This window comes from Pelophylax lessonae, assembly GCF_965119305.1.
Source record: "Pelophylax lessonae genome assembly, chromosome: 2".
NCBI lineage: Eukaryota > Metazoa > Chordata > Amphibia > Anura > Ranidae > Pelophylax > Pelophylax lessonae.
The window spans coordinates 627,664,219-627,952,576 of NC_138769.1; the positions used below are offsets into that span (position 1 = coordinate 627,664,219).

At 44.7% G+C, this 288,358-nt stretch overlaps 1 protein-coding gene across 1 annotated transcript; it reads left to right on the plus strand.

Annotated features, from left to right (window-relative positions):
- The first annotated feature begins 50,607 nt into the window (after positions 1–50,607).
- Positions 50,608–241,958, plus strand: CDK8 (cyclin dependent kinase 8). Its single transcript, XM_082244285.1, has 13 exons — positions 50,608–50,746; positions 102,641–102,716; positions 110,329–110,439; positions 119,234–119,374; positions 183,576–183,633; positions 196,122–196,253; positions 197,365–197,508; positions 209,634–209,703; positions 224,986–225,058; positions 227,278–227,375; positions 234,533–234,611; positions 236,407–236,565; positions 240,856–241,958. Exons 1-13 carry the CDS (start codon positions 50,619–50,621, stop codon positions 240,979–240,981), a joined length of 1,395 nt encoding a protein of 464 aa, XP_082100411.1. The 5' UTR covers positions 50,608–50,618; the 3' UTR covers positions 240,982–241,958.
- The last annotated feature ends 46,400 nt before the right edge of the window (positions 241,959–288,358 follow it).

The following is a 288,358-nucleotide window of genomic DNA, read 5'->3' on the forward strand; positions in this document are numbered from 1 at the left end:
GTATGTTAAGAGTTGGTGGACGTTTAAACAAGGCCGAGTTGGGAGAGAAAGAACAGAATGCTCTCATTATGCCCGCTCGCCATCACATTACCACTCTGCTCATACGGCACTACCACGAAGGGGTTAAGCACCAAGGTAGACACTTCACTGAAGGTGCCATAAGAGCTGCAGGCCTTTGGATCATAGGAGCAAAAGGACAAATTACAGCAGTACTGCACAGCTGTGTTCACTGCCGCAAACTAAGAGGTAAACATCCGCAACAGCAAATGTCAGATCTGCCAACTGACAGGTTAAGTACTGACCCACCATTCACTCATGTTGGTCTGGATGTTTTTGGACCAAGGATGGTAACAGCCCGCAGAACTCGAGGTGGTCAAGCAAAAAGCAAACGATGGGCAGTGTTGTTTACTTGCATGAGTGTGCGTGCAGTACACATTGAAGTAATAGAATCTATGGATGCTTCAAGCTTCATCAATGCTTTGAGACGATTTCTCGCCATCAGAGGACCAGTCAAGACACTTAGGTCTGATTGCGGTACTAATTTCGTTGGAGCCTGTCGAGAGTTAGAGCTCAACTCTAGACCAATCCAAGACTTCTTAGCTCAAAAGGGCTGTACATGGATATTCAATCCTCCTCATTCTTCCCATATGGGCGGCTCATGGGAGAGAATGATTGGCATTACACGTAGAATACCCGACTCTATGCTTATGGACTCAAATTGCACAAGACTTACCCACGAGGTTCTAACCACCTTTATGGCAGAGGCATCTGCTATAATTAATTCCAGACCACTAGTTCCAGTGTCAACAGATCCAGAGAATCCAACTATCCTAACCCCAACTACTCTGCTTACCCAAAAGCTTGGGTCCATTCCTGTCCCACCCGGAAACTTTAAAGCGGTTGTAAACCCTATAAAAAAAAATAAAAAAAAAAAAACCTGCAAGGCAAAGGCATAATGAGCTAGTATGCATCGCATACTAGCCCATTATGTGTAACTTACCTTAGAATGAAGCCCCGACACGAACCCCCGGACATTGCTGCGGGCGCTGCCATGATCCCTCGCCGTGTCTTCCGGGTTCGGCGGCTCCGGCGCGCTGATTGGCCGGAAGACACGGCTCCGGCGCGATGATTGGCCGGAGCCGCGATGACGTCACTCCCGCGCATGCGCGCGGGAGTGATTTTTCCGGCAATCTCCGGCAAACATAATTGAAGGTCCCCCGGACCTTCAGAGCGCATGCGCCGCTTGCGCGAGTGGCTGCATGCACTGTAAATATCTCCTAAACCGTGCCGGTTTAGGAGATATTATTTGTACCTACAGGTAAGCCTTATTATAGGCTTACCTGTAGGTAAAAGTCTCAAAAAGCGGGATACTACCGCTTTAACTCAGGAAACCTGCGCTATGACCAGTGGAAGCGAGTGCAACACCTCGCCAACTGCTTCTGGAATCGTTGGAAGATGGAGTATCTTTCTACTCTGCAAGGACGCAGGAAATGGCAACACCCAAATCCTAACATTAAAGTTGGAGATCTTGTTCTGCTCAAGGATCAACAAACTGGGAGACTCGAGTGGCCTATGGGACTTATTATAAAGAGTGTTCCTAGTGATGATGGCAAGGTACGCAAGGTGGAGGTGAAGGTTGCAAGACAAGGGACTGTAAAGACCTTCATCAGACCTATCACTGAACTTATTCTGCTCTTGCCCTTTGGAGAATGAACTTACTTGCGTATGTTGTTTGTTCTTACCTTTGACTTCAAGAAGGAAGAGTCTTGGACATTAATGTTAACTTGAAGTTGTTGCATTTTTTGCATGTTTTTTCTTTATGTCTTTCAGGTTCTCAAGACATCAAGCAAATTGCACCGTTGTTTATTTGCACTTGTATAACTACCGTTATGGTATAAAATAGTGACATTTACAATGTCAGACGGGGAGTGTGCTGTTACACAGTTAATATTCTCATTATTGTAGATGCAATTTACATAGTATATTCTGTGATTTATTTACCATGTATTTTTCTATGGGTAGGTATTTGCTGCCACCTTCCGGCCTTTTTTGGTAATGCTCTTGTTCCTCCTGTGAGCATGATACATCATTTCCTTGTATATAAACTCAACCCCTGCTCTTGCGGTACTTCCTGTGTCATGGCTGCTTGAATTTGCCTCATGTAACAGGGACTCTTGTATTCCACATGCTAAGCTAAGGAAAGCATCATCTTTTGACCGCATAATACTGAAATCCATTCATTCTGCTGTATTCCTGTTGTGTGATGTTCAGAATAAACCAGCTTTTGAATGAAACCAGTATTGGTGAGTTCAGCTATCTGTGGAGGATTGTCCGCAGTGACCGTATCTGCTTATACAGGCCAGGCACAGAGGTCTTACAAGGGTTAGATCACTATCACAACAATCCGAGTCAGAATAACTTACAACCTTCACATTCAGACCCCCGCTGGGCAGAAACTGATTTCCTTCTTCGCAATGGCATCGGAGTTCCTCACATTTTACCGTGGCCTTTATACTCTTAGCCACTTCTCCACAGCAGACCCACCTCCAACTACAATGTCAGCAAAACAATCCAATATAGCCTCATCGGGCATGCCCTCTCTCCCACCTGAAGTCAGGGAGGAGTTGGAAAAACCTATTACAGTAGAGGAGCTAGAGGTGGCTCTGGCAAATTCCAAACCTAAACCCTGGTCCAGATGGGCTTACTCCAGCTTACTTCAAGGCTTTTCATGAGGTCCTGTTTCCACATTTCCTATCCGCATTTAACTCTCTCACAGAGGGCAAGCCTATGCCTTTGGATGCCCTGAGGGCATATATTTCTCTGGTCCCCGAAGACGGGAAGGACCTTTCTCAATGTGGAAGCTACCGCCCCATAGCCCTTTTAAAGGATGACTTAAAGCTGTTCGCCAAAATTTTGGCGAATAGGCTTCTCCCTCACATTCCCCATCGAATTCACCAAGATCAGGCGGGATTTGTACCCCTCTGTGACCCCCAAGATAACACCATCTGGGTTGTTAACCTCATACACGCTGGCAGAACTACTCGGCATCCCCTCCTCTTACTATCTACAGACACAGAGAAGGCCTTTGATAGGGTCAACTTGCAATTCATGTGTGCTACTCTAAAACACATTTTTTCTCTTTAATCTTGCCCCTCAGCTGCTATCAAGGTCAATGAAACACGATTTTTAATTTTTTTACGATAACAAATGGCACACGCCAGGGCTGCCCCTTGTTGTCCTTAATCTTTATACTCTCTCTAGAGCCTTTTTAATGCACAATACGGGCAGATCCCCGAATTACGGGTTACTGTAAGGCTTCCGGAGACCATAAAGTTGCCGCATTTGCAGACTGATCTGTTTCCTAACAGACCCAATGGTGTCTTTGCCCAAATTGCTTTAATCATTGTGTACATATGGCTACCTTTCCTTTTTTTTAATTTACTTGTCAAAGCCCTCTGCCCTTTGCCCTCCATTTCGCTAGCTCAATCTACGTTTTATAGTCTTCTCCCCTCCTTCCCCTTTCGATGGGTGTTTAATGCCATTCGCTATTTGGAAGTTGATATAACCTCGGACCCTGGTGCCCTCTATGTGGCCAATTTTGAACCCTTGCTTCTTCGACTGTGGACAGATCTACTCCATTGGCACATGCGCACCTTTACCTGGTTTGGCCGTTGTACTGCACTCAAGATGACGTTACTGCCCAGGATTGTCTTTCTGATACAGGCTCTCCCTATTCGCTTGCCCACCTCTTTCTTCAAAAGCATAAACGCCCTATTTTGTGAATTCATATGGTCCCATCGGAGACCACACCTTCAACTCCAGCTTCTCCATCTCCCTAAAATTTGGGGAGGGTGGGGCTCACCTCACCAGCTAACCTCACCAGGCTAGTTGATTGGCACTGCAATGCTGAGGCCAAACACTGGGTGGCCATAAAAATGGAGGACTTAGGAGGCATGGCAAGGAGCTGGCCGTGGATTGCCTCTCCGCTGCCTAAAGCCCTCAGTGATCATCCCACCTTGGGTAGCATCCTACTAGTAGCTCGATATGTCTTTCGCTGCTCCTCAATCTTCCCATTACCTTCCCCCATGGTCCCTATTTTGGGTAATCAGGAATTTGAGCCCGGCCTCCAGAACCTACAGTTTCTCCTAATAAACAGGCAAAAAATTTGGGGGAGCATACCCATGTATTTCTAAAGCTGCTGCAGCTATGAACCAAAAGACATGTATATTAAAAAAGAATAGCGCGCAAATGCAAAAGAAATAACTACCAAATCTGAAGACAATACATAAATAAAAATGGGGGTTTGGTCCCACCATATGGCCATATCGTGCTCAAGCCCACTACTGCGTCAAAGTACCCCATTATCAGTGGGTCCTACACTATCCATGAAAAAGAGATGAATCCAGCCTTTCTAACCCTTGGAGATAATACTCCTTGCTGGGAAGGATGTGCAAATGCACTACAGGGGACTCCTCCTATATTCACTTGATGGTGGACACTGATTGAGTACAGGTGTGTGTGGGGGGGTGGGGAGGGTTGCTCAACCTCGATAGTCTGGTCAGACCGAATACATAATAAACAGGCAAAAAATTTGGGGGAGCATACCCATGTATTTCTAAAGCTGCTGCAGCTATGAACCAAAAGACATGTATATTAAAAAAGAATAGCGCGCAAATGCAAAAGAAATAACTACCAAATCTGAAGACAATCCATAAATAAAAATGGGGGTTTGGTCCCACCATATGGCCATATCGTGCTCAAGCCCACTACTGCGTCAAAGTACCCCATTATCAGTGGGTCCTACACTATCCATGAAAAAGAGATGAATCCAGCCTTTCTAACCCTTGGAGATAATACTCCTTGCTGGGAAGGATGTGCAAATGCAATCTATGTAACAGTGCAGATGATAGGATAGTATGGATAGGTAGTAACAGTCCTTAATGCAATAGTAGTAGTGTAAGTTATGGAGGTTTCCCCTGCGGGGTACTTATCACTATAGTATAGTAGTAGAAGGGTCCGGTGATGAGGAAGTGATCCAGTAGCGAGATACAGGGATCAGTAGCGAGGTTCGGGTCTGAGGAAGTGATCCTGGTAGCGAGATACAGGGATCTGTAGCAAGGTTCCACAGCGAGACACGCTTGTAAGCATAGATGCAAGGCAGGAGGAAGAGTGAAGGGTGAAGGCAGCATGCCGGGAGTGATCGGGTGGCGAGACACAGGATCAGATATAGAACAAGTTCAGGTAGCGAGATACAGGAGCGAGTAACATCTGGTATGCTGACTTCAGACAGGGACGATCCAACCATGATGGTTGAACGAACATGTGAGTGAGAACGCCGGCGGTTGAAATAGCCGCTCTGCGGCGCTCAGTGATGACAGCATCGGTCTTAAAGGTGTATGCGCACCTACCAGAAGAGAATGGTGGGACGCATACACGGAATGGAAAGTGGAATAAGGGTACCAGAGGTACCAGAACATTACAGTACCCCCCCTTAAGGCCGGCTCCGGAAGGCCTCTAGAACTGGTTTTTCCGGGTATTTCGAGTGAAAATTGCGAATCAGTCTAGGGGCATGTATATCAGAGGTATCCAGCCAGGTGTCGTCTTGGGGCCCATAGTTCTTCCATCGTACTAGATATTGGAGTCTTCTTCTGTGGATACGAGAATCCAGAATCTCCTTTATCTCATATTCTTCTCCGCCTTCAACTTGTACAGGAGGTGGAGGTGGGATGGTAGGCCTTATTCCTTGGTTAGGAACATGTGGCTTCAATAGCGACACATGGAAGATGGGGTGGATCTTGAGATCTGCCGGTAAGGTGAGCTGTACTGCAGCTTTTCCAATTAGTTTCCTGATTGGGAAGGGTCCCAAGAATAAAGGCCCAAGCTTTTTGCTAGGGATCTTTAATCTTAAATTTTTTGTTGATAGCCAAACGAGGTCCCCAATAACATACTGAGGAGAAGGTCTTCTACGAAGGTCGTAGTACCTTTTTTGTTGACTATGAGCGTGTGATATGGTAGTATTGAGTAAACCCAAAGAGTCTTTTATTTGGGTAAGGTAATCCGAGGCTACTGGGTTACTCGATGGCAGGATGCGTGGTGGAAGAAGAGTGGGATGAAACCCATAGTTCAAGTAGAACGGACTTTGCTTCGTAGTACTGTGGGTTGCATTGTTGTAAGCAAATTCAGCTAGAGGAAGGAGATCCACCCAATCATCCTGCAGGTATGATGTGTAGCAGCGTAGATATTGCTCAATGCACTGGTTGACTCTTTCAGTCTGTCCGTTGGTCTGAGGATGGTAGGGAGAAGTGAGCTTTCGCTCAATGCGTAAAATTTGACAAAGTGCTTGCCAAAATTTAGAGATAAATTGTGAACCACGGTCGGACAAAAGAGTCTTTGGAATTCCATGCAACTTGAAGACATATGTTTCATCAGTAGTTCCGCTGTTTGTTTGGATGAAGGTAGTCTACGGATAGCGATGAAATGTGCCATCTTTGTCAAGTGGTCCACTGACACTAGGATGGTATTAAATCCTTTGGAAGGTGGTAGTTCTACTATGAAATCTAAGGACACAACTTCCCATAGAACCTGGGGTATTGGTAGGCTACAAAGTAGTCCAGATGGTTTTGTAGTGTCAATTTTGGACCTTGCACAGATGTCACATGAAGAAACAAATTTTTGTACAGACGTCTTCATATCAGGCCACCAAAACTGCCTGGTGAGTAAATTAAAGGTTTTCGTCATACCCATATGTCCTGCCATGGGTACATCATGCGATAACTCCAAGATCTTGGTGCGCATAGTAGGGGGTATGTAAAGTTTGTCATTGTAATAGAGGAAGCCTTCTGCATCAGTACTTAGTTGTGGTGGAGGTGAATCCATTCCTACACTGTGCAAAATCTCTTCCTTCAAGGATCGGACAACACCAATAATGCGTTCATAGGGTATTATGGGAATGGAAGGGATTTCGGCTCAGTTATCTTAGGTTAGTCGTGATAGCGCATCCGCTTTTTTATTTTTGTCTGCAGGCGTATAGGTCACTAAGAAATGAAATCTTAAAAAGAATAATGACCATCGTACCTGCCGGTGGGAAAGAGTCTTGTTAGTCTGGAGGTATTGAAGGTTTTTATGATCTGTATATATGAGTATTGGTAACTGGGTACCTTCGAGCAGATGTCGCCAATTCTCCAGTGCCAATTTTATGGCAAGCAACTCCTTTTCACCCACTGGGTAATTCATCTCTGGGCTGCTTAGTGATTTTGAAAAGAAAGCAACTGGGTGGAGTGATGAAGTGTTTGTTGGTCGTTGGGAGAGAACTGCTCCTACTGCCATATTTAACGCATCTACCTCTAGAATATATTGGAGGGATGGGTCTGGATGGCGTAGTATGGGAGCAGAAGTGAAGCTTGATTTTAACAAGCAGAAAGCTTGATTTGCTTCTTCTGACCATTTGAATGGTTTTTTTATACTTGTCAGTTGTGTGAGAGGTCTCACAATGGCGGAAAAGTTCTTGATGAACTTCCTATAGAAGTTCGAGAATCCTAGGAATCGCTGTAGGGCCTTACGAGTTGTTGGTATAGGCCAGTCTAGAATACAGGATATCTTACTCATATCCATCTTAATTCCAGTTTTGGATATGAAGTATCCTAGAAATAATATTTCTTCTTTATGAAATAGGCATTTTTTTAATTTCACGTATAGACTGTGTGAGAGCAGTCTGGACAACACAAGTCTTACATGTTTTATGTGTTCAGGCATAGATCGAGAATAGATAAGTATATCGTCTAGGTATACTACAACACAGACATCAAGTAAGTCTCTAAAGATGTCGTTTATGAATCTTTGGAAAGCTGCGGGAGCATTACATAGCCCGAATGGCATCACAAGGTATTCGAATAGTCCGTATCTGGTTCTGAATGCTGTTTTCCACTCATCCCCGTCACGGATTCGGATTAGGTTGTATGCCCCTTTCAGGTCTAATTTGGTGAAATAAGTAGCCCCACGCACTTGTTCAATAAGTTCAGGGATAAGCGGCAAAGGATAGCGATCCTTTATCGTAATCGTGTTTAATTGCCTATAATCGATAATAGGCCTGAGACTGGATCCTTATTGCGGACAAAGAAAAGTCCTGCAGCAGTGGAAGAAGTAGAGGGTCTAATGAACCCTTTTGTCAAATTCTCATCCAAGTATTCCTTGAGGTGAGAAAGTTCATCCTGTGAAAGGGGATAAACATGACCGAAAGGCAATTTGCTGTTAGGGAGTAGATCGATAGTGCAATCGTAATCCCTATGGGGAGGCAACACTTGAGCATTTTTCTCAAGGAACACTTCGGACAGATCCTGATAGCATAGTGGTGCAATTTCATCCGACACCACAGACAGAATCTTCCCATAAGATGGGAGGTTACACGTATTCTCACAATAGTGAGAAGGGAAAACCAAAGTCTGTTTTTTCCAATCTATGATTGGTTGGTGTGTGTGTAACCAGGGAAGTCCCAAAATAATAGGAAAATGGGGTGAGGATAGTATATCAAAAGTGATGGTCTCCACATGTGACTCGTTGGTAGTGGCAAGGAGTGCCTGTGTCTGGTTGGTGATTGGACCAGAAGACAGTGGAATACCATTAATGAAACTAACAGAAACAGGCTTAGATTTTGAAATAATAGGTATTTTATTTAAGGTAACAAAGCGTGTATCAATATAGTTTCCACAAGATCCAGTGTCGACCATAGCCTTGGTGGTGATCCTAGTTTGGTCCCACTGTAATATTAAATGAACAAAAAGATAGGGGTTAGAAAAGGAAGTCGTTAATCCTCCCAGCAAGACATGTGAACACCCACCCTCTTTTTTGCGAACAAGGGGACAGGTGCTTATCAAATGATCCGGGGATGCGCAATACATGCAGAGATTTCTGGATGTTCTTCTAGCTCGTTCAGTAGTCGTTAAAGGTGGGCGTATGGTTCCTACATCCATGGGAGTAGGGTCAACGGCAGAAATCAGAGAAGGACTAGACAATGGCATTCCCATCTTTTCAGCCCTTCTTTCTCGCAGTCGTCTGTCGATGTTGATACTAAGTTGTATCAAGGCCTCCAAGGTGCCAGGTAAATCCGCTCGGGCGAGCTCGTCTTTAACAGCTTCCGATAACCCGAGTCTGAATTGAGTTCGCAAAGATGTGTCATTCCACCCTGAATCAAGGGTCCATCTTTTGAACTCAGATACAAAGTCTTCTACAGGTCTCCTTCCTTGTTTCAAGGCCCTCAACTGCATATCAGCAGTACTCTGCCTATTGGGGTCATCGTATAAGCTGGTGAGTTCCGCTAGGAATAAAGAATAGATGTTTAGAATCTGATCATTACTCTCAAAGAGAGAGTCTGCCCAGGCCCGTGGATCACCCGTCAAGTATGAAATAACGGTACAGACTTTTATTTGATCAGTGGGGTATGTACGAGGCTTTAACAAAAAAAGCAATTGACATGCGTTTTTGAATTCCAGAAATTTTTTCCGGTCGCCTGTAAACACTAGAGGGGGGTTTATTTTAGGTTCAGGAGGCTGAACAGCAGTAAGCCGTGAGAGCTGGGTTACCTGCTGTGTTAAAGTCTGATTCTTTTCTTGTACGTCAGTCAGAGCAAGTATTAACGCTTTTACTTGTTGTGTTAATTGTGTCACTTGAGTGGGTAATTCTGCTGAATCCATTTTTAAGGTTCGTTCAATCTGTAACGCTCCTGCATTTTTGTTATAGGCTGGATTTGCAGCTGCAAAATCTCCACTCAGTAGTCATGTAGAGATGTGTTGAATACCAGATCCAACTCTCCAGGACTCATCACCGTGGGCCTGTCAGCTTCAACATACAGATATATACACACTCAATGAGATGTTCCTGGAGTGATAGGATGTATATGATAGTATGAAGGTGATGTGCTGAAGGGACAGGTGTGAACAGTGACAAGGATGGTAAGCACTTGATAGGTTTGTACAGGAGAGTTCAAGATGGTATTTAGGAATGTAGATAAGTTAGTATCGAGTATGCTAACAGGTGGTGAGGACAGCAGATGACAAATACAGGATAGACTAACCCAGTGCAAGGATAGATAGTAGTAGACAGGAGAGCTAGCAATCTATGCAGCAGTGCAGATGATAGATGGTAGTAGACAGGAGAGCTAGCAATCTATGCAGCAGTGCAGATGATAGATGGTAGTAGTCTCAAGAGCTAGCAATCTATGTAACAGTGCAGATGATAGGATAGTGTGGATAGGTAGTAACAGTCCTTAATGCAATAGTAGTAGTGTAAGTTATGGAGGTTTCCCCTGCGGGGTACTTATCACTATAGTATAGTAGTAGAAGGGTCCGGTGATGAGGAAGTGATCCAGTAGAGAGATACAGGGATCAGTAGCGAGGTTCGGGTCTGAGGAAGTGATCCTGGTAGCGAGATACAGGGATCTGTAGCGAGGTTCCACAGCGAGACACGCTTGTAAGCATAGATGCAAGGCAGGAGGAAGAGTGAAGGGTGAAGGCAGCATGCCGGGAGTGATCGGGTGGCGAGACACAGGATCAGATATGGAACAAGTTCAGGTAGCGAGATACAGGAGCGAGTAACATCTGGTATGCTGACTTCAGACAGGGACGATCCAACCATGACGGTTGAACGAACATGTGAATGAGAACGCCGGCGGTTGAAATAGCCGCTCTGCGGCGCTCAGTGATGACAGCATCGGTCTTAAAGGTGTATGCGCACCTACCAGAAGAGAATGGTGGGACTGTCATGGTCTTACCTTCTTGCTGTTCTCCTTCGTTTGACATGTGCTGGCGGCCATCTTGGTTTCTGGGTTTCTTGTAGCCTCCCACCCTGCGGCTCCTCCTTCCCACTGGGAGGAGCTGGATGCCTAGCTCATATATATAGGAGTTCTGTGGCTTCAGTTCCCTGCTTGGTCCTCCTGTGTTCACATGCTTCTAAGACTGCTGCTGCTTCTGGTTCCTGTTCCTGGCTTCGTCTGACTACCCTGCTGGTTCCTGATCCTGGCTTCGTCTGACTACCCTGCTGGTTCCTGATCCCTGGCTTCGCAAAGACTCTGCATCGGTTTCGCCTTCTGTTTGGACTTTTGCTTTATAGCTTGTTTTTCAATAAAGCTTGCTTATTTTCACTTATCTGTTGTTGTACGTCTGGTTCATGGTTCCGTGACATTAGGACCAAGCCATGAATTCTGACGGTACAGGGCCATCCTCGCTACCCACGCTGATTGCCAGACTTGATCAGCAGGATCACCTGTTGGGTCGGTTCGCCGTGGCGTTGCAAACCCTGCTTGAACGCACGGTACCACAGGCCATGAATTCTGACGGTACAGGGCCATCCTCACTACCCACGCTGGTTGCCAGACTTGATCAGCAGGATCACCTGTTGGGTCAGTTCGCCGTGGCGTTGCAAACCCTGCTTGAACGCACGGCTCATTTCGCTCCCGTTGCCGATGGGTCGGTTGTCGCTCCTGGGCCCGCTCCTACTGCCGCTCCGGTTGTTGCGCCAGAGTCTATCCCGACACCTGTTGTTGCGCCTGCGGTGTTTCGGGGTATGTCCGGTTCTGCCCCCCTTCCACAGCGCTTTGGGGGAGAGCCAACTCAGTGCCGAGGTTTCCTTAACCAGGTGGGCATTTATTTCGAGTTGCTGCCACATGCCTTTCCTACTGAGAGATCAAAGGTGGGCTTCTTAATCTCGCTGCTCTCGGACAAGGCCTTGGCCTGGGCCAGCCCTTTATGGGAGAACAACAATCCGGTGGTTGCCGAGTTTTCCGGTTTTGTTGCTTCTCTTCGGAAGGTATTCGATGTGCCGGCTCGTGCTGCCTCTGCTGCGAAGCTCCTTATGTCCATCAGACAGGGTTCACGATCCGTAGCTGAATACGCCATTGAGTTTCGTACCCTGGCAGCAGAGGTGGGCTGGAATAATGAGGCTCTGGTCGCTGCTTTCTCTCATGGTCTCTCGGATGCCTTGAAGGATGAGGTTGCAGCTAAGGACCTACCAGTGGAGCTCGAGTCTCTTATTTCTTTCCTGATATTGATTGACACCAGACTCAGGGAGAGACCTTCCTTTAAGGAGAGTCTGCGGAGGCCTCCTAACAGATTGGCGCCTACCTTTGCTGTCCCACCCGTGCCTCCCTCTCCTCCCACGCCTCCTGGGGATGACTTGTCTGGGGGTGAACCCATGCAGCTGGGGTTTGCTCGCCTGTCCGAGGGGGAGAGGGTACTCCGGAGACGCGAGGGCCGGTGCATGTACTGTGGTCTCGGTGGGCATTTTCGGTTGGCATGTCCGAACCGTTCGGGAAACGCTCGCACCTGAGATCCTGTCGGGGGCAGATCTTGGGTGGAGTCTCCTCGTCCCCGGTTTCCCGTGTTGACAAACCACTGATCACTGTTGTCCTCTCCTGGGTCGGGGGCTCGGTGACGACCCAGGCGTTGGTGGACTCTGGTGCTGGTGGTTTGTTCATTGATAGTGTGTTCGCTGCCGCCAATTCCATTCCTCTGCAGGCTCGAGGTTCTCCTCTGGCTCTTGAGGCGATAGACGGCAGACCCCTTCTGCCGCCACACGTGACTCATGAGACCCTTCCAGTGGGGTTAGCCATTGGTGCCGTCCACAGAGAGTCGGTCTGCTTCCAGGTTATTTCGTCTCCACACTACTCGGTGGTCTTGGGGTACCCCTGGCTCCAGAAGCATAATCCGATTTTCGATTGGAGATCGGCCGAGATCCTCTCATGGTCACCGCAGTGTGGGGCTAGTTGCATCCATGGGCCTGTCAAGTTGCTGTGTACTTCCTCGGACTCTCTGTTGCCCCCTGAATAAGAGGAGTACCGGGATGTATTCGATAAGGTGCGCGCGGTTGCCCTACCTCCGCACCGCCCATACGATTGTGCCATCGAGTTACAATCTGGTGCCGTTCCTCCTCGTGGCAAGGTCTATCCACTGTCGGTAGCGGAGAATGAGGCCATGGAGGAGTACGTGAGGGAGGCGCTTTCACGCGGACACATTCGCAAATCCTCGTCCCCGGCAGGGGCTGGATTTTTCTTTGTGAAAAAGAAGGGCGGTGAGTTGAGGCCTTGCATCGATTACAGGGGTCTCAATCGCATCACGATCAAGAACGCTTACCCGATACCCTTGATTTCCGAGCTGTTCGATCGCCTTAAAGGGGCCACGGTCTTTACCAAACTCGACCTGAGGGCGGCATATAACCTCGTAAGGATCAAGGCGGGCGATGAGTGGAAGACCGCGTTTAACACCAGGACCGGTCATTATGAATCCTTGGTTATGCCCTTTGGGCTGTGCAATGCGCCCGCAGTCTTTCAGGAATTCATCAACGATGTTTTCCGTGACCTGTTGCAGCAGTGTGTGGTGGTCTATTTGGATGACATCTTGGTATATTCTGAGTCCATGGAGACCCACATTCTGGATGTCAAACGAGTGTTGCAACGGTTACGAGAGAACAAGCTGTTCGGTAAGCTTGAGAAATGCGAATTTCACCGATCCCAGGTAACCTTCTTAGGTTACATCATTTCCGCTGAGGGGTTCTCCATGGATCCTGAGAAGGTTTCGGCTGTCTTACAGTGGCCCCAGCCCAGTGGTCTTCGCTCCCTGCAGCGCTTTTTGGGCTTCGCCAATTATTATCGGAAGTTCATCAGGGACTTTTCCATGCTAGCCAAGCCTCTCACGGATCTGACCAGGAAGGACAGTAATTCCCAGGTCTGGCCGCCCGAGGCCATCCAAGCTTTTGAGGCTCTAAAGTCCGCCTTTGTGTCGGCTCCGATTCTGTCGCATCCCAACCCTGGGTTGCCCTTTGTCCTCGAGGTGGACGCGTCTGAGACGGGAGTAGGCGCCCTTCTGTCTCAGCGTAGAACACCAGAGGGTCCTCTGCTTCCTTGTGGGTTTTACTCCCGGAAACTGTCTTCCGCGGAGTGCAACTACCAGATTGGTGACAGGGAGTTATTGGCCATCGTGCAGGCTCTTAAAGAATGGAGGCACTTGCTCGAGGGTTCGGTGGTTCCGGTCCTCATCCTGACGGACCACAAGAATCTGACCTACCTCTCTGAGGCCAAGAGATTGACACCACGTCAGGCCAGATGGGCTCTGTTCTTGTCACGTTTTAATTACGTGGTCTCCTACCTACCCGGTTCCAAGAACATCAGGGCGGATGCCTTATCACGGCAGTACTCCGACCTGTCCAGGGAGGAGTCGATTCCGACTTCGGTCATACCTCCGAATCAGATCCTGGCCGCCATTCGCACCAGCCTGACCTCTCCCCTGGGTGAGCAGATTTTGGCGGCTCAATCTGGTGCTCCCTCTGGGAGACCCAACGGCAGATGTTTTGTGCCTGAGGAGTTGCGCACTCGGTTGTTGCGAACCTACCATAACTCCAAGACCGCGGGGCATCCTGGAAAGAATCAGCTGTCCTGGGCTGTTTCACGTCTGTTCTGGTGGCCTTCCCTACGTTCCGACATCACCGCATATGTAGCGGCATGCTCCGTTTGTGCCCAGAGTAAGTCCCCTCGGCACCTTCCGTTGGGCCTTCTGCAACCCATAGCCACCGGGGAGCGCCCATGGTCACACCTGGGGATGGATTTCATTGTGGACCTCCCTGCATCCCGAGGCCATACGGTCATTCTCATGATTGTGGATCAGTTTTCCAAAATGTGCCACTGTGTTCCTCTCAAGAAATTACCCTCTGCACAGGAGTTGGCCACGATTTTTGCCAGGGAGGTCTTCCGGTTACACGGTTTGCCCAAGGAGATTGTGTCGGATCGGGGGAGTCAGTTTGTGTCCAGGTTCTGGCGCGCCTTTTGCTCCCAGTTGGGGATTCATCTCTCCTTCTCCTCGGCCTACCACCCTCAGTCCAATGGGGCCGCAGAACGATCCAATCAGGCCTTGGAGCAATTCCTTCGTTGCTATGTCTCCGATCACCAAGACAATTGGGTTGACCTCCTGCCTTGGGCCGAGTTTGCCAGGAACACGGCGGTGAACTCTTCCTCTGGGACGTCTCCCTTCATGGCCAACTATGGGTTCCAACCTGCCGTGTTACCGGAGGTATTCTCTCCCCAGGATATTCCGGCTGTGGAGGATCACCTTTCCGTCCTACGTGCTTCTTGGGTACAGATCCGGAAGTCCCTTGAGGTCTCTGCGCAGCGCCAGAGACTCCAGGCTGATCGCAGACGAGCGCCTGCTCCTTCCTACCAGGCCGGAGACCGTGTATGGTTGTCCACCCGCAACCTCAACCTTCGAGTGCCCACTCCCAAGCTAGCGCCTCGCTTTGTTGGTCCCTTCCGAGTGCTTCGCAGGGTAAACCCGGTAGCCTATGCCCTTGCGCTTCCTCCTGGCATGCGGATCTCCAACGTGTTTCATGTCTCCCTGTTGAAGCCACTGGTGTGTAATCGTTTCACTTCCTCGGTTCCTCGGCCTCGTCCGGTCCGAGTGGGCAATCGTGAGGAGTATGAGGTGTGCAATATCCTGGACTCACGCCTGGTCCGCGGTCGGGTGCAGTTTTTGGTTCATTGGCGTGGTTATGGTCCAGAGGAGCGTTCCTGGGTTCCCTCCGCAGATGTCCATGCTCCTGCCTTGCTCCGAGCCTTCCACGCACGCTTCCCTCAGAAACCGTTCTTTACCCCGCGGAGGAGGGGCCCTTGAGGGGGAGGTACTGTCATGGTCTTACCTTCTTGCTGTTCTCCTTCGTTTGACATGTGCTGGCGGCCATCTTGGTTTCTGGGTTTCTTGTAGCCTCCCACCCTGCGGCTCCTCCTTCCCACTGGGAGGAGCTGGATGCCTAGCTCATATATATAGGAGTTCTGTGGCTTCAGTTCCCTGCTTGGTCCTCCTGTGTTCACATGCTTCTAAGACTGCTGCTGCTTCTGGTTCCTGTTCCTGGCTTCGTCTGACTACCCTGCTGGTTCCTGATCCTGGCTTCGTCTGACTACCCTGCTGGTTCCTGATCCCTGGCTTCGCAAAGACTCTGCATCGGTTTCGCCTTCTGTTTGGACTTTTGCTTTATAGCTTGTTTTTCAATAAAGCTTGCTTATTTTCACTTATCTGTTGTTGTACGTCTGGTTCATGGTTCCGTGACAGGGACGCATACACGGAATGGAAAGTGGAATAAGGGTACCAGAGGTACCAGAACATTACACTAAAACATGCTGGTGATACAATGATGGCCAAGGAACAATGTTATACATCTTCTGGGAGTGCCTGAAACTTTCTGGCAAAAGGTAGCTAGTACTATCAAACACTTGACTAATGTGGACGTATCAGATGAACCTGCGGCATGCTTACTGCGCCTCACACGACAGCCCATTAAAAAATACAAGTCCTCCCTTACCATTCAGCTACTAAATGCAGCCAAGGCATGCATTCCTTTTTGTTGGAGGTCTGAGTATTTGCCCTCAATGTTTTTTTGGTTTTCTAGGATTAATGAACTCAGGGACATGGAAGACCTTAGGGCTACCCTTTACAACTGGGAGGAGTCTTTTCGTAAAACTTGGAGGCCATGGCAATATTATGTCTTCCCTGATGTTTACTTGCAGGAGGTTTTGCAGCCTGGCTGAGCCCCTAGGGTTTGTTCGGAGGCCCTGGGTGAGAGAACTCATTCCCCTGTCCTTAGTTCCACTTTACGGTCTTTTCTATTACTCTCATTCTTCTTTATTTTGGCTCTGCTTCACTATTTCCCTTTTTACTATTTCTGTCTTCCATCTCCTATTCCTGTCCCTCCTCCCTTCTTCCTCCCCTTGTATACGTTACACCATTCAGTCTAAGAATTTATTTCTACAGTCCATGAAACAAACAAAGATAAAATTCCCAGTTCAATTTGCCAACCAGTCTGCTTACCAACCAAATTGGCCTGTCTAACAGTTTGCGTCAATACAGGGGTTTAGTTAGCACACATTTGCAAACGCATGTGAAAGCTGCAGGGCCACGTCAAGGCTCCCTGTTACCTGCAGTCCTAACTCTAATGAATTTTAAAGAGTCTCCACAGTGGGAGCACATGCAAGCTAATGGATAGATAGGGGGCAGGTGAGCCTGGAGGTGGCCCATCCCTCCTGAAAGGTAATTGGGGGCATAATGGAAGCCCAGCTGATAGTATTACAGCAAAGGCACCCAGTATGTCCACTCACCAGTACACATATACAACAAAGAAAATGGCCTCTGCCCCCACCTATAACTGGCCTTCATAGCAAAGAACACATGGAAGGGCAACGCACATGAAACAAACAAAGATAAAATTCCCAGTTCAATTTGCCAACCAGTCTGCTTACCAACCAAATTGGCCTGTCTAACAGTTTGCGTCAATACAGGGGTTTAGTTAGCACAATTTTGCCATTGCCACTAATGATGATAAATAGAATCCACCTGTGTGTAATCAAGAATGGCAAGAAGAAAGACATTTCTTAAAGATATCCATAAAAAGTGCCGTTTAAAGTTTGCCACAAGCCACCTGGGAGACACACCAAACATGTAGAAGAAGGTGCTTTGGTCAGATGAAACCAAAATCGAACTTTTTGGCAACAATGCAAAACGTTATGTTTGGCGTAAAAGCAACACAGCTCATCACCCTGAACACACCATCCCCACTGTCAAACATGGTGGTGGCAGCATCATGGTTTGGGCCTGCTTTTTTTCAGCAGGGACAGGGAAGATTGTTAAAATTGATGGGAAGATGGATGGAGCCAAATACAGGACCATTCTGGAAGAAAACCTGATGGAGTCTGCAAGACCTGAGACTGGGACGGAGATTTGTCTTCCAACAAGACAATGATCCAAAACATAATGCAAAATCTACAATGGAATGGTTCACAAATAAACATATCCAGGTGTTAGAATGGCCAAGTCAAAGTCCAGACCTGAATCAGATCGAGAATCTGTGGAAAGAACTGAAAACTGCGGTTCACAAATGCTCTCCATCCAACCTCACTGAGCTCGTTTTGCAAGGAGGAATGGGCAAAAATTTCAGTCTCTTGATGTGCAAAACTGATAGAGACATACCCCAAACGACTTACAGCTGTAATCGCAGCAAAAGGTGGCGCTACAAAGTATTAACTTAAGGGGGCTGAATAATTTTGCACGCCCAATTTTTCAGTTTTTTATTTGTTAAAAAAGTTTGAAATATCCAATAAATTTAGTTCCACTTCATGATTGTGTCCCACTTATTGTTGATTCTTCACAAAAAATTACAGTTTTATATCTTTATGTATGAAGCCTGAAATGTGGCAAAAGGTCGAAAAGTTCAAGGGGGCAGAATACATTCGCAATGCACTGTATATAATGCTTTTTTAATTTACTAAGCAACTGGAAGAAGTTGAACCTTCCTAGAATTTCAGGAAGCGATCGTCACAGCCCTTTTGTATGTAGAAGGTGCTGTGGCCCAAGCCCCAAATCCAGATGTACTTAGCCAGTGGAACTTTGCAGATGTCCTCCCTGGTACCCCAACCCAAAGGACACCCCAAAAAAGATGTTGTGTCTATAGTAAACACAGAATAAGACGTGACAACGGGTATTTTTATCCCTCCTTTCCTGGCCAACCTGGTCTCTCCCTCAAAACACTAAAAAAAAAAACACTTGCGCCAATCTATAATGAAGAAAAGGAAACAAGAGCTGCTGCTGCTTAGATGTCCCTAAGGAGAACAGATATTTGAAAATAAATCGCAATAATTGCAATTTAAGCAGCGCAAACTCTGCCAATAGTGAATCCCAGACTCAGTGTTATAGTGTATCCATACAATATTCCAAATAAATAAATAAATATATATATATATATATATATATATATATATAATTATCAAAGATTACAATACTCAATGTAATCTTAATATTCAAAAATGATGATAAAGTGCTTCAGTGCAAAGTGATATATCTATAAATACATAAAAACAGTATAACAATTCCTAAGTGCATGAAAAATTATATATAAATATACAAATAATGTGCAAAAATATTGTGCAAAAAACAAGTCCAGGAACAAGTGCAATGTGCAAAAAGAAGAGTCCACTAATAGGCCAGAATATAACGTGGACTCTTTGATAATTATATATATACCGTATATTTATTTATATGGAATATTGTATGGATACACTATAACACTGGGATTCACTATTGGCAGAGTTTGCGCTGCTTAAATTGCAATTATTGTGATTTATTTTCAATATCTTTTCCTCAAAGACTGCTTTTGTCGCTACCACACACTAATGGAGTATTACTCCAGGGTACAGCACCGCACAGTCTAGGGCACACAGATGGGTTTTTAAAGATGTTGGATAGTCACAAAACTTTCTATTAGATTTTGAGAGACCCTAAAATCAAATTGAGATAAAACCCTGGGGATGGGTGGGATCCTCAGACACAGCGAAGTCAATGGGTCTGATAATGAGTTCAAACCTGATCGGTTAGTGTTACCGGGAACCACAGGCAACCAAAGATAAGTATCTAATCAAAAGGGGTGGATGGTGAGAGAGTAGAGACCCTCTCTGAATGGTTGCAAAAGCCAGTCTCACAAGGTTTACGGTGCATCAAGGAAAAGACATTTTATTAAGTGGTGGAGAAATACATGTGCATAAATAATTTACAAAAATTGGGATGAGATTGCTGGTGGGCCCAGCATAGGTCATCCAAGTAAAAACAAGACCCTGGGGACCTGGATGGTTATGTTGCTGAAGTCAGCAGTACCCTAGCCAATGCCCCGCCTACCCTGCAAGCCCTATGGGCACTGATTCATAAGGTTGGGAGTGATCAGTCACTGAGGACCATTGGTCACTTCATCCAGACTATGGAATCAGAGTGCCGAGTTCTGCTATGTCGAGAACAATTTCAAAGTTGCCAGCTGAAGGGTATAGCGCCTTCGTTACTGTGTTTGTCTGTTCAAGGTATGCAGGTAACTGTTGGCACTATAGACCTAACGAATAAAGATGGAGGTGGACGTGAACAGCGGGTGTCGCAGTTTACCGATGTAAGGTGTTCAGACCTCTGGCGTGGGATAAAGTTGGTGCACATAAATGGTTTAGTCTTTGGAGCTCATGTGACATCGTTCGTCGGTTTTGATGTGTCATGTAGAGTCCAGCATATATATGTCCAATGTGTTTGCACTATACAGCGGTGTGCACACCATGGGAAGCTGCCGTGGAATGATTTGGCATATGGAGAAGAACTCATGGGAAAAATACAAATAAATCAATGGGGAAAAAGGCTCTTCCACGTGACTAGCACGGCACTATTCAGCTGTTGAGGGACCTTTCTGCCTGCTGTGCAGGATGGCTCGTGACACCGGGGACTATCAAAGGAGGGTACAGAGTGCTGACATCAGTCTGAGCACCTCAGTGTAGTGGCCCACCAAACTTTCCGTTTGCAGTAGTGGTAAAGAAATCTCTTACCGGTGGTCCCTCATTGTTGTCCAGAGCAATCTGCTTCGGTGTCGCCGAGCCGATGTCCGTCCGCTTATCCAGGATATACCCAGGCTGGTGTCCCCGTACGGTATGTCTAGCCGTTAGCAACTATGTCGTCCTGCAGCTGAGTGTCAGGCTGAGTTTCCCATCAGGAGGCTTCTCGTTATTCCCAATGCGGTGTGAGTTCTTCCGACACCCGGAAGTGAGTTTACTCCTCCTCTTGTTGACGGCATGGACGTGCTAGACCACGGTATCCAGTAGACTCCACATGAAGTCGGAAGGTCGTTGGTAGGGTGGGTGGGGCGCTGGCATCTGATGTTGACGCGTTTCGATGCTGACGCACGCTTCTTCAGAGCAACATCACCCATCCAGGTCCCCAGGGTATTGTTTTTACTTGGATGACCTATGCTGGGCCCACCAGCAATCTCATCCCAATTTTTGTAAATTAATTATGCACATGTATTTCTCCACCACTTAATAAAATGTCTTTTCCTTGATGCACCGTAAACCTTGTGAGCCTGGCTTTTGCAACCATTCAGAGAGGGTCTCTACTCTCTCACCATCCACCCCTTTTGATTAGACCCTAAAATCAACCCTGGAATTGTCATGGTTCTTAAAAATTGTCACAAAAAAAGTAAAAAAAAAAGTTGTTTTATTGAGTTAATGTTATTACATTACTGTTTGTTGTTGTTTGCTCTGCAGGAATTCCAATCTGCTGCAGCACTGATTTGTTCATACTGATAGCAGCAGGGTGCTGCTCTCAGAATAAATATGTCAGTGCCCACAGGGTGGTCAGTGGGTGAATCACTCCTATGCTTCGGGATATCTTTTTTTTAACTTTTTTTTTTCGGCGAGATTTCTTTATCCACATTGATTGATGTGAATAGAGGAATCTGTTAGGTTCTTTTTTTTTGTGTAGCCCACAGGCTTGTATGCCCAACATTGGAAGAGTGGGTGGATGTGTGGCGGAAGCTTCTAATGTTGGGCATAAAATGAAAGGACATTTTAAACACCCCCCAAATGACCCCTTTTTGGAAAGCAGACACCCGAAAGTATTTGCTGAAAGGCAAGTTGAGTCCATGAAAGATTTTATTTTTTGCCACAAGTTTTTGAAAAATTACACACATACACATATATATGCTCAAAAAAATTAGGGGAACTATAGCATCAAGCCAATTAAACATCTGGGATATTGATCTGGTTAGTTAAGTAGCAGAGGGGGTTGTTAATCAGTTTCAGCTGCTTTGGTGTTTATGAAATGAACAACAGGTGCACTAGATGAGTAACAATGAGACAACCTACAAAACAGGAATGGTTTTACAGGTAGAAGCAGCTGACATTCTACTTATCTTTTCTGACTGTTATTCACTAGTTTTGCATTTGGCTAGGGTCAGTCTCACAACTGGTAGCATGAGGCGATACCTGGATCCTATAGAGGTTGCACAGGCAGTCCAACTCCTCTAGAATGGCACATCAATATGTGCCATTGCCAAAAAGATTGCTGTGTCTCCCAGCACAGTCTCAAGAGCATAGACGAGATTCCAGGAGACAGGCAGTTACTCTAGTTGAGCTGGACAGGGCTGTAGAAGGTCCTTAACCCATCAGCAGGGCCGTTAGCTGCTCCTTTGTGCAAGGAGGAAGAGGATGAGCACTGTTAGTGTCTCTGATCAAGCAATCAGAAACAGACTTCTTGAGGGTGGCCTGAGGGCCTAGCATCCTCTAGTGGGCCATGTGCTCACTGCCCGGCACCATGACGCTCGATTGGCATTTGCTATTGAACACCAGAACCATTGCAGGTCCACCACTGACACCCTGTGCTTTTCACAGATGGGAGCAGGTTCCCCCTGAGCACATGTGACAGACATAAAAAGGGTCTGGAGAAGCCGTGGAGAATGTTATGCTGTTTTTAAAATCGTTCAGCATGGCCGGTTTGGTGGTGGGTCAGTGATGGTCTGGGGAGGCATATCCATGGAGGGACGCATAGACCTCTACAGGCTAGAAAACGATACCCTGCCTGCCATTAGGTATCGGGATGAACTCCTTGGACCCACTCTCAGACCCTACACTGGTGCAGTGGGTCCTGGGTACCTCCTGGTGCATGACAATGGCGGGGCTCATGTGGTGAGAGTATGCAGCCAATTTCTGGAGGATGAAATAATTGATACCATTGAATGGCCCCCGTGCTTGCCTGACCTAAATCTAATAGAACACTTCTGGGACATTATGTTTCGGTCCATCCGACACCACCAGATTGCACCTCAGTCTGTTCAGGAGCTCAGTGATGCCCTGGTCCAGATCTGAGAGTAAACTCCCCAGGACACCATCCGCCATCTCATTAGGAGCATGCCCTGACATTGTCAGGCGTGCTACAAGCAGGTGGGGGCCATACAAACTACTGAGTACCATTTTGACTTGCTGCAATGACAATTTCAGCAAAATAGAATAGCCTGCTGCATCATTTTTTTACTTTGATTTTCGGGGTGTCTTTGAAATCAGCATTCTGTAGATTGATCATTTTCATTTCCAACAAACGATGTGGCATCCTTTCGTTCCTAACACATTACCCAGTCCATATCAGTATAGATAGCCAGCATGATATTTTTCCCTATTGAGATTTGATGTGTTTTCAAAGTGTTCCTTTAATTTTTTTTGAGCAGTTTGTGTGTGTGTGTGTATATATATATATATATATATATATATATATATATATATATATATATACACAGGACCTGCCCTACCATGGGTCCCACTGGGTCCATTGGACCCAGGCAGCACTTTGAGAGGGGCAGCAAATTGATAGCCAAGATTTTTTTTCCAGTAGTTATGTGTGTCATCGGTTTTGCAGTGCATTACACGTGGTATTTTTCCATCTCACACTGCCGCCCGTAGTGCAAACTGATAAGTATGAGGAGGCGGAGGGTGTGCGCAATGACGTCAGACATTCAGACAAACTAAATAATACTGGAGTTTATGGTTTGGAATTGAATATAATGGTAAGTCATATAATTGGCATGTAGACAAGGTGCTGTCGCATATAAATCTGACTTCTTGATAAATTAAATTTTAGTTTTAATTATCAAGGTATAAAATACAATTGTGTGGGCCTTTTGGTTGGCATGACTTTTTTGGGGGGGGGGGCAGTATTTATTGGCCTGGGTATTTTTTGGACCCAGGCAGCACAAAGTCTTAGGCCAGCCCTGTATATATATATATATATATATATAGATATATAGATATATATATATATATATATATATGTAGCCCTGCCCCCCTGGGGGTGGCTTGTTGCATGGGTGTCCTCATCACCTCTTACACCCGGAGCCTGCTCCAACCCATCTGACACTATCAGTTCTGTCATAGTAAATGATTGAGACCACAAAAGTTGCAGTGAATAAACAATTTACTTCTCTTTTAGTTTGTGAAGTAAAATCAAAGTAATCAAACAAAAGTCAGAAATAACACAATAGGTTGCAAAGGAGAAATGATCCCAGCCAAGGATTTATGCCTTTTTGTTCAGCACACAGGCCACACATACATACACAAACAAATGTGTATGTATGCTAAGAGGATAGTGTTCTGCAACAGTGAACAGTGCTTTAACTATTAAATGTGGTTAGTGAGTGACCGCAGATGAAGTTACTATACTCAATGACTTAAATGCAAAGTAAACAGTGTAATACTATAACATCAACTTAGCAGAGTGCACTCTGTATACTGATGGGGGCCCCCTTTAAGATGAACTGCAAACGTCTCCTGGAGAGTGAGGCCTCACTTATCTTCACCGGCAAGGAATCCCACAATCCAAGAAAAGTATTTGTAATCCAACAAAGGAAGGGAGGTTGAACTATGTTCCCCAATGCAATATCAGTTGTAATCCACAGAGAAGTAAATACAGTTTATCCTGCACGTCACCACAGATTAACAGCCTAGAACTGGATTGAGGGTTTAAGGCCTGATTCACCCACCTCGCACTATATTTGTATCTGCAGTGTCCAGTGGTTTGACTAAGTGTCAGTATGGCCTTATTAAAGTACTCAATCTATTCGCCCTTTCCAGAATCAGTCTAGGTCTATATTGTAAGAGAGATGTAGATACTGGATGTCTCTCACCCAAACCGGGAGATCCGCTTCCCTCTGCCACCAGGCCCCGCTCTCGTCAGCGTCTCCGTCTGTCTGTCAGCAACCTTCCGCTCGGCCACGCTTACGAGACTCCTCCACACACTCACACCGCCGGCTCCACTCCGGTGCCCGCCACTAGGCCTCGGCCTAAATTCCTGCCATCCACAGCAGCTCTTCCCCTTCTTTCCAGTATGCTGTCCTCGAGGCAAGAGAGTGAAGCAAAGTCCCGCCTCCCTTTATATAACCACCCCCAGCAGGCTCTGCGCGTCCCGTTGCTCCCTAGGAGAAAGGTCCTTCTGTCTCAGCAGTCTATGATCCTGGCTCCTCCCGGACTACATCTCCCATAATGCCAAAGTCACTGTCTTGCAGAACTTTAATAATAATAACAATGTGAACAACACCAGCCGTGCGACCCAGCTACATATATATATATTTATATATATTTTACACAAAGTTAGCACTCGACTTGCAAACTAGGTTTTCTGACACTTTTCTCCTACGTGTAAAATGTATTTATTTTTTGCTAGAAAATTACTAAGAACCCCCAAACATGATATATTTTTTTAAAGATGCCCTAGAAAATAAAATGGCAGTCATTGCAATTTTTTATATCACACAGTATTTGCGCAGCAGTTTTTCAAACGCAAAATTTTTGTAAAACATACATTTTAATAAAAAAAAAAACAATATATAACCCAATTTTTAGGTATATATAAAAGAGGATGTTACACCGATACCTAACATGTCTAGCTTTTGAATTGCGTACACTTATGTAATGGTCACAAACTACGATAATTTAAGATTCTCCATAGGCGATGCTTTAAAACATTTTACAGGTTACAAGTTTAGAGTTACAAAGGAAGTCTAGAGCTAGAATTATTGTGGTGATACCTCACATGTGTGGTGCAAACACTGTTGATATATGCATGCTCGACCTATGGATGCCTTCTCCTCTGCGCTCAAGTTATTTTATTTGAAAAAATTTATTTTTACATTTTTTTTAATGATGGTATTGCTATCACAAGAAATGTAAACATCCCTTGTGATAGCAATATAGCATGACAGGTCCTCTTTATGGAGACATTTGGGGGTCTATAAAACCCCAGATCTCCCCTCTAATCTTGAAAGCATGAGATTAACAAAAAACCTCCTAGATTCCTAGACCAGGGGTCTCCAAACCATATCTGGCCTGCTTGTATGTTTTCTCTGCCCCACAGCTCTATTAGATACTGCCAACACTGCAGACCCAGCACTACCTGTCTGCTTGCTTTTGGAATCCCCCCTTGTTTTCAGCAGCAAACATCACAGTAAGCCATTCTTCCCATTGCCACACTGTGCTTTGGATTGGTTGCTATGACAGCCGGCGTCCTACCAACCAATGACATCATCAGCGGCTCCCGCTTGCTGTTTATATGAGCAATTATTTCACATTCAGCCTGCTTGTGTAGCAGCAGGCAGGAGCCAGGAGATGCATGAGAGTTGTACAGTTCAAGTGACAGAAATGTAAGAGGCAAATGGGGGCAATGTAAATGACAATGTGTTTGACATGAATGTGCTAACACTAAGGACAGAGATATCCAGGAGATTCTGATGGAGACGCAGATATGATGGGGGACACAGATGTGGAGGAGATTATGATGGGGGACACAGATGTAGGGGAGGCTCTGATGGAGACACAGATGTGTGTAAAGGCTCTGATGGGGAAACAGATGTGCAAGGAGACTCTGATGAGGATACAGATGTGCAAGGAGACTCTGATGAGGACACAGATGTGCAAGGAGACTCTCATGAGGAAACAGATGTGTGGAAAGTCTCCGATGAGGAACAGATGTGCATAAAGACTCTGATGGGGACACAGATGTGCAAGGAGATTCTGATGGGGAAACAGATGTGCAAGGAGACTAATGGGGATACAGATGTGAGGAAAGCTCTGATGGGACACAGACGTGCAAGGAGTCTCTACATAGGGACACAAATGTGCAAAGAGACTCTGATGGAAATACAGATGTGCAAGGAATCTCTGATGAGGACACAGATGTGCATAAAGTCTCTGATGGTAAATATTTAATAGTATTCATTCATTTATAAATAGGTGAGTTTTTTTCTGCTCCGCAAATAGCAAATATTTGCAAAACCTACACTGTGGCCCTTGGGCTGAAAAGTGTGGAGACCCCTGTCCTAGACCATAGAGATAATTTGGGACATTCTGGTCCTCAATCACCTCTATTGTTACCAGCAAGAACCACTGGATCAAATCCTGGGCTCTCCAGTGGAATGGAAGAGCCCAGAAAACAACAATAGCGTACCACAGAGTGGTGGATAGGGAGGGGACGACCCCTCCTGCTGCTTGTAACAGTGATCCAGTGGCTAATTATCTGATAAAATTTCATATACAGTGTAGGGCATTGCTGGATAAAAAAAAAGATACCAGGGTTATGGCTGACAGCTGCAGCCATGGCTCGGTATACAGGTAACCCTGCTTGAACACCGTGACGTACATGTACGTGACTGTGCAGCAAGTGGTTAATGAGATATTTCTCATACATAATAAGAACAAGCAGCGCTTTATATAAGTAGGGATGTAAAATAAGTTATAAAAAAAGTCCTTGGGGAACCAGCCAGAAGAAGGAATATCCTAGCACCAACCTCAGTGTGACAGATAGAACCACACAACACCACTGTGATCAGGCAATTCACCTTACCAGAAGGAGTGGACCCTCAAATTATAGAGAGGTCAAACTCGCTAGGTAGGCATCAGATGGAATTGTCAATCCAAAAGAACTGTAACCACTTCACATGGAAAACTCCAGCAGGGTTAGAGAGCCAGTACCCTAGTGACAACTAAGGATGATCGAATGGTTCGGGTCGACCATCGGTTCGACCCGAACATTGACTGTTCGAGGTTCGGCCGAATTTAGAACTTTTTGCTGAAAAAGTTCGGAAGTCGGCAACCAGAACCGACCAAAATGCAATGGGCCAGGAAATGGGCTTTAAAAGCCTGGGATTGGACCAGAACCATTAGTAAAAGCCAATTGAGGGGCAGGAGAATGCTAGGAATGTGATTGGAGTGACTAGGGGGTCCCTAGGCCAATCATTAGTGAATACGCCCCCCAGTATATAAGATAGCCCCCGCCAAATTCCTAGCATTGTAATACAGGGACATGGAAGAGAGTGGAAGCAGTTCTGTTAATTTTACTTTAAAAGTGTAATTTAGCATTTATTAGTGTGAGGAAAGGGATATCTAGTGTAGTTAGGGTGCTCTTTTACACTTTAGTTAGATGCAAAAATTTAGTTTCTGTAGGGAAAGTGTTAAGTGCCAGGGTGACCGTAGTGTAGTGTAGGGTGAACTGACACTGACTGCTATGGCAGGGTGACTGCTATAGAGAAAAGATAGTTTCTCTTAAGTCACATTCGGTGCACTAATATGGCTTCTCACCGGTCATCCTACTTTTTGGCTGCAGGCGTTTATAGGGATTTTTTGAGGACATGTTTGGAGTCAGGCATGACATATGAACATGTGTATAGGGGGTATATATACACACCCATGTATGTATATATAAACCTGCACATATATAGGTGTGAAAGTAGCAGAAAACACTACTTGCGCTAATTAAATAATTAACACCAATATAGTTACGCTCCTATCACACCTATATATGTGTATGTGTAAAATACATATAAGTGTGTGTGTATATATATATATATATATATATACCCCTATACAAAAGTTCAGATGTTTTGCCTGCCTCCAAAAGAACCCAAAAAAATTCCCAAAAAAACGCTAGCGCCAAAAAAAAACACCCAGGTGTGTTGTTGCAGGCATTTTTTGGGGGTTTTTGGAGGCAGGCAAAACATCTGAACTTGTGTATAGTGGTATATATACACACATACTTATATGTATTTTACACTTACACATATATAGGTGTGATAGGAGCGGAGCCATATTAGTGTTAATTATTTAATTAGCGCAAGCATATATTTCTGCTACTATCACACCTATATATGTCTAGGTGTATATATACATATAAGTATGTGTGTATATATACCCGTATACACAAGTTCAGATGTTTTGCCTGCCTCCAAAGAACCCAAAAAATGCCCAAAAAAACGCTAGCGCCAAAAAAAAAAAAACGCCCAGGTGTGTTGTTGCAGGCATTTTTGGGGGGTTTTTGGAGGCAGGCAAAACATCTGAACTTGTGTATAGTGGTATATATACACACATACTTATATGTATTTTACACCTACACATATATAGGTGTGATAGGAGCGGAGCCATGGATTAGTGTTAATTATTTCATTAGCTAAATAATCGAAAAGGCCGCGGCATCCGGCGTGCTTGTGTCATGCGTAGGGTCCCACCTTTTTTTTACACATTTTGTCATGAAGTGACATCATCAGAAGCATGTCAAGTACTCGCAAGCACGCATTAAATAGAAAGAAACTGGAAATTGGGGTACCAGAAGTTATGCGCAGCCACAGATGCATTCCAGAGACCAGAAAAGGAGCTTTGCGCACCTCTCAATGTTACAGTAGCCAAGGACTCCAAAAATAAATGCTCCTTCATGATGTCATTAAAAAATGGCAATCACATCCAGTCAGAGGGATAAGATTAAAAAACAATAAAATTCAATCAATAATTTAAAGGATACCTCCATTTTCGTGGGGGGAAAAATAGCAAATAAAGAAAAAATAATATAGCGTATACAATTGCGAAATAAGTCATTTTGTAATTAAATGTTATTAAAAATGACCTTTCCTTTTTAATGTACGGCCATTGTAATTTTCTGAAAATGCAATGCAATATGGCTACCTGGAGCTGTTCTGTACACAGAATGTATACTGACCACACCCCAGAAACATCATTCCCTGCTTGTGTGATTGGCTCACCAATTTTCCCAGAAGTCTGCCTAAGATACAAGTCAGATTTCAGGCATACCCTGCAACAAAATGTAATTTTTGGTGAGATACTCCCAATAGGAACATGTCTAAAGGGATGCAGGCTCAGTAGATTTCCTCATTAGTGCTCTGCAGCTGCACAGCTGATTGATAATTATGAAATCACTCCTATTAGACCCACTCAGCACAGAGAAACAAACAGGGATTTATTCAGAATAACAAAAGGTAGGAATCTGCAACAAAGGCTGTTATAATCCTTGTAATGTACCTAGATTACTCAGAGCGGAATGTTTTTTTCTCAACAAAAGTGGAGTTACGCTTTATTCCTCATTCACAGTTTCATAATGGAATTAAGAGAAAATGTTTGCAGTGCCATCTTGTGGATGCACCAAAAACTGCCTTGCCATATACAGTAATTACATAATAAATACCGATGTCACAATAAATACATAAAAATTATAACAAAATATACAAAACATACACAAAATAAACATATACAAATTTCAATGCCCACTAAGGATACTCATAACGTTCAAAAAGGGCAAAATTCTAAAGTATAATCAAAAATCTATAATTAATTTAGTTATTATTTAAGTCCCTCCTTGCTCATATATCCAGCTGGTTTCCATCCTGGAAATCTCGAGGAGTTAACTTATCTATGGCAAGAAAAAGGATTTTTATCATGATGTTGGGCATAGGGACACTATGTCCCGGAAAGCCTTTCCTGACATTGGCTATGTGTTCCTTAACTTTGACCTGCATCACCCTGGAGGTGCGGCCTACTTATTGTAGACCACAGGGACAGAGAATAAGATAGACCACATTGACAGACGAGCAAGTTATAAATGTTTTAATATCATAGGTCCTGGCCATGACCTGCAATTGAAATTTGCACGCCCGTCTGTCACGTAACTTATTAAATTGGCATACCCCACATTTGCGACGGGGGAAATAGCCCTTCATGTCATGAAAAAAAGATGTTTTGTTAGGGGCATCGACAACATAGCCTCAATGGTTGTACACCCAGATAGATTACCTAAGGTGAATCTGGAATACTAGGGCCCAGGTGTCCATCATTCTTGAAGACATCCCAATGCTTAGAGATAATATTTTTGATGGCATAATACTGATGTGAATAAGACGTAACAATAAGAATAACTAAAGTCTAGCTAGCTAGATGGCTAACTCTATCCATCTGTCCTACCTGTGTGATTAGTGTGTTCAACTCGCCAGCATTGTATCCCCCATCTACCAATCTCGATTTCAACACCACAATCACATGAAGAACAGTGTCGTCTTAGCCTATTTAATTGACTCCTGCGGACGGACTTAAGCCAAGACAGATGATGACAGCTCCCCTGGCCTATAAAGCTGTTACGGTCCGTCTCCTTGAAATAGGTGGTAGTAATCAGGGACCCATCTTTCACCTCAATATTTAGGTCCAAAAGATTTACATTATGTCTACTGGCCTAATGCTGTGGAACTATCCCCAGTTGGTTATCATTAATATGTTCAAAAAATCTTCCAAGGACTGCAAGTCACCATTCCAAAGAAGAAGGGCGTTATCTATATACCTCCACCAAACGAACAATTCCTGTTTCCGGTTGGCATAGATGACGTCCTCCTCCCATTTGGCCATAAACAGAGTCGCCATGCTGGGTGCAAATTTAGTGCCCATCGCGATTCCTCTGTTCTGAAGATAGTAAGAGCTGCTAAACCAGAAATAATTATGGGACATGGTGAAATTAGGTAACTGCAAAATAAAGTCTCTCTGAATAGGTAGCAAACTGTCATCCCTCTCAAGAAAACAGTCAACTGCTGCAGACCCATGTTGATGAGAGAAAATAGGTGACAGAATCGAATCCACTAATAATGGGCCTTCCCGGCTTCTCGGCCTTTTGGCTAAGATCAAGTGTAGTATCTGTTCTTATCAGTTGGTATGGACCCTGAGGGTTAGTATCGGCAGGGGCTGAAATGAACCGGGGCGCTCCAGACGTCACTGGGGGACCGGGAAGTAGGCACTGTCAGAGAAAGCCGGATGGGTCCGTTGCCTTCTGATTTGAATGGGTCCGCCCCTACCAGTTTGAAGGGAGCAAGAGGGCTGGTTCGTCGTGGAGGCCGGTCTGTATTGCTCCTGGATGTAATTGGTGAGGAATTAGGATGGCGGTGGGAGGGCCTTTCCTCCTGGGTTGAATCTGGCCTTGCAAAAGGCTTGTCCCCAGTTGAAGGCAGGCTCACCCTAAGCTGTCCACGTTCCAAACCTCCTGGTAGGTAAGGGCTACACTGGGTCTGGCTATTGGGCCGGGGTAGAAAAAAGCCCGTAGTGTATGTGCCCCTGGGGTGGCAGCCCAGGGGTGCCTTAATTCTCACTGGTGAGGGGCAGCTCGCCTTGAGTTTTTCGGCACCATGGTCACTGCACCTACACACTTTTTTTAAGCACCTGCCTCTTGAGCAAGGCCTTTTGGCTTCGACCAGAGGAATTTTTATTCCGGCCGGAAGGCCTGCCTTTGTTTTTCACTTAGGCACTAATTCACTCCTCCACCTCCCCTTCCCCACTTTTTTGTTTGTGTGTATTTTTCTTTGTGGTGTGTCACTTCACTATCACTCTTCTCTTCCTGCACGACGAGTACGGTGTGGGTCTCTGGGCCTACCTTGAAAGTCTTGGGAGGGGGTGGACATGGCCTTTCGGCTTAGTTCGCCCTCTCTCATGGGGGTCTCCCTTCGGGGGAGCCCCACCCAGTACTTGGGGTGGGCTGTTTCGGCAGTCCCCCTGGAGAACGGGGTTTGCCAGGTTTCGGCCAGGCAAACCATAGGAAGTACCTCAGTCCCTGTCAGGAGTCTTGCGCCCCGGGGGATCAAGGTATAGGTCCAACCTCTTCGGAGGCCAGACCATTTTCGCACACCCTGTGCAGTTTTTGTGTGTTCACGTTTGCGTGTGTGCACTTTTTTATGCACCGGGTGCTAAGTCTTTTTTGAGTGTGATTTCACACGCTTCGGGCTTTAAAAAAAAAAAAAAAAAAATAATGGGCCTTCCCGGGGGATTATTGGGATTTTTTGGACTTTGCGGAGGTAATAGACTACTGCTACCCTCGGTTCTGTGGGTATCAAAAAGGCCTTTTTTTTTGTTTAGCATATTTTCCCTATATCCTTGGTTAATAATTTTCGTGAGCTCCTTTTTATATTTAGTAGGATTTACATGGAGGAGTACATATATCTCTGTATCAGATGAGATCCTATGCATTTCTCCCACATAAGCGGATTTATCAAAAACAGGCGGAAGTGACAAGATTCAGAGCACCGGGGCTCAGCGTCCAACCATGAGGGAAGCCGACAGGTGACAACCAAAGAGATGGCATTGGGTGTAAGGTGTAAAGAAGCTGGGACTCTTTGGTCCGATCAGAATGTGACTGCGATGACAGGGAACATCCTCCTCCGTCTGGTGCTGATGTCACTCAAGGAGCATGCACAGTTCCCAGGCGTATCAGCCTCTTCATCAGCATTATGCTTGCGCTTGTGAGTGCAACTTACTATGTTTTGATAAAGTGTTTGCTTTTCAATACTACACTATGGCCCTTGCATCTGTTCTTTCTCTCTACCCCAGTAGTGATCAAATATCACCAAAAGAAAGCTCTATTAGTGTGAAAAAAAAATTATAACAAATTTTATTTGCATACAGTGATACGTGACCGAGCAATTGTCAGTTAAAGTAGAGCAGTGCTAAATAGCAAAAAATGCCCTGGTCATGAAGGGAGTATAACCTTCCGGTGGTTAAGTGGTTAAGGCATTAGTGTTGTTGTTAATGAATATGTTTGCTTTCTTTTTCCAAATCTTTAATGTATATTTCAATAATGACGTATAATCTATATATACAGTATAATATATACAATATTTTACCAAAAGTATTGGGACACCTGCCTTTACATGCACATAAACTTTAATGGCATCACAATCTTAGTCCTTAAGGTTCAATATTGAGTTGGCCCACGCTTTGCAGCTTTAACAGCTTTAACTCTTCTGGAAAGGCTGTCCACAAGGTTTAGGTATCTGTCTTTGGGAATGTTTGACCATTCTTCCAGAAATTCATTTGGTCAGGCACTAATGTTGGGCGAGAAGGCCTTGCTCAGAGTCTCCACTCTTATTCATCCCAAAGGTGTTCTATCGGGTTGAGGCCAGGACTCTGTGCAGGCCAGTCAAGTTCCTACACCCCAAACTCGCTCATCCATGTCTTTATGGGCCTTGTTTTGTGCACTGGTCCAAATCATTTGGTGGAGGAGGGAATTATGGTGTGGGGTTGTTTTTCAGGGGTCGGGCTTAGTCCCTTAGTTTAAGTGAAAGGAACACTTGAGGCATCAGCATACCAAGACATTTTGGACAATTTCATGCTTCCAACTTTGTGGAAACAAAGGGGATTTGGATTTGGGGATGGTTCCTTCCTGTTCTAACATGACTGTGCACCAGTGCACAGAGCAAGGTCCAGGTAAAGACATGGATGCAAGTTTGGGGTGGAGTAACTGGTCCAGACCTCAACCCAATAGAACACCTTTGAAATAAATTAGAGCAGAGACTGCGAGCCAGGCCTTCTCATCTCAAGAAAAAGTACATGTACACCCTCTCGGCAAAGCAAGCCTGCACTGTAGCTGTCTTTCGGCTATAGCACAGGAAGAAAGTGGTTAAAACAAAAACTTTACCTTTAGTATCACTTTAACAAAATGCTATAGTGTGAATGCAGCCTTATACAACATTTAGATAAAGATAATGGTTTCTTGATCATCTTGATTTAAAGTGGTTCTAAAAGTTCGAGCGCTGTCGACCCTTTACGCGCATCTCCTCCGGGTGCATTCTCCGGAGCTCTCTGGTCTCCGCTCTCGGTGGACCAGGGACGTTCCGGACCTGGACCAGGAGGACTGGATGAACATGTGGGAGGTTCCGTTCAAGATGTTGGTCTCACTCAGGGATAGACTTATTCAATTCAAAATTGCACACAGAGCCTACCTCACCCCGCATAGGTTACATAAAATGCACGCCTCCCAGTCGCCGGAGTGCTGGCGCTGTGGCCAGGCCCCGGGTGACTTCCTTCATATATTCTGGACCTGTCCCCATCTCTCTACCTTCTGGTCCGGGGTGCTACACACGATTGCAGAGGTCTCCTCCATCTCGCTAGATCCCTCCCCGAGAATATGTTTACTCGGTCTACTGGATGATCTGGTGTCTCGGGTGGCGGACCGCACGTTGCTCGGTTTATTATTGTTTTATGCCAGGAAATCCATTGTGCTCCACTGGCGACAGCGCTCCCCTCCCACGGTTCAGCAATGGAGGACCCTGGTGAATTCAGTCCTCCCCTTATATAAAGACACATATGTGCACAGGGGTTGCCGGAAAAAGTTTGATAGGGTGTGGACTCGGTGGCTCTCCGATCCCCCCGCTGTCCCGGGTGGGGGAGGCGGGTCTCGCCTTCCGTCTTAGGCGGATGGCGCCCCTCGCCTTGGGGTGTTATGGGATTCTGTGATGTTTGGGGCTGACCTGTATTGAGCATGGGCCCTGCTGATGAGTTTTGGTGAGGATCTCCTATTGTTTTATAATATCTGCTGTGTCTCTCAGGGCTGCTGTGTATGCCTTTCACTTGGTTTGTAATACACTTGCCCTTCCCTTTGGACCCCTGCGCGGGTGCCGTGTTTCATTATGTATGTATTGCTGCTAGCTCGTATCTGGTCTGAGCCTGAGCACCAATGTTTGTAGTTGTTGTTTTTTTCTTGCAAAATTCAATAAAAAAGATTTTCAAAAAAAAAAAAAAAAAAGTGGTTCTAAAAGTTCAAGGTTTATTGCCTTCATACATTCTATGCATAAAGGTAAAAAACCTTCTCTGTTCAGCAGCCCCCTAGCACTCCCTAATACTTATCTGAGCTCCATTGCAATCCAGGGATGTGCATGAGAGCCTCGGCTCTCCTGAGACTCCCCCTCTTCATTCGCTGAGACAGCAGTCACAGCCAGTGAGCCAATAAGAAGAGAGAGGGGGTAAGGCTGAACCACGCTCCATGTGTGAATGGACACGCAGAGCAGTGGCTCCAGAGCGAGCCTGCTTGGGTGCCCCCATTGTAAGATGCTGGCAGGAGGGAAAAGCCAGGAGTGCCGGCGGGGGACCCGAGAAGCGGAGGATCAGGGCTGCTCTGTGAAAATAAAAATAGTATAAAGTGATGAACTGCTATGAATAATGCAATAAAATCGAAACTGCAATAAATATGACGGTTAAATAACACTACTACTAAAAACCTTCCATCGATCTTTAGAACCACACAAGAGTGAATAAACAATGGAAAAAACATGAAATAAGTGCAATTCCTGTGTTATAATCTGTTGTCCTGCTGGGGTGTGGCACCACACTCCCAGTGCTGTGAACAGTGAAGTCTCTTAACCACTTGCCGCCGCTCACATTGAGCGTACTGCGGCAAAGTGGACGCAGTACTGTTTTCAGCCACAGCGGGAGTCGGGCCAGGGGAGGAGCGGTGGCGATCGCCACTGCTCTTCCCCGATCGTCGGGGAATCTAGTTTGGAGATCCGCCCGCTTGTGTAAACAAAGTGGGCGGATCTCCTAAGTGACAGGGAGTGACAGATCGCTGTGTTCAGCATACTATGTCACTCAGTCACCTCCCCCACACACGTCAGTAAGCACCAAGCATACATTAACCCCTCCCTCTCCAATAAAATTAACCCCTTCCCTGCCAGTGTCATTTTTACAGTAACAGTGCATATATATAGCACTGATTACTGTAGTAATGTCTCTGGTACCCCCAAAAGTGTCAAAAATGTCAGTCAAGGGTCCGATCTGTCCGCCGCAATGTCGCAGTCCCGCAAAAAAAACTCAGATCGTCGCCATTACTCGTTAAAAAAAAAAACACCAAAAATGACAAAAATCTTTCCCTTAGTTAGCAAATGCAATAACTTTTGCGCAAACCAATCAAAATATGCTTACTGTGATTTTTTTTTACCAAACATAGCAAGCAGAAAACAAATTGGCCAAAAATTTAAAAAAATTTTGATTTTTACATTTTTTTGGGGGGGAATTTCATATAAAAAAATGTTAAAAATATTGTTATTTTTTCAAAATAAACACTTTTTTTTTGTTTATAGCGCAAAAAATAAAAATCGCACAGGTGATCAAATACCCCCAAAAGAAAGCTCTGTTTGTGGGAAAAAAAGGACGTAAATTTTGTTTGGGTACGGCGTCGCACGACCGCGCAATTGTCAGTTAAATTCGCACAGCGCCGAATCGCAAAAAGTGGCCTGGACGTAAGACAGCAAAATCCTCCGGTGGTAAAGTGGTTAATGTTAAATAGTGATTAAGTGCCTTCACCAAAAATTTTGTCAGGGAAAACTTCTGGTAAGTAAAACCAAAGACCCTGTGCTGTAAATACACAAACTTTCAGTGATGTGCACCACTATGCAGTGATTTCAGATGGAACAGTATCTGTTATCTGGACCTGTATAGTATAATAGGTCTCAAAAGGCTTTTCCCTGCCGATTTTCGGATTGTTAGTATGGTGCTTTCGACAGCCGATTACGGATTTTCGGATTGCTTTCGACAGCCGATTACGGATTTTCGGAGGACAAAAACTGGATGTGCAGGCTATAAACTTTTTATGGTACGTCAACACAACGTCCGATTTTCGTTTAATTAGTATAGTTTTCGTCTGAAAAAAATCTTAAGAGCAAGACTAGGCATGCTCAGAGACGAAAGAACACATTCAAAACAATCCAACACATGACATCACTTCTTTTTTTTTTCCAAATATAATTTTTATTGAAGTTTTCGGGTAGGATAACAAATTCATCATAACAAGAAGACATAGGATCAATACATCCCTCACATTCTTGCTTCCCATATCTCCCAGCTATCCTATGTGTTAAATAGCTATTCATCTCCTTCCCTTTCTTTTCTAACTCAAATCAACCCCACCCAAAACAAAAAAAAAAAAAATAAAAAAATAAATAAATAAATAAATGGGAAAACAAAAACACATAAGTTTCCTCCTCCCCCATCTCCGTATTGTTTCTTTATTTACTAAATCTCTCCGACATCCAATATATCCTGATCCGGTCTGTCCATCCCCTGGTTCATTACTAAAAACCTGTTCCATACTCCCCATGTTTCTAAATATTTTTCCCTCTTATGTTGACCTGTCAGAACCAGATCCTCCATTCTATTTATTTCTTCTATTTTACCTATCCAGCAATTAATTGTTGGGGGTTCCTGCTTTTTCCACCCCAGGGGGATACAGGCTCGGGCAGCGTTTGCCATATGGCATAGTAACGATCTCCTGTATTTCTTCCCTGGTATCCCGCTAAGTTGTAAAAGAAAGAACCCAGGGTTTTCCGGGATCTCAAATTCTGAAAACTTTTGCATTATCTCTCTGACCTTCCCCCAATAATTTGATAGTTTAGGGCATGACCAAAAAATATGTATTAATGTACCCTCTACCACCGAGCATCTGTCCGAATTATTTATTGCTATTTTATGTAGTTTATATGGTGTATAGTACCACCTTGTCAAGATTTTGAAATTTAATTCCTGATATTTAGTACATATAGATGATTTAAAAGCAAGATCAACCATCTGTTGTCTCTGCTCTGTGGAGAAGGTACAAGATAATTCCCTTTCCCATCTCTCAATATAAGATAAATGGTGTCCTGCTTTAGGGGTATTTATCAAGGAATATATTTTTGCTAACATATGGGATATATTCTCTGACTCACTACAATATTCTTCCAGCATTGTAAGCTGACGGTTATACTTCTTTGGATTGGGGATAGATCCCAAAAAGTGAGAAAGTTGGAGTGCATTCCAAAAGGGAAGTCTAAATTCCCCTTCCTCCTCCATTAATATCTCCATTGTCGGCCATTTATTATTTCTCACAAAGTGGGATGCCTGAAAGCATCCTGCTTTATCTAGATTCCTAAATGGCTGTGCTTCCATTCCCATGGTGAATCTCGGGTTCCCTATTATAGGATATAGAGGAGAGTCATGTGAAGTAAGGTCCTTTTGAAAACATATTTGAGAGCATATTCTTAAAGTTGTTCTTTAATTAGTATAGTTTTCGTCTGAAAAAAATCTTAAGAGCAAGACTAGGCATGCTCAGAGACGAAAGAACACATTCAAAACAATCCAACACATGACATCACTTCTGAAGTAGATTTCTGTGGTACGGGAAAATTCGTATGAAAATAACCTCTTCACTTTCCACATCAGACTAGCATGCAACAAAAAACAGACGACAGATCGTTCGATAATCTGATCGTGTGTACGGGGTTTTAGGGAGAATCAGACACAAATCTTCCCCCATAGTTTCCACCTCAGCTGTGTCCGCCACTCCACTCTTATACAGCTACAGTATTTCTTCATAGTTACATAGTTAGTCAGGTTGAAAAAAGACACAAGTCCACCTGGCTCAACCAATAAAAAACAAAAAAAAAAACAGTAATGAAAACCCAACCACACAATCCCATATACACAATCCTATACCCGCAGTTGATCCAGAGGAAGGCGAAAAAACTGCAGCAAAGCATGATCCAATTTGCTACAGCAGGGGGAAAAAAATCCTTTCTGATCCCCTGATAATCAGATATTCCCTGGATCAACTTTACCTATACCTTCTTCGGGGGGTTCAGTGAATGGAAGCTCAACACCACAAACAAAGATGTCCTATTGTTTTTTATTATTTCAAATGCAGCTTTTATTTATACATACAGTAACATTTATTTTCGTATGCGCTGATAATACACATGTTTTGAGCTTCATGAAACCTGCCATCTACTGTTCTGGCAGTGGTAATTTTTATAATAGTAACGAGTAACTATGCAGCACAAAAAAAAAAATATCGGAGTAGAAGTATTGAAATCATTGAAAAAATGTAGTGAAGTAAAAGTGGAAGTAGGAGAAAAAAATTCTACTCTAGGAAAGTACAGACACCGCCTTTCGGTACTTAAGTACAGTAGTGAAGTAGTTCTACTTAGTTACTATACATCTCTGCCTATCGTCAACAATCACATGACTTCATCAGGGTCTTACCTTTTTCGTTTTTTAATTATATTTTTTGTTTTTAAGATTGTATTGTACTTTTGGGGGGTTGATAAAATGTTTTTTTTTAATTTGATTTATTTATGGAGCAGGCATTTGTGTTGATTAATCAAGTGTTTTATGTGGAATTTTTATTTATGTCCACTAGATAGAGCCCAGTATGGGTGTTAGTAGTAGAATAAGCATAATATCAATGGCAACATTAACATTTTATTATTTTTCTTAAGACCCCGTTCACACTGGGGCGACTTGTCAGGCGACCTGGTCGCCTGACAAGTCGCCGTGGGTCGCCTGCCATAGAGTAGCACAGGACCCGTTCTAATAGGAGCGACACAAGTCGCTCCGACTTAGAAAAAGGGTCCTGTACTACTTTGGGGCGACCTGGAGCGACCTGCATTGACTTCAATGATATGAAGTCCGTGCATGCCGCTCCGAGGTCGCGGTGCGAGCTGTGCATCGTGACTTCACAGGTCGCCCCGGGAAGTCGGGTCGCATGTATGTGAACCGGCTCTAATACATACATATTCATAGTTGTTTTTGTTGCTAAAAATGATTGGTGGTATTTTAATCGTAAACTGTTAGATCCCTCGGGTAGCACTCAATTTTTCTGTAGGCTGCACCATATACAAATGTAATTGACATCACGAATGCACTCCTGTCCCCTGAAGATGTGTTCTATTACAAAACGTGTTGGGTGGAGCCCACTCATGAAGTCATCACACACACACTGCTGGTCGGGTGGAGATGCAGGTAATGCACTTGATGTATCGTAATCTCTTGTGCATACCTTTTAATACAATAAGCTCCCTGTTTTAATGATATTGGGCCATGGAGTTTATGTTTCACTATCTTTCAGTAATATATATAGACCAAGCTGATGAAACACTGGAGCCTTTGAGATTGTGCTGGAGCCATCTAGTGGTGTGAAGTGACCAGATGCATATCCCAGGTTGTTGCTGCTGGAATCATGGGCTTGTTCAATTCATGCTGTATTGATCTCCTAAAAGCACAGAGGTCTGCCATTTTTGGTAGAGAGTTTGCACATGTGAAGTGATAATAGATTTCACAGCACCAGTTTTGGGATGATTTGTGCACTATGAATTTTTGGTTAGACTTTTAGTTATATATTTATTTATTTTCATTCATGCACTTTTACACTTTATTCACTTTGTAAGGTGTATGATAATACTTATTTATATATGTTTTTGAAATGTAAGTATTATTTATGAATTACTGTATTTGAACAGAATTTTATCTTTATTTATTCAGTTTGTTTTATCATGTTGGAAGTATTTACTTCCTCTGTCGCTCATTAACAGACGCAGACTTCTAAATTGATATCAGTAGGGGTTATACTGCCCCCTACAGGAGTAGGACACTAGGCAGGAAAAAAGTTCTGGCTACGCCTATGGGCAGTCCCAGGGAGTATACCCTCTCACTTCCTGCTATAGGATGCCAGTTTTTTTCTGCCTAGTCAGGAGTAAGGATCTAAGTTGCTTGCTGGGATCTCTGGTCCTGGTAAGCTTTTTTTAGATAATTTTTTTTTTTTTTAGGAAGAAGTCTTGTTAGCATCCTTGTGTATTAAGCCTACACATCTGAAAGAAATTGCATTGCATGCTTTGGTTATGGTTCGGGCAATCTGGGTGTACCTGGCAACTACTGACTCTTTTTGCAAGTCAGATTAGTTTTTGTGATCACGGATGGCCCTGGGAAAAGGTTGCCTGCGTCTGCTGCTAGTTTCCAGATGGATCAGGCAGACGGTGGTACAGGATTATTCGATAAGGGTCAGGTTCCTCTTTTCCCTGTTAAGGCGCATTCTGCTTGGGCGCTTAGTGCTTCCTGGGTTTTTTTGCCATCCGGCATCTGTACTTCAGGTTTGCGAGGCGGCTACCTGGTCGTCTGTCTGTTCACACCTTTACAAAGTTTTATAAAGTTGATGTGCTGCATCTGCGGATGCCTCTTTTGGCCACAAAGTTTTGCAGGCTGCTGTTTGAGGGGGCCCTTAGTCTCCCTTGAGGGTTTCTGTTTTTCAGGTGGGTCTCATCTTATTGTTTTGATGAGTCCTATGTTACCTGGTTGGCTATGTTTAGCCTTGTTGACTTGTTTCTGCTGTCCCATCCCTCATTTATGGCACTGCTTTGGGACGTCCCTACTGATATCAATTAAGAAGTCTGCGTCTGTCAATGAGCGACAAAGAAAACTAGATTTTTCACTTACCGTAAAATCCTTTTCTCTTAAGCTCATTGACAGACGCAGTAGGCGTCCCTATATTTCTGAGTTGGGTTGGTATGATTTCTCTGACACTGCTTTGATACAAAACTGGCATCCTATAGCAGGAAGTGAGAGGGTATACCCCCCCGGGACTGCCCATAGGCATAGCCAGAACTTTTTTTCTGCCAAGTGTCCTACTCCTGTAGGGGGGAAGTATAACCCCTACTGATATAAATTAAGAAGTCTGCGTCTGTCAATGATCTTAAGAGAAAAGGATTTAAGTAAGTGAAAAATCCAGTTATTATTTACAGAAACAGTGCATCCATTTTGTACTTTAAGGCCTCATTATTAATAATATTATTATACAGGATTTATATAATGCCAACAGTTTATGGAGAACTCTCAGGTACCTGGTAAGTAAGCCTGACATGAAGAGGAAGGCCTTTCGTACAGCTCCGGCTTGGGGGCCACTAGTGTAAGACAGTAACCATGAGAGCATGGTGGGGTATAAGTGTCAGTGGTCTTCGTGGGTAGCAGCTGTCAGTAGGCAGATGTGACAGCAGAATAGGCTAGTGGCAGATGAGCTGGCATGGTGTTAGACTGGCAGCAGACTGTAAATGTGCAGCAGGAGCAGGAGCCCGATGTGAGCTCACTGGACTGAATGAGCTCTAGCAGACTGGATGAGCAGGATGCAGGTCAGATCGGGCAGATCAGGCATAAATGGCAGTGTCAGCAACGGTGAGGCAGATCAGGCAAGTACAGGAGGCGGAAGCAGACAAGCCAAGGTCAGGGCAGGTAGCAAAACAAGCATGGTCAGGGGCAAGCCGGGCCAAGATCAGAAGTCAGACACAGGAATCAGGAACAAAGCACACAAAAGCTGTAGACCAAACAGCAACGAGCCAATGCTGCAGCCTTGTTTAAATATCCAATTTGGTGCCAGTATTGGTGACAGGTGCGGACCTGGCCATGCATGAGCACATGCCTATGCCCATGTCTGTGCACATCTGCCTGGCCAGTTGCTGGTCTGCTCATGCGCCTACATATGAGACTTCATCTGTGCTATGGGCAATCCCTACCTGACAGGTGCTTTACAACTTAAGGGCAGACAGTACAATTAGAATACAATTTAATACAGGAGGAATCAGAGAGCCCTGCTTGTTGGAGCTTACAATCTAAGAGGGAGGGTCAAGAGATACAAAAGGTCATAACTGTGGGGGATGAGCTGATGGAGAAAGTGGAAATACAGTTGTTAGGTGGGGGCATGGTAGGCCTCTCTGAAGAGAAGGGTTTTTAGGGATCGTTTAAAAGTGGAAAGAGTAGAAATTAGTCAGACAGTCTGGGGTCGGGTGTTTCAAAGGATCTAAGAGACTCAGGAGAAGTCCTGGAGGTGAACATGGGAGGAGGTGACAAGGGAGCTAGAGAGCAGGAGGTCTTGGGGGGAACAAAGAGAATGATTAGATTGGTATTTTGAAACTAGGTTAGTAATGTATCTGGGGACAGAGTTGTGGATGGCTTTGTAAGGGCACTTTCACACGGTCCGCCTCCGTAGGCGGATCCGTGCTGCTCAGCGGGGATCGATCCGCCGATCCCCGCTGAGCTGGCGGGTGACAGCTCCGTCTCCGCTTGCAGTGCGGAGAGGGAGGTGTCACAGCGATCCAGCGATGTGCATGAGCCTGTGCACGTGTCTCTCTCCTCATTGGACAGATTGATAGATTAATTGATTGCTCCCTCTGCTGTCAATCAAATCCTGTGACACAGGGGCAGGGCCGAGTCCGGCTGTTCATGTCAATGGATGCAGCAGGGACTCAGGAGCAAACCTGCACCTGTGTTCCACGATGGAAAGCGCCTTTTTTTCCTGGGGGCACCTGATGAAGAGGAGGAGCCTAGAGCGCTGGCAGGGGACTTCAGAAATAGAGGATCGGGGCTGCTCTGTGCAAAACCATTGCATAGAGCTGCTAAGTATAGGCATGTTTGTTATTTTAACACAAAATAAAAGGTTTACAACCACTTTAAGGCTGACTGGTCTGTAGTTTCCTGGTATACATCCTAATCCTTTTCTTTAAATTGGTAGAACATTTACTCTACGCCAATCAGCTGATACCATTCCAGTCAGTGAGTTGTCTTTTAAAAATAGTAATAGTGGCTTGGCTTTAACTGTGCTAAGTTCCAAAAGGACTCATGGGTGTAGGCCATCTGGATTTGGTGATTCGTTTACATTAAGTTTCTTGAGTCTCTTTTGTACCTTTCTCGTGTTTCTTTTCATAAATACTGACAAGAGAAAGAGATTTAATAAATATCCCTTTTCCCCGTCATTTGTGACCAGCTTACTATTGATATATTTGAAAAAAAAAAAAAAATAGGATTTGTTTTACTTGCTGCTACAGTGTGCTTCCTGTATTCTATTTTAGCGACTCTGGTTGCTCTGTTGCATTCCTTATAAATCTGGAATGCCAAAGGTGTACTTTCTATCGTGTACTTTTTAACCACTTAAGCCCCGGAAGATTTTACCCCCTTCCTGACCAGGGCCTATTTTGCGATTTGGCACTGTGTGACTTTAACGTACAATTGCGCGGTCGTGCGACGCTGTACCTAAACGAATTTGACGTCTTTTTTTTCCCATAAACAGAGCTTTCTTTTGGTGGTATTTGATCACCTGTGCGATTTTTTGATCATGCGCTATAAACAAAAAAAGAGCGTCAATTTTGCAAAAATAACAATATTTTTCACATTTTTTTATATGAAATTCCCCAAAAAAATTAAAAATCTAATTTTTTTAACATTTTAGGCCAATTTGTTTTATGCTACCTATGTTTGGTAAAAAAAAATCGCAAAAAGCGTATTTTGATTGGTTTGCGCAAAAGTTATTGCGTTTACTAACTAAGGGAAAGATTTTTGTCATTTTTTTTTTAAATGAGTGATGGCGGCGATCTGCGATTTTTTTTGCGGGACTGCGACATTGCGGTGGACAGATCGGACCCTTGACTGACATTTTTGACACTTTTGGGGTTACCAGTGACATTACTACAGTAATCGGTGCTATACATATGCACTGTTACTGTAAAAATGACACTGGCAGTGAAGGAGATAACTTTATTGGAGAGGGAGGGGTTAAGTGTGTCCCTAGGGGCATGTTTCTAACTGTGATTGGCTGTGGCTACTAGTGTAAGAACAGAGATTAACGGTCCTACATAGTAGAACCGTATGATCTCCATTCTTACACAGGGAAGAATGACAGGCGGCTTTGTTTACATTATCCCACAGATGCTCGATTGAGATCTGGAGAATTTGAAGGCCAAGTCAACACCTCAAAATTGTTGTTGTGTTCCTCAAACCATTCTTAAACCATTTTTACAGTGTGACCAGGCTCATTAGCCTTCTGAAAGAGGCCACTTCCTTTAGGGAATACCATTTCCTCAAAGGGGTGTACTTAGTCAGCAACAATATTTAGGTATATGGACATCCGCATTGATGGCAGGACCCAACATTTCCCATCAGAACATTGCCCAAAGCATCATACTGCCGATGCTGGCTTCCCATAGTGCATCCTGATGCCATCTCCTCACCAGATAGGTGACGCATATGTACCCGGTAAAAGAAAGGATGTAAAAGAAAACGTGATTCATCAGACCAGGTCGCCTTCTTCCATTGCTCTGTGGTCCAGTTGATGCTCATGTTCCCATTGTAGGTGCTTTTGGCTGTGGGTCAGCATGGGCACCCTGACCGGTCTGCAGACATGTGTGAGTGTCATTCATTCTTAAAAATATTTAACATAAATGGTGCGCTGTTCCAAAGTAATTATTATTATGCCCTTTTAAAATGCTTAACCGGATGCCGACCGCCGCACGACTATATACTGCGGTGGTCAACCCCGGCCAGGCAGAGTGACATACCGATATGTCACTTGCCTGTCACTTCCTTGTGAGCCAATAGCGGGCAAGCGCGCGCCCGCGGAGGCGCGAGCCTGCCGCGGCTCGTTCACAGGGAAGTTAGTGCGTGTGACCGGCGGACCCGATGTCCGCCGGTCACTCGCCGATCGTCGGTACAGAGGGAGAAAGTCAGGCGGCTGATGCAAACAAGCCGCCTGTCATTCTCCCCTGTGTAGAAACAGACGGTTCTACTATGTAGGACCGTTGATCACAATTCCTACACTAGTAGCCACAGCCAATCACAGTAAAAAGCACGCCCCTAGGGACACACTTAACCCCTCCCTCCCCAATAAAGTTAACCCCTTCCCTGCCAGTGTCATTTTGCAGTAACAGTGCATATGTATAGCACTGATTACTGCAGTAATGTCACTGGTAACCCCAAAAGTGTCAAAAATGTCAGTCAAGGGTCCGATCTGTCCGCCGCAATGTCGCAGTACCGCAAAAAAATCGCAGATCGCCGCCATTAAGCGGTAAAAAAAAAAACACCAAAAATGACAGAAATCTTTCCCTTAGTTAGTAATCGCAATAACTTTTGCGCAAACCAATCAAAATACGCTTTTTGCGATTTTTTTTTACCAAACATATGTAGCAGAAAACAAATTGGCCAAAAATGTTAAAAAATGTTGATTTTTACATTTTTTTGGGGGGGAATTTCATATAAAAAAATGTGAAAAATATTGTTATTTTTGCAAAATTTACGCTCTTTTTTTGTTTATAGCGCAAAAAGTAAAAATTGCACAGGTGATCAAATACCACCAAAAGAAAGCTCTGTTTGTGGGAAAAAAAGGACGTCAAATTCGTTTAGGTACAGCGTCGCACGACCTCGCAATTGTCCATTAAACTCACGCAGTAAAAAAATCGCAAAAAACCCCCTGGTCGGAATGGGGGTAAAATCTTCCGGGCTTAAGTGGTTAAAGCGGTTGTATCCCATGTAAAAAAACAAAAAAACAAACTCTGCAGGACAATGGCATAATGAGCTAGTATGCATCGCATACTAACACATTATGAAATACTTACCTTAGAACATGGGTGTCCAACCTTTTGACTTCTCTGGGCCACATTGAGTGTAGAGAAATTTTCTCGGGCCGCATATAAAATATATACTACAGTTAAGGTATATAAGTAATAAAACGCTGCCGCGCCCTTCCCGCGCCACCTCACCAGTGCGTGCCCATCCTATGCAGCCTGATCAGTACCCATCCAATGCAGCCCACCAGTGCATGCCCATCCAATGCAGCCTGATCAGTGCCCATCCAATGCAGCCTCACCAGTGCCCATCCAATGCAGCCTCACCAGTGCATGCCTATCCAATGCAGCCTCACTAGTGCGTGCCCATCCAGTGCAGCCTCACAAGTGCATGCCCATCCAATGCAGCCTGATCAGTGCCCATCCAATGTAGCCTCACCAGTGCATGCCCATCCAATGCAGTCTGCAATGAAGAGAGAGGAGAGCCACTGGATTACACAGAGCAGGGATCTCCCGCTTATCCGGCGACCGCTGTCATACAAAGTCCTGCCTCCTGGACCGGCTCCTTTGATAGATGTCACCAATGTGCTGTCTATCATTGACAGAGGCTCCGAGGCAGCCTCTGCCTACAGTTAGTTGGAAGCCGCTGTGGCCGTGGCTGTGCCCCCGACTCGACTTCCTTCCTCCCCAGCAAAAAAAATAAAATAATTGTCAGTGGGCAGTGGGCCGCATTGCCTGTGGTTCTGGGCCGCATGCGGCCCTCGGGCCGCAGGTTGGACATGCCTGCCTTAGAACGAAGCCCCCACACGGTCACCTGGACACCACTAAGGGAGCTGACATATTCCCTTGGCGTCTCTTCCGGGTTCGGCGGCTTCGGCGCTGTAAGTGGCCGGAGCCGCAATGACGTCACTCCAGCGCATGTGCGCGGGAGTTCACTTTCCGGGAAGGAGCTCTGAAGGTCTGGCAAGATACGCCGGACCTTCAGAGTGCATGCCCCGCTGGGAGTGTCAGTGGCTGCATGCAGGGTGAATATCTCCTAAACCATGCAGGTTTAGGAGATATTAATTTTACCTACAGGTACATTGCCTTGCGAAAGTTTTCGGCCCCCTTGAACTTTTCGACCTTTTGCCACATTTCAGGCTTCAAACATAAAGATATAAAACTGTAATTTTTTGTGAAGAATCAACAACAAGTGGGACACAATCATGAAGTGGAACTAAATTTATTGGATATTTCAAACTTTTTGAACAAATAAAAAACTGAAAAATTGGGCGTGCAAAATTATTCAGCCCCCTTAAGTTAATACTTTGTAGCGCCACCTTTTGCTGCGATTACAGGACCCTATATGTATAGAATAGATATAGGACAGATCGGATTATACAGACACACATATGTATAGATATAGGACAGATCAGATTGTACAGACACACATATGTATAGATATAGGACAGATCGGATTATACAGACACACATATGTATAGATATAGGACAGATCAGATTGTACAGACACACATATGTATAGATATAGGACAGATCAGATTGTACAGACACACATATGTATAGATATAGGACAGATCGGATTATACAGACACACATATGTATAGATATAGGACAGATCGGATTATACAGACACACATATGTATAGATATAGGACAGATCAGATTGTACAGACACACATATGTATAGATATAGGACAGATCGGATTGTACAGACACACATATGTATAGATATAGGACAGATCAGATTGTACAGACACACATATGTATAGATATAGGACAGATCGGATTGTACAGACACACATATGTATAGATATAGGACAGATCGGATTATACAGACACACATATGTATAGATATAGGACAGATCAGATTGTACAGACACACATATGTATAGATATAGGACAGATCAGATTGTACAGACACACATATGTATAGATATAGGACAGATCGGATTATACAGACACACATATGTATAGATATAGGACAGATCGGATTATACAGACACACATATGTATAGATATAGGACAGATCAGATTGTACAGACACACATATGTATAGATATAGGACAGATCGGATTATACAGACACACATATGTATAGATATAGGACAGATCAGATTGTACAGACACACATATGTATAGATATAGGACAGATCAGATTGTACAGACACACATATGTATAGATATAGGACAGATCGGATTATACAGACACACATATGTATAGATATAGGACAGATCGGATTATACAGACACACATATGTATAGATATAGGACAGATCAGATTGTACAGACACACATATGTATAGATATAGGACAGATCAGATTGTACAGACACACATATGTATAGATATAGGACAGATCAGATTGTACAGACACACATATGTATAGATATAGGACAGATCAGATTGTACAGACACACATATGTATAGATATAGGACAGATCAGATTGTACAGACACACATATGTATAGATATAGGACAGATCAGATTGTACAGACACACATATGTATAGATATAGGACAGATCAGATTGTACAGACACACATATGTATATATGTAGGACAGATCAGATTGTACAGACACACATATGTATAGATATAGGACAGATCAGATTGTACAGACACACATATGTATAGATATAGGACAGATCGGATTGTACAGACACACATATGTATAGATATAGGACAGATCGGATTATACAGACACACATATGTATAGATATAGGACAGATCAGATTGTACAGACACACATATGTATAGATATAGGACAGATCAGATTGTACAGACACACATATGTATAGATATAGGACAGATCAGATTGTACAGACACACATATGTATAGATATAGGACAGATCGGATTATACAGACACACATATGTATAGATATAGGACAGATCAGATTGTACAGACACACATATGTATAGATATAGGACAGATCGGATTGTACAGACACACATATGTATAGATATAGGACAGATCGGATTATACAGACACACATATGTATAGATATAGGACAGATCAGATTGTACAGACACACATATGTATAGATATAGGACAGATCGGATTGTACAGACACACATATGTATAGATATAGGACAGATCGGATTATACAGACACACATATGTATAGATATAGGACAGATCAGATTGTACAGACACACATATGTATAGATATAGGACAGATCAGATTGTACAGACACACATATGTATAGATGTAGGACAGATCGGATTGTACAGACACACATATGTATAGATATAGGACAGATCAGATTGTACAGACACACATATGTATAGATATAGGACAGATCAGATTGTACAGACACACATATGTATAGATATAGGACAGATCAGATTGTACAGACACACATATGTATATATGTAGGACAGATCAGATTGTACAGACACACATATGTATATATGTAGGACAGATCAGATTGTACAGACACACATATGTATAGATATAGGACAGATCAGATTGTACAGACACACATATGTATATATGTAGGACAGATCAGATTGTACAGACACACATATGTATAGATATAGGACAGATCAGATTGTACAGACACACATATGTATAGATATAGGACAGATCAGATTGTACAGACACACATATGTATATATGTAGGACAGATCGGATTGTACAGACACACATATGTATAGATATAGGACAGATCAGATTGTACAGACACACATATGTATAGATATAGGACAGATCAGATTGTACAGACACACATATGTATATATGTAGGACAGATAAGTGTACATAAACTATATCAGGTAGATGGATATGCGCCCACACGATCTGATCTCCCGCAGACTATACCAATCGATCTCCCGGCGTGTCAGAGACCGGTGACCCGTGTGTTCGGCTCAGGTTATCCCGGGTCAGCCGTCACCTTCCAGCGGGCGGCGCTCGGCTAGTAGTAGGCGTGTCGTGCCGCGTCTCTCTTTACGGCGGTGTTTGCAGCAGCGGCGTGTGCAGTGTGAGGACAGGAGAGACCGGCTGGATCCCGGGCTGTGAGTGTGTGCGGCTCCTCTCCTCTCCCCCCCTCCTCACCATGGACTATGACTTCAAGCTGAAGCTGACCGGAGAGCGGGAGCGGGTGGAGGACCTGTTTGAGTACGAGGGCTGCAAAGTTGGAAGAGGCACCTACGGGCATGTGTTCAAAGCCAAGAGGAAAGATGGGTGAGTGACTGAGGGCCCTGAGCAGGCCTGGGGGCCCCTGGAGAGCCATGGACGGGCCTGACCCGTGTGTAGGGGGCCACACCGAGCCCCAGGAAGAGGAGGGGGTAGAAGGACCTCTCCATATTTTTGTATATATATGTATACCTCATCATTATATATACACAATTCTCCATAATCATCCATTCTACAGCTAACAACCCATTATTATATCTACACCCCACTATATACATCATACCCCATAATTCTCTCTCTATATAGCCCACTATACACATACTACCCCATCTCATATATATATATATATATATATATATATATATATATATATATATATACAATTCTTCTTCATAGCCATCCATACCCTATTTTACATATAACAGCCCATCATCTAAACACCACTATATATATATATATATATTCCCATAATTCGCTATAGATATATATCCCACTATAAACCTACTACCCCATCATTATATATATATATATATATATATATATATCCTACTTCATACCCCATAATTTCACATACATCCACTATATATACATCATACCCTGAACATATATATATATATATATATATATATATATATATATATATATATATATATATATATATATATATATAAACACAAATCTCACTATACCTATGACCCCATAATTATATGTATCCTACTTCATACATCATACCCCATAACTACACATACACTCCACTATATATCCACTATATATACATGTCCTACCCTACAACAAACCCCATTCTCCATGGTGATATATAGAATTCCCCTCTATATACATAATACCCAATAATTACATACACACCCCACTATATATATATATATATATATATATATATATATATATATATATATATATATACATTATACCCCAATGTAACACACCTCACTATATACATAATACCCCAAAATTATGCCCCACCGTACACCTTATACCACATAGTTATAGATACACCCACTATAGAAAAACACCCCATAATAAATAAATATACACACACACACTGATGATTATTTCACCCCATGATTATATGTATCCTACTATATACATTATACCCCACTATATAACTAATAACGTATATCTAGTATATCTACACCCCACTATATACATAACCCACAGTGATGTATATACCTCACTATATACATAATGCCCCGTAGTGTGTGCCTGGGCATCAGGCTTTTATTTATTTTTTTCCTACTATATACATAATTCCCCATGGTGTTCCTGGACACTAGGGGGATATTTTTAATATATATTTTCACGCCACACGCATGCATACATTGCTACTCCAATATTTTTTTTTTTTTTTTTTTTTTTTACATACTATCCTGTAATGGGTTTGAACACAGAACTGGTATATATCCCTCTACATTTTCATGATGCCCCAGAACTGGGATATATATATATATATATATATATATATATATATATACACACATACCATTCCCTATAGTGTAACTGGGCACAGAGCTAGCATACTGTAACTGTATATCCTACAATATTAAGATCTAGTACCTTGTGTACTTGGGACACACATCTGGCGAATATGTTCCAATATAGAATGCCCTTTATTGTGTCCGGGCACAATGGTTGCATATATCCTACATTACTGTGTATACATAATGCCCCAAACTGGACACGATGCGGGTGCATACACTATTTATTTATAGTTCTGTAATGCCCCATTATATGCCTGGATGCAAAGCTAGTATATATTCAACAATTGATTATAGATGTAATGCCTTATAGCATGGCATGTATCATAATGTACAGCCCCATAGTTTGCCTGAGGATAGAGCTGACCTATGTCTTCTATAATATACTTCATGCCCCATTGTGACCTGTGTGATTGAGCTGGTGTGTACCATACTATGTTATGTACATAATGCCCAATAGTGTGCTCAGGCACAGAGCTGACATATATAATATTTCTACTGGGTTAAATGCTTTGCTTCTTTTTTTTTTTTTTTTTTTTTTTATATGATTTTACATATAGTACATTTTGGGCTGACTAGAATATCCTGAATATTGGATTTTTGCATACAGAAGTTGATGTATTTTATTGGGTGCGCTTATTTTATATTACACCAGAGCTCCTGACATTTTGCTCTAAAAAATTCTACATGAGTCGTTCTACAATGAAACTTGAAATATATAGAGTTAATACGGTATTGCATCTGAATAGGGAACACCCTGGGTTAACCCTGTGTTATTGTGTTCTATATTGCAAGTTATGTATATTGTACTCTATTAGGTACATATGCATGTTTGTCAGGCAGAGATTATCTTATCAAACTGTGTCAAATGGTTGGGTACAAATAACGTCACACAATGTAACAAGTTATATGTATCATTCTGTATTATATTTACTTTGGGCTAACACACAAAATATAGAGAATAGTCCATGGAACTAATAATTTCCTGGGCACAAGGAGGGGTTATGGCGTTGGAGAGGGGATGAGGAGAGATCTATGTTCTTTGAAATTTATCAGAAATGAGGAAGGCAGGGTTGACACTACATGCTTAGGATTTAGGAGATGTTATGCCAGGTAAAAGAGGAAGATAGAAGCCCACTATATTTCTGGCACATCAATGGGTATACTTTTTCTGTATTTGCAGCTTATTAAAAGGTTGAACGCATGGGGGGAAATGTGCAGACATTCCAGAAAGATGCTGTAATTGAATAAGGCCCCTTCCACATGGGACAAGCTTCCTTGGAGTCATCGTCCTCTGTGGGTAATCTGTCCACTGACCACCGTTAAGCGGGCGGATGTCTGTCTGCTCTGTTAATGCAGCGCGGACACCGAAACAGCCCACTTGCCTCTATGGGCAGTCGGAGGCCAACGGTCCGCCTGTTTTGACTGCAATCTGATCCACTAGACCAGGGATGGGGAACCTTTTTTCTGCCAAGGGCCATTTGGGTATTTAAAACATCATACAGGGGCCGTACAAAATTATCAACTTAAAAATGTGCCTGTTATATTTGGTCAAACATTTAATTAACTCACCCCTAATGTGATGGCTGCAACTGCTTCTCTTTGGTGAGGTGTGTGATGTCAACTGGTATTGATGATGTTGCAACTCGCAACTGGTTTTCCAGGTTCGCGTTGGTCAGTCTGGAGCACAGTTGACTCTTTGTGGTGGTTAAGTTTTGAAAAGAACTGCTGGCGGGTACAGCTGGCTGGTACTGCTGGTGGGTACAGCTGGCTCAGACTGGTACTGCTGGCTTGTACTGTGCTGTGGGTACTGCTGGCTTGTACTGCTGGCTGGTACTGTGCTGTGGGTACTGCTGGCTGGTACTGTGCTGTGGGTACTGCTGGCTTGTACTGCTGGCTCAGTCTGGTACTGTGCTGTGGGTACTGCTGGCTGGTACTGTGCTGTGGGTACTGCTGGCTCTGGCTGGTCCTGCTGTTCCTGACTGGTACTGCTGTGTGTGCTGCTGGTGGAAATGCTGGCTAGCAGTGGCGCCGTGCTGGAGGAAGAGGCGATGTTTCCTGTATTGTCACAGGCGGAGTGTATTTTGATATCGCTCCACCTGCGACTCACTCAGACTGTCAGAACGGAGCCGGAACTATACAGGAAGCATTGGCTCCGTTCTGACAGATCAGCTGAGAGACACAAACTCAGCTGCACGGAGGGCCAGACCAAATGACTTAGAGGGCCGCATATGGCCCCCAGGCCGTAGGTTCCCCACCCCTGCACTAGACAAATGGTGAACTGGTCCCCATGCGTCTGTTTTTCGCAGACAGGATTAGATGTTGGCAGGGGTGTCAATTGACACCTGCCACTCTATAGAGGACAATGGATGGTCTGATTGGTGTAAAAGGGACCAATGTAAAATCCAGTACAACATCCAACTCTCATTAAAAGCAAGCAGCAGGTGCGAATCGGGTCCTGAATTCGCACCTGAATCGGAACCAAAGACACACAGGAGTCGTTTAAAATGTAGACCGTGGCTGCCCCAGAGCTGTGTGAATCAGCTCCATTCATAGCTGGTCACTCTCCTGTCATGCGAATTGGAATGCAGGGGAACCCGGTTTCCAATTCGCATATGGGTGAACCCGGCTTGAATGGCTCCTGTTTACCAGAATGCTTTGACCCATATTACAGAGCAATTAAAAACAAGCTTGTTATATGGCCAGGCTTCCACCACAGAGCCGCCCACAATCTCCACTTCAGATTAGGATTTACTAATCACCCTCTTCCTCAACAGTGTATCATAATTCTAAGAAGAACCTGAGGAACCGCATTGTGTAAAACTGATAAAAAGAGCTTTTCATTTATTTAAACCGAGTAACATGGTTAAAAATATTAGGGGCGGGCCGATTCTAAGTTCAGAGCATTATATCACAAACTTAGAATCTAACCTACGCATTTCGCTACAAATAGCTTCTTCAGTGGCATGGAAATGCAATACCATGACACCGTAAGTACACTGGGCTCCATTCACAAAACCAGGTTGCATGCTGTATTTAGGTTTTTTTTCCCCAAATACCCCAAGCAATCCTGAAAATGTAAATTCACTACTGCTTTATGCCGTTGGGGTCTGGTATCGATTTAAAAGGGAACCCTTATGCAGAAATGTTAAAAATAGAAAAAAAATGTGGGCCCCCCCTAAAATCCATAACAGACCCTTATCCGAGCATGCACATATGTGAACCCAGCCTAAAAATTAAAAAAAAAAAAAAAAAAAAAAAAAAAAAATGTTGTTTTTTGACTAGTTCTTTCATTCAAAAAATGAATCTCCCCCACCCCCGGGTGTAAAGCCATCGTCCATTATCCACTCACACTGAAGGCTCCTGCCAGCTCTGCTGTCTACCAGTTCCATACCGGGCCATAGTAATATGACGCCGGCAGGAACATCTCCTCGATCCGGGCGGACGTCATATGCAGTTTCAGCTGCTCTAAAGCGCCCCCCCTCGGGTGCGCACAGTGCGGCGATCAGGGATGCGGCGTGTCCGTCGGGACCCAGCCCTTTCCCGATCGGTGTAAAGAGCCATTAAAAAAAATGGCTCTTTACCATGTTACCGGCTGTGTCCAATCACAGCCAGCCACATGCACTTTCCTGGGGCGTGCAGAGCGGGGATTGGGGATGGAGAGTGTCACTCTGACACAGTCCATCCCTGATCAGGGTAGAGAGCCATTGAAATTGGCTCTTTATCACATGACTGGCTGTGTCCAATCACAGCCGGTCACAGAATGTCAACAGAGAACACGGTAACTAGCTGTTACCGTGTTCTCCTCACACGCTGATCCTGTGTGAGGAGATTGTGGTAACAGCTAGTTACCGTGTTCTCTGTTGACATTCTGTGACCGGCTGTGATAGTTACCGATCACAGTGCACCCCAAAACACACTGATTGCCCCCCCCCCCCCTAATAAAGAGTACCTGTCACTAGCCCATCAGAGTACCCAATTACTTGTCACCAGCCTATCGGGTACTCTGATGACGGGTACTCGGGTACTCTGATGACGGGTACTCGGGTACTCTGATGTATTGGTGTTCCAGGGCCTTCAAAAGTGTGATAGGTCGTTAGGAAATTATATGTGTAATTTATGCTCCTAGAACACCTAACGGTGCTCCTTACATATTGGGCCTCTGTATGTGGGCAGGCTGTGTAAAAGTCTCACACGTGATATCGCCATATTCGGGAGGAGTAGCAGAATGTATTTTGGGGTGTAATTGCAAGTATGCATACACTGTGTGTGAGAAATAACTTATGACAATTTTGTGTGTAAAAAAAAAAAAAAAAAAAAAAAAAAAACTTCTTAATTTTCCCAAGAATTGTGGGGAAAAAAATTACAACTTCAAAAAACTCACCATGCCTCTTACTAAATACCCTGGAATGTCTACTTTCCAAAAATGGGTCATTTGGGGGGGTATTTATACTGTCCTGACATTTCAGGGACTCAAGAAATTAGATAGGCCGTTGGTACATCAGGTGTGATCAATTTTCAATGATTGGCACCATAGCTTGTAGACTCTAACTTTCACACAGACTAAATAATAACCACTAATTTGGGTTATTTCTACCAAAGATATGTAGCAGTATAAATTTCGGCCCAAATTTATAAAAAAAAATTACTTATTTGCAAAATGTTATAATAGAAACTAAAACCAAATATGTTGTTTTTTCAAAATTTTCGCTCTTTTTTTTCACATATCGCAAAAAATAAAAACCCAGTGGTGATTAAATACTACCAAAAGAAAGTAATTATTCAAAATGTGAGAGCGCTGAAATCTGAAAATTGGTCTGGGCAGGAAGAGGGTATAACTGCTCTGTATGGAAGTGGTTAAATAACTAAGGTGATGCCATCAACCCAGCATGCCCCTCGGGCAGGATCACCCGGTGATGTCACCGGGTGACCTTCCCCTTAGTTATTTAAAGCGGAGTTCCGGCCTCAAAATCGACAAAATCGATTTTTGGCCATCCGCTTGCTCTGGGTCACCTCAAAAAAAAAAAATATACTCACCTTTCTTCTACTTCCTCCCTCTGCGGCCGCGGCCCGCACCCTCACTTCCTCTTTGCATTGATTCCTGGGAGCTGAACGTCATCGCTCCCAGGAATCAATGCGCCTGCACCGGCCCTGCTCGTCAGTTCCGGTGTGGGGGCGCGTCATTCCCTGCTAAACAGCTTCTGGGCATGCCCAGAAGCTGTGGAGAAATGACGCGCCCGAACCGGAAGTGACGAACGGGGCCGGTGCAGGCGCATTGATTCCTGGGAGAAGAGGACGCAGAAGAGGACGCGCTGGCTTCAGCTTCCCACACCTGAGATGGCAGCGCTGGAGAAGAAATTTTCAAGGTAATTTATTTCTTCTAAAAGGTAAGTGCGACCAGGGACAGTACAGAGGCTATCCATGGAATGTACTAGCCCTGACTGTCCCGGGGGTATTTTCATCTAAATTTCACCCCCGAGGCCGTAACTCCGCTTTAAGAACTGGCTGATGGCGGGAGCCTTCGGTGAAAGAGAACTACCTTCCTTTTTTTTTTTTTTTTTTCTTTTTTACAGTTGGCAGCGGGCGGTATGATTGCGGATGGATCTACGCCGGGTGACTTTTATTACATGATCGCGTCTCCGATCATGTAACCCGGAAGCGACATCACAGCGTCACTTCCGGTTTACTCGGCTGCCAATGGCGCCGATTTAAAAAAATAAAAAAAGTCATTGTTCAAAAATGCCTGTTTCGGCATTTTGAATACTTTAAATTGCAGTGGATCCCTCCACAAAAAGTACCTGTCACCACCTGTTACTGTCGCAAGGGATGTTTACATTGCTTGGGACAGCAATAAAAGTGATCAGATTTTTTTTTTTTTTTAAACTTTTACAAATGAAAAATTTATAGGAAGGAAACCTTTTTAAGTGCTCCCGTCCCTGTGAGCACGTGAGGTATTGCTGCGATCGTCGGAGCGAGAGCAATAATTCTAGAAAAAGACCACCTCTAACTCTAAACTGGTCACTGTTAAACATTTGTAAAGCGTCGCCTATGGCGATTTTTAAGTACTGTAGTTTGTCGCCATACCACGAGTGTGCGCAATTTTAAATCGTAACATCTTGGGTATCTATTTACTCGGCGTGACATCTTTTACAATATACAAAAAAAATTTGGCTAACTTTACTGTTTTTTCTTCTTAATTTTATTGCCGGCATTTTTCTTTTTTTGTCAGCTGATGACTCATCGGTTGTTAAGGACGTGGTGGCAGCCCGCTCCTTAACGACGCCTATTTTTTAACCGCTTGCCGACCGCCGCACGACTATTTACTGCAGCAGTCAGCCCCTCACAGGCAAAGCGATGTAGTACTATGTCGCTAGCCTGTGAGGGTCTAGGGAGCGAGCGTGTGCCCCCGCTCGGTCACGGACCCCCCCCCCCCGCGCGCGCGTGTGACCGGCGGACCCGATGTCCGCCGGTCACTCGGCGATTGTCGGTGCAGAGGGAGAAAGGCAGGCGGCTGATGTAAACAAGCCGCCTGTCATTCTCCCCTGTGTAGAAACAGTGATCATACGGTTCTACTATGTAGGACCCTTGATCACTGTTCCTACACCTCAAGCCACAGCCAATCACAGTTAGAATCACGCCCCTAGGAACACACACACCACCCCTCCCTCTCAAAAAAAGTTAACCCCTTCACTGCCAGTGTAATTTTACAGTAACAGTGCATATGTATAGCACTGATTACTGTAGAAATGTCACTGGTAACCCCAAAAGTGTCAAAAATGTCAGTCAAGAGTCCGATCTGTCCGCCGCAATGTCGCAGTACCGCAAAAAAATCGCAGATCGCCGCCATTACGCGTTAAAAAAAACAACAAAAATGACAAATCTTTCCCTTTGTTAGTAAACGCGATAACTTTTGCGCAAACCAATCAAAATACGCTTTTTTTTTTTTTCTCCAAACATATGTAGCATAAAACAAATTGGCCGAAAATGTTAAATTTTGATTTTTACATTTTTTTGGGGGGAATTTCATATAAAAAAAAATGTGAAAAATATTGTTAATTTTGCAAAATTGACACTTTTTTTTTTTTTTGTTTATAGCGCATGATCAAAATATCGCACAGGTGATCAAATACACCAAAAGAAAGCTCTGTTTGTGGGAAAAAAAGGACGTCAAATTCGTTTAGGTACAGTGTCGCACGACCACGCAATTGTCTGTTAAATTCACGCACTGCCGAATCGCAAAATAGGCCCTGGTCAGGAAGGGGGTAAAATCTTCCGGGGCTTAAGTGGTTAAGTAAACCCTAAAAAAACGTTTTTGAAAAATGCTATGCGGTATCATACCACACACTCAGATGCGGTAAGATACCGCTTTGTGAATGGAAACAAGTAACAGTCAGCACTTATTTTCATGAGATGACTATTGCTGTCCTCAGTGTCATGGTGTAATACATTTGCTTACTTTTTCTCAATAAACTTGGATGTTGTCTTGAAGTGCAGCTGTCCAGACTTTTGGATTTTACATTACATGCAGTGAGACGAACTGGTCTGTCACCTGAACTCGGGAAAGATATGGAGAATAGTGGCGGTTAGACCACCTGGAGCAGTGACTTGTCCGTTACACTATACTGTACGTTGCTCCACTTACTAGAACATATTAGAAATTAGAATTATTTTGGGTTTGGTCATAACTCATGTTCTGCTGAACCCAGAAGGAATCTGTCCATGCCGACATCCAGTGCAATTGCCACACCGCAGCTGCATGTATATAAGGACAGAGATGCTTATGTCATCATTCCCATAATACGGCCGTGTGATCATATTAGGTCAGCGACATTGACCTAATATGGCCTTGTGGCTATTTTAAGGCAGTGATGTCACAAGCATCCCTTTGTGTACATACAGTGACAGGGAATGCCCTGGCCACAGATGATTTGGCCTGCGCTCACCGATTCTTTCTGGATTCAGAGCGAACCTAAGCTCATCCCTGAATATAAATCTCATGGTGTAATAGGTATGACTAATACACAAATAATGTTGTGCATACTAAATTGTCTTGCATATAAATAATCTACTCTTAATTTACTGCAATATATTTTGTTGCAGAATTTCACAAACAAAAGATGTTCTACTATTGCACATGAAAAATCAGGCACTTTTGTCCTATATAGTATATTTTCAGAAATTAACCAAGTACAGAGAATCCACATACCATAACAGAGGCTAATGAATGACATAATGTATTTTATGCAAATAGACTCTGGGCTAATGTAAACATAATGTGTGCGATTTAAAATAATGTACTTTATTCCAATGACTGGGGTGCGCCTTATTTACTCGACACATGCACTTCTTCTACTGAGGGTTAGGAAAGCCTGACACTCCCCTTTTCTGATGAGCACCCAATCAGAGCTCGTCACACTGCAAGGTGTCCAGGGATGGTCCTTGAGACAGGCAGGGAGGTGAATAGGCAATAAACACTGCAAGGTTAAGACTTATTTAAATGCAGTTTTGGTTAAAATAGTTTTCACATACGTCCTCCGACAGTCGCCGCCCATTCACACAGTCTTCACTTGTGGGGTATTGACTTCATCTCCACAGGAGTTTCTAGGCATAAGACTTGTAAAAGAACAACTAATCTACATAGTCTCACCCATGGGGGCTGTCCTTCTAGTCCAATACCCCCCTGCAATAGCCATCCCAAATCAGTTTGTCTTCTGCCTAGCTTCAGGAGTGGATAGGCTTCCCTGTGCTGAGGCTACAGTCTCAGCCTTTCTCTTTTTCTTTTATGCTTTATTTTCAAAAGAAGGTTGCGTTCCTGGTAGTGATCACTTCTGCTCGCAGAGTGTCAGAGTTGGTGGCGTTGTCTTGCCGCTCCCCTTACCTGGTGCTTCATAGGGATAAGGTGGTCTTGCGACCTAATCCGTTCTTTTTGCCAAAGGTGGTTTCTGAATTCCACCTTAATGAGGACATTGTTTTGCCTTCGCTTTGTGCGAATCCTAAGCAGCCAAAGGAGGTTGCCTTGCATTCCTTGGATGTTGTCCGGGCGATCAGGGTTTACCTGTCGTCGACTAAATCCTTTAGAAAATTGGATTCTCTTTTTGTCCTTCCTTAGGGACCTCGGAAGGGTATGGCTGCGTCTGCAGCAACCATTGCCAAATGGATCAGACAGACCATTGTACAGGCCTACTCGTTGCAGGAACGGGTTCCTCCCTTCCCTGTCAAGGCGCACCCTACCAGGTCGATGAGTACATCCTGGGCCTATCGGCATCAGGCTTCGGTGGCCCAGGTGTGTAAGGCTGCGACTTGGTCATCTGTGCACACTTTCTCAAAATTCTACAAAATTGATGTTCTGGCATCAGCTGATGCATCCTTTGGCCGTAAAGTTCTCTGTGCGGCTGTTCCATAGGGAACCCAGGTTTTGTACGGGTTCCTAGCTGTTGGGGTTGTTTCCCCCTTATTTGTTTTCCTGGGTTGTTGCTCATTTTGAGCCCTTTTTTGTTACCCAGAAGGTTACCTTCTTGTACATGTAAGGTTCCTTTCTCTGCTGTGGGTACTGCATTGCTTTTCTGGCAGTTGCGTTGCCCACCCCTCATGTCTACACTGCTTTGGGACATCCCCATAAGTGAAGACTGTATGAATGGGCGGCGACTGTCGGAGGACGTAAGAGAAAACTGAATTTTTGTAAAATCTTACCGTAAAATTCTTCTGAGTCCTCCGACAGTCACTGCCCCGTTCCTCTTTTTGGGGTCTTTTTATACACTTTCACTGCTTGCCACCAAACTGAATTGGGATGCCTATTGCTGGGGGGTATTGGACTAGGACAGCCCCCATGGGTGTGACTATGTAGATTTATTGTTCTTTTACAAGTCTTGTGCCTAGAAACTCCTGTGGAGATGAAGTCAATACCCCATAAGTGAAGACTGTGTGAATGGGCGGCGACTGTCGGAGGACTCAGAAAGGAATTTTACGGTAAGATTTTACAAAAATTCTGTTTTTGTTTTTTTTTGTTTTTTTATCAGGATAAGTAGATTTTGTGGGACAAGTAGATTGGGACCCCAAGTAGTCTTTTAAAACCTTCCCATACCCCCTGCAATGAATAGTGCACTCAGGTATACTATGTACTGCATTGCGTGGAACCAAAAATTTAAAGTATACTGTACTGCATGTACACATATGATGTACATAAATTATATCCTACATACATATTGGATGCTCAGGAAGAAATTTCCATGTTCTGAACATAGTGTTATTGCTGTTTAAATGTTATGCTCTATCTAATGTACTAAAAAAAAATTGGGCATTGTTGTATATGGAGAATTGCATATATTTATTGTAGCATGCTTCACGTAGGCATTTGTCTAGATCAGCCTTTTTCAACCAATGTGCCCAGGCACCCTGGGGCGCCTTGAGGTTTCTGCAGGGGTGCCTTGGCAAAATTCCTAAAAATTGCCCAAAAATTGTATACAAGCTGGTGTTTAGTTACACAAAGCCACAGGTTTTCACCATTGCAACCTTCTAGCTGCTGGCGTCCTAATGACCAATGACATCAGCTGATAAGGAGGATGTCAGCACACCATCCTTGTTTGACCCTCCCCTGCCCCTCTCCATCAGCGCTTGGGTCATATTAGCGGAGTGATTGATAAAAACTAAGGGAGAAGAGAAACATTGGAATATTTACCAATGTGCAAAAGTGTATTTGCTTTGAAGAATACATCACTTAAAACGTTGGTTGTCCTACTTGGACTTGTGGCTGTTGCTGCATTATGCAAAACTATTAGAATAGTTTTTACATTTTAGAAAGGGGTGCCTCGAGACTGTCCATAATTTTAAAAGGGTGCCTGGAGATTGTCCATACGTTTTTAAGGGGTGCCTTGACTGAAAAAAGGTTGAGAAACACTGTTCTAGATAACATGCAGCGCTTGATCACACAAAAACGTATGTCATTTTTTTTTTTTCCACATTGGATTTTCCTTTCTTTCTTTCTTCTTTTTTTTTTTTTTTTATTGTTGTATTTCAATCTGGAGTTTAAGCCTAGGTTCACACTGAAGGCGGTTTTGAAATCGTGTGAATTCAGCTAAACTCGCACGATTCCAACCGGCATTTCAATCCGACTTCTATGGAGATTTGACAGACATCTGTGCGGGTTCCTGCATAGATGTCTTTTGAAATTGCCCCCCCCCAAAGTCGCTAAAAAGTAGTGCACAAACTACTTTTGATAATCAGTGTGGCGCCGCATAGTCACACCTATTTTCCCGGTGCCATTGCTGGCAATAGGTTCCGATTTGGCATATGATTTGAAAAAATCGTAAAATTGGCTCAGTGTGAACATGGGCTAAAGAATAAGTGCATTTTTAGAGGTTCCAGAAATGCCTCCTCAGGCATTCACCTACTTAGATCTGATGGTTACAGTCGCCGCAAGTCTCTTGGCAATGCCTGCGCAGTATTACATAATAGAAGTCTATGGGCCTGTCTTCTGCCAGGAGAGGCAGGAAAATATGCCCCATAGAAATCTACTGCCTGCGTGCAGCCAGAGGGCAGAGGACTTGCGGCTTATGATGTGAACAATCCTCAAAGGCCGTCTGATTATGGTGTATCTCTAGAGAGAGTGTGGGAGAGAGTGTGGGATCCGTTAGGTTAGCCTAAAGGAGCAAACAGTCTGTACAGAATGTATGGCTGACTTCGCATCGGGTTTAGACACAACACACACAGGGCCCTTCTTTGGGTCCGTAGCAGAATCTGATCGCATGGTGGTTCACACCAATGCGATCCAATTAATGTCCGAACTGACAGTTCGCACTGCGATATGCAAACTAATCTGGGGGTGTTGACTTTGTATTGACACCCCAGTGATTTGCATATGGCAGTGTGAACTGCCTGTGATTTGAGTGCGATGCAGGAACCCAGAGTGGATTTGTGGGGTTCTCGCATCGCATATATGTGAATCGGCACTAAGTGCGCTTTTTCTTTGAAAGGATTTACCTTTTACAAAGGATGTTTGCAATTTGATTTACACAACATACATAAAACTTTGAAGGTGCAAGATATTTATTGTGAAAATAAAGACCTTTGTTTGTTCCTGTGAGTTAGCCCCCCGTTCACATAGGGGCGACGCTATTTCGCACCGCGACCTCCGAGGTCGCGGTGCGAACAGCGCGCCGCTACCTCGGAGCGGCCGCCACGGACTTCATAACATTGAAGTCTATGGCGGTCGCCTCCGGGTCGCCCCAAAGAAGCTCCGGGCCCTTTTTCTAGGTCGGAGAGACTTGTGTGGCTCCAATTAGAAAGGGGTGCGCAGCTTCCCTATAGGAGGCGACCTGTGAGGCGACCAGGTCGCCCTAGTGTGAACCGGCACTTACTGTATAATTAGAAAGAAAAACCTTCTTTTTTTTTTTTTTTTTTTTTTTAAATCTCTATTTGTGTCTCTGTTAGGACGATTGAATCCACTCTAATTGTCCTGATCCCCAGTGTCACCTGAAATGTGAGAGTAAATTCAAAACCTTGAGTTGCCACCAGAGCAGGAACAATGGGGACAATCGCAGTCTACATCGCAAGACGTGAAGAGAAATCTCATATATATGAGAGATAGGTGGCCAAACGATATTGGTTTAATCCTTCCTCTATTTCACTAAAATGGGGAAAAAAGTTTTGGCTTTAGATATGCTTTAATACTTCCTAGAAGCACATTTGGTTGTCGTTTTAAAGTAAGTTCCAGCCTATATGTAACTAGCTTTAAAACGGTACCCTCCCCTCCTAATTCCTGTGCTGACTAACCGTGTAAAAATGATGTACTGTATATAATTATTTTCAGGCTGCTCTGGTCTGGTCTCGTGATCCCCTGCCAGCCAGTGGCTGCTGAAGGAGAAAGCTTTCTGACAATTGCTAGTAAAGGTTGACATCACCCATAGGCTTCAATGGCCCATCCATTGTCGACGCTCCCTCCTCTCCCCTGTGGCTGCTGCTGGCTGACGGGGGGAGTCAGATCACATGACGAGACTGGATTGGCCAGTAAATGAGTAAATATGAACATCTTAGTTTTAAGGCTAGGTAGCAGTTGGCTAGAATTCTACTTTAATGCTGCCAGTTTCTTGTGGTAAGCCTCTGCCAGCTTTGCCCATCTGGATCCTGAACTTGGTGTCCATTCTTCTTGGCTGATGAAGAGCTTACTGTGGGATGTACAGTAGCTTTTCTTCCCAATCCGTGAAAGGGATGTGGCTGTGAAGGGAAGGTAAGTTCTTGCAGCTGTGAATTGGGACATCAATGTGAATTTGTTGCTTTGTCTACTATCTATAGTTCACTTTCAAGATTTTGTTTCCTTTGTTTATACTTCATATATAAATGCCTATTCTTTGTTTGTATTAAATATAGAGATTTGTGAGTGTAATGATTTTCTAAAGGATGTGAGAATGTTGACCTATAAAATTGTGTGAATATTCACTTTTATTGTCCAGTCATGTGCAGATGAAAAAAGTAAATGAGCATGTCTATTTTACACGATTGGATCATTTTAATCTCTAAGGCTCCATGTACACGGGACGCTGGAAATGGCCATTTAGGAGCAGTTGGATGTTTTTTTCAGAAGCCCCTGAACCCATCTACATTTTATCTTATCTGTCCATGTACGCATGGTCGTTTACAGTCATTTGCAGGCATGTTGCGTTCAGGGACTTTTTTTAGAACGCAATTATTTGCGTTCGAACGTGTGTTTCCCGGCGTTTCAAACGCGTCTGAACGCGATGACCCGCGTTTAGCGTTCGCGTTTTTTCCATTTTAAAGGGGAATTTTTTTTACCTCTAGGAATGCTTCTAAACGCTAACGCCGCTAAACGTGGGTACAAACGCGACCAAACGGACGTTTAAAGCGTCCTAAAAATTCCAGCATTCAAAGGGACTTTTAACAACGTCTCGTGTACATGGAGCCTTACAGCCACAAAGACTAGGGTAATTCTGAAACAGAACCATGTACCTCTGCTGCATTTACGAAGCCTGAATGCTCATAGTAACTTTGGCGATCGTGAATTTGTTCTCAAATACTACCTGACACTTTGGGGTTGGTTTACTTAAGGCAAATGGGCGGTTTAATTTGCAAGGTAATTTTCCTTCGATTAGTGCATAAAGTTGAAAATTAACTTTGCAAAGAAAACCCAATCATGTGCAAGGAAAAAAGTGTTTTTCTTGCACATGATTGGATGGTTCAAGTCAGCAGATTCACCTCATTGCCAAAGTGAAGGGAAAAAGTCTCTTGCAAATCAACCCACACTGAATGGATGTATTCAGCAGCTAAAAAGCTGCAAATGCATAACAACTTGACGGCTCACATGTGCAGCTCTGTGAATGTGATCAGGCAGCCATTATTTTTTCTGAATCAAGCCTGAGTAGTGTTATTAACACTGCTAAGGCTAGGTTCACTCACATACTGTATGTGAGAGTCAGGAAGGCACGCATAATCCCATGCGATCCCTACCAGCACAGAAATGGACTGCTCTTTAGCAGATGCCTGCGTTTTCACCCGCACAGAACCGCATGGTTCAGTGCAAAATGTTTATAAAAAAAGTCAGGGACTTGTTTCTCCGCATTTCTTGCAGGTACAGCAGTCCATTCAAATGAATAAGCTGCTGTACCCATGACTAGTATCCACAAATGAACACGCACATATGTGAATCTATGCTTAGACACAATTTGGAAGATATTTAAAGTAACATTTAGACTTTGCATTTACTCTGTTCATATGAGGATTAGGAATTGCCTTTCAATCTTCATAAGCTGTCAGTTAAAGTGGTTGTTAAGCACGTTCATAAACTCCACAATCTCCTCTGTTTTAAAGCCTCCTATGCTGCAGTGTATGTCCTTTTTGTAAAAAAAAAAAAAAAATGCCTATTTCTACCTGATTGCAGCGCAGGTCGGCGGTCACATGACTCCTTGAGGCTCCCTCTCCGATCTAACAGCTAGAGTGGGAAGGGCCGAGATTCCCCCACTGACATCAGTCAGGAGGAGGGGAGGGGAGCCTCGGAGTCACGTGACCGCCGATCTGCAATGTGAAATCAGGTAGAAATAGGCATTTATTTTTTTTTTTACAAAGGACGTACACTGGAGCATAGGAGGCTTTATAACAGAGGAGATTGTGTGAGGTCTAAAGGTATTTCAGCCACAGGAAAGGGGGGTGGTATTGGTAAGAGCTGACAGGGAGGGGAGGACGACAGAGGAGAGCAGGGCTGCAGATGAGTCATGTACACTGACCATGGTGTCAGGGCTCAGCAGCCATGATACACCGTGGTCAGTTTACAGGGGGTAGAAACTGGCAGGATCAGCCAGGTTTTTTAGGTGATCCAGGGGACCAAATGATGCACCTTAAGCACTCTGCTGTATAACATGCTTTAAAGGAGCAGGATCCTTGTCAGTTTTTCCACTGTTCAGTTTTTCAATTGTTTGTCCATTAAATCCTATCAAGCTTTTCACACTGGTCACTTGCGTTTTTTAAAAGTCCTGCATGCTTATTTTTGGGGCATGTTTGGTGTGGTAAAAAAAAAAAAAAAGCACCAAAAACACACCTCCCCATTGAATGAAAATGCAGCAAAAATGCACTCATAGTTGAGTTTTTGGAGTCACATTCCTTTTTTTTTTTTTTTTTTTTTTCAAATGTGCTATATGCACTTAAAATACAGCAAAAACAACGTAAAAATATGGCAAAACTGCATGTGTGTTTTTAACGTGTTTTTTGCATTAGAGCAGCGTGAAAGCATCCTAAAGCAACCTTAAAAGATAGTGTTGGAATTCGGTATGCGATTCATTAAAAAAATTAGTCACCTGATGAAGCATCGGTCACCCACTGGTTCTAGGGACCAAGAACTGAGGGATCAAACATCGCTGATTGGACTGGAAATGGGTTACGTTCTGCACTCCTGTGACCCATAGAAGAATAGAGAGGTAGAAATAGAGCTAAAATAGCTTTGGCTATACTTCTCCTCTCAAAAGTAAAAAAAAAAAAAAAAAATGGTTAGATAAAAAATTTAATATTTAAAAGTTTTTACCTTTTTTAGTGTTCATTTTATTTCATACTTTTTTGTTAAATATTTACAGAAAAAATCCTGTTGCACTACACACATTGTATATTCCTGCGTGTGTTTAGAGGTTCAGGAAATTATTTTAGGCAAGTTTCACTCTTTTGCACTTGTCCTAAAATATTCATTTTGAACACCCAGTCAACGCAGGCATAAACTTGTGTGACCTTTTTAATATAACATCATGGTTCACGGAAATACACAGCATGCGTTGTACCTAGGTCAGTACTACTGCTTTGGGATGCAGTGCAATGTGATGCATACATTGCTGTTGTGGTAAAAACACAATTCCCAAATCATGTTCCAGGGCAGCCCATGGGATATAGGCACCTACTCCCAACAGGAATAGGAAACGCATCGCCAAATAAAACTTTGAAAGTCCCTCTGCTGAACTGGTCAGTTGATTGTGTTTCATCCAGATGGAGGAGATGCATCGCCTGGAACCTGGGTGAGGAAAACTTCTATTTCTCTGGCTGTCCTTTTCTCTCCCCCCCCCCCCCCCCCCCCATACTTAACTGGCTCCACTGGGAGCAACTAGTAGCATTTTCTGCAAGATCACCCTCCAGGACTCCTCCTCAGTATGGAAAGGAGGTGGCTTGGTTCTTTCTCATTCAGTGCCTGGGTAAGGCCATATCTGGAAGGGGCATACCACATTGACAGGGACCAGCATGGGCAGTGTGGGCTCCCAGTCGACTGTCTTGGTGCGTACAAGTTACAGTCTGACACCATTGATGACCCTGTACATTAGGTTTTAACTTAAGCTGGCCACAGATTATCAGTTGTTGTGTTTGTTTTTTTTCCCCCAGTATTCTGAACAGAAAGATCCTTCAACCACTTTCGTACCGCCCACTGTGTAATTACGTTGCTACTTTGGTGTTAAATACATAGGTTTGGTCCATTTTGAAAATAAGTGGTCCCAGCAGTGGGTTCACCACAGGATCACTTTTAATGGGAAGCGGGAGAGGTGCACACCCTCCTCCCGCCACATTCTGGTCGTTTTCTCCACTTACCGGAGCCGTGGATGGGCCGGACGTCGAGTGAGAACAAGATGGCCTTCACTTAACTCTATGCCCTTGGAGGACTGGAGCAACGTCAAATGTCACTTCTGCCCAACAGCCTTAAAGGACCAATTTTTTTTTTTGTTTTTAAGTGTAAATGTGAGATCTGATATCTTTTTGACCCCAGATGTCACATTAACCACTTGCCGACTGCATACTGTATGTATGTATGTATATATATATATATATATATATATATATATATATATATATATATATATATATATATATATATATATATATATATATATACGGTGGCAGAGTGGCTCTCCCGGGCAAAACCACGTATGCATACGTCATTTGCCTGGGAGGAGTCGGTGGCCCGTTGCCGATTGTAGGCGAGGAAGCCAATGCGTGTGTCAGGGGGCTCCAATTGCCGCCTGACACTCTCGATCGCTCCCCGCTGAGAGAGAACGACGATCAGCTGTTGTAAACACAGCCGAGACCGTCCTTCTCCCTGGGGTGATCACAGAGCTCATGTGATCGTTCTATATAGGATCACATGTCTCTATGGTCATCTCAGAAGCCCAACCCCCATACAGTTAGAATTACTCCCCTAGGATCACATTTAACCCCTTGATCACCTATACTGTTAACCCCTTCCCTGCCAGTAGTTATTACAGTAACCGTGCATATTTTTAGCACTGATTTCTGTAGTAATGTCACTGGTACCCCAAAAGTGTAAAATGTCAGTTAGGGGTCCGATCTGTCCGCCGCAATGTTGCAGTCCCGCAAAAAAATCGCAGACCGCCTCCATTACTAGTGTAAAAAAAAAAAAAAAAAAAAAAAAAAAAAAAAATTAAAAATGACATAAATCTTTCCCGTAGTTAGTAGATGTGATAACTTTTGCGCAAACCAATCAAAATACGCTTATTGCGATTTTATTTATTTATTTTTTTACCAAAAATATGTCACAGAAAACAAATTGGCCTAAAATGTTACATTTTTGATTTTTACATTTTTTTTTTTTTTGAGTGTCATATATAGCAGAATGTGAAAAATATTGTTTTTTTTTTTTTTATAGCGCAAAAAATAAATATCACAGGTGATCACATGCCACCAAAAGAGAGCTTTATTTGTGGGGGAAAAAAATGTCAATTTTATTTTGTGTACAGCGTCGCACGACCACGCAATTGTCCGTTTAAAATAACGCAGTGCCGAATTGGAAAATAGGGCCTGGTCATTAAGGGGGCAAATCCTTTGTTTTACATTCTTTGTAATAGGAATAAAAGTGATCAAAATGAAAAAAAAAAAAAAAAAGTAACCTAAATAAACCACACGTGAGGTATTGCCGTGATGTGATCGTTAGAGCGAGAGCAATAATTCTAGCACTAGACCCCCTCTGTAACTCTAAACTGGAAACCTGTAGAAGCTTTTAAAGCCTCGCTTATGGAGTGCAAAAGTTTGTCGCCATTCCACGCGTGTGCACAATTTTAAAGCATGACATGTTGTGTATCTTTAAGTGGTAAAGTGTTTGAAGTGTTTGTAACCCCTCACCCCCGCCCCCCCCCCACCCAAAAAAAAATCCTATTGTCTTAAAGCATGTTATACAGCGCTGTGCATTCTATCACCTGAAATATATGGCGGATCCTGACATTTTTTACCCTCCCCCCTGTAAACTGACCGCAGTTTATCATGGCTGCTGAGAGGCCATGGTCAGTTTACGTGCCTCCATCATCCGCAGCTCTCCTGTGTCTCCTCCCCCCTCTTCTCCCTGCCTATTAGCTCTGTCCGCTCCCTGATTCTCCCCTCCTCCTGCTTTCATAACAGTTTAATGTTGCTACAATTCCCTCTGTTAGGTAACAAAATGTGCCCCATCGTATATCCTTTATTTTAAAAAAAAGCTGATATCTATTTTAAGAGCCCCTCCCGGCGCTCACGTGACCGGCCACCTCTCTCCTTCTCCTAGCTGATGTCAGCGGGAATTTACGCCCCCTCCCACTGAAGCTGTCAGATGGGGAGAGAAGAGAGCCGAGGAGTCATGTGAGCACCGGGAGACGCTCTGAAATAAGGTAGCTATTCTCTTTTTAAAAAAAATAAATAAAAATAAATGACATACAGTGGGGCACATATTGTTACCGAACAGATTGGATTGTAGTAACATTAAAAGTGGCTTTACAATCACTTTAATGCCCCATACACACGTGCAGATTATCTGAAGACTTTTGTCTGCAGACTTACCTTTTCTATGTAGTGCAAGGGCCTGCCGGATTGCATACAAATTGAAAGTGTTTAGGTTTGACCTCATATTATATGGTTTTGGTAAGTCTGCAGACAAAAGTCTGCAGATAATCTGCACGTGTGTATGGGGCATTAGTCTCACAAATGAGTTGGATGGAGGAGTTCCTACTCAATTCAGGACATTGTATTCTAAAGGGACTGGATTCTGTCAGAATATACTGACCATTGGCTGTAGCCACTGATTACCACAAGTTTGTTCATTTGGCAGAAGTCAAACTAATGGCTGAACTGTCCGAATTTCAGTCCATCTATGGTCACCTTAATGAACTGTCAAAATGTAATGGTGAATAGAGCTGGGATATGGCTGAACAAGAGGCATGTAATTTTTTTATATCCTAGTGACAGACCATTAAAAACGTGCAAGGGGCCAGCCAACTCTTGATGCTTCTAGAAAATATTAAAATAGACCTGTTACAGTGGCCCAGAATTTAGTCCAAAATTGTGACTTTATCTTTTTAAGTGTTATTTAACCTTTACCAAATGGCTATGCAAGGGGCATCTGTGCAGCTCTGATTAAAGTTGAATAACTCCCGTGCTATAGGTGTAGTACATCTACGTACCGCATATAGTTAGGCCTAGTCATTACTGCATACCTTCTCAATCACAGGAGTGAGCTCTCAAATGCTGAGCTCTGAGCTGCTGCATCAGGGGGCAGAGAGCACACATGAGGGGGTTTGAATTAAAGAAAATGCTCACTCCAGTGATGGTGAAGGTGGGCAGTAATGACTAGGTGCCTCTTAGCAACGTCCTGGGATTTTTTCAGGTACACTTCGGGAAGCTTACACCTAAAGCAGGGGGACTTTCAACTTTAGTCAGAGCTGAGCTGTGTGTTCAAATAAAAGCAAACCACATGGTTCAGGAGCTGGCCCGCACAAGTGCCCCCACAGGAAATTAATTTTTTGGGGGGTATTTAGCAGGTGGGGGAGGAGCCAGGAGCACTGGCAGGGGACCTAAGAGGATGAGGAGGATTGGACTGCTCTGTGCAAAACGTTACGTTACCTGGCTTTTCTATTTACCCCGTGACTTCAGGACTTTTTTTTTTTAACTTTTCTGATATGCCTACTTGTTCCAAGACTGTGACTCCGTATTGAAGCCAGTGGGTCAGCATAACAGCTAAGGCCTCATGCACACTGGACGTTTTTGGAGCTGCTGTTAGCAGCCTCAGACGTTTTTTTTTTTGCAGCAGCAGAATGCCCATCCATGTTGTTCTATGGCCTCATGCACACATAGAGCTTTTAGGAGCTCCAAGTGGCATAGGCGTTTTACAGCTCCAAAAAAACCCAGGAACTGTGCGTTCTGGAGCTGCAGCGTCAAGCTGTAAAAACGTCTGACGCTGCTAAAGGCTGAATAACGTTGCTTAACGTGCGTTAACCACTTACCGCATACTAACGTAGGTCTACGTCAGTAAACTTTGCGGTAGTGTACCGGGATGATGCCTCTAGCTAGAGGCATCATTCCGGTACCGTGGTTTGAAGCCGACGGTTGGCTTTCCGTCGGTACTGACCGATGCGGCTCGGGAGCCGCTCGATCGGTACCCGGGGGGGCGGGAGGGGACGTCCCCCCCCCCCCTCCCGCCGCCTTCCGTGGCTTTGCTCGGGGCTCCCGTCCCACCGGGAGCCCCGAGCACCCAGCCGGCGCGTCCGCCGGCTGGATGGAGTCCCGATGAATGCCGGAAACAGCATCGATCGGGGCTCCGTTGACGTAACCCGGAGGCGGCGTCCATGACGTCACTTCCGGGTTACTGTGCCGCAAAAGGCGGCAAATTTGAAAATCGGCTGTATGCAAAAACGCCGTTTTTGGCATTTTGCATACAGGGAAGTGTAGTGGAGGGGTCTAGGGTCTTTTAGACCCTCGATCCCTCCATAAAGTGTACCTGTCACGACATATTGCTGTCACAAGGGATGTTTACATTGCTTGTGACAGCAATAAAAGTGATCAGATTTTTTTTTTTTTTTTAAAACTGTAATAAAGTTAAAAAAATAAATAAAATAAATGGGAAAAAAAAAAAAATTTAGCCGCCCCCGTCACCGTTAGCTCGCGCACAAAAAAAAACGTATACGCAAGTCGAGCCGCAAATGAAATCGCTGTTCAAACCACACATGTGAGGTATCGCCGCGATCGCCAGAGTGTGAGCAATAATTTAAAAAAAAGAGCTACACTCTACCTCTAAACTGGTAACCGTTAAATAAATTTAAAGCGTCGCAGATTGAGATCTCTATTGACCGTAGTTTGTCGACATCCCACGGGGGGGCGCAATTTTAAACCGTAACATGTTGGGTATCTATTTACTCGGCGTGACATGTTCTTTCACAATATACAAAAAAAATGGGCTAACTTTACTGTTTAGTATTTTTTAAATGCAGTGAAATGTGATTTTTCAAAATTTTTCCAAAAAAATGGCGCTTTATAGACCGCTGCGCAAATACCGCGTGACAAAAATGATTGCAATGACCGACATTTTATTCTCCAGAGTCTTTTCTAAAATAATATATATAATGTTTGGGGGTTCTAAGTTGTTTTCTAGGAAAAAATACTGATTTTAACTTGTGAACAAAATGTGTCAAAAATAGGCTCGGTCCTTAAGTGGTTAAGCCATGTTATACATTTTTTTTTTTTCTTCCATTTAAAATCAATGGTTCCCTATGGGAGCCTATTGATTTGAATGGAAGTCGCACCGCAAGTCGGATCAGGATGATCCGACTTGCGGCGCGACTTGCGCTGTGAGAATCTTGAGGGCGGTTCCAAACCAGGCCCTTCGGGTTCCCCCTAAAATCCATACCAGACCCTTATCCAAGCATGCAGCCCGGCATACCAGGAAAGGTGAGGGGACGAGCGAGCGGCCCCACCCCCCCTGGATCATACCAGGCTCTGCACCCCTCACCTCAAAGCACCTTGCCCCCATGTTGATGAGGACAAGGGCCTCATTCCCACAACCCTGGCCGGTGGTTGTGGGGGTCTGCGGGCAGGGGGCTCATCGGAATCTGGAAGTCCCCTTTAACAAGGGGGCCCCCAGATCCCGGACCCCCTCCCTATGTGAATGGGTATGGGGTACCCCTACCCATTCACCACATACAAGGCAGTGTGTGTAAATAACGACAGGAGACGTTTTGGAAAGTTTATTAAAAATCTTCATCCCGTCTTCTCCCTCTCCGGTCTTCTGCTCTTTTGCTGTCCTCACTTCTTTTCTTCTTCTCTCCGGTCTTCTGCTTTTTTTGCTGTCGGCTCTTCTTCTTCCTCCGGTCCTCCTCCGACGACGTCTCCGGCGATTATGCCGGTCTCCGGTCTCTGCAGCTTATTATATAGTCATTAGGGGCGTGGCCGCCAGATGACGTCATCGGGAGACCCCCACCCCCTTATGTCACAGATGACGTCATATGTGACACAAGGGGGCGGGGGTCTCCCGATGACGTCATCTGGCGGCCACGCCCCTAATGGCTATATAATAAGCTGCAGAGACCGGAGATCGGCATAATCGCCGAAGACGTCGTCGGAGGAGGACCGGAGGAAGCAGAGCCGACAGCAAAAGAGCAGAAGACCGGAGAGAAGAAGACAAGACAAGAAGAGAGGACAGCAAAAGAGCAGAAGACCGGAGAGGGAGAAGACGGGATGAAGATTTTTAATAAACTTTCCAAAACGTCTCCTGTCGTTATTTACACACACTGCCTTTTATGGGGTGAATGGGTAGGGGTACAGTGTACCCCATACCCATTCACATAGGGAGGGGGTCTGGGATCTGGGGGGCCCCCTTTTTAAAGGGGGCTTCCAGATTCCGATGAGCCCCCTGCCCGCATACCCCCACAACCACCGGCCAGGGTTGTGGGGATGAGGCCCTTGTCCTCATCAACATGGGGGCAAGGTGCTTTGTGGGGGGTGCAGAGCCCCCCCTGCCCCAAAGCACCCACACCCCCCCCCCATGTTGAGGGCGTGTGGCCTGGTATGATCCAGGGGGGGTGGGGCCGCTCGCTCGTCCCCTCCCCTTTCCTGGTATGCTGGGCTGCATGCTTGGATAAGGGTCTGGTATGGATTTTGGGGGGGACCCCACACCGTTTTTTCAGCGTTTGGCTACCCTCAAATTCCATACCAGACCCGAAGGGCCTGGTTTGGAACCTGGGGGGGGGAACCCCACGCCGTTTTTTTTTCCCCATTTTGGCGTGGAGTTCCCCCTCAAGATTCTCACAGCGCAAGTCGCGCTGCAAGTCGGATCACCCTGATCCGACCTGCGGTGCGACTTCCATTCAAATCATTAGGCTCCCATAGGGAACCATTGATTTTGAATGGAGGCAGAAAAAACGCTGCTAACAGCTACTGTGGCCAAACATGCAATAACGCTAATGGAAAAAGCTACTGAAAGCAAGTTTTTACAGCTGCTGTTTACCGGCGTCAAGTAAACAGCTCTGGAGCACGTTTTTGACGCCCTGTGTGCATGGAGCCTAAATGACTAGCATTTTAGGAGGAAGCTAGCCATGGCAGACCCTGTGTGTTTTTTCGTGGCTGGTTTATTTAACCGCTTAAGGACCGGAAGGTTTTATACCCCCCTCCCCCCCATGACTTGGCCATTGTTTGTGATACGGCACTGTTATGACAATTGTGTGGTCATGCAACGCTGTACCGAAAGAAAATTGATGTGCTTTTTTTCCCCACAAATAGCTTTCTTTTGGTGGTATTTGATCACCTCCTGTGGTTTTTTATTTTTTGTGCTATAAACAAAAACAAAAAAGTGGCAATTCTAAAAAAAAAAAAAAAAATGGCCTCCTGGAATATGCGTGTCACATTCTTTTAATCTTTCATTCAGTAAGTATGAGAGCGGTTGGCCTAGCAGCTCATCACGAGGCCCCGCCAGCTAAACCTGAAAGAGCGGTGGGCCTCTCAATGAGAAAAAGTAAGTTGGTGGTGCAGGACCAAGTGGTGTCTGAGCTGTGCCTACAACACCACCCAGTAAATGGGGGATATAGAGGAAAAAAATAGGGGGAGGGGGGAGGCTGAAGGTCCCTTTTTAAGTATACAGATTATTATTAGAGCAGAACTAAACCCCCAAAATTTTCCGAAAACCATTACATTCACGACATGCCATGAAAGAGGACGTTCACATTTGCTTGTAATCTCAATCAAATTATCAATCCCATCATATGGCTGGTGTCACAACTGATTACATGTGCAGCACCATGGAAAGCTGCATCAAGCAGAGGCTGAGATGGCAGCTTCCATGGCTGTAAAGAATAGGAAGGTTAAGTTCTGCTTTAATATTACTGTATTTCAACACTAGGGGGACATCTGTATTTGTGCTGTGAACCCATGAACTATAAAATACACTATAGAAGCATCATTCACATACTTTCACATTTGCTGTTTCATTTTACACATTTCTGAAGAATAAGTAGAAAGGCCTTCTTTTGTACAGTTTTGCCTATAAGGGTCTCTCTCGGGCCACTGTTATGCTCCTCCTCCTGAGACTTGAGTTGTACACAGAGAGGCGGCACAGACACAGCTAACCAATAAATAAATAAAAGATGGGCAGACTCGATGGACTGCCCCCTTTTTTTTTTTCCTGCTTTCACTTTTCTATGTTTTTAGCCAGAGGAGAATATAAAACATGAGTGATTACTTATTTCTGCTTTAGGATATCAACCATAAAGTGAGTGCCCTTGTCTTCAGTGGGTCAGCAAACTCCTAGATTAGCATTGGAGCAGTATTAAACTCAAAAGCTAACCTTTTATATTGGAGCTTACCAATTATTAGATGTGGTGGCTGCATTTTGTTTTCTTTTTTAGGCTCCGTTCACGTAAGATTCGCACAGAATCGCATAGCAATGGAAATCACATTGATTTCAAAGGTGCAAATTCACATTATTGCAACTCCGCACAATGTGATTTTGGAAAAGGTATCTATATGAATTTAGTGTGATTCCAGCATCCATTTGGCCCCATAGAATATGCATACCACTTCAAAGTTGCCTCCAAGTTGTATTACACAATCTCACTGAAAGTTGAATCACAGCAGTATGCACTTTCCCTGATATATCGGCCTTGGAATGGGCCGATATTGCCGATATTTTTGTGATGTCATTCTGCCTTCTTAGGCTGCCTTCACTCGCCTTGGACAGCCTCGTCTGGAGGCGGGAGTGTATCACAGCCATACACTCACCCACAGCAGCCCGATGCCATCACCCGCATCCACAGGCACTGAACCAGCGAGCCAGCCAGCCACCCAACGGCCATGTACCTGCTAGCCACAGGCACTGTACCAGTCAGCCAGCCACCTACAGGCCCTGTAGCAGCCAGCCACGCACAGCCCCTGTTCCAGCCAGCCACCCACAGGCCCTGTACCAGCCACCCACCAAGGGGACCAGCCAATATCTGTATCGGCCCTGAAAAAACCATATCGGTCTATCCCTAGTGTGGACCTAGCCTTAGGCTTTATTTCCTTTATTTTCACCTGGCGATCTGGCCAGTGTGTCTGTTTTTCAACAGAACTAGCTGTCCTGCAGTTACCATAATTCATGGTTTGAGTTTGGTTGCTAAAACATGCATTTATAAAAGTCTGGTAAGCTGATCATTTTTACCTGAATATCGAAATCGTGACCACTGTAGCTTTCCTTTAAATAACCAACACTCAATGACAAGATGATTTCAGTCACATTTTTTGCCTTTTTCAAATGTTAGTCAACATCATTGTCTGTTTTTTATATTGTCAGAGAGACAAAGCAGAAATCACATTGTTGGAGCAGACAGGCAGTGACTCAACCAGCCCTGCTTCTTCTCTATGCTTTCCTCTTGGGCATCCCTTTTCTTTTGTTCCATAGTTTGCTATCTTTTCATTTTCCAGGCATGTGAATAGCAGCCCCCCTGGACGTTCCTCCCCATGGAAAGCTTGGAGCTTGCCTTCATTACCACAAATAACTTTATTCACTAGTTGCCTGGCATTGGGAAATAAACAAACTACAGCAACATTGAGTCCATTTTTCAGCACAGTCTTTTCCTGGAAGTAGGAAATAATAGTCAGTATTCTGCCATGTACAATAAAAAGTAGGAGCCTGTATGCACCATCTAGCCCATCCACAGACATTGGATAACAGTCTGAGGAAGCAGGGGATTTAGATGTGGAACATTCATTCATGTGTGAGAGATTAAAATGTAATTTACATGAAATTATATATATATTTTTTTTTTTACAATTATTGTGATGTTGTAGCTTGTAGGTGAAACAGCTGTGCACAGTGGTGGACCCCGGAATCCAACATACCCAGAAGTGTTGAATTCTGGTGGCAGGCCATAGCTCTGGAAAAGATCAGAGTGGAGTCTCTGCCCACTGAAGGCAATAAACAGTAGTAAATGAATATAAAAGTATATAGTGGTAAGATCGTAGAGTATATAGGACCTTAAAACACAAGCTTAGAGCAAATAAATTGTTGTATAGAGGAATCGGGTATGTAAAATGATAATAAAATGGAAATAATCAAATACTAACAAATGCAGATCATAAAACTCTTACAATGAATAAAATAAGGTGCATTGGTATAAAAATATGGTTAAGTGCAAAAAGTAAAAAATTCAGTGCAAGAAGTGAAGATAATAAATAATTGGCAAAAATGTTTGCCAAAATGGAGGCTTGCTTAAAGTGCAACGATAAACAAAGTGCACAAGTGAAGCAAATGGCAAAGGAAGCCAAATAACATTATTAAGGTATCTCTTATCATTACCATATTTTTATACCAATGCACCTTATTTTATTCATTGTAAGAGTTTTATGATCTGCATTTGTTAGCATTTGATTATTTCCTTTTTATTATTTTACATACCTGATTCCTCTATACAACAATTTATTTGCTCTAAGCTTGTGTTTTAAGGTCCTATATACTCTACAATCTTACCACTATATATTTTTATATTCATTTACTACTGGCAGCGCCATCTACCTCACTTCTGTTTGTTGCCTTTTGTACACCCCTTAGGGGGTTTACTTTTGAGGTGGGCTGCAGCCTGACTGTTTTTTATCCTAAGCGCGGATTTCTACTCCTTCCTTTATCTCTGCCCACTGAGCTTATAAGTATCATTACAGGAACATCATTCCACTTCAAGCGTCCTGCCACAATCATCTGTCCTTAACTACAGGTAATTGCTAGCTGTGCACACAGTCACAGATGGCTGCAGCAGCTGTCAGTCTGTCGTATTGTGTGTGCTGACTGACCAGAGTTCATTGGAACCACCCGAGTCTCTTGCCTCTAGAATTCAATATGTGCTAAACGCCCATATGTGTGCCCTCACTGCTGCAAAACCTTTTGTTGATTCACATAGCTCAGACCGATTTACGAAGTTGTGTAAAGATTCACTTACAGTATCCCACAAAAGTGAGTACACCCTGCACATTTTTGTAAATATTTTATTATAGCTTTTCATGTGACAACACTCAAGAATAGGGCTGAAAGATAGTCAATGTGATTGACTATCGTGCTGCGGCCGTGGGCGATAGTCACATCGCCGAAGATATGATAGTAAGGCATAGGCATTAGACAGGGAGAAGTCGGGGCTCTGGAGGACTCAGTGGTTGTAGCAGAACAGAGCCCGACATTCGTCCCACACGTTCAGTCTGCCTGCCTAGTTCTCCTGACTGAGCGGTGAGCAGCGCGCCGTGAGCAGCTGCACAGCTAACCAATCAGGCGTGCCTGCACACCTGATTGGTTCACTGTGCCGCTACTCCCGACGTGATTGGTTCGCTGTGCCTTGCTCACCGCCCGGTCAAGAGAACTATCAATGCATGCTGGTCACTGCATTGATGGGGGGCACGCTGGTCACTGCATTGATGGGGGGCACGCTGGTCACTGCATTGATGGGGGGGGGGGCACGCTGGTCACTGCATTGAAGGGGACACGGCACGCTGGTCACTGCATTGAAGGGGACACGGCACGCTGGTCATTGCATTGAAGGAGACACGGCACGCTGGTCATTGCATTGATGGGGGACACGGCACGCTGGTCATTGCATTGATGGGGGACACGGCACGCTGGTCATTGCATTGATGGGGGACACGGCACGCTGGTCACTGCATTGATGGGGGACACGGCACGCTGGTCACTGCATTGATGGGGGACACGGCACGCTGGTCACTGCATTGATGGGGGACACGGCAGGCTGGTCAATGCATTGATGGGGGTCATGCTGGTCACTGCACTGAATGGGGGCATGGTGTAGTAACTCTGCACTACTAAAAATGCACGACGAAGAGGATCCGCCGCAAAAAAAAAATATCGCAATATATATCGTTGGGGGGGAAAAAATATCGCAATGTGATTTTTGTTTTTTTGTTTTTTTTTCAATATCGTGCAGCCCTACTGAAGAAATTACTTTGCTACAATGTAAAGTAGTGAGTGTACAGCTTGTATAAGGGCCCTTTCACACGGGCGCTCCGTATGTCTGCAAATCATCCTATTTTTTTGCGGATGATTTGCGGACATAATGTAAGTCTATGGCATTGCGGATGTCAGCGGAATACCATCCGCTGACATCCGATTTTCCTCCTGTCAGTTCTGTTCCGTTTTTTGGAACAGAAAAAATCCTATTTTTGTTCCGTTCAAAAAATGGAAAGGAAGGAAAATCGGATGTCAGCGGTGTCATCCGCTGACATCTGCAATCCCCCATAGACTTGCATTAGGTCCGCATATCATCCGCAAACGGATGGGATGATATGCGGACCTACGGAGCGGATGACAGAAATGTCATCCGCTCCGTGAAAAAAAAAAAAAAAGTCCCGCAGCGGACCTTTCACACGGAAAGCCCGTGTGAAAGAGCCCTAACAGTGTAAATCTGCTGTCCCCTCCAGAATAACTCAACACACAGCCATTAATGTCTGAACGGCTGGCAACAAAAGTGAGTACACCCCAAATGCAAATGTCCAAATTGGGCCCAAAGTGTAAATACAGTGCCTTGTGAAAGTATTCGGCCCCCTTGAACTTTGCGACCTTTTGCCGCATTTCAGGCTTCAAACATAAAGATATAAAACTGTAATTTTTTGTGAAGAATCAACAAGTGGGACACAATCATGAAGTGGAACGAAATTTATTAGATATTTCAAACTTTGTTAACAAATAAACTGAAAATTTGGGCGTGCAAAATTATTCAACCCCTTTACTTTCAGTGCAGCAAACTCTCTCCAGAAGTTCAGTGAGGATCTCTGAATGATCCAATGTTGACCTAAATGACTAATGATGATAAATAGAATCCACCTGTGTGTAATCAAGTCTCCGTATAAATGCACCTGCACTGTGATAGTCTCAGAGGTCTGTTTTTTAAAGCGCAGAGAGCATCATGAAGAACAAGGAACACACCAGGCAGGTCCGAGATACTGTTGTGGAGAAGTTTAAAGCCGGATTTGGATACAAAGATTTCCCAAGCTTTAAACATCCCAAGAAGCACTGTGCAAGCGATAATATTGAAATTGAAGGAGTATCAGACCACTGCAAATCTACGAAGACCTGGCCGTCCCTCTAAACTTTCAGCTCATACAAGGAGAAGACTGATCAGAGATGCAGCCAAGAGGCCCATGATCACTCTGGATGAACTGCAGAGATATACAGCTGAGGTGGGAGACTCTGTCCATAGGACAACAATCAGTGGTATACTGCACAAATCTGGCCTTTATGGAAGAGTGGCAAGAAGAAAGCCATTTCTTAAAGATATCCATAAAAAGTGTCTTTTAAAGTTTGCCACAAGCCACCTGGGAGACGCACCAAACATGTGGAAGAAGGTGCGCTGGTCAGATGAAATCAAAATCAAACTTTTTGGCAACAATGCAAAACATTGTTTGGCGTAAAAGCAACACAGCTCATCACCCTGAACACACCATCCCCACTGTCAAATATGGTGGTGGCAGCATCATGGTTTGGGCCTGCTTTTCTTCAGCAGGGACAGGGAAGATGAATAAAATTGATGGGGAAGATGGATGGAGCCAAATACAGGACCATTCTGGAAGAAAACCTTATGGAGTCTTCAAAAGACCTGAGACTGGGACGGAGATTTGTCTTCCAACAAGACAATGATCCAAAACATAAAGCAAAATCTACAATGGAATGGTTCACAAATACGCAGTCCTGGATCTATTGATCACTAATGACCCAGACCTAATCTCGGAGGTAGGAGTCCAGGACAACCTGGGCTCTAGCGATCACAGGATGATCACATTTAGTATAAATAACAATATAACAAGGCAAGTGGGGAACATGAGAAACCTAAACTTCAGAAGGGCAAACTTTCCAAAATTGTACTCATTGATGGAAAGGGTAAACTGGGACCAGACCCTGGGATCCCTGACCACAGAGGATAAATGGGAATGCTTTAGGAACATATTAAGCAAAGGCATCTTGCAGTGCATTCCTATGGGAAATAAATTTAGAAGAGACAAAGCCAAACCTGGCTGGCTAAACCGTAGCGTCAAAAAACTTATTAGGGGAAAAAAATTGGCCTTTTAAGAAGTATAAATCAGAGGGCACCGTTTCGGCTTTCGAGCAATACAAGGAGGCAAATAAGAAAAGTAAACAAGAAATCAAGATGGCTAAAATCAACTTTGAGAAACAAATAGCGGAGGATAGTAAAAAAAACCCAAAGAAATTCTTTAAATATATCAACCGCAAAAAAACGAAGGCAGAGCATATTGCACACATAATTAACAATGATGGGAGGATGGTTACAGAGGACACTGAAAAAGCAACCGTGCTGAATGCTTTTTTCTCGTCAGTCTTTACACAGGAAAAGGAGGGGTACACTGACCATGACTGTATGGTTAGTAGTAATACACAGGACTTGCCACTATGGCTAACAGAGGGTGAAATCAGGGAAAGGCTGGATAAACTGAACACAAACAAATCACCAGGCCCGGATGGCGTACATCCGAGAGTACTCAAGGAACTCAGTAAGGTTTTATCCAGACCACTGTTCCTGATCTTTGCTGACAGTATTAGGACAGGAGATGTACCAGGAGATTGGAGGAAAGCTAGCGTGATTCCGATATTCAAAAAGGGCCAGAGGCATATCCCGGGAAATTATAGGCCTGTCAGATGTGACATCAATAGTATGTGTAAACTTCTGGAGGGGATGATAAGGAACTATATCGTAGAGTTTGCTAAAGACCACAACATCATCAGCGGTAATCAGCACGGGTTCACAAATGGGCGTTCTTGTCAAACCAGTCTCTTAACATTCTACGAGGAGGTGAGCTGTGAGTTAGATAGGGGGAGACCAGTGGATGTGGTGTACTTGAATTTCGCTAAGGCGTTTGATACAGTTCCCCATAAGCGCTTAATTTATAAAATAAGGTCTGCAGGTACCGACAGCAGGGTTTGCTCTTGGATACGGAACTGGCTTAAAGGCCGTGTCCAAAGGGTGGTAATAAACCGCGCATACTCAGACTGGTCTGAGGTAGTAAGCGGGGTGCCCCAGGGTTCAGTCCTGGGACCAACCTTGTTCAATTTATTCATAAACAACATTGAGGACGGGATCAGTAGTGCGTTATCAGTTTTTGCAGATGACACAAAATTGGCCAGGGCAATAACTGCACAGCATGAAGCAGATATCCTACAGAATGACCTGGACAAAATAACAGAGTGGGCAACGACATGGCAAATGAGGTTTAACGTGGAGAAATGTAAGGTTTTGCACTTGGGGACTAAAAACACAATACACGTTAGGAGGGGAACCCTTAGGGGAATCAAAAATGGAGAAGTATCTGGGAGTCTTGGTTGATGATAGATTAGGCAACAGCATGCAATGTCAAGCGGCAGCTGCCAAGGCCAGCAGAATATTAGCATGCATAAAGAAAGGGATGTATTCCAGAGATAAGACTATAATCCTTCCACTTTATAAAACTCTGGTCCGACCGCATCTGGAGTATTCTGTCCAGTTCTGGTCGCCAGTCCGCAGGAGGGATGTGTTGGAGCTGGAGAGAGTCCAGAGAAGGGCAACTAAACTAATTAGGGGATTGGAGGACCTTGACTATGAAGAGCGTCTGCAATCGATCCATTTATTCTCCCTGGAGAAGAGACGCCTGGAGAAGAGGGGGGACATGATAGCAATTTATAAATATCTTAATGGGGATCCCAGCTTAGAAAAAAAAGCTGTTCATTCGAAGGGATTGCATGAGGACTCGAGGGCATACAATGCGATTAGAGGAGAAGCGTTTTAACCTCAGGCAACGCAGGGGGTTCTTTACTGTTAGGGCTACAGGATTGTGGAATTCTCTACCACAAGAGGTGGTTTCTGCGGGTAGTATGGTGGCTTTCAAAAGACTCTTAGACTTGCATCTCAAGGATCAGAACATTCAGGGGTATGTGAGATGATTACAGCCACACACACCTACACAGGTTGAACTGGATGGACTATTGTCTTTATTCAACCTCACCTACTATGTAACTATGTAAATAAACATATCCAGGTGTTAGAATGGCCAAGTCAAAGTCCAGACCTGAGTCCAATCGAGAATTTGTGGAAAGAACTGAAAACTGCTGTTCACAAACGCTCTCCATCTAACCTCACTGAGTTTGCGCTGTTTTGCAAGGAGGAATGGGCAAAAATTTCAGTCTCTCCATGTGCAAAACTGATAAGAGACATACCCCAAGAGACTTACAGCTGTAATCGCAGCAAAGGGTGGCGCTGCAAAGTATTTACTTAAGGGGACTGAATAATTTTGCACGCCCAATTTTTCAGTTTTTTTATTTGTTAAAGTTTGAAATATCCAATTAATTTCGTTCCACTTCATGATTGTGTCCCACTTGTTGATTCTTCACAAAAAATTACAGTTTTATATCTTTGTTTGAAGCCTGAAATGTGGCAAAAGGTCAAAGTTCAAGGGGGCCGAATACTTTCGCAAGGCACTGTATTTTGTGTAGCCACCATTATTTTCCATCACTTCCTTAACGCTCTTGGCATGGAGTTCACCAGAGCTTCATAGGGTGCCACTCGAGTCCTCTTCCACTATTCCATGATAACATCCCAGAGCTGGTGGATGTTGGAGACCTTGTGCTCCTCCATTTTCTATTTGAGTATGCCCCACATATGCTCAATAGGGTTTAGGTCTGCTTGGCCAGTCCATCACCTGTACCCTAAGCTTCTTTAGCAAGGCAGTGGTCATCTTGGAGGTGTGTTTAGGGTCGTCATGTTGGAATACTGCCCTGCGGCCCAGTCTCCAAAGGGAGGGGCTCATGCTCTGCTTCAGTATGTCACAATACATGTTGGAATTCATGGTTCCCTCAATGAACTGTAGCTCCCCAGTGCTAGCAGCACTCATGGAACACCAGACCATGGCACTCCACCAACCATGCTTTATTTAGGCACGACACATTTGTCTTTGTACTCCTCACCTGGTTGTCGCCACACACGCTTGACACCATCTGAACCAAATAAGTTTATCTTGGTCTCCTCAGACCACAGGACATGGTTCCAGTAATCCAGTCTGGGAGTCTGCTTGTCTTCAGCAAACAGTGGGCTTTCTTGTGCCACATCTTTAGAAGAGGCTTCCTTCTGGGACGACAGCCATGTAGGCCAATTTGATGCAGTGTGTGCGGCGTATGGTCTGGGCAGGGACAGGCTGACCCCCCCCCATCCCTTCAACCTCTGCAGCAATGCTGGCAGCACTCATACGTCTATTTCCCAAAGAAAACCTCTGGATATGACGAGGAGCATGTGCACTCGACCATGGCGAGGCCTGTTCTAGTGGAACCTGTCCTGTTAACTGCTGTATGGTCTTGGCCACTGTGCTGCAGCAAAGTTTCAGGGTCTTGGCAATCTTCTTATAGCCTAGGCCATCTTTATGTAAAGCAACTATTTTTTTTTTTCCCAGATCCTCAGAGTTCTTTGCCATGAGGTGCGATGTTGAACTTCCAGGGACCAGTATGAGAGTGAGAGCGATGACACCAAATTTCACACCTGCTCCCCATTCACACCTGAGACCTTGTAACACTAACAAGTCGCATGACACCGTGGAGGGAAAATGGGCCCAATTTGGACATTTTCACTTAGGGGGGTACTCACTTTTGTTGCCAGCGGTTAAGACATTAATGGCTGTGTTGAGTTATTTTGAGGGGACAGTAAATTTACACTGTTGTCACATGAAAAGAAAATATTTACAAAAATGTGAGGGGTGTACTCCCTTTTGTGAGATGTGCAATCATTTAAAAAGAAAATGCCTGTTTACTTAAGTCTGCAAGTAACTGGGTAACTAAAGTAAGTCCCCACACAATTTTGTTAACATTCTTTAATGCTTTAATAAATCTGCCATCAGCCTTGCTCTTAAAATGCCCACATCATTGAGGGAGTAGATGGGATATACTATATGTGTGGTGTGTATTTAAAAATGTGTGTGTACAAAACGCTTAGTTCACAATAAGGCACCATAGCAAGTTAGCCAGGTGTGGGGAGGGGGGAGCCATAAACTCTGGAATTTTTTTGTAACTTATTAAAGCCTATAATGGTTGAGAATTGTTATTTTCACCCTTGTCTGTCACATGGCAAAGCCAAAAGCATGATTCCACGAATTACGGTTGTAATTTTCGAACGTGTTATGTTACTTACCTGTTCATTTGTTTATGAACCAGAATCATTATTGGTATGCTGCTGGGATCCCCTTCTGTGGCCTTAAACATGTCTCAACAGCTTCTTTCTGGTGTCTGAGGGCATATTGGGTTAACAGGATTGTACATTGGGTGCAAACCCAATTGGTTCATGTAACCTCCCAGACTTAGTGATTGTAAAGTCTAATTTAAAAAACAAACCTGTCATTCCTAGCTGTTCTGTGCAGTTGGTTTTGCACAGAATGGCCTGGATCTGCTTCTTCTCAGGTCCATTTTTGGTGCCCCTGGCTCCTCTCTCCTGTTGAGTGCTCCCACAGCGAGCAGCTGCCCCCTTTCGCTGCAACATTTGAACATTTGCCACTATTTTGGGGGGGGGGGGGGAGTGGGTGCCTGCTCCTACTTCTGGGTAAGATCGGTAATCTACGAGATTTACGGCTCCTCCTCCACCCCTGCCTTCTGGGACAAGCACAGGTTCAAGAAGACGGGACCATTCAGAAAAAGCAGACTCGCAGAGCGACTCACGCATGCGCAGTAGGAAACAGGTTGTGAAGCCGCAAGGCTTTCACTTTCTGTTTCCCTTACTACAGATGTCAGCGCCTACATCTGAAGCCGATTGAAGAATTGGCTTGGGGTGCCGTCATTGTGGGATCCCTGGACAGGTAAGTGTCCTTGTATTAAAAGTCAGCAGTTACAGTATTTGTAGCTGGTGACTATTTATTTCTTCTGAAGAAGCCTGGAGCTCCACTTTAAGGAAAGAAGACATTTTATGCAGCTTACAGGTAAGAAGGATACTGGCAAGGTCAATATACTTTCTGTACTTGCTGAAAAATGTCCTAAAAAAAATAGGGAAGCACCGAAATGAAAATTCTGGGCCGAAATCAAAAATTCAGGATGCCCTTGGCAGAGTAGAATAGAACAGGGGCATATGCCAGAAACAGGCAGCTATGTACACCTGTAGCTGCCACCCTGTCGCAGTATATGTGCTGTGACGGGTTGGCAAGTGATTAATTTAATTGCCAATGGTATTTGTATTATGCAGCATGAGGGGGTTAATGTATTGCCACTGCTGGTCACTGATGCATTAGTGACTGACCAGTAGCAGTTTATTAACCCCTTTGTGCTGCATTAGTGGCACCAGTGTCAGTTAAATTAACGCAAATTGCACTGACACTGGTTGCACTAATGCAGCACAAAGGGGTTAATTTAACTGCCACTGGTTGGTCACTAATGCATCAGTGACCAGCAGTGGCAATACATTAACCCCCCCTCATGCTGCATAATACAAATACCATTGGTAATTAATCTCACCTCTGCGGAGATACCCGCCTGACAGGGAAGTGAAGGGCTCACTTAGTTATAGCTTTTAGCGGCCGCTCACCCGTCCGGTGTGTTAGTTCATACACACAGTCGTAGTAATGACATCAATGAGAGGCGGGCCGTCGGCCAGAGGCGGGATTTTTGAAACCTGCGCTGCGCCCCCCCCCCTTTCCTCGCGGTGGCCATTTAATTTCTGCAACTTTGACCCATTTTCGGCCAAAATGGGATGGGCCCATTTTCGGCCGATTTAGGTTGCTGAAATTTCGGTGCACCACTACTAAAAAATAAAGTATACGAATAGTGGACACCACATCTAAGGAGTGTATTCTACAATATATTACATTTTTGTACCTGGATTTAGTTGTCCTAAGCTGACTGGAGTTTTCAGTAAATGGATGGGCATTCATGTGTGATCCAGATGTCCTGTGATGTCTTTTTGGGCCATCTGCCCTTAGGAAACGTTCCATTTATAGACTGTGCAGGAGGAGCAGCTTGCTGGTGTTGGCTTATTTTGAAGGAAACCATCCAAACTGGGGATGGTTGGTTCTCCAAGGGTGCATTCACACCTCAGTTCTCATTTGTTTTTTTTTTTTTTTTTGCATGTTTAAAGTTAAAATTACAACTTAATATGTATGTTTTCTATGTATTTAAACTATTGGTTGAAGGTGCTGGTTTTCCAGTATGACCATTTGACAGAAGCTGGTCATTGGCCTGGCCTCTGTAAAAACAGCAGTACACACAGTTGTGAAGTTGGCAATGATTGTATATCGGGACTGAGGGATTCCCCCCCCCCCCCTTTTTTTTTTTTTTTCTATTTTGATTGATGAATGAAGCTGCTACTTTGGAATTCTTGTATGAAATTAAATTATGGATTTGCTGTATATTGCTAAAGTTCATGCAAGAGAGTTATTATCTTATCCATGAACATTTTCATAAAACACGATTTTTATAGAATCCATCTTATAGAATGTTTACTGACCCTCCTAAACCATTGGAAGTAAAGCAGCCCTGGCTGCCTACAGTTTGCATTTTGGAGTTCTGTTTGTACTAGAGGCCTCTAAATTTCTAGATCACTTGCCCTTCAGAGAGTAAAGCCATTTCTGGCTGGTTGTAATGGGAGATGTAGTAAAAAAAAAAAAAAAAAAAAAAAAAAAAAGCATCCTCCCAACATGCTTAAGGCTGCACATTCCCAGTGTTCTGTGCGCTTGGTTTATTATGAGTGTAATATATGGAAGCTATCCTGTGGGAGTTTTGGAAACTGTAAATGGTCTCTCCTGATTAAATGCTCTGTGGTTTCTGCCTCTCACACTTAAGTGCATCTGTATATTATTTTTATGTCTGTCACATAAATGACACTGCAAAAGCTAAATGAAAAATATTACACATTAAATAGATCTATATCCATGTATAGACAGAAAAGACATTCCCATCTTTTATGACTACTGTACCACCAATAAAGCACCAGATTGGCTATTTGTGTGTATATAGAATATAAAGAAAAATGTAATATTAGAACAATAGAAGATGCTATTAGTGACTCGTTTTCTAAGATTAAAATCCCTGACATTGTGTCTGGGGATATTTGCCTTCAGTTCCTGTTTTGGAGATAGAAGACAAAGATAGAAGAGAAAGTGAGAATAAGGCCTCATGTACACGGGTCGTTTGAAAACCTTTTCTGGATGCTGTAACTTGACAGCTAATGAATGAACTTAAACGTTCGTTTGACCACTTATACATGCCACGTTTCCCGGCGTTCATCAGCGTTTTTGTTTAGAAACGTTTGTGCAGATAATTTCCCCTCCCCCCCTCCTGTTTTCCCTATTGCAAATAGCAGTTTTCCTATTAAAAACTCCTATAAATTTCTCTACCGCGTCCAGACATGTTTGCAAGTTGTTAGACGCATTTGGCGTTTCAAATGCCTATAAACTTAAGTCCTGAGCGCATTTTTTTTTGCTTTCAAGATAATGCCTCTAAACGACTATTAAAAAAAAAAAAAAAAAAAAAAAAGTGTACATGTACAGATAACATGGAGGTTGAGTTCAGGGGCTGCTGAAAAAACTGCCCAACTGCTCCTAAACGTCTGTTTATAAGCAGAAGTGTACATGAGGCCTACATCTCCCCACTATAAGAATTTATTAGACTGTATCAGGATGGATAAAAATAGATGATTTAAAAAAAAAAAAGTGTTTGTTTTTTTTTTTTGAGATGCATTAATAATTGTATTTATTCAGCATGAAATTGAGCTTGGTTATGTAGCACGAGCTGTAAATTCTGCAATATTTACATTTTTGATAAACTTATTCAATGAATCCAAGCTATGTGAGCTAGGATGACATGCACTCCATTGATGCATTCACACAATTTCACACAAACTACCAGCAAGAATGAGTCCTCTACATTTAAAGAGTACCTGTCATTTCAGATCAGTCATGGCAGTGCCTGTTAGTGAGCATCCCCACATCCCTCACCTTGTTGTGTCACTACTACATCACTAGCCGTCCCATTAAAGTGAATTGGACTGTCGGTGAGTGAGTCAACAACGGGTCAGAGGAGCCGCAGTTGCGGGACAGAGATGACAGTTGCTCTTTAAAAATATGTATTTAACCGGTTGCTGACCGCCCACAGTAATATTACTGCGGCAGAGCTGCTCCCCTGCGTCCAGTCATAGTGCTACGTGACACTATGACTGGAGTCCATGTGATTCGGAGCCGTGCTCCCACTGTGTTTTAGACACAGTGGGAGGCGGGCCACGGGAGGAGAAGTGGTGATTGCTGCCTTCCTCCCCCGATCGTCCGGGAAACGGAGAGAAGACAAAGCAGACGGATCTTCTCTCAGCCAGGCAGGGAGAGATCAGCTGTTTCAGCTAAGCTGAAACTGCGATCTGTCTGTGCCTGTCACAGAACCCCCCACACACAGTAAGCACATAGGCATACTTTAACCCCTTTGATCACCTTCCCTGCCAATGGCATTATTACAGTAACTGTGTATATTTTTTAGCACTGATTACTGTAGTAATGTCACTGGTACCCCCAAAAGTGTCAAAAAATGTCAGTTAGGGGTCCGATCTGTCCGCTGCAATGTTGCAGTCCCGCTATAAATTGCAGAGCACCGACATTACTCGTAAAAAAAAAAACAATCAAAATAGGCTTATTGCGACTTTTTTTTTTACCAAAAATTAGTTAGCAGAAAACAAATTGGCCTAAAATGTTTACATTTTGATTTTCACATATTTCTCTTTTTTTTTTGGGAAGGTTGTATAGCAGAATGTGAAAAATATATATATTTTTTTTTTTCACAATTTGTCACTTTTTGTTTATAGCGCAAAAAATAAAAATCGCACAGGTGATCAAATACCACCAAAAGAAAGCTCTATTTGTGTGAAAGGATGTAAATTTCATTCAGGTACAGCATTGCACATCCACGCAATTGTCGGTTAAAGTAACGCAGTGCCAAATTGCAAAATAGGGCTTTGTCAGTAAGGGGGTAAAACCTTCGGGGCTGAAGTTGTTAAATCGTGCTTTTTTACTAGTGATTTAAACCAAATTCACCCTGGAGTGTATAGGCATTTTGCTTATGCATTGCGCTCATGACAACTTTAAAATATGGGATTGCCCCTCAATTTCTTTTTTTTTTTTTTTTTTTTTTTTTTTTTTTTAAATCCTCCTTTTATTTAGCAAATTTATAACCATACAAATACACACAGAGCAAAGGTAGGAACCAAACAAGGTTCCAGACAGTAGAAACAAAAAAGAGGCACAATCGTCTTACATTACAACCTGGATGTAGAATGATAAACATGGATATCCACGAGAGGGTCATTTCTATCAATGTGGGGGAATGTGCCATTTGGCCAAACAAGGAAAAACCAAGATATGTCCGTCACAGCTATCCAGCAGAACCCCCACAGGGGAATCGTCCAGCTGGCCAGACATAACGGAGACCAAAGACAACTAAATACTAAAACATCTACACCATAACGAATATTAAAAGAAAACAGTGAGAGAAGCCTCCGTAGAAAAAGGAAGAAAGAAAAAAGAAGGGAAGAAGGATAGTGTCCACTGGAGCTAGCCAAGGAAAGAAAGAAAGACAGATGGGAAGGAGAGGGAACAGACAGAGGGAAACCTGGGGAAGACGTGGACCCTAAAGAGAAGGCATCCTGGCAGGGAGATACACCACCCAATATCAGTCAGAGACCCCAAACATAGAGACCACAGGCTACACACCTGGGATCTCGTCCGAGTAATACATCCACCTAGTCCAAGTGTCCTTAAAGCCTTCCTGCTTACCCTGTGAGGTCAGAACCTGTCGTTCTGCCTCCATCACTAAGTTAACCTCCCTCTTCCATTCGGACAACGAAGGACAGGTAGTCCGTTGCCCATGCCTTGGTATCAGACACTTGGCTGCATTCAGCAGGAATGGTAGGACACTGCGCTTGTATTGCATAATAGATGAGTGTGTGTCGTGAAACGAATATTGTAGTCGAGTGCGTCCAGGGGGATTAAGTCTTAACTTCGTTATCCAGTGATGTTTAGAGTCCCAAAAGGGTTGCAGCAAAGGACACTCCCACCATATGTGGAGGAATGTGCCCACCTGTCCGCATCCCCTCCAGCAATGGGGATCCAAGCCTGGGAAAATACGGGCCAACTTGGCAGGGGTCCTATACCAACGAGCCACAAATTTGTAGGCAGATTCCTGTATTCTGGTACTAATGGAGGAGACCTGGGTCAAGCGGAAGATGCGAAGCAGCTGCAGAGGGGAGAAGTCCACCCCCAGCTCTCTCTCCCATTCCCGCACATAGTAAGGAGGCGTGCAGGAAACCGTGCTCAAAATCAATTTGTACATGTGGGACAGTAGATGGCGGGAGTCCGGGGGATCCACGAACCACCTCTCAAATACTGAGGTGATCAATCGATCAGGGGGCAGCAGGAAGCTTAGCTAAAAAGTCTGTCAATTGTCTAGAACGCCAGTCGGACATCGGAAAATCCTCGAAGCGGTTCTCGTAAAGTCGCCAAGGACAATAAGCTGCCCGTAGGTGCAAACTTGCCGCAGTATGTCTTGCCATCCGCACCCCATGAGCAGAAAAAGCAGACATCCTCACCTGGGGAAAACCAGGGAAACCCTCCCAAGGGCGCTAAGGGGGACACGCCAGAGGAAAAATCAGCAGTCGCGTTAAGGCCATCCCAAATATGAAGAGTCGCCTTAGTCAATGGCGAGGTCCATTCAGAGAGCCCTTTATCGCTCTTCGGAAAAAATGGAGCCCGGCTAAATTCCGTCCCGCTAACGTTTTCTCTGAGACCCAGGGTTTAGTCGTAGTGTTGTGCGCCCAATTTAACATGCGAACCAAGGCCATCGCTTTATAATGTAAAGCAACGTCTGGGAGACCTACCCCACCGTCCGCTTTCTTTCTCCGAAGGATAGAGTAGGCCAAGCGAGGGCTCTTCTCTCTCTTAAAGAACTTTAGAAAAGCCCGACGCAGGTGTTTGAAAAAAAAGTACTGGCAGATGCATAGGAACCGTATTGAACAGGTATATCAACCGGGGGAGAATAGTCATTTTAAGAACGTTGATGCGGCCAAACCACGTAATGGAATGAGACGCCCAAGATTCCAGATCAAGGTGGATGCGCGCGAGCAAGTCACCAAAATTCTTGTCATACAGTATTTTCAAGTCAAGGGAAATGTTTACCCCCAAATATGGAAGGTAGCCCTCCCGCCATCTAAAGCTGAAAGACCGTTGCAGTGTCTGACATACCCGGGGGTATATGAATGGGTAGCAATTCAGACTTGTCATAATTGATCTTGAAGTTGGAAAGTTTGCCAAACAAGTCCAACTCGCGCACAAATACCGGGAGAGAGAGCTAAGGCCATGACACATAAAACAGGTCATCGGCATAAGCCGACAACTTGTGTTCCACAGAACCCACCGTCACGCCAGCAATATCCGAGGCAGCCCTCACTCTCCTCAAGAAGGGTTCCAGAGCCAGGGCGAGGAGGAGGGGCGACAGAACACCCCTGTCGGGTGCCATTAAAAATGGAAAAGGGGTCCGACAACAACCCGTTCACCCTGACCCTGGCACTCGGGCCATGATATAGAGCCAAGATCCACCCAACATGCGCGCCCCAAGGAGCGGAGGACCTCCGACAAATAGGGCCAGGCCACCCTGTCGAAGGCCTTCTCCGCGTCCAAGGAGAGGACCAAACGTGGGCACCTATCCGGGCCGTGTTGTGCCCATTGAAGAATGTGAAGATATCGGACAGTATTGTCACGAGCCTCTCTGAGGGGCATGAAGCCTGCCTGGTCAGGATGGATCAAGGCTGCAACATGGTCCTGCAATCGCAGCGCCATAACCTTGGCCAAAATCTTGGTGTCAGTATTGAGGAGAGAGATAGGCCTATAACTGGCACACTGCTGGGGGTCCTTACCCGGTCTGGGTAACACCACGATGTGAGCCATCAGTGCCTCTGAGTTTAAGGGGTTGCTCAGAAGAAATCGCATTAAAGTAGGTGCACATCTGGGTGCCCAGGACAGGGAGCAGGGCCTTCTAATTTGTAAAACCGTCAGGGCCCGGACTTTTGCCCGAGGGCAGGCCCGATACCACCCTGCTCACCTCGTCCTCAGAAATAGGAGCCTCCAGCTCCACCGGGACCCCATCAGGGAGCTGGGGGGAGGTCGGAGCCCTTCACATAGGATTGGATATCAAGCAACCGGTTCCCCCCCGAGGAGGGAAGATGGTAGAGGGATTCATAAAATTGCTGGAAGCATTTGGCGATCCGGGGGGAGCTAACCAACTTCCCCTCCGAGGTCTCCAATGTATGGACATGACGTGTCTCAGTACGCTTATGCAGCATATGGGCCAACAGGCATCCACACTTGTTACCATGTTCGTAAAAGCGGTGAGCCCAGAAACGTAGCTTATCCTGGGCCCGCCATTCCAAACAAGACGTCAAGGTACCCCGTAGCGTCTCCAGGGACTGTGCATCCTCCGGGGCCAGGGTGCGTTTGTTTGATTTCCAGGTCATGCATCCGTTCCAATAGATCGGAGATCTCTTGCTGAAGTTGCCGCTTCAAACGGGAACCTTGTGAAATGAGAACCCCCCTGATCACTACCTTGTGGCCCTCCCATACTGCGAACCGGGAGACCTCCGAAGAGGAGTTGAGTTCGAAGTAAGAGCGCACCTCCTCAGTGACCTGTCCCAAAATTGAGGGATCATCCAAAAGGTTTTCATTAAGACGCCACGTCTGGGTCACACAGTGAGCACCAGGGGGCGTCAAGGACAAAGAGACCGGGGAGTGATCAGAGAGGATGATCGATCCTATTGAAGCGGAATGTACAGAATCAAAGTGGAACTTATCAACCATGAGCAAATCCAGCCTAGAGTACATATCGTGAACCTTGGAATAGTAGCTGTAGTCCTTGACCCCTGGGTTTGGAGATCCGCCAACAATCCACCAAATGCAGGGCCCTGAACGACCTCCGGAGGTGCCTCTGAGCCCGAAAAGAAAGGGGAGAGTGACCCAAAGAAGAATCCAGGGCGGGGTCAAGAACCACATTAAAGTCCCCCCCCCCCCCCCCCGAGGATAACTATACCTTTCCTAAAACCCTTCAGCTTGGTGACGGAGGACATAAAGGAGACTGTTATAGATTTGGGGGCCTAAAGGTTAGCAAAAGTATACACATGGCCGAAAACAGTACCCTTCAAAAAATGGAACCAACCTCGGGGTCCATAAGGGTGTCAGACATCACAAAAGGACACGGTTTATGAATAGCAATGGCTACACCTCTGGCCTTAGCAAGTGGGGACACACTGTGGAACCACTGAGAAAACATCTGGGTTGGCAAACGAGGAGTAGATGGAAGCGGAGAAGTGCGTCTCCTGAAGATAAAGATCAGGACGTAAATGACGCAGTTCTGCCACATCCCCGTTTGTTTGGAGAACATAGCCCTCGCACGTTATATGAGGTCACATTTAACACATCAGCCATAATGAATCATGCGAGAACGTAGGTGTATGCTCAAATAATTGGGTAAGCATAGTTACCAGCACCAAGTAGCAAGCCGGGTGAGTGAATCTCTAGGATACATTGCTCCACTCACCTGCCGTAGGTCCAAAGCCTCCAGGAAACGAGGGGAGGAAAAAGGGGGGAGAAGGACATAGAAAAAACGAAAAAAAGGACGGGTTAGAGAAGAAACCCAGGAGGAGGAGACAAAACCGTCTCCACTATGGAGGAACATCCCATAAGGATGCTCCACTGTAGCCACAAAAAAACAGGCTACCTCAAAAAACAAAACCCTCGAGGTAAAAAGAAAAAAACCCTCGGGGCCGCCTAGTGTGGGGTTGTGACTGAGCCGTCAGGGAGAGGAGCAATGCATCCCCGAGCCTATTACAATAATAGATATAACAAGACCTGTAGCATGTCCGGGGGAGACCCAGGGCCACAAAGAACCCGGAGTCTGCCCCAGACCGCAAGGGGAGTCCGCTTGCAGGGAAACCAGCATAACTGAAAGCAAAACAAATCAAGGATAAAGTACAAACACCACCGAAATGGTAAAGAGGCACGTCCGGGCACCCCTATAGTAAAAAGGGGGGGGGCCCTCCATCCGGAAAGACCCCAATAGAAGCAAAGAAAGATCAGTCTGGCTGGGAGGCCCGTGCGGAACCATAGCGTGAGCCTCTCCGACATCTACCCTTTTTAGGGGTGACCTGCTGCCACCGTTCTGGACGTTGCGGAAGGGGTATGTTGCTTTGCAGTCTCCAATCAGGAAAATCCCTCAGGGGAATATCCAAAGCAGCACAAAAGCGCTGGAGATCATCCTTGCTCCTCAGGACAGCCGATTTTGCCATTCCTAGATGCAGTGAGGCGGAAGGGAAATCCCCACCGGTAAAGAACTTGATGGGAGCGTAGGGTGTCCAGTAAGGGGCGCAGGGAGCGCCGTTGCATGAGTGTCCGACAAGACAGGTCAGGGAACAAGGAAAGCTGGGCTCCCATCAAAATCAATGACAGACATAGGTCTAGCTGCTTTCATAATGGCCTCCTTCAGAGCATATTTATGAGGCTTGCAAATAACATCCCTGGGGGGCTCCCCATCTTGTGGCTGAGGGAGAAGGGCCCTGTGCGCCCTGTCAATCTCTATGATATCCGGTGCTCTGTCCCCCAAGATCTGTCGGAATATGCCCTGTACAGAGGGGATCAAGTCAGGGGCTCTAGTAGCTTCAGGGAGACTCCTAATGCGGATGTTCTGGCGCTTGTCCCTGTTCTCATCATCAAGCTGATCCATAAGTGTGTTCAGGACAGTGTCATGAGTAAATGCAGTCTCCTGAATCGAGGAAAGGGAATGTACAAGCTCATCCTGACCGCTTTCCAGGGAAGCCACCCTATGTCCCAAGGCCTCAGTATTTGCCCGCAGCCCCTCCAGGGCCTGAGTGACCGAGTGTTCCACCGTGGTAGTGATTAGCTGAATAATCTCTTAGTGGGCAAGGCCTTTATGTGGGCCTTCCAGTCCCAGTCCTCCTCGGTGTCCCTGGAATCAGTGGAGTGGGGGGAGACTGCAACATACGGTAAGAAGGGGTTGGGGCTGCGTCCCTGTACCTGAGTAAGCGGAGATCCGAAGGAAGAAGGCGGCCCTGGAGTCAGTACGGTGCTCGGAGGATTGGGGCGCCGCCATCTTGGCTGCCTCGTGTCGGCCCCGCGGTGTTCGCGAAAAAAGGTTGCGGAGGTCCGCGGAACGGGCGGAACCCCCCCCCCCCCCCCCCCGGGAGGTTGGGAGGACGGTCGGCGCTTCTGTGTCATCGGCGGGAGGTGAGTATTTGAGGTCTGGTAGTTGCAGGTCAAGAGCTGGACCCGGGGAAGCAGGAGCTCTCAGAAGATGCATCCTCACACCATCGCGGTCATGCCACGCCCCCTCAATTTCTTTCTTAATGACAACTGTCACCAGGACAAATGGATCACAAAAACATGGCAGTGGTTAAGTGTTTTTTTTTTTTTTTTTTTTTTTTTTTTTGTGCTTTAAAGCGGAGTTCCGGGCACAAAAACTATATTTTTTTTTTTGTGCCCCTCCGCTAGGTAGACCTCACCTGAAAAGGAATTGGATGGTGTTTTTTTTTTTTTTTTGTTCACCTTGTAATTGAAGATCGAAGATACTCACCTCAGAGTACTTCCTCCCTCGGAGCCGCGGCTCACCCCGTCACTTCCTGTCTCGCTATGATTCCTGGGAGCTGAACGTCATAGCTCCCAGGAATCAATGCGACGGCACCGGCCCCTCTCGTCCTTTCCGGGCGACGCCGCATTCCCCTGCTAAACAGCTTCTGGGCATGCCCAGAAGCTGTGGAGGAATGCAGCACCGCACCGGAAGTGACGAGAGGGGCCGGTGCGGCGCATTCTGGGACAAGAAGACGCAGAAGAGGACCGCGCCGGCTTCAGCTGCACACAAGAGAGATGGAAACACTGTGGAAGAAATTTTATAAGTAAGTATTTCTTCTAAAAGGTAAGTGCGAACCGGGACAGATCAGAGGCTAGCCATTGTGGAATGTGCTAGCCCTGACTGTCCCAGGGGTATGTTTAGTAAAAAATGACATCTGTGCCCGGAACTCTGCTTTAATTCTCTTCAAAAATACTAATATAATTAAATGGTTGTAAAGGAAAAAATGTATTTTTATTATTTTTCCCCTTAATGCATATTCTCTATTAAGGTAAAAAAAAAAAACATCCAGTCATCCCCCCTCAAACACTTGCATTGTTTCTCTTGCACTGTGCCCAGCTTCAGTTCTTCTTTTCCCTCTTTCATCTCATTGGCTCCTTCTGCTCTCAGTCAAACCATGAGAGGAGGAAGCAGTGGCGTTGCTGAGTCAGTGTGTTCCTATAAACGCACAGTCAGACTCGGGAGCATCCTCTTATGTGCCCCCATAGTGAACTATAAGGGCACATGGAGAAGAGGAGGAGCCAAGAGTGCTGGCAGGGGACACCAGAGAGGAGGTTCGGGGCAGCTTTGTGCACAGTGCAGGTAAATGGAACGTTTCGATTTTAAGAAAACATTTTTTTTTTAAAAAATAACATTTGCAATGCTTTAACTATATTAATGTAAAATGCAATTGACAACTTGAAATTCAATTTTTACTTATTTATCTTGGAGGTAAACATACTGTATATGAACAATATTTATCCAAGCAAAAAATACATTTTAATGTGTCAGTACATATTTAATTTAAGCAATAACACTTATGGTAGTCTGAAATCAAGATTCGGCTCCAGAAATATTAGTTTACCACATGAGCTTTTAAGGAGAAACAAGTAGGCTCCTAGGTCTTGTTTTGGCAGGCTTCCTTAGGAGTTGGACACAGAATTAAAAATATCTAAGCCTGCATCCTGTGTGTAACCCTCTTCCACTGATCTCTCTGGACTGCTGCATAATTAAAGTGGATGGGACAGTTTTAAAAGATTGAATTCCTTTGAAGCTTCATTAAATATGAAGAAGGTGCCCTTTGCTTTTGATTTCAGGACACAGAGTCCCTGTCATGCCCGGTTTTCTGTTTTTTATTTTATTTTTTTGTAGCGGTTATAAATCTGAAATGTAAGCAGCTGGCTGAGATGCTTGGCCAGATACTGGTTGTTTTGGCAGCAGTACATGCACCTGCAGTATGTAGGAAAGGACCTTGCTTGGCACAGATCTACAAGTATAGCTATAACGTCTATAAAACTAAAATTGTGGCAGAGTAGTGAGCACTCTTGCCTTAAAACACTGGATTACTGCATGGAGCCTGTACACTCCATGTATTTTTGTGTTGGTTTCCTCCTACAATTCAGAAACCAGTGGTGGATCTACCAGGAATGCATAGGTCACACTTGAGGCCGGGCCCTGACGTTCCACCACTGTGGGGGCCCCAGGACGGGGGGCCTGCTGCAGAACATCATGTAATGTAGCTGGCCCCCTGTCACTGACAAGGCAAGTTGAATCTGGGGACAGTGTGGTGTCAGTAGACAGATCACCTCCTCCCTGTACACTAACAGATTTGAATGAGAATATTTTGTCACCCTTTTGCTAGTCCTAAGCAGAGCAGAGAGCTGCAGAGTGGACGGGGTGAGGGCAGCCACGGAGGGAAGTGTCAGTGCTGATGACCTGCCAGGGATGGACACTGAGCTGTCACAGGGCTGAGTGATCCAGGAGGAGGAGGAGAGCGCCACCCAGTGGCCAGGACCACTGTCACTGGTGAGGTAAGACACCGCTCGGTTCTGTTGTCTATCTGGAGACCCCAAGTCTTATATCATGTCAAATTCAATGTTTCTCTATGAGAGCCGTCTTAACTGATGCTACACAAGTCGCTCTGACTTAAAGAGGAAGTAAACCCTCCTCTGAAACTTTTACCTATAGGTAAGCCTATATTAAGGCTTACCTATAGGTACTGTAAATATCTCCTAAACATGTACCGATTAGGAGATATTTACTTTGCATGCAGCCAGCCAGTGACATCACTGGCGCATGCGCTCTGAAGGAACTGCTGCTCGTGCCATTCCTTCAGAGCCCCGTGCCGTGACCGTTGGCTCCCACGCGCATGCGCGGGAGTGACTTCATCGGGGCTCCATTCAATCAGATGGCCGGATGCTGCAAACCCGGAAGAAGGGCGACGCAACATGTCACCCGTGAGAGAGGTGAGCGGTCGGCACTTCAGGGGCTTTGTTCTAAGGTAAGTATTTCATAATGAGCTAGTAGGCGATGCATACTAGTTCATTATGTGTTTGTCTTTCAGGTGTTCGTTTTAAAAAAAAAAAAATTCTGAGGTTTACAACCTCTTTAAGAAAAAGTCCCTGCACTACTTTGGTCCGACTTGGTTTTGATTTCAACCCTTTTACAGACTCTTAAATGGCATTCCATTTGTATCGAGTCGGAAGGAAGTCACAGGCAAAGTCATCCAACTTTGCCATTGCAGGAGTGTGGACCGAGGCTTAATCCTGCATATCCTGGCTACAGATTCCTGCCTCTGCCGCCCGTTGAGGCCACTGTAGGTTCTTGCTACTCTTTTATAAAGCTGTAGTAAACCACAGCCTTTTTTTTTTTTTTTTCTTTTACCTGCCAGGTATAGGGCATAATGTGCTAGTATACATCACATACTGGCACATTATGAAATGCTTACCTTAGAATTAAGACCACCAGAGGCGCTCTGTCAACCGCTGGCAGAGCTTTCCATCTTCACCCGGTCTTCTCTCCTTCTGGGTTAGTGTCCTCCGGCTGTCAGGCCAAGCTGTGATGGTGTCACGGTCATATAACAGGGCTCTAAAGAGACAGCACAGGTATACAGTCCCTTCAGAGCACATGCGCCAGTGACGTCACCGGCTGCGTTTAACGTTCATATGTCTTTAAACACTGCAAGTTTAGGAGATTTTCACTGTACCTACAGGTAAGCCTAATTATAGAAGAGCAGTATCTCTCCTGCGACCAAGTGGTACGCGGGAAGGTGAATGGTCTGAATGATCTTTTTAGCACAGATAAGGTGGTCTTGCTGCCCCCTCAGGACCAAGAGTATCCAAAAACGCTGTAAGACAACAAGAGCAGGGCGTAGTGTACATTATACTCACAAACACTGTGGCGATTTTGGCTCTGAGGAAGAGGGTTCTCCCTTGAAATGCGTAAGCCAAACCACTGTCTTTGTGGACGCCATCACGCCCTTCTCTTGTTGTCCTAAATATAGGCTTATGTAGGTACAAGTTTTAAAGACTTTACTACCACTTTAACAGCATACAGCACCTGATGTTTGCTTACATTAAAAGGCTGGAAAGTTTTTGCTTCCAGAGAAAATCGGCCCTGCGTCTCCATGTGGCAGGATTACTAAAATGTGTAGTGAAAACATGTTTGCTTGTATGTGTTCACTTTCTGGTTATCTGGATGAGGGTGATGTAGCTCCCTCGGTTGCAGAATATAGGTCACCAGTGACAGAGCAATGGATGCAAGCAGGGGTTCCTATGCCACTTCCCGCAATGTCCAGCATAGCGATCCTGCTGTTGGCAAGTTGTTGGCAGCTACAAGACCTGTAGTCTGATATGGGCCTGTCCAAAAAGGAGCTGTGATTTCTGTACCTCTGTTGTGAATTTTGAAGACCGATGTATTGCATGCATGGTGTAATATGTGTTTTTGATAACCTCTCAGTTAAATATGCATTTATTGGTAAAGCGTGAATCTCTCATGAATAAATACAGCAGCGGTACCAGTACTAACTGCCTTTTTTTTTTTTTTGCTTGATCTTAGGAAAGATGACCGCGATTATGCTCTGAAACAAATAGAAGGTACTGGAATTTCTATGTCTGCATGCAGAGAAATAGCTGTAAGTAGAATTTTATTTTTACATTGGCAAATTTCCCTTTCTGCCCTTACAAAACGATTACCCGTTAGCAAATTCATGGATCGAAATTCGGCCATTCCCTGCTGAACCGGCTGAATTTCGATCATATGGCTGGCTTAACAAAGTTCTTGGGTTATCTTGGGCGGGCTGCCACTAATTAAAGGGCAGCTGGTTATTTCATTGGCTTTGTTGTCAAAAGACAAATGTATTCAGATGCACTAAGCACAGTGTGTTTGTATTCAAAATTGGTCAGCCCTCTAGATACAAATAAATGCTATACCTCCTTTTTTTTTTTTTTTACCATAATACTCTTATAACAAACATTCAGTCCATATACATAAAACAAAGAAAAAATAGCCCCAAACACAATGGTGAACCCTTCAGCTGTGCACGTGCTTGCATGATCAAACAAAAGTGATCCAAACATGTGAATTCACTCCCCCCCCCCCCCCCCTTAAGGTAGTGACTCCAGAGTCATTGTGATCCTCTATCTAATACGGGTCAAATTGCGCTCAGTGACATGGATGATAGGCTTTCTGGTAGATTTCACCACTCTGCCAGTCCAGCACTCCGCTCTAGGTGCATCCTCACCACAGCTCCATATGTTTAAAGTTTCCTGCACCGATACAATCAGTGCATCCACCCGCACCTTTTCATGCGCATATGCAGTAAAAGAGGAATCGTCCTCAACTTTCAGAGCACTCCAAGTGTCTGACTGCTGCCCGTTTCTGGGTCCAGAATGCACTCCAAACACGGAAAATGTTGTCACAGGTTGGGATGTCGGTGTCCAGTCCCACCTTAATTTATTTCATCCAATCAGGGTGTCCTCAGGAGCGGAGAGTGTGGCACATCACTGTGCAGGTGATTGCTTGATCCAACAAAAGTGCTCCAAAGGTGTGAAGAGTTCACTATTGTGTTTGGGACTATATTTTCTTTGTATATGGACTAAATAGGTTTGTTATAAAGATTATTACTGACAAAATAACGCACAACTGGTAATAGCATTTTTTATTTTGGGGTTGCACCAATACCAGTGCCGACTAAGCATTTGCACTAGTACTCGCGCAAATGTTCTGATACCTGAAACTGATATCTTTGCTTATCTTAGTGACTTTAGCCTGGGTTCACACAGGAGCAACGCAGGAAACTGCATGCCATTCAGACAGGAGTCTCACTGCATTCCTGTTCACATAGCATGCAATTCTTTGCAGTGTGATTTGAGCCCATTCATTTTGTAGGCTCACAAAAAATGCACCACAAAGGTATCGGCGAGTACTTGAGCACAAGTGTTGGTATCCATACCAGCTGGTAAACTGTATCGGTGCAACCCTAATTTATTTGTTTGTAGCACATCCAAAGTGCTGATCAATTTTCAATACAAACACTAGTCACATGGTACAACACATAAATTGGCTCCAGTTTCGATCAGCATACACAGTAAGGGAAAAAAATATTTGATCCCCTGCTGATTTTGTATGTTTGCTCACTGACAAACAAATGATCAGGCTATAATTTTAATGGTAGGTTTATTTTAACAGTGATAGACAGAATAACAAAAAAAAATAACCTAGAAAAACACATTTCGAAAAGTGTATACATTGATTTGCATTTTAATTAGTGAAATAAGTATGTGACCCCCTTCGCAAAACATGACTTAGTACTTGGTGGCAAAACTCTTGTTGGCAGTCACAGAGGCCAGACATGTCTTGTAGTTGGCCACCAGGTTTGCACACATCTCAGGAGGGATTTTGCCCCACTCCTCTGCAGATCCCCTCCAAGTCATAAAGGTTTGAGGCTGACGTTTGGTAACCTGAACCTTCAGAACTCTCCACATATTTTGTATGGGCTTAAAGAGGAAGTAAACTTCTTCCTTAAGTTTTACCTATAGGTAAGCCTATATTAGGAATCAAAAACAATGAATAGTAGATGGCACATGGGTGGAGGAGACACAGGATCCAAAGCGAAAGCCTAGGCGATGAAAGTGTAGCATGGACAACAGGCTCACTGCAGCAGATAGAAGGCAGCTCACAGGAGATGAAGCCTATATTAAGGTTTTCCCTTTAGCTGGTGCATGTTTAGGAGACATTTACTGAGCTAGCAGCCAGTTAGATCACTGGCGCATTCGCTCTGAAGGAACGGCCACCCGTGTCATTTCTTCAGAGCAGTGTGTCGTGACTGGCGGCTTCCGTGCCCATGTGACATCATCACGGCTCCGGCCAATCACCGAGCCGGAGCCATGAACCCGGAAGGAAGAACGGGTAGAGATGGACGCTGCCTTCAGTGATCGCATCGCTGAAACGCTTCCTTTTCAGTTAAGTTTAACATAATGTGCTAGTATGTGATACTAGCACATTACACCTTTGCCTTGCAGGTAAGAATTAAAGCCGCTTTAAGGTCTGGAGACTGCCTAGGCCACTCCAGGATCTTAATGTGCTTCTTCTTGAGCCACTCCTTTGTTGCCTTATCCATGTGTTTTGGGTCATTGTCATGCTGGAATACCCATCCACAACCCATTTTCAATGCCCTGGCTGAGGGAAGGGGGTTGCCACCCAAGATTTGACGGTAAATGGCCCCGTCCATTGTCCCTTCGATGCGGTGAAGTTGTCCTGTCCCCTTGGCAGAAAAACACCCTGGGGATGGTGTTGTTGGGGTCATAGGCAGCATTCTTCCTCCTTCAAACATGGCAAGTTGAGTTGATGCCAAAGAGCCTGATTTTGGTCTCCTCTGACCACAACACTTGCACCCAGTTCTCCCCTGAATCATTCAGATGTTCATTAGCAAACTTCAGACGGGCCTGTATGTGTAGTTCCTGCAAGGTCCCCTGCTCAAGCGCTGCAGGATTTCAGTCCTTCATGTCGTAGTGTGTTAGCAATTGTTTTCTTGGCGACTATGGTCCCTGCTGCCTTGAGATCATTGACAAGCTTTTCCTTTGTAGTTCTGTGCTGATTCCTCACTGTTCTCATTAACATTGAAACTCCACGAGGTGAGATCTTGCATTGAGCCCATGGCCAAGGGAGATTGACAGTTTTGTGTTTCTTCCATTTGCAAATCGCACCAACTGTTGTCACACTCTCACCAAGCTGCTTGGCGATGGTCTTGTTGCCTATTCCAGCCTTGTGTAGGTCTACAATCTTGTCCCTTACATCCTTGGACAGCTCTTTGGTCTTGGCCATGGTGGAGAGATTGCAATCTGATTTGCTTTTGTGGACAGGTGTCTTTTATACAGGTACCAAGCTGAGATTAGGAGCACTCCCTTTAAGATAGTGCTCATAATCTTAGCTTGTTACCTGTATAGAAGACACCTGGAAGCCAGAAATCATGCATCATAATAGATGGAAGATCAAGTACTTTTTTTTTTTTAAATTAAAATGCAAATCAATTTTATAACTTTTTTTTTTTAATTGTTTTTCTGGATATTTTTTTTGTTCTGTCACTGTTAAAATAAATCTACCATTACAATTATAGACTGATCATTCCTTTGTCAGTGGGCAAATGTACAAAGTCAGCAGGGGGAACAAGTACTTTTTTTCCCCTCACTGTAGTTTTATTTTTATTTTCAGTCACATCCATGGTGCAGGTAGTTTTTCACAAAAAACTGTTGTGCACTGGTCTATATCATTTGGTGGGGGGTGTTATGGTGTATGGTTGTTTTTCAGAGTTTGGGCTTGACCCCCTAGTTCCAGTAAAGGGAACTCTTAAGGAGTCGGCATACCAAGACATTTTGGACAATTGCATGCTCCCAAATTTGTGGGACCAGTTTGGGGATGGCCCCCTTCCTGTTCCAATATGACTGCGCACCAGTGCACAAAGCAAGGTCCATAAAGACATGGATGAGCCAGTTTGTGGTGGGGAAATTTGACTGGCCTGCACAGAGTCCTGACCTCAACCCAATAGAACACCTTTGGCATGAATTGGAGCAGAGACTGTGAGCCAGGCCTTCTTGTCCAACATCAGTGCCTGACCCCACAAATTATGGTTCTGGAAGAATGGTCAATCATTCCCATAGACACACTCCTAAATCTTGTGGACAGCCTTCCCAGAGAAGTTGAAGCTGTTATAGCTGCAAGTGGTGGGCCAACTCAATATTGAACTCTACGGACTAATGGTCGGAATACACGATTAGAATATCGCCCGATCGTTTGACCACCGACTTATGAAAAAGTGTTCGTTGGTCGAAAACTTTGCCAACATACACGGGCCGAATTTCGCCCGACCGTTGACCGCCAACCATCGAAGCAATGTTCGTCGGTCGAAAACGTTGCCAACATTAACGATCAAAAAAAAAAGTTACAGACCAATCGATTACATACGTAGTCTTCACGTTTCACATCCAAGCGGAAGTGATGTAATGTGCGTGTGGTCATGCGTGATGATGTTCTACAGATTTTAAATGCACGACCTTAACACCAATGTATATAATATCGTTCATTCGCAAACGAGACAACAGAACGGTATTTTCCGTTAACAATATCGATATCGGTCATTGATGGCTGGGCATTAATGAGTAGAATATCGGCCGATCGTTTGCTAAACTGAAATTTCTCTATCGCTCATTGACAGACGTAGTCTTCTTGATTCTCAAGAGCTGGGTTATGTTGTCTCCGCAGGAGTAGGACTAGGCAGAATGACAAAACGTTCTGGCTCCACCCTAGGGGGCAGTCCCTGAGGGTATATCCTCCCTCTCTCTGCTACAGGGAATCAGTTTTTTTCTGTCTAGTCTCGGTCAATTATCTGCCCAGGGACTTTGGTCCCCGGAAGAATCCAGATTACCGATAAATGTATTGGAACTGAGAGCGATCAGACTTTGTCTGATTCACTGGACTGAGCAGCTCCAGGGCAGCCCGGTTCGGATCCAGTCGGACAATGCCACGGCCGTGGCTTATGTCAATCACCAGGGAGGCACCAAGAGTGTCCGAGCGGCCAAAGAAGTGGCTTGCATTCTTCGCTGGGCGGAACGATTTGTTCCAGCAATCTCTGCGGTGTTCATTCCGGGGGTGGAGAATTGGCAGGCAGATTATCTCAGCCGTCAGAACCTGGATCAGGGGGAATGGTCCCTCCATCCAGACGTTTTCCACCAGTTGTGCCTACGGTGGGGCACCCCGGATGTGGATCTGTTGGCATCACGATTCAACAGGAAAGTTCAGAGATTCGTGGCTCGCTCCCGCGATCCTCTAGCAGAAACCGCAGACGCACTGATCGCCCCGTGGGGGCAATACCAGCTAATATATGCCTTCCCTCCTCTCGCGTTACTGCCAAGACTTCTTCGCAGGGTAAAGGAGGAAGGAATCCCAGTAATCCTGGTAGCTCCGGACTGGCCTCGTCGAGCTTAGTACGCCGACATGGTCAGACTGGTGGCGGACGTCCCATGGAGACTTCCTCTCAGGGAGGATCTACTGTCTCAGGGACCGATCTTCTATCCTGCTTTACGATCGCTGGCTTTAACGGCCTGGCTATTGAGACCCAGGTGCTGAAGGACAAAGGTTTGTCAGCTTCAGTTATTCCTACTCTAGTTGAAGCAAGGAAAGCGACTTCCAGAAAGATTTATCATCGCACATGGAAGTCCTACATTGCATGGTGTGAACCTTTTAGGGTTCCGTCCTCGGTCTTATTCGATTAGTCGAATATTGGCTTTTCTGCAACAAGGGGTTGAGCAGAAACTGGCCTTGAGTACTATCAAGGGTCAGGTCTCAGCATTAGCCATCTTCTTTCAGAAGCCTTTGGCTACTCATTCCTTGGTGCGGAATTTCATCCAGGGGGTGCGACATCTGGCTCCGCCAGTGCACGCGCCGTTACCCCCCTGGGATCTTAATTTAGTGTTGTCGGTTCTTCAGAAACCTCCCTTTGAAGATATTAGGGAGATTCCTCTACCCACGTTGTCCCAGAAGGTGGCCTTCTTGGTGGCTATTACTTCTGCACGCAGGGTGTCAGAACTGGCCGCATTATCTTGTCGTTCACCATATCTGGTGGTTCATAGAGATAAGGTGGTTCTTCGTCCGAATCCATCCTTCCTACCAAAAGTAGTTTCAGAATTTCATCTGAATGAAGAAATTGTATTACCTTCCCTGTGTCCTAAGCCCAGTCATCCTCGGGAATTTGCTTTGCACTCCTTGGATGTGGTCCGGGCGATCAGGGTATACTTGAAAACGACAGACTCGTTTCGCAAGACTGATTCACTTTTTGTGATCCCAGATGGACCCAAAAAGGGGTTGCCTGCATCTGCCGCGACCATTTCCAAATGGATCAGACAGACGGTAGTACAGGCTTATTCTATTAAGGGTCGGGAGCCCCCGTTCCCTGTTAAGGCGCATTCCACTCGGGCACTTAGTGCGTCATGGGCCTTTCGCCATCAGGCGTCAGTGGTCCAGGTGTGCAAGGCGGCTACCTGGTCGTCGGTGCATACCTTCTCTAAACATTATAAAGTTGATGTAATGGCATCGTCTGATGCCTCATTTGGCCGCAAGGTTTTGCAGGCCGCAATTTGAGGAGACCAGTGGTCTACCTCGAGGGTTTTTTTTTTTTTTCCGTTGGAAAATCTTTTCTTTTAGTCTCATTCTTTGTTTATAATGAGCCTTTAAAACTTCTAGTTTGGCACCGGTTGGGCCTACTAGATTGGATTTGATTTTGTCAATCCCACCCCTCATTTGTGGCACTGCTTCTGGATGTCCCAGCTCTTGAGAATCAAGAAGACTACGTCTGTCAATGAGCGATAGAGAAAAATGGATTTTTGTAAGAACTTACCGTAAAATCCTTTTCTCTTAAGCTCATTGACAGACGTAGTACCCGCCCCTCTATCATTGAGTTGGGTTGGGTTAATTTCTCTGTACTGCTTTAAACAGAACTGATTCCCTGTAGCAGAGAGAGGGAGGATATACCCTCAGGGACTGCCCCCTAGGGTGGAGCCAGAACGTTTTGTCATTCTGCCTAGTCCTACTCCTGCGGAGACAACATAACCCAGCTCTTGAGAATCAAGAAGACTACGTCTGTCAATGAGCTTAAGAGAAAAGGATTTTACGGTAAGTTCTTACAAAAATCCATTTTTTCGGCCGATTTTCTTATCGTGTATTCCGGCCATAAGACCGGGATGCCATTAAAGTTCATGTGTGTAAAGGCAGGCGTCCCAATACTTTTGGTAATCTAGTGTATTTTTTTAATTTCATGCAAAGTCCCATCATTGATCCTCGCATATACATAATTCAAGGGGGAGCAAATGTCATTATGTTTGGCGTCATGGCTCACTGCTCAGAGTTTTCTGAAGCAAATATTTTAGTAAATCTGTGGCAAACTCTTTTCCTTGGCCTGCTTGCACCTCTGGCTGACAACACTGCTGCTAATTGTGAGGCAGTGGCCTGGATTAAGTGTTTGCGTACACTTTTAATATTCAACGTCTCTGTACAAAGTTAAGCTCAGCACAGGTCTGAGCGTCAGGGGGCACTTATTGCATTTCATAAATATGCGTCCTTACCATTTTATTGTATTGTACTGAGTTCTCATAAATAATGATTAGTAATAGCCCTTTCATTAAACTAAACATCTTGGTTGGATGAATCAGTCTTTCAAGTGAAGCTTTTAACTCTTTTATATCCCCCATTTGCAGCTTCTACGAGAATTGAAACATCCAAATGTCATTTCTCTACAAAAAGTATTTCTCTCCCATGCGGACAGGAAGGTCTATCTTCTATTTGATTTTGCGGAGCATGACTTATGGGTAAGATTGATTTTTTTTTTTTTTTTTTTTTATTCACTTTTTTCTTCCAAAAATTAGCAGTGTCAGCTCAGCAATTCACTTGTTACATATAGGCGGTGTACTCAACAAAACTAATAAAGCTACCCCCCCCTCCTTCTTTGTTTTTTGTTTTTTTTTTTCTTTCTTACATATATTTATTCAGCCATCGAAATTACATCCACTCTTCATGGTCAATGACAGATTTAAAAAAAAAAAAAAATCTTCACACAGTCCTTTTCATTTTGTTTTGGCTGGAAAGTAAGGGGGAAACCTGCGTGTAAACTATGCTGCTTATCATGGAAGCCCTGATGTGAGATTTGAGTTTTTTGTTTTGTGATATTCTTTCTTTTGTACACATTCTGTTACCCCTGCCTGAAATTTTGGTGCTAGCTCTGTATTATCCTGTGAACAATCTTGAACCAAAACAGGCGACAGGAACATGTGGCATGCAGGGAATATCTCTGGAGGAACATTTATAACCACGGAATGGCATATTGTGACTGCAGATATACCTATGCTAGCTATGCTATTATGTTCTGCCTAAAATTAAATTCATCAGTTTTATTGATGATCTTTCTTAAAAACACACCTCCTATTTGTTGCAGCTGAGCATAAGAATTAGCATACACAAGTTAAATTCTCAGAGAATAACGTGATGATTGGTCCTGCCTGTCCTCACCTAAATTACATACTGAAGGAATGTACTGCAGTCTTCTTGGCTGACATGGGTTGATTTTCCTTTTTGTCATGTTTTCCAACATTTTGTAGGGTTTAATGCCATTGATTTAAATCAATCACTTCTGCAATCGATATCACTTGTAGACCTAGATCTGTGTATGATCTGATGGCAGTCTTGCCTAAAAATTAATGCATACCTATGTTATTTCTTGCCCCTTGTCATCTAGAAAAGTACAAATGTCAGATATACTTGTACATCACAAAGGTGCCAACCCTAGTATAAACTCAAATCTAAGTGTAGTGCACCCAACCAAACATTCTTATTCTAGTAAAGTAAGGCGCTGTTATATACAGGAACACGTGCTATCTTACTGCATATCCCTCCAGAAAAAGGTTTCTATGTGAGTGATCGTAAAATAATTTTGGTTGCCAAGGGGCATAGTGCAGGCTTATCGTGCTGGTGTTAGTTGGGGCACTTTTAAATGTAAGCACAACTACTGCAGAGGAGTTTTTAACTTTAATTTATTAGACGGTTTTGCACGATCACTTTATCTGTTTTTATGCCAATTTCCATCTATCCTCTAAGGGGAGGACACCTTATAAGGTCGATGGCGTTTTACTGTGGAAGAGTTCTATAAGCCCACATTTCTTGTATGCACAAAAGGCGAGAGTGGTCCCTGTGGGCTCTGGTGAGTCCATTCAATTTACCTGCATGTGGTGGAGCACTGAATTTATTTGAAGAGCGCTTGTTATGCACAGCATGGGTCACGACGATTCACTGTGAACTGTCACTATTCATAGTGGACTTTTAATTCATAATTCTTTGTGATATATTGGTTTTCTTTACATCATTTTATTTTGATTCACCTCACGTATGTTAGTGATCTCATCACTGTTGGATTTTTAGGTTTATTACTTGTGTTGTAGAAAAAGCATCTGATATTTATTTTTAGGCTGTTTTATGCAGTTTATACAAGCTTTTTTTTGTATTTTACTATCCCTCCCAAAGAAACCTTTTTCTGGAGGGATACGCAGTAAGATAGCACATGTGTTCCTGTATATAACAGCTGCTTACTTTACTAGAATAAGGAACAAATGTCAGAATGTTTGCACTCTGACTTGGCATGCCGGGTAAAGAATGCCAGTGCTTACATATGTCTGTCTGAGAAGGAGCAGCAGCTTGTACCCTGTTGGTAAAGTAGAAGCATGCTCATGGTTTGCATATATTGCCCTAAGCAGTCCTGTCGCACAAAATGTTCTCCCCAGTGTTGAGTTTCTGTATGCTTCTCACTATAGAGAAGACATTGAAAATCATATTACTACGATGCAGGAAAGCGGTTTGCTTGTGACCACACTCTGATTTTGTCTCTTGCTGATATTGTGCAGTCGGTTTGAACGGGATGATGCCATATCTGGCTTGTGCCAACAGGATAAAAACTGATTTATATCCAGTCTAGAGACTTGAAGCTTGTGTGTTTTCAGTATAAATGGTTTTGCTTTAGAGGAGAGCTTCATATAAAAGTTAAACTAAGCATTATGAAGTAAGATTGGCATAGGTCAGCTTTGGTGAAACCTCCCATCAGAATTACTAGTGGAACCAGAAATGGCTGAAGTTGTATGCAAGTCTATACATAATTTTTAGAGCAGAGCTTACCTGCCCTCTAGTGATGACCATTGACCAGTGTTGGGGTAGTTACTCAAAAAATGTAACTAGTTACTTCTGTAAATTGTAATGAGATTACTTTACTAGTTACTGCATTTGAAAAGGAACTTCACTACTTATTACTTTACTCTCCTCTTTCTTAATTGACCGTGTAGAAGAAGATACATGACACTCTTTCTGCATAGAGTTTATTGTATAAACACAGGCTTTGGGAAACATGAGAACAAAACCTGAAAAAACAGAATAAAACAAAGTGCAACAAAGTCATAAACTTCACCCCTCTCTATTCTTCGAAATAACGATTGTATCGCACGGCTTGGGTAACGCAGGAAAGCGCGTTCCTATAGCCTAGTAAAGTAGTGTAGTTACTTCCTATAGCCTAGTAAAGTAGTGTAGTTGCTTCCTATAGCCTAGTAAAGTAGTGTAGTTACTTCCTATAGCCTAGTAAAGTAGTGTAGTTACCTCCTATAGCCTAGTAAAGTAGTGTAGTTACCTCCTATAGCCTAGTAAAGTAGTGTAGTTACTTCCTATAGCCTAGTAAAGTAGTGTAGTTACGTCCTATAGCCTAGTAAAGTAGTGTAGTTACCTCCTATAGCCTAGTAAAGTAGTGTAGTTGCTTCCTATAGCCTAGTAAAGTAGTGTAGTTACTTCCTATAGCCTAGTAAAGTAGTGTAGTTACCTCCTATAGCCTAGTAAAGTAGTGTAGTTACCTTCTATAGCCTAGTAAAGTAGTGTAGTTACCTCCTATAGCCTATTAAAGTAGTGTAGTTACCTCCTATAGCCTAGTAAAGTAGTGTAGTTACTTCCTATAGCCTAGTAAAGTAGTGTAGTTACCTCCTATAGCCTAGTAAAGTAGTGTAGTTACCTCCTATAGCCTAGTAAAGTAGTGTAGTTACTTCCTATAGCCTAGTAAAGTAGTGTAGTTACCTCCTATAGCCTAGTAAAGTAGTGTAGTTACCTTCTATAGCCTAGTAAAGTAGTGTAGTTACCTCCTATAGCCTATTAAAGTAGTGTAGTTACCTCCTATAGCCTAGTAAAGTAGTGTAGTTACTTCCTATAGCCTAGTAAAGTAGTGTAGTTACTTCCTATAGCCTAGTAAAGTAGTGTAGTTACCTCCTATAGCCTAGTAAAGTAGTGTAGTTACTTCCTATAGCCTAGTAAAGTAGTGTAGTTACCTCCTATAGCCTAGTAAAGTAGTGTAGTTACTTCCTATAGCCTAGTAAAGTAGTGTAGTTACCTCCTATAGCCTAGTAAAGTAGTGTAGTTACTTCCTATAGCCTAGTAAAGTAGTGTAGTTACCTCCTATAGCCTAGTAAAGTAGTGTAGTTACCTTCTATAGCCTAGTAAAGTAGTGTAGTTACCTCCTATAGCCTATTAAAGTAGTGTAGTTACCTCCTATAGCCTAGTAAAGTAGTGTAGTTACTTCCTATAGCCTAGTAAAGTAGTGTAGTTACCTCCTATAGCCTAGTAAAGTAGTGTAGTTACTTCCTATAGCCTAGTAAAGTAGTGTAGTTACCTCCTATAGCCTAGTAAAGTAGTGTAGTTACTTCCTATAGCCTAGTAAAGTAGTGTAGTTACCTCCTATAGCCTAGTAAAGTAGTGTAGTTGCTTCCTATAGCCTAGTAAAGTAGTGTAGTTACCTCCTATAGCCTAGTAAAGTAGTGTAGTTACCTCCTATAGCCTAGTAAAGTAGTGTAGTTACCTCCTATAGCCTAGTAAAGTAGTGTAGTTACCTCCTATAGCCTAGTAAAGTAGTGTAGTTACCTCCTATAGCCTAGTAAAGTAGTGTAGTTACCTCCTATAGCCTAGTAAAGTAGTGTAGTTACCTCCTATAGCCTAGTAAAGTAGTGTAGTTGCTTCCTATAGCCTAGTAAAGTAGTGTAGTTACCTCCTATAGCCTAGTAAAGTAGTGTAGTTACCTCCTATAGCCTAGTAAAGTAGTGTAGTTACTTCCTATAGCCTAGTAAAGTAGTGTAGTTACCTCCTATAGCCTAGTAAAGTAGTGTAGTTGCTTCCTATAGCCTAGTAAAGTAGTGTAGTTGCTTCCTATAGCCTAGTAAAGTAGTGTAGTTGCTTCCTATAGCCTAGTAAAGTAGTGTAGTTGCTTCCTATAGCCTAGTAAAGTAGTGTAGTTACGTCCTATAGCCTAGTAAAGTAGTGTAGTTACCTCCTATAGCCTAGTAAAGTAGTGTAGTTGCCTCCTATAGCCTATTTAAGTAGTGTAGTTACCAATATTAGTATTGGAACTAGTTACATTGTTACCAAAAAAAGTAATGTAGTTACTGTAATCAGTTACTTTGTAACTAGTTACCCCCAACACTGGTGATGACCATATAAGTGCCATAAGCCAGGTCCGCAATCTTTGACCATTTTGATTGGCAAGCCATGGAAAACGCTGCACAGAAGTTAATTCATCATTGCACCAAGATGTTTTGAGAATCACTTGTAGGAAGGTACATTTAGGCACACTGGTCATCTAGCTCCTGTGTGTGCAATCCTGGCTGTTTTAGGGTGCTCAGGAGGTATAGGTGCAGTCTCCAGAGTCTATGGCAGGTTGTAATTTGATGTGGTTAAATGCTGTATTGAGTGGTACGCACATTTTGGGCCCTATGTGTTCAAAATCAAGTGGCTGGAACACTGATATTCTTTCTGCTCTCCAAACATTCATCTCTGAACATATAGGGCCCTAAACATGAGTACCATCTGGTACAGAGTTCAGCTTGTCAAAGTCATTGACAAACTGTAGGCAGCGGGGCTGGATACTGAACCTTTACTTCCCAGGGGCACTAAAATCTCAGGATTGCACACACAGGAAGTAGATGCTTCGTGTTCAAGGGGTCCTATAAAAAGAGAAGCTGGCAGGCAGAGGATAAATATACACAATCTCTTCTGCAACAAAAGGCAGGTCTTATTTCTGTGCTATATTTCTGCTTTAAAGAATGGATAATTGCATTAATATTTTTAGTGGCCTAGGGTCCAGCAATAATGCTTTAGTGCCGATTCACATTAGTGCGATGACCGAGATCGCATGTAATTTGGAGCGCACTGCTCCTAAAATTACCTGCGATGTCTGTGCGGTGCAAATTCAGTCATACAATTTGTATGGCTGAATTTGCACTGCAATCGCACTAAAAGACGCACAGGACCCTTTTTTGGTCCGCAGCAGAATCGGATCGCATGGTGATTCACACTAGTGCTATCCAATTCTGTGCGAACTTAGTCGCACTGCGATATGCGACCTGATCTGGGGGTGTCGTTAACTTTTAATTGACACCCCCAGCCTATCACATATGGCAGTGTGAAGTGCCAGGGGTGCGGATGCGATGTGGGAACACGCTGTATATTGGCAACGTTAATGCATCGCACAAATGTGAACCGGCATAATGTTTGTGTGTACTGAGCCATTCTGCTAAACCTGCTCTTTTCTTGCTAATCTAGCTCAGATTTGCATTTAGTACCCCATTTTGATTGTGTGTATTCTATAGAACCAGCCAGTTATAGGTGTCTATATCTTACTTTGATTAAACAGAATCCCATTTCTTCTTGCTGTTAAAAATCCAGTTAATGTCCACATCTTTCCTAATGTGGTTTCTATTAATCAAGAACATTTTTGTGGCTTTTTTTTCATTGGCCGTTTCCATCCGTTTGTTTTGCTTTGCTCTGTATAAACATCCCTGATAAAGATAGTGAAATAGGCGCATAGACAGAACTCAATGGACCCAGCTCCCCTTTCAGCCAAGTATACTGAAGCCCTGTGTCTACATATCAAATGCAGTGTCCAGGCTTCCGGCCCTGGCTGAGATTCTTAGCAAAGGCATTATGAAAGTGCACTTCTAAGCCGGCAGAGTTCCAGCGTCTAGCCTTTCATTAGCCTGACTACAACTAAAATGCATTCACATTGCTGGCACAGGGTGGTAAATGCATTCTTTTGTGTGCCTGCATTATCAGGTGTCCGATTCAAGTACTCAGCAACTCTTCTCTTTGTCTTCCTGTTAGAGAAGATTAGAAAGAAAGATAAATAGATGTGTGGGAGCTTATATGGTCTGTGGAGGAATCAATCCCCTACAAAGTATCCCCCCCCCCCAAAAAAAAGTCACCCTCCAGGACGATAAGGTACTACGAAAGGATGGAGATTATTAACATTTCAAATGGCTGATGACCATGTGCAAAACCCTGCCAGTTACTGGCACAAGAAGTGCAATTGGTATCTTTTATATAGTGCCTCAGGCTTTATATATGAAATTTACAGCCTGTTAACAACCCTGTGATTTTTTTTTTTTTTCCATGGTTTTTGGATGATGGATGGCTCATGGGTTCTGGCTGTTGAAGCTTTAGTCAGCCGGTAATCCTATCTTTCAAATTTATGCAATACCAGTTGCACTTCTTAGGCCTGTAACTGGTACAGTTATTGCACATGATTTGAGTCATTCACCATTTGAATTGTTAGGAATCCCTTTTTGTAGCAACGTACTGTCCTGAAGGATTCCTGGCAAAAACTAGTTTTTTTTTTTTTTTAAACTGCAATGTTCAACACCTTGATCACTTTTCCAGGCAAGTATTTAACAATGTCTGTGACCAGTGGAACCTCTTGCTAATGCTAATTGCTTTTTTCTCAGTTAAAGGATAACCTAACTAGTGATCAGCCAATATCGTTTTTTATTACCGATATTTTGGTCATCGCATATCGATATCTGCCGATATTTTCAGACATTTTTTTTTTTTTTTTTTTTTTTAAACTGCAATGTTCAACACCTTGATCACTTTTCCAGGCAAGTATTTAACAATGTCTGTGACCAGTGGAACCTCTTGCTAATGCTAATTGCTTTTTTCTCAGTTAAAGGATAACCTAACTAGTGATCAGCCAATATCGTTTTTTATTACCGATATTTTGGTCATCGCATATCGATATCTGCCGATATTTTCAGACATTTTTTTTTTTTTTTTTTTTTTTTTACACAGGTACTGTTGTGGAGGGATGTGGGTCTAAAAGACCCCCAAACCCCTCTTCTGCACTTAAAAGCATTCAAACCCCCAAGTTTGTCTGTTTTGAATTTGGCGCCGAGTACCCGGAAGTGATGCCACATCAGGGTTTTTACATGGAGACACGATCAGAGCTGAATTTGGCTTTGATCGGGTCTTTGGCGGCCGTGCAGGTAGGATGCCCGGGTCTCCCGGTGGGACGGGAGACCCGGGTGAGCTGTGGAAGGAGGGGGGGGGGGGACGTCCCCTCCTGCTCCTTGTAATGACAGCTGAGCGGCTTCTCAGCCGCATCAGTGGTCATTACAAGACAGCCACTTGTCGGCTATGGACGCTGGTACCGGGGTGATGCCTCTAGCTGTAGGCATCAGTCCGGCACAGCACTTTCCCGGAATATCGGCAATATCAGTATGTCCTGTCCTCTCCTGCTCTGCTGTGTCAGTTTCAACTGTAGAATGCCACCTACTGACTGGAAGTAGTAAACGTGAAATGCAATATTTTCCTATACATATGTCACAATAAAAAGCATTGTTTTATTGTTCTGAACCTACATAGAAATGGAAAAACAAAAAAACTTTTATGTAGACTATACTATGAATACTTGTTAAGGCTCCATGTACACGGGACGCTGGAAATGGCCGTTTAGGAGCAGTTGGGCGTTTTTTTTAGAAGCCCCTGAACCCATCTACATTTTATCTTATCTGTCCATGTACACCAGGTCGTTTACAGTCATTTGCAGGCAGTTGCGTTCAGGGACTGTTTTTAGAACGCAATTATTTGCGTTCGAACGTGTGTTTCACGGCGTTTCAAACGCGTCCGAACGCGATGACCCGCGTTTAGCGTTCGCGTTTTTCCATTTTAAAGGGGAATAATTTTTTTGACCTCTAGGAACGCTTCTAAACGCAAACGCCCGCTAAACGCGGGTAAAAACGCGACCGAACGGATGTTTCAAACGTCCTAAAAATTCCAGCATTCAAAGGGACTTTTAACAACGTCCCGTGTACATGGAGCCTAATGTTTTAAAAACGTATTTATTTGTGTAAATTTTGGATGCAGAAAAATACATTTTGTGGGCGCTACTATGCACAGCATACCTTCTTGTATAAGAACTGCAGAATTGTCCTGGGGCCAAGCCTAGTGCTACGTTAGATAGACCGTATGAACCTATTTAATTTTTTATCTGTGATAAGCATTCTGTGTTTCTATTTCTGCTGCTAGGAAAATAAAACTTAGGTTATACAGAGTGCTCATTATGCATGTTTGTTTTCTTTCTTCCAAACGCCAGCGTAGATTGTTTCGGTTTCCTTTACATTCTATTGCCCTACAGCCCTGTTTTTTTTTTTTTTTTTTTTTTTATTGAATGAAATTTCCAGGAATAAAGGGAGGCTACAGAATTGAATGGAAATGACCTTTTCCCATGTCTCGCCTCACTGCCAAATGTGTTTTTGCTTCTTTCAGCACATAATCAAATTTCACAGAGCTTCTAAAGCCAACAAGAAACCAGTGCAGTTACCTCGGGGAATGGTGAAGTCACTACTGTATCAGATCCTAGATGGCATTCACTACCTGCATGCCAACTGGGTGTTGCATAGAGATTTGGTAAGTTGATCAGTGGCTGGACATTGCTAACGTGCACTTTCTTTTTTTTAAGGTGTATGAACACGTTTGATGGTTTACAAGTAAAGTGATCATTTTGTCTCTTGTCAAAATACTTTTAAGGCTGTTTTCTCCAAAATCATATCTTGTATCAGTAAGATTATTAACCACGTGACTCATACTTTATTGCAGTGTAACTACATACAAAGAATTAGGAGTTTTAAATACATTATTTACAATTCCTTTTGAGAGCATGGACTAGCAGAGGGAAAATAGTTGGCTTTTTTTTTTTTTTATTTCTTGGTGTACTAAAATAAAGCTTTGTATATGTGCAATCCTTGAATAATTGTTAAACATTCATAACCTGTTTGTATTTTTGCCTAATTTAAAAGGCAGGTCCAGGCAACTGGTACAAAACCTATATATATAGACGTACTAATACCATCCAGAGCTTAAGCTTTAGAAAAATCAGATTTTACTGCATTTGCCTTAATCTGAATCACAATCGCATCACACACAAACCACCCCATACAGGTTAATTAGGAGGGCAGTAGGAGCATATTTCTCTTTCGTTCATTGACACAGTTCCTGATCTTCATAACCCTTGGGTTATATTGCCCCCTACAGGAGTAGGAAACTAGGCAGAAAAATAATCTGGCTACGCCTATGGGCAGTCCCACGGGATATACTCCCCCCCCCCCCCCTCTCTGCTGTAGGTACTCAGTTTTTCTGTCTAGTCAGGAGTAAGGACCTAGTTCCTTGCTGGGATTTCTGGTCCTGGTAATTTTTTATTTTTGAATAGAAATTTTTCTCCTGTTTTTTTTTCTCCTGTGAGATCTACAATCAACCGCCGGACTGGATAATCTAGATCTAGTTGGCACTCCAGTCTGACCAGCAAGTGCGCGCAGACCTCCGCTCTGCGCTAGGTCGGCCTGTGAGTTAAATGCCCCTTGAGATCGCATATGACCGGGTCTTGGCCGGAGTCGAAGCATTCCTCTTGGCCGACAGACGTTCCCCCCCCCCCCCATTTTGATGCAGGTAGGTTCTGTCTGGAGCTGTGCCCGCCTGGTTCTGGGGTAGATGTAGGCCCCTCCTTGGGACGGTCAGACCCCCGGGTTGCCCTCCTTCCCGTCAGGCATCCTCCCCCCCCCCTCTATGCTGGGGTTGTGTGGGTGGTCTGGTCCAACTCCTGGGGTGGGGGCAGGGCGCTATACTGGGGATGGGTGGGTGCACCGCTGGCAACTGGATGATTGGGTGTGTGTGGGGGGGTGTACCTGGTGGGGATCCTGCCAGGGCCCCCCCCCCCCATCCTGCCCGGGCCTGTTTCTTGAGGGCTAGGGATCCCTCCTGGGAGCCTCGTGGTGCCGCCGTTTTGCGATAGCTTGTGTGCTCTAAATAAATCCCCGGGGCCGGATGGCTTGCACCCGAGGGTTCTTAATGAGCTCAGCCAGGTGATTGCCAGACCGTTATTCTTGATCTTTAAGGATAGTTTACAGACGGGTATGGTGCCAGCTGATTGGAAAAAAGCCAACGTGGTACCAATATTTAAAAAGGGGCCGAGATGTATCCCGGGGAACTATAGGCCGGTCAGCCTAACATCAGTAGTCTGCAAGATTTTGGAGGGGATGTTAAGGGACCACATACAAGACTTTAGTAATGAAAACGGTATTATAAGTAGTAATCAGCATGGATTCATGAAAAATCGTTCGTGCCAAACCAATCTATTAACCTTCTACGATGAAGTGAGCTGCCACCTAGATAAAGGAAAGCCTGTGGATGTGGTGTATCTGGACTTTGCAAAGGCCTTTGACACCGTTCCCCACAAACGCTTACTGTACAAACTAAGGAAGGTAGGTATGGACCATAAGGTGAGTACCTGGATAGAGAACTGGCTCCAGGGGAGAGTACAGAGGGTGGTGATTAATGGGGAGTACTCGGATTGGGCGGGTGTGGAAAGTGGGGTCCCCCAGGGTTCTGTCCTGGGACCAGTCCTGTTTAATTTATTCATAAATGATCTGGAGGAGGGGATATCGAGTACAATCTCAGTATTTGCGGATGATACTAAATTAGGCATAATAAACCATAGAAGTGTGGCGCTGAAAGTATAAATCACAATAATGATGAATAGTGTCCAAATGAATAAACAACTAATAATCACAATAATGTGCATATAGGAAAAAGAAAAATAGAATTGTGTCCAAATAAATGAGTCCCAAAGGAAAACTGATGTGAAGTCAATTCATAAATCCGCATGCACAGTAATCCAAGGGGGAATTCTTCCCATGACACCAAGGGTATGTGGAGGAAAGGAACACCTCTGTGATGGGGTAAGAAAAAGCAGCTTACCAGATTACAATGGCTGCTCAACTTAATGAGTCAGCCTCTCCCAGCTTTTAATCAAGACCACTGAGGATCTGATGTTGCATGGATACTTATTCAGTACAGATGGACCACCTCTTAGAATACGTTAAGGGATCAGTACAGGATAAAATCTCCTCAGTATTTTCCAGCAATCATAAATGAATCATGCCACAGGTAGTAACACTGCTACTGCTGGCAGGCAGTAGCAGTGTTACTACCTGTGGCATGATTCATTTATGATTGCTGGAAAATACTGAGGAGATTTTATCCTGTACTGATCCCTTAACGTATTCTAAGAGGTGGTCCATCTGTACTGAATAAGTATCCATGCAACATCAGATCCTCAGTGGTCTTGATTAAAAGCTGGGAGAGGCTGACTCATTAAGTTGAGCAGCCATTGTAATCTGGTAAGCTGCTTTTTCTTACCCCATCACAGAGGTGTTCCTTTCCTCCACATACCCTTGGTGTCATGGGAAGAATTCCCCCTTGGATTACTGTGCATGCGGATTTATGAATTGACTTCACATCAGTTTTTCTTTGGGACTCATTTATTTGGACACAATTCTATTTTTCTTTTTCCTATATGCACATTATTGTGATTATTAGTTGTTTATTCATTTGGACACTATTCATCATTATTGTGATTTATACTTTCAGCGCCACACTTCTATGGTTTATTATTATTTTGAGTCATTGGTTGATTCTGTGTTGGCTGCAGACATTTATCATTGTTTCATTTATCACACTAGCGCGGAAATTTCTTTGAATTTTAACTAAATTAGGCATGCCAATATCTTCTATGCAGGATGTGGAAACCTTGCAAGCGGACCTGAACAAAATAACGGGGTGGGCAACTACATGGCAGATGAGATTTAATGTTGAAAAATGTAAAGTAATGCACTTAGGGGCCAGAAACCAGAAAGCAAGCTACTCACTAGGGGGGGAACCTCTGGGTGAGTCTAGGATGGAAAAGGACTTGGGGGTACTGGTAGACAACAGGCTTGGCAGTGGCATGCAATGCCAAGCCGCCGCAAGCAAAGCCAACAGAATACTGGGTTGTATAAAAAAGGGGATTCACTCCAGAAATAAAGAGATTATTCTCCCGCTCTACAAGACTCTGGTCCGGCCACATCTGGAGTATGCTGTCCAGTTCTGGGCACCGGTCCTCAGAAAGGATGTGCTGGAACTGGAGAAAGTCCAGAGAAGGGCAACAAAAATAATTAGGGGAATGGAGGACATCCGCTATGAGGAAAGACTACAAGCACTGAACCTATTCTCTCTGGAGAAAAGACGATTGAGGGGGGATATGATATCAATGTACAAATACTGTACTGGCGACCCGAGCATGAGGAACAAACTATTCAGAGAAAGGAGATACAATAAGACACGTGGCCACTCACTAAAACTTGAGGAAAGGCGGTTTAACCTTAAAGTGCGTAAGGGGTTCTTCACTGTAAGAGCGGTAAGGATGTGGAATTCTCTTCCACAAGCAGTCGTATCAGCAGGGAGCATTGATAGTTTCAAAAAACTATTAGATGGACATCTTAAAGACCGCAACATACAGGGGTATACAATGTACGGTTAAAAGCAAACACACACGCACACACACACATCATAGGTTGAACTGGATGGACTGATGTCTTTTTTTCAACCTCACTAACTATGTAACGACGGCCATGTTTGTGTTGTCCGGCGCCATTTTGTAGTAATTTGTCTTTGAAAATAGCCGTGCGAGCCCTCCCCATGCCCTGGTGCTGACTCTTGGATCTTTTTACATCCTGATTGCTGCACATGGAGTGCATATTATCCTGGTGGCTGCAGGTGCCTGTTTCTGCTGAGTGGTGAGTCTGGTGGGGTCCCCTCCCTCTCTGCTGAGGATCGCTTGGTGCTCTGTGACTGCTGACCGGGTGGTGGTGCCGCCAGCGCAGTGGGGGTTGTCCCTTTGCAGTGTTTTTGTGGGGTCCCCCTGGTGACTCACGGAATCTTTGTAGGACATCTCCCCACCTTATCCCCTCTCTGAGGCTGCGGGGCCCTCTGGGTCCCAACCAACCATCGATGCACTAACGGCGGTCCTGGAGTACTTTGTGTCCCGGGTGAAGTTGGCTTTTGGGCGACGGGCTAGCAAAGAGTGCCCCCTGCCTTCCCCTGCCGCTTCTGTCTCATCAGATCCTGTATCTGATTCGGCCGCTGGGGACGTGGGTCTCCCTGCTGGGTCTGCGACCACGTGCCTGGAATCCTCAACTAGGATGATTCCTCCACATCTGCAACCGTGCACGAAAAGGCGCTGGTGTAAGTACTGATTTGTATCTGTGCGTGAGACCTTAAAGATGGAGGCGCAGGTTCCCTTTGGCACTCACAAGCCAACCAGAGCAGCAAAGGTGTTTCCTTTCCCCACCTATTTTGACAGAATTGTCACTAAAGAGTGAGGGGCGACCAAAGTGTCCCCTTGGGATCCCTAAGCGCTTTACTAGGTGATATCCCTAAGAAGTGGACTGTTCCTCCAGTGGTGGACTCTCCGGTTTCCAGATTGAACAAGGCAACCATGATTCCAGTTGAAGAGTCTCCGGCCTTTAAGGATCCAGCTGACAGGAAGGCAGGGGCTGTGGCCCGCAATATGTACACTTTGGTTGGTTCGGCACTGAGGCCGGTATTCACCATTGCCCTGGTGTCGCAAACTGAGTAGGCTAAGCTTCTACGCCTTGACCTGAAGGGAGGGCAGCCCTCCCCTGCCTTTGCTTAGCTGACTGACCAGCTGGTCCAGGGGCTGCAGTTTCTGTGATGCCTCTTTGGATGCGGCTCCCCCTAGTTGCGCGGCTCTCTGTTTCGGCAGTGGTCCTTCGGCGTGTCTTATGGCTTAAATGCTGGTCTGCGGACCAGACTTCTAACAAGGCCTTGACTGATCTCCCCTTTTCAAGGAGATTGCCTGTTTGGAGCTACCCTAGATGACCTCATTAAAGGTCTTAGAGGGGGAAAGAGTAACTTTCTTCTGCAGGCTACTAAGGACAAGGAACCTCGTCGTAGATGTGGGCCCTCCTGCTCGGCTCATATGTTTTTTTGTTCCTCAGTGTCCACTGACAAGGGCTCAAAGCCTTTAAGGGCTTCCTCTGGAGGATCCAAACAAACCTGGTCTGGCAAGCCGAGAGCAGGCTTTCTCCAGACCCGCGGACAAGGCTCCTTCCCAATGAAGGTGTGCCCTTACCCATATCGTGGGTGGGTGGGACGTATTTGCTGGTTATTGGACCTGTGGATTACCCTGGTACAAGACAAGTGGGTCCACTAAGTCATTTGGGCCTGCTACAAGATCGAGTTTTGCTCTTGTCCTCCGGCATGGTTCTTTCTTTCCAACTTGGGCCCGTCCCAGCACTGCTTACAGGGTCTGTTTGGGGCAGTTCAAGACCTTTTACTTCAAGGGGTGATTGTCCCAATTCCGGAAAGTTTTTTTTTTTTTTTTTTTTTTTTTTTTTTTTTTTTTTTCAGGGTTTTTACTCAAACCTGCTTATAGTTCCCAGGAAGTAAGGCAAGGTGTTGTCCAATCCTGGACCTTAACATCAAGGATGCTTACCTTCACATTCAAATATGTGCCGGTCACCAGCGCTTCCTTCGCAATGCCATGGGAGAGGAGCATTATCAGTTTGTGGCATTACCCTTTGGTTTTGCCTCTGCTCCTCGGGTCTTCACAAAAGTGTTTGCCCCGGTGCTAGCATTGTTAAACCAACAGGGGATCGCGGTGCTGGGCTACTTGGACGACCTCCTTCTGTGAGCGGCGTCCTGCTACTCTGGTGGAAAACCCGGATATCACCATTCGGCTGGATTCTGAATTTTCAGAAGTCTGCTCTGGTTCCATCCACAAAGATGGGCTATCTGGGCCTGACTCTAGACTCGGCCTTAGCTAGAATGCTCCTTCCTCTGGGCAAACTCCAGAAATTGCAGGCTGCAATTTGTCTCCTGCTGTCCAACAGATGATGATCCTTCCGGACTTGCATGCGGGTGTTGGGCCTGATGGTGTCTACCTTCGAGGCGGTTCTGTTTGCACAGTTCCATACGAGGTCCCTGCAAAGGGAGAGTCTGGCCAAATGGGACAACACCCCGCAGTCTCTGGAAATCCGATCCGGCTGAGCCGGAGAACTATAGAGTACCTGATATTGTGGCTTCGTTTTCCGGTGCTTCGGCTTGGCAAATCCTTCCTCCCCTTGTACTGGACAGTGGTCACCATGAATGCAAGCCTGTCCGACCGGGGAGACGTCTTTGGCAAAAATTCTGCTCCGGGTCTCTGAACACTGGTAGAGTCCAGACTACCGTCTTGGAACTCCAAGCAATCAGACTGTGCCTGGACCATTGGACGGATTGTCTTCAGAGATGTCCAGTGCGCATTAAATCGGACAATGCCACCGCTGGGGCTTATGTCAATCACCGGGGGGGCAAAGTAAGTGTCCAGGCGGCTCTGGAGTTAGCCAGCATTCTAAGGTGAGCAGAACGGTTCGTTCTTGCCCTTTCCTCTGTACACATTCCCTGAGTGGAAAACTGGCAGGCAGATTACCTCAGTCGGCAGGTGTTGGACCAAGGGGAATGGTCCCTTCACCCGGAGGTGTCTGTTGTGTCTCCAGTGGGGCATCCTAGAGCTGGATCTGTTGGCGTCTTGGCTTAACAAGAAGGTGCAGAGGTTTGTGGCTCGGTCATGGGATCCTCAGGCGGATGCCACGGACGTGCTGGTGGCTTCATGGGGTCAGTATCGTCTGATTTACAGAGAGGGGGGGAGAGATTGGCGCAAACGGACTGAGCGGGTTGCTGCAATAGGCTATGATGCGGGCAAATGGTGAAAGTCTGGTGGAATTGCTAGTACACTTTGCTGGCTGCCGGCTTGTAGAGGGTGAAGCAACCCTGTATGAATCCAAAAAGAGAGAGAGGGCCAAGCGCCGATCTAAGTGCAGCAATATAGGCAATTTATTGGACACACATGAAGAATGTTACTCACAAAGGATGTATAAAATCAGGCATCTTAAAAGCAATAGGGGATCTCTGAAGTCACTTCCAGGGTGGGCTGTCCGGTCAGGCTGTGGCGCTGATGCTGTGGAGGGTAAGCGGCGATCTCCTGTTGCGAGGCAGGGGACGTGCTGATCCTCAGCGGTGGTGATGCAGCGTGGACACGCCGGTTGGGTTGCCGTGACGTCACTTCCGAGACACCAGGGAGATAGAACGGCGACGCGTTGCGGAGCTCCGCTCCTTCTTCAGGCCTGAAGAAGGAGCGGAGCTCCGCAACGCGTCGCCGTTCTATCTCCCTGGTGTCTCGGAAGTGACGTCACGGCAACCCAACCGGCGTGTCCACGCTGCATCACCACCGCTGAGGATCAGCACGTCACCTGCCTCGCAACAGGAGATCGCCGCTTACCCTCCACAGCATCAGCGCCACAGCCTGACCGGACAGCCCACCCTGGAAGTGACTTCAGAGATCCCCTATTGCTTTTAAGATGCCTGATTTTATACATCCTTTGTGAGTAACATTCTTCATGTGTGTCCAATAAATTGCCTATATTGCTGCACTTAGATCGGCGCTTGGCCCTCTCTCTCTCTCTTTTCGTCTGATTTACGCCTTCCCTCCTCTCCAGCTTCTACCAAGACTTCTACGCAGGATCGAGGCAGAAGGAAATTCCGGTCATAGTGGCTCCAGACTGACCTCGCCGAGCTTTGTATGGCGATCTCGCGAGACTGGTCGCCGACGTTCTTTGGAAGATTCCTGGTGGACCAATCTTCCATCCTGCTTTACAGCCATCGGCTTTGACGGCTTGGCTGCCGAACGCCAGGTGCTGATGGATAGAGGTTTGTCTGAGTCCGTAATTCCAACGCTGTTAAAAGCTAGAAGATCTACCATCATATGAGGAAGTCGTGCATTGCATGGTGCGAGTCTCTTGAGGTTCATCCTCGCTCTTTTTCGGTGGCTCAGATCTTAACCTTTCTTAACCACTCCTTAACCACTTGCCGACCGCCGCACGCCGATCTACGTCGGCGGTCAGCCCCTCACAGGCAAAGTGACGTAGGGCTACGTCACTAGCTTGTGAGGGTCTAGGGAGCACGCGCCGCCGGAGGCGCGCTCCCGCGTGGTCACGCCCCCCCCCCCGCGCGTGTGACCGGCGGACCCGATGTCCGCCGGCCACTCTGCGATCGGCGGGGGAGAGGGAGAAAGTCAGGCATTCTCCCCTCTGTATGAGAGCTGATCATATGGATCTACTATGTAGATCCGTTGATCACTCTGCATACAGCTGAAGCCACAGCCAATCACAGTAAGAATCACGCCCCTAGGGACACACACAGCCCCTCCCTCTCAAATAAAGTTAACCCCTTCACTACCAGTGTATTTTTACAGTAACAGTGCATATATATATATATATATATATATATATAGCACTGATTACTGTAGAAATGTCACTGGTAACCCCAAAAGTGTCAAAAATGTCAGTCAAGGGTCCGATCTGTCCGCCGCAATGTCGCAGTACCGCAAAAAAACGCAGATCGCCGCCATTACACGTTAAAAAAAAAAAACAAAAAAAATGACAAAAATCTTTCCCTTAGTCGGTAAACGCAATAACTTTTGCGCAAACCAATCAAAATACGCTTTTTGCGATTTTTTTTTTTTTTTTTTTTTTTTTTTTTTTTTTTTTATACCAACCATAGGTAGCATAAAACAAATTGGCCGAAAATGTTAAAAAAAATTTGATTTTTACATTTTTTTGGGGGGGGAATTTCATATAAAAAAAAAAAGGGAAAAATATTGCTATTTTTGCAAAATTGACGCTCTTTTTTTGTTTATAGCGCGTGATCAAAAAATCGCACAGGTGATCAAATACCGCCAAAAGAAAGCTCTGTTTGTGGGAAAAAAAGGACGCCAAATTCGTTTAGGTACATTGTCGCACGACCGCGCAATTGTCCGTTAAAGTCACGCAGTGCCGAATCGCAAAATACCCCCTGGTCGTTTAGCAGCCAAATCCTCCGGGGCTTAAGTGGTTAAGTACTATCAAGGGTCGGGTGTCGGCCTTAGCAGTCTTCTTTCAACAGCCCTTGGCCACATACTCCCTTGTGCGTACTTTTCTTCAGGGAGTTAGGCACTTGGTCCATCCAGTGCGGTCTCCGTTGCCGCATTGGGACCTCAATTTTGGTGTTCTGTCCTCCAGAAGCCCCTTTTTGAGAATCTTCGGGAGATTCCCCCTGCTTACGCTGTCCCAGAAGGTGGTCTGCTTGGTGGCCATCACCTCTGCGCCCAGGGTGTCGGAATTGGCAGCGTTATCCTGTTGTTCACCCTACTTGGTGGTTCAGAGAGACAGTGAAGACATTGTGTTGCCTTGCATGTCCCAGGCCAAAACATCCAAAGGAAATTGCCTGGCATGCCTTGGATGTGGGCTAGGCATTTAGGGTGTACCTGGCAGTTACGGAGTCTTTTAGGAAGTCAGACTCACTATTTGTGCTCTCGGATGGGCCTCGGAAAGGGTTGTCCGCTTCCTCTGCGACCATTTCCAAATGGATCAGACAGACAGTGATCCAAGCCTATTTCCTCCAGGGGTCAGGTTCTTCCTTTCCCCTGTCAAGGCGCACTCTACATGGGCCCTTAGTGCCTCCTGGGCCTTGTGTGACCAGTGATGCAGGTTTGCAAGGCGGCCACCTGGTCGTCCGTGCACGCTTTCACAAATATTATAAAGTGGATGTGTTGGCATCTGCGCATGCTTCTTTTGGCCGCAAGGTTTTGCAGGCTGCGGTTTAGAGGACCCGATCCTCTTTGAGGGTGTATTGTTTTTTTTAAGGTGGGCTCCAGTTGTTTTGGTTGAGCTCCTGTTACCTGGTTGGCTGCTATTTAGTGTTGGGAATTTTTTGCTGTTCCCACCCCTCATGTTTATCACTGCTTTGAGACGTCCCAATGGTTAAGATCAGGAGCTGTGTCTGTCTGTCAGTCAACGAAAGAGAAAATAGGATTTTTGACTTGACTGATGGACACAGCACCCACCCCTCTGTGGAGTATATCCCCTGGGACTGCTCATAGGCGTAGCCAGATTTTTTCTGCCTAGTGTCCTACTTCTGTAGGGGGCAGTATAACCCAATAGTTATAAAGATCAGGAACGGTCTGTCATTGAACATCAGAGAAATGGATTTTACTGGAAGTCAAAAATTAAATTTTTCTGGAACTAGTATTCTGGATTCTTAATCACCAGTCGCAATAAAACTTCTAAATCAAAACTGAAGGCTATAAGAAACACCTAAAACTTTTTTTTTTTTTTTTCATCATGCAGGGTAAAATAAAGGATTATAACTCCTGCCAGTTATTTTTTGCCATTGAGGTAGATTTCCCTTCACTACCTGTCTCAAAGCTGCAACAGGAAGTGAGAGGTGATCAATTACCAGGACAAATAAAGATGGTAAATCTCTCTAACTACGACAAAGACAGCAATAAAACCCTGACCGATATTTTAAATACCCCACCCGCTCTACTACTATAAAATTTCAGTTATACTTTAATTCCCCTCCTTTTTTTTTTTTGTTTCCCCTTCACTCAACTCTTGGGAGAAAAGCGAGATCGTGTGACTTTTCTGCCTATTTGGCAGCGCTGATGATTTGTAATTGCAGTTGGGTTATTCAGATGCAGGCTCTTCAATATGCACATATAGCAAGGTAGACCAACAACAATCGAGAGACCAGAAATGGCCAAACATGAAGAGATCAACACAACATAACTCAAATTAGAGGTCCCTCTAGTGATGCACAATAGTTGGTCCAGTGCTGTCCCAATGGGACAGGGAGAGGGGCTCTGTAATATGAGTAGTTTGCTTAGGGCTACTACCAGTGGTGTACAAAGCTTCAAAGAAGGTGCGTTTTTTAGATGCCGTAACACGTATGATCTTACACTAGCTGCTTTTCCTTTCACAATTAATACTGACTTTTCCTCTACATTGTTTCTTGTACTCCATTGAATTCATCTCTAATACACTTCTTGGGTTTCCACTTTGATTTATGCCTTTTTCCTGCTAATGTTAAATTCTTGGAATTACAAACCAAGGGAGGAAAATCGGAGAGATGAGAAAAATCTGCTTCATGAACAGCTTCTGTACATTGCTGGAGTACAGTGCAAAAAACTTCTTGTTAATCCACAGTGGCACTTCAAATATTTGAATATGATTAAGGGTTCAAGTACATACAGAAGAATTTTGAGGACTAGAAATATATGTCCTTGAAATCAGAATCTACTGTGCAATGTTGACTTTGGATGCTCAAGTGTGGCAGAATAGCATTTCTTTGAACATTTGGAGAGTTCAGTGTAAGCTTTGGCGTGACTGCCTATATTAAATTTGTCTTGCGTTGCACTTGAACCATAGTGAACTATTCTAAAAATATGCTCTGGCTTTGTTAGGGTCAATCTGATAAGCATATAAAGTGTACCTGTCACCCTATTGCTCTGATTGAGACCCCAGTGAACCTTTTAGTTTTCTGTAGACATCATTAAAGTGGAAGTAAACTCCTATACATGATTTTTACCCATAATAAGGCTTACCTAATAGGTACTGTAAATATCTCCTAAATGTGCACTGTTTCAGAGATATTTACTGTAGATGCAGCTTGGTATGTCACCAGCTTATGCGCGCTGAAGAAATGGCATACCTGTGCCATAAACAGCGGAGTGATGTCATCGCAGCCCCGGCCACTTAGAGCCAGAGTCCGCGAAACTAGAAGGAAGAGCGGGTGAAGATGGAAGCACCTTCCGCAGGAACAGCGTAACGCTGGGGGGCTTCGTTCTAAGGTAAGTTTCCATATTGCGTACTAGCACATTATGACATTGCCTTGCAGGTTTGAAAAAAAAAAAAAAGCTAGCGGTTTACTACTGCTTTAAAGTGGGAGTAAACTCCCTTGGTTCATTTTTATCTATAGGTAAGCCTATAATAAGGCTTACCTAAAGGTACAGTAAATATCTCCTAAACGTGCACTGTTTTAGGAGATTTTTTTTATTTTATTTTTATTCGGTTTATTGAAGGTTTTACAAAAAAACCTAACCAAGCCAATAGGGGCATACCACGGCTCTGAGAAAAACAATAAAATCCTCTACACACTACTAAACATACAAGGCAGTGTCCACCCCAACCCCCTCAGGATTCAGCCTCAGTAAATGCAGCCAGCCCACCCAGCAACAACAAAGAAAAGTGCCCAAATCTTACAAAAGCATACATAGCATTAGAAGCAAAGATTTAATCCTGTACATCAGTTGTCAGAGATGGCTCCACCCACCGTTGCCACACCTTGTCAAATTTGCGAGGACACCCTGTGGATGTATAAGCATCTTTGTAAAGGAGGACCACAGCATTAATCAAACCCTTCCAGAAACCCAATGTAGGGGGGAGCGGAGATTTCCATTTCAGGACAATTATTTTTCGGCCGTAGAACAGGAGGATTCTCACCAGGGTGCGTTGTGCCTTAGGGGCTTGCAAGGTATCCACCAGACCCAGGAGGCAAATGTTAAGTTAGAGGAATCACCTCATTAGTGAGAGCAGACACAAAGCTCGTCACCTCCCGCCAGAAGCCCCCGACCACAGGACACTCCCAGAAGATGTGGGAAAATCCTGACAGACTACAGAGGCACCTCCAGCAAGAGGCTGAAGCATTAGGAAACATTCGGTGCAAGCATTGGGGCGTGAAATAAATCCTGTGAAGCAATTTGAATTGAGTTAGCTTATCTCTGGTCGCTACTAGGCATTGGAAAGGGCTATCCCACATCTGTTTAGGAGATAATTACTTTAGAGGCAGCTGGTGGCATCATCGGCACATGCGCTCTGAAGGAACGGCACAGGTATGCCGTTCCTCCAGAGCGCATGCACCTTGTGACGCCACCCTGTGTGGGAGTGACGTCACAGCGGCTCGTCCATTCATACCACCAAAGCCCACGAAACTGGGGAAAAAAGACAGTAAAGATAGAAGCGCCTACAGTGTTGGCAGCGCGCCACTGGAGGGCTTAGTTTTCAGGCAAGTCTGTCATCAGGTGCTAGTATGTGCTGCATACTAGCACATTATGACTTTTAATTGCCTGGGGCTCTTTTTTTTTTTTTTTTTTTGCTGCAGTCTACTACCGCTTTACTGAGTAATGTTACAAACTGCTCCAACACAGGCATTCTGGAAGAAGACCTAATGAATGCAGGTGTGCTACTGTTTACCCTGGAATTTGATGGGACCAGAGTGCATTTTCTATTGAAAGCTTAAATAGTTTATATCACTGTGGAAGGCTGTCCATAGATGAAGATTGAAAGGTACCAGCCAAATTCTGATCTGTCTATGGGCTGGCTGGTTGTAATGAAGTCCATCCATCAGTCGACTTCAGCACAACCAGCCTGTTGGTTTTTGCCAGCAGTGATCATTGTATTCTGCCTACTGGCAAATCATCCTCTGTCAGAGTACAGTAGTGCATCGGGAGCGATTCCTCCATCAACCCTAAATAATTTGGGGGAAATTGAGCAATTTTCTTACCTTCAACGAGGGGGGGGGGGGGGGGTTTCTGGATCTTAGGCAGCCCAGCCCATACATTCACCTTTTTTTTTTTTTTTTCTCTTCGTGTAACCGGTGGGTTGAATGATTTCAAATGATCCAATTTCCCCCATCCAATCCTCCCACTGTTCCATTGTGCATTAACTTTACCATAGTAGATATGTCTAATAGTGGATGCAATTCATCAAGAGTTTTCAGGGTCACCCATATCAGCCATTCCCATTTTTATTTACAGTCAGGGACATTGACACAATTCCAATCTTTTTGGCTCTATAATGGATTTGAAATGAAAAACAAACGAGATGCGCATCAACTGCAGACTTTCAGCTTTAATTTGAGGGTATTTACATCCAAATCAGGTGAAAGGTGTAGGAATTAAAACAGTTTGTATATGTGCCTCCCACTTTTTAAGGGACCAAAAGTAATGGGACAATTGGCTGCTCAGCTGTTCCATGGCCAGGTGTGTTATTCCCTCATTATCCCATATGCAAGGAGCAGATAAAAGGTCCAGAGTTAATTTCAAGTGTGCTATTTGCATTTGGAGTCTGTTGCTGTCAGCTCTCAATATGAGATCCAAAAAGCTGTCACTATCAGTGAAGCAAGCCGTCATTAGGCTGAAAAAAACAAAACAAACCATCAAAGAGATAGCAAAAACATTAGGTGTGGCCAAATCAACTGTTTGGAACATCCTTAAAAAGAACGCACCAGTGAGCTCAGCAACACCAAAAGACCCGGAAGACCACAGAAAACAACTGTGGTGGATGACTGAAGAATTATTTCCCTGGTGAAGAAAACACCCTTCACAACAGTTGGCCAGATCAAGAACACTCTCCAGGAGGTAGGTGTGTGTGTGTCAAAGTCAACAATCAAGAGAAGACTTCACCAGAGTGAATACAGAGGGTTCACCACAAGATGGGTGTCTTTTACAAGTCTGTGCTTCAACTCTCTCGTTTGAATTGACAAGTATTTTATCATGTCATGCAATTGTATTGTATATTTGGTACTTTTTCTATGTAGCTGATTTTGTCGATTTAATAAATATGTTTTAATTCAACATTTGGTGTTATTTTGGCCTTAAAAGTCCCATTCCCTTCAGGGGGTTTCTCTTTTCCACCAAAAGATGTGTAAACCATTGGTGAGCCTCAAAAACAGGAAGGCCAGATCAGAGCTTGGCAAACAACATCTAAAAAAGCCTTCACAGTTCTGGAACAATATCCTATGGACAGATGAGACCAAGATTAACTTGTACCAGAGTGATGAGAAGAGTATGGAGAAGGAAAGGAACTGCTCATTATCCAAAGCATACCACCTCATCAGTGAAGCATGGTGGTGGTAGTGTCATGGCGTGGGCATGTATGACTGCCAGTGGAACTGGTTCTCTTGTATTTATTGATGTGACTGTTGACAAAAGCAGCAGGATGAATTCTGAAGTGTTTCGGGCAATATCTACTCGTATTCAGCCAAATGCTTCAGAACTCATTGGACGGCGCTTCACAGTGCCGATGGACAATGACCCGAAGCATACTGAGAAAGCAACCAAAGAGTTTTTTAAGGGAAAGAAGTGGAATGTTATGCAAGTCAATCACCTGACCTGAATCCGATTTTGAGCATACATTTCTCTTGCTGAAGGGAAAATGCCCCAAGAACAAGCAGGAACTGAAGACAGTTGCAGTAGAGGCCTGGCAGAGCAGCACCAGGGATGAAACCCAGTGTCTGGTGATGTCTATGCGTTCCAGACTTCAGGCTGTAATTGACTGCAAAGGATTTGCAACCAAGTATTAAAAAGTGAAAGTTTGATTTGATTGTTAATCTGCCCTATTACCTTTGGTCCCTTTTAAAAAGTAGGAGGCACATATATAAACTGTTGAAATTCCTACACCTTTCACCTGATTTGGATGTAAATACCCTCACATTAAAGCTGAAAGTCTGCAGTTAAAGCACATCTTGTTTGTTTCATTTCAAATCCATTGTGGTGATGTATAGAGCCAAAAATTTGAATTGTCGATGTCTCAACATTTATGGACCTGACTGTATATTCTTCCTCAAACTATTTTTTGTGAAGGTTGGAAAAGGATTTGTAAGACCAAACAGGCAGTCCTTCTGAAATGCTCTTTGATAAATAACTCTGCAAGAATTTATCAACCATATATGGAAACCATCACTTACTGAAGTTTCTTCACAACAGAGAGCCAGCTCGATGTTCTATGTATGTCCCTTTCTGTTTGTTCCACTTTGAAATACACAATCATTGACTCCCCACTGTAATACACAATCTGCTCCCTTTTACGTGTCTTACAACGCAGCGGTAACATGAAGCACTGTGGTACAGTTCTATTGCCTTGATCAAGATCTCTGCAAGCACCCTTTGTTTATGGAGTGAAGACCACCCAACTGTAAACTTGTCAGATCTTTGTTTAATTTCTGCATAGATACTGATTAGTTTGCCCATATTTTATTTCTTGTCTAGAAGAGAAAAGATTTCTCTAAACACATTGGAACTACAGATTTTCTGATTAGAAAGTTACCAGAGTCTAAGCAGTTACTCTTTAAGTATATTCTATGTTTCTTAAACCAGAGGTGCTCAGTATTTTGAAAACGTGAGGCCCCAAGTATCCATGTGCTATATTTTGGACCCATGACTATCAGTTTGCCATGGTTTTAATGCCTCAAAAAGTTTTCTTAACCACTTTACCACCGGAGGATTTTGCTGTCTTACGTCCAGGCCACTTTTTGCGATTGGGCGCTGTGCGACTTTAACTGACAAACGAAATTTACGTCCTTTTTTCCCACAAATAGAGCTTTCTTTTGGTGGTATTTGATCACCTGTGCGATTTTTTACTTTTTGCGCTCTAAACAAAAGAGCGTTTATTTTGAAAAAATAATATTTTTAACATTTTTTTTTTTTTATATGAAATTCCCCCCCCCCAAAAAAAATGTAAAAACCAATTTCTTTTTAAATTTTTGGCCAATTTGTTTTCTGCTACCCATGTTTGTTAAAAAAAAATCACAATAAGCGTATTTTGATTGGTTTGCGCAAAAGTTATTGCGTTTACTAACAAAGGGAAAGATTTCTGTCTTTTTTTTTTTTTTTTTTTTGTTTTAATGCGTAATGGCGGCGATCTGCGATTTTTTTTTTTTTTTTTTTTTTTTGCGGTACTGCGACATTGCGGCGGACAGATCGGACCCTTGACTGACATTTTTGGGGGTACCAGTGACATAACTGCAGTAATCAGTGCTATAAATATGCACTGTTACTGTAAAAATGACACTGGCAGGGAAGGGGTTAATTTTATTGGAGAGGGAGGGGTTAATGTATGCCTGGTGCTTATTGACGTGTGGGGGGGGGAGGTGACTGAGTGAGCCAGGGACAGATCGGAATGTCCAGCTATGCTGAACACTCCGATCTGTCACTCCCTGTCACTTGGGAGATCCGCCCGCTTGTGTTTACACAGGCGGGCGGATCTCCACACTAGATCACCGACGATCGGGGAAGAGCGGCGGCGATCGCCGCTGCTCCTCCCCTGGCCCGACTCCCGCTGTGACCGAAAACAGCGGGAGCGAGCCTCCGGCGGCGCGCAAGCGCCGCCCAGAAGGGGGAGTGTCTGACGACGTAGTACTACGTCGTCAGACGATAACGAGCCACTCTGCCGCAGTAATATTACTGTGGGCGGTGGTTAAAGTGGTTAATCAAATCATAATACATGATAATTATATTCACTTGCTGGGGACCCTAAAGAGTCCTCTGTTTTGGATCTTGACACATGTTCATCTAAACCTTTTTATCAAGACTAGTCTGATAAGGGTTATAAACTGCATGAACAGATCTTAACTTACTGTATGTGCGTGCATGGGTAGAGAAAGGGGGAGGATGTGACTCTAAAAGGATTATCAGGGCACTTATTTCATCATAGATAGTGAGAATTAATGAGGATTTTGTCAGACAAAGGCAAGGTGCACAGTATCTGAGGGCATGGCAAGCCTTACGCCTGCTATATTTAGTGTGAAAATCCTGGACTTCCAATTAGCTGCTGCTCTGTCGGTGTTTGAGGGCTTTCAGCTGTCTCCTGTTATTTTAATGGTGCACATTCTATTTTGCTGCTATTTTTTATTAACGTTATTCTGCTATCTTTTTAGTGCTAGTAGATTGTGTTCTGTGAGTATATTTAACCACTCAAGCCCCGGAAGATTTTACCCCCTTCCTGACCAGGGCCTATTTTGCGATTCGGCACTGCGTGACTTTAATGGACAATTGCGCGGTCGTGCGACGCTGTACCCAAATGAAATTGAGATCCTTTTTTTCCCACAAACAGAGCTTTCTTTTGGTGGTACTGTATTTGATCACCTGCGCGATTTTTTTTTTTTTTTTTTTTTGATCATGCGCTATAAACAAAAAAAGAGCGACAATTTTGCAAAAATAACAATATTTTTCACATTTTTTTTTTTATATGCAATTCCCCCCCCCCCCCCCCCCCAAAAAAAAATGTCAAAATCAATATTTTTTAACATTTTATGCCAATTTGTTTTCTGCTACATATGTTTGGTAAAAAAAAAAATTGCAAAAAGCGTATTTTGATTGGTTTGCGCAAAAGTTATTGCGTTTTATTAACTAAGGTAAAGATTTTTGTCTTTTTTTTTTTTTTTTTTTTTTTTTTTGAGGGACTGCGACATTGCGGCGGACAGATCGGACCCTTGACTGACATTTTTGACACTTTTGGGGGTACCAGTGACATTACTACAGTAATCAGTGCTATACATATGCACTGTTACTGTAAAAATGACACTGGCAGGGAAGGGGTTAACTTTATTTGAGAAGGAGGGCTTGAGTGTGTCCCTAGGGGCGTGATTCTTACTGTGATTGGATGTGGCTTGTGATGTAACAGCAGAGATCTACGGTCCTACATATCAGGACTGTATGATCTGTGCTGTTACACAGGGGAGAATGACAGGCGGCTGTGCTTACATTAGCCGCCTGCCTTTCTCCTGGTGTAACCGATGAGTTACTTTGCCTGTGAGGGGCTGATTGCCGATGTAAATCGTCAGGCAGTCGGCAAGTGGTTAAGGACCAAGCCTATTTCTGACACATGTTTACAAGTTAAAATCAGTATTTTTACCTAGAAAATTACTTAGAACCCCCAAACATCATATATATTTTTTTAGCAAAGATTCTGGCTGTCGTTGCAAAATTTGTTGTCACGCGGTATTTGCGCAGCGGTCTTTCAAACACAATTTCTTTGGAAAAAATACATTTCAATGCAATAAAAAAAATAAACATTAAAGTTAGACCAATTTTTTTGTATATTGTGAAAGATGTCATGCCGAGTAAAAAGATACTTAACATGTTGCGGTTTAAAATTGTGCACACATGGAATGACGACAAATTACAGTACTTAAAAATTTCCATAGGCGATGCTTTAAAAATTTTTTTAAAGTTACCAGTTTAGAGTTACGGCGTAGCTTTTTTTTAGAATTATTGCTCTTGCTCTGACGATTCCTCACATGTGGTTTGAACACCGTTTTCATTTGCGAGAGTGACTTGCGTAAGCATTTTCTTTCCTGCGCAACCTCACGGCGACGAGCGCTTTAAATTTTTTTCATTTATTTAATTTTTTATTTTTAGCAATGTTTAACCACTTCCATACCGGCGTATAGTCAAATGACGCCGGCAGGAAGGCTTTCTCGATCCGGGCGGCCGTCATGTGACGTTCGCCCATTCTAGCTGCTACTGCGCGCCCCCGGGGGCGCGCATCAATCAGGGATGAGGCTCGTCCCTCTGACAGAGCCCATCCCTGATCAAGGTAAACAGCCAATAGAAGTTGGCTGTTTACCACGTGATCGGCTGTGTCAATCACAGCCGATCACGAGCGGCTCCAGCGCGAGCAATCCACGCCGATCGGATCGGGGACAAGGCTTGTCCCTTGGACAGAGCCCATCCCCGATCTAGGTAAAGAGCCAATGAAATTGGCTTTTTACCACGTGACCGGCTGTGTCCAATCACATATGTACCCGAGTACCTGTCATCAGATTACCCGGTTTCAGCCCTTCAGAGTACCTGAGTACCTATCTGCAGCCCATGCCTGCTAGATTGTGTTGGGGTGTTTGCCTTCCAGAATGGGGTCATTTTGTGGGGGTTTCCATTGTCCTGGTGTTCCAGGGCCTTCAAACGTGTGATGGGTCGTCAGGAAATTATATGTGTAATTTATGCTCCTAGAACACCTGACGGTGCTCATTGCATGTTGGACCTCTGTATGTGGCTATGCTGTGACAAATACACACATATACATACATATGTGGTATCCCCATACTCAGGAGGAGTAGCAAAATGTATTTTGGGGTGTCATTGACAAATTTGCCTGAAATCTAGGAGCCAGCTAAAAAAGTTAAGAGCCAGTTTTTTTTTTTTTTTTTAACCACTTACCGCCCGCCCGCCCGCCGTCATATGACGGCGGGACGGTGCGGCTATTATCCTGGGCGGACGTCATATGATGTCCGCAGGAAATGCAGGGCAGGCGCGCGATCGCGCTGCTGTGCACTGCCGGTGTCGGCGTGTCCCCGGGACACAGCCGGTCACCGGCAGGGGGGAAACAGCCAATAGGCATGGCTGTTTCCCACGTGATTGGCTGTGTTCCAATGACACAGCCGATCACGATAGCGGAGCCCGGAAGATGACCGCGCATGCGCGATCGGGAGCGCGCAGCGCGGTCATGTCGGTGGCACTGTGTTCCGTAGGAACACAGCTGTCACCGGCGGTAGTAAACAGTCACTGACAGTGACAGTGACTGTTTACTAAGTGATCGGCTGTGAATCCATTCACAGCCGATCACAAAATGTAAACACAGAGCAGCAACTGACTGTTACTAGCTCTTCTCCCCTCATACAGTTTCCAGTATGAGGGGAGCAGAGCTAGAAATAGTGAGTTACTGCTCTGTACACATGTAAAAAAGTAAAATCACACAAATAAAGGTCCCCCCACACAGTCCTCAGCCCCCCCCCCCAATGTCACCTGTCACCCAACAGTCACCTCATCAGTGCCCAGAAATTGACATGTGAGGTATCGCCGCGATCGTTAGAGCGAGAGCAATAATTTGAGCCATAGACCTCCTCTGTAACTCTAAGCTAGTAACCTGCAGAAATTTTTAAAATGTTGCCTATGGGGATTTTTAAGTACCAATGTTTGGCGCCATTCTGTGAGCATGCGCAATTTTGAAGCATGACATGTTGGGTATCTTATTACTCAGCGTAACATTATCTTTCACATTATGGGGAAAAAATGGGCTAAATTTACTGTTTTCTTATTTTTTAGTTCAAAAAAGTGAATTTTTTTCAAAAAAATCGCCTTTGGAAGACTGCTGCGCAAATATGGTGTAATAAAAAATATTGCAACGATCTCCATTTTATTCTCTAGGGTCTCTGCTAAAAAAAAATATATAATGTTTGGGGGTTCCAAGTAGTTTTCTAGCAAAAAAAAAAATGATTTTAGCTTGTAAACACCAAGTGTCAAAAATAGGCCCAGTCTTAAAGTGGATAAATGGACAACTTTGTGTAAAGCGCTACTTGGATGTTAGGCCTATGTATGTGGCCAGGCTGTGAAAGTGTTACACATGTGGTATCGCCATACTCAGGAGGAATAGCAGAATGTATTTTGGGGTGCAATTTTTGCTATGTACATGCTATGTGTTAGAAATATTGCATAAATGGACAGCTTTGTGTAAAAAAAAAAGTGTTTTCATTTTCTTTCCACATTTTCCAAAAACTTGTGGAAAAAAATGACATATTCAGAAGACTCATTATGCCTCAAAAATTATACGTTGGGCTGTTTGCTTTCCAAAATGGGGTCATTTTATGGGGGTTTCCATTGTCCTGGTGCTCCAGGGCCTTCAAAAGTACGATAGGTTGTCAGGAAATTATATGTGTAATTTGTGCTCCAAGAATGCCGGACGGTACTACTTGGATGTTAGGCCTCTGTATGTGGCCAGGCTGTGAAAAAGTCTCACACATGTGGTATCGCCATACTCAGGAGGAGTAGTAGAATGTGTTTTGGGGTGTAGTTTGCAAAAAAAAAAAAAAATCTTCACTTTGCAAAGAGTTGTGGGAAAAAATGACAACTTCAAAAAACTCACCATGCCCCTTATTAAATACCTTGGAATGTCTACTTTCCAAAAAGGGGTCATTTGGGGGGTAATTGTACTTTCCTGACTTTTTAGTGTCTCAAGAAATGAGATAGGCCTTCAGTACATCAGGTGTGGTCAAGTGTGATCAATTTTCAATGAATAGCACCATAACTTGTGGACTCTAACTTTCACAAAGACCAAATAATATACCCTTATTTGGGTTATTTTTACCAAAGATAAGTAGCAGTATAAATTTTGGCCAAAATTTGTGAAGAAAAATTACTCATTTGTTAAATTTTATGACAGAAACAAAGAAAAATACGTTTTTTTCACAATATTTTCAGTCTTTTTTTATTTAAAGCACAAAAAATAAAAAACCCAGTAGTGATTAAATACCATCAAAAGAAAGCTCTATTTGTGTGAAAAAAAGGACGCAAATTTTTTATGGGTACAGTGTTGCATGACTGAGTAATTGTCATTCAAAGTGTGAGAGCGCTGAAAGCTGAAAATCAGTCTGGGCAGGAAGGGGGTGAAAGTGCACTGTAGGCAAGTGGTTAAACAACCAAGCTTTATTTCCAAAAAAATAACATAGTAAATTTACACAAAAAGATGACTAGAACCCCACTCTCCTCTATAGCGCAATCGGATGGAAACAGACTGTCTGTCTCTTTCCATCCGATGCCATCTGATCCGATCCACGGGATGGATAGAAATTAGAACCACCATCCGTCCTGTTTTTGGCGGACAGGATCAGATGGTGGCATAGAGGTCTCCATAGAGGAGACTGAAGGGTCCCATCAGGTCTTTTTTTTTTTTTTTTTTTTTTTTTTTTTTTAAATAATAATTGAAGAAAAATAATTATACATTTTTTATAATTAAAAAAAAAAAAAAAGTTTAATTTTTTTTAATAACTTAAAAAATAAATAATAATGACCACACTCCCTGTCCACTTACCTTTTAAGCAAAGGTAAGTGGACAGGGAGATGAAGCCTGCAAAAACTTCCCTCTCATCTCCTCTTGGGAAGGAGATGGACAGGCATTGAGGACAGGCAGGGGAAACGGCTCATTAGTGACTGCTTGTCAAACTCCCGGCCACCGCAAGAGGGCCCAAGTTCCCTGTTCTCTCACCGAAGAAGGCCGAAAAGCCGCGGCCTCTATCAGATGGCGCGGTAGTCTGTGCACTCGGTGAGTGGATGGGGGGGGGGGGGCGCAAAAGGGACAGGACACCTCCTGCAGTGCACCCCAGGCGTCAGGTCTCTAATTCTAGTCGCCAATGCGACCTGGCGCCCGGGGTTTGTCGAGCCCTGCATTACTTATTTGTACCCATAGTAGGGCTCTGAAACAAGAGTGCACATTTTTTTTTATTTTTTTTTTAAATCTTACCGAAAACAAATTGACACTGAGTCCCCGTTCACACTGGGGCGACCTGTGAGGCAACCTGGTCGCCTCACAGGTCGCCTTCCATAGGGAAGCTGCGGACCCATTCTAATAGGAGCGACACAAGTCGCTCCGACTTAGAAAATGGGTCCGGAGCTTCTTTGGGGTGACCCGGAGCGACCGTCATAGACTTCAATGTTATGAAGTCCGTGCCGGCCGCTCCGCGGTCTCGGAGGTCGCCCCTGGAAGTCGGATCGCCCCTGTGTGAACGGGGCCTAACAGTAATTGAAAAAAAATTTTTTTTTTTTTTTTAAAACAAAAATCCCACCAAAAATATATTGACCCCCAACCTTTGACCCTTGCTTTGATGCGAACACTAACCCTGGCACTGACCTAGATCTAATCTTGCTCTAGCTATTTTGTTCTCTGTATATATTACATCCACACTTTTGTTTTATCTTTACATCTTCCTCTCCATTCAGAAAAGAATGTAAACACGGGAGTGGGCTGCACAGTAACTGATCACTGCTCTGTGCAGCACATGCCCAGCACAAAGAGAGGTACACATATATGCGTCTCAATGGAATAAAAAAAAAAGCCCAGTGCAGTGAGGCTGCATATAGTGTACCATCTGCAGGAAGAGAATAAGTAGGAAGAGGTTAAGCATTATCCGAAACCAAGACTGTTCCAGTTGTGATTTCTTGTAGTTTAGATTCTGTCTTTCATCTGTCTCAGGGTTTGCTGCCCTGAGATTAGCATAAATGAGTTTCACCTGGTAACTCACAAATCTTCCCAGATAGCATCTTTTATTTCCCCTATGTTTTGTGCCTGTTGTTGTGCTAGTTTCTTTTTTTAGTAATTTCTTATTGCTGTTATGAAAGATTCCTGGAAACAGTTTCAAGCCAAAACGTTTTTGTTCGTCATTTGGTTTTGCCCACTAACGTGGTCAGTGACCATAATAAACTTTCAGTGGTTTGATGGTTTGCTGGAATTGCTGTTTTTGTATGCTTGGTTCAGAAACCTTGGCATGCTTGCTTATGTTTACAGCTAAGGGAGTTCTTGCATAATGAAGACTGGCATGCTCTGGTCATCATAGCTGATCCGTATCTGATGAGTCAGTCTTTTCTTAATGAATTCCTAGAAGGTCAGGACTTGAATGGTGGGACCTCCAGTGTCAGCATCTGCTGCACATTAGGAGAACCAATAGGGAACTGTGGTCAGGTTTTATTTGGTGTGCATGCGACATGGATTTCCCTGATGTAGACTTTAATTTTATTTAGACTGCGCACTGTTGTTTCTGTTGAGTCATTTGGAATCACTTTCCAGATTTCAGCATATAACACATGCCCAGGAGACTGTTGTGTAGAGGTTAAAGAGTGCATTGTATTGGCTTGGTATTTTGCCTAGACTAACCTTGGAAATTTGCTATATCAGTGGATATCTGCTAGCTAAATGCAGGCTACGTTCCCAAGCTAATAATTATTGTTTATTTAAAGAATGACTTCAGACAGAGGTAAAAAATATATATATATAATTTTCTAGTAAAAAAAAAAAAATGCTGAAATTGTAAACTTTACTGTGTTTTTACTGCTAATCATTTTTTTTCTATTGATTCTCTGTTTAAACTACCTGAAATGTCAAATGAGGCTGATTGTAAGATCAATAACCGTAGGAGAATAAGTAGGAAATATTGGCATAAAGTCAGATTTGTGGTCTTCCCTCATTTTCAGCTGAAATAGCATTATATCCGACATCTGGCACTGCCAGTAAGATGTTTTGAGGTATCTGATAATGCCTGACGCTTGCTCGATCTCAAAGATCAAGCCAAGCATGTGTCAAATCTGCAGACTGTAGCTCTGTCTGGGCAAAATTATTGAACAAGGTGAACTGATAAGATCAAGGACAGGTTGCCCAAAGAATTTTTTTTCTCTGCCTCCTCTGTAAAGTTACTGTTTTTAGTCATTAAAGGTGATTTCTGGGCATGATTCAAATTATCATCAATAAACCGAACCCTAAATGTCTCTCTTTGAGACTGAGAAAGGGACTGAAACCAGAGCTCTCAGCTGCACTGCATATGAACAAATAGAAGTCTCTGTAAAGAGGCTTCTATTCAGTCACAGACTGAAGCATAGTAAACACAGTTTACTATGCTTCCATGACGAACACAGAAGTCATTGGTCACTTTGTTCATTCTGGAATGAAAGGGGGCTGTTCAACCCACATCCATCCTGACACCGATCTCCCGCCTCAGCAGCAGCTACAGCCAGAGGTGGATTGGTCAAGGGGGTGTACATTGCGAGGGGGGTGGAATGGCAATGGGGTTGCATTTGAATCTTTTTAAAGCCCCTGTGGCTCCCCTGCAGCACCTGAAGCCAAGCCAGCGGGAGGAGAGAGGAAGGGAAGCTGCAGGGTAGCCCCAGGGGTTCGGGGGGATTCAGTGCTGTGGGGGGTGAAGCGTTTCAGCAGTAGAAGGTGAAGAGGAGGGTGACACAGGGCAGAGAAATAGAGTGGGTGTCACATTTTAGGTGAATATCTATCTCTGATCAGAGCTGTTAGTTCTGAACAGTTTTGCCTGAGGCTCTGGGTCAGTGAAGTGACAATGAGCTTATAGCAGGAGGAGGAATGCCAGCTGGAAGTGGTCCTGTAAGGCCATACAGACATGACAGCGAAAGGGTTAAAAGAGAAGTATGGCAATAATAAAAAAAAAAAAAACACCTAGTTGAATGCAACATCAGGCCCCTGCTGCCTTTTTAATGCTAGCTGTACATGTACAGGTTTTTGGACGAAACTATTCATAAGAACATTTTAATGAATGGACCAATGTGGTTCGAAAATTTCACCTGCTTTTAACATTATTTTAAAGTGAATGTAATTTCTTAGTAAAAACCCATACACTGTCTGAACATTTGTTTAAGTGAGAGAAGTTTTCTGTTCTGCTTCGAATTTTCCCATCACTGTCATCGAAAATTAATGCCGATTTGACCCCATTAACGATTAGTAAATTAAATGAAGGTTCTTAAAATGAAAATTTTTAAACAAAAATCTGTGTATGGCCAGCATAAGACTGAGAACTGAGCGATCAAACACCGCTCAAAGGCACTCTGCCCCGCCCCTCTAGTGCTGACTTAAGCGCCGGGCTGGAGTGGCTTGTGCAGGATCTCAGTGACTTGCTAAGAGGCTGAGCCACCTGTTGGTCCAGACATCCCGACATTAAAGTGAGTGACGTCAGCCGACAGACCATTTTTTTCATCTTTTTTTTTTTTTTTTTTCTTTTTCCTTTTCTTAACAGGAATTTGCAATCAAATCTGATATATTAATACTGATTTATATTAAAACAAAGTTGTTTTTGCGAGTTTCCTTATGAATGTGATCAATCTGCATACTTTACACCCCATAGTGTTTAGCAATAGGAGGGCATAGAGGAATGGAAGTGTGTATACACTCATATGTGACTATAGTCAGGTGTTGCACAGATAAAAAAAATGAAGAGCTTAGAAGGAAACTGGAGCATGCACAGTAGATGGCAGCATCAGGTCTCCACAATTTCAGGTTGCAATGGGGACACAGAATATGGGAGGGACAGCTGAAGGCGAATTGACTTTGTGAGTATGCACACTCTGCTATATAACATGTAGTAAGAGTTTTTTTCATGAGTTTTAATGACACCTGGGGGCTGATTTACTAAAACTGTCATGTACAAAATCTGGTGCCGCTCTGCATAGAAACCAATCAGCTTCAGGTTTTATTGTCAAAGCATAATTGAACAAGCTGAAGTTAGAAGCTGATTGGCTACCATGCATAGCAGCACCAGAATTTTGCACTTTCTAGCTTTAGTAAATCAGCCCCTTACTGTGTTTGATGTTCTAATCACCAGTGAGTCAAATTGACGTTTGTTTTTGACTGCAATAACCTGAAAATGAAGTAGTATGGACATTTTTTTTTTTCAAAAGGATTCCGAACAATGTATGTGGTATTTGTTAGGTAAAGTCCATTCATTCCAAAATTAAATGTTCAAAGCGAATCTTTTAAATAATCAATTAATATTTCAAGATTATTAGTATACATTTTCTGAGGGCTGGCCATGGATTAAAATTCGGTTGATTCAGATGGAGCTGGATGACTTTTGATCCATCTATGGGCAGGCTTGTCCTACTGAAGTTGATCCATGGATTGACTTCAGTACAACCAGCCTGTTTTTTTTTTTTTTTTGTGTGCGATCACTGCCGGTGTCTATAGCTCCCAGCAATGATCATTGTATTCTGAGGGCTGGGAGTCCTCCCGCTGTCAATACAAGAGCACGCGGCAGGAATTCCCCCATCAACACGGACTGCGATGAGGAAATAAAGCAATTTTATTTCCTTCAACCTATGTTCGAAGGAAGGAAAACTTGTATATTGTATGGCTTGCTTTAGACCTTTCCTAAAGAATTTTCCTTAAAAATTCTTTTCATCTATGTCCAGCCTCAGAAGCACCCTGGATTTTTGCACATATACATTATCATAGCGTCCCACTTATGAGAACAGCCACCGATTTTGTATTGAACAGTTTTAACAAAGATCTGCAGCTTTAGACTTCCATCGAGTTTAGAGTGAGTTGCAGGTAAAATAAATAATCCTCCATAATGTATGCAACCATGTTACTATTGTTTACTAAGCTCAACAGCCTGAAATATAGCTGTAGAAGTACAATGGCTCACAGAGATATTCAATTATTATGGTTAAGCAGCAATATCCGATATAGGCACATGGCAGGACTAATTTCAGGTAAAACCCAGAACATAGCGGTGTAGGAGTGCTTTCAGGAGACTGCCAATGTACAGTGCATCTGGAATGTATGCACAGTGCTTCACTTTTTTTAACACATTTTGTTATGTTAGCCTTATCCCAAAATGGAATTCATTATTCTCCTCAAATTTCTACAAACAATACCTTCTAATGACAACGTGAAAGCGGTCTAGTCTTTGAAAATACATAAGGTATTCACAGCCTTTGCCATGACACTCAAAGTTGCGCTCAGGTGCATTCTGTTTCCACTGATCATCCTTGAGATTTTTTTACAACTTGATTGGTGTCCACCTGTGGTAAATTCAGTTAATTGGACATGATCTGGAAAGTCACCCGCCTGTCTGTATAAGGTCCCACAGGTAGCTGTGCATGTCAGAGCACAAATGAAGTCTTAAGGAATTGTCTGTAGACCTCTGAGACAGGATTGTATCAAGGCACAGATCTGGGGAAGGGTACAGAAAAATTTCTGCAGCATTGAAGGTCTCAATGAGCAGATTTGCCTCCATCATCCGTTAGTGAAAGAAGTTTCAAACCGCCAGGACTCTTCCTAGAACGGGATGCCCGGGCAAACTGAGCAATTGGGGGTGAAGGGCTCTAGTCAGGGAGGTGACCAAGAACCTGATGGTCACTCTGAAAGAGCTCCAGCGTTTCTTTGTGGAGAGAGGTGAACCTTCCAGAAGAACAACAATCCCTGCAACACTCCACCAATCCGGCCTGTGTGGTAGAGTGGCCAGACGGAAGCCACTCCTCAGTAAAAGGCATATGGTACCCTGCCTGGAGTCTGCCAAAAGGCACCTGAAGGTTTCTCAGACTATAGGAAACAAAATTTTCTGGTCTGATGAAACAAAGCTTGAACTCTTTGGCCTGAATGGCAAGTATCATGTCTGGAGGAAACCAGGCACTGCTCATCACCTGGCCAATACCATCCCTACAGTGAAGCATGGTGGTGGCAGCAGCATGCTGTGGAGAGGTTTTTTAGCGGAGGAACTGGGAGACTAGTCAGGATCGAGGGAAAGATGAATGCAGCAATGTACAGAGACCTCTTTGATGAAAACCTGCTCCAGAGCGCTCTAGACCTCAGACTGGGGCAATGTTTCATCTTCCAACAGGACAACAACCCTTAGCACGCAGCCAGGATAACAAAGGAGTGCCTGCTGAAAAACAACTCTGTGAATGCCTTTGAGTGTCCCAGCCAGAGCCTGGACTTGAACCCAATTGAATATCTCTGGAGAGATCTAAAAATGGCTGTGCGCAGACGCTCCTCATCCAACCTGATGGAGCTTGAGAGGTCCTGCAAAGAAGAATGGAAGAAACTGCCCAAAAATAGGTGTGCCAAGCTTGTAGCATCATACTCAAAAAGACATGAGGCTGTAATTGGTGCCAAATGTGCTTCAACAAAGTATTGATCAAAGGCTGTGTATACTTATGTACATGTGATTTATTTTTTTGGTTTATTTATAATGAATTTGCAAAGATTTCACACAAACATCTTTCACGTTTTCATTATGGGGTATTGTTTGTAGAATTTTGAGAAAAATATTGAATTTGTTTTGAAAAAAGGCTGTAACCTACCAAAATGTGAAAGTGAAGTGCTGTGAATACTTTCTGGGTCCACTGTGTATGTGAACATGAACGGAACCAACAAACAATTGGATGATTTTTTTTTTTTTTTTTGGGGGGGGGTTAAATAAATCCCTTTTTTATCCTTTGGCATTTCAGTGCTGCTGGTCTCTTGCAGCCATCCACTTCTTTCCTTCATGCATGAACTCGATGGTTGCGTGGCCTCCGAGTGACCATAAGACTATGCTCGCATGAAGTATTAAAATGGCCACTAGTAGCCTATGTGACCATGCACAGGGAGATGGGAGAGGGCGGTGTTACCCTAGAACAGGAAGTGGTTAAACAAGGACCTTCATGACTGAATTGCTGGCTATTATTTTCTATGTAACCTGTAGATGTAAACCTATTGTACATATTGTACATTACTTGAAGTTACATTAAACTTTAATTTAGGCTTTTTAGCATGTTAGTAACTTTGTGACAGGTATGTGTTTTGAATTGTTGTTGCCCCCTCCCTTTCTTTTTGTGTACTTAACCCTTCATACCTGCCAGTCCCTGGGCAAATTCAGTTAACCCTATTGCAGAAAGTGATGCACTTTACCATAGCCATGTGGAGAGAATCGAGGAAAGAGTTTTTTTTTGTTTAACCGCCTCTCATTCTCCGTATAGTAAAATGACGGCAGGCGGGGTCACCTCTCGTTCTGGGAAGATGTCCAATGACGTCGCCCAAGTCCCACTGCTCTTGCAGAGGCTTGGCGGGTGCACTGTGTCCTGTGGGACACGGCGCGACCCCTGATCTCTGTAAAGAGTCGATGACACGACTCTTTACCCATGAGATTGGCTGTGACCAAACACAGCCGATCACATTTTAACATGGAAGTGACATTAATCGACTCTCCTTGCCTCTCACAGGCAGTGTGAGGAGAGCCGATGAGCGGCATCTCCTTGCAGGGGGAGACCTGTACAGGTAAGCGGGGCACTGATCATTAGTGCCCTGATTATCTGTACAGCCCCAACAGTGCCCAGTAGTGATGCCAGTCAGTGCGGCATATTAATGCCTCCTTATCAGTGCCGTCTCATCAATGCACATCAGTGAAGGAGGAAAATTTACTTATTTACAAAATTTTCTGACAAACTAAAACGTTTTTCTTTTCAAAATGTTTGTGTCTTCTCGTGTTTCTTTTTTTTTTTTTTTTTTTTTGTAAGCAAAAATACTACCAAAAAAAACTGTGAAAAAATGCTAAAGTATTTTGGGTACAGTGTTGCATGACCACACAATTGTCATTCAAAGTGTGACAGCACTGAAAGCGGAAAATTGGCCTGGTCAGGAAGGGGGTGAAAGTACCCAGTATTGAGGTGGATAAAAGACAATGGGCAGCTCTGGGATCAGTTAACATGCAGCCTGTTCATTCTGAGGTTCACTTTATACAAAGCATTCTTGCAAAATGAAGTAAATATTCCTTTTCCCACCACTGAGGACAAAAAAAAAAACTGCATTTTCTGCTTTCTTGTAAATTCCAACTTCAATTGGCTACTTTTAACAACATTCTGTGCTCACTGCCTTTTTAATTCAATATCCAGAAACTGTTTTTATAAAGCTGAATTTTATGTACAAGTAAAATGATACACATTCCCCACATGTTCCAAACAGCTTGCCCTTTATTTAAAGCCTTGTTCCCCGATTAGGTTTCCCATAATGTAGCCTTCCAGTAATGTGTGGGGCTGAGATATCTTACTAACAGCTGCAATCGTAGTCGACTACCCTGTGCAATGCGGTCGGTTTCTCCTGGCAGTACTAAGACAGCACATTGTACCAAGAGCACATAAAGAGCAAGTGACGTATATGTACAAGTATTAGATACAGCTCTGTCAGAATCATTACAAAATGTATATCAATTCCAAATCTGGATTAGTAGAAAAGTGGAGTAGGGTTTTAAAAAGGGAGCTGCTGAAATCTCAAAGTACAGCAAATTAAAAATGTAAGACCCACATTCACACTTGTGCGACTTGTTATGCAACTTTTTACCCCAAAGTCGCATGACAATTCGCACCCCTTGTTTTCCAATGAGTACCATTCATATATGTGGGACTTAGTCATAGTGACTTTAAAGTATAAACCTGATTCCAAAAAGTTGGAACACAGTACAATTGTGAATAAAAACAGAATGCAATGATGTGGAGGTTTCAAATTTCAAGATTTTATTCAGAATACAACATAGATGACATATCAAATGTTTAAACAAAGAATGTATAATTTTAAGGGAAATATAAGTTGATTTTAAATTTCATGGCATCAACACATCTCAGTTAGGAAAAGGCCATGTTTACCACTCTCTGGCATCCCCTCTTCTTTTTATAACCGTCTGGAGACTGAGGAGACAAGTTGCTCAAGTTTAGGAATAGGAATGTTGTCCAATTCTTGTCTAATACAGGCTTCTAGTTGCTCAACTGTCTTAGGTCTTCTTTGTCGCATCTTCCTCTTTATGATGCGCCAAATGTTTTCTATGGGTGAAAGATCTGGACTGCAGGCTGCAGTACCCGGATCCTTCTACGCAGCCATGATGTTGTAATTGATGCAGTGTGTGGTCTGGCATTGTCATGTTGGAAAATGCAAGGTGTTCCCTGAAAGAGACGTCTGGATGGGAGCATATGTTCTAGAACTTGGATATACCTTTCAGCATTGATGGTGCCTTTCCAGGTGTGTAAGCTGCCCATGCCACATGCACTCATGCAACCCCATACCATCAGAGATGCAGGCTTCTGAACTGAGCGCTGATAACAACTTGGGTTGTCCTTGTCCTCTTATTCCGGTTGACATGGTGTCCCAGTTTTCCAAAAAGAACTTCAAATTTTGATTCGTCTGACCACAGAACAGTTTTCCACTTTGCCACAGTCCATTTTAAATTAGCCTTGGCCCAGAGAAAATGCCTGCGCTTCTGGATCATGTTTAGATATGGCTTCTTTTTTGGCCTATAGAGTTTTAGCCAGCAACGGCGAATGGCACGGTGGATTGTGTTCACCGACAAAGTTTTCTGAAAGTATTCCTGAGCCCATGTTGTGATTTCCATTACAGTAGCATTCCTGTATGTGATGCAGTGCCGTCTAAGGCCCGGAAGATCATGGACCTCCAGTATGGTTTTCCGGCCTTGACCCTTACGCACAGAGATTGTTCCAGATTCTCTGAATCTTTGTTCGATATGCACTGTAGATGATGATAACTTCAAACTCTTCGCAATTTTTCTCTGAGAAACTCCTTTCTGATATTGCTCCACTATTTTTCGCAACATTGGGGGAATTGGTGATCCTCTGCCCATCTTGACTTCTGAGAGACACTGCCACAATGAGAGGCTCTTTTTATACCCAATAATGTTGCCAATGGACCGAATACGTTGCAAATTAGTCGTCCAGCTGTGCCTTTTTATGTACATTTAACTTTTCGGCCTCTTCTTGCTACCTGTCCCAACTTTTTTGGAATGTGTAGCTCTCGTGAAATCCAAAATGAGCCAATATTTAGCATGATGTTTCAAAATGTATCACTTTCAACATTTTGATATATTATATTGTGAATAAAATAGAAGTTTGCGATTTGTAAATTAGTCCATTCCTTTTTTACTCACAATTTGTAGTGTCCCAACTTTTTTGGAATCTGTTTGTAGTTCCTGCACTACTTTGGTCTGACTTTCATGCGACACGAGGGTCGTGGACTTCAATGTAAACCCTCAAAAGTCGCACCTGAATGATATACATGCAACTGATGTGCAACTCTGTAGAGCACACAGTCACATGGTCAAAGCCAAAGTTGTAGCTTGGCCGCAGTAAGATGGGAGTAGTGAAAGACTCTAAGGTGGATAATGCGGTCTCTAGAGGGATATTACTGAGGATTTGTGTGTCACTAAATTCAAACCAGTTGGCCCCTGTGAGAGGAATATCCAGGGAGGCCCACTTCGTCTGGGCAACCCGAAATCTAGGGTTACAGTCTGCAACAAGAGCAGCATAATATGTGGAAATAAGTTTGGAAGGATCTGGGTGTCTTAACATTTTCTCCAGTGACGGCACTCTAATAGGATTTTCCAGAGAAACAAATTGCGCACGTTCAGCATGTCAAAGTTGGTAATAGTAAAACAGGTGCGTAGTAGGTCAAAGTCCATGCTCAATTAGTAAAAGGACTTAAAACCCTGTGTAGTTTATAAGTGCCACAGATCTTTAATCCCCCTAGAGTACCATCATTGTGGGTCAGGCAGGGAGTATAAAACCTCATGCACACTGGACGTGATCAAAACGTCAGTAGAAAGCTGTAGCTCTAGAAGGAGTTTCTCAGCTTTTCTGCAGTAGGGTTTTTCAGCGTTTTTTTTTTTTTTTTTATTTATTTATTTTTTTTTTTTTGCAAAACTATACTCCCACAAAAGCTTATGGCTCAAAAACGTGGTAAATACAGAATAGCCATGCTATTTGGTGTTTTTAAGCTTTTATCAGTTAGAGCGTTTTTACAGCTGAAAAATGTCTCTTAAAACCCACTAGTTCTGGGGGGTTTTTCCAGCCAGAAAACGCCCTTGCCAAAAAATGCTGATAACAGCCTGTGTGTGCAGTTTGCTGGCTGCAGAAAAAATGTCTGACCCCCCAAAGACAGCAGCTGTAAAAACGTCCAGTGTGCATGAGGCCTGCTACTTGTAAGTTAGGTTTAAACCACAAGGGGTTATTATAGGGGATGTCGACCATGAATCTCTGGAGATTTTTGTAACTTTGGTCTGAGGAGAGGGAAGTGCATAGCATTGATGTGCCCAGGCGAGCCGCAACACGGCCCCTGTAGATAACATTATGAAGTTTCTAAGGAGACAGCAATGGCCCCTTCCGTAGTATTACAAGCATTAGCGCCAATTGGGTTTAGCCAGTCACGGACTTGAACAAGTTGGGATTTCAGGTAATACAGATAAAAATTAGGAAATGCCAAATGCTCTGGGAGACGCGGCGTTTCAAGTGCTACCCTAGGAAGACGGCCACTCTATAGGTATGCTGTGCATATGGTATCAATGCATTTAAAGATGGATTTGGAGATTTTGCAAGGGGAAAAGAGCAGCTTGGGTAGATAGATCGTTTTGATGACATTGGCCCTTCCCATGAGGTGCAGGGGTAAATCCATCCATTGTTTGGTCTGTGTTTGTAACTCAGATAACAGGGGGCATAGATTGTTATTTAATATACAAAGATAAAGGTAATTGAACTATAACACTTGGGTATCTAAAAGAAGACACAGTTTGTAGTCTGGAGTCCGGGTGAACCATGGGTATCGCAGCCTTGTCTAAAGGAAAAAGGTTAGATTTGTCCCAGTTCACCCAGAAACCAGAGTAGTCGCCAAAGGTGTTCATTTTGGACAGAAGTGTTGAAGAGTTTTTAGGGAGTCATGAGTGTCGGCCAGATAATCTAAGGTGGTGTCTGGGTAAAGCAAAACATGCTCCTCTATAGTGTCAATAGGGAGACTTTAATTAAAGGAGAACTACGGATATGTACAGCAAGGGGCTCCATAGCTAGAGCGAATAGGAAGGGCGACAAAGAACATCCTTGCCTAGTGCCCTTGGTTATGTGGAAGGCATCAGTTACCTGAGAATTAACTCTGATAAGGCCAACAGTGAAGTATAGAGGAATCTTATCCATGCTATAAAGTGGGGGCCAAATCCTTAAAGCTGTAACACCTGGAATAAATAGGGACATTCTACGCTTTCAAAGGCCTTACATGTATCTAGGAATACAATAACACAAGTAGAGGAACAATCATGGGGACACTGTAAATTATGGAACAACCTGTGAATATTCATTCTTGTGGACGGCCTGGTATAAATCTTCCCTGATCGCTCCTCACCAGTTTTGCAAACAGTGTTCAGATGGTTGGGCAGCACTTTATCTAGGATCCCAGCATCCACATTGATAAGAGAAGTCGGGCGGTGTGAGCCGCATTTAAGAGGATCTTAACAGGGTTTTAATAACAGGATAATCAGAGCCTGTTGCATAGTGGGAGGGAGAATTCCAACTTCTAGGGCCTTAGTATAGGTATGAAGAAAGAATGGGCATAGTAGATGTTTAAAATGGGTATACCATTCAGCCAGGAAGCCATCAAGGCCTGGTGTCTTCTGATAGTTGTGAAATAGCCAAGGCAAGTTCCTCAAAAGAAAGAGGCGCCTCCAGTTCCTCACGTGTATCAATTGACAGGGAAGGAAGAGATATTTGTGCCAGATACTCCCCAGGAGTGTCACTAGTCTGACCCTGAGTAGTTAAAATTTGGGGGATTATAGGGGAGTACTCTGGTCTAGCTAAATAGGCCAGTAGGCAACCAGCCTTATTCCCATGCTCAAATGATTTTTGGGCAATATGTAGCATTCATTTTTGTGTGAGGTCTAGCAAACGGAGCTCATACTCTCTGTGACTGTGTAACCACTTGTCCCTTGTGTTGGGATCAGGGTTTTGGACATAAGCAGACTCTGCCACTAACATGTCAGTTTCTAGTTCTTCAGTACGCTATTGGATATTCTTACGCAAAGCACCTGTTTTTGACATAAAAGTGGCCTGCAGCGTAGTCTTAAAGGCCTCCCACTCTGTTAATGGGTCAACCATGCCCAGATTTGTGTTCCAATTATTGTCAATGCCCTGCTTACATTCCCCCTTTACCACCTCATCCTCCAGCCATTGGGAATTTAAGCGCCAAATGGCGGGACCTGAGCCCGGGAGCAGAAGATCCACAGAGAAGGGGTGCATGGTGAGGCAGGCCTCTAGGTAAATAAGACACATTCATAGGAAGCGTGGCATCTGAAGCAATTGCCAGATCTATACAAGACATGGTGTGAAAGCATTCAGAATGGCAGGATTGACAGTCACCTGGATGCTTCCACCGCCATATCTCAGTAAGACAATGTACCTGTGCCCAATCAGTAAAAAAGGCAAAGGACCTACCACCACCCCCCAAGCAGTCCACAGCCAGGTCCAAAAACGCATTAAAATCCCCAGTGTAATACAGGGGGCCTAGACATGAGCATAAGGGACAATTTGGAGAGTAGGGTGGGGGAAGGATATGAACATTTTTACCAATGTGAATGCCACAGAGGCAATCCGTAATGCAAGTATAACAAATCTCCCATCTGGGTCAGTTTTGACCTGCAGAATCTCAGTAGGAAGGGACTTGGCCAATAAAATAGAGACCCCTCTACAGTAGGTCGTATGGGTAGCATGAAACGAGTTGGCTAGCCATGGACGGTTAAGGGCCCGTACCCTCGTGCCTGTAAGATGTGTTTTCTTGAAGACAGATTTATATGTAGTTTTTATATTTTTTTTCAAAAAAGAAAAGACCAGGTACCGCTTCTGGGGTGAATTTAGACCTCTTATATTCCAAGATATTATCTTTAACAACTTGGGCATAGTAAATCAAACCTTGCATAACATTTACATTAACCACTTGCCGACCGCATACTGTATATATACGGCGGCAGAGTGGCTCTCCCAGGCAAGACCACATATGGATACATCATTTGCCTGGGAGGAGCTAGCGGGGAAGCCGATGCGGGTGTCAGGTGGCTCCGATTGCCGCCTGACACTCTCGATCATTCCCTGCTGAGTGAGGACGATCGACTGTTAACACAGCCGACATCCTTCTCCCTGAAATGATCAGAGCTCATGTGATCCTCCTATATAGGATCGCAGATCTCTATGATCATTTCACAAGTCCAACCCCCATACAGTTGGAATCACTCCCCTAGGGTCACATTTAACCCCTTGATCACCTATACTGTTAATCCCTTCCCTGCCAGTGTCATTATTACAGTAACAGTGCATAGTTATAGCACTGATTACTGTAGTAATGTCACTGGTACCCCCAAAAATGTTAGTCAGGGGTCTGATCTGTCTGCCGCAATGTCGCAGTCCCACAAAAAAATCACATTGACAACCAAGATCAGTTGTGTCTGTACCTAAGAGCAGCTCCAAAGCTATCATTCGTCCAGGCCATAGCTTCTTTCGGGCTTGTGTAAAATTGAGCTTTGCCATCATGTATGATACGTAACTTAGCAGTAAAAAGCATAGCATATTGTAGGTTCTCAGTATGCAGACGGCCCTTCACAGCCGTGAAGGTGGTTCGTTGGCGTTGAATTCAGCCAAGAAGGATAGGTGGAGATGGTATTGCCATTGTATTTGAGTGGTTCTTTTTATCCTGGCAAGATGTAGAATGGCTATCTTGTCTTGGAAATTAAGGATCCGTGCAATGAGGGAGCGCAGAGGGGCTCCTGAGGAAGGAGGGCACGGAGAGGTGCAGGGTGCTCCTTCGATGACAAAGGTGGACCAAAGTGCATCATTGCAAAGAACATCCTGCAGCCAAGAGGAGAGGAAAGGAACCGTTCAAGGTGAGAGCCTTCCGAACGCTTGGGGAACCCCACAAAGCGGAGGTTGTTCCTGCGGGAACGCTTCTCCAGGTCATCTAATTTGACTCAAAGGTGTACCAGCTAATCTGTGGAGGTGTGCATAGTGGCAGATAAGAGGTGTACTGTGTTCTCGAAGGAGCTAATGCGTTCCTCTGCCTCCCCGGTTCCATCACGCAGGTTCTGTACATCCTGCTTCAATAGGGAGAAATCAGTGTGCATAGTTTCTATTTGGGCAGTGAGAGAGGCTTTACAGTCCTGTATAGCAAGCATGATGTGGGTTCAGCCTGGGGAGGATCAGTGGGCATAGCTGTTTTCCACAGAGGGAATGGAGCTCTGAGGTGATGGAGAGTCTGCTTGGGTGGAGAAGTCAGCAGGGAATGAGTCACTTACCCATGATGTGGAGTCCTGTGCAAAAGATGGTGAAGGCTGCTGTGTATCTGAAGGCCGAGGCCTCGTTGCCATCTTGCCGATTGGAACCGAGCAACTTGCTCTGCTGCGGATGGGGGCGCGGGGGCATCCCATATTTTACCAACTTGTCGGTCCAGGGCGTCCCAGGACACTGTGACGTTTGTCAGGAGAAGATACAGAATGTCTGCAAGATCAAAGGTTTAGATCCAGAGCCACGTGTCTATGCAGCCTCTCACTCCGACAAGCCACGCCCCCCCAAAAGTAAGGTTAATAATATATCTTGGATTATAAAATTATCTGTTTTACTCAATTAATTGATGCTAAAATGAATACACCCTACAACAAAAACTAATACATGTAGTATTCTATATGACCACCTTGATTTATAATGACAGCACCAAGTCTTCTAGGCATGGAATGAACAAGTTGGCGACAAATTGTAGCATCTATCTTTTTTTCCTTTCTGCAAGAACAACCTCTTTTACAGCCTGGATGCTGGATGGAGAGTGATGCTCAACTTGTCTCTTCAAAATTCCCTATCGGTGTGTGTTTGGGTTCAGATTCGGAGGCCTAGTTGGCCACTGAATCCCTTTCACCCTGTTCTTTAGAAATGCAACAGTGGCCTTAGATGTGTGTGGGAATAGTGCACAGCGACCAAGGGCACGGAGTGATGGTAACATCTTCTCTTACAAAATAGAGTAGTACATTTGTGAATTCATGATACCATCAATGAAATGCAGCACTCATGCAGCCCCACAGAAGCCACCACCATGTCTCACTGGAGGCACCATGCTTTTTTACATGGTTTTGAAGCCATCACTTCCAAAAACCTTTACCTTGGTCTCATCACTCCAGAGTACAAAGTCCCAGTAGTCTTTTTTTTTTTTTTTTTTTTTTTATATTTATATATATATATATATATATATATATATATATATATATATATATATATATATATATATATATATATATATATATATATATATATATATATATATATCTCTCTAAAGTATATATGGAACCTGGCAAATTTTAGGTGGGCTTTAGGAGAGGTTTTCTTCTTGGATGAAACCCATGCATATCATTCCTCTGCAGTGTACGCCGTATTGTGTAAGGGGAAAAAAAGAGAAGGTCGGGACTTTGTATGAGAGACATGGCAGTGACAAGGCTTGCACGGTTGAAAGATCACATTTAATGTAAAGAGTAAAACATAGTATACATAATAATAAGACATGATGCATAGTATCAAACTAAAATGACAAAGAGAAATGAATTCCCAAAACTGCTTCAGACGAACCAACATGACAATGGATGATCACAATGAGTAATAGGGTAGGGTACAATCATAACATCCATAGACTGACGCGTTTTGTGGGCTACATATGCCCCTTCTTCAAGAGTCGATGTATGATCCATATCTATAACAAAAATGCGTATAAAAACATTGTATAAAATGGTGGTTGGCGGAAGCTGGAAGGGGAAGGAAGAGGGAGGATAATCCCCCCCCAATTCCAAAAACTTACATGGTATCCCTGGTGCAAACTGGTAATGGAGACTCAGACATGAACCCAGGTGTACCCTACCCTATTACTCATTGTGATCATCCATTGTCATGTTAGTTCGTCTGAAGCTGTTTTGGGAATTCATTATTGTCATTTTAGTTTTCGATACAATGCATCATGTCTTATTATTATGTATACTATGTTTGTACTCTTTACATTATTAAATGTGATCTTTCAACCGTGCAAGCCTTGTCACTGCCATGTCTGTCATACAAAGTCCCGACCTTCTCTTTTTTGCTATTGAATTTAGGGATGGAGACACACGACCAATCCCACCGTGCGCCTCATACAAAGTCCCGCCCTCCCCCCCCCCCCCCCCCTTCCAAATCGAATTAAGGGATGGAGAGACATGACTGTTGTGACATGTCTTTTTATATGTTTACTTTTTGTATATTGACCGGTAGAGATGGCTCATACCCCTTAGCATCACATACTGTGTCAATGACAGATTCCCTCCGGATCAGTTGGGGGCTCTGCATATTCCAGCTATATGCACAGGTTGATACATATTTTTGCAACAATTGGATACATGTTTGATACATTTATTTACTTGTGTTTTTATATTAATATGTTGCCTTGGTCATCTGACATGGATTCTCTGGCGTTGCTGGCTGGCTGGTCGGGCTGCATCCCGCTGTCCTTCCCGGGAGCTGCGATGTGTGCTGTATGCCTTACCCTTTTCTCCCCTCTCCGAGCGGAGGACTGGGTGGGCGGGGCCACCACACATGTGCGTCACGTACGGCGCTGACGTGTGGCGTCATGCGCACACGTCATCAGCTGACATCCATCTACAGTGCTTAAGAGGGAGCCTGCCGGGCGGTCTGGTTTCTCCGGCCATTCCCGCGGTTTCCCCCCACAGATGCACTATACGTGACGCTGGATGCTACAGGACCGACGGCTCCTGGCGAAAACCTTGCACACTTCTTATTATTTTCTACCTGGTACCCACCTTTTTATATCGCCTTTCTATTTTTGGCCACTGCACTTTCTTTTTCACGATATCCATTCCATCTATTTTTTTCCCTGGGCACAGTTCTTAATGGGTGCACACTATTCCAATTCTTTTTCTATACCTAGGCACCTTACTCTCATTGGTTTTTTCATGATTTCACTTCACTTATTATTTCTCACATCTGGGTTTTAATGCTCCATTCCCTCATCTCACTTTTTTTTTTTCTTATTTTTCTCTTCAACCATCTCACAGTCACGTTCACTTATTATTTATCACACTCACCCACACTATGCAAGTCATTTGTTATTCCTCCACAAGCACACACACATTTTTCCTCATCTACTATAGATACTTGGTACCTACCATTTTATTGTTAATTTTTATTTTTACATATTCTTCTTTTTCATTTACAGCATACTAGTTATATTAAGTACATATAGATATATTTGTTTACTGCTACTCATTTGATTCAGTACATACATGTATACAAGATTAATATTTATTACTAGTTTGATAGAGATGCATATCATTACTGCTACTCATTTGATTTTTAATACATATACAGTATATATATATATATATATATATATATATATATATATATATATATATATATATACAAGTTCAATACCTATTACTACTTATTTAATACAGAACATATTACTACCAACATCACGGCAATCTCTCCAACTTATTTGTTCTTGTGTGTGACGTTTCCTACCTATGCCGCTGACCTTATGCGCCCTCAGCTCCCATGGGAGGCACCTGGGTTCATGCCTGAGCCTCCATTACCAGTTTGCACCAGGTATACCATGTAAGTTTTTGGAATTGGGGGGATTATCCTTCCTCTTCCTTCCCCTTCCAGCTTCCGCCAACCACCATTTTATACAATGTTTTTATACGCATTTTTGTTATAGATATGGATCATACATCGACTCTTGAAGAAGGGGCATATGTAGCCCACGAAACGCGTCAGTCTATGGATGTTATGATTGTACCCTACCCTATTACTCATTGTGATCATCCATTGTCATGTTGGTTCGTCTGAAGCTATTTTCGGAATTCATTTCTCTTGTCATTTTAGTTTTCGATACTATGCATCATGTCTTATTATGTATACTATGTTTGTACTCTACATTATTAAATGTGATCTTTCAACCGTGCAAGCCTTGTCACTGCCATGTCTCTCATACAAAGTCCCGACCTTCTCTTTTTTGCTATTGAATTTAGGGATGAAGACGCACGACCAATCCCACCGTGCGCCTCTTGCAAAGTCCCCCCCTTCCCCCCCCCCCCCTTCCGTATTGTGTAAGGGGAGACAATTACCCCAGTTTGTTTTTCTACTACTTAAGCTGCAGGGAACTTGCATGGGGATTTTCTTCAACCCTTCTCATGAGAAGACACTCTCTTGTCGAGGCTTTAACTCCTGTGGACAGCCTGGACGTCTCTGTAAGATGGTCGCAGTTCCATTTTCTGTTAAAAATGTTTTATCACTTTTGCTACACTTCTTGTAGCCTTCACCTTTCTTGTGTAAACTTATTTTCTTTCTCCGACTTTGTGACCCAACTCTTCCATGGGATGTCATTGCCGACAGCATGAAATGGGAAGGGGTTTTCTTTTAAGTTATTATCAGTTGAGCCTTTCCTTTACGTATACTATGGTCTGCTGAGAGCAAGCTGAAGTTCACCTTATTATTGGATACATTTCTATTGCTGCCAGGAGGTTCCTGTGTCGGTGTTCATCCCTTCCATGAGGGGAATTCATCCCTGAGCGGTGTTCATCCCTGGTTGTTGGAGCGAATTCTGACCTCCCTGAACAAGGAGGGTCACTGGTATTCCGGTAAGCCTCTTGTGTGGATTTTCCCGAATCTCTCTCCAAGCACATAAGTAATTTGGGACTTTATTTTTCCTGTTTTTTTAAGGTGCACTTATTAATGTCACGGTGTATTTTGAAAAAAAAATGTTTCTATTGATGATGTTGCACAGATGAATATCACGTTTTTATGAATCTGTTCGTATATGTGTGCCTTTTTTATTTCATGCCCTTTTATAATCAGCTGTCTGCTGGACACCTATTTAATGACTATTTAGACTCGCCTATATCATAAAAAAGAAATCCAACATGCAGCCGAGTATTCCAAATTACACGTAAGGAAAATCAGTAGCACAATCTGACAATCCAGATTTCTAAATTAAATTTCCATAAAGTAGTTAATAAAGTTCTTAGAGTAGTCCATCAATAAACTTGAAGATACATGTGAATAGCATATTCTGGAAGAGACCATGGTAACCCGATGTGAAATTACAGGAACACCTCACACGCCACCACCGATGTGTAATCACACTCCCGATTAATTCACCACTCACCAGAACAAAAAGTGCCTTTCCTCTCTCATGGACAAGACCAAGATCACTTATTTGTCCCCATCACCTAGATCAGTGATGGCAAACCTTGGCACCCCAGATGTTGTGGAACTCCATTTCCTATGATGCTCAACTACATTGCAGAGTGCATGAGCACCATGGGAAATGTAGCTCCAAAACATCTGGGGTGCCAAGGTTCTCCATCACCGACCTAGATTGTTGATGTGCGATCCTCACTGTCTCCTCCTCACCGAGATGTTAGAATGCCCACATAAGCACAAAGCTCTATTTCTCTGTCGCTCGTTGACAGACGCAGACTTTGTGATTGATATCAGTAGGGTTATACTACCCCCTACAGGAGTAGTACACTAGGCAAAAAAAAGCTCTGGCTACACTTTTGGGCAGTCCCAGGGGGTATACCCTTTCACTTCTTGCTATAGGATGCCAGTTTTTTTCTGCCTAGTCAGGAGTAAGGACCTAGTTTCCTTGCTGGGATCTTTGGCCCTGGCAAGCCTTTTTAGATAATTTTTTTAGCTAGTTATTTTTCTCTGGATTGTTCCTGTGAGATCTACAAGCAATTATGCTGGATCTGGGCGACGGGCTGGATGTTGAGATCCAGTGGTCACCCCAGCCGGCCAACGAGCGCGTGCAGGCCCTAGCTCCGCACTGGATCGGCCGCGACATAGTCCCACTAAATGTCTCGCCAGGTCGCCTACGGCCGGTCTGAGCCCGAGTCGCAGCATCCTTTTTGGCCGACTGCCACCCCACCTCGGTGGAGAGGGGTTCTGTCAGGAGTTGGCGCCCGCCTGTTCCGGTATAGTGAGTAAAATGTTCCCCCCTCTCCCCCTGACGGGTTTTGGGGTGAACGCAGGCCCCTCCCTGGGATGGTCGGACCCTCGCAATAACGAGTTCCCCTCTGTCCTGTTACGCACCCCTGCCTGTCTGCCCCTACCCCCCCCCCCCCCCTTACTAGTGGGGATGTTGGGAGGTGACTCCGGGGGGCTGAATCTGGGTTACAGGCTGCAGATGGGGGCTGGGAGTTGCGCCGCCCGTGACGCCCAACTGATTGTGCGGGGGGGGGTTGCTACCTGGGGTCCCCTTTAGTGCCGCGGGCCGCCATTTTCTTGTAGCCTATATGTGCTCTGCATGGTAATACAATGTATGGGAGTTCCTGGAGCCGTGCATGTGGGTGGAGCCCCACCCCAGACTCGGGGGCAATACTCTGCAGAAGGATCGCTGCTGACACGTGCTGCTGCAACACTCTGGGCCTTCTGGTGCATCTGGCTGTGGGTTGGTGAGCCTTGGGGGTCTCTCTCTCTCTCTCTGCTGGGGGGTCTCTAGTGCGCGCTGCCTGGCCACTTGGGGGCGCTATAGCGGGGCGGGACTATTTTAACCACTTGCCGGCTGCTTACATGGACAGTACTGCGGCAAAGTGGCTCTTGTAGGTCTGGTGACATAGACCTACGTCGGGCGCGATCACGGTGCCCTGCGAACCGATCCTAGTCTGATTCGGCAGAGAACCGATTTTTGGTCTGGATCTGGTGATCTGTTCTAGCCAATGGCATCATGTCCCCTGCCTGTGTAATGTAAACACAGGCAGGGGAAGTGATGTAATTTTCCCTCCTGGAGCCCTTTCGGTTCCAAGAGAAGACAGACCTCCTAAAACGTGAGTTCCACCAAACACTACCTCACATAGGCACATTTAACCCCTTGATCACCCCTGATCACCAACCAACCCCTCACAGTGAACACTATATACAGTAAACCCCCCCTCCATTGCGGGGGTTACGTTCCGGACCCAGCCGCGAAAAGTGAAATTCCGCGAAATAGAAAAACCCTATTAAAATGCATTGTAGGCATGTTTTGTTACTGTCACTGTATGTGTAAAAGCATTTTAAGGTCTTTAAACACACTTTTAAAACAATAGAAACTCATTTAAACACATAAGATACTAAGAGACAGAGCAAGAGCTATGGAAAACACAAAAATATTTCATTTTTAATGATTTATATAGTAAAATAACATTACAAAAAAAAACGCGAATTACCGGGACCGCAAAAACTGAACCGCGATGGAGCGGGGGATTACTGTACAGTGGTATACAGATCTTTTACTGATCACTGTATTAGTGTCACTTGTGACCCTAATTTGCGCTTGCGCTAGGCCCAAATAAAGTTAGGGCACCCGTCTATCCCCTAATAAAGTTTTAACCCCTTGATCACCCCCAGTTAACCCCTTCACTCCCTATCACACAGTGCATTAATGTATACAGTATATCGGATAAGTACTGATCACTATTAGTGTCACTTGTGACCCTAATTTGCGCTTGCGCTAGTCCCAAATGGGTTTAGGCCACCCACCATCTATCCCTTATAAAGGTTTAACCCCTTGATCTCCCCCAGTTAACCCCTTCACTGCCCTGTCACAGTGTTCACTATATACAGTGATTACCGATCACTGTATTAGTGTCACGGGTGACGCTACTTAGGCTAGTTAGCATCAGGGTCCTACCACACCACCGTTATTTAGCGTCAGTCAAGTACACTCACACACACCTCCATTACTAGTATAGTGTTTGAACAAATCAATATCTGATCTGATCAGAACTATACTAGCATCCTCATAGTTTAATGTTCCCAAAACGCAGTGTTTGCACAATCAGCACTGATTCCTGCCAGCACCTGCGTTTAGCCCCTCCGCCCAGCCCACCCTACCCAGGCAAGTGCAGTAATCAATAGATTACTGTCACTTCCAAAAAACACTGCTGCGTTAGCAGAGTCAGGCCTGACGACGGATGGGTCCCTGCTAAGGTCAGGTGTACCCGACCCCATTCTGGAGTTGCTGAGATGCAAGAACCGGATGTTTCTCGTATGCAGCAGAGTGCCAGTACTAGTGCCACTCACACTTCTTGTGATCTGGCAAGCACGAGCGGCCTAGTACACCCTGGACCTAGTACAACCAGCACTGCAGTAAGACTTGGTGACGTGGCGAGTCCCATAAGTGCAGTTGAAGCTGGTGCGGTGGCTAGCACGAGTAGTGGCCCGCAGCCACCGCGTATTCGAAGATAGGCCCGTAGAGCCCATAGTGTCCTCCCTGAAGTGCTGGCAAATCCTAATTGGCAGCCCACAGATTCTACAGCGCCAGTACTTCCCCCATTCACTGCCCAAGCCGGAATTCGAGTGGAAACATCTGGTTTTAATCCCCTTAACTTTTTTGAGCTGTTTTTCACTGAAGGTCTTTTCAGATCTATTGTGGCTCAATCACATTTATACACGCGTCAATTCATCGCCGCCAACCCAAATTCACCCCTTCGCCTGGAATCCTATAACAATTCCCGATTTTAGAATCTTTCTGGGCCTATCCTTCAACATGGGCATTACAAAAAAGAATGAATTGCGGTTATATTGATCCACTGACCCAATTCATCAAATGCACGTGTTCTCTGCTGCTATGTCCAGGGTTCGATACGAACAAATATTTCAGTTCATGCATTTTAATGACAATGAACTCTGTCGTCCTCGGGGAGACCCTGAATATGATCAGCTCCACATAATTCGGCCCCTCGTAGACCACTTCAATCAGCGGTTCGCAGCCTTGTTTACCCCCGAACAAGATGTCAGCATTGACGAGTCCCTTATAAAGTTTACTGACCGCCTTGCTATGAAACAGTACCTCCCCAGCAAGCGTGCCAGATACGGGTTCAAACTGTACAAGCTCTGTGACAGGGCCACAGGCTATACAGTTAGTTTCCGTGTCTACGAGGGAAAAGATAGCACTGTGCAGCCCCCCGACTGCCCAGACTACATAGGGAGCAGTGGTAAGGTAGTTTGGGACTTGGTGTCAGCCTTATTCGGAAAGGGGTACCACTTGTACGTGGACAATTTTTATTCAAGCGTGCCAATTTTTAGACACCTCTATCAATTGCAAATTGGTGCTTATGGCCCTGTGCGATCTAATCGCCGGGGCTTCCCCCAACAGCTAGTAAATGCCCCACTGAGTCCGGGGGAGAGAGCCTGCTTGAGTTGCGATTAATTGCTTGAAGTGGAGGGACAAACTGAACATTTTCGTTCTGTCCTCCATTCACCCAGACACGGCAGTCAAAATTACTACGGTCACCAGTGTTGTTGTTGAGAAGCCCCTCTATGTCCACCTCTATAACCGTAAAATGGGAGGGGTGGACTACAACGACCAGATGATGGGACCGTACTTAATTGCCCCTAAGGCCAGACGCTGGTACAAAAGTGTCTGTATACCTATTTCAATTGGCTATTTACAACGCTTTTGTCTTATACAAAGCATCTTGTGGAACATTATCCTTCTTTCAATTCCAAGAAGAGATAATCAGAGCCCTTGTGTATCCAGCTGGTGCTCCTGCCCAACTTCCCCAACCAGATGCAGTGAGCCGGCTGCATGAGACATTTTCCAGAATTCCTCCCGAGTACCCCTACCCAAAGATACCCCCAAAAAAGATGCCGTGTCTGCAGCAAGCACAGATTTAGGCGTTAAACCCGTAATTATGGTCCCGACTGTCCTGACCGACCTGGTCTTTGCCACGGTGACTGTTTGCTTCGCTACCACACACTAGTGGATTATTAGCGTAGGGTACAGCACGGCACAGTTTAGGGCACATTTACACGTCTCAAAAGATGTTCGATGGCTATCGTCATTTTGAGAGACCCTAACCTCTGGAACCTGGAACTCTTAACGTTGAAGAAAAAAAAGTGTAAAAAAAAAAACATATAAAAATTACAAAAAAACATAAAATAAAAAAGCCAAAAATAGTTGTCTTAAGAAGACCTATCTCGTTGGCCTATGTCCTGGATAATGGAATCTAAGGTAGCAGCATTATATCCTTTATCCAAAAATCTATTTTTAAGGACATTTGCTTGTCTCAAATAATCATCTTTCTCAGTGCAGTTACGGCGTAACCTAAGGAACTGACTCTTGGGCACTGAGCCCAACCAAGAGGGGGTGATGACAGCTACCTTGATCTATGAAACCATTGCGATCAGTGCTCTTGAAATAAGTACTGGTCACAATGGAATCATTCCTAATCTCAATCTTAAGATCTAAAAAATTGATACTTTGGTTACTAACTTCATGCTGTAGTATGATACCCAATTAGTTAGAATTAAGTTCCTCAATGAATTGGTCAAGAGTTGTTCTGTCGCCATCCCAAAGGAGGAGGACGTTATCTATATAGCACCGCCAGAGAACCAATTGGGGTCTCTGGTGGGCATAGATGACATCCTCCTCCCATTTGGCTATGAACAAGTTTGCCATGCTTGGCGCAAATTTTGCGCCCATGGCGACTCCCCTGGTTTGCAAAAAATAGTTGCAACCAAACCAAAAATAATTGTGCTGCATGGCAAACAGACAAAATAAATTGTCATTGAATGGGAACGACCGAATCATCTCTACTCAGGAAAGCTTCTACTGCACCATAGCCGTGTTCATGGGAAATTCTAGTATACAGCAAATTAACGTCCGCCGTAACTAAAAGATAACCCTTTCCACTGTACACTACTCAAAAGATTAAGTACTTGCGTAGAGTCCCTGAGGTAGGAGGGAGTATTGATAACAAGTGGTTGCAGGTACCCGTCAATATACTTTCCAATGCGACTTGTAACCGAGTCGATCCCACTGATGATGGGTCGGCCCGGTGGGTTGTTGGGATTTTTATGTACTTTTGGAAGATAGTATATGACGGGTACCTGTGGGGCCACAGGGACCAAAAAGGACTTCTCCTTTTTAGTAAGTATATGATCCCTATATCCCTTATCTACCAGCGATGTCAGTTCTTTTTTATACTTATGGGTGGGGTTTGTGGGCAGAAAGAGATACGTATTGCTATCAGACAAGAGTCTGTGCATTTCCGGATTATATGCAATTTTATCTAAAACCACGATTCCCCCACCCTTGTCCGCTGTTTGGACGACTATATCCTCCTGTTTCTTTAATGTTTTCAAACCATCGTTGAATCTGAGTTCATTCCTATCCTTCCTAATATGAAGGTATGCCACATCTTTAGTAACCAGATCTTTAAAGACCTTTACAGAAGGGGCTACAAAGCCCGGAGGATTAAATAAAGAGGCATTAGAGAGTCCTGAGTGCCTTATTCCATTATCCACCAACGGGTGGTCTCTAATTGGGTTGGACATAACATACCTCCTAATGTTTAGCTTACTGATATATTTATGCACATCCATAAATAAGCTGAACCTGTTTATTGGCTTTGTTGGGGCATATTTGAGGCCATGGTCTAATTCATACTTTTCATTATCGGTGAGAGGGGCAGAACTTTAATTGAAGATATCGGCATCTATTTTGTCCTTTTTTCTTTTTTTGTCGGTTCCTTCTCCCCCTCTGGTGCCTCTACTTGTACTAATTCCTGACTGGTGGTATCCCTGGGTCTGTGAAAACCCCCTTGTCTGACAAAATTAGAAGAATCAGGGCCCACCCCTGATCGATTAAATTGACCATAGTGATTACCCCTTTGAGGGGTGTTGTAGGGGTGGTTGGTAATGTACCTGTCGTCATCCCTATCACTATAATAATCATCCCTATCAAGGGGCTCGAAGCGGTTACGGGAGGTGCCACCGTCTCTCCATGGGGATCCGTGGTTTCCATAACCAGCATAGTAATGGCGGTTATCCCCATAATTTTGATTAGGGCGAGGGGGGTAGTGACAAGATCCGCCACCTCTACCATTTTTGGTGGGTTTCCGTTTATTCCCTCTCCCTCGGGCATTATTCCACCTCCCCTGGATTGGTGTTTCAGGCGCTCTATTATCAGTATTTCCTGATTGGGGGCATTTCCAGATTGAGGGGCCAAATTGGGGCCAGATGTTGAGGGCTTGTTCACTACATCACCTCGTGGCTCCTCTTGCTTTTTTTGCCACTTAAACACCGAGTTTGTTTTGTAATCCTGCAAGTCTCTAGAATATTTTTTTTTTTTTTCTTGTCTTTTTGTTCCACCTCCTCCTTCTCCAAAACATTTTTAAGGGCACTGGATCTATTGCTAAATTCAGTGGTACTTGAAGAGGGCACCATAGAGACCTTTAAACTGGATATTTCTTCATCTAGCCTGGTCAGCTTAAGTTTTTTTTCCTCCAAATCAAAAACTTAATCATATTTCCACCAGCATCATTAAAATATTTGAACCAAACCGCAAGGTCCTTCTCGTCCTCCTGTGGGCTAATCTCCCACCTAAGACTCAGAGGGACCATGCCTAGTTCAAGGTATTTATTCAAAAGGGCAATATCCCATTTAGTCTGCATTTCTGACACCATAATATTTCACAAATACCCATGTTATGTGTGAGCTATTTGTTTTAGTGACAACTTTGTGTTAAAAAATAAAATTTAAAAAAAAATGTAATTTCCCAAAACTTGTAGCAAAATATAAAATATTCCATAGACTCGCCATGCCTCTCAGCAAATAGCTTGGGGTGTCTACTTTCCAAAATGGGGTCATTTGGGGGGGTTTTGTGCTATCTTGACATTTTAGGGCCTCCGAGATAGGGAGTGAGAAAGTGCAATGATAAATTTACGCCCTTTGAAATTCTGATGGTGGAGATTGGTTTTCGGGGTCCCGTATACAGCTAGGCTCCCAAAAAGTCTCACACATGTGGTATCCCTGTACTCAGGAGAAGCAGCAGAATATTTTTTGGGGTGTAATTACGCATATGCCCATGGCATGTGTGAGCAATATATCATTTCAATGACAACTTTGTGTGGAAAAAAAAAAATATTCAGTGAGCTCAACATGCCTCTCAGGACATTACTTAGGATGTCTACTTTCTAAAAAATGGTAATTTGGGGGGGGGGGGGGGGGGGTTGTACTGCCCTGCCATTTTAGCACTTCATGAAATGAGATAGGCAGTCAAAGTAAAAGCTGCATAAATTCCAGTATTTACATCTGGAATTTGCGCAAAATTATCACCGTTTGTAGACGCTATAACTTTTGCGCAAACCAATAAAAATTCGCTCATTGAGATTTTTTTTGTCAAAGACATGTAGCCAAATACATTTTGGCCAAAATATGACATAAATTGAGTATATTGGATATTTTTTAAAAGACAAAGTTGAAAAAGTCATTTTTTCTCAAAATACCTTGGCTGACTTTTTCGAAGTCTCACTGGGGATTAAAGTACCTTTCTCCCGTAGACTACCAAGGGTGAGGACCCCCGTCGCTGATGAGGACCCTCCTTTTCAGCACACAGGGAGATCTCTCGTGCCTCAAGTGTCAGTTGATGGGGCAAAGTCCTTCAAGGCTCCCTCGGGGGGGTTACAAGCGACCCTGGTCTGGAAAACAAGAATCCAATCTCTCCAGACCTGCGGACAAGGCCACTTCGGCCTGAAGGTGCACCCCAACCCATATCTGGTGTGGGGGGACGTCTTTGCTCGTTCCCGGACCCGTGGCTCTCCTTGATTCAAGACCGCGTCCAATCCTGGACTTAAGGAGCTGAGTTGTTTTGTGCTGGTTCGAAATTTCAAGATGGAATCCATCGCACGGTGGTGGCCTCCCTGCATCTGACTTTCTGGCCTCCATGGCTGTCAATGATGCCTGCCTTCACATCCCCTATGTGCAGGACACCAACGTTTTCTGCACTTTGCGGTTGGGAGTGGCCCATTATCTATTTGTGGCATTACCCTTTGGTCTCTCTTCTGCTCCTCGGGTCTTCACATAGTTGTTTGGCTCTAGTTCTGGCGCTGTTGTGACAGCGGGGACTGTCGGTCTGGAAGACTGGCCTTTCTGGGCCTGACTTGGCCTCGCCCTTAGCCAGGGTGTTTCTTCCTTCGGACACACTCCACGAGCTCCGGAATGCGATCAGCTGTTGCTGTCCAGCAAATAGTTGTCCCTTCGGGCCTGTATGTGAGTTCTGGGACTGATGGTGTCATCCTTCGAGGCGGTCCCTTTCGCTCATTCCACACGAGAATCCTCCAGAAGGACACCCTTCTCAAATGGAACAATAATCGCATTTCCCTGGACAATCCGATCCAGCTGAGCCTGGTGCCCAGGGAGTCACTGATATGGTGGCTTCAGTCCCTGATTCTTCTAACTCCAGGGAAGTCCCTCCTTTTCGATTTATTGGTCTGTTACCACGGATGTCAGTCTATCCAGGTGGGGAGGGGTTCTCGGTGGATTTTCTGTTCAGGGAGTCTGGTCCCTGGAAGTATCCAGGTTGGCCTCTTACTGTGCTGGAACAGAGAGGGATCAGGCTTGTCTGTTTAGCTGGACCGAACATTTTTGGGATTGTCCAGTGTGCTTTCAATCGGACAATGCCAGGGCCGTGGCTTATGTCAATTGCTGAGGGGGTACCATAAGTGCCCCTGCGGCCTTGGAAGTGGCAGCATCCTCCGATGGGCGGAACTCTTGTTCCAGCTTTCTCCGCTGTTCCCTTTTCAGGAGTGGGAAATGGGCTTGCGGATTTCCTCAGTCGACGGACCTTGGATCTAGGAGAATGGTCTCTCCATCCGGAGGTGTTCCACCAGTTGTGCCCTAGTTGGGGCACTCCAGATAGGGATCTGTTGGCGTCCCGGATCAGCAGTGATTGCACAGCGGGTTGTGGCCCACTCCCGGGATTCATGGGTAGACGCCACTGATGCTCTGGTGGCCCCGTGGGGTCTGTATCGGCTGCTGTATGCCTTTTCCTCCTCTCAGGTTACTACTGAGACTGCTTTGCGGGATAGAGGTGGAAGGGATTCCGGTCATTCTTGTGGTTCCAGACTAGCCTCGTTGGACTTGGTACGTCGACCTGCTTGGGCTAGTTGTGGACGCTCCCTGAGGACTTCCTCTCGGGGAGGACCTACTGTCAGGGGCCGATCTTCCATCCTGTTTTACGGTCGCTGGCTTTGATTGCTTGGCTGTTTATAGCCGGGTGCTGAAGAAAAGGGGATTGTCTGCTTCAGTCATTCCTACTCTGCTCACACTAAGGAAAGCGACTTCTAGAACGATCAATCATTGTACATGGAAGTCATATATATTACGTGGTGTGCGTCTGTTGGGGTTCCCCCAAGCTCTTGCTCGGTGGCTCGATTATTTGTTTGATTTTTTTTTTTTTTTTCCACGGGGAGTTTCTCAAAGGTTGGCCTGAAGTATATCGAGGGTCATGTCTCGGCCTTGGCAATATTATTCCTAAGGCTATTGGCCACCTTTTTTCCCTGGTGCGTACTTCATCCAGGGGGTGCGACACCTGGTATCTCCGGTGCGACCTCCGTTACCACCTTGGGACCTTAATAGGTGCTGTCGGTTCTTCAGAAGCCTCCCTTTGCAAATTTTCAGGGGAATCCCCTGCTTGCCTTGTCCCTGAAGGTGACCTTTCTTTGTGGCTATTACTGCTGCGCGCAGGGTGTTGGTACTGGCGGCGTTGTCCTGTGATTCTTCCGATCTGTGGGTTCATAGGGATACAGTGATACTTCGTCCGGAACCGTCCTTCCTTCTGAAGGTGGTTTCCGTTTTTCATTTGCATGAAGTCGTCTTGTTTGCCTCCTTGTGTCCTCAGCCTACACATCCAAAAAATTGCATGCATGCCTTGGTTGTGGTTCTGGGTGTACCTGGCAACTATTGACTTTTTTCGCAAGTCGGATTCCTTTTTTGTGCTCACGGATGGCCCTGGGAAAGGGTTGCCTGCGTCTGCTGCTACTGTTTCCAGATGGGTCAGGCAGACGGTGGTACAGGATTATTCAATAAGGGTCAGGTTCTTCCTTTCCCTGTGAAGACGCATTCTGCTCGGGCGCTTAGTGCTTGCTGAGTTTTTATCGCCTTCTGGCTTATGTACTTCAGGTTGGCGAGGCGTCTACCTGGTCGTCTGTTCCCACCTTTACAAAGTTTTATAAAGTTTGATGTGCTGGCATCTGCGGATGCCTCTTTTTGCCGCAAAGTTTTGCGCACTGCTGTTTAAGGGGGCCCTTAGTCTCCCTTGAGAGTTTTTCTCAGGTGGCTCTCATCTTATTGTTTTGATTAGTCCTGTGTTACCTGGTGGGCTATGTTTAGCCTTGTGGATTTGTTTCTGCTGTCCCACCCCTCATTTATGGCACTGCTTTGGGACGTCCCTACTGATATCAATCAAGAAGTCTGCGTCTGTCAATGCGCTTAAGAGAAAAGGATTTTACGGTAAGTCAAAAATCCAGTTTTTTCTTTCGTTTTAAAAAAAAAAAAAACAGATCAGACGAAAAAAATGGATGTAAACTGACAAATGGTCAGTTTTGCATTGGTAGTGGATGTAAAAAAGAAAAACTGATGACAATTGATGACCACTGATGAATACTTCATCCATTTTGATGTTACTGAACTAATGAAATGAACGGTCCGCATGTGTGAAAGGGGTTGAAGACTTTTAATGGGGTGTATTCATTTTTGCAAAATAGTCTTGAATGAGTTTGTTAGGAAAAATAATTTTGTGTGTGCAAATTAACTACCTCAATACTGGGCACTTAAACCCCCTCCCTTCCCAGACCAATTTTCAGCTTTTAGCGCTGTTGCAATTTGAATGACAATTGCGCGGTCATGCAACACTGTACCTAAACCAAATTTGTGTCATTTTTTTCCCCACAAATAGAGCTTTCTTTTGGTGGTATTTGATCACCGTCAGGTTTTTTCTTTTTTGGTGCACAAATAAGACTGAAAAGTTTGAAGAAAAAAAAAAAGTATTTTTGTTTAGGTTATAAAATTTTGTAAATAGATATGTTTTTTACTGCACTGATGAGCACTGATGATGCCGCACTGACAGGCACTGATGAGGAGACACTGATGAGGAGACACTGATGAGGAGACACTGATGAGGAGACACTGATGAGGAGACACTGATGAGGAGACACTGATGAGGAGACACTGATGAGGAGACACTGATGAGGAGACACTGATGAGGAGACACTGATGAGGAGACACTGATGAGGAGACACTGATGAGGAGACACTGATGAGGAGACACTGATGAGGAGACACTGATGAGGAGACACTGATGAGGAGACACTGATGAGGAGACACTGATGAGGAGACACTGATGAGGAGACACTGATGAGGAGACACTGATGAGGAGACACTGATGAGGAGACACTGATGAGGAGACACTGATGGGGTGGCACTGATGGGGTGGCACTGATGGGGTGGCACTGATGGGGTGGCACTGATGGGGTGGCACTGATGGGGTGGCACTGATGGGGTGGCACTGATAGGCAGCGCTGATGGGCACTGATAGGCGGCGCTGATGGGCACTGATAGGTGGCACTGTTGGGCGGCAATGATCGGCACTGATGGGGGTGGCACTGATGGGGGTGGCACTGATGGGGGTGGCACTGATGGGGGTGGCACTGATGGGGGTGGCACTGATGGGGGTGGCACTGATGGGGGCGGCACTGATGGGGGCGGCACTGATGGGGCGGCACTGATAGATAGCACTGATATGCAGCATTGGTGGGCACTGATAGGCGGCGCTGATGGGCACTGATGGGGGGCACTGATGGGCACTGATGGGGGGCACTGATGGGGGGCACTGATGGGGGGCACTGATGGGCACTGATGGGGGGCACTGATGGGCACTGATGGGGGGCACTGATGGGCACTGATGGGGGGCACTGATGGGCACTGATAGGCGGCACTGGTGGGCAGTAATGGGCACTTGTGGGCGGCACTGATAGATGGCAATAACGGCACTGGTGGGCAGCACTGATAGATGGCATTGGTGGGCAACACTGATAGGGAGGGCACTGGGGGGCTCTCTGAGCCCTGCTTGCCATCCCTGGTGGCCATGGTGGGCATCCCTGGTGGTCATGGGTGGGCATCCCTGGTGGCTTAGTGGCACCCCTCCCCCCCCCCAAGGCTGTACTGGTAATCAATCATCTGATTACCAGCACAGACCCCCCCTGTGATCAGTGAGTAATTAGAAATACTCACTGATCACCCCAGCAGCAGCACCGATCCTCTTCTCTTCTCCTCACTGACAGGATCTGTCAGGAGGAGAAGAGATCGAAGCCGTTACAACGGCTCTATTTACATTACATGACGGCTGTGATTGGACACAGCCGTCATGTGATCAGGAGGGCCAATCACAGGGCCCTCCTGCCGAATGATGTTGCTCTGTGTCCGAGGGACACAGGCACATCGAGATCGCGCCGCTGCGCGTGCCCGCGGCGGAGCGATCTCTCTCCTTCTGAAGGACGTTCCGGAACGTCCATTCAGAAGGACGAGACTCCCACCCGGCCGTATATTTACAATGGCCCGGGTGGGAGGTGGTTAACAAATCTTGGTTGCAGTCAATGGCCTACGGTTTGGCCTGCTTTCCTGTACTATGTACGTTTTTTATAATGTTAAAGTTTAGGCAAGGAATAAAGACCATAAGAAAAATAAATAATAAAAACAAAAAGCAGTAAGTCGCCATAGCATGACGTATTCAAATCAAAAGCATATAGTCTAGACCAGGGGTCTCCAAACTGCAGCCCGAGGGCCAGATGTGGCCATTTGCTAGCCATTATCTGGCCCTTGGGGCACTATTCCTCCCAGTAATATGAGGTACTATTTCTTCCACTGACACCAATAATGGGATACTATTCTTCCTACTAAAAGGGGCACTACCCCCCCCCCCCTCCTATTGACCACCTACCCTGAGGCAGTGTTTCTCACTAATGCTGGGCCCGGGACATTTTTCTACCCCGAATGGCCACAATCTGGCCCTCAAGTCTGCAGGACCGCAAACTGGCCCTTTGTTTGAAAAGGTTGGAGACCACCTGGTCTAGACTGTGAGTTGTCATAGTAGATGAACCAGATCAAGTAAAAACATCCCATACGGTCCATATTGAAAATAACAGAAAACATAATTGTTGAAAACCTATAAAACTAAGAACATAGCATGGATCATTATCTAATCCAACTTAGTGGACAAAGACCAGGTACATTTTAGTATTGCTAGAGCAGTTGAGGAGTTATCATGGCTAAGGGGGGAATTATTCATCTTAAGACCTTATTTAGGGATAAAGAAATAATATTAAGGGGATAGGTTAGTCTAGTAATGTTACTAGATAATATAAGTGGGGATGGATACAAGTAGAGGATTTTTAAGCTTATAATTTATCATGCCTCTCTGTTTGTGATATGCTTTCACATATTCTGCAACTATTTTCAATGTTCTCACCTCTTCTCCCTGAAGAATGTATAGTTCCCTTTTCTATTCTATAGAAGTAAAGTCCGTGATGAGGATGGAGAGTTTCTGGAAGTGGGTGTCTCTCACTAAGTATAGTGTCATTGGGCCCCATTGTCCAAGGCTGCCTGGCCACACCACTGGCACAGTCTACTCTTCTTGGGATCGTAGTTCTGTCTGTGTCACCATGATTCAATTTCAAGTCTGTGGTCACTCATTCTAAGCTCAGGATTAGCCTTTGGGGTCTTGTAGCATTTCCAGGTATGGGGCCAGTTTTGAAGTCCCCTCTATAGTGACTTGTAAGTAGTTTCTGGAAGTTAATTTTATTTCTCAATTCTCTGATCTATTTTTCTGTGCAATTGTTCATTATGGCTTTTATTGAAGATTCTGTCAGGCCACAGTTTTGGAGCTATGCGTGGACATGGTGCTGATGAGGTGTTACATGGCACTTGGTTTGCTCTGGTACTTGTTGGTAAATAGGGATTTATGATTGGGTGAGCTTGGGCTGCTGTTTTTAATGGTGGTCCCAGTATAACTGTCCTTTTCTGTACCCTAAGTTGTGAAGCAGGCTATTTGTCTAGCTCAGCCCAGCCCAGCAAGCATTGTTTGACGTGTAAAGGAAAATTGGCCTTGCACGGCCCAGCAAGCATTATTGGAGGTGTTCTGGTGGATTTGGAGGAAGAGCTTGCAGAATTCTAGATCAAAATTTCTGTTGGGCTAGAGTCCCTTTTTGGGTTTGTCTGTGTAGGTGATGGGGGCCCCATAATTTACTGCCATAAAGGAGGATTGGGGTAATGACACTGTCAGAGATTACCAGTGATTTTATGTGGTACACTTTTTATCGTGAAGGCAAAGCAGGTTTTGCATGCCTTGCTTTTCAGGGCCTCTGAAACTGCTTTGAAACTTCCTAAGTGGTTAATTTCTAAGCATAGGTGTGTAAAGCTCATATATTCACCAAGAAGGAAGTTCAATGTATAGGAAGAGCTCTTGATTAGTTTGGGCTTTTTGCTTTGAAAGATCCTGATTTGTATTTTCCTTGGGATGATGATTATTGCATTTATCGCACTGCAATTCTCCAGCCCTTCCAGACTGTCATACTTCATTGTTGTGACCGTGATGGGTTCATCTGCTTACAGGAGGAACTTCACCTCCATGCCATGGGGAGTTAGTTGGATGCTAAGGAGGATCATTGCCAGTTCATTGATGTCTATGTTAAAGAGAATTAGACATGGGCTGCAGCCATATCTAACCTGCCAGAAGTATTTCATTGTTTTTCTGTTCAGCTTTACAATGCAGCTGCTCTTACATATATTAACTCTTGATGTTTTTTCTCCTATTCTACTGTTCATTAATTTATTGTAGTGGTCACATGCTTTGCTGATCATTTATTAATATTGTCAAAAGGTCCTATATGGTCATTTTTGAAGCAACCATTTAAATGCCTTACTGGTACAGATGTCTCAAGCGGCGCACTTCGTGTAAACTGTGTGTCTGTCTGATTTTTGGTTGCCAGTTGTTGTAGTATTCCATCTGCAGTTGATCTATGGAAGAGGTGAATTGCTGTTCACTTCAGGTCATACTTTGTTTACTTGAAAAACAGCTGTTTGGATGGTTTTCTTTTGTGGATTGTGTTCACTGGAATCAACTTTGCTGGAAAAGCTTTGATTTACACACAGTGAAAAGCTATTCAACTATTCCTCTGTAACATTTAAATAAAAAATTAGTCCCTACATTCAGTTTTGCTAAACGTGACAGTGAGTATTTTAGATTTAAAGTGTTACCTCAAGATTTCATGTTACTGATATGAGTCTGTTGTACCATGTACTTGTGTTAAGGGTATCCTGTTCACTTTGTATTTTTTCCTTTTATATGAGCTACATAGTGATCCTGCCAGTCCTCCTGCTTTCCTCTTAAACTGACCACCCTAGGCATGGAAGTACATCTTTTCCAACTTGGTCAGTTTTCTGGTTGTACTGGGAGCACAGCCTGCCTGTCCTCCAATGGTCAGACTTGTGCTGACACACCCTCCTGCACAGCTATTCACTGGGACGATCCGTGTATTGCTCTTTTTCGGCTGACACTGCAGTCTCCAGCCCAGGGGTGTGTGTGTGTGTATGTGCATATATAGTGTGTGTGTGTATATATATATATATATATATATATATATATATATATATATATATATATATATATATATATATATATATATATATATATTATCCTTTTATTAGGGCTGCAACTAATGATTAATTCGTCTGTCGACTAATCTATCGATTATTTTTTTGATTAGTCGACTAATCTAACAATTATTTAAATTTTAAATTTTTTTGCTTAGTGTTATCTAGTGTTCTTTCTTTGATTAGTTAAATAATCCTTTGAATAACTTTACAAAAAATGATACGTACAACGTCTAATATAATATTTCAACTTTTATTAAATTTTTCCCAAAAAATACTTCAATGTGGTTGAAGTTTAAGTGGCAAAAATAAAATGTAAACAACACTTTAACATCAGGCACGAATAATGTCATTAATTCAGAACCAAAAGCATTTAAAATGTCATATAAATAAAGCACTGCTCAACACTGTGTGTGCAAAAATACAAGAGACACAAAGTGCCAAACACTTTAGGGCATCGGGCATGAAAATGCCATATCTGCCTAACACTTTAACTTCTTTAAACTACAAGTCAGCTCTCTGCCTTCAGGTAATCTTTTGCTGTATTGGCCATTATTTTTGGCCATTACTTTTGCACAGTGGTGAGCAGTGCTTTTGTTGGACTAGTTGGCTCCTTTAAAATTTAGGTTACTTTTTAGGTATGTTTTACATTGACATATACAGTGTTATTGTTGACCAGTATTTTTTTGGTGTGTTACTTGTACACAACACTTTATGGCATCATCAGGCATGAATAATTATGCCATCAAAATAAATTCTGCCTAACACTTTGCAAAAGATGCATTCTATAGGCAATGCATTTGCATTATGTGGTGGTTAAAGGAGTAAACCTTACTACTTTAACCACATAATAATGGTCAACAAAAACACTATGATGTAAATGTAAAACATACATAAAAACTAACATAGTTTTAAAGGAGCCAAGTCCAACAAAAAGCAAGCACCGCTCAACACTGTGCAAATTATAATGGCCAATACTGAGGAATGATTACCTGAAGGCAGCCATCTTGTAGTTTAAAGAAGTCCAACATTATACAACCCAAGAGTGCAACAGGGGGCCTGTATCTATAATATAGCTTTGCAATGGAGCAAGGTTAGCGTATCGACATGCTCTGCAGTTAGGCTTGCTCTTTTTTTTAGTCACAATGTTGCCAGCAACTGAGAAAAGCCTTTCAGATGGGGTTGATGTTGCAGGCACTGACAAGTAACTCTTTGCCAGCATGGCCAAGATGGGAAACCTCCCTTCATTTTCCTTCCACCATTTCAGTGGATTGTCTTCCTTTGGAATGGCCTGCTCACGAAAGTACATGTGTATCTCATTCCTCACAACTTCACTGTGAATTTCTTGATCTTGGATGTGACCAGTGTCATTCTCACCATCACTGTGGTGTTCATCTGAATCTGAACCAAGCAAAGAGTCCAACATAGACACTTGCCTCTTTTCTGAAAGTTTCATGTCTGCACTGGCTGACTGAACCTGTTCCTCACATTGACGTTGATGTGTTTGCTCTTCCTCATAACTTCTTTTCTCTTCAAGAGCAAGAGCTTGGACCTTGAGGCGAACTTTTAAACTATCCTCTGCTGCCAGGAATTTTAGTTTGCGGAATCTGGGGTCCAGGGCTGCTGCAATAAGACATATATTTTCTCCACCATCATCTCTGAATTTAGTTTCCCGCTCCCATCTTGAGGTCATCTCCTGTGCAGCAACACTTTGGAAAGCCTTGACTGCCGCTGTCTCGCAAATTGTACTCTGTATGGATTTCTGGAGGCCTTTTACCAAAGGAGGTAGAGCGGAACCAGTCACATAGGACTCTCCACTCAAGAAAACAGTAGCACACTCAAAAGGCTTCAGGACTTGTTCCACTTCCTCAAGTAAGCTCCACTGATCATGTTTTAAATCCAGGAAGCTCTTCCCTCGTGGTGTGACATCGGGATCGGAAAGTGTTGCAGTGACAGGCCACCTCTGTTCAAGCAGGCGACTGATCATGTGTAAAGTACTGTTTCATCTTACGGATACATCATTTATTAGTGCTTGATCAGGGATACCCATTTGTTGTTGCTTTGCTTTAAGCTTTGTAGTGGCCAGCTCACTTTTTTAAAAATGTTCCACAAGGCACTTCGCAGCTCTGTGTCGTGCTGATCTGGGGATCCCTCAGGGCATGGTTGACAACTAACTGCAATGTATTACCAGCACACCTGAGAGAAGAGATACCAGGATGCTTTTCTTCCAAAATACGCAGAGCAGCGACAACATTTGCAGCATTATCATGGACAACTGCAATTACATTGGCCATGGATATCTCAAACTTCTCAGCTGCTTTTTCCACCCAGTTAGCAATGTTTTCAGCTGTGTGGCGATCTTCAAGTGTCATAGTGGTCAGATTGTAGGATGTAAGCTTCCAGTCTTCATTAATGAAGTGGCATGTGACACCCAAGTATGCCTCTGTGGCAATACTGGTCCATGCGTCTGTGGTGAGAGCTATTTTGGATTTCACATCTTTGATTGACGCTTTCAATCTTTCAAAATTCTCCTCATATTTCTTCATCAGCTTAGTGAAATGGGACCTGGAGGGAAGTGTGTATCCTGGGTAAAATGTGCTGATCATCTCACAAAATCCTTGACTGTCTACAATAGAAAGAGGTCTCATATCTTTTACAATCATGTTGAGTATGCTATTGGTAAGTGTAATGGCCACTTGGGGTGTGCAAGCAATGACATCCTTTTTATGAAAGAAAAAATCTTGTACACAGCTTTGCCCCTTCCTGAGAAAAACAATAATAATAATAACCTCATCGCTAACAATTATGTTTAATGATTACTTTGATTACAATATTGTATTTTTTCTAGTAGAAGTTTGAGATGTCCATGGCCAATGTTGTAATTAATAATGCTGCAGTCAGTGCAAAATATGTTGTTGCTCTGCGTATTTTGGAAGAAAAGCATGGCTGATGGCATCTCAGGTGTGCTGGTGGTCAGATCATTGCACTTGTCAATCATGCCCTGAGGAATCCCCAGATCAGCAAGACAGACACTGAGGGCTGCAAATGCAAAGTGCCTTCTTGTACACATTTAAGTGAGCTGGCCTGCAAACCTAAAGCCCTGGCCCGGCCTGAGCAATCATCAGCATATATCCTATATCCGTATTTACCTAGCAGCTAGCATTCATTATATTGTAATTAGTAGTACTAGTACTTACAAAGATGGCTCGTCCTTTTGAGGTCGGAGTGCGCCAGGATGTTTTCTTCTGAGGTGCTCGTGCATAGCAGTTGTGCTGCCGTGGTACGCCATTTCAGTTTTGCAAAGGGAACAAAGGACCATTTTATCTGGCCTCTGTTGAAAGAATTCCCATACCCTTGACGATCGTGATCGTGCTCTCGCTGCTTTTTTTGGTAGACTGCTGCTGGAAGTCGCCATTACCGCAATTTACATGCAACGCGCGCGAGATGGGTGTGACGTCACGTGTTGACGCGTCGACGCCTTTCACGCATGTCGACGAATTTTCGTAGTCGACGAGTCGTTGCAGCCCTAATATATATGTGTTCATTTTCAAAGGGAGAGAGGCAATCAAAGGTCTTGAGAGGTGAACATGCAGTGAGGATTTTATTTCAAGAGGTACAATCTGCACTGTATGTTCCCTGCTCACCTGTAAGTACTCTTTTGGATTACACTTACTACAGTCTTTGCTCACCAGGCCCATTTTTTGTTCTCTAAGTGCAGTGGCAGCCACTGGAATGTATGTGTTTGTGTGTGTATATTATATAATATATATATATATATAAAATATATATAATTCGTTTTCATATCTTGCACCTGATTTTTGCAGCTGTAAACTTCAAAATGATATTTTGACAAATTTAAAGTAATATACTGATATATTCAATATATTGAAAGCAATATTGAGTCAATATTGAAAGCATTCACTGTTCCTGGTCCAATGCTGGGCTTTTCAGCTGATGGTGTCTCCTTGCATTATTATGGGGAATCCACTAGAGCAGGGATCCTCAAACTACAGGCCTCCAGCTGTTGCGGAGCTACACATCCCATGAGGCATTGTAAAACTCTGACATTCACAGCCATGACTAGGCATAATGGGAATTGTAGTTCCTGAACGACTGGAGGGCCACAGTTTGAAGAGCCATGCACTAGAGGTAGTGTTTCAGCCTTGTGTTGGCACTGCATTGGAGAATGCACTCAGGTAGGTGACAAACTTGGCCTGTCTTGGCCATATTAGGGTTTGGGGGGAACTTTTCTCCTATTCCCAAGCAGCTATGGAGGACTGGTGTGGGATCAGACCCTGTTCCACTTTAACTCAAAGTTAATATTTTTTGAAAAGAGGTACTCTTTAATTAAACCACAAATAATTGTTGTATGGAGTTGGACATGTGTAAAGCAAATATATTTTCTGTTTAGTGATTATTTTGTAATCCTCTATAGATGCTTTTATAATCATATTGGTTTGAAAAATCATTGGATTTAAGAACTATGAGGTAATTTTTATTTTTTTTTCCTTTTATGCAGAAACCCGCTAATATTTTAGTCATGGGTGAAGGTCCAGAGCGAGGACGAGTAAAAATAGGTTTGTATAGACCTAATGTGCTTTAATAAAACCATTTCACATGTCAGTACCCGATAAGGAGACATCCTCACACAAGTTTTGTACTCCACCCAGAGTGGTTGTTTGATTTTATTTAAAGTAGAGTTCCACCCAAAAGTGAAACTTTGTTAATGCACTACTCACCCCCTTACATGCCACATTTGACATGTAATTTTTTTTTTTTTGGGGGGGGGGGGGTACCTAGTTTTGAAAGGTACCCAGCTCCCACTCTCTCTCTCTGGCTCTGTAAGCGACTCGAGCGGAAGTTCTCGCCTCTCCCTCCCTGCAATCTTCTGGGACACGTCACAGGTCCTAGAAGATTGCCCGGCCACTAAGGAGGCGCAGAGCGTCTCGCGCATGTGTACTGCGCACCTGGCTGTGAAGCCACAAGCTGCCACACTTGTGATGCCAGCACCGAATCGAGGCTTCGGGCAGCCGTATAGCTGAATCATGGTACAGGTGATTGCGTGTTTATTAAAAGTTAGCAGCTACCATTTTTGTAACGACTATTAATACATTTTAAAACGAGTGGAACTCCGCTTTGAAGTATAATTAACCCAATTAATAATTAGTTTTTTCAAGCTAAAAACACATTCAGAAAGTACAGAAAATGCATGTTCTTTCTTGTGATTTAATGGGAAAAAAAGTACAGTAGTAAGTAACAAGCAATAAAACCTAATAAATGCAAACATCCAAATACACAAAAAATAAAGACCCCAATGAAACATTTTAAAACTAACTAACTTAGTGAACCACTGTGCGATCCGATTCTGATGCGGCTGAAAAAATGCCTCGTGCGTGTTTGGTGCGGATACAGTGCGAATTCAGCCATACATAGTGTATGGCTGAACTTGCATCCGCACATGAGATCGCATGTAATGAAGGAGCAGTGCGCTCCGTATTGCATGCAATCTCGCAAGCCGCACAAATGTGAACCGGCACTGTTATTTTTTTTTTCCAAAACAGAGATTTTTTTTTTAAAAACGTCAGCATAATACAAAACAATAACCAAGACTGTGCGTATAGAAGAACAATTAGCGCTTACATGCAGGACATGATAAATTACTATTGCAGAAGACAACACAGGTAGGAGATCTCCACATCTACAAGGAACAGATACAGGGGAACACCCATGCTACATTAATTGCAGGTATCTGAACTCTGAATTCATCTATCCCAGATCTTGTTGAACTTAGCCGGGCAACCTCCATGCTTATACATGAGCTTGTGATATGGGAGAACATTATTAACCTCAGTCAGCCACGCAGCGAACGCGGGAGGACGCTCACGCATCCACTGCCTAGCACTCAATTTCTGTGCCAGAAAGAGTGTGACTTGTAGAAATGTGGTCAGGAACTTGTCCATGTTTTCATCTGGGTATACACCCAGGCGACACTGTTTGGGGTCCAGCTGAATGGGAGACCCCATCTTGTCATGTAGGAAGGTCACAATTTGTTTCAATATCCCTGTATCTGTGGGCAGCGCCAGAGCAAGTGAAAGAATGAGCCCGGAGCCGAGCGGCACACCGGGCAATCTGGAGGGACACCGGGTCGATATCGCGCCAGGCCAAGAGGAGTGAGATAGGACTGATGTACAATAAACAGCTGATTGAGACAGTCAGATAGCTTAGGGGATACCCGTTGACACGTGTCAAGGGCCTCACTCCAGTCCTGATCCTCCATGACACCCACATCGGAATCCCAGCGAGTTTTAACAGTGTAGGCTATGACAGTGGAAGGGGCCGTATGTAGTTCTGCGAACAAGATAGAAATAAGATGGTGCGGATCAGTGCCTTTAAGTAATTCCAATATAGGGATGTGCTCAATCGGAGGGGGGGGGGCAGATGGGAACTGGGTCCGGAATGCATGCCTTATCTGATATGGTCAGGTAGGGAGAAGGTTGTACGCAGAGCATCGAATGTGTCCAGGGCAGTCCCCCCGCAGGAGGTGTGAGAGGTAATGGATTCCCCTGCTACTCCACATTGCGGAGTCTGGTAGTGAGCAAAACTCCGCCAGGGCCATGTTATGCCACAGGGGAGTAAAGGTGTGTAGCAAAGGGTAGTGCATTCTGTCCATCACAACCTCCCAAACCCGGCTAGAATGGTACAGCAGGGAATTGGGTTCTCCCCTGGTCTCAGAGCCACACACTCCCCGCAAAATAACAGCTATGGGGTCAGCAGTTGGGAGGGACCACCTGAGGCATAGCAACACAAGAAAACGAGTTGTCAGTTTCATTAAGGTGGAAAAGGTGTGATAACTGGGCAGCTAGATAATAAAGATTGAAATCCGGTAATGCTACACCTCCCAAGTTAGAAGGGTTTTTAAGTTTACGCCAGGAGAGTTTTGCCTACTCTTGCCCCAGACAAAAGCTTTAAGAAAGGACTCCATTTGTTTAAAATATTTTAGGGGTAAGTAAATTGGAGAGTGCCAGAGGATATACAAAAACTTTGGCAAAAGGACCATTGTATTAAGTTTGGCTCTGCCCATGACACCCAGGGGCAGCTTAGACCAAACCTGTTTCTTAGATTTAATTAAACCATAGAGGGGCTGAATATTTGAGATGTAGTCCCGGGGGTTGGCCGTGACATGTACACCAAGGTATTTTATACGAGGCTCCCGCTGCAGGGGTAAAACCAAGGGGGGCACCGAGGGCGAAGTGTTGTAGAGGGGGGAGAACCTGAGACGTGTCCCAATTCATTTGCAGACCAGAATACCTGCCAAACTGTTCTATGAGGGAGAGGGCCGTGGTCAGGGAATCATCAGGATCCGCAAGATATAAAAGCAGGTCATCCGCATACGTACTAATCTTTTCAGTCAATGGCCCTGCACATAGTCTGTATATGTCCGGGTGGGCTCTGATAGCTATAGCGAGTGGTTCAGCCACCAGAGCATAGAGGAATGGGGAGAGTGGGCATCCCTGTTTAGTTCCCCTGGTGAGTGAAAACATAGCTGAGGTCCAGCCGTTCGCCAGCACCTTTGCCACTTTAGCACTGTATAGCAATCTCACCCATTTAACAAAGCAAAAAGAGAGGGGAAAGGGCGGGACTTTAAATGAGGCGCACAGTGGGAATTGCCGTGCGTGTCCATCCCTAATATCAATATACAATTGCAAAGAGATTGGGACTTTAGATGAGAGACATAACTTGACAAGACTGGTGGAACAAAATGACTTCATTTATTGATATATGCACAAATTTTGCATGTAGAAACATGATACATAAATACAAACATCATAGATAGATAGTATAAAATTCAATGGCAAGGCTAAACACCCCCAAGCCAGATTCAAATAGACCAGCATGACAATGTAAAAAAAGTAACAGAGTATAAAAATACATCCTAACCCTTCGTAACTGACGCGTTTCGTGGACTAAACTTTCCACTTCTTCAAGAGTAGGTATATGATCCGTATCTAAAGAGATATATATAAGAGACACATTGTATTATATGATGGTAAAGAGACTGGGGGGGGGGGGGGAAATTCCCACGTTCCCGCAAACTTACACAGTGAGACTGGCAGTGAAGCATAGCTGGAGGCAGAGGCAGAGACCCAAACGCCTCCCACGGGAGCTGAGGGAGGGAGCATACGGTCCGCGGACAAGGCGAAGGACACCGCACACAAAAGAGATATGAATGAAAGTGATGAGATTGATGCTGGTAATCACGTAAACTCAGTATCTATATGGAATGAGTAAAAGGAAGTGATTACTGAGTATGTATTAAATGGATTGTGTAGAAGTATCTATATAAAATAAGTAAAGGGGAGTATTTAGGAGTATGTATTGATTAGATTGTATAGAGAAACTTCATGTTACTTGCATATAAATATATTAAAATTTGAGTAAGGATATAAACTGAAAAAGTGTGTGTAAAAAGCAAAGTCAAGTAGGTAAGGGAATAGCCAAGTAGCCATGCAACAAAAATGAGAAAAACTGGTGATTATAGTATACCAGTGAGAAGGTGAAATAAACCAGTGAAAAGTTAAAGTGAATTGAAACCGAATAGTGATGGTGCTGGTACAGTGGAGTGTTGGCTGAAATGAAAAGCCGTAAACCTGTAAGAAATGCAGAGGTAGAGATGTGAATGAACGGAAGATAAGATACCACAGTGAGCAGAGAGTGTGCTCCGACTTCGCCGTTGGCCACCGACAATAAGGCTCCCAGCGTCACGTCGGTGCATGCATGAGGACCCGCAGGAACGGCAGGCAGGATGCCAAACCATCCAGCGGACTGCCTCTAAATGCACTAGGGTGGAGAAACAGCCGTCGGCGCGTTGGCGCCAAAATGACGTCACACGTCGGCGCAGGGCGCAGCTCCCGGGGAGGACAGTAGGAAACGTCCACGCCCATCAGCAAGCACTGCCAGGGGCGCTGTGCAGCAAAAGGTAAAGACTGGTTGACCAGTCAGCAATTGATACAATGTATGTACAGTTGTAGCATATATATGGAGTACAAAAAATATATCAGGTTAATAAATGTGTTTGGAGTGCAAAGAAACCCCCAACTGATCCGGAGGGAATCTGTACTGACATAGCGTATTGGGCCAAGGGATATAAGCCATCGTATGCGGTCAGTGCACAGTAAAACAATGTTATATAACCCTGTCTTGAGAGTGGGGGAAAAAGAGATTGGACTTTATAGGCACCAATATAAAATGGTATGTTCTTTATTAGAAAAATTTTTTACAAAAACACATACATAATAAACCACAAAAAAAAAAAGGGGACATATAAAAAAAGCAACATGTCATATACATTAATAATTGCAGTATGGCGGCAGAGCCTACAAAAAGTAGTGCAAGTCACATAGCCTTATCAGATATTGGTTATTACACAGTGTTCACAAGTGATACAAGGAAGACCTGTGTTCATGAGGCGGCCCTGGAGAAGGGATAACCGTCTCCAAAGGGTCGTCTGTATATAGTAGACGCAGATGTTAGGTTGAATCCCAGCTGCTCTACATGTTTCGCTTAACCTATTAAGCTTCTTCTGGAGCATATGGTAAAGACAAACATCTGCATAAAGACAAAGCATTAACAATGAATATTCTTATGTAAGGACACAACGTTTACATTTTTAAACAAACACAAAACAAGACAAGTTGTTATACAGTCATGACTGAGTAGATCTAATAGTCAGTCAGCACATAATTGCATTCTGAGGCTGCATGCCATACCCTTGTCACAGCAGAGAACCAAGAGAAAATGAGTAAGGAAAGTGAGAATAAGAAAGCCGGGTGGCCAGGAGAGAAGGAAGGGAAGGAGGAAGTGAACTGGAGAAAGGAAAGAAAGGGAGAAACAGGAAAGGTAAGAAGGATAAAAGAGAGAGAGAAAAGAAAAAAGGGTTTGAAAAGAAAAGAGCCTGAGCGTTTAGGAGTGCTAGCCATGCCCAGAGACATAGAGCCAGACGTAGGGACCAAGGCTTGGTATTAAAGTAGACTGGGGTATAACCGGAAGGATAAGCAAAACAGCAACAATATACTGAACAAAGTACGTACCTGAAAAAAATTATTACAGGTGAAAGAACTTTCTGATGAATCATGCCATAAAGGCTGGAAAGGGTAATAACGAGGGGGATCGGTACGCTGCAGTTAGAAAAAGGAGCCAAGTAGAAACGTCCAAACTATCATAGGATATAGAGCTTGGAGTAGCCTAAAATAAATGATGTAATAAGTATGATACACAATGATTGAAAATGAGTCAATTTGAAGGGAAGATTAGGATGAGGATAGTTGTCCAGCACTTCACCTCCGTGCAACTAGATGAATATAGTTTAAGAGAGACCCCAAGTTAATACCAGAATTAGTGTTACACATATTACTTAATGAGAGTAATGGTGGTAGGTAAAAAGAGAAAAATTCCAAAAGAATATAATAACATGCATCAGTAAGCTGAAGATGGAGGTTAGGGTGCCTAGGATGAAAAAATAGGCATCCCCACTATAATAGGTGGCCACAAACACCAAGCTGTGATAAAGCAGAAATGAAGGAGTTAATGAGTAATACTCACATAAATATAAAGCAAAATATTGGCTTGTTACTATGGAGGGTATGGTCCCATAGAGAAATCATGTGTGGCGACCAAGTGGGGAGAAAAGCCCCAGCCCACAGACCCAAATCACGGACCAGTGAGACAGAAAGCTCACATGCCAATGGACCTGTAAAGGTTAAGAATAATAAGCACAATAGAGCGCCATTTAAGAGAATAGTTATTCAAAAGATCATGTAGTCTTACCAATAGTATGTTAAGGCTGTGGATCCTGACACACTATTATGTGCAATTATGTGCTGACTGACTATTAGATCTACTCAGTCATGACTGTATAACAACTTGTCTTGTTTTGTGTTTGTTTAAAAATGTAAACGTTGTGTCCTTACATAAGAATATTCATTGTTAATGCTTTGTCTTTATGCAGATGTTTGTCTTTACCATATGCTCCAGAAGAAGCTTAATAGGTTAAGCGAAACATGTAGAGCAGCTGGGATTCAACCTAACATCTGCGTCTACTATATACAGACGACCCTTTGGAGACGGTTATCCCTTCTCCAGGGCCGCCTCATGAACACAGGTCTTCCTTGTATCACTTGTGAACACTGTGTAATAACCAATATCTGATAAGGCTATGTGACTTGCACTACTTTTTGTAGGCTCTGCCGCCATACTGCAATTATTAATGTATATGACATGTTGCTTTTTTTATATGTCCCCTTTTTTTTTTTGTGGTTTATTATGTATGTGTTTTTGTAAAAAATTTTTCTAATAAAGAACATACCATTTTATATTGGTGCCTATAAAGTCCAATCTCTTTTTCCCCCACTCTCAATTCTGTTAATTAGGATGTGGCACTTTTTAGTTACTTCTTCTTTGGTGCGCCTAGACATCCTGCGACCTAGGAGCGCACATATCTAATTATTCCAATATAACCCTGTCTGTCAATGTCATGTCTCTCCATCCCTGATTCGGTAAAAAGAGAAGGGAAAGGGCGGGATTTTAAATGAGGCGCACAGTGGGAATTGCCGTGCGTCTCCATCCCTAATATCAATATACAATTGCAAAGAGATTGGGACTTTAGATGAGAGACATAACTTGACAAGACTGGTGGAACAAAATGACTTCATTTATTGATATATGCACAAATTTTGCATGTAGAAACATGATACATAAATACAAACATCATAGATGGTATAAAATTCAATGGCAAGGCTAAACACCCCCAAGCCAGATTCAAATAGACCAGCATGACAATGTAAAAAAAGTAACAGAGTATAAAAATACATCATAACCCTTCGTAACTGACGCGTTTCGTGGACTAAACTTTCCACTTCTTCAAGAGTAGGTATATGATCCGTATCTATAAGATATATATATGAGACATTGTATTATATGATGGTAAAGAGACTGGGGGGGGGGGAGGGGAAAAAATTCCCACGTTCCCGCAAACTTACACAGTGAGACTGGCAGTGAAGCATAGCTGGAGGCAGAGGCAGAGACCCAAACGCCTCCCACGGTAGCATGGCTACTTGGCTATTCCCTTACCTACTTGACTTTGCTTTTTACACACACTTTTTCAGTTTATATCCTTACTCAAATTTTAATATATTTATATGCAAGTAACATGAAGTTTCTCTATACAATCTAATCAATACATACTCCTAAATACTCCCCTTTACTTATTTTATATAGATACTTCTATACAATCCATTTAATACATACTCAGTAATCACTTCCTTTTACTCATTCCATATAGATACTGAGTTTACGTGATTACCAGCATCAATCTCATCACTTTCATTCATATCTCTTTTGTGTGCGGTGTCCTTCGCCTTGTCCGCGGACCGTATGCTCCCTCAGCTCCCGTGGGAGGCGTTTGGGTCTCTGCCTCCAGCTATGCTTCACTGCCAGTCTCACTGTGTAAGTTTGCGGGAACGTGGGAATTTCCCCCCCCCCCCCCAGTCTCTTTACCATCATATAATACAATGTCTCTTATATATATCTCTTATAGATACGGATCATATACCTACTCTTGAAGAAGTGGAAAGTTTAGTCCACGAAACGCGTCAGTTACGAAGGGTTATGATGTATTTTTATACTCTGTTACTTTTTTTACATTGTCATGCTGGTCTATTTGAATCTGGCTTGGGGGTGTTTAGCCTTGCCATTGAATTTTATACCATCTATGATGTTTGTATTTATGTATCATGTTTCTACATGCAAAATTTGTGCATATATCAATAAATGAAGTCATTTTGTTCCACCAGTCTTGTCAAGTTATGTCTCTCATCTAAAGTCCCAATCTCTTTGCAATTGTATATTTAACAAAGCAAGGGCAAAACCCAAATCTCTCCAAACACTCCCAGAGGAAGTTCCACTCAATGGAGTCGAAAGGCTTTAGCCGTGTCCAATGTCACCACTACCCTCCTACCAGTGTTCTCATGACGAGCTTGAATGTTTATAAATAATCTACGAAGGTTAAAGGAGGTTTTCTTGCCCGGCATGAAGCCAGACTGGTCCTCGTGAATAAGTGACAGTATCACTTGGTTTAGGCGGGTGGAAAGGATTTTGGCCAGGATTTTCAAATCCGCCTGCAGAAGAGAGATGGGGCGGTAGGATTCCTGGATATGGGGATCCTAGCCTGGCTTTGGGATCAGTACTGTCAGGGCCTCCCACAAAGACATGGGCAAGGTGAAGTCCTCAAACATGGCGTTGAATAGCATGAGTAGCTTCGGCAGGAGAAGTTCTGAGTAGTGGGCATAAAATTCAATAGGGAGCCCATCCGTACCCGGGGATTTTGATCTAGGGAACCTGGACACGGCCTCCGCAATTTCCTCCTCCATGAGGGGCGCATCTAGAAGCTCCACCTGTTCCTCCGTAAGTCTGGGAAACTCAATGAGGTCAAGGAATGCTCGCATGTCAGTAGGGTCTGTCGGGGCCTGTGAAGTGTAGAGCTTACTAAAGAAGGAACGAAACCGTTCCGTCACCTCCCCCGGGTCAGTCAAAGAGGTCCCCGTGTTAGTCCGCAGGGTGATAACTACTGGCGGTCTGTCCTCACAGTGTACCAGATAGGCCAACAGTTTCCCCGCCCGTTCTCCGTGTTCAAAGATCCTCTGTTTTTGAAAGAACAACTTCAATTTGGCCTTCTCATATTCTATCTGGACGAACGCTCTCAACAACAATTTTAAGCCGTGATGCATTGGTGGGAGAGGGATCAGCCAGGTAATCGGCCTCGGCCGACAGGAAATCGACCTCCACCCGAGAATGTGCCTCGGCGGAGCCTGCTTTATATCGCTTGATCTGGGATGTCAGGGTGGCCCTTGCATGCAATTTAAACGCCTCCCACACCACTAGGGGGGGAGCTGTGCCCTCATTATCCAAGAAGAACTGTCCCCAACAAGCATCCAGCGAGGCTTCCTCAGGCAGCAGGGATAACCATGCCGGGTTGCGACGCCAGGCCGGAGGCAGTTAGTCATGGTGCAGTCTGATCACCACCCAATAAGGGCTGTGATCAGAGAGTGACCTGGGGGAGAAGCCCTGGATAGGATAGTAGGATCAGGTCAATGCGTGACATAGAATGATGCGTGGGTGAAAAACAGGAGAACGCCTGCTGCAGGGGGAATTTGGCCTTCCATGTAAAAAGAAAGTCGCTTGCATGTTATTTCTAGAAATGCCCTTATCACTACTGTCAGCTAAACTGGAATAAAATAATATTCTCTTATGTAAACTACTAATTTCCCCCTCTCTGTGTAATAAAGATGAAAACTTCCTGACAAGTTTAAAGTCAAGCCTGTGTGGCACCCTCAATAGAGTGGAGGAGTAAGCATAGCCACACAGGAACAGGAAGTGTGGTGTTTACAGGGTTGCCAAATGTATTTTCTCTTTTTAAAAGGGCAAAAACTGAAGAAGGAAAACAAATGCAGCCACTATATCAAAGGACTAGCAGTATGTATAAAAATAATGAAAACCCAGAAAGTGAAGGACCAGCTAAGTGCACCCCCTCACCTCCCGAGCAATAGCAGGGTGCAGAGAAGGTATATAGTGTGTATATACAGGTGTTTAACCCAGGCATGCACGGGTGCAAGAGTTTGGTAGGTTGCTTCCATTACAATATCCTCTGGTGGCACTTGTGCATGCATGTCCAAAGGAAGTGAGCAGCAGAACAATCTCATCACTTCCTGTACAGTGTAGTAAAGTCAGGGCACCAGACTGCATCCATAGCCTGGCCTTCCAGCTCTCTGACTTTATTTATATACCTTTCCGAAGAGGGGGAGTGATCCCTCTTCTTTCCGAAGAGGGGGAGTGGGTTGGCACTCCCACCTGGCCTTTGCACTCCCCAAACCCACAATGACATGCACTTCTGTAATAAATAACACTGTACATCCACACACTTTTGTACTAGCCAATATCGTAGTTACATGCATATTTGCAGCTATCGCACCAGTGTTTACTTCTGCAGTTGCTGACACCGTACTGTCTTGCCTTTTTGCACTCATTGACACAAACATTTGCACTTGTGAATATCACACCAGCACATACTTCTACAAACAAAAACACTGACACACACAGCCATATTCATCCTGTTCAGTGAATACACACACTGCTAGTATTTATCTAAAATAAAATACAAAATGGTTTTGTTTTTGTTTTTTTATAATGACACTAACCACGACAAAAGAAAAATGTAGAAACACTACCCTACTTTACCTTTAAGAGTTAAGATTGGTCTGTCCTTTGTTTTTGGGGAATGTACAGTGGGTGGACCAGCACCATTGGGGAACCTCTTAGCATGCTGCTTGACCGTCTGTCTGATTTTAAAAAGTAAGCTGCCTGTAGTTATCTAATGTGAATGAGAACATGCTTTAGTTGTGGTAGTTAACTATAGTTTTTAAAGTAAAGTGTAAACCGAACAATTCTCTTCAAGAAGATGTATACATACCTGTAAAATCTAAGTGATGTTCTGGCTTGTTGTACTCTGGGTAATCAGTCAGAAAAGAAAATGAGTCCCCGCATTCCAGGTTGCAGTACATTTAATATATTTTAACAGCAGCAGGGGACACGTTTCGTGATGAAAATCTGTTTTTCAGTGTGGCGACTGGGAATAGATGCACACTTTTTTTGTTTTTTTTTTTCTCCCGGTGTGTTTTCAATTCAAATCAGTGGAAGCAAATCAAATTTCACGTCAACGTGTGTTGACATGTGTAGTCGTTTTTTTTTAATACATATTGTAACGTGCTCTGAATTGAATGTTAATGCATTTTATAATGTACATCAGAGGATGTAAATGGAATACATGGCGTGTTCACGTGTGTCAAGACTTACAAATCGACCCATCTGCTACACCATCCTTTTTCAACCAGGGTTCCTTCAGGTTTCTTCAGGGGTACTCAAGTAGAATGCCTAAAATTGCCCAAAAATTGTATACAAGTCAGCAGGTGGATCAAGCATGCGCTTTAGTTACACAAAGCCACAAGTTTTCATTGTGCACCATTTCAACCATCCAACCACCAGCCTCCTAACAATAATGTCACTGGTTGGTAAGAAGGATGTTGGGCGCCTGCACAGCATCCTTGTTAGCCCCTCCCCTGCCCCTCTCCATCAGTATTGGGGTCACAGCTAAATGAGAAAGAGAAACTGAGGAGAAGAGAAAAGCTGGAATACTAGTGTGCAAAGGTGTGTTTGCTTTGGAAGAATAAATCACCTCTAACGTTGGGTATCCTATGTCTGGGGATGTTGCTGCATTATGTAAAACTATCAGTTTTTTCATTTTAGAATAGGGTGCCTCGAGATTGTGCAAAATTTTAAAGAGTGCCGTGACTGAAAAACATTGAGAAACACTGGTCTACACTGATTAAATCATTTGTTTCCATACTCCCTTTTAACTCTATTTCTACATATAGAAGTGCTGTAAAGAAGAAAAAAAAATTACTAGGATTAGAGCCGACCTAATCTGGAGCAGCTGTGCATGGCAACCAATCAGCTTCTAGCTGTCCTTTTCAAAGCTTAAAGAAGAATTCTGCATATGGCATTTTTTTTACATAGCTACATTGGACCAGTTTTGACCAATGCAACTCTGCAAAGCTGGAAATCACTGAAGCAGACACCACTATTTCAAGAATCTCCACTTCCCGGCCCCATGCCAAGTGGCTGCCCTAATACATTGTGAGCCCAGGAGGTCAGGTTATATCATCACAGGCGCCATTCAAAGATTACTTTGGATTTCCTAAATTAATGCAAAGCATTCTTCAATTGGACGAGTTGAAGAGGTGGGGCAGTGTTGTGGGTTTATTTTTCCCCATCTAATCTTATAGAAAAAAAAAAGCAGCCATTACATAGAACTTTGTTGTGGTTTTAGCAGTTATTTTTTGCTAATTTTCCAATAAATCATAGTAACTGGTCAAATCCTGCAGCCAGACTATTTGTTTGTCGATCAGTCTTTCTTTATGACCTGTACTCACGTACTCATGTATGTTTTGTTTTTCAGCGGACATGGGGTTTGCACGATTATTTAATTCACCTTTAAAGCCTTTAGCAGATTTAGATCCAGTAGTTGTTACATTCTGGTATCGAGCTCCAGAGCTGCTCCTAGGAGCCAGGCATTATACCAAAGCTATTGGTGAGTAGACAGTGTTATTTGTTGTGGTGTTTTTTTTTTTTTTTGTGTGATTGTTAATGTCCTGAAATTACTAACTCAGTCTAGATTTGAATCCTACAGAGAATTTGTGGCTGACTTGTAAAAAGCTGTTATCAATCCCTAAGCAATTTTACAAAGGGGAAATTGGGGGAAAAATTGCACTGTCCAGATTAGTTTGTATGTATATAGGTCTCTATCCACTTTGCACAAGGCAGTAATTGCCGGCAAAGGTGCACCTACTAAATACGGATTTGAAGGAGGTGCATTTCTAGCTTACAAAGATCTGTTTCCACTTTGACATGAAATAATCTGTTTATCTTGACTGGTGTAAAAACAAAAAAGCATCTTTTAAATCCATTCTGATTCAAAAGTTTTGAAACCTTCCAAGGGGGGTTAATACTTTTTTAGAGCCAGTGCAAGTCTCTTGGCAGTTGGAGAGAATTTGCTTGCTTAGAGTTCTGGAGAGTAGAGTAATCAAATTACCTAAACTGCCTTTATGACAGAATTGTTTGTGTCAAATCGTTTTGCTGTTTATTGGCGTACTTTAATGTTTTTATTTTTTTGTGTATTTGCCTCCATTTGTGGGAATGTGTGTTGAAGGGCAGTTGTTCCTCAGTGTGCACATGTGTTTTGCACAGAGAGGTTTTTAAAACCCCTGCACTTTTTAAATGGCCCCCCAGCAGCTCTAAAAATGAAAGAGAGAAAAAAAATGTTGCAATACTTGCCCCTCCTTAGGTTTCTCTGCAGAGCAGAGCACAATTCTGCAATCCAGCACAGTACTCTTCTAGGGTGAATGATGCCCATACAGTCATTCAGGTTATTTCTGCGAGTGCCATGGACCTGCACTATCACGCACACCTCTGTTCAAAATGTCTCCAGCACTTGTTGGTAATTCCCAGATATTTAATTATAAGTACCAATGGTTGATGGTCATTGTGCTTTATCTTTACATTGTAAGGATAGCTTTGTGACCACAGTGTGACATAGGAAAAAGGATGTGTGTGTGTTTAAAATGTGAGCACTATGATTTTTTTTTTTTTTTTTTTGTCTTGCTTTTTTAAAGTAACTATCATACTGCATGTTTTTTCCCCAGATATTTGGGCTATAGGATGTATATTTGCAGAGCTTCTAACGTCGGAGCCAATATTTCACTGTCGTCAAGAAGACATAAAGACTAGCAACCCTTACCACCACGACCAGCTGGATAGAATATTTAATGTCATGGGCTTTCCAGCAGGTAAGTGGTATACCTTTAATTATAAATCAACACCACCAAAGTAGAATTGGCGATATTGCATGTTTGAAGTAATGTGCAATAACGATTTTATTGTATCTTTTCTGGAAGGCTCAGCCCAGAGTTCGTGCACGTTCACTTCCTTTGTAGGCATTGTGCAGGTGTGTTCACCAATTCAACTAATGAGGGTTAGATTCTAAATTAATTGTAAAGTACGGTGACCTAAGGTAAAATATGGTGGCCTAAACGAATTACTCACTAATACAAAATTTCTATGCCGTATAGAATTAGGGCAGTTCTGAAGGCAAAATATATATAATTCTGGAGTGTCCTATTTTAGGATTGATTTTTTTATTCCGGTTTTGGTGACAGCTGGTAATAGTGTCTTTGACTTGTGTGAGGTGGGCCAAGCCTGATGGATAACAAAGACTGGGGATCGATTCACTAAGCGTCATTTAACTTTGGAAAATGCATTTCACAGAAAAACACACGTTAAATACAGCCATTATCCAACCCCCCCCCCCCCCCGGTTTAACAGGTGCTTTTTTTTTTTTTTTTTTTTTTTTTTTTTTTTCTCTTTTTGCGCCCTAATTTAACGCAAACTAGACCTGGCTGCGGCTGGAAGTGAAGCATTCACCTGTGGCATTCCAACCACTGTTAAATGGGACATTTCAGCTCAGGGTTGCTGGCCTGGTATTGTTCAGGACTGAAGAGACATACAATGGATGGACTGAGTATGCTAGGTACTGAGCCATGGGGAGCAAAAAAAATGTCAAAAGACCTCCGTAACAAGAGAATTGAACTTTCTAAAAATCAAAAAGGATATAAAAAGCTATCCAAAGCCTTGGATATGCCAATCAGTACTGTTCAATCGCATATTAAGAATTGGAAAATTCAGGGGATGTCTTGATACCAAGCCAAGGTTAGACCAAGAAAGATTGCAGCCACAACTGCCAGAAAAATCCACAGGTAACCTCAGGGGAAACGCAGGCTGCTCTGGAAAACAATAGTGTGGTTGTTTTAGGGAGCACAATACGATGATGCTTGAACAAAAATGAGGTGCATGGTCGAATTGCCAGAAACAAGACTTGACTTCACCAGTGCCACAATAAAGCCCAGTTACAATATGCCCAACAACACCTTGACAAACTTCACATCATCTGGCTCACTGTATGTAATCTGGAGTAATGGGACCAAAATAGAGCTTTATTGTCACAACCAAAAGTGCTATGTTTGGAGAGGGGTCAACAAGGCCTATATCAACAGGAATACCATCCCCACCATGAAGCATGATGGTGGCTCACTGATGTTTTAGGGTTGTTTGAGCTCTAAAGGCACGGGGAATCTTGTGAAATTTTGATGGCAAGATACATGAGGCATGTTGTTTGAAAATACTGGTAGACAATTTCCATTTTTCTGCACGAAAGCTGCGCATGGGGTGCTCCTTGACTTTCCAGCATGTCGTATGAACTTAAGCACAAGGCCAAGTTGACCCTCCAGTGGTTACTGCACAGAAAGGTGACGTTTCTGGAGTGGCCATCAGTCTCCTGACCTTAATATCATCCCCACTCCTCACTCTGGAGAGATCTCAAACGTGTGGTTCATGCAAGATGACCAAAGACTTTGTATGACCTGGAGGCATTCTGCCAAGACGAATGGGCAGCTAAACCACCTTCAAGAATTCGGGGCGTCATAGACCACTGTTACAAAAAACAGCACGCTGTCATTAATGCTAAACAGGGCAATACATAGTATTAAGAAATAATGGTATGCAGACTTCTGAACAGGGATCATTTCATTTGTTTACTTGTTGCCATGTTTTGTTTTATGTAAAAAAGGAGCAAGAAGCCAAACACTGCGTTGAATGATCAATCTCACTCACCCAGCGCTAATGTACCAAGAGCTACTATAAAATATTGGTATAAAATGCAAAGCCCCAAAGGCTGAAGCTGCTGCTATAACCAAATAGATGAAAGCTAAAACAGGTGTGACTGATTATACTCAACCAAGCTAATCCGTAACACTAGCAGCGCTAACATGTATTCTAAATAAACGGTTAAAACTCATCAAAATGAATGTCCATCAGAGTTCAAATGCACCCGTTGAAGATAGGAATATCATTGAGCCAAAAGCAGTCCATTAAAAAGTGCAGCTAGAACAGGATGGTGAAAAGAAAGTGCAACTAAACGCAAATTCTGTGTGCCTCCACCAGCAAGCCTTGATCACCCATCAAAATGGAGACTCGCCAGATCGATGTAAGATATAAGCCTGTATACATCAGAGGCTCCTTCCACCACTGGACCACCGGCACCGACCACTTGACTCACACCAAAGATCCTTTTCTTAAACTCCCATATGCTCATGTAAGTGTAAGCACAACAGGGGACACATAACGTAATTCCATAAAGATTTATTGAAAAACACACAAGTCCCCCATACCCCTCAAAGTGCTACTCACAATATCAGCATAAAAAAGGGCATTCACGAATGCATAGGAACAGCGCCCATCCGCCTCTATTCTCCAACCGACCGACCATTCGGTAACTTGCAAGTCGGATCGAGCAACGTGGCGTCTCTCGTTAAGGCGACCGCGCACTCACGCCTTGACGCGTTTCGTCAGACTTCCACTGAGGGCATGAGTGCACGGCGCGATCACCTCATCATATAACCCTCCGTGCGCAGGCGCAGCTGGACTCGCATGCAATCAAGCAGGACGTTGCCCATACTTCCGCCCTTAACAATGAGAGACGCCATGCCACGTTGCTCGATCCGACTTGCAAGTTACCGAATGGTCGGTCGGTTGAAGAATAGAGGCGGATGGGCGCTGTTCCTATGCATTCGTGAATGCCCTTTTTTTATGCTGAGATTGTGAGTAGCACTTTGAGGGGTATGGGGGACTTGTGTGTATTTCAATAAATCTTTATGGAATTACGCTATGTGTCCCCTGTTGTGCTTACTTACATGAGCATATGGGAGTTTAAGAAAATGATCTTTGGTGTGAGTCAAGTGGTCGGTGCCGGTAGTCCAGTGGTGGAAGAAGCCTCTGTGATGTATACAGGCTTATATCTTACATCGATCTGGTGAGTCTCCATTTTGATGGGTGATCACGGCTTGCTGGTGGAGGCACACAGAATTTGCGTTTTAGTTGCACTTTCTTTTCACCATCCTGTTCTAGCTGCACCTTTTAATGGACTGCTTTTGGGTCAATGATATTCCTATCTTCAACGGGTGCATTTGAACTCTGATGGACATTCATTTTGATGAGTTTTAACCCTTTATTTATAATACACGTTAGGCTCCATGTACACGGGACGTTGTAAATGGCCGTTTAGGAGCAGTTGGGCGTTTTTTTTTTTTTTTATTTTAGAAGCCCCTGAACCCATCTACATTTTATCTCATCTGTCCATGTACACAGGGTCGTTTACAGTCATTTGCAGGCAGTTGAGTTCAGGGACGTATTTTGGAACGCAATTATTTGCGTTCAAACGTGTGTTTCCCGGCGTTAGAAACGCGGCTGAACATGACCAAACGTGACCGAACGTGATGAACATACGTTCAGCCACGTTATAAGTTTTTTCTGCCTCCATTCAAAATCAATGGTTCCCTATGGGAGCCTATTGATTTGAATGGAAGTCGCACCGCAAGTCGGATCAGGATGATCCGACTTGCGGCGCAACTAGCGCTGTGAGAATCTTAAGGGGGAACTCCACGCCAAAAATGGGGAAAAAAACGGCGTGGGGGTCCACCCCCAGGTTCTAAACAAGGTCCTTCGGGTCCGGCATGGAATTTGAGGGTAGCCCCACGCCGAAAAAATGACGTGCGCCCCCCCCCCCAAAATCCATACCAGACGCTTATCCGAGCATGCAGCCCGGTAGGGCAGGAAGGGGGAGGGGACGAGCGAGCGGCCCCACCCCCCCTGGACCATCCCAGGACACATGCCCTCAACATGGGGGGGGGTGTTGGTGCTTTGGGGCAGGGGGAGCTCTGCACCCCCCACCTCAAAGCACCTTGCCCCCATGTTGATGAGGACAAGGGCCTCTTCCCCACAACCCTGGCCGGTGGTTGTGGGGGTCTGCGGGCAGGGGGCTCATCGGAATCTGGAAGCCCCCTTTAACAAGGGGGCCCTCCAGATCCCGGATCCCCTCCCTATGTGAATGGGTATGGGGTACACTGTACCCCTACCCATTCACCCCATAAAAGGCAGTGTGTGTAAATAACGACAGGAGACGTTTTGGAAAGTTTATTAAAGATCTTCATCTGGTCTTCTCCGCTCCGGTCTTCTGCTCTTTTGCTGTCCAATCTTCTGCTGTCCAATCTTCTGCTCTTTTGCCTCCTCTGGTCTTCTTCTTCTTCCTCCGGTCCTCCTCCGACGAGGTCTCCGGTGATTATGCCGGTCTCCGGTCTCTGCAGCTTGTTATATAGCCATTGTGGGTGTGGCCTCCCAGTGACGTCACCGGGGGCCCCGCCCCTTATGTCACAGATGACGTCATCTGTGACATAAGGGGGCGGGCCTCTCGGTTTTCCCATTTTTGGCGTAGAGTTCCCCCTTAAGATTCTAACAGCGCAAGTCGCATCATCCTGATCCGACTTGTGGTGGGACTTCCATTCAAATCAATAGGCTCCCATAGGGAACCATTGATTTTGAATGGAGGCCGAAAAAACGCTGCTAAAAGCAACGTGGCCAAACGTGCAATAACGCCAATGGAAAAAGCTACTGAAAGCACATTTGACAGCTGCTTTTTCCCGGCGTCAGAACTGGCTTTGCAGCACGTTTTTTCTAACGTCCCGTGTACATGGAGCCTTAGCGCTGCTAGTGTTACGGATTAGTTTGGTTGAGTATAATCAGTCACACCTGTTTTATGTTTTGTTTTATGATTGAACCATTCTATAATGACCCAAAGTTGAATACGAATCTCATAAAAAATAAAAAGTGTTTTGCCTGCTCACGCATGTTTAAAAATGGTATTAAAACTGTATGGTGGTTTAAAGCTGTTTTTTACAAATTCTCCAAGGGTTTGCAAACTTTTTAGCACAACTGTATATACTCTGTCCTAAGATGGGAGCTCTGTTAGACTGGAATTAAGGACCTCACTATGTTGGAGATTCTTTGGCACAGCAGTATAGTTATGCAACGTTTTTAGCCATCCCTCCAACTTGCCACCACTCTGCATCACTCTTTATTCTAAACTTCCTTCTCCTTCATAGCAAAGCCACATTATTCACTGCACCTCTGGCTGACATCACTTGATGACCAATTCCACTGAAAATTAATTTCTCTTACGTCCTCCGACAGTCGCCGCCTCTTCATATTCGTCACAATGGGGGTTATTGTCCTTTGCTCCGTAGGAGTAGCTAGGCAACAGAATATGTTAATATCAAAGCTTTTAGCATACCCCACCCCTAGGGGGTGGTCCCCTCAGTCAATACCCTCCTGCTTCCTGCATTCCTACCTCAGTTTCAATTGTCTAGCTCAGGAGTTAGCAGGCTTATCCTGTGCTGGGATTTCAGTCTCAGCCTCTCTTCTCTCTTTTTGATTTTATTTCAAGTGTTTTCTCTTCTTTACTTAGCTGTTATTTTTCAGCATTAGTTTAGTTCTTTGGATGAAGATGAACATGTGGAGCTGGGTCTCTGGCTGGCCTCCCTGGTTATCCGGGGTTCAGGGCCGGTGGCTTCCCAGCCTGCCATCGAGCGTTCAGCTCAGGTTTCCCTGGCATATATGAACGACCCATCCCTGTTCGCTGCAGGGATGCTGCGGTGAGGTGGCTACCTCACCGGACGCCATTTGCGGTTTCGCACCGCAGTTCCTCTGCGTCCTGGCTGCGACTCTCCCTGTCCTTGGTGCAGCGGTTTGATCGCTTGTGCGGGTTCCCCACGCCATCCGGATGGTAAGTGTATTCTGTGTGGGGACCTGTCTGTTTTGGGTGTCAGTCTGGGACTGTGGGACCCTGCATGTCTGTGTAAAGACGTTGAGCTCCCTGTCAGTATTAGCTGCCTTTCTGTGGGCTGAGGAAGGGGGGGCTCTCCTGCTCTGCTCTGTGTAACAGGCTGAGTTTTCTGTGAGACATGCTGTATGCTGTGTGTGACATGCTTGTGCAACACTTTTGCAGCATACTGTGCGGCGACCGCTACTGCGGTCCGCCATTTTTTTGCAGCGCGTTATGGTGGCCGGTCCTGTGTGGAAAGAGCGGCGTTTTTGGCGCCAAGCGCTGCCATTTTGGCGGCGATCGCTCCGGCCTCATGTCAGCGCTGTTTCTGTATCTGCCTGTGGAGCCTCAGCCAGCGGCCATGTTTGTGTAGCCTTTACATAGGCTTCATAGGGGCGGTCAGTATTGCATCACTTCCTTTTCCTCTGGGACAGCGATCGGTGCAGCAGCCTGTGTGATCCCTCCAGGTTTTACCTCTCCATATTCCTGTATTCCTTGCCTTGTATTCCTATCCCTGTGGGGGTCAGTGTATCTGTGAGTGCGGTGGGCTACGCTCTCCGCGATCTTAAAGGGGCAGTACTCCTTTTTTTCCTAAGTTTTTACTGGGGCATGGATTCTCAGGAAAGCAAGTTTCCCCCCGCCTTGGTGGGGGGCCAAGGGGCTGCTGCATCCCCCGAGGGGGCTGATCTGGCTACTTTTGTGGCTAACTTAGCTGCTCAGGTGCAGATGCTGGTGGCTGATCGATCCACAAAAAGGCCCAGAGTGTCAATTTCCTCTGATTCAGAGGGCGATGGGGCTGCTATGGCTGGAGTGCCCTTCTCAGGGTCTCACTCATCCCTGGACCTCGTGGGGTCTGACGGGGAGGCTGAGGTGGAAGGGGTTGATAATTCTCCCCCTGGCTCGTCTGAAGAGCTTGCACTCATGGATGAGTTGGTTGCTTCTATCAAGCAAACACTGCATTTGGAGGATGAACCTTGTCCTCCTGTTTTGATGTCCTCGTACGGGACGCAAAGAAAACGCAAAATGTCGCAGGTTTTTCCTTGCTCTACGGAATTTCAGCGCGCTGTTGATGAGCAATGGCGCAATATAAAGAAGCCTTTTGCTGTGCCGAGTAGGTTCAAGCTGCGTTATCCCTTTACATCAGCTACTGATGAGCGTTGGTGTGTGCCGCCTCAGGTGGATCACGCGGAGGCGATTTTGAATAAATCCACTGCGATCCCTGCTGAGGATACCCCGGTGTTCCGGGACCCTACGGACAGGAGATTGGAGTCTCTGGCCCGTCACTCTTATACGGTTGCGGTCTCTATGCTAAAGCCGATTTTTGCTTCCATTATGGCAGCCCAGGCTATTGCCGATTGGACGCAGGTGCTCAGGCGCACCCTGGTGACTGACTCTGCTTCGCCGTCAACATTGGCTATGGTGGATCAGATTCATCAGGGTGTCATGTACTTGTGTGATGCGGACTTAGATATGGTCCCTTTGGCTGCGCGTCTCCAAAGTGTGGCGGTGTTGAACCGTCGCCTGATCTGGCTGAAATGTTGGTCTGTTGACCAATCTTCTCGCAAGACTTTAGCTAATTTGCCCTACGCGGGCTCTTGCCTTTTTGGCGAATCTTTGGATACTCTGATAAAGGGTATTTCTGGGGGTAAGCGCACTCTTTTGCCCCAGACTCACAAGAATAAGTTTGTTCGCGGTAAGAAGAATACCTCGTTTAGACCCTCTCAGGGGTCCTTTCGTGCCTTTCGGTCGCACTATAAGGGCAAGCCCTTCAAGGGACAAGGCTCCCAGAAAAAGCCGTGGGCAGGTAAGCAGAAGTCCGGTCAGTCCGGATCCGCTGCCCATAACAATGTGGCCTAAAGGGGCGCCCTCCTCTGGGGTGGGGAGACGTTTGCTCGGTTTTCTTCAACCCTGTCTGGCCCGCGTTCGGGACAGGTGGGTTCAGGAAATCGTTCGATCTGGTTACAAGATCGAGTTTCTCTCTCGGCCGGCGGGCAGATTTTTTCCCTCAAATCTTCAGCTGTCTCCGGAGCGATTGCGGGATCTGCATCTGGCGGTGCGGGACCTGCGGGCTCAGGGAGTGGTGGTTCCGGTGCCTCATCGGGACAGATTTCGGGGGTTCTATTCCAATCTGTTCACTGTACCCAGAAAGGAGGGCAAGGTACGTCCGATTCTGGACTTGAAAGCTCTGAACCGCTTTGTGCGGGTTCGCAAGTTCCGCATGGAATCCCTGCGATCGGTGGTGGCTGCCCTGGTTCCGGGGGAATTTATGGCCTCTATCGACCTGAAGGATGCGTATCTTCACATCCCCATTTTCGAGGGTCACCAGAAGTACCTTCGATTCGCCATTGCGGAGTATCACTACCAATTCGTGGCGTTACCCTTTTGGTCTCGCTTCGGCTCCGCGGGTTTTCACCAAGGTTCTTGCGCCGGTTCTGGCTTTATTGAGAGCCCAGGACATCTCGGTCCTGGGGTATCTGGATGACATTCTGGCTCGGTCTGCGACCAGTCAGAGTCTGGTGAGCGACCTGTCCGTCACGATGCAGACGCTACAGGAGTTTGGCTGGACGATAAATTTTCCAAAGTCGACGCTGTGTCCGTCGGTTCGTCTTTCTTACCTGGGAATGATCCTGGACTCTGTTCAGGCGAAGGTCTTCCTGCCGGAAGACGAGCTCCGGAAGCTTCAGGAAGAAGTTGGGTCCCTCAGGGACGTTCAGTGCTCGTCCCTCCGGACGTGCATGAGGTTTCTGGGATTGTTGGTGTCGGCTTTCGAGGCGATCCCTTTCGCCCAGTTTCACACGTGGGGTCTCCAAAGGGAGATTCTGGCCAGGTGGGACGGGCGACCGCAATCTCTGGATCTCCAGATTTTGTTGAGCCATCGCACCAGAAGGGACCTTCTGTGGTGGCTCCAGTCCCCGGCAGTGTCGGGGGGCAAGTCCTTTCGCCCTTTCTCGTGGACAGTGATCACCACGGATGCCAGCCTGTCGGGCTGGGGTGGTGGTCTGGGCGTTCTGGCCGCCCAGGGAACTTGGTCGGAGGAGGAGTCCTCCCTTCCGATCAACATTCTGGAATTGCGAGCGATAAATCTCTGCCTTCGGCGTTGGTCGGACAGGCTGCAGGGCCGTCCGGTTCGGGTGCAGACAGACAATGCTACAGCGGTGGCCTACATCATCCACCAGGGGGGCACCAGGAGTGCCCGAGCAGCTCGGGAAGTAGCCGACATTCTATCTTGGGCCGAGACGCACGTCCCGGCGATATCTGCAGTTCACATTCCGGGGGTGGAGAACTGGCAGGCGGATTATCTGAGCCGCCAGACCCTGGACCGGGGAGAATGGTCCCTTCACCCAGATGTCTTCCTGATGCTGTGCGAGAAGTGGGGGTCCCCAGATGTGGACCTGTTCGCGTCTCGTCTAAACAACAAGGTGGAAAGGTTCGTGGCAAGGACACGCGATCCTCGGGTGGACGCCTCAGACGCGTTGGTGGCGCCCTGGCATCAGTATCGCCTGATGTATGCCTTTCCGCCGATTCAGCTGCTGTCCAGGTTCCTTCGCAGGTTGGCCTCGGAACCAAAAAAGGTGATTCTGGTGGCACCATACTGGCCTCGCCGGTCTTGGTACGCAGACCTCGTGAATCTGGTGGTCGTCGCTCCGTGGCGTCTGCCTCTTCGAGAAGATCTCCTGTCTCAAGGACCGATATTCCATCCTGCTTTACAGTCGCTGGCTTTAACGGCCTGGCTGTTGAAACCAAGATCCTGAAGAATAGGGGTCTCTCCCCTGAGGTCATTCATACTTTGATCAAGGCTAGAAAGTCCTCTTCGGGGAAGGTTTACTACCGTACTTGGAAGGCCTATTTTGCTTGGTGTGAGTCCAGGGGGTATTCCCCTCGCTCATACTCTGTATCAAGAGTATTGGCTTTTCTTCAAACGGGCGTGGATCAGCGTTTGGCGTTGGCCACGATTAAGGGTCAGATTTCTGCTCTGGCCGTTCTTTCAACGCCCTGTGGCGTCTAATTCTTTGGTTAGCACCTTTGTTCAAGGGGTGCGGCATCTGGTCCCTCCTAGGAGGGAGCCTTTACCTCCATGGGACTTGAATCTTGTTCTGTCCGTGTTGAAACATGCTCCCTTTGAAAAGATCAGGGAGATCTCGTTGTCTATGTTGTCCAAGAAGGTCGCCTTTTTGGTGGCGATCACTTCGGCTCGTAGGGTGTCGGAGCTGGCAGCTTTGTCCTGCAGATCTCCGTATTTGGTGGTTCACTTGGATAAGGTGGTCTTGCGACCTAACCCGTCTTTTCTTCCAAAAAGGATTTCGGAATTTCACCTCAATGAGGACATTGTCTTGCCTTCGCTTTGCGCAAAGCCTAAACATCCAAAGGAAGTGGCTTTGCATTCCTTGGATGTTGTTCGGGCGATCAGGGTTTACCTGTCATCGACTGAATCCTTTCGCAAGACGGATTCTCTATTTTGTCCTTCCAGAGGGGCCTCGGAAGGGCATGGCGGCGTCGGCTTCTACCATCGCCAAATGGATCAGACAGGTCATTGAACAGGCCTATGCTTTGAAGGGGAAAGTTCCCCCCGTGCCTGTGAAGGCGCACTCTACAAGATCTCGGAGTACGTCTTGGGCCTGTCATCATTGGGCTTCTGTGGCCCAGGTGTGTAAGGCGGCGACGTGGTCGTCCGTTCACACCTTCTCCAAATTCTACAAGGTGGATGTTCAGGCATCGGCAGATGCTTCCTTTGGCCGCAAGGTTCTTTGTGTGGCAGTGCCTTAGGGTTCCTTGTTTTTTTTTCTTGGACCCTTGGCTGTTGGGATGTTGTTATCCCTAGGTTATTTGTTTTCCTGGGTTGTTGCTCCTGTTGAGCAAGTTTTTTTCATGTTGCCCAGTTGGTTTCCTTCCTTTGGTAAGGTTCCTTTCTCTGATGTGGGTATTGCGTTGCTTTAGGCGCGGCTGCTGTTTTCCCACCCCTCATGTCTACACTGCTTTGGGACGTCCCCATTGTGACTAATATGAAGAGGCGGCGACTGTCGGAGGACGTAAGAGAAAACTGAATTTTTGTAAAATCTTACCTGTAAAATTCCTTTCTCTGAGTCCTCCGACAGTCGCCGCCCCCGCCCCTCTTTTGGGGTTTGTTTATGTACTCTACTGCTATACTACTGAAACTGAGGTAGGAATGCAGGAAGCAGGAGGGTATTGACTGAGGGGACCACCCCCTAGGGGTGGGGTATGCTAAAAGCTTTGATATTCACATATTCTGTTGCCTAGCTACTCCTACGGAGCAATGGTCAATAACCCCATTGTGACGAATATGAAGAGGCGGCGACTGTCTGACTCAGAGAAAGGAATTTTACAGGTAAGATTTTACAAAAATTCCGTTATTTTAGTTTGAAGTGGTTGCTGGCAGGATAAACTACATGCTGGCTTCTATATCTTATGTTGAATCCAGTGGTGCAATAACCATACTTTAAATTCCTAGTTCACCCTGCCTGCTGTATGATGGTCCTTAACCACTTTCCCAAATGGACATACCACTGAACCCCAAGGACGTGTGGGTAATACCGGGATGATACCTGCACCTACAGTCATCAACCCGGTATCATTTGTTCCAGCCAGCGACTTTTTTGCCAGAAGTGATCCGAGTGGCTAATTACTTCTGCGGGTGGTTGAAGGGGGTCATAATAGAGAGATTTGGGGTCTAATAGATCGCACCACATGTAAAGTATGCATTTAAAAATAAAACACTGCACAATATCGAGTGACACACAAAAATTGCAACATACACCATTTTAATTTACAGGGCCTTTGCTAAAAAAAAAAATATACGGTAATATAACCCAAATGATGGTGTCTGGCTCCTCCTAATGGATTTACCACAATTCAGGAAAAAATATTAGTCTAGCTGTTAGTGACCCCTTCATTTTGTCCCCATAAGAGGAGGTAGTGACGCAGGCTTTACTACCACTCTTGTTTACTTAGCGCCTTCAAAATCTACAGTTTTATGTAGCTGCAAACAAATTGTTTTTGTAGTGTCAGAACACTTGTTTTTGCCCAGGCAAATCCTCTTTTGGTTGTTTGCAGTGCACTGTAGGGGGAGAAAGGGCAAGTTTGCTGGTTTGGGTAATGAGAACAGTTTGTCCTACGCATAGACTATTCAATCTGTTTGATAAAGAAGGGCCCAATGTATCTGACCTTTCTCGGTTTCTTTGTTTTTAGATAAAGATTGGGAGGACATCAAAAAGATGCCCGAACACTCCACATTAATGAAGGATTTCCGCAGAAACACGTAAGTGATCTTATGAGTCTACCTCACCCTAATTGTTTAAAAAATGTTTGTGCAGAAGATATTCTGAACATAATACTGCATAGACTTGGGTATCTGTGGAGCGGTTAGCCCTGGAATACTATAACTTTGTATTATTTCTACCACACCGTGTTATCAAAATAAAATCTATATTGTAAGCTGCACAAAGTTCAAATTTATGCCATTCAGAAACCTATCTGAGGTCAATTAAGCAATGAGAGTAAAAGAATATAGACTAAAGAGGTGGCTTTTACTCAACTTCATAGATGGAAATACTTGTGTCCAGTGCCAGAGGATACCTTCAACCCCCCAATGTCACCCAGTAACCACTAAATTTGATGGGAGATTGGTAAAGACATAAGGAGAGTCATTAAGGTAATTGCTTTGCATGGTCAGGTAATGATCATGGAATATGTGGTACTTTTAAAAGTTCCAGTTTTGTGTGGCCACCATTATTGTCCAGCACTGCCTTAACTCTCTTGGGCATGGAATTCACCAGAGCTTCACAAGTTGCCACTGGAGTCCTCTTCCACTCCTCCATGATGACATCACAAAGCTGGTGGATGTTGCGCTCCTTCACCTTCTTTTTGAGGATGCCCCACAGATGTTCAATAGGGTTTAGGTCTGGAGACTTGCTTGACCAGTCCATCACCTTTACCCTCAGCTTCTTTAGCAAGGCAGTGGTCATCTTGAAGGTGTATTTGGGGTTGTTGTGTTGGAATACTGCCCTGCAACCCAGTCTCCAAAGGGAGGGGATCATGCTCTGCTTCAGTATGTCAAAGTACATGTTGGCATTCATGGTTCACTTAAACTGTAGCTCCCCAGTGCTGGCAGCACTCATGGAGCCCCAGACCATGATACTCCCACCACCATGCTTGACAAGGCAAAACATCCTTGTCTTTGTACTCCTCACCTGGTTGCCGCCACACACGTTTAACAACATCTGAACCAAATAAGTTTATCTTGGTCTCCTCAGACCACAGGGCATGGTTCCAGTAATCCATGTCCTTAGTCTGCTTGTCTTCAGCAAACTTTTTGCGGGCTTTCTTGTGCATCATCTTTGGAAGAGGCTTCCTTCTGGGACGACAGCCATGCAGACCAATTTAATGCAGTGTGCGGCATATGGTCTGAGCACTGACAGGCTGACCCCCCCCCCCCCCTCAACCTCTTCAGCAGTGGCAGCACTCATAAGTCTATTTCCCAAAGACAACTTCTGGATAGGACACTGAGCACGTGCATTCAACATCTTTGGTCAACCATAGCGAGGTCTGTCCTGTTAAACAGCTGTATGGTCTTGGTCACACTGCTGCAGCTCAGTTTAAGGGTCTTGGCAATCTTCCTATTGCTTAGGCCATCTTTATGTAGAGCAACAATTTTTTTTTTTTTTTTTTTTTCAGATCCTCAGAGTTCTTTGCCAAGAGGTGCCATGTTGAACTTCCAGTGACCAGTATGAGAGAGTGAGAGTGATGACCAGTATGAGAGAGTGAGAGTGATGACCAGTATGAGAGAGTGAGAGTGATAACACCAAATTTAACACAACCGCTTCCCAATTCACACCTGAGATCTTGTAACACTGAGTCACATGACATCGGGGAAGGAAAATGGCTAATTGGGCCCAATTTGGACATTTTCACTTACGGGTGTACTCCTTTTGTTGTCGTCGGTTTAGAAATGAATGACTGTGTTGCGTTATTTTGAGGGGACAGCAAATTTACACTGTTATACAAGCTGTACACTACTTTACATTGTAGCAAAGTGTAATTTCTTCAGTGTTGTCACATGAAAAGATATAAATAAAAATATTTTCAAAAATGTTAGGGGTGTACTCAATTTTGTGAGATACTGCATATATGTACTTTCACACATTGTTTATTTGGCAGTGGTTTCCACCTCTTTCATAACTCATAAACCTTAGCAGGTCCCGATCCCAGCATTGCCTATATCATTTAGCAGACTGGAGTGCAGCATATAAAAGATTTTTCCAATTGTGTTTTGCGCCCTCGCCTTCATGCCACATCTTGTAGTTGTAACACTGTGTCCCAAAGAAGACCATGAACTGTATAGGTAAACAATCCAGTGTGTGCTATTAAAAATTCATTGCTTTGGAAGTTTGTATTAGTTACTGTGTACGTTGCAATTCTTTTTATTATCACTTGATCTTTCATTGCTGTTACTGCATAGATGAATAGGTTACGATAGAGCAATTTCATCCAGGCGATAAAAAAAAGTCTGTTACATTAGGGATAAATGTGTACAAAACTTATTATAAATTAATTTAAATCAAACACAGCTAACGTCCTATCCAGTAGTCCCCATGTAAGAGATATTTTCTTTCCTAAAGCCTAGCTAATTTATTTATATATATATATATATATATATATATATATATATATATATATATATATATATATATATATATAATCATTTATTAATATTACTAGACCCTTGCCGGTATGTTACCTGGACAGGGGAGTTTGTGAATGATGCAAACAGTTATACTCATCTAGGTGGATGCAGCATCGATCGCCAGCCATCTCTATAGTGACAATTAAGCGATTAATTGTCACTGATTGCGCAGTTCTCCTTCACTCTAAGCAGAGAACGGCTCTTTGCTGTCCCCTCCGGTGCGCACTAGAGTGCTGGGCTGTGAAGGGGATGGGAGCAGCTGGCTCAATTTCTCAGCGGAGGGCTGAGAGGCTGAGCCAAGTGCCAATTCAGGCATCTGGGTGGATCCTGACCATGTTCTTGGGATTTTTCCGGAGACTGGAATGCTGTTGGCTGAAAATTGGTCACAGGAGTGCAGAACAAACTCCACTTGGATCCATAGATCTATGGCCAAATAAGCTTTGCTCATACTTGTATGTTCCTCTGTTTAACCACTTGCCGACCGCCGCACGACTATCTACGTCGGCGGTCAGCCCCTCACAGGCAAACTAACGTAGGGCTACGTTGCTTGCTTGTGAGGGTCTAGGGAGCGAGCGCGCGCCCCCCGGGGCGCGCTCCCGCGTGGTCACGGACCCCCCCGCGCGTGTGACCAGCGGACCCGATGTCCGCCGGTCACTCGGCGATCGGCGGGGGAGAGGGAGAATGTCAGGCAGCTTGTGTAAACAAACTGCCTGTCATTCTCTTCGCTGCAAAGACACTGATAAAACGGATCTGGTATGTAGATCCGTTGATCAGTGTCTTTACAGCTAGAGCCACAGCCAATCACAGTAGAAACCACGCCCCTAGGGACACACACAGCCCCTCCCTTCCAAATAAAGTTAACCCCTTCACTACCAGTGTATTTTTACAGTAACAGTGCATATATATAGCACTGATTACTGTAGAAATGTCACTGGTAACCCCAAAAGTGTCAAAAATGTCAGTCAAGGGTCCGATCTGTCCGCCGCAATGTCGCAGTACCGCAAAAAAAATCGCAGATCGCCGCCATTACGCGTTAAAAAAAAAAACAACAAAAATGACAAAAATCTTTCCCTTTGTTAGTAAACGCGATAACTTTTGCGCAAACCAATCAAAATACGCTTTTTGCGATTTTTTTTACCAAACATAGGTAGCATAAAATAAATTGGCCGAAAATTTTTAAAAATTTTGATTTTTACATTTTTTTTTTGGGGGAATTTCATATAAAAAAATGTGAAAAATATTGCTATTTTTGCAAAATTGACGCTCTTTTTTTTGTTTATAGCGCGTGATCAAAAAATCGCACAGGTGATCAAATACCACCAAAAGAAAGCTCTGTTTGTGGGAAAAAAAGGACGTCAAATTCGTTTAGGTACAGCGTCGCACGACCGCGCAATTGTGCGTTAAATTCACGCAGTGCCGAATCGCAAAATACCCCCTGGTCGGAATGGGGGTAAAATCTTCCGGGGCTTAAGTGGTTAACCACTTAACGCAAACTGACGTAAGTGGTTGTACCGGGATGATGCCTCTAGCTAGAGGCGTCATCCCAGTACCTTTGTTTAGAGCCGGCGGTCGGCTTTCCGGTGATGATGACCGATGCGGCTTGGGAGCCGCTCAATAGTTACCCCGGTGAGCGGGAGGGGGCGCCGCCGCCTTCCGCGGCTTTGCCCGGGTCTCCCGTCCCACCGGGAGACCCGAGCAACCAGCCCGCGCCTCCGCCGGCTGGATGGAGTACCGATCTAAGCCGAATGCGGCTTCGATCAGGTCTCTGACGTAACCCGGAGGCGGCATCCATGACGTCACATCCGGGTTACTTGACTGCTAAAGGCGGTAGTTTCAAAAAGTGAATGTATTCAAAAATGCAGTTTTCAGCGTTTTGAATACATGGAAGTGGAGGGGACTAGGGTCTTAGACCCTTGATCCCTCCATAAAGAGTACCTGTCACTGCATATTGCTGTTACAAGGGATGTTTACATTGCTTGTGACAGCAATGAAAGTGATCAGATTTTTATTTTTTTTTTAAAAACCTGTTACAATTAAAAATAAAATAAATAGGAGAAAAAAATGTTTTAGTCGCCGTGAGCTCGCGCACGAAAAAACTTATTTGAAGTCGCGCCGCAAATGAAATCGCTGTTCAAACCACACATGTGAGGTAATCGCCAGAGCGTGAGCAATAATTTTTAAAAAATGAGCTACACTCGAACTCTAAACTGGTAACCGTTAAAAAATTTTAAAGCGTCGCCTATGGAGATGTTTATTGACCTTAGTTTGTCGCCATTGGTGTGCGCAATTTTAAAACCTAACATGTTGGGTATCTATTTACTCGGTGTGACATCGTCTTTCACAATATACAAAAGAAGTGGGCTAACTTTACTGTTTCGTTTTTTTTCTATGCAGTGAAATGTGATTTTTCGTAATTTCCAAAAAATTGCGTTTGAAAGGCCGCTGCGCAAATACCGCGTGACAAAAAATATTGCAATGACCGCCGTTTTATTCTCCAGAGTCTTTGCTAAAAAAAAAAAATATATATATATATATATATATATATATATATATATATATATATATATATATATATATATATATATATATATATATATAATGTTTTGAGGTTCTAAGTAGTTTTCTAGCAAAAAATATAGATTTTAACTTGTAAACAAAAAGTGTCAAAAATAGGCCTGGGGCTTAAGTGGTTAATACTTACCTATCCATAATGCTTAGCAACCCAGCCATCAATGATTCTACTGCTGCCATCACAGTTTGGAGGATGGCCAACATTGTCCAGCCTCTTTCTGGGATGTCTAATCATTTTATTAAAATGAGGGAAGGGGGCTTTCATATTTTAATGTATCAATCCCTCCAGGAGACCATGTTGAATTTTGGCTTTATTCTCCCAAAAAAATTCACATGTGGTGGCATGTATTTAGCCATCTTGCACAAGTGGTGAAAAAAACAATGCGTATGTAGCCATGTAGTGTTTGTTTTTTTTTTTTTAGACCCAAAAGACGAGATGGATTGGTGAACACTTTTTATATTTTGCATTGCCATGCATTTTCAGTGACTTTTGAGCATTCCTATATGTCACTTTTGTTCCTTTTTAAATATGTAAATCGCAATAAAAATAAACTGCATAAGTAGGCATTGGAATGTGTTTTTTTTTTTTTCCAGTTTTTCTTTTTCTTAAATTTAAACTGGGAGCAGCTTCTGATCTTCATAACTATTGAGTTATACTGCCCCCTACAGGAGTAGGACACTAGGCAAAAAAAAAAAAAATCTGTCTACGCCTTTGGACAGTCATGGAGTGGTATACTCCCTCTCCCTGCTATAGCTACTCAGATCCTTGCTGGGTTCTCTGTTCCTGGCAATTTTTTTTCTTTTTAGATAGAATTTTTTTCTCCTGGTTTTTTCCTGTTAGATCTACAATCAACTGTCGGACTGGGCAACGGGCTGGATAATCTAGATCCAGTGGTCACCCAAATCTGGCCAGCGAGCGCGCGCAGACCTCCGCTCCACATTAGGTCGGTCGCAACATAGCCCCACTGGACGGGGGCAGGCCAGCAAGTAAAACTCCTCACTAGGTCACATATGACCGGGTCTCGGCCCGCGACACAGCGTTCCTCCTGGCCGACAGCCAGTAGAGGGGTTCCGTCTGGCGTGGTGGCAACCTGGTTCCTGGTATGGTGTGTAGCTGTCTTCCCCCTGGACGGTTTTGGGGTGGATGTAGGCCCCTTCTTGATACGGTTGGACCCCCGGGCATCCCACTTTCATCTGTTCCCCATCCCCCCCTTATGCTGGGGCTGTTTCGGTGGTCTGGACCACCTCCTGGGGTGGGGGCAGGGCGTTATACTGGCGATGGGGGCTAGAGGGGGGGGGTTGTGCACCTCCGGCGACTGGACGATTGGCTGTGCAGCGGGGTGGGGGGGGGGGGTTGTACCTGGTGGGGGCTCTTGCCAGGGCCCCTATCCTGCCTCGGTCTGTCCTTGAGGCCTAGGGATCCCTCCTGGGTCTTTGGAAGCCTCATTGTGTTGCCATTTTGTTGCCTGTGTTTCTATGCAAAGCGGCCATGTTTGTGTAGTCCAGCGGCCATTTTGCAGTGGTTTGCCATTGAAAATAGCGGTGGCCATGACAGTGGAGCCTGGTGGGTGGCTATTTCGGCAGTGGGAGCCCCTCCTTATCCCCTGGATCTTTGTACTTCCTGATCGCCGCGCGTGCAGTGCAGAATTTGCTGGTAGCGGCAGGTGCCTGTTTCTGCGGTGAGTCTGGTGGGGTTCTCTCCCTCTCTGCTAAGGATCGCTTGGTGCCTGGCGACCGGGTGATGCTGCCAGCGTGGCGGGGGTTGTCCCTTGCAGGGTTTTACACATTTTTGTGGGGTCCCCCTGGTAACTCATGGATTTGTTTGGAGCACATCTCTCCACCTGATCCCCTCTCTTAGGCTGCGGGGCCCTCCAGATCTCAACCATCCATCAATGGCGGTCCTGGAGTTCTTTGTGTCCCAGTGTGTGGCTTTTGGGCGACGGGGTAGAAGTTTTTTTTTTTTTTTTGTCCCTCAGGGTCGACTTACGACAAGGGCTCGAAGCCTGTCAGGGCCTCTGGAGGATGCAAACAAACCTGGTCTGGCAAGCTGAGCGGGCTTCTCCAGACCCGTGGACAAGGCTCCTTCAGCATGAAGGTGCGCCCTCACCCATATTGGGGTGGGGGGATGTCTTCACTAGTTTCCAGACCTGTGGACTTCCCTGGTGCAAGACAAGTGGGTCCACAAAGTCTTTAAATCGGCTACAAGATCGAGTTTGGCTTTTGTCCCTCGGTAAGAATTTTCCTTCCAACTTGCACCTGTCCCCGCTTACACGGTCTGTTTGGGGTGGTACAAGACCTGTTCCTTCAAGGGGTGATTGTCCCGGTTCCGACTTCGGCACGTTTTTAGGGTTTTTATTCGAACCTTTTTACAGTTCCCAGGAAGGAAGGCAGGGTGCGTCCAATCCTGGACCTCAAGGAGCTGAACTGCTTTGTGGAGTTTTTTTGCAGTCCATTCACACGGTGGTGGCATCTCTGTGTCAGGTGGATTTTCTTGCCTCGATCGAAATCAAGGATGCTTACCTTCACATTCCGATATGTGCTGGTCACCAGCACTTCCTCCACTTTGCCGTGGGAAAAGAGCATTATCAGTTTGTGGCGTTACCCTTTGGTCTCGCCTCGGGTCTTCACAAAAGTGTTAGCACAGGTGCTAGCTTTGTTATGCCAACGGGGGATTGCAGGACTGGGCTACTTCGACAGCCTCTTTCTGCGAGCGGACTCTCCTACTACTGCTCTGGTGGAAAACCTGGAGATCACCATACGAACTCTGCTGGAGTTCGGCTGGATTCTGAATTTTCAGAAGTCTGCTCTGGTTCCATCCACAAAGCTGGACTATCTGGGTCTGACTTTGGACTTGGCCTTAGCCAGAGTGCTCCTTCCTCTAGATAAACTCCAGAAATTGCAGGCTGCAATTCATCTCCTGTTGTTCAGCAGATGGGCATCCCTCCGGATTAGCATGCGGGTCTGATGGTGTCGACCTTCGAGGCGGTTCCAATTGCACAGTTCCATATGAGGTCCCTGCAAAGGGAGATTCTGACCAAATGGGACAAGACTCCTCACAGGGTTCGTACGGTCATGAAAAACCTGGAAAAGTCATGGGATTTTAAAATGGAACTTTCTAGGCCTGGAAAAGTGTTGGAAAATTAACTTAACCCACAAAGTTTTGGAACCGCATGCTCAAACGGTTAACCCCCCCCCCCCCCTCGCGTCATCACGTTCTGTGGTGATTCCTACGCTGTTCAAAGCTAGAAAATCTACTCCTAGGAACATCTACCATCATGGAAAACATTGCGTGGTGGGAGTTTGAGTATCATCAAGGGCTAGGTGTCAGCTTTGGCGGTCTTCTTCCAACGACCATTGGCCACACACTCCCTGGTATGCATCTTTCTTCAGGGTGTCCAACATTTGGTTACTCCAGTGCGGTCTCTGTTGCTGCGTTGGGACCTCAATTTGTTGCTTTCGGTCCTCCAAAAGTCTCCTTTTGAGAATCTTCGGGAGATTCCCCTGCTTACTGTCTCCAGAAGGTGTTTTTTTTGGTGGCTATTGCTTCTGCGCGTAGGTTGCCGGAACTGGTGGTGTTATCCTACCGTTCACCTTACCTGGTGAGTCACAGAGATAAGGTGGTTCTTCGCCTCTGTCCATCGTTCCTCCCAAATTGTCTTTGATTTTCATTTGAATGAAGACATTGTGTTGCCTTCCCTGTGTCCCAGGCCTAAACATCCAAAGGAAATTGCCTTGCATGCTTTGGATGTGGTCTGTGCAATTAGGGTGTACCTGGAAGCTACAGAGTCTTTCAAGAAGTCAGACTCTCACTATTTGTGCTCACAGATGGGCCTCGGAAAGCTCTGTCTCCTTGCTCTGCGACCATTTCCTGATGGATTAGACAGACGGTGATTCAGGCCGTTTCCATCAAGGGTCAGGTTCCTCCTTTCCCTGTTAAGGCGCACTCTACTCGGGCACTCAGTGCCTCCTGGGCCTTCCGTCATCAGGCGTCAGTGACACAGGTTCGCAAGGCGGCCACCTGGTCGTCGTTGCACACTTTCACAAAGTGGCTGTGTTGGCACCTGCGGATGCTTCTTTTGGCTTCAAGGATTTGCAGGCTGCTGCACCTGATCCTCTTTGATTGTGTATCATTTTTTTCAGTTGAGCTCCTGTTGACTACTGTTTAGCCTTGGGAATTTTTCTCTATCGTTCATTGACGGACGCAGTCCTCTGATGCATATCAGGGCAGAAGTAGGACACTAGGCAGAAAAAAATTTCTGGCTACGCCTATGGGCAGTCCCTGGGGGGTATACCCTCTCTCTTCCTGCATAGGATGTCAGTTTTAATCTGCCTAGTCAGGAGTAAGGACCTAGTTCCTTGCTGGGATCTTTGGTCCTGGCATAGAAGTATTTTTTTATGTAGATTTTTTTTTTTTTTTTTTTTTTTTTTAGCTAGCTTTTTTTCTCCAGAATTTTTTCTTGTTGGATTCAAGCAACCATGCTGGACTGGGCGACGGACTGGATATCTAGATCCAGTGGTTACCCCAGTCTGGCCAGAAAGCACGTGCAGGCCTTAGGTCCGCGCTGGGTCGGCCGTGACATAGTCCCACTGGACGGGGACTGGCCCCGTGAGTTAAACGTCTCGCCAGGTCGCACACGACAGGGTCTAGGCCCATGTCGCAGCATTCCTGTTTGGCCGACAGCCCCCACACTTAGGTGGGGAAGGGTCATGTCATGAGATGGCGCCCGCCTGTGTTCCAGGTACGGTGAGTAAAAGTGTCCCCCCCCCTTCTTCCATGGCGGATTTTGGGGTGGACATGGGCCCCTCCCTGGGAAGGTTGAACCCTCACACTCTTAGGTTTTCCTCTGTCCTATTGTGCATGGGGGGGTCGGGAAGTGCGCAGTCCGTGGCGCTCACCTGATAGTGCGGGGGGGGGGCGCCTCGTGGGTTCCTCCAGCTTGATGGTGTTAGAAGGGGTGGCAAGGGGGTTCCCCTGTGGGCCCTGCAGGGCCGCCATTTTCCTGTAGCCTCGTCTGCTTCTATGACAGAGGCCGTCTTGGTACGCCCGTTTTCGGCCATTTTGCGGTGGATTCTTTGCTGTGAAGGCCGGTGAGTGTTCCTGGAGGCGTTTTTTTTGGTGGGAGGAGCCCCTCCCTTCACCCCGGACAGCTTCCTGGCTCACTTCCTTTTACTGAGCCGCCGCTGACACGTGCAGACAATCCTTATCTAAATGCTGCTATCTGGGGATAGTGAGTTACTGCTTTGATACAAAAATGACATCCTGTGCAGGAAGAGAGAGGGTTTCCCCCCCAGGGACTGCCTAGTGTCCTACTTCTGTAGGGGCAGTATAACCCTACTGATATGCATCAGAGGACTGCATCCGTCAATGAACCGAAGAGAAAAGGAAAAAATCTATTTTTTTCCCACCCCTCATGTTTAACACTGCTTTGGGATGTCCCAATGGTTATGAAGGTAAGGAGCTGTGTCCGCCAATGAACGAAAATAGAAAAATTTAATTTTTGTGAAATCTTACCGTAAAATTCCTTTCTCTGAGTCCTCCGACAGTCGCCGCCCACTCGTACAGTCTTCACCAATGGGTATTGACTTCATCTCCACAGGAGTAACTAGGCAGGAGTAACTAGGCATAAGACTTGTTAAAAAAACAAAGCATTTACATAGACACACCTATGGGGGCTGTCCCACTGGTCCAATACCCCCCTGCAATCAGCCATCCCAACTCAGTTTGGTAGCAAGCATTTAAGTCTATAAGAACCCCAATAGAGGGGTGGGGGCGGCGACTGTCGGAGGACTCAGAGAAATGAATTTTATGGTAAGATTTTACAAAAATTCTGTTTTCTCTTACGTCCTCCGACAGTCGCCGCCCTCTCATACAGTCTTCACCAAAGGATGTCCCAAAGCAGTGTAGACCTGAGGGGTGGGAAACGCAACCGTCAGAAAGGCATCGCAGTACCCAGATCAGAGAAAGGAACCTTACATAAACAGAAAGGTAACCCACTGGGAAACAAAAAGCTGAACAGGAGCAACAACCCAGGAAAGCAAATAACCAAGGGGATAAACAACCCCAACAGCCAGGGACCCGCAATAAAACCACGGTCCCCTTACGGTACTGCCGCACAGAGAACTTTGCGGCCAAAGGAGGCATCAGCTAATGCCAGAACATCAATTTTGTAGAGTTTAGAAATGGTGTGCACTGACGACCAAGTCGCAGCCTTACACACCTGGGCCACCGAGGCCTGATGCCGGAAAGCCCACGATACACTCACCGCTCTGGTAGAGTGCGCCTTGACAGAGAAGGGCGGTACCCGTTCCTTCAAAGAATAGGCCTGTACAATTGTCTGTCTGATCCATTTTGAAATGGTCGCCGCAGACGCAGCCATACCCTTCCGAGGTCCCTCAGGAAGGACAAAGAGAGAATCCGATTTCCGAAAGGATTCAGTCGACGACAGGTAAACCCTGATCGCCCTGACAACATCCAAGGAATGCAAGGCAACCTCCTTAGGATGCTTTGGATTCGCACAGAGCGAAGGCAGAACAATGTTCTCATTAAGGTGAAAATCAGAAACAACCTTTGGAAGAAAGGACGGGTTAGGTCGCAAGACCACCTTATCCCTATGAACCACGTAAGGGGAGCGGCAAGACAAGGCCGCCAACTCCGACACTCTGCGAGCAGAAGTGATCGCCACAAGAAAGGCAACCTTTTTAGACAGCAGAGTCAACTAGATTTCCCTGATGTTTTCAAACGGGGAACGTTGTAACACGGACAGAACCAAGTTCAAGTCCCATGGAGGTAAAGGCTCCCTTCGAGGAGGGGCCAAATGAAGCACACCTTGAATGAAGGTGCGAATCAAAGAATCAGACGCCACGGGGCGCTGGAAAAGGACAGCCAGAGCAGATACCTGGCCCTTAATCGTGGCCAACGCAAGGCGCTGGTCAACGCCAGACTGAAGGAAAGCCAACACTCTCTCCACCGAGTATGAACGAGGAGAGAAGCCCCTGGACTCACACCAGGCAAAATAAGCTTTCCATGTAAGGTAATAAATCTTACCAGACGAGGCTTTTCTAGCCATGAGTAAGGTAGGAATGACCTCTGAGGAGAGACTCCTGTCTCTCAGGACTTGGCTTTCAACAGCCATGCCGTTAAAGCCAGCGACTGTAAAGCAGGATGGTAGATCGGTCCCTGAGACAGTAGATCATTTTGCATTGGTAGCCGCCATGGAGGCTCGACGGCCAGGTGAACGATGTCCGCGTACCAGGACCGGCGTGGCCAGTCCGGCGCCACCAGAATCACCAACGTTGGTTCCGAGGCCAACCTGCGAAGTTACCTGGACAACAACTGAATCGGAGGAAAGGCATATATCAGATGATACTGATGCCAAGGCACCACCAGTGCATCCGAGGTGTCTGCCAGAGCATCGCGCGTTCTTGCCACGAACCTTTCCACCTTGTGGTTTAGCTGAGACGCGAACAGATCCACATCCGGGGATCCCCATTTCGCACACAGCATTTGAAATACCTCCGGGTGCAGGGACCATTCCCCCTGGTCCAGGGTCTGGCGGCTCAGATAATCGGCCTGCCAATTCTCCACACCCAGAATGTGAACTGCCGATATTGCCAGGACATGAGTCTCAGCCACAAGGGTGCGTCTTAGCACCTTGGTCCAATCCGCCACAGCCTGAGTCGCCATGACCGAGGCGAAAATAGGCTTTAGCAGGGAACCCGCCACCATGTAGGCATGGCGGGCAAGGGATTCCATCCTATCCGTAGGATCCCTAAACACCGGAGAATCTTCGGTGGGTACCAGAGTGGCCTTGTTCAATCTGACCACAGTGTGATCCATCTGAGGGGCCACACACCAGCGCGAATCCGTAGGAGAATCAAAGGGATAAAGGAGTTGAAACCTCTTAAGCACCACAAAGGTGCGTTTTAAATTACGCCATTGATCATTCACAGTAGCGTGAAACTCAGCGGGGCAAGGGAACACCTGCGCCGCTTTGCGGGTCCTGTGTGTACCAAAAGAGGACACAATGCCCGGAGGATTGGGCTCATCCTCTAAATGTAGGGTTTCCTTAATGGCAAGAATTACCGCATCCATAGCTGCGTGGTCCTCGGCCGTCCCAGGGGGGGAATCATCCACCCCTGCAACCTCCGCCTCCCCCTCAGACAGAGAAGAGCGAGACCGTTCAAGGGGCACACCACCTACGGCAACCATATCCGATTCAGAAACAGAAGACAAGGAAAAACGAGTCCTTTTTCTGTCAGCACGTTCAGTCATTAGAATATCCACTTTGGACACCAAAGTCGACACCAAAGCCGCCACTGTAGCAGACAAAGTAGACAGAGCAGAAGATTCAGAGGAACCTGAATCCCCCACTAAGGCTGTGGGAAATTTGCTGTCCTGAGATTCCATAGTAAAAAAGTTTTTTTTTTTTTTTTTTTTTTTTTTTTGAAGGTACTGGCCCTTTAAGTGTGCCGCAGACCCCCGCAGCACACCCCTACAAGACTGTGACAAACAGATCCCTGAGCAGGATAAACTGATAGCCAGAAGTATTTGCACACACAAAAAGGACAGCAGACAGACCCCCACAAGTGTTACCCCCACAGCCGATCTCTTCTGAACAGGAGGAGGAAGTGATGTCACCGCAGGAGACTGAACTGAGACTGCAGGCCAAGGAAAAATGGTTGCCTATAGAAAGTATGGGAGGCTTCGGAAAAATGGCCGCCGACGTGCTCGGAACGAACGTTTTGCCACACAGAAGATGGCGCCGCAAGCGCCAAAACACACCACATACAATGCTGTATAAGCGCCCACAGTGAAGCCAGACATGCTGCCCACACCTAAAATGGCGGACCGGCGGTGTTTAACCCTGCAGCGGTCGCCACATGTGTCTGTACCGCCAAATAGCACCCTAAAGTGACACAGGAGAGGGACCCCCACAAACCCACACAGCGCACTGGCTGTGAGAAAACCCCCCGCAGGGACCGGGATCAGGGAGCCCAAAAACGCGCAGACATGAGGGGATAACACCGACACACAGGACTGCCAGCCCCAGACAGAGGCCCCGCACAGAATGTACTTGCCTGTACTCGATGGCGTGGGGTGCCTCTCATCAACGGGAAACCTCCCACCCTCAGATGGCAGGGGTGCCGTCAGCCAAAAAACGCAGGGCGCTAGCAGTGCACGGAGAACCGTGGATGAGGCGTCCAGGTGAGGTAGCCACCTCGCAGGCTTGCATCCCTGAGGACAGGGATGGGTCGTTTGCGAGGCCAGGGTGAACACATAGCCCGCTAAACGCTTGATGGCGGGCTGGGATTCCATAAGGCCCTCTGTCCTGGGCAACTCCCAGCTCCGCAAACGCCGTCTTCATCCGAAGATCCGACTAACGCTGACAAAATAAACAGCTAGTAGTGCAAAGAAAAAACACATTTGCAGCAAATAAAATCATAAAATAGAAGAAAGGCTGAGACTGTAGCCCCAGCACAGGGAAGCCTATCTTACTCCTTAACTAGGCAGAAGACAAACTGAGTTGGGGTGGCTGATTGCAGGGGGGTATTGGACCAGTGGGACAGCCCCCATACTGTAGGTGTGTCTATGTAAATGCTTTGTTTTTTAACAAGTCTTATGCCTAGTTACTCCTGTGGAGATTAAGTCAATACCCATTGGTGAAGACTGTATGAGTGGGCGGCGACTGCCGGAGGACGTAAGAGAAATGGGATTTTTGTTTTACCGTAAACTCCATTTCTCTGATGTTCATTGATGGACACAGCACCCACCCCTCTGTGGAGTTGTAATTCTTCTGACACGGCTTGTAACTAAACTGAGTACCTATAGCAGGGAGAGGGAGCATACCCCTGGGACTGCTCATAGGCGTAGCCAGATTCTTTTTCTGCCTAGTGTCCTACTCCTGTAGGGGGCAGTATAACCCAATGGTTTTGAAGATCAGGAGCTGTGTCCGTCAATGAAAATCAGAGAAATGGATTGTACGGTAAGTCAAAAATCCAGTTTTTTTGCAATTCTTTAAAAAAAAAAAAAAAAAAAAGTGTGGTGGAAGATTAAACCTATTTTCCCTTTTTTTTTTTTTTTTTTTTTTTTTTTTTTTTTTTTTTTTTTTTTTTTTTTACATTTTGCTGCAATCGTATAATGCACCACAGTGTATTCAGTGAGAATGAGACCCAAAAATCACATATATAAAATACTGAATAATGCAACTCCTCGTGTGTGTGTAAAAGTTCATACTGTGCCGTCAATCAGACCGCTCTCAAAGCATAAACCTGATTTATTTTTTTTAGGTATACCAACTGCAGCCTTATTAAATACATGGAAAAGCATAAAGTAAAACCAGACAGCAAAACATTCCATTTGGTAAGTGTTTCCTCTTTTAGCACTTATAGTCTTATTTTTTAGCACTTTTATAGTGGTTATTTTATAAAATAATTGGGGGTCAGGTCATTTTCCAGCTAAGAGACCCCAACTGTTAGCGGATAAAAGTCCAACGGTGACACAGGCCGCAATAAAAACTTTTATTTTTCACTGTCCTAAGCTTAATAAAAAAAAATAAAGGATTGTAGCATTCCCTGCCTACAGTGCCCCCACACCTGCCTTTACCCCTTGATGCCAACGCTATAGCCGAAAGATGGCTACAGCGCGGGCTTAAAATGCCAGGAGGGCTAACATGGGTGTCCTCACGTTCCCGAACTGCCTGCACGCCGTGCTCGGTTATCCCTGAGTCCTTGGGACTCGGCTGAACACTGATCAGATTAAGGGCGAATGACAGCGAGCCCTTTACCACATGATCAGCTGTCAGCCAATGACATCTGATCGTGGAAGTAAACAGAAGTCGGTTATTAGCTTTTTTTTTTTTTTTTTTTTTTTTCTCTCTCGCTGTCAGCAAAAGTAGAAAGCTGTTAACTGGCTTCTGTTAGAGAAACATCTATCCTCTTAGTGCCCTCCAGTGCTGCTAATCAGTGCCCTCCATCAGTGCTGCTAATTAGTGCCACCTCATCTGTTCCCCTTAGTGCCATCTCATCTGTGCCCATGAGTGAAGGAGAAAAAATTACCTGCGTGCAAAATTTTATAACAAAATTATTTTTGTTTTTTCATTTTCGATCTCTTTTTGTTTAGCAAAAAAACCCATTGGTCATTAACCACTTAAGCCCCAGCCCTATTTCGGACACTTTTTGTTTACAAGTTAAAACCAGTATTTTTTCCTAGAAAACTACTTGGAACCCCCAAACATTTTATATATATTTTTTTAGAAAAGACTCTGGAGAATAAAATGTCGGTCATTGCAATATTTTTTTTGTCACGTGGTATTTGCGCAGCGATCTTTAAAACGCAATTTTTTGGAAAAATTTAGAAAAATCACATTTCACTGCATTTAAAAAATACTAAACAGTAAAGTTAGCCCATTGTTTTTGTATATTGTGAAAGATGTCACGCCGAGTAAATAGATACCCAACATGTTACGGTTTAAAATTGCGCACACCCGCGGGATGGCGACAAACTACGGTCAATAGAGATCTCAATAGGTGACGCTTTAATTTTTTTTTAAACGGTTACCAGTTTAGAGTTAGTGTAGCTCTTTTTTTTTTTTAATTATTGCTCACGCTCTGGCGATCGCGGCGATACCTCACATGTGTGGTTTGAACAGCGATTTCATTCACGGCTCGATTTCCATATACGTTTTTTTTGTGCGCGAGCTGACGGGGGCGGCTAAATTTTTTTTTTTCCTATTTATTTTATTTTTTTTTTAACTTTATTACAGATTTTTAAAAAAATAAAATAAAAATCTGATCACTTTTATTGCTGTCACAAGCAATGTAAACATCCCTTGTGACACCAATATGCAGTGACAGGTACTCTTTATGGAGGGATCGAGGGTCTAAAAGACCCTAGACCCCCTCCACTACACTTCCATGTATGCAAAACGCCGATAACTGCGTTTTTGCATACAGCCGGTTTTTAAATTTGCCGCCTTTTGCAGCACAGTGACCCGGAAGTGACGTCATGGACGCCGCCTCCGGATTACGTCATCGGAGACCCGATCAAAGCCGTTTCTGGCTTTGATCGGGACTCCATCCAGCCGGCGGGTTTGAATCTCGGTGGGTTCAGCAAGGACCAGCCGAGATTCGAACTATGTATGGTTGGATTTTACATGTGATTTATTGCTACCAGCTAATATAGCCACTAGCAGTAATCACTGTGTTCTCATGGCCGGGAGAACACAAAGGCTCCGCGGGAGGGATTTGCCAATCAACACTGACTGTGTTAATGGAGGAATTGAGCGATTTTTCTTTCCTGCAGCCTATGGTTACAGGAAAGAAAATGGCTCAGTCTATGGCTGGTTTACACAGGTATTAGGAGCTTGTGATCAGTAGACCAGCCACTTATTAACATTGATTGTTTGTACTGCTTTCTCCAGAAGGCCAGGGGAGCACTGCTGCCAGGGAGAGCTACAATGTAAGTGTAATTGCACCAAGGTGTAGTTACACTTTAAAATTTGGGGCTAAAATTACTCAGCCTAAAGTCTAAGGAAATCTGTAACCCTTCTAGAAATTCAACTAACTTGTGTTTTTATAAAGCTTCAGAAACTCCTCACAATGGACCCAATAAAAAGAATTTCATCTGAGCAAGCTATGCAAGATCCGTATTTCCTTGAAGATCCACTTCCTACGTCAGAGTGAGTTACCAATTTACCTAGCAAATACATTCTCAAAAGCCTGTTCACATTGGTAACTAATATCCTAATAAGCATTGTTGCCCAAATTGTGTCCTGTGAACCCTACCTGGATCACATTTAGTTTTCTGTACGAATAAATAGGTCCGTTCTTGTACAACATGCTTTATCAAATACGGTTTTCATTCTTTGTTACATCTCAGTGGTGCTGATCTCCCTCATCCTTATTTTCTGTCCTTTTTACATTTGCATTCTCTCGCTCAAACGGGTGGTCTGAATGTGTCCTTTTTCAAGCTTGGCTTTCTGATGGTGACAACACCATTAAAAAGGATATTGGGGAACTGGAGAAAGTGCAGAGAAGGGCAACCAAACTGATAAGAGGCATGGAGGACCTCAGCTATGAGAAAAGATTAGAGGAACTGAATTTATTCTCTCTTGAGGAGATTAAGGGGGGATATGATCAACATGTATAAATACATAAGGGGTCCATATAGTGAACTTGGGTTTGAGTTGTTCACTTTAAGGTCAACACAGAGGACAAGGGGTCTAGAGGAAAACAGATTTTGTCTCAAATACGGAAAGGTTTCTTCACCATAAGAGCTGTGAAAATGTGGAATAGACTCCCTCCAGAGGTGGTTCTGGCTACCTCACTAGATTGCTTTAAAAAAGGCCTGGATTCTTTCCTATGTGTACATAATATAAATGGGTACTAACATTTTTTTTTTTTAGGTAAAGTTGGTCCAGGGAATATCAGCTTGCCTCTCGGGGGATCAGGAAGGAATTTTTTTTCCCCTGCTGTAGCAAATTGGATCATGCTTTGCTGGGGTTTATTTTCGCCTGCCTCTGGATCAACAGCGGGTATAGGATTGTGTATATGGGATTGTATGGTAGGGTTTTCAATACTTTTTTTTTTTTTTTGGTTGAACCGGATGGACTTGTCTTTTTTCAACCTGACTAACTATGTAACCGCAGTATATGTCTGTACAGTGAGCATTGATGTGGTTACTTGTAGTCTCCACTAGAAGTACATGTAACAGGGTGATAACCTAGGGAAGCAATTGAGAGACAGAGTAAAGTCATGTCATGAAAGTCCTGAACAAAAACCACCATAGCAGTATTATAAGTTTTTTTTTTTTTTTTTTTTTTTTCAATATGAAAGCTGTATTTCTCTTTCGTTTGTTGACGGACACAGCTCCTGATGGGTTATACTGCCCCCCACAGGAGTAGGACACTAGGTGGAAAAGAATTCTGGCTACACCCAGGGGTAGTCCCAGGGGGTATACTCCCTCTCTGCTATAACCACTTGGTTTTTTGCCTGCCTAGTCAGGAGTAAGGACCTATTTCCTTGCTGGGATTAGACATATGCCGGTTTTCGGTAATTCGATATATCGCGGTATTGCATAGCCACAGTATTGTTATTGTGGCATTTTTAAAATACCGAGTTTCTCTGCTCCTGGGTCTGACTTGTGAATTGATACATTTCAGTGAGCTGGATGACTCATTCACTCACACAGCTAAGCCTTTCAGCATTAAGTCTCCCAGTAACTATAAACAAAAATGATTACATTGTATCTTTTCCTTCCCTCTGCCAGGGAGAAAGGAAGTTTAACCTCTTAAAGACTGGACCTTTTTCTGACACTTGTTGCTTGCAAGTTAAAATCAGTTTTTTTTTTTTGCTAAAAAAGTACTTAGAACCCCCAAACATTTTATATATTTTTTTAGCAGAGACCCTACAGAAAAAAATGGCGATTGTTGTAATATTTTATGTCACACTGTATTTGTGCAGCAGTCTTCCAAACGCAATTGATAGACTTTAATGAATAAAAAAAAAAAAAAAAAAAACGTAACAGTAAAGTTATTCCAATTTTTTTTTTTTGTTACACAGAATCGTGAGAGAATCGTGATCTTTATTCCAAGCTAAAAAATCGTGATTCTCCTTTTGGCCAGAATCGTGCAGCTCTAATTATATATATATATATATATATATATATATATATATATATATATATATATATATATATAGATATATATATATATATATATATATACACACACACGCATAGCAGCCCACATTACATTATTATATAGCCATCAAGCAGTGTCTGGCCTACCTGGTGATGACTGGTCCTGGCGCTCTGATCCGATGGCCTGGTGTTTAAAGGGGCAAATCCTTGCGATCCAGAAGTGGTTAAACCTGCAGGAGGACCAGTGTTTTTATCTATTAATTACTTTACTATTGCTTTAGGCCTGGTTCACATGTATGCAGGTTGGTGGTTCACATGTATGCGGGTTGGCGGTTCACATGTATGCGGGTTGGCGGCCCACATTTGCACAGGCATAGCAGCCCATTGATTTGAACGGGCTGCTATGCCCTCATTTTCCGCAGAAAAAAGGTGCATGCAGCATTTTTTTAAAATTCAGTGGCCTTGAAATCCATCCTGCTTTGCACCATGCGACTAACCTGCAGTTCCTGCTCTGGCAAGCTTTCTGCATTTTTTGTATACGTGGGCACGGCATTTAAAAACAGTTTGCGTGTGCAGCAACGGCAGGTAAGTCGCATGGTGCAAAAGAAGGATGGATTTCATGGCCACTGCATTTTTTTAAATTCTTCGTGCACCTTTTTTCAGTCGAGAACGCAGGCATAGCAGTTCAAGCCCATTCAAATCAATGGGCTGCTATGCCTGTGCAAATGTGGGCCCCCAACCCGCATACATGTGAACCAGGCCTAAAGCAATAGTAAGGTCATTAATTGGTTAAACCTGCAGGAGGACCGGTGTTTTTATCTATTAATGACTTTACTATTGCTTTAGGCCTGGTTCACATGTATGCGGGTTGGTGGTTCACATGTATGCGGGTTGGGGGCCCACATTTGCACAGGCATAGCAGCCCATTGATGTGAATGGGCTTGAGCTGCTATGCCTGCGTTTTCAGCTGAAAAAAGGTGCATGCAGAATTTAAAAAAATGCAGTGGCCATGAAATCCATCCTTCTTTTGCACCATGCGACTTACCTGCCGTTGCTGCACACGCAAACTGTTTTTAACCACTTAAGCCCCGGAGGATTTGGCTGCTAAAGGACCAGGGGTTTTTTTGCGATTTTTTTTTTTTTTTTACTGCGTGACTTTAACGGACAATTGCGCGGTCGTGCGACGCTGTACCTAAACGAATTTGACGTCCTTTTTTTCCCACAAACAGAGCTTTCTTTTGGTGGTATTTGATCACCTGTGCGATTTTTTTGATCACGCGCTATAAACAAAAAAAGAGCGTAAATTTTGCAAAAATAACAATATTTTTCACATTTTTTTATATGAAATTCCCCAAAAAAAAAAGTAAAAATCAAAATTTTTTAACATTTTTCGGCCAATTTGTTTTATGCTACCTATGTTTGGTAAAAAAAATCGCAAAAAGCGTATTTTGATTGGTTTGCGCAAAAGTTATCGCGTTTACTATCAAAGGGAAAGATTTTTGTCATTTTTGGTGTTTTTTTTTTTTAACGCGTAATGGCGGCGATCTGCGATTTTTTTTTTTCGGTACTGCGACATTGCGGCGGACAGATCGGACCCTTGACTGACATTTTTGACACTTTTGGGGGTACCAGTGACATTACTGCAGTAATCAGTGCTATACATATGCACTGTTACTGCAAAAATGACACTGGCAGGGAAGGGGTTAACTTTATTGGACAGGGAGGGGTTAAGTGTGTCCTAGGGGCGTGATTCTAACTGTGTAGGGACATTCCTATTGGTGTAAAAGCAAAGATCAACCGTTCTACATAGTAGAACGGACAGATCTTCACTTTTACACAGGGAGAACTGACAGGCAGCTTCTTTACACAAGCCGCTCTGTCTTTCTCCCTTCACAGGAGCGATCGTAGTGTGACTGGCGGACATCGAGTCCGCCGGTCACACGCACTGACTTGTCTGTGAACGAGCCGCGGTGGGCGCGCGCCTCGGCGGGCGCGCGCCCGCCCGCGATAGGCTCGCAAGTCAGTGACAGGCGAGTGACGTACCGATACGTCACTCTGCCTGGCCGGGGCTGACCGCCGCAGTATATAGTCGTGCGGCGGTCGGCAACCGGTTAAATGCCGTGCCCACGTATACAAAAAATGCAGAAAGCTTGCCAGAGCAGGAACTGCAGGTTAGTCGCATGGTGCAAAAGCAGGATGGATTTCAAGGCCACTGAATTTTAAAAAAATGCTGCATGCACCTTTTTTCTGCGGAAAATGAGGGCATAGCAGCCCGTTCAAATCAATGGGCTGCTATGCCTGTGCAAATGTGGGCCGCCAACCCGCATACATGTTAACCGCCAACCCGCATACATGTTAACCGCCAACCCGCATACATGTGAACCACCAACCCGCATACATGTGAACCAGGCCTAAAGCTATAGTAAAGTAATTTATAAACACCTCCTTCAGGTTTAACCACTTCTTGACCACAAGGATTTGCCCTCTTAATGACCAGGCCATCGGATCGGAGCCGAGCGCCAGGACCAGTTATCACCAGTTAGGCCAGACACTGCTTGATGACCTATTTTAGGCCTGGTTCACAGAGTCTGTACTGACTGACTATATAATAATGTGCATAAGTGAACCAAAGCCCCTAAATTCAGCAATGAAATTGAAGTGAGGTGGAAATTTAATAATTTAAATTTAATAATAGAATACCGTGATAATACCGTATACCGTGGCAAAACCTTAATCAATTAATCGCAGCATGAAAATCTGATACCGTCACAAGCCTAGCTGGGATCTTTGGTCCTGGCAACATTTTTTAGATGGAACATTTTTTTCCTCCCTGGATTTTTTCCTAAGAGATCTACAATCAACTGCCGGACTGGGAGATGAGTTGGATAATCTAGATCCAGTGGTCACCCCAGTCTGTCCAGAGCATGCAGACCTCAGCTCTGTGCTAGGTCGGTTGCGACAAAGCCCCACTGAAAGGAGGCTGGCCTGCAAGTTAAACCCCTTAGCAATGTTGCATACGACAGGGTCTCGGCCTGAGTTGCAGCATTCCTCCTGGCCGAACGCCCCCCCTTATTTTGATGGAGAGGGGTTCTATATGGAGCGTTGCCTGCCTTCTTCCTGGTATGGTGATTAGCTGTCTCCCCCTGTAGGGTTTTGGGGTGGACGCGGGCCCCTCCTAGGTGAAAGTCAGTCCCCCGTGTTTCCCCTCCTTCCCGCAGGCACCCCCTCCTTGCCAAGTGTCTCATCTTGCCCCCCCCCCCCCACCCTCATGCTGGGACGGTTTCGGTGGTCTGGCCACTTTCCTGGGATGGGGGCCAGGGGGATTGCGCTGCGGCGAACGATCGATCCTGCCTGAATCTGCCCTTGATTATTACTTTTACTATTTACTAAGGGAAAGATTTTTGTCATTTTTGTTGTTTTTTTTTTACGAGTAATGGCGGCGATCTGCGATTTTCCTTTTTTTTTTTTTTTTTTTTTTTTTTTTTTTTTTTGCAGGACTGCGACATTGCGGCGGACAGATCGGACCCTTGACTGACATTTTTGACACTTTTGGGGGTACCAGTGACATTACTACAGTAATCAGTGCTATACATATGCACTGTTACTGTAAAAATGGCACGGGAAGGGGTTAACGTTATTGGAGGAGGGGTTAAGTGTGTCCCTAGGGGCGTGCTTCTAACTGTGAAGGGATGTGGCTTGTGTAACAGAAATATACGATCCTGCATAGCAGGACTGTATGATCTCTGTTCTTACACAGGGGAGAATGACAGGCGGCTTTGTTTCCATCAGCCGCCTGCCTTTCTCCCGCTGCAGCGGACGATCGCGAGTGGCCGGCGGACATCGGGTCCGACAGTCACACGCGCGGGGGGGGTCCGTGAACAAGCGGGGGCGGAAGCGCACCTCTGGCGGCGCGCGTTCGCCCTCTAGAGCCTCACAGGCTAGCAACGTAGTACTACGTCGCTTTGCCTGTGAGGGGCTGACTGCCGCAGTAAATATACTGTTGGCGGTCGGCAAGTGGTTAAGAGGACCTGATCCTCTTTGAAGGTGTGTTTTTTTTTTTTTTTTTTTTTTAGGCGGGCTCAAGTTGTTTGGTTGAACTCCTGTTGCCTGGTTGGCTAATGTTTAGCCTTGGGTTTGGTTGTTCCCACCCCTCATGTTTAACACTGCTTTGGGACATCCCAATAGTTATGAATATCAGGAGCTGTGTCTCTCAATGAACAAAAGAGAAAATGGGATTTTTGACTTACCGTAAAATCTATTTCTCTGATGTTCTCTGATAATTCTCCTGACACTGCTTGTAACAAAACCGAGTAGCTATAGCATAGAACAGGAGTATACCCCTTGAACTGCCCATGGGTGTAGCCAAAAGTCTAAACTGCCTAGTGTCCTACTCCTATAATGGGCAGTATAACTCAATGGTTATATCAGGAGCTATTTTCGACTGGGGATGAGGCGTTATAGCAAACCTGTTACTTTGCCCTAAATCTGAGCATAATTTAGCCAGTTTAAATGTGTTACCTGCCAAAAGATTAGTGAGGTTTTCTGCCACTCTTGTGGTTCACACACCTCTGTCACACTCAGTCTGAGAGATAATACAATCATCCAGTTGAGCTTTACAGCCTACTATGTTCTTCTTTCTGGACTTGGCAGGATGATGATTTAATTGTTCTTTTAGCAGATTGGAGGCAGAGAAGTGAAAGAAAAGCAGAACCAGAGAACTGGAGTTCTAGTCTAGACTGCATAATCAAAGTGGCGGAAGTGTGTGGGTTACAAGACTAGCTGAGCAGAATCACAAATACCATGGCAGGTTAAACAGTTTACATATATGTATTTAAACTTTGTATCTACTGGTTAGTAGTGAAGTTGGGCATTACCTGAACCCTATATTTTTTTCAGGCCATTCTAAGCCACTATTTGGCTGATATGGTGCACAATGATCGATTCACACTTCTGCAATGCTATGAAATAGGTCACACAAGTCTCATGTCTCGTGTCTTAAGAGCTCTGACACTAAAATTAAAGATTTTTTTTTTGGTGGTACTTTAATATTCCCTTTTGACAACACGCTGAAACTGTACTTTTAGCACCAATCGGCCCACGTGCGGAAGTGTCAGCCACTGTCCCTAGTGTATGCATAGTTGAGTGCTGTTTTCTGTATGTGTGAAAACCTGCTATAACAAGTGCTTTCTTTTGTAGTGTGTTTGCAGGCTGTCAAATACCATACCCTAAACGGGAGTTCTTGACAGAAGAGGAGCCTGAGGATAAGGGAGACAAAGTATGTGTCACGTATTGCTCTTATTTATTTATTTGTTTTCATACATTACATGTATACAAATCTCAGATATTTGCTTTGCATTTCTAAAATGAAGTTGGGTTTTCCTTGATGCCAGTCAGTGGCTTTCAGATTTGCTTTTCGGATGCAAATGGTTTGTCATAATAATGAAACCATCCTACTTGCATGCATTTTTGGGTATTCTTTATTTAAAAACGTAATACTTATTTTTACTTTTACCTGAGATTTATAAACAGAATAATCCAGGTAACATTAGGTGAAACTGAATCTGTTGGCTAAATTTTTGTTCCCAAGCTATACTTGTGATATTTACATGTCTATAATGAAACCTACCAATTCACTCCCTTTGCTCACAGCTGACCCAGCATGAGCAAGCTATGCTTCTCTTTTACATTGTATTGGAATTGGCTTAAATTGTTACTAAACACACAGCTGTAAAATCAGTCTGTATATGCAGTAAAGCATGCTTGTGATACTCACTGTGGAACCTTAGGAGTTAATCCTCTGTGTTCAAAGGCTGTTTGCTCCTATGTTCTTTGAACCTCCCCTTCTTCCACTGTCCCCAACCTATTTCCTGATAAGACAGCCTTTGGAGTCACTCTGCACATGCTCAGTTTGGTGTGTATTGTAAGAGTTTTGTCTTGGGAGGGTGCATGTGATCAGCACAGGCCAATTAGCACTGTCCAGGCAAAGGGTCAGGGGTCCTGCAGCCTCATAGGACAGTTAGAGTAGAATGAAAACTCCTCCTACAAGCTTGAGGCCCCTTTCACATTTCTATGACCTGAAAGGCCCTTTGCAGGCCCTTCGGCTCATCCATGCGATCGGCAAACCAGAGAGTTAATCAGCCGGCGACGGAAGTTTACCATAGAGCTGACCAAGGACTAGATGGTCCCCAGCCCATCTCTATGACCTTCAAAGACCTGACGTGACGTTATGACACAGATGTAATTTGCTGCCGTGTTTTTAGCTGGAGAGGCTGAGATCATCATCTTTTTTTTTCATCTCAGGCCTTTCAGTCTAGAGGAGAGATATGGGGGCTCTTAGACCCCAGATCTCTCAGTAAAGGGGACCTGCCGTGCCCTATTCCTATTACAAGGGCTATTTACATTATATAGAAATGTAGTATAAGGAATAGAAGTGATCAAAATAAAATAAAAAATGTAAAGGGAAAGTGTAAAAAAAAAAAAATAATAATAAATTGAAAGCGCCCCCGTCCCTGCGTGCTGCGTGCAGAAGCGAATGCATATGTACGCCCACATATGTAAACTGCGTTCAAACCGCACACGAGGTATCGGCACGAAAGTTGGAGCGAGGGCAATAGTTGTAGCACAAGACCTTCTCTATCATTCTAAACATTTTTACAGGTTACCGGTTTAAAGCGTAGCCTATGGAGATTTTTAAGGTACCGAAGTTTGGCGCCACTCCACCAATGTGCACAATTTTAAAGTATGACATGTTAGGTATCTATGTACTCGGCGTAACATCTTTCACATTATACAAAAAAACCAGGCCAATTTTATGTGGTGTTTTTTTTTTTTTAATTTATAAAACTGTTTTCTCTATCGTTCATTGACGGACGCAGTCCTCTGATCCATATCAGTAGGGGCCGGGAGGGAGCCCCACCGCCTGTCTGTCTTTCCTTCACACCACCTTCTTAAAGCTGGTTTACCCTTCTTGTCAGCTGCTGCCTTCAATGTTTTTACGTTAATCTACAGCTGTACAGCATTTGCTATTTGATATTGGATTATTCCACTTATGATTTTTTTTATTTTTAAAGAAAAACCAACAGCAGCAGCAAGGCAATAATCATACCAATGGGACCGGACACCCGGGAAACCAAGACAACAGCCACGCACAAGGACCGCCGCTGAAGAAAGTGAGAGTTGTCCCCCCTACCACTACCTCAGGTGGACTCATCATGACCTCAGATTATCAGGTACAAGGAAGCCGACTGGGGCTATACTCTAATTCTTTACATCATATTGGAATAACAGCATGAATATTATATGTCTACTTTGAATGACACTGAATAACAAATGTTTACACCAGGTTTTTAATGACAGAAGATTCCTTCACTCGCTTCTCATACATGCTTGCGGATACATGGGGGAGTTAGGATGGTGTATGATTGCCATTAAAGTTAAACTCTGCTCTTAATGCTCTTAAAACTAGTGGTTGCATGAACCTAGAGTATCAATCAAGAAGAGGTCATTTGGCGGTTACCCCAACCCTTCAAGATATAGAGACCTATAGTGGCTTGCCAAAGTATTCCTTCAACTTTGTGTCACAATAAAAAGGGTTGCTCACTCAAATGATAAATAGGACCAAAAAAACCACACAAAATTTGAGTATGCATAAGGATTCACCCCCCCCCCCCCCAAAAAAAAAAACCCAAATTTTGTAGAGCCCCCATTTGCTGCAATTACAGCTGTAAGTCTCTTGGGGTACAGTATATTCCTAACTTGACTATCTAGCCAATGTTCATTCTTTAAAGGCAAAACTGCGCCTACTTCCAAGTAAGATGGGTTGTGTTGGTGTTCAGCAATCTCCAAGTCATTCCACAGATTCGATTCTCATTTGGATTGAGGGTTTTTTACTTAGCCAGTCTAACTTAAAGATTTCCATGTTTAACCTCTCCAGTTTAACTTTAGCAGTATATTTGGGGTCATTGTCCTGCTGGAAGGTGAACCTCAATCCCAGTCCCAAATCTCTGGGAGACTAAAACGGTTTTCTTCAAGAATTGCCTTGACTAGTTTAATTTTCTTTGGATTTTGAAAGTGGAACTACACTTCATCGAAGCACCACAAACCAAAAATGTCATGTAATTTATTTTTAATATTCAAAGCAAGCTTACCCATCCATGTATGTCTCCATGCTTTATTTTGCTGAGAAATCACCTTGAAACACACCCCTCTAGCATTTCTGGTCGTGGCAATCTTGAGAAAGGGCAAGCGATTTATGTAGCATTTACTTACAGAAATACATCTGCCCTTAGCTCAGGCATGTAGGCAGAAGGGTGTGTTTATCTGGGAAAACCCCCTTTCCCCTCCTGAAGACTCCTGGGCTGTATAGCATCATTTGCCTAGGCCTGGAAACCAGAAAGTAACTGAATAATTGCAAGTAAGAAAATGTAAAGAAAAAAAGTTTTAAAACCAGTAAATATGAGATGCATTCCTATCTATTTACTATATATAGCAGCGCAAGGATTAAAAATAGTCAACGTTGAGAGAGTGAAGTACCACTTTAAATCATATCTTCAATCAACTCTTTGCTGTCTTTTTTAAACCATAATAGAAGCTGTGCTTTGCATCTGGCGAGCTGTACCGTTCCCCACACTGCAGGGGACAGCCGTTTAAAGCGGTAGTAAACTGAATAATCTAAAAAAAAAAAAAAAAATAGGCTCGGGCAGTTGAGGTCATACTGTGCTAGTATGCATATACTAGCACAATATGACACCTAAAAACAAAGCCCTCCAGTGGGTGCTGTCACCGCTTAAGGCGCTTCCATCTTCACCGGGTCTTCCTTTCAGGTTTGCAGGCTTCGGCGATATGAATGGCTGAGCCGGCGATGACTTCACTCCCGCGCATGCACGCCTTAGTCACTGTTTACGTCATGGCTCTGAAGGAACGGCACAAGTATGCTGTTTAGAGCGCATGCCCAGCTGATGTCACCGGCTGCATCCAAAGAAAATCTCTTTTAACTTCCTCCCATCCGCGCTACAGCCTATATACGGCTGCAGCGCGGACTCGAATTTTCGGGAGGCCGTTTTTAAACGGCCTCCCAGAAGCAGGCTCCCGCGAGCGCGCATTGGGGAGAATCTGCGTCGGCCGTGTCCCTTTGACACAGCCGATCACAGATCGTGGTGAATGGCCAATCACAGCGGCCATTCACCACGTGATCGGACCATTCAATGAGAGATGATCTCATATGTAAACATATGAGATAATCTCTCATCGCCGGCGCTCCTTCCTCACACGGAGCCTGCAGTGTGAGGAAGGAGGGGGAGCCGTCAGCCGCCGGGGACACAGAGACATGTAATCAGGGCACTGATCACCAGTGCCCTGATTACTAAAAGGTAAAAAAACATACAAATTGCCCCCAACTGTGCCCACAGTGCCCGCCATCAGTGTCCCCCATCAATGCCCACAATCAGTGCCCATAGTGCTGCCAGTCAGTGCCCATCAGTGCCTGCTCATCTAGGCACTGATGAGCACTGACTGGCAGCAATATGGGCACTGAGTGTGGGCACTGATGGTGCTGCCCATCAGTGCCGCCCATCAGTGCTCATCAGTGCCACCCGCCAGTGCCCATCAGTGCCGCCTCTCAGTGCCCAGCAGTGCCGCCTCTCAGTGCCCAGCAGTGCCGCCTCTCAGTGCCCAGCAGTGCCGCCTATCAGTGCTCATCAGTGCCGCCTATCAGTGCCGCCTATCAGTGCTCATCAGTGCGGCATATTAGTACCTCCTCATCAGTGCCCATAAGTGCCACCTCATCAGTGCCCATAAGTGCCACCTTATCAGTGCCCATAAGTGCCACCTTATCAGTGCCCATAAGTGCCACCTTATCAGTGCCCATAAGTGCCACCTTATCAGTGCCCATCAGTGCAGCCTATCAGTGCCCATCAGTGCCGCCTCATCAGCGCACATCAGTGAAGGAGAAAAATTTATTTTCAAAATTTACTCGCAGATAATAAGAATTTTTTTTTTTTTTTTTCAAAATTTTCTATCTTTATTCTTTTTTTTTGTAAAAAATAAAAAACCCAGAGATGATTAAATACCACCAAAAGAAAGCTCTATTTGTGTGAAAAAAATGATAAAAATGTCATATGGGTACAGTGTAGCATGACCGTGTAATTGTCAGTCAAAATGTGACCGCGCTGAAAGCTGAAAATTGGCCTGGATGGGAAGGGTGTTTAAGTGCACAGTAGGCAAGTGGTTAAACAGTGCACGTTTAGGAGATAAATACAGTACCCATCCTTATTATAGGTTTACCTGTAGGTAAAAATCATACAAGGCAGTTTACTCCCACTTTAATGTTGCTTTGTACACTAGATGCTATGTGAGCGTTCACCCCACTTGGTGCAACATATGAAGCTAGCAGCAGGGTGATATACAGGTCCAACTCTGTGGAGCCCAGAACCTATTTTTTTTTTTCCCAAGGATATGCCTATCATGACAGATGAAGTTTATGCCTACATGACAAAAAAAAAACTCTCGGACAAGCAGATAAAATGCTAAATAGTCCTTACACAATTTATTATTATTATTATTATACAGGATTTATATAGCGCCAACAGTTTGCGCAGCGCTTAATAAAATGAGGGCAGACATTAGTTACACTACAATTTGGAACAAAAGGAATCAGAGGGCCCTGCTCGTTAGAGCTTACAATCTAAAAATTAAAACCCTTTCCAGTGTTGTGTAAATGCAGATTAGGTCAGGAATCCAAATAGATCTCATTGTGGCTTTACATTTTCAGAGTAGTAGAAGCCTTCACCTTCCAACTGTATGCTTTGTCGGGCCTCTCCATGACATGAAATTAAGAATAAAACCATTTGTTGGCCAAAAAAATGTATGTTTGCTGTAATGTTTCAAAACATTGCATTTTTACATTCTGAGGATTTTCTATTTTTTTCCTCTGGACTCTGAACATGTATGTATTAAACAAGCACCCAACTATTGCTGATTTTTTACTTTCACATGGCTGAACAGAAAAGTGTTAAACGTAATGTAAATTAAAATGGTTGTAAACTCTGTTACATCACTTGTAAGGCTTATAATATACTATAATAATAACTATAATACGTCTTACCTGTAGATATTGTGAATATCTCCTAAACTTGCACAGTTTAAGAGGTGTTCAGAGTGCATGCAGCCGATGACCTCACCCGCGCATGCACTCTGAAGGTCTAGCTATGCCCACGAGTGAGGTAATCAACACCCTCCCCGGCCACTCATTGTCAGAGGCTGCAAACCCGGAAGGAAGACCGGGTGAAGATGTCAGCCATCTCAGCGATGACATTGCGACACTGGAGGGCTTTGTTGTAAGGGAAGTTTCTCATAATGTGGTAGCATGCGATGCATACTAGCACATTATGACATTGCCTAGTAGATTTTTTTTTTTTACAACCGTTTTAACCCTTTGTGTTTTTATTTTTTTTTTTCATATGTTCAATACCAAACACTGTTTCATCTTTTTTTTTTTTTTTTTTTTTTTTTTTTTTTTTCAGCGTTCCAATCCACATGCTGCCTATCCAAACCCTGGACCAAGCACATCACAACCTCAGAGCAGCATGGGATATTCGACTACCTCCCAGCAGCCTCCACAGTACTCCCATCAGACACATCGGTACTAGAGTGTGTACCAGGAAAAACATAAATGCACTGTTGCTTGGGCTGCAGGACTGAGCTTGTAGCCGCCTGCCTGGAGCCTGGCTTTGGAATGTACTGTACAACCACATCTTGACAATGTCCAGCAGCCAAGTTACACAACATTTCTCAGAATGTAGAATCCCATGGGGAGGTTTCAAGAGAGCGCAAGTTCTAGCACAGTCCATATTGTGAATTTGCTACTTCCATAGTATACTTGAAAATGGTTCAATGTGACCAATGCATTTCTTTCAGTGATGCTAACAGTTAAAGCTGTGAAGTATGCTTGGAACAAACTGTTTTTCGTTATTGTATGTGGTGACTATTAGCATATTATCTGACCAATAATAACTTGATATTTTTTTCTTTTTATTTTTTTTATGTTCAAGTAATGGCTCATAAACATCGCACAAAGCTCAAAAGGCTAATCCTAGTCAGATAAGTTTTTTTTTTTTTTTTTTTTTTTTTTTCTTTCATTTTATTGCTTAGGTGATAGAAAAGAAATATCACGATCAGCGATCAGTATTTTTGTTGACCAGAAAATTTGTTACAATTTCCCTGTTATAAAACCTTTCTTGTATGATCCTCCCAAAGATTTTAGGGGTTAATTGAGATGGACACTGAGGCTGCCATTCAGTTAATAATTGGATGTGATAGATGCACGATGAGCTACATTTAGGGAATCCCCCAGTGAGTGTGTTAGTGTGTATGAAAGAAGCTGACCATACACGACTTGATTTCTCTAGTTTTTGTCCATTTGTCCATCAATTTCCCCATCCTTGCATAGAGTATGGATGGAAGTATCTTCATTGCCAGCTGATAGGATGAAGGCACTCTTTGTCCAAAATTTGAGCTGTTGAGGGCTTAAGTCTGCTCAATAGTGCAATTGCAGTTTTGAGTGGAAGCTGGCAAGCCGATTAGCCAGCCATCCTAACTTTTTCTAGTCCTCTGGCAGTAATGGCTGCTCCTCGCGCTTGTCATGGCTGTCACAAAGGGATCTCAATCTCTTCAATGGACTTGTGTTTTACAAAAAAAAAAAAAGTTGTTTCAGTGAGTTTTTGCTGGCTACTGGGTTGTTAAAAAAAATCTCCAACTAAATATTGTTTTCTTATAAAAGTATGTGTTTGTCACATGCCTTGATTTATATTTTTATTCTCCACACACAAACCAAGCTGTCCAAGTAAATTATTTGCCATGTTCCCCCGTCCAAGGAGCTACAGCTGGTGCATACAGCTTTCATACAAGTCAATACATGGCTGTGTTCCGAAAAGTGATTTTCTCAAATGTGAACTTTTCACATTTGGAAAATGCATTGCACAAGCATGCACAGGTAAACCCCCAATGCAACGAGGCATCAGCGTTTACATGACTATGGCTGCGTACAGCTGTTCACTTGTATAGCAGTCTGTACGCACCAGCAGCGATTCCCTGGGTGCGGAGAAGTGCCAGAAAGTTTTCATTTGGCATATAAACTGCCTGCAAACGTCTTGTGTCCATGAGGCCAAACACTGCTGGGGTACTTACGCAGCTGCAGCAACAGATTTTCTTTGTGTTTTTTTTTTTTTTTTTTAAATGAAGGTTTAATCCATGTGAATAACAGGTGACAGTTTTAAGCCCCCAGACAGTGTTTAGTTGTCCTTACCTTTGTCGCTGACAATTTTGCTGGACAACCTGGTCTGTATGTAGACAGAAACAAAATGTACAGAGGTGGAATTTTAAAAAGGGATTTATATTCCAAATACCATTACGTATGTTACCACATACATTTTTTTTTTTTTTATTCAAGTGGAATCCTCAGGTAGTCTAATAAAAGCAGTGGTTGGCTCCTAACATTGGTGTCCATGTATGAAAGCTAGAAATCTTGGCAAGCTATCATTTTTTTTTTTTTTTTATCTATTTAAAAACTCGTTTTTAAGAGTATATTCAGCTAATATTTTTGGTGGAAAAGTTAGAACCCCTGACGTGTTGATGCTGTCCAGTGTTCTGTAAGATTTAGCACTCACTTTCTGTCCTACTGACAACAATTTCCCAAAGTTGGGAAGGGAACTCTTGAAGTGTTACTAAGCCCACAACCATAAAATCCGTGTGTATATGCAGTAAAGCATGCTTGTTATACTCACTGTGAAACCTAAGGGGTTATTCCTCTGCATTGTATAAAAAGGTTTTTGATCCTGTCTTCTCTGATCCTCCCCTTCCATAGTCCCCAATCCATCTCCTGATAGTACAGAGCCTTTGTAGTCACTCTGCACATGCAAAGTTTGGTGTGTATTGCTAGAGGGTTTTTTTCTTGGGAGGATGCATGTGATCAGCACAGGGACAACCGGCACTATCCAGACAGAGGTTCATGGGTCCTGCAGCCTCATAGGTCAATCAGGGGAGAATGAAATCTCCTACAAGCTTTAACCAGACACTGATAGAAGTCACAAGATTGCTGTATACTGCTGATGAGAAAAGGTATTTAGTAGTGTTTATTAACTAAAATAATTGCATTTCCATATACTGTGTACTGTGGGGGACCAGATATATGAATGCAGAGTCCTGGGTGTAGTAACACTTTTAACAGTAGCATGAATGCTAGAACCCCTGGTAAGTCTTTGTTTCAGATTTACTCTCCCTTCCACTTTGGTAAATTTTAGAAAGACAAAGCCTCAGACAGCAGAAAAAAAACACACAAGGGTTGCTAATCCATCCACACACTATCCAAAAATACAAAAACCTTTTAAGCTTAATTTACACTTTAAATATTTTAAGGACGTGTCCAGTTTTTTTGCAGTTTTAACACGCATTCACCAAAATCCAAGAATTGCATTATTGTAAGTCAGGTCATTTGCAATTGTATCCCTATATGACTTGTTACTGGCCACGTTGTCCCCTGTCTTGTAAGAAGTCTAATGCCTCCTACACACGCAACGATTGTTGGCCGTGAATTTTCGGCCAACGTCCGATCGGCCGATTGTCGGCTTGGTAGTATGATGCTTCCGACAACCGACTGCGACTTTTCGGCCGAACAAAATCTGGTGTGCATGCTATAAAATTTTTGTTGGCCGTCAACAGAACGGACGATTTTCCGTCAGTCAGTACAGATTTCGGCAGACAAAAATCAGATGAGCAAGACTGGGCATGCTCAGAGAAGAAAAAACACACGGAAAGTAAACCATCACATGACATCACTTCTGAAGTTGGTTTTTGTTGGCCGAGAAAATTCGTGTGCAGTCTAGAGCACATTGCAACCAACACAACAACACTGGACAAAAGACGGCCGATCGGTCGGCCGATAATCGTTGCGTGTGTACGAGGCTTTAGTCTTGGAGATGAGCCATGCCGATCTAGAAATTATCAGGAATGGGAGACTCTAAACCCCAAGGGAAACTGATAGAAAGAAAAAACTGAAAACCTTCCCATCTGAAAAAAAAAAAATTCTTACAGGCAAAAGGGGGGGGGGGGAATATCTATCAGAGATTGCATTCATGTCTGAAAACTCAAAGCTTTTAACAGGTTGAGTTACACTTTAGAGATGTTTGTGTGGGTTATCAGAAGCTTTAACATATACTAAACCATGCACACACTGCGGGGAACCATGCGGATGCGGCCACTGTGCAGCAAACCTGTAACTATTACTGCCTTGTTCCTCTATACAAACCTTCTTTAAACATTAATTTTGCTTATCTTAACTTGACTGGTATTAAAGCTGCTATTTGATAGTTAAGTCTGAAACTGATTTAAATTCGTTTGCTGCAGCAAACCCATAAAACTGATTTAACTATTTTTTTTTTTCCTTTTTTTTTTTTTTTTTTTTTTTCTTTTTGGTGTTGCTGAATTGTGAGCATGCTATGGAGTTGTATTGATGCCGAAATGACCAGCATGATAGCTGCTGCTCACCAGAAAAAGCATCTGTTCAGATATTCTTATTAGGCTGGCTTGGTGTAGTGGATTTCAAATCAGTTCCTATTTCTGTTTTTATTTGGTCGGCACCTTATTTTAGGGTGGCTCCTGTTACAGTGGAGAATAAGGTGAAGGAAAGCCTTAGGATTTTCAAGGAAAGACAGAAGCTGTAACATAAAATGTACTGTATCAAACTATTTTACATGAATGACAAGTATTCTGATTACAAATTTAATTCAACATTGTTAAAGCAAGGTGTTAAGTAATAAATTTATTTTTCATAAAAGAAAAGGTTACTTTGTGTGCATTTGTTCATAGTATAATCAAGAATATTTATTATACTGTATGTTCATATCAGTCCCTGCCCTCAAGGAGCTTTCAAGCTATTGTCCCTACGTTGCATGCATGCATACACTAGGGCCAGTTTAGACATGTATGTCTTTGCTTGTGTGGGTTTCCTCCCACACTCCAAGGGGAGAACATACAAACTCTATGAAGATAGTGTCCTGTCCAGAATTCACACCAAGGACCCCCGTGTTGCTAAACAAAAAAGTACTGTCCGCTAAGCCACTGTGTATCTTTGGATGAGGCTTGTGGTGTACTGGTCTTCCTGTATCACTACCGTCACATATTGGCCATTAATGATGGGTTACGATGAAGGGGAGAAGGTTGCTTGTTCTCTGCAGCAAGACTCTAATGGGTTGAGGTGTGTGGCAGTTCTGGAGAGCTTCGGAGTTCAGTCACTGATACTTAAAATTTAATAGGGGTTACCAGAGCTGGTTTGGTCATATTTATGCAGAAGGCTTACTCTTGAGCTATACTAGACACCCTCAGCTGGGAGGAAGCCCTAGGGCTGGCTAAGTGCACACTAGCTAGACTGTCTCCAACAGGGTCTGAACGCTAGCTGAACATTACAGGAAAAATCCATGCGAATACAGCTCTTCAAAAAAGAATGAATAAAGGACCTGCTTGCGCTGGTGTGGATGGGCCTGTTTGTCAGCTGAACAAAATAGAACGAGCATTCATATTTTTTATCATCTCAACATATAATGTTAGCAGTGTTAAAACAGCTATGGCAGTTGGATGTTCCCCTTGCAAACAACTTTGTAGGAGGTGAAGTTAGGTGCAGAAATCCCTATCAACACTCACCTGTTCAGCACTGTGTACTAAAGATGCTGCCTGCCATCCGTCATTTCATAACATGTACAGGGTGCTATATGGTGGATCTGCTGGTTTCCAACCTAAAAACATGTATATGCTATCAGCAGGGTAATTATGAGCATATAGAAAAGTAGTAGAGGTCAAACCAGCCAAAATAGGACCATGTAACTGAGCCTCTAGGGCTAAAGTGAGCCAAATGTATTCATGCAAAATCCAAAAATTTATAATTAAATAAATAAAACAAACCTTTTTATAAAATATCAATTTTAGAAAATAAACCACCTTCCACCACCATAAGACAACGTTGTCTATTGTACAGAAATGTCTAGACGTTATACGCACATGCATACACTCCAGATAGTAGAATGCACACCTTCAAAATATGCAATTAATATTAAGGGACTGAATATGAATTTACCCCCACTGTTGTCTGACAAGTGAAGTTACAGGGCCATGGTAAACCACCGATGCATTGCCATCAATTAATCCACTATCCCACTGCTACTGTTGGTGACCATCAACTTGCACTAATCACTTCCAACAGCAACGGAGTATATCTGGGTATAGATTAGGCATATATTCCCCAGCAAAATGATTCCAAACAATCTGGGAAACGTAGAAAATCCTTTAAGAAGAATAGAGAATAGTACATGATGCATGTAAGCTGTAGCACATTATCGAGCAAAGTTCAGCAGTAAGAAGCACATGCAAACTGTAGCACATTGACAAGCACAATGAGAAAGGGGGGAAGTAGTTAATGAAATATTTCATTATGAGAATGAGTGCAAGTTGTGATTCTGGCTAATAAAGTTTATTAGTGTTAATTTCTAATGTGTGTTTGTACAGTATGTGCCATTGACCAGATGTCCTGTTTAAAAGCATTATGATCGCAAATGTGCTGCTCCATGGGTAGATGAGAGAATCGAGATTACAGCATTGCGTGGAAACTATTCAGTCTCAGACCTCTTAAGAACATACAAGACCACTCAATGAAGTTGGATGACAAGCGGTTTAACCTTAACTCCGTTAGGGCTTTTTCACTGTTAGAATGGTAAAGATGTGCAACTCCCTTCCACAATCTGTGGTTTCAGTGGAAAATGGTGCCAATTAACCACTTTACCACCGGAGGATTTTCCTGCTTTACGTCCTGGCCACTTTTTGCAACTTGGCACTGCGCGACTTTAACTGACAATTGCTTGGTCGTGCAATGCTGTACCCAAACAAAATTTACATCCTTTTTTTCCCACAAACAGAGCTTTCTTTTGGTGGTATTTGATCACGTCTGCGCTTTTAATTTTTTGCAATATTAATAAAAAAAGAACAAAAATTTTGCAATAAAATTGACATTTTCTACTTTGACAGTTAAAAAATATCCAATATATTCAATTTTTGTCATATATTTAGGCCAAAATGTGTTTAGCTACATGTCTTTGACAAAAAAAATCTCAATGAGCGTATTTTTAACCGCTTTAAGACCGGAAGATTTTACCCCATTCCTGACCAGGCTATATTTTGCGATTCGGCACTGCGATGCTTTAACGGACAATTGCGCGGTGGTGCGACGCTGTCCCAAATTACATTTATGTCCTTTTTTTCCCCACAAATGGAGCTTTCTTTTGGTGGTATTTGATCACCTGTGCAATTTTTAATTTTTGAAAAAAAGAGCGACAATTTTGAACTTTTTTACATTCTGCTATATAACATTCCCAAAAAAAAAAATGTAAAAATCAAAATTTTTTAACATTTTAGGCCAATTTGTTTTCTGCTACATATTTTTGGTAAAAAAAAATCACAATAAGCGTATTTTGATTGGTTTGCGCAAAAGTTATCGCGTTTACTAACTACAGGAAAGATTTGTCATCTTTATTTTTTTTACTAGTAATGGCGGCGATCTGCGATTTTTTTTTTTTTTTTTTTTTTTGCCGAACTGACATTTTTGACACTTTTTTGGGGGTACCAGTGACATTACTACAGTAGTCAGTGCTATAAATATGCACGGTTACTGTAATAATGACACTGGCAGGGAAGGGGTTAACTTTATTGGTGATCAAGGGGTTAAATGTATGCCTCGTGCTTACTGACGTGTGTGGGGGCAGGGGGTTGTGTAACAGACAAATCGCAGGTTCAGCTATGCTGAATCCTGTAATCTGTCACATAGGAGATCCACCCGCTTTGTTTACACAAGTGGGCAGATTTCCTCACTCGATCCCCGACGATCGGGGAAGAGCGGCGGTGATCACCGCCTCTCCTCCCCTGGCCCGACTCCCGCTGTCTGAATACAGCGGGAGCGAGCGCCGCCCAGAGAGGGGAGAGTCTGGTGACGTAGGTCTACGTCGCCAGACAATAACGAGCCACTTTGCCGCAGTACCAGCTCAGTGAGCGGTCGGCAAGTGGTTAAAAAAAAAAAAACTCTTAAATGGGCATCTTATTGAACACAATATACAGGGATATGCCAGTAGTAGAGACCTAATCCATACGTTGAACTAGATGGACTGGTGTCTTCAACCTTAGCAACTTTTTAAGGGTCTCAAAATCCTACTTGCAGAGAAGTAGGACTATAAAGTCTGCTCGAGTACTGCATGTCGTATCTTTCAACCCCTTGTTTATAAACCTGGTATTCAGTGGGTTAACACTGCTGCAGCCCTGAGCTTGGTATTGATTTTTACGGCTGACTCTGAGATGGCTCTCATTTTTACAGTGACTGAACATGGATATGCAGTCTCCACTTCTCTGACAATTTCTACTGTTAAAGTAGAAGTGAAGGCAAGCCTACATTTGCAGTCCATATATAGGCGTATGAACTATCTAATCTGACAAAAAAATGTGTGATTTCTTTTTTGTTGATTGATGGACACAGCTCCAGAATCTTCTTGACCATCGGGTTCCCTTTCCTTTCCACACAGCGTCCCCATCCCCCCCATATGTAGGGGTCCCTTGTGGACCACTCCCATCTGTCCACACCTAGCTCCCTCTTGTTCACCCTAGGGGGTGGCCATACCTGTCCAGGTGCGTTTTGGGGGTGGCAATGGGGGGCGTAGCCGAACGTACGATCTGTTGGGGGTGGGGTGTCCTGGTGGGGGGCTCCTGCCAGGGCCCCCTTTACTGTGTAGATGTCCCTTGGTGTCCCCTATGGGTCTCGGGAACCACGTGGAGCCACCATTTTGCCATGGATGGCTTGCTGTGTATTCGGCTGTCATGTTTGTGTAGTCTGGTGGCCATTTTCCTGTGGTTTCCCATTGAATAGAACAGCGGCCATGTTTTTGGATCCTTGTGGGCGGTGACTGTGGCTATGGACCTCTAGTGCTAACTCCTGGACTTCCTCTTTTCTCTCTGATCGCTGCATGGTGCACAGCTTCCAGTGCTCTGCTCTGTGCTGACCGGGGGTGGTGGTTATTGCGGATGCCCTAAGCGGAGCTCGTTTTTTTTTTTTTTTAATGTAACTTTATTGAATATGCGGTATCAAAGAATACAACAATCCAATACAAGGAAAAAGACAATGAGCTGATAAATAAAAGTAAACTGCCTCAGATCAGATGCTGACGTAGGGCACAGTGCATACATGTCAAATACAATAAAAAGAGCATGTAAAGAGCAATAGTAAAAAACCCGGGGGGGGGGATGGAGGGTAGACAAAAAGGGTGAGCCGTGAGTACTACATATAAAAATAGGAAACTGTGGTGACACCTCTTAAATAGAATCAGCAATAGGAGAAGTAGTAAGTTTAGAATCAACCCAGAGGGACCAAATTTTACAAAACTTTTTAGGACGACCGCTGGCTCATAAGTCATTTTGTAGAGAGGAAGAAGAACTTGGTTAATCCGTGAAATTCAAAATGGTACATCAGGGGGAATATCAGACTTCGATATAGCCTTCCTAGCATAGAAGAAGGTCAGGCGTAAGAACAATTTAGTGTGGGCCGGGGCATCCTCCTCATCTACATAACCCAACAGACAACAAAGGGGGCTACAAATATTAGGCAGCTGTGTAAGATTAGCAATGAAGTCTGTGACAGTAGACCAAAAGGTGCGAATGGACGGACATTCCCAGAACATATGGAAAAAAGTACCCTCAGCAACAGCACACTTCGAACATATAGGGGATGACAATCTACCTAGTCTATGCAGAATTGTAGGTGTAAAGTAGGCTCTATATAGGAACTTCAATTGGATAACTTTATCCCTGGAAGAGATGACTACAGGAATTTGCAGAGGAAGGATATCTTGCCACACCTCTTCCGACAGATCCGGGGTGTTCTCCCTCCAGAGAGACTCAACCGCCACTAGTCTCTTAGATTTAGAGAGTAGTAAATTAGAGTAATACGTAGAGACCAGCTTATCATGTGATGAATCCGAAAGAAGATTCTCCAGGGCAGAAGAGTCAAGCAGGCCAAATTGCGCAGCTCCAAGTAACGGTAGGGGGCAGAGCAAAGGAGAACTGCATGTCAGCGAAAGACCGAAAAACACAGTTCAAATACAAATGGGAGATTGACTTCACTCCTGGCCTGGCCCGGCCCGAAAGAGACCATCATCCTGACGAAAAAAACTCTTGTAATCTCGGATTATGCCATAAGGGGGCGTTAGGGTAATAGGTCGTGGAGGACTGGGACCCATCCAGGCCAGAGGCCGCAAAGACTCTGAGTCACAGATAATATAGTAGTGTTCGGCCTACCCATGGTAGAATGACGATGAAGCAAATTTTGTAGGGATTCAAAGGAAGTAAGAAGGGCCGCCGCAGCATTATTCGCCTCAGGGTGGAACCACCAATGGGCATGAGCCAATTAGGAGGCGATATAATAAAGGTGGAGATTAGGTGCCGCAACCCCCCCCCCCCCCTGCAGGGATTGGCAACTGTAGGGCATCTCTAGCTACCCTGGCAGCCCAGCCTCCCCAAATAAAGGAAGTCAAAAGTGAGTCCATCACCTGGAAACGACGTTTGGGAACATACACCGGGGAAATACCCAGTACATACAGGAAGCGTGGAAGAAAAATAATTTTAAAGATATTGATTCTACCTAACACCGTAAGGGGGAGGGCAGGCCAAAGCTTCAGAGAGACCTTAAGGTGGGTAACCAGGGGATCCAAATTATTCACGAAGAACCGAGATAAGGGGAGTTGAACTTCAATCCCCAGATATCGGAACCTGTCAACCCCCTGAAGAGGACAAGAGGCAAGGAGGGGAGGTAGGGCCTGTGGATCCAGGGGGAACAGGCTGGACTTGCTTCAGTTCACCCTGAAGCCTGAAAAAATGGCCAAACCATTCAATCACCTCAAGCAGTACAGGGAGACCCATGGGGGGTCGGCAAGGTATACCAGCATGTCGTCAGCGTACAGGGAGACTTTTTCTTTCAGGCCGTTGATCACAAAACCGGAGATGCCCGGATGAAGGCGTATCTGCGGCCAATGGCTCAATAGCAAAAGCAAACAGGGGAGACGAGGCAACCATGCCTGGTGCCCCTAGAGATGGGGAAGGCCCCAGACACATAGTTGTTCACCCGAATATGGGTGTGGGGCTGGTAATACAGTAGCCGAACCCAGTTAATAAAGCCGTCGCCAAAACCGAATTTCGCCAACACCTCTAGCAAGTAAAGCCACTTTAACAGAATCAAATGCTTTGTGAGTGTCCAAGGCCATAACGACCCTGGACCCCACAGAGTCGTGAATAGATTGAAGGTTAGTAAATAGCCGACATAAGTTGATGGAGGTGGATCTCCCAGGGATAAACCCCGTCTGATCCGCCCCCACCAAGTCCGTGACAACCGTGTTCAGGTGCCTAGCAAGAACTTTAGCCAAAATCTTCACATCCGTATTAATTAGAGATAAAGGGCGGTATGACTCACAGAGAAGGGGGTCTTTGCACAGTTTAGGGATGAGTACAATCAGGGCCTCTGTCATGGAGGGCGGCAAGCATCCTTCCTTCAAAGCACAGGTAAACACCCTCAGTAAATAAGGGATCAATAACTCCCGATAATGTAGATACCATTCTATGGGGAAGCCATCAAGACCAGGTGTCTTATTACGTGCAAATGTAGTAAGAGCACTATCTATCTCCTCAGAAGTCAGTGGTGAGTCTAAAAAGGCTGTTTGATCGGCAGATAGCGTAGGAAGGGTAATGTAATGTTGTATAAGAAATCATCAAGTTCCACAATAGTATATTGGGCCCTAGTGCTATATAAGGATGAATAAAAGGCAACAAAACTTGCAACCACCTCAGGGGTTTGCTCAACCAGAACACCAGCGGAATTGGTAATCCAAGGGATAATGCTAGGCTAGTATTCCGGTCTAGCAAGATAAGCCAAGAGGCGGCTGCTCTTGTCAAATATTCTCTGATTTTGATAAAGGAGCTTTTTTTGCGTACGCTCAATAAGAGCAAGGTCCAGGTCACGAGCCCTAGACCTCCAGGTTGCATGATTCTGCGGGGTGGGATCCTCAGTATAGTGACGTTCGGCCACGTGCAGTGCCTGCTCCGCATCAGCCAGTCTAGACTGACGGGCTTTCCTGGAGCCGCCAATGGCCGAGGAGAATTTACCCTGCATAGTTGCCATAAAGGCATCCCAGACAGTCAGCTTAGAAGCAGTCTGTGCATTCAATGCCCAGTATGCATTCATCTCGGCCAGCCCCTGATCAGTAACTGCCGGGTCAGCCAGCCACAAGGGGCTAAGCCTCCAGTGTTTTTAATTAGGGGAAGTCCCCAGGGCGAGATCCACCAACAAAGGAGAGTGGTCAGACACCGCCCTAGGGAGGAACCTGATCTCCGACAGGAGACCCAACAGTTCACGAGGGAGCAGGCAGAGATCAATCCGGGACAACGTATTATGAGTGACAGAATAACATGAGTATTCAGTAATCCCACCATGTTTCCACCTCCAGGCGTCCAGGAGATCTAATTTGTCCAAGTAGGAACGTAAGGGGCTGTGGGGAGTGGACACATTACCAGACCTGTCCAGAAAATTATCAAGGACCGTGTTAAAGTCCCCCGCCATAATAAGGGGTCCCTGAGCCATTTCCAAAATCAAACCCAGGATGCGATCAAAAAATAATTTGGTAAAAGGCAGAGGGACATATAAGTTGACCAAGGTATAAGACTTACCCAGAAGTTCAAAAACACGGATAATAAAACACCCAGAAGGGTCAGTTTTAAGATGTTTGATAGTGATAGGGGCTGATTTAGCTATCAAAATAGAGGTGCCGCGCGCATAGGAGGAGTAAGTGGATTGTAGCGCATAGGCAATATGGGCCCGTTTAAGAGCCATAACCCTGGACCCCTGGAGGTGGGTCTCCTGTAAAAGGACAATATGTGGACTATGCCGTTTCAGATATTCAAACATTAAAGAACGCTTGATTTTGGAATTAAGCCTTCGAACACTCCATGAGATAATACGTAGGTTAGTCATGAGAAAGGAGAAGTAAATAATGGTGACAGGGAGACTCCCAACGAAGGAAGCAGCTCCCCGACCGCCAAGGCAGCATACCACAGTGAAAAATACCAATATGAGGCTAGAGAAAGCAGTACATGGATCTCCAAGGAGGGGGAAGGGAAAAACAGTACATGGAAGCCCCGGGAAGGGTGGCAAAACCAGAGAAACAAAAATAAAACCAAGTCCCATATAAAAAAAGAGGAAGAAAAAAACAGGAAACCGAAACAACCCTAACCCAACCGGTCCCAATAACTGAGAGCTTTAAATCCCATAACAAGCAGAAAAAATTGGGGAAACGTGGATCTGCCCGTCCAATGGCAGAGAAAACAGTCAGGCAAAAGGAGCGTCGGGAGAACGCGATCCAAAAAGTGCCCTTCCTTGAAAAACAGAAAAGGTAGGACCCGACATCATACAGGTAGGCAGGAGAAAACCACAAAAACAGTGCAGCAGAGAAATTCGAGAAAGTACCAGGCTTATAGGCATGTCAATGATCAGCGAGGAGGGGTTCTGCGACCCAGTGAGTCCAGCCAGTGAGCAGCTTCTTGAGGATACTGGAAGAAGTGAGCTTTGTTCTGATAAATGATGCGCAAGCGGGCAGGGTAGAGCATACTGTAAGGCAGTTGTAATTCTTGCAGCCTTCATTTAACAGCAAGGAATGAGGCCCGTTGTTTCTGGGTAGCAGCAGAAAAGTCAGGGAAGATGGAGATGACATCATTGTTGAAAAGAATGAGGCCCATTTCCCTGGAAGCCCGAAGTACAGCTTCCCTGTCACGAAAATGCAGGAGTTTAATGAGAAGAGGACGAGGTGGCGCCCCTGGTGGCAGCGGGCGCAGCGGGACCCTGTGCGCTCTTTCAATGGCAAATAATGGGGGAAAGGCTTCAGCCCCAAATGTGTCAGTCAGCCAGTGTTCCATAAAAGATTCAGGGGCCTAGCCTTCAGACCCCTCAGGGAATCCCAGAAAACGTAAATTGTTACGCCGCAGGTGATCCTCCATGTCAGTGAGCTTGTCAGTAGCAACAGTATGGACTCTCTGCAAGTCCAGCACAGTAGCCTGCATAGGGCGATGGGAGTCTTCCAGATCACTAATGCGCTGCTCAGCATTACCCACCCTTTGGCGGAGATTATGGACGTCCTGCTTCAGAAATGACCGGTCCATCTGCACAGAATCAATTTGGGTAGTGAGGGAGGCCTGGCAATGCTGAATAGCGTCCCTAATAGCAGACAGGGTGGGCTCAGGCCTCTCCACAGGAGCATCCATCTTCAAGTGAGTGGGGGAACCCAGCGGGGCAGAGAGCAGGGTACTCACGGCGTCAGGAGGTTAGGATGTCCCCGGCGGTTCACTGTCCCCCTCAGTGGGGATGAAAGCAGCAGGTGTTCGCTGGGCTGAGAATCGTGGAGCAGGAGTTCCCTGCACATGCGGCGGGCCGGCGCCATCTTGGCTCGCAGCAGGCAGGAAGACCAGGGGCTTGAAACCCGGCGCCGCCTGGCTAGCATGGCCGATTTTAACCATCCCAGCCGCTGCCCTGGAGTGTCAGGAGGAGAAGGAGGTCCACGTCAGGTAAGTTCTGCATCTGGGTCTGCAAGGATCACTGAAGGATCAGGGCAGTGAGGACGGAGCTCCGATACCGCGATGCTTTTACATCCGGTAGCCAGCCACGGATCTCGCTCTCTCCGCTATAGCAGCGATTCAGCTGTGCTGGGACTTGTAGTGGCTCTAGCGCAGCGGTGGGGTGGTCACATAGCAGTGTTTTTTTCTTGATTGCCTGTGTGATTCCCTGGTTAACATGGAGTCCCTGGAGCAAATTTCACCCCCTTATCCCATCTCCGAGGTGGCCGGCACTTCTGGGTCCCATTCTACTCTGTCTGCGATGGCAGCGGCATTGGAGTCCTTAGTGTCCAAGGTTGATTTGGTCCTGCAAAAAGCATCCACCGCCCTCACCTGCCTCTTCTGTCTCCTCAGATTCTGAAACAATCACTAACACCATGCCTCTGGCGCTTCGGAAAATAGCCCCTCCAGATGGATATGTTTAGATCTTCATTACACTTGAAAGCAGATAACCACAGTCTTCCCTAAGTCCTCAGATTCTGAGTCTGATCTGGCCGCCGCGGACACTAGTCATCCTGCTGGGTCCGCGTCCACGCACCCTGAGTGCTCGGATAGTGAGGACAATTCATTTTCCACTACAGCTATGCATGAAAAAGCGCTGGTGGGGGCACTGATTGTATCAGTGCGGCAAACTTTCAAAATGGAGGTTGTTGCTGCGTCGGAGGTACCCGAAACTCCTCTAAAGCGGCAAACGTTTTTCCTTTTCCCGCCTATTTTTACAAAATTGTTGCGAATCAGTGGAGTTATCCAAAATGCAATGTGGTGGTTCCTAAGCATTTCGCCAGAAGGTACCCCTTTGAAGAACCCCTGTTAAAAAAAAAAAGTGGACGGTACCACCTGTGGTGGATTCCCAGGTTTGCAGGCTGAACAAATCCACCCTGATTCCGGGGAGGAGTCTCCGGATTTTAAAGACTCTTTTGATTGGAAGGCAGAGACCTTGGTCTGGCACATGTTTATGATGGCCGGTTCGGTCCTTAGGCCGATGTTCGCCATTGACTTGGTGTACCAGACCTTGACGGAGTGGGCTATGCTTTTGTGCCAGGATCTGAAAGGGGAACAGCTTCCCTCTGCCTTGGCGGAGCTGGCCGACCAGTTGGTCCAGGGGTTGCAGTTTCTCTGGATGTGGCTCCCTTAGTTTCTAGGCTGTCTGTGACAGCAGTGGTCCTTTGGCGCATGATATGGCTGAAATGCTGGTCTGCGGACCAAGCTTCCAAAAATCCCTTAGCAGATCTCCCCTTTATCGGGGATCGCCTGTTTGAGTCTTCCCTGGATGAAATCATTAAGGGAGTCACAGGAGGGAAGAGTACTCTCCTCCCACAGGCTTCCAGGGGCAAGGAGTATCATCGCAGACGTGGTCCTTTTTTCTCCAGACCTGCAGAAAAGCCCCCTTCTGCCTGAAGGGTTGCCCTCACCTGTATCTGGGGGGGGGGGGGGGTGACGTCTTCATTTTTTTCGGGACCCATGGACCACTTTGGTTCAAGACAGTTGGATCCACGAGCTGATTTGTTCAGGCTACAAGATTGAATTTTGATCTTATCCTCCAGAGGGGTTTTTTCCTTTCAACCTGGGTTTGTCCCCAAACCGCTTGCGTGGTCTCTTTGGGGCGGTACAAGATTTGCTACTGCAATGAATGATTGTACCAGTTCCAAACTCGGAACGTTTCTGGGGTTTTTATTCAAACCTGTTTACAGTTCCCAGGAAGGAAGGAGAATTTTGTCCAATCCTGGATCTCAAATCCCTCAACCGCTTTGTGCGGGTACAGAAGTTACGGATGTCCATCCGCTCTGTAGTGGCATCCCTTCATCAAGGGGATCTTCTGGCCTCTTGATTTCAAGGACGTTTACCTCCATATCCCGATATATGTTGGACATCAGCACTTTCTCCGCTTTGCTGTGGGCGAGGAGCATTAACAATTTGTGACATTACCCTTTGGTCTCACCTCAGCTCCTCTGGCGTTCATTAAAGTGTTGGCCCCGGTGTTAGGATTGTTGCGATAGCAAGGGATTGCGGTGCTGGGGTACCAGGACGATCTTCTACGAGCAGAGTCTCCGACTGCTCTATGGACTCTGCAGGAGTTCGGGTAGACTCTGAATTTACAGTAGTCTGCTCTGGTTCCGTCCAAGTTGGACTATCTGGTGTCTGACTCTGGACTTGGCCTCGGCCTCGGCCTCAGCCAGGGAATTTCTCCTGCTGGACCAGCTCCAGAAGCTGCAGGATGCCATTTGAATTCTTTTGTCTAGCAGTCGATTCGTCTCTCAGGACTTGCATGCCGGTGCTGGGCCTGATGGTGTCTACCTTTGAGGTGGTTCCATTTGCAAAGTTCCACATGAGACCTCTGCAGAGATTCTTGCCAAGGAGGACAGGAATCCACAGTCTCCAGACAATCTGATCCTGTTGAGTCGGGGTACAAGAGGTTCCCTGATTTGGTGGCTTAGCTCCCCTGGCCTTCGACAGGGAAAATCCTTTCTTCCCCTGTACTGGACAGTGATCACCACGGATGCCAGCCTGTCTGGGTGGGTAGGTGTTTTGGGTATGGACTGTGCTTAGGGGGTTTGGACTCTGGAGGAGTCCAGGCTACCGATCAACGTACTGGAACTTCGGGCGATCAGACTTTGTCTGGCCCATTGGACAGTTCATCTTTAGGGGTGTCCGGTATGGATTCAATCAGATAATGCCACAGCCGTGACATATGTCAATTACCAAGGGGGCACAAAAAGTGTCTTAGCAGCTCAGGAAGTAACCGGCATTCTAAGATGGGCGGAATGTTTTGTTCCAGCTCTTTCTGCTGTGCATATTCCAGGGGTGGAAAATTGTCAGGCGGATTATCTCATTCGACAGGCCTTGGAACAAAGAGAATGGTGACTTCATCTGGAGGTGTTTTATCAGCTGTGTCTCCAGGGGGAAATCCCGATGTGGACCTGCTGGCCTCTTGTCTCAACAGAAAAGTGCAGAGATTCGTGGCAAGGTGTCGGGATCCTCTGGCCGATGCCACTAACGCACTGGTGGCTCCTTAGGGCCAGTACCGTCTGATATATGCATCTCCTCCTCTCCAACTTCTGCCAAGACTTCTGAGAAGGATCGAGGCAGAAGGAATTACAATCATCCTTGTGGCCCCAGACTGGCCTCGCCAGTCTTGGTACGTGGATCTGGTAAGGCTGGTCGCCGATGTCCCTTGGCGACTCCTTTTCAGGGAAGACCTGTTGGCCCAAGGGCCGATCTTCCATCCTGCTTTACAGTCACTGGCTTTAACGGCTGGGCTGTTGAAAGCCAGGTGCTGAAGGATAGGGAGTTGTCTGCCTCAGTGATTCCCACGCTGTTGAAGGCTAGGAAATATACCTCTAGAAAGATTTACCCTTCCATCTGACAGTCGTATATTGCGTGGTGTGAGTCTCTGGGGGTTTCTCCTCCTTCCTTTTCGGTGGCTCGAATTTTGGCGTTCCTCCAAAGAGGTGTGGAACAGTGCCTAGCCTTGGGTACCATCTAGGACCAGGTTTCGGCCTTGGTAAATTTCTTTCAATGTCCTTTGGCTACGCATTCCTTGATTCGCACCTTTGTTCAGGGGGTTTGCCACTTGGCTTCACTTGTGCGGTCTCCATTCCCTCCGTGGGACCTCACTTTGGTACTGTTGGTTCTTCAGAAACCGCCTTTTGAAAATATTTGCGAGATTCCTCTGCTTGCATTGTCCCCGAATTTTGCCTCCTTTGTGGCAATTACTTCCACACGCAGGGTGTCCGAGCTGGCAGCTTTATCTTGTCGTTAACCTTATATGGTGGTTCACAGAGATAAAGTGGTGCTTAGCCCTTGTCAGTCGTTCCTTCCTAGCGTTGTCTCTGGTTTTCATCTGAATGAAGACCTTGTTGTCCTAAGACACTAGGCAGAAAAAGAATTTCCCAGGGGGTATACTCCTCTCTGCTATAGGTATTCAGTTTTTTTTTTTTTTTTTTACTCCTAGTCAGGAGTAAGGACCTAGTTTCTTGCTGGGATCTCTAGTCCTGGCAATTTTTTTCTTTTTAGATCAAACTTTTTTTCTCATGGTTTTTCCTGTGACATCTACAATCAACTGCCAAACTGGGCGACGGGCTGGATAATCTCAATCCAGTGGCCACCCCAGTCTGCCCAGCGAGCGCGCGCAGACCTGAGCTCCGCGCTAGGTCGGGCTCGACCTAGCCCACTCAACGGGGGGCTGGCCTGCGAGTTAAACCCCTCGTGAGGTCGCATACGACCGGGTCTCGGCCAGAGTTGCAGCTTTCCTCCTGGCCGACAGCTCCCCATTTCGATGGCGAGGGGTTTTGTATGGAGCGTTGCCCACCTGGTTCCTGGTATGGCAAGTAGCTGTCCCTCCTCTCCCCTTGGAGGGTTTTGAGATGGACGTGGGCCCCTCCTTGGGATAGTCAGACCCCAAGGGTTCCCCTCCTTCCCATTATGCACCTCGCTTTCATCTGTCCCCCATCCTACCCCCCACCCCCCTTCCACATATCCTGGGTCTGTGTGAGTGGTCTGGTCCACCTCCTAGGGTGGGGGCAGGGCGCTATGCTGATGATGGGGGCTGGGGGGGTGCGTGACCGGCTGTGCAGGGGGGATTGTACCTAGTGGGGGTAGACGTCTTGTGAGTGCCAAAGGGGACAGCAAATTCCGCTGCAGCTTCACCCTACATTTTTGTTTAGCCATGGGATTTTTTTTGTCCCACCCCTCATGTTTGGCACTGCTTGGGGATGTCCCAATGGTTCAGAATACTGGAGAGCTGTGTCCGTCAATGAACAAAAGAGAAAATGGGATTTTTTTTTTATTGCAAAATTTTTGTACAAAGCAAAACCTGTGGGGCATACCCCAGCTTAACAAACGTAACCACTAACATCTAACTCTACAAAACTACACAAAAGTGGTTGGAGGTCAAAACCGTAAGCCTCCCCTCAATACCCAGCAAACAGATAGCAAAGATAAAAAATACGCGTTCTACATTGTAAGGAGTCTGCTTTTCCTACCCCTCGGACTCCTGCCGCATGACCCGCGCTGGCCCTACACCTTGGTTTAATGTAAGGAGAATCTCACTCCTGGGCTGCACCCAGCAATACCAGATACACTGAATTGAGCTTTCAATGCAGATTTTCATGCAGATACCTACACAATCAAGGCACTTCAGCCTACGGGGTTCTGGTCGTCTAATGTTAAATCGGAAGCAATCCATACATGCCAGACTTTGAAAATTGGATCTTTGACTTACCGTAAAATCCATTTCTCTGAGTTCATTGACAAACACAGTACCCACCCCTCTATGGAGTTGTATTACTTCTGCTTGTTACAAAACTGCAGACCTATTGCAGAGAGGGGGAGTATACCACCTAAGACTGCCCATAGGCATAGCCAAGTCTGTAGTGTTGGGTCTGGTGTCTCTCATCTTCCTCTTGACAATACCCCACAGATTCTCTGTAGGGTTTGCTGGCCAATTAAGCACAGTAATAACATGAGCGTTAAACCAGGTATTGATACTTTTGGCAGTGTGGAGTATTAGATTAGAATAGTGTGAAATACCTTTGTTACATCTCCCGCTCTGCTGTCCTTTTCTCCTCCCCCATTGACAGCTGGGGGTCACGGAAGGGCCAAGCGGCGATGTAATGAAGGTATTTAACACTATTAGATTACAAAAACACTCACTGGACATTATATGAAACACTACTAAAGTGGGTGCTAGGATTTTACATACACTAATATTACATACAGTAATATCTGCAATATCGGTAGCCCTCGATATATATCGGCCTTGCCGATAATTGGTTGATTCCTAGTCGGATCTGCCTTGAATGAAGTCAAAGTTTTGGAAGGCTTCTGTGAGGCTAGATGGCCTGCATATCCACACAGCACACTGTGGTCCCTGCATCTTTGAGGAAACACTATAGTGACATATAATTAGGCAGGTTGTTCTCAAAGGCATTAATGCCTTTGTAGTGTTCCTTATTCATTCTTTGTAGTGTTCCTTATTCACTTTTTACAAAAGTATTAAGCCCCTGTGCCCAGCCAGTGGACCATTAGAACCTATTGTGCTGCCCTTGATCCCTAGCACAAGTAATCAACGTTTGCTGCCTAGGTGCTTATGAAGGGACAGTGAAGGAAAGATGAGGGTGGCTATAGGGAGTTATACTGAAGGAGCCCCGATGTGAAAATGCATGAAGCCAGCCTCATGTAACGTGTCTTTGACTGTCTCCTCCTGCATTAATATACATTCCTACAAGTTTTCAGTCTCTGAGGACCAGCTACAGGAGATTGTCAGCCTGAAATTTTCAAGCCAGGGAAGCAGCTAATTGAGTACAGTCTGTGCTTGATTAGCTGCCCTTGATGCCAAGGGAGACATTCGAAATTTAGTAGACCTCTTATGTCTCCATAAAGAGTATCTGTCACCTTCACAAAGCTATCACATAAGGGGGCTTGCTAGCTTCCTTGTGATAGCAATAAAAAACGAAAAAAAAAAAAAAAAAATTAAAGTAGAACTATAGGCAAAACTTTTTCTCATTTTGGATAGAGTTAGGGAGGATTATAACCTGTCAGATTTTGTTTTTCCCACCTTCTGTGTTCTATTGCAGAGATTTCCTTTCACTTCCTGTTCCATAGCCAAACAGGATGTGCGAGGAAATCCCTGCAAATTAGGGGAATTCCTGGGGAACCCCAGGTCACCGGAACTAGTGTCCCAATTGGAAGAATTCCACTCTATTACTTTTCTGGTGACAACCAAATTTTTCCTTTTCTTTCACTTTCAATGAAAATGGTACACAGGACAAATAGAGAGGGTGAATTTCCTTACCAGGGACACAGACAGCAAAACTGAAAGGTGTTCTAATCCCTCTATGCTCTATCCAAAACTAAAAATAGGTTTATTCTTTAGTTATACTTTAACCTGTTAAAAAAAAATAAAAAAATGAACAAAATAAAAATAAAGTTAAAAGCGCCAAATGCATGCGTGCATCCAGCATGCATATTTAAACAGCAAATGCACCGTGCACGTGAGGTATTTCTGCGAATGGCAGAGTGAGAGCAATAATTCTAGGGCCATTGTTTCAGATTAACTCTACGCTGATAAACTGTAAAGGCTTTAAAAGCATCACCTATGAAAAGTTTTAGGTGCTGTAGTTTGTAGTCGGAATTTAGAATCATGATATGTTTGGTATCTATTTAATTCATGAAAAATCATCTTTCTCTTTCGTTCATTGACAGACACAGCTCCTTATCTTCTTGACTATGTGGGTTATACTGCCCCCTACAGGAGTAGGACATTAGGCAGAAAAGAATTTGACTACGCCTATGGGGTAGTCCCAGGGGGTATACTCCCACTCTCTGCTATAGGTACCTAGTTCCTTACTGGGATCTCTGGTCCTGGCAACTTTATTTTTTTTACATGGAATTTTTTTCTTTCTTTTTTATATTTTGTTCCTGTAAGATCTACAATCAAGTGCCGGACTGGGCGAAAGACTGGATAATCTAAATCCAGAGGGTCCCCCTAGTCTGGCCAGTGAGGGCCTGCAGACCGCAACTCCACGCTAGGTCGGCGTGGTAGGGTCGGGTAGCAGCAGAAAAGTCAGGGAAGATGGAGATGACATCATTGTTGAAAAGAATGAGGCCCATTTCCCTGGAAGCCCGAAGTACAGCTTCCCTGTCACGAAAATGCAGGAGTTTAATGAGAAGAGGACGAGGTGGCGCCCCTGGTGGCAGCGGGCGCAGCGGGACCCTGTGCGCTCTTTCAATGGCAAATAATGGGGGAAAGGCTTCAGCCCCAAATGTGTCAGTCAGCCAGTGTTCCATAAAAGATTCAGGGGCCTAGCCTTCAGACCCCTCAGGGAATCCCAGAAAACGTAAATTGTTACGCCGCAGGTGATCCTCCATGTCAGTGAGCTTGTCAGTAGCAACAGTATGGACTCTCTGCAAGTCCAGCACAGTAGCCTGCATAGGGCGATGGGAGTCTTCCAGATCACTAATGCGCTGCTCAGCATTACCCACCCTTTGGCGGAGATTATGGACGTCCTGCTTCAGAAATGACCGGTCCATCTGCACAGAATCAATTTGGGTAGTGAGGGAGGCCTGGCAATGCTGAATAGCGTCCCTAATAGCAGACAGGGTGGGCTCAGGCCTCTCCACAGGAGCATCCATCTTCAAGTGAGTGGGGGAACCCAGCGGGGCAGAGAGCAGGGTACTCACGGCGTCAGGAGGTTAGGATGTCCCCGGCGGTTCACTGTCCCCCTCAGTGGGGATGAAAGCAGCAGGTGTTCGCTGGGCTGAGAATCGTGGAGCAGGAGTTCCCTGCACATGCGGCGGGCCGGCGCCATCTTGGCTCGCAGCAGGCAGGAAGACCAGGGGCTTGAAACCCGGCGCCGCCTGGCTAGCATGGCCGATTTTAACCATCCCAGCCGCTGCCCTGGAGTGTCAGGAGGAGAAGGAGGTCCACGTCAGGTAAGTTCTGCATCTGGGTCTGCAAGGATCACTGAAGGATCAGGGCAGTGAGGACGGAGCTCCGATACCGCGATGCTTTTACATCCGGTAGCCAGCCACGGATCTCGCTCTCTCCGCTATAGCAGCGATTCAGCTGTGCTGGGACTTGTAGTGGCTCTAGCGCAGCGGTGGGGTGGTCACATAGCAGTGTTTTTTTCTTGATTGCCTGTGTGATTCCCTGGTTAACATGGAGTCCCTGGAGCAAATTTCACCCCCTTATCCCATCTCCGAGGTGGCCGGCACTTCTGGGTCCCATTCTACTCTGTCTGCGATGGCAGCGGCATTGGAGTCCTTAGTGTCCAAGGTTGATTTGGTCCTGCAAAAAGCATCCACCGCCCTCACCTGCCTCTTCTGTCTCCTCAGATTCTGAAACAATCACTAACACCATGCCTCTGGCGCTTCGGAAAATAGCCCCTCCAGATGGATATGTTTAGATCTTCATTACACTTGAAAGCAGATAACCACAGTCTTCCCTAAGTCCTCAGATTCTGAGTCTGATCTGGCCGCCGCGGACACTAGTCATCCTGCTGGGTCCGCGTCCACGCACCCTGAGTGCTCGGATAGTGAGGACAATTCATTTTCCACTACAGCTATGCATGAAAAAGCGCTGGTGGGGGCACTGATTGTATCAGTGCGGCAAACTTTCAAAATGGAGGTTGTTGCTGCGTCGGAGGTACCCGAAACTCCTCTAAAGCGGCAAACGTTTTTCCTTTTCCCGCCTATTTTTACAAAATTGTTGCGAATCAGTGGAGTTATCCCAAATGCAATGTGGTGGTTCCTAAGCATTTCGCCAGAAGGTACCCCTTTGAAGAACCCCTGTTAAAAAAAAAAAGTGGACGGTACCACCTGTGGTGGATTCCCAGGTTTGCAGGCTGAACAAATCCACCCTGATTCCGGGGAGGAGTCTCCGGATTTTAAAGACTCTTTTGATTGGAAGGCAGAGACCTTGGTCTGGCACATGTTTATGATGGCCGGTTCGGTCCTTAGGCCGATGTTCGCCATTGACTTGGTGTACCAGACCTTGACGGAGTGGGCTATGCTTTTGTGCCAGGATCTGAAAGGGGAACAGCTTCCCTCTGCCTTGGCGGAGCTGGCCGACCAGTTGGTCCAGGGGTTGCAGTTTCTCTGGATGTGGCTCCCTTAGTTTCTAGGCTGTCTGTGACAGCAGTGGTCCTTTGGCGCATGATATGGCTGAAATGCTGGTCTGCGGACCAAGCTTCCAAAAATCCCTTAGCAGATCTCCCCTTTATCGGGGATCGCCTGTTTGAGTCTTCCCTGGATGAAATCATTAAGGGAGTCACAGGAGGGAAGAGTACTCTCCTCCCACAGGCTTCCAGGGGCAAGGAGTATCATCGCAGACGTGGTCCTTTTTTCTCCAGACCTGCAGACAAGCCCCCTTCTGCCTGAAGGGTTGCCCTCACCTGTATCTGGGGGGGGGGGGGGGTGACGTCTTCATTTTTTTCGGGACCCATGGACCACTTTGGTTCAAGACAGTTGGGTCCACGAGCTGATTTGTTCAGGCTACAAGATTGAATTTTGATCTTATCCTCCAGAGGGGTTTTTTCCTTTCAACCTGGGTTTGTCCCCAAACCGCTTGCGTGGTCTCTTTGGGGCGGTACAAGATTTGCTACTGCAATGAATGATTGTACCAGTTCCAAACTCGGAACGTTTCTGGGGTTTTTATTCAAACCTGTTTACAGTTCCCAGGAAGGAAGGAGAATTTTGTCCAATCCTGGATCTCAAATCCCTCAACCGCTTTGTGCGGGTACAGAAGTTACGGATGTCCATCCGCTCTGTAGTGGCATCCCTTCATCAAGGGGATCTTCTGGCCTCTTGATTTCAAGGACGTTTACCTCCATATCCCGATATATGTTGGACATCAGCACTTTCTCCGCTTTGCTGTGGGCGAGGAGCATTAACAATTTGTGACATTACCCTTTGGTCTCACCTCAGCTCCTCTGGCGTTCATTAAAGTGTTGGCCCCGGTGTTAGGATTGTTGCGATAGCAAGGGATTGCGGTGCTGGGGTACCAGGACGATCTTCTACGAGCAGAGTCTCCGACTGCTCTATGGACTCTGCAGGAGTTCGGGTAGACTCTGAATTTACAGTAGTCTGCTCTGGTTCCGTCCAAGTTGGACTATCTGGTGTCTGACTCTGGACTTGGCCTCGGCCTCGGCCTCAGCCAGGGAATTTCTCCTGCTGGACAAGCTCCAGAAGCTGCAGGATGCCATTTGAATTCTTTTGTCTAGCAGTCGATTCGTCTCTCAGGACTTGCATGCCGGTGCTGGGCCTGATGGTGTCTACCTTTGAGGTGGTTCCATTTGCAAAGTTCCACATGAGACCTCTGCAGAGATTCTTGCCAAGGGGGACAGGAATCCACAGTCTCCAGACAATCTGATCCTGTTGAGTCGGGGTACAAGAGGTTCCCTGATTTGGTGGCTTAGCTCCCCTGGCCTTCGACAGGGAAAATCCTTTCTTCCCCTGTACTGGACAGTGATCACCACGGATGCCAGCCTGTCTGGGTGGGTAGGTGTTTTGGGTATGGACTGTGCTTAGGGGGTTTGGACTCTGGAGGAGTCCAGGCTACCGATCAACGTACTGGAACTTCGGGCGATCAGACTTTGTCTGGCCCATTGGACAGTTCATCTTTAGGGGTGTCCGGTATGGATTCAATCAGATAATGCCACAGCCGTGACATATGTCAATTACCAAGGGGGCACAAAAAGTGTCTTAGCAGCTCAGGAAGTAACCGGCATTCTAAGATGGGCGGAATGTTTTGTTCCAGCTCTTTCTGCTGTGCATATTCCAGGGGTGGAAAATTGTCAGGCGGATTATCTCATTCGACAGGCCTTGGAACAAAGAGAATGGTGACTTCATCTGGAGGTGTTTTATCAGCTGTGTCTCCAGGGGGAAATCCCGATGTGGACCTGCTGGCCTCTTGTCTCAACAGAAAAGTGCAGAGATTCGTGGCAAGGTGTCGGGATCCTCTGGCCGATGCCACTAACGCACTGGTGGCTCCTTAGGGCCAGTACCGTCTGATATATGCATCTCCTCCTCTCCAACTTCTGCCAAGACTTCTGAGAAGGATCGAGGCAGAAGGAATTACAATCATCCTTGTGGCCCCAGACTGGCCTCGCCAGTCTTGGTACGTGGATCTGGTAAGGCTGGTCGCCGATGTCCCTTGGCGACTCCTTTTCAGGGAAGACCTGTTGGCCCAAGGGCCGATCTTCCATCCTGCTTTACAGTCACTGGCTTTAACGGCTGGGCTGTTGAAAGCCAGGTGCTGAAGGATAGGGAGTTGTCTGCCTCAGTGATTCCCACGCTGTTGAAGGCTAGGAAATATACCTCTAGAAAGATTTACCCTTCCATCTGACAGTCGTATATTGCGTGGTGTGAGTCTCTGGGGGTTTCTCCTCCTTCCTTTTCGGTGGCTCGAATTTTGGCGTTCCTCCAAAGAGGTGTGGAACAGTGCCTAGCCTTGGGTACCATCTAGGACCAGGTTTCGGCCTTGGCAAATTTCTTTCAATGTCCTTTGGCTACGCATTCCTTGATTCGCACCTTTGTTCAGGGGGTTTGCCACTTGGCTTCACTTGTGCGGTCTCCATTCCCTCCGTGGGACCTCACTTTGGTACTGTTGGTTCTTCAGAAACCGCCTTTTGAAAATATTTGCGAGATTCCTCTGCTTGCATTGTCCCCGAATTTTGCCTCCTTTGTGGCAATTACTTCCACACGCAGGGTGTCCGAGCTGGCAGCTTTATCTTGTCGTTAACCTTATATGGTGGTTCACAGAGATAAAGTGGTGCTTAGCCCTTGTCAGTCGTTCCTTCCTAGCGTTGTCTCTGGTTTTCATCTGAATGAAGACCTTGTTGTCTTAAGACACTAGGCAGAAAAAGAATTTCCCAGGGGGTATACTCCTCTCTGCTATAGGTATTCAGTTTTTTTTTTTTTTTTTTACTCCTAGTCAGGAGTAAGGACCTAGTTTCTTGCTGGGATCTCTAGTCCTGGCAATTTTTTTCTTTTTAGATCAAACTTTTTTCTCATGGTTTTTCCTGTGACATCTACAATCAACTGCCAAACTGGGCGACGGGCTGGATAATCTCAATCCAGTGGCCACCCCAGTCTGCCCAGCGAGCGCGCGCAGACCTGAGCTCCGCGCTAGGTCGGGCTCGACCTAGCCCACTCAACGGGGGGCTGGCCTGCGAGTTAAACGCCTCGTGAGGTCGCATACGACCGGGTCTCGGCCAGAGTTGCAGCTTTCCTCCTGGCCGACAGCTCCCCATTTCGATGGCGAGGGGTTTTGTATGGAGCGTTGCCCACCTGGTTCCTGGTATGGCAAGTAGCTGTCCCTCCTCTCCCCTTGGAGGGTTTTGAGATGGACGTGGGCCCCTCCTTGGGATAGTCAGACCCCAAGGGTTCCCCTCCTTCCCATTATGCACCTCGCTTTCATCTGTCCCCCATCCTACCCCCCACCCCCCTTCCACATATCCTGGGTCTGTGTGAGTGGTCTGGTCCACCTCCTAGGGTGGGGGCAGGGCGCTATGCTGATGATGGGGGCTGGGGGGGTGCGTGACCGGCTGTGCAGGGGGGATTGTACCTAGTGGGGGTAGACGTCTTGTGAGTGCCAAAGGGGACAGCAAATTCCGCTGCAGCTTCACCCTACATTTTTGTTTAGCCATGGGATTTTTTTTGTCCCACCCCTCATGTTTGGCACTGCTTGGGGATGTCCCAATGGTTCAGAATACTGGAGAGCTGTGTCCGTCAATGAACAAAAGAGAAAATGGGATTTTTTTTTTTTATTGCAAAATTTTTGTACAAAGCAAAACCTGTGGGGCATACCCCAGCTTAACAAACGTAACCACTAACATCTAACTCTACAAAACTACACAAAAGTGGTTGGAGGTCAAAACAGTAAGCCTCCCCTCAATACCCAGCAAACAGATAGCAAAGATAAAAAATACGCGTTCTACATTGTAAGGAGTCTGCTTTTCCTACCCCTCGGACTCCTGCCGCATGACCCGCGCTGGCCCTACACCTTGGTTTAATGTAAGGAGAATCTCACTCCTGGGCTGCACCCAGCAATACCAGATACACTGAATTGAGCTTTCAATGCAGATTTTCATGCAGATACCTACACAATCAAGGCACTTCAGCCTACGGGGTTCTGGTCGTCTAATGTTAAATCGGAAGCAATCCATACATGCCAGACTTTGAAAATTGGATCTTTGACTTACCGTAAAATCCATTTCTCTGAGTTCATTGACAAACACAGTACCCACCCCTCTATGGAGTTGTATTACTTCTGCTTGTTACAAAACTGCAGACCTATTGCAGAGAGGGGGAGTATACCACCTAAGACTGCCCATAGGCATAGCCAAGTCTGTAGTGTTGGGTCTGGTGTCTCTCATCTTCCTCTTGACAATACCCCACAGATTCTCTGTAGGGTTTGCTGGCCAATCAAGCACAGTAATAACATGAGCGTTAAACCAGGTATTGATACTTTTGGCAGTGTGGAGTATTAGATTAGAATAGTGTGAAATACCTTTGTTACATCTCCCGCTCTGCTGTCCTTTTCTCCTCCCCCATTGACAGCTGGGGGTCACGGAAGGGCCAAGCGGCGATGTAATGAAGGTATTTAACACTATTAGATTACAAAAACACTCACTGGACATTATATGAAACACTACTAAAGTGGGTGCTAGGATTTTACATACACTAATATTACATACAGTAATATCTGCAATATCGGTAGCCCTCGATATATATCGGCCTTGCCGATAATTGGTTGATTCCTAGTCGGATCTGCCTTGAATGAAGTCAAAGTTTTGGAAGGCTTCTGTGAGGCTAGATGGCCTGCATATCCACACAGCACACTGTGGTCCCTGCATCTTTGAGGAAACACTATAGTGACATATAATTAGGCAGGTTGTTCTCAAAGGCATTAATGCCTTTGTAGTGTTCCTTATTCATTCTTTGTAGTGTTCCTTATTCACTTTTTACAAAAGTATTAAGCCCCTGTGCCCAGCCAGTGGACCATTAGAACCTATTGTGCTGCCCTTGATCCCTAGCACAAGTAATCAACGTTTGCTGCCTAGGTGCTTATGAAGGGACAGTGAAGGAAAGATGAGGGTGGCTATAGGGAGTTATACTGAAGGAGCCCCGATGTGAAAATGCATGAAGCCAGCCTCATGTAACGTGTCTTTGACTGTCTCCTCCTGCATTAATATACATTCCTACAAGTTTTCAGTCTCTGAGGACCAGCTACAGGAGATTGTCAGCCTGAAATTTTCAAGCCAGGGAAGCAGCTATTTGAGTACAGTCTGTGCTTGATTAGCTGCCCTTGATGCCAAGGGAGACATTCGAAATTTAGTAGACCTCTTATGTCTCCATAAAGAGTATCTGTCACCTACACAAAGCTATCACATAAGGGGGCTTGCTAGCTTCCTTGTGATAGCAATAAAAAACGAAAAAAAAAAAAAAAAAATTAAAGTAGAACTATAGGCAAAACTTTTTCTCATTTTGGATAGAGTTAGGGAGGATTATAACCTGTCAGATTTTGTTTTTCCCACCTTCTGTGTTCTATTGCAGAGATTTCCTTTCACTTCCTGTTCCATAGCCAAACAGGATGTGCGAGGAAATCCCTGCAAATTAGGGGAATTCCTGGGGAACCCCAGGTCACCGGAACTAGTGTCCCAATTGGAAGAATTCCACTCTATTACTTTTCTGGTGACAACCAAATTTTTCCTTTTCTTTCACTTTCGATGAAAATGGTACACAGGACAAATAGAGAGGGTGAATTTCCTTACCAGGGACACAGACAGCAAAACTGAAAGGTGTTCTAATCCCTCTATGCTCTATCCAAAACTAAAAATAGGTTTATTCTTTAGTTATACTTTAACCTGTTAAAAAAAAATAAAAAAATGAACAAAATAAAAATAAAGTTAAAAGCGCCAAATGCATGCGTGCATCCAGCATGCATATTTAAACAGCAAATGCACCGTGCACGTGAGGTATTTCTGCGAATGGCAGAGTGAGAGCAATAATTCTAGGGCCATTGTTTCAGATTAACTCTACGCTGATAAACTGTAAAGGCTTTAAAAGCATCACCTATGAAAAGTTTTAGGTGCTGTAGTTTGTAGTCGGAATTTAGAATCATGATATGTTTGGTATCTATTTAATTCATGAAAAATCATCTTTCTCTTTCGTTCATTGACAGACACAGCTCCTTATCTTCTTGACTATGTGGGTTATACTGCCCCCTACAGGAGTAGGACATTAGGCAGAAAAGAATTTGACTACGCCTATGGGGTAGTCCCAGGGGGTATACTCCCACTCTCTGCTATAGGTACCTAGTTCCTTACTGGGATCTCTGGTCCTGGCAACTTTATTTTTTTTACATGGAATTTTTTTCTTTCTTTTTTATATTTTGTTCCTGTAAGATCTACAATCAAGTGCCGGACTGGGCGAAAGACTGGATAATCTAAATCCAGAGGGTCCCCCTAGTCTGGCCAGTGAGGGCCTGCAGACCGCAACTCCACGCTAGGTCGGCCGCTACATAGCCCCACTGGACGGAGGCTGGCCTGCGAATTAAACATCTCGTGAGGGCGCATACGAACTGACTTCTGCCTGAGTCGCAGCGTTTCCTCCTGGCTAACAGCACCCACATTAGGATGGAGCGGTGGTCTGTCCGGAGCGGTGCCCACCCTGTTCCTGGTGTGGAAAGTAGCTGTCCCCCCCTCTACCCTTGGAGGGTTTTGGGGGTGGACATGGGCCCTTCCCTGGTATGGTCAGAACCCCGGGCTCCCCTCCCTCCTAGTCAGCGTTCCCCCCTTTCCCTGTGGTCTTCTGCAGGCCTTTTCCTCCCTTGCGCCCCCCCCCTGGGGTGGAAATACCTTTTTAGGTTGGCCTGGGGTGTTGAGCTGGCGATGGGAGTGGGGGGGTAGCACTCCGCTGGCAAACGAATGATCGAACCTTGGGAGGGGGGGTGGGCCTGGTGGGGGCGCCTGCCAGGGCCCCCCTTCCTGTTGGGAAGCTTCTGGGGCCCCCTGGGAGCTGCTATTTTCTTGTAGCCTTTTAAGCTACAGATCCGCAGCCATGTTTGTGTAGCCTTAGCGGCCATTCTCTTGAAGTTTTCCATTGAAAATAGCAGCAGGCAATGTTTTTGGAGGCTGATGGGCGGTGATTCGGTGGTAGGAGCCACTCCTCGGCCTCTAGTGATTATCCCTGGATATTTCTCTTCCTGAGAGCCACATGGTGTGCAGTTAATTCGGTGCTGTGGGTACCTGACGGGTGGTGGTGAATCTGTTTGTGGGGTTCTCTCTCCCTCTCTCTGCTGTTACTGCGAAAGTGCTCTGTGCTGGCGCGGTGGGGTGTCCCTTGCAGTGTTCTACACTTTTTTCAGTGGGTTCCCTTCTCCATTAATGGAGTCCCTGGAGCATATTTCACCACCTGATCTCCTCACAGAGGCTGTCGGGCCCTCCGGGTCCCAACAACTGACTGCACTGACGGCAGTCCTGGAGTCCTTGGTGTCCAAGGTAGATTTGGTCCTGGGCAAACAGTCTAGCAAAAAGCATCCCTCCGCCTTCACCTGTTTCCTCTGACTCATCAGATCCAGAATCTGATTTGGCCACAGCGGATGCGAGTTACCCTTCGGGGTCTGCATCCACAGATAGGGAGGATGATTCCTTTGCTCCTCTAGCCGTGCATAAAAGGGCGCTAGTGGATAGAGCTGATTGTATCAGTGCGGGAAACCTTAAAAATGGAAGATGCAACTAATGCAGCATCGGAGGCGTGGGTCACCTTTGGCACCCACAGGTCCTCCAAAGCGGCAAAGGTGTTCCCCTTTCCCGCCTTCTTTGACAATATTGTCACAAAACAGTAGGGGTGCCTGAAACGCACCTTTGCAAACCCTAAGAGTTTTGCAATGTGGTACCCCTATGAGGATTATGAGGGAATAAAGCCACCATAATCCCGGTTGAAGAGTCCCTGGTCTTCTCAGATCCGACTGATAGGAAGTCGGAAGGCCTTGACCCGCCATATGTTCACTGTGGCTGATTCGGCACTTAGGCCGGTATTTACTATTGCCCTGGTGTCGCAAGCTATGACGGAGTGGGCAAAACTTCTACGCCGGGACCTGGAGGGGGAACAGCTCCCCCCTGCCTTTGCAGAGCTGCCAGATCAGTTGGTCCAGTTTGTCTGTGACACCTCTTTGGATACGGCTCCCTTGATTTCTAGTCTGTCTCAGTGGTGGTCCTGTGGTGTATTATCTGTCTGAAATGCTAGTCTGTGGACATTGCTTCTAAGAAGGCCTTAACTGATCTTCTATTTGTGGGGGACTCACAAGAGGCCTTTTCGTATCTCAGGGTCTCAAGACAAGGCATCTAAGCCCTTGAGATCCCTCTCTTGGGGTTCTAAGAGGACCTGGTCCGGCAAGCCACAAGTGGGTTCTGCCAGACCTGCGGACTAGGCTTCCTCCACATGAAGGGGCGCCCTCACCTGTATCTGGGGTGGGGGGACTTATTTGTGGGTTTCCAGGACCAGGGACCTCCCTGATACAGGACAAGTGGGTCCACAAAGTCATTCGCTCCAGCTACAAGATCGAGTTTCGATCATATCCTCCGGACAGGTTCTTCCCTTCCAACCTGCACTTGTCCTCAGATCGCTTAGGGGATCTCTTTGGGGCAGTGCAAGACTTGTTACTTCAAGGGGTGATTGTTCCGGTTCCGACATCGGAATGTTTTCAAGGTTTTTACTCAAACCTGTTTACAGTTCCCAGGAAGGAAGGCAAGGTGCGTCCAATTCTGGACCTCAAGGCGCTAAACTGCTTTGTGCGGGTACAGAATGGAATCCATTTGCACGGTGGTGGCGTCCCTATATCAGGGGGATTTCCTTGCCTCCATCGACATCAAAGAATCCTACCTACCAGCGCTTCCTCCGCTTTGCCGCGGACGAGGAGCATTATCAGTTTGTGGCGTTACCCTTTGGTCTCGGCTCTGCTCCTCAGGTCTTCACAAAAGTATTGTCCCCGGTGCTAGCATTGCTGAGTCAGCAGGGGATAGCGGTACTGGGGTATCTGGGTGATCTGCTTTTGTGAGCAGAGTCTTCAACTGCTGTGGTGGACAACTTGGAGATTACTCTGCAAACTCTGAGGGAGTTCGGTTGGATTCTGAATCTTCAGAAGTCTGCTCTGGTTCTGTCCACAAACCTGGACTATCTGGGAGTTTCTTCCTCTGGAAAAACTTTAGAAATCACAGGAGGCAATTCAGCTTCTGCTGTCCAGCAGACGGTCATCTCTTTGGTCTTGCATGCGGGTACTGGGTCTGATGGTGTCTACCTTCCAGGCGGTTCCGTTCGCACAGTTCCACACGAGATCTCTGCAAAAAGAGATTCTGGTAAAATGGAACAAGAATCCTCAGTCTCTAGGACAATCTGATCCTGTTGAGCCAGAGTATGAGGGGGTCTCTGGTTTGGTGGCTTCGTTCTCCAGCACTTCGTCAGGGCAAATTGTTTCTTCCCCTGTACATAACGGTCATCACCATGGACGCCAGCCTGTACGGGTGGGGAGGTGCCCTCAAAAGTACACAAAGAGCCAAACAGCGCAAAACAAAACCTAAACAAAATCAATAAAGCAGCAATGCACTTACGGTTAAAATATTAAATTCCAAATGAAGTCCATAGTAAATAAAATATCAGTGCAGCACTAATAAACTAATTAAAAAGGGGATGAATATAGAGGATCGTTCAGGGAAAACCAACCGTCCCAAATATGTGATGAGTCGTGCTTATGAGTTAACAAGTTGCTGGTGACACAGTGGAAGAATCCTCCACCACAGGTAACCCAAGCTGCTCACCTCATTAATAGATCCCCTGAGTCAGTAGGTAGGTCTAAAAACACTTTTCCCCTCCAGGGTACTAAATAAAGAAAAATAGGTAATTCCTATGCACATCCACCACAATAGAGGAATATCCAGAGATCATGCGCTACTGGAAAGAACCAATTTTTTTCTCAATAGGATCCCATCCTGGACTCTTCAGTGTATGTCATATGCAAAAGTAAAACCTATGCATAGTGCTCTCTGCTTCAAACATCACGTTTATTAAAGTAAAAAATTGCACTTACACATCTAGCACTGTAACCCAGTGCTCAGTATCAACAGTGAATCAGACTACGAGTGAACAGCGTGCATGCACAGATCACTCGTGGATGACCGCGGGTGCCATAATTAAAAGATTATTTTATTATAATCTCCTCCTCCGTATGCATTACGTCCCATGGGCAGGACTTCATCAGCGGAAAACATATTCATCCCCTTTTTAATTTAGTTTTATTAGTGCTGCACTGATATTTTATTTACTTAGGAGGCGTCCTTGGCACAGAGTGTGCTCAGGGGGTCGGGACCCTGGAAGAGTCCAGGCTACCGATCAATGTACTGGAACTCTGAGCATTCAGACTCTGTCTGGATCATTGAACATGTCGTCTCTAGGGGTGTCTGCTATGGATTCAATCGGACAATGCCATGGCCTACGCCAATCACTAAGGGGGCATGAGAAGTGTCCTGGTGGTTCAGGAAGAAGCCGGCATTCTAAGGTGGGCAAAGATTAGTTTCCAGCCCTCTTTGCTTTGCACATTCCAGAGGTGTAAGATTGGCAGGCGGATTATCTCAGTCAACAGGCATTGGACCAGGGGGAATGGTCACTTCATCCCGAGGTGTTTCATCAGTTGTGTCTCTGGTGGGGTTCTCCCGAGGTGGATGTTGGCCTCTCGCCTCAATAAAAAAGTGCAGAGGTTTATGGCACGGTCTCAGGATACTCTAGCCGACGCCACAGACGCACTAGTGGCTCTTTGGAGTCGGTATCATCTGATTTATGCTTTTCCTCCTCTCAAGCTTCTGCCGAGACTCCTGCGCAGAATCGGGGCAGAAGGGATTCCAGTCATCCTAGTGGCTTTGGACTGGCCTCGCCGATCTGGTAAGGTTGGTTGCCGATGCTCCCTGGAGACTTCCTCTCAGGGTAGATCTGTTGTCACAAGGGCCAATCTTCCATCCTATTTACAGTCGCTGGCTTTCACGGCTTGGCTGTTGAAAGCCAGGTGCTGAAGGATAGAGGGTCGTCTGACTCGGTGATTCCTACACTGTTAAAAGCTAGAAAAGCTACTTCTAGGAACATCTACCATTGTACTTGGAAGACGTACATTGCGTGGTGTGAATCCCTCAGGGTTTACCCTCGCTCCTTTCCGGTGACTCGGATCTTGGCTTTCCTCCAACGAGGGGTTGAGCAGCACCTGGACTTGAGTACCATCAAGAACCAGGTTTCGACTTTGGCGGTTTTCTTTTATTGTTCGTTGGCCAAACACTCCTAGGGAGTGAGACACTTGGTTCCTCCAGTGCGGTCTCCATTGCCGCCGTGGGACCTCAATTTGGTGTTGTCAGTTCTCAAGAAGCCTCCCTTTGAAAACATGTAAGCAGGGGAGGTTCCCCTGCTTACATAGTCCCCGAAGGTGGCCTTTCTGGTGGCTATTACTTCTGCGTGCAGGGTGTCGGTGCTGGCGGTGCTGTCTTGTCTTTCGCCTTACCTGTTGATTCACAGGGATAAGGCGGTTCTTCGTCCATGTCCAACGGTCCTTCCAAAGGTAGTCTCTGATTTTCGTTTGAATGAAGACATCGTGTTGCCCCCCCTGTGTCCCAGGCCTAAGCATCCTATGGAAATTGTCTTGCATTCCCTGGATGTGGTTCGAGCAATAAGGGTGTACCTGGCAGCTACGGAGTCTTTTAGAAAGTCAGACTCACTATTTGTCCTCACAAATGCTATATCCTCTCACAGGGAAGAATTATTTCAAATGAACCATACTGTACAATAGCTGTTGGCTGTTAATTTAATGAATATGTTCTCAATAATGTGGTTGCACATATCAGAACATCAGCAGGCTAAATAGGAAATAACTGACAGGACAAAGTCAGCAGGATGGGAGGCGATTTGCAATGTAACAAGCAGGAAAGCTACCTTGAAGTTGAATAAGGATTTTTGAGAACTAAATCTGGAATAATAACTGTATTTTTGCTTGCACATGATTGAATGATGGAATTCACATACATAATGGATTTTTTTTCCCTAACTCAGTAAATAAAGTGAAGCTCTGCTGACCTCCATTATCCTATCATGTGCAAAAAAAAAAAAAAAATCTGGTTGGCTGCTTCTGCTGTGACCATTTCCAGATGGATCAGACAGACTGTGGTTCAGGCTTATTCCATTAAGGGTCGAGTTCCTCCTTTCCCTGTTAAGGTGCACTCTACTAGGGCGCTTAGTGCCTCTTGGGCCTTCTGTCATCAGGCGTCAGTAATGCAGGTTTGCAAGGTGGCTACCTGGTCATCTGTGCACACATTTTATAAGGTGGATGGGTTGGCATCTGCTGGTGCTTCCTTCGTCTGCAAGGATTTTCAGGCTGCTGTTTAGAGGACTTGGTCCTCTTTGTGGGTCTTTTATTTTTTTCACGTGAACCCCAGTTTTATGGTTGAGCTCCATGTTACCTGGTTGGCTGTTTAGCCTTGGGAAGTAGTTTTTTCTTGCTGTTCCCACCCCTCATGTTTGACACTACTTTGGGACATCCCACGTAGTCAAGAAGATGGGGAACTGTGTCCGTCAATGAACAAAAGAGAAAATTGGATTTTTGAGTTACCGTAAAATCCATTTCTCTGATGTTCATTGACGGACACAGCACCCACCGCTCTATGGAGTTGGGTTTTTTCTCTTCTGACACTGCTTATATTAAAACTGAGTACTTATAGCAGAGAGTGGGAGTATACCCCTGGGACTGCCCCATAGTCGTAGTCAAGTTCTTTTCTGCCTAGTGTCCTACTCCTGTAGGGGGCAGTAAAACCCACATAGTCAAGAAGAGGAGGAGATATGTCTGTCAATGAACATCAGAGAAATGGATTTTACGGTAACTCAAAAATCCCATTTTTTTTTTTTTGTTTTACAAAATTGGGTATTTTGTAGCAGACAATCCCAATACCAGCCTCTTCAAGAGCTCCTAGCTCCTCCAAACACAAAGCATCTGTCTGCTCGAACTTCAAAACCTAATTTTAGCCCTTCCTTTCAGCACAAGGCTTGGCCCTCCAAAGCCCTCTTCAAAAAGAATAGTCCTGGAACTGAGGGTTTCAGAAGGGTACAAAATAAAGTTCAAAATGCCACCATCTCACCGCTTTCTTCTTTCAAATCAACCAAAAACTGCCCAAGGACGGTTAGTTTTGCAGAATGCCCTGAACCACATCATGTCCAAGGAAGTCGTGCCAGTACTGCCACAAGACAGATTCAGTGCTTTTTACTTAATCCTATTCAAGGTACCAAAACCCAGTGTGGGTATTTCTTTTATTATTGATTTTAACCACCTCCCACCCGGGCCATAGTACATATACGGCCGGGTGGGAGTCTCGTCCTTCTGAATGGACGTTCTGGAACGTCCTTCAGAAGGAGAGAGATTGCGCCGCCGCGGGCACGCGCAGCGGCACGATCTCGATGTGCCTGTGTCCCTCGGACACAGAGCAACATCATTCGGCAGGAGGGCCCTGTGATTGGCCCTTCTGATCACATGACGGCTGTGTCCAATCACAGCCGTCATGTAATGTAAATAGAGCCGTTGTAACGGCTTCGATCTCTTCTCCTCCTGACAGATCCTGTCAGTGAGGAGAAGAGGGATGATCGGTGCTGCTGCGGGGGTGATCAGTGAGTATTTCTAATTACTCACTGATCACACGGGGGGTCTGTGCTGGTAATCAGAACATTGATTACCAGTGCAGCCCTGGGGGGGGGGGTGCCACTAAGCCACCAGGGATGCCCACCCATGACCACCAAAGATGCCCACTATGGCCACCAGGGATGGCAAGCAGGGCTCAGAGAGCCCCCCAGTGCCCTCCCTATCAGTGTTGCCCACCAATGCCATCTATCAGTGCTGCCCACCAGTGCCGTTATTGCCATCTATCAGTGCCACCCACCAGTGCCGATCATTGCTGCCCAACAGTGCCACCTATCAGTGCCCATCAGTGCTGCCTATCAGTGCCCATCAGCACTGCCTATCAGTGCCCACCAATGCTGCATATCAGTGCTATCTATCAGTGCCACATATCAGTGCCCATCAGTGCTGCATATCAGTGCTACCTATCAGTGCCCATCAGTGCTGCATATCAGTGCCACCCCATCAGTGCCACCCCATCAGTGTCTCCTCATCAGTGCTCTTCAGTGCGGCATCATCAGTGCAGGAAAAAACATATCTATTTACAAAATTTTATAACCTAAATAAAAAAACTTTTTTTTTTTTTCAAACTTTTCAGTCTTTTTTTATTTGTGCACCAAAAAAGAAAAAACCTGACGGTGATCAAATACCACCAAAAGAAAGCTCTATTTGTGGGGAAAAAATGACACAAATTTGGTTTAGGTACAGTGTTGCATGACCGCGCAATTGTCATTCAAATTGCAACAGCGCTAAAAGCTGAAAATTGGTCTGGGAAGGAAGGGGGTTTAAGTGCCCAGTATTGAGGTGGTTAAAAACCTCAACAAATTACAAAATTTCACTTGGAATCTGTAAGGCCAGTAATTGCCTTTCTGAGCCTAGGGGAATACATAGCTTCTGTGGACATCCAAGATGTCTTCAGTTTGTGTTCTCCTTTATACATCTCATCAGCACTTCCTGCGATTCGCATTGGTAGACAACCAGTTTGTGGCCCTGCTGTTTGGCCTGTCCTCTGCTCCCAAGGTATTCACAAAGATCTTGGCACCTCTGCTTACCCTGCTTAGAACAGGACATCCATGTCACAGGCTATCTGGACAAACTTCTTCTAAAGGACTCCTCTCCCTTGCAGCTATTAGAAAATGTCCACCAGAATTAAAATGCTCCAAGCCTTTGGCAATTTCAGCAAATCTGCGCTTCAGCCTTCACTTCACCTGGAATACTTGGGTCTGGTCCTGGACACACCCCAAGCAAAAGTCTATCAGAAAAGAAAGCTCTTTCTCCGAAAGCATGTGATCAAATCTTTAGATCCAAGAGGCGCACACCACTTTGAGGTTCTCAGTGAAAATTCTAGGCTTAGTAGAAGCAGTATCAATCACCCAAATCCATTCAGAGATGTTCCCATTTTCCCATCTCATTAGCACTTGCTGCGATATACATTGGAAGACAACCGCTTCCAGTTTGTGGCACTGGCCTTTGGCCTATCCTCTGCTCCCAGTGCGTTCACAAAGTTTTTAGCACCTCAGCTTGTCAGAAAATGTCCATACGACAATTAGGATGGTCAAGCAATTTTGCTAGATCAGTGGTCTCCAAACTGCAAGCCATGTGCCAGATGTGGCTCTTTGCTTGCCTTTATCAGGCCCACGGGACACTATTCCTTTCCACTGATACAAGGCAGTAGTCCTTCTACACCAAGAACGGGGGCATACTTCCTGTCACTGATACCAATAATAGGACACTATTTTTACCACTGTCCCCAACAATGGGACCCTATTCTTCCCACTAACACCAATGATGGGGCACTATTCCTTTCCCTGATACCAACGATGGGGCACTATTCCTCCCAATAACACCAATTAGGGGGCACTCTTTCTTCCCCTAATACCAACAATGGGCAATGTTCCGAATCCTCACAGGGACACCAATTATGGGGCATTCTTTACTCCCATTGACGCCAGGGGATTTTCTACTCCCACTGGCCACAGTCCGGCCCCTCAAAGTTTGAAGGACTGTAAACTGGCCTTTTGTTCATACATTTTGGAGATCCCTAGACTAGATGATCAGTTTCAACAAATCTGCTCTCCAGCCTTCCATTCACCTAGAATACTTGGGTCTGGTCCTGCACAAATCATGAGCAAAAGTCTTTCAACCATAAAACGTTCTTTCTCTAAGGGCACAAGCTTCAAAAAATGCGATCCAAGAGATACCTCACAGATTCTCCAGGAGAGGCACAATGTTGGCCTCCTTCAAAGCATTACCATTTCCCTGATAACATTCAAGAACTGTTCTACAAAATATTTGCTCATTCTTCTCTCCAGCCTGTTTTGGTATATCACTACCCCAGTGCTAACAGTGGGGAAGTCCTTCTTTTTCTATAACTGGAAAATTATCACAACAGACACAAGTCTTTCAGGCTGGGGAGGAGCATTCCAATCCCTAATAGTCCAAGAAACATGGTCATTAACCACCTCCCACCCGGGCCATTGTACATATACGGCCGGGTGGGAGTCTCGTCCTTCTGATCGGACGTTCCGGAACGTCCTTCAGAAGGAGAGAGATCGCACCGCTGCGGGCACGCGCAGCGGCGCGATCTCGATGTGCCTGTGTCCCTAGGACACAGAGCAACAAGATGCGGCAGGAGGGCCCTGTGATTGGCCCTACTGATCACATGACGGCTGTGTCCAATCACAGCCGTCATGTAATGTCAATACAGCCGCTGTAACGGCTTCGATCTCTTCTCCTCCTGACAGATCCTGTCAGTGAGGAGAAGAGGAGAGGATCGGTGCTGCAGCTGGGGTGATCAGTGAGTATTTCTAATTACTCACTGATCACAGGGGGGGTCTGTGCTGGTAATCAGATGATTGATTACCAGTGCAGCCCTGGGGGGAGGGGGTGCCACTAGAGCCACCAGGGATGCCCACCCATGACCACCAGGGATGCCCACCATGGCCACCAGGGATGGCAAACAGGGCTCAGAGAGCCTGCCAGTGGTGCCCCCCTATCAGTGCTGCCCACCAATGCCATCTATCAGTGCTGCCCACCAGTGCCCGTTATTGCCATCTATCAGTGCCGCCCACCAGTGCCCATTATTGCCCACCAGTGCTGCCTATCAGTGCCCATCAGTGCTGCCTATCAGTGCCCATCAGCGCTGCCTATCAGTGCCCACCAATGCTGCCTATCAGTGCTATCTATCAGTGCCACATATCAGTGCCCATCAGTGCTGCATATCAGTGCTACCTATCAGTGCCCATCAGTGCTGCATATCAGTGCCACCCCAAAAGTGTCTCCTCATCAGTGGCTGTCAGTGCGGCGTCATCAGTGCTCTTCAGTGCAGGAAAAAACGTATCTACAGTGAGTACGGAAAGTATTCAGACCCCCTTAAATTTTTCACTCTTTGTTATATTGCAGTCATTTGCTAAAATCATTTAAGTTCATTCTTCTTCCTCATGAATGTACACATAGCACCCCATACTGACAGAAAAACACAGAATTGTTGACATTGTTGCAGATTTATTAAAAAAGATAAACTGAAATATGACATGGTCCTAAGTATTCAGACCCTTTGCTCAGTATTTAGTAGAAGCCCCCTTTTGATCTAATACAGCCAGGAGTCTTTTTGGAAAAGATGCAACAAGTCTTTCACACCTGGATTTGGGGATCCTCTGCCATTCCTCCTTGCAGATCCTCTCCAGTTCTGTCAGGTTGGATGGTAAACGTTGGTGGACAGCCATTTTTAGGTCTCTCCAGAGATGCTCAATTGGGTTTAAGTCAGGGCTCTGGCTGGGCCATTCAAGAACAGTCACGGAGTTGTTGTGAAGCCACTCCTTCGTTATTTTAGCTGTGTGCTTAGGGTCATTGTCTTGTTGGAAGGTAAACCTTCGGCCCAGTCTGAGGTCCAGAGCACTCTGGAGAAGGTTTTTGTCCAGGATATCCCTGTACTTGGCCGCATTCATCTTTCCCTCGATTGCAACCAGTCGTCCTGTCCCTGCAGCTGAAAAACACCCCCACAGCATGATGCTGCCACCACCATGCTTCACTGTTGGGACTGTATTGGACAGGTGATGAGCAGTGCCTGGTTTTCTCCACACATACCGCTTAGAATTAAGGCCAAAAAGTTCTATTTTGGTCTCATCAGACCAGAGAATCTTATTTCTCACCATCTTGGAGTCCTTCAGGTGTTTTTTAGCAAACTCCATGCAGGCTTTCATGTGTCTTACAGTGTCTTACACTGAGGAGAGGCTTCCGTCGGGCCACTCTGCCATAAAGCCCCGACTGGTGGAGGGCTGCAGTGATGGTTGACTTTCTACAACTTTCTCCCATCTCCTGACTGCATCACTGTGCTCTTAGGAACCTTAAGTGCAGCAGAAATCTTTTTGTAACCTTGGCCAGATCTGTGCCTTGCCACAATTCTGTCTCTGAGCTCTTCAGGCAGTTCCTTTGACCTCATGATTCTCATTTGCTCTGACATGCATTGTGATCTGGAAGGTCTTATATAGACAGGTGTGTGGCTTTCCTAATCAAGTCCAATCAGTATAATCAAACACAGCTGGACTCAAATGAAGGTGTAGAACCATCTCAAGGATGATCAGAAGAAATGGAAAGCACCTGAGTTAAATATATGAGTGTCACAGCAAAGGGTCTGAATACTTAGGACCATGTGATATTTCAGTTTTTCTTTTTTAATAAATCTGCAACAATGTCAACAATTCTGTGTTTTTCTGTCAGTATGGGGTGCTATGTGTACATTCATGAGGAAGAAGAATGAACTTAAATGATTTTAGCAAATGGCTGCAATATAACAAAGAGTTAAAAATTTAAAGGGGCCTGAATACTTTCCGTTCCCACTGTATTTACAAAATTTTATAACCTAAACAAAAAAACTTTTTTTTTTTTTCAAACTTTTCGGTCTTTTTTTATTTGTACACCAAAAAAGAAAAAAACTGGCGGTGATCAAATACCACCAAAATAAAGCTCTATTTGTGGGGGAAAAATTACATAAATTTGGTTTAGGTACAGTGTTGCATGACCGCGCAATTGTCATTCAAAATGCAACAGTGCTAAAAGCTGAAAATTGGTCTGGGAAGGAAGGGGGTTTAAGTGTCCAGTATTGAGGTAGTTAAGAGAAGCAAAACTTCCCATCAACATCTTCGAGCTCAAAGCAGTTAGGCTGGCCCTGTAGCACTGGACCCCTTTTCTGCAGGGGGCATCCACATCCCAGGAGCTGACAACTAAAAAGCAGATTATCTAAACTGCCATCGCCTGGATTAAGGTGAATAGGTTCTTCATCCAGATGTTTTCAATGTAATATACCAAAAATAAGAGATTCCAGATGTGAACATCCTAGTCTTTGGATTAAACAGCAAACTACCGCTGTTTCCAGAACCAGAGATCATCTAGCTCTATCCTTATATTATCCCCTGGTCTCAATACAGGCTAATTTAGGCCTTCTCTCCTGTATGAATCTTACCTCAGGTCAAGAAAATTGAGCAATAGAGGAAAACCGTGATTATAGATTGTAAACTCTAACGAGCAGGGCCCTCTAGTTTCTCCAGTTTTGAATTGTATTGTAACTGTATTGTCTTCCCTCACATTGTAAAGCGCTGCGCAAACTGTTGGCACTATATAAATCCTGTATAATAATAATAATTATGATTGCATTAAACTGGCCCAGAAGAACCTGGTACATAGACTTCTAGCAGACTAGCCTTGGGATCTTCACAACAGGCCTTATCTACTATCTCAAGGCATCCTGCTTCTCAGTTTCTGACTTTATCAGTATGGCTGTTGATACTCCAGTAATAAAGGGGTTTCTGAGTCTGTGATTCCAACCTGGCTAAAAGCCAGGTCCCCGATGATGTCACGTATGACGAAACATGAAGGACGTAGTCTGTCTGAACTAGCCACGCCAATTGAGCTTGTATACAATTTGTTTATTATTCTGGGAACCACCATTTTAACCACAGACTAATGGATTGCTGTAATTGTTTAGCAACCTTTTTTCAAAATAAAAGTGTTTTACACTATGCGGACCCCCTTTATCTTCCTTATTGGTTACGTCTGAGAAACACCTGGGGTTTGTTAGGCCAGCCATGTTACCTTGCTTTCCGGTCTAACCACGTAGGGATTCACTTTGAGTGCTGGATCATTAGTCAAACGCTTGTCTAGACTTGTATAATGTGGAGTCTAGAGATCTGATAAGCTCACATCCTGTTTATTATCCCGGTGGAGATGCACCAGATGGATATTCATCTAAACAATCATATTTCTTTGGATATTACTTCAATGGACTTTTTTTTATCTGCCACTATGTACTTTAGTGTTTAAGCAGTATATGGCTTAATTTTTAATGATTTACTTTGAATTTCATTTATTTAGAGCTGCATTTTTTATCATGTATGTTTTTGCACAATTGGTTCTGTTGTGATATTTCAAGCAGCTTTATTTCACTTAGGTTATTACCACCTGTGCAGTAAAATTTTTACTTTGTATCTCATAATACTCCATTTTGAAACACCCTGTGCTTCCTTGGGATTTCAGCTTGGTTCTCTATGCCCTGCAGAAACCACCCTTTGCACCTATCAGGGATATCCACCTAGAAGTTTTCTTGCAAAGTAGCCTTTTTTAGTCACTATAAGGTTTGCCAGACTTGTATAGTTTATCAACTGGTAGCCCTTTCCCCCTACTTCGGTATGACCAGGTTTTCTTACCTCTAAGACCATCCTTTCTCTTGAAAGTAGTCTCAGCATTCCACCTCAATGAGGACATTCTCCTCCCAACTTTATGCCCTGCTCCTAAGCATCCAAAGGAATTCTCTACTGCTCCAAAGAACCAATTCTGTCTGTCCTGTTCTCTGTACCTCACAAGCCACAACCTGCTTCAAGTTCGCCATTGCATGATAGATATGGAATCTTGTTACATTATACCAGATTGGTGAGAGTTTTTAGGCATTTCAGCACCCTGCCTCTGTAGCCCAGATGTTTAAGGATGCCCTTTCTGGTTTTCTGTTCATACTTTTTCAAACTTTTGTCAGGTGGACATCCAGTCTTCTACTGATGCAGATTTCGGCTGCAAGGTTCTTGCATAAGCTCTCTGAGGTTGGGTCTTTTATCTTGTGTTGCTGGGCCTGTTTCACAGTACTGTTTGCCTTATTGTTGCCTACCCTTCCTATTTATTGCTTAGGGACATCCCGTGGTGTATGAATATTCCACTTGAGTCCAGAGCAATTAAAATAAATTTGACTTATCTGAAAATTCCATATCTTGGAGTATGTACAGGCCACCCTTCCTTCCAATTATAATTCTGCTCTTTCTTTTAATTGATGTCATCGCACCAGTCCGCGCGGCCTTGTCGCACCATGGTGTGGTTGGATGTGCGCTCAGTGCTGTCCTCCCCACATGTTGGCGGCCCTTGCTGGGGATCTTTCTTCCCCAGCCAGTCGCACCCACCTGATGTTGGGTGGGGTCCAGGGGGGCTTGTTACAGGTACAAATAAGAGAGCCCAGCCCTGCACTTGCCTTCAGTGGCTCCACAATATTCATTGCCAGAGTATTGCTTTAATATGGTAGGTCACATTCATCCATTTTTTTTGTCTTTTAGACTGGTTATTTGGTGGCTGTGTATCCTCCTTTTTCGTTCTTATCACATGCACCAGGAATTCATTTTCATCCTCACTCTTTCCAACTCTCCCTTACCCTTCCATCATATGTCATATACAATGTACTTAGGGAGCCATGTTTATTTCACTTTGATTGTACAATATAGTAGATTGTTGCTACATATTTCCACTTAGGTAGGTCACTTCAATTCACTATCCTTTCCTTTTTGAGGCCTTTGGGACTGGGACTATTTGGTTTGCTTCTTGTTTTGTCATTTTATTCAATTTTAATCGCACATCATTGATACGCTTTTGTTTTATTACTCATTTTTAGCATTTAATCTGAGCACCAGATACATACTTTTTGAACTCAGGCTCACTCTTAGTGTTACCAGTTAATACCCCTTCTTACTGCACAGTATTATACTCCTTGTACTGATTGCTGATATTACTATTCATATAAACTTTAAATACAAGTCTGATACATAGATATGGCTCCTCTAGCTAATGGATCATGAGCATGCAATTTATTTTAACAGATTTGTAAGTATGGGTCCCTTGGTGGCCCCTTAGTGTTTAGCATCAGCATAACATTATCTACTATGTTTATTATATACTACAAACTGTTTATTTCATAGAAACCATGTATCGCATCAACCCCTGAGGAAGTGAACGGTTGTTGACGAAAAGCGTCGGCTTACCAGGATACATTTTTATACCTACTATGGATTGCTCTATGGAATACTGAACTTGACTAGGAATATTAATATACAATGTATAACATCACAAAACTGTTTCATAATATAGTACCTGTCAGTGTTTACTTGCTGACTTTGTATGTTCCAATAAACTTGCTTTTTACATTGTATCATTGCATCAAAGTCCCAAGGGCAAATCTTTGCAACCTTCTGTGCCTAATCACGAGAGTGCACACCTATAACTCATGATTGTGTATGAATAATTTGCCTGTGTCCTGTACTGTACTCCAGGTTATTGAATTTACAGGTAAGTTAAAAAAATTGTTTTCTTTTTTAATCCACACCAGGGAAAGTACTGGCATTAAATGAAAAGTTTTGCTTGTGCTGGGAGCTGCTATGTTTGTTGAAATCATCATTCCCCTTCCCCCCCTGATACCCCTGCAGCTGTAATCTTCCAGTGCTGCATGGGTTGATATGAGCTGCTGGACTGGACCTGTTATAGGCATTTGTCAAAAGTGCTGACTTCATACTGCTCTTCCGTGGGAAGGGATGTGGCGGATGAATGAAAGTTCTACCTGTCCATTCATAACACACTTTTTATTCATGATAGCTATATTACAGCTTCTATGAATGGCGGAAGGGGCAGGCGGGACAGTTGGTACTTTTGATGAGTGCCTGTGACAAGTCCAGTGGCTTATATTAAACCCCACAGCACTGCAAGATTACAGCTGTGTATCTAGGTGGGGTAAAGGGCAGAGGAATAAAGATTTCAACAAACACAGCAGCCACCAGCACAAGGTCCACTTTTATTTCAATGTAGGTACCATCCCTAGTACAGATTAAAAAAAAAAAAAAATTAAGCAAAACAATACTGCTGGCTGTACTAGGTGGTAAAAAAAAAAGGCCTGAAACTCACAATTAAGGTCAGCAATGATATCTTGGATATCCCAGTCCTTACTAATGAAAAATCATAATTGCAGATGGATGTCCCTCAGCTGATCCCAGATTGAGGTAAAGAGCCAATCCCAGCGATGCTTTTCCACACGATCAGCTGTCAGCCAATGACAGCTGATCATGGGATGTAAACACAAGCCGGTTATCAGCTTTTCTTTCCTCACACTGACAGCCTGAGGAGAGAAGAAAGCTGATAACCGACTTATGTTAAAGGGACATTGGCACTGATAATCAGTGCCCTGATTATCAGTGCAGTCTCACCAGTGCTGCCAATTAGTGCCCACTAGTGCCGCTTCATCAGCGCACATCAGTAAAGGAGAAAACCTGTCTGCAAAATTTTATAACAAACTCTGTTTAGCAAAAAATAAAAAACCCAGTGGTGATTAAATACTACCAAAAGAAAGCTATTTGTGTGAAAAAATGATCAAAAATATGGGTACAGTTTTGCAATTGTCATTCAAAGTGTGACAGTGCTAAAAGCTGAAAATTGGCCTGGGCAGGAAGGGGGTAAAAATGCCCAGTAGACAAATGGTTAACCAATCTTTTTTTTTATGTATGATTTTCAAAGAGGCGTAGCAGAGTTTTGTGTCCTATGCCATAATTCTGCAAATGGGTGTCCCTCATTACCGTCTCAGAAAATTTGGAGTTATGATCTGTAGTGATTACTTATCCCTCTCCAAAGCTCTAAAGCCTAGTACACATGGGCTGAATGTCAGGCGACATCTGCTAGTTCAAATAAAACCGGCCAACATTCGGCCCGTGTGTGTGGCAGCCAGTCCAACAGAAGTTGTCTGTGCATGCTGGAAAACCAGTGGCTGACCGGCTCCCGATCAACGCTCTCAGCCAATGGCTGAGAGCGCTGACTAG

Excerpts from the sequence above, each read along its gene's own strand:
- CDK8 (XM_082244285.1), top strand. The coding sequence starts at position 50,619 with ATGGACTATGACTTCAAGCTGAAGCTGACCGGAGAGCGGGAGCGGGTG. Across the intron at positions 110,440-119,233 it reads TTGCGGAGCATGACTTATGG|CACATAATCAAATTTCACAG; the intron begins GTAAGATTGATT and ends TGCTTCTTTCAG. Across the intron at positions 234,612-236,406 it reads CTGAGGATAAGGGAGACAAA|AAAAACCAACAGCAGCAGCA; the intron begins GTATGTGTCACG and ends TTATTTTTAAAG.